The 248529-nt window shown below is 43.7% G+C and overlaps 6 protein-coding genes across 13 annotated transcripts; 3 read left to right on the top strand and 3 right to left on the bottom strand.

Annotated features, from left to right (window-relative positions):
• Positions 1-20211: 20211 nt before the first annotated feature.
• SMARCA1 (SWI/SNF related, matrix associated, actin dependent regulator of chromatin, subfamily a, member 1) lies at positions 20212-54454 on the bottom strand. Of its 2 annotated transcripts, XR_003987467.1 has the most exons (25): positions 54260-54446; positions 50325-50411; positions 48797-48963; positions 47800-47900; positions 47577-47677; positions 47106-47285; positions 46306-46461; positions 45938-46069; positions 45211-45279; positions 44378-44487; positions 43464-43690; positions 42784-42905; positions 42226-42378; positions 40243-40375; positions 38371-38519; positions 37639-37758; positions 36383-36493; positions 36063-36176; positions 32831-32953; positions 31160-31292; positions 30154-30272; positions 29746-29958; positions 25185-25295; positions 24260-24410; positions 20212-21984 (listed from the first exon to the last, which is right to left on the bottom strand). XR_003987467.1 is itself a non-coding variant. In XM_030448984.1 (24 exons), exons 1-24 carry the CDS (start codon positions 54365-54367, stop codon positions 24339-24341), a joined length of 3111 nt encoding a protein of 1036 aa, XP_030304844.1. In that variant the 5' UTR covers positions 54368-54454; the 3' UTR covers positions 23947-24338. The 2 variants fall into 2 exon arrangements, 1 of the variants encoding a protein (XP_030304844.1); XM_030448984.1 differs by lacking the exon at positions 20212-21984 and having other exon boundaries at positions 23947-24410; positions 54260-54454.
• Positions 54455-56868: 2414 nt separating this feature from the next.
• Positions 56869-131204, top strand: GAB3 (GRB2 associated binding protein 3). 3 transcript variants are annotated; one of them, XM_030449303.1, is made up of 10 exons: positions 56869-56907; positions 110052-110355; positions 115851-116067; positions 116817-117295; positions 119838-119893; positions 120980-121235; positions 122332-122413; positions 124131-124233; positions 125470-125583; positions 126564-126770. In XM_030449303.1, the coding sequence occupies exons 2-10, from the start codon at positions 110091-110093 to the stop codon at positions 126678-126680; spliced, it is 1689 nt and encodes a 562-aa protein (XP_030305163.1). In that variant the 5' UTR covers positions 56869-56907; positions 110052-110090; the 3' UTR covers positions 126681-126770. The 3 variants fall into 3 exon arrangements, with proteins under 3 accessions (XP_030305163.1, XP_030305161.1, XP_030305162.1); XM_030449301.1 differs by lacking the exon at positions 56869-56907 and adding an exon at positions 66115-66423 and having other exon boundaries at positions 126564-131204; XM_030449302.1 differs by lacking the exon at positions 56869-56907 and adding an exon at positions 66218-66423 and having other exon boundaries at positions 119841-119893; positions 126564-126769.
• Positions 131205-146391: 15187 nt separating this feature from the next.
• LOC103528314 (phosphatidylinositol-binding clathrin assembly protein) lies at positions 146392-175916 on the top strand. Of its 2 annotated transcripts, XM_030449308.1 has the most exons (21): positions 146392-146914; positions 153554-153696; positions 155264-155339; positions 155833-155935; positions 156110-156203; positions 156308-156419; positions 157456-157562; positions 158071-158112; positions 161697-161782; positions 164223-164346; positions 164719-164855; positions 164961-165064; positions 165863-166009; positions 166488-166547; positions 166629-166739; positions 167790-167906; positions 168014-168044; positions 168532-168652; positions 170631-170687; positions 170959-171066; positions 171614-175916. In XM_030449308.1, exons 1-21 carry the CDS (start codon positions 146782-146784, stop codon positions 171626-171628), a joined length of 2028 nt encoding a protein of 675 aa, XP_030305168.1. In that variant the 5' UTR covers positions 146392-146781; the 3' UTR covers positions 171629-175916. The 2 variants fall into 2 exon arrangements, with proteins under 2 accessions (XP_030305168.1, XP_030305169.1); XM_030449309.1 differs by lacking the exons at positions 165863-166009; positions 166488-166547 and having other exon boundaries at positions 146396-146914.
• A 1429-nt stretch (positions 175917-177345) lies between these two features.
• On the top strand, positions 177346-187254 carry VBP1 (VHL binding protein 1). Of its 2 annotated transcripts, none has more exons than XM_030449311.1 (6): positions 177346-177469; positions 181733-181857; positions 182789-182855; positions 183303-183401; positions 185092-185230; positions 186045-187254. In XM_030449311.1, exons 1-6 carry the CDS (start codon positions 177377-177379, stop codon positions 186113-186115), a joined length of 594 nt encoding a protein of 197 aa, XP_030305171.1. In that variant the 5' UTR covers positions 177346-177376; the 3' UTR covers positions 186116-187254. The 2 variants fall into 2 exon arrangements, with proteins under 2 accessions (XP_030305171.1, XP_030305170.1); XM_030449310.1 differs by lacking the exon at positions 186045-187254 and adding an exon at positions 185521-185654 and having other exon boundaries at positions 177369-177469; positions 185092-185275.
• Positions 187255-191088: 3834 nt separating this feature from the next.
• Positions 191089-196236, bottom strand: RAB39B (RAB39B, member RAS oncogene family). The gene is made up of 2 exons (XM_030449312.1): positions 196022-196236; positions 191089-192073 (listed from the first exon to the last, which is right to left on the bottom strand). The coding sequence occupies exons 1-2, from the start codon at positions 196234-196236 to the stop codon at positions 191647-191649; spliced, it is 642 nt and encodes a 213-aa protein (XP_030305172.1). The 3' UTR covers positions 191089-191646.
• Positions 196237-202726: 6490 nt separating this feature from the next.
• LOC103528379 (synaptotagmin-like protein 4) lies at positions 202727-241807 on the bottom strand. Of its 3 annotated transcripts, none has more exons than XM_030449408.1 (18): positions 240966-241011; positions 228692-229262; positions 226242-226393; positions 221543-221636; positions 220015-220108; positions 219748-219841; positions 218036-219133; positions 216659-216757; positions 214645-214736; positions 214073-214174; positions 212062-212231; positions 211237-211339; positions 210498-210659; positions 209649-209727; positions 209290-209389; positions 208110-208315; positions 205110-206226; positions 202727-202780 (listed from the first exon to the last, which is right to left on the bottom strand). In XM_030449408.1, exons 2-17 carry the CDS (start codon positions 228790-228792, stop codon positions 206081-206083), a joined length of 2892 nt encoding a protein of 963 aa, XP_030305268.1. In that variant the 5' UTR covers positions 228793-229262; positions 240966-241011; the 3' UTR covers positions 202727-202780; positions 205110-206080. The 3 variants fall into 3 exon arrangements, with proteins under 3 accessions (XP_030305268.1, XP_030305269.1, XP_030305270.1); XM_030449409.1 differs by lacking the exons at positions 202727-202780; positions 240966-241011 and adding exons at positions 232536-232541; positions 241804-241807 and having other exon boundaries at positions 205876-206226; positions 228692-228732; XM_030449410.1 differs by lacking the exons at positions 202727-202780; positions 220015-220108; positions 221543-221636; ... (1 more) ...; positions 228692-229262; positions 240966-241011 and having other exon boundaries at positions 205876-206226; positions 218036-219104; positions 219748-219835.
• Positions 241808-248529: the final 6722 nt, after the last annotated feature.

Raw genomic sequence — 248529 nt, forward strand, 5'->3', positions numbered from 1 at the left:
TTTTAATCTGCAGCAGCCCAGCATTTATATACCTCATTTTACAGGGTTATTCTTGAAGAAATGAAGGAAGTGGCTGAGGCCTCACCACCCCAAAGCAGCCAACAGAGCTCACCAAAGGTGCTGTGAGGCTCTGGGGGAGGCAAATAGGTTGTAATTTCAGCTTGGGCCCTCCTCAGCCTCCAGCATAAGGCAGAAATACAGTTTGTTAATGCTGGGCTTTAGGTTGTGCTCTCCAGCATGAGCATTGGACATCACTATCTCAAAGCATTTCACTCTGATACAAAGTCCCTGATGCATGAAGAAAGCTAAAAGCCCTTCCAAGAGCCTAGGACAGCCCTGGAGAAGGGTAAGAAGGAATCATCACTCAGCTCAAAGCTTGCAGTTGCACCAGTAAGCATCTGAAATAATTTCAGCTGAGGTCACCTCAAAAGAAGCTGCAGAGATGCCACAGGACTCTTGGATGAGCAGCTTGAAATGATCTCACTCCACCAAGTGAGCAAGGTGACACTGAGGGTCTGGGAGCACCCACAGACAGCACAAAGGGGAAAAAAAGGTCCTGGCAGAAGGGGAACCTGAAAAAGAAACTTCAGATAACTGGACTGAAGTTTCAAGTCACTGTACCAACTGCACATCTCAGCCCACTGTCTTATTGCAAGCAATTGCTGAAAAATGCATTCATATTTACAATACACTTGGCAAGGGGTCCAGCAGAACCATGACAGAAAGAATAATGCTTGATTTGGAGCAGATCCCTACCATCCCTGTTCCTCAGCACAACACACCAGCAGAGACTAAGCCCACCTTCTAACAGAACCTATTTAGCATGGCTTGCTCTGTGCTACAGACAGGAATCCAGAAGAGGGACCAGGAGAGCAGGAGTGGTTTCCACTCACCTGCTCCAAATACAACATTCCCTCAATAAACATTTCCTATCAGGATCCAACAGACAGTGCTTCTCTTTGTTTCAGATTCAAACCAAACAGGTGTTTATTGCAAAGCAAATGCAGAATAAGCATAGATACTGAGACACCAGTATTGCATGGAGAGGAAGGAAGACTCCAAACATAAAACAAAGCTTTGACTAAAAGCACATTACAAAAGCAAATCCTGACAGTAGTGCAAATGATTGAACATAACAGATTCAAGGATGTAGGGTACAGACTGGAGTTTAGAATTTAACTAAGAAGCTTTTTAAATACATATTGCCCTGTTTTCTGTTTCTGTAATATATTTTTACAGAGGAGCTGATGCTTCAGATTTTGTCCACTTCCAATCATCCCAGTGCAAAGTGCACTTATCTGAAGGACATTATTTTAATGAAGTCATTTATGCCCTTTAAAATTAATATGTCAAAGCAGTTAAAGTCTAGTTACTGTAACCAAACCAAATAATGTATAATGGAGAAATGTAATGAGGAAAAAAAACACAGCCTGAAGTCAAGGTTACGTAGTTAACCTTAGGAAAAAAGTGTGAAGGAAAAGAAAAGGCAACACCAATTATAAGTCCCCTTGATGTGTCACAAAGGATACCACCACATTGCCACCACCCCACTGTATACAGTTGGGCATGGAGGTTTTTAACTATGACTGTACTCTGTACTGAAGGCACCAGGAGTTTTATCATCCTTTGAGGAGACAAAAATGATGCTCTTGTCATCTAGAAGCACTTAATATAAGAGAAGCCCCTTTATCAGCACAGTACCAGAGCTTCTTAGAGAGCCATGACTAAAACTGTCCTTCTTGTAGTAAAGAGTTTCATGCAGGCTCAATATACTTCAAAAATGTGATGAAACATTCACCCTTCCTGTTCTTTAAGCAAACTCATACAGAAATTGTTCTTTAATTCCATCAGCTCTTGAAAGTATTTCATTCACCATTTGCATAAAGCCCTAACAGACTGGTACTGCAGAAGCTCCTGAAATTACAACAGCTCCAAGTCAGGGCTTCCTGTCTTGAAATAATTCAGTTTTTCCCACATCCAGGTAAAAGTGAAAAACATGCATTTCTCCAGCCCTAAAATCCCAACGACACAAGCAGCAAGAATACAAGGAGTACATGTTGATATGCTACAACTTCATAGCCTTTCTTGCCATGGAATTTTCTTCACTGCCATCATTTGAATTATTATTAGCAGAAGTAGAGTTAATCCCTGGCAGTGATCACATCCAGAGCTGAGGTTCTTCCCTGCAAGCTCCAGCAGGTGTTGCCCATGAATTCAGTGCCCTCCTTGGGAAATGGAAAGGGATTCCTGGATGAAGGTGCAGGAAGTCTGGACAGATGAAGAGTTACCCCTCTGTCCAGATTTCCTGATAACCAACACCCCACTCCCAACAAACTGACAGTATTTTTCTCTCTTGCAGAGAAAGACCATGTCCCCTGGAAGCCATGGATCAGTCAGTGATCTATCAGCATGGCAGTTCACTTAAGTTACTGGTCACACAGGGGCTGATTTCTTAATTAGTAGCTGCAAATGTTTCCAGGCAAGAAAAGCAGAGTCACCATTGCACAACCCAGCACAGATATTTATGTATTGTTCTTCTTGGAATTTACTTCCTTCTCCTTTCAAAGCAGCTTAGCAGTCTCAGAGGTGCATCTCCAAACTGGGTTAATGTACCTCCAGAACATTCATAAGGTAAAGAAATGTAATTTAATTTGTGATTGCATAAACCAGTCACAGAAGCCTCCCAAGAAGCCTGAGTTTTCATTTCTTTCATAGTAGACATTTAATTATATGATAATTACTTACAGCTTGCAGCTCAGCTTCTACTTTTATGAAATATAAATTGCACTTCACTCAAAAATGCAGGATGAGCATTTAAAAGGCTTCATTTGAAGATTTTCCTGACGACTTTCTTTAAGCCATAGGATGGAAAGCAGATGTACCTGTAAACTGAAACTTGCTTCACAGAACAAAGTAGAATTGCTAATGTAATATCAGGATGGATGAGCTTTTACAAGAAAAAACATTAACTTTTAACAAATACATTTTTATAAATAAGAAACAAAATATTGCTGTCAAGCTGCATGACAAAAGGGACCAAGAGGCAAAAAGCAGTATTGCCAAGCTCCCAGGTATGAGCAACAAAGCTCTTTATTCCAAATTTCAAGTGCTTGGAAACCTGAGGTTGTGTCAGACCCATGCTGTGATTAAAGAAGATGGACTAAAAAAAATCAACTCATTTGTAGCTTCCTAAATGCTCAGAAAACTGGACTTAGGGAAACATAAAGATGAAGACAGGAAAAGTAACTTCACCTAATCTATGTACTGTAATTCTGTGACTGGTTTTACCTCCCTCTTGATTTTGCTCTGTTAGGAGATGACTGCACTGGTACTTCTTCTCTGTCCTGAATTTCCATCTTCTCATTAACAGGACCAACAGACCTGTGCTCACACCAGCAGAACCCAGCCCCTACCTTCTCCCAGCTCAAAATAAAAACAAACTGAGAAGTCTCTTCCAGCAGTTTACAATCATTTCCACCAGCTAGAACAAGAAATCCAGATTAATGCAGACACAGGCAGAGCTTCTTTCTTCACTGAAATGAATCACAGCATTAAATGTCACTAGTAGCTACTAATGGCATTAAGCACAGGAGCATGAGTTTGCACAGGAATTATTATATGGTGCATCCCCCTCCCCTATAATGCTGAGGGTCTCTCAGTGACTTTTTGCAGGAGTTTTAAGGGATTTGTTTGGAAGTAGATCTAGATAGCAGCATTGCTCAACTGAGATGCCAGAGTTAAAACAGCCTGTTGGCTTCAGCTGATGGGCAGTCTATAAATATGTACACTATTTCACATAGCTAAGTGTGTTAAATAGTTCTGATTCATTAATATTTAACATACTGTCAAAGCAGTTCTGTGCTTTTGTGCATTCTATATTTAAGATGGAATAATTGCTTAAAACATGTTGTCTAGCATCTTATTCTCCCCAGCACTGCCAGAGTGGAGAAAATAAATTCTCTCTGAAACAGAGGAACACAAAACTGGGAACTTGCTTAGACCAAGGCACTCTCAAGGAAGCTAATCAGTTATATAAACACAAAATGGAAAGGTTTGGTTAAACTGCATTAAGTCCTTGCATGGACACTCAACTCAGAATTAAAGGGCCTTTAATTCAACTGAGTTTTATTGATTTCCCAGGGAAAACTAAGCTTACCAAAATTTTAGTCACTTAAATTCAGAGCAAAAAAAAAAATCAGTAATTTGGTTAAAAAGCTACTATTTTCTTATGGTTTCCCCTCTAGATCAGCATTTGTAGACCCCTGTGCATTCACAGAGACCCCAGTGGTGAGCTCTCACATTACCCCAGTGTCCCCTCTGTGCAGTGAGTGAGTTATTTACTATGTTTGTATTTCCTCTGGAGATCAGAGACCCCAAGGAGATGCTTCTAAGGGTAACACCTATCTCTACTTGTGTCAGTAGTGCTCCTAACTCACTGCCACCCAGAGTCAGCCCTGATCCAGTGGAAAACAGGAGCCAACACCCCATAGCAAGGTGTGCCTGGTCTGGAACAAGCATGGAAGTTCATCTTTATTTTATATAGTTTACAAAAGGACATAAAATGCCACACCATTTCATTCTGAACAGCTTCTATTATCTACTGCAGCACGTAGCACTTAGCTGCCAAATAACAGCAAAGGAAAGAAATTAAGAAGTATAAAGGAGAGAAAGGAGTTGTCTTTGCAGCTGAGACATGAAGTGAATAAAGAGACAGTGTAAGGCTGCTTTCTGTGGGACTGAACATATCTGCTGTACCCTTAATCACACCAATGCAGTCTGCTGGGGTCAGGCTATCCTATACCCTCATATTGATCAGTCATGTCCCAGCCTGTAGAAATCAGGTTAATGCTGGGGGAGAAAAAATCTGCCTGCTGGGCTGCAGCATATACAAAATTAAACCTCTTTTTTGAGCACAAAACTGCACTGAAGGGTGGTGGCCCTGTGGTCTGGCTGGTAGCCTGGAAGGGTCTTTCCCACAGAAAAAAGGCCACAGAAATACTCTGGGACCTGAGAGGCTTTTGGCTGCACACATTGCCATGAAAGGGGACAACTTGGAGGGTTCCTGCATCTTTGGAAACTCCCTGGGTATGGCAGCAAAGCCAAGCTCTATGGCCTGAGGAGGGACCTCAGAGCTGCAGGGCCAGAGTTAAGCCTAATAAAAAAAAAACCATCCTGGGCAAGCACCTCTCCAAAACCACATCTTACTTCTCTGGTGAAGCAAATGCCCAGATGGGTATTTTGTTCTCAGTGTCACATCCCTCCCTCACTGACCTTTCCACAGCTGCTTTTCTGGAACTTGTCTCATGACCTAAGAGGGAAGAGATGGGAAAGGGACCAGAGGACATCACTGCCTTCTCCGTGCTAGCCTGTCTGCACTGCTCCTGTTTCTCCCCTAGCCCATAAGTACACAACAAAACTGATCCTGCACCAGGAGCAACATGCAATGAAACATTCTGAAGATAGTGGGAAGGAAAGGAGAAGGTATGATCCTGCAGGCCCATAAAAACAAAAGGTTTCCCTTGATCTCAGCTGCTTCAGTTCCATTAAACCCAGGTGAAATTTTGCATCTGCAACAAGTGCACAATTAAGACTCTTAAGAGATAAAGTTGTCATTTAAATCTACAATTAAAACAGAACTTCTTAAGAGCCATCTTTTATTCTTCCCAATCTGTGCTCCTAACTTTTTAGCAACTTGAGGCATTTTTAAAGCCCATTGCAAGACAGAATGCCACACTGTTCCCAGGAAGCCAAGTGGCAGGACCTCAGACAACATCTGCCACCAAGCAGGTGCACTTTGTGCTCCACTGAAGAATGTCCCATTTTTTGTACTTGGATACTGCTGGGGAACCTCATTAGAAACCAAATTACTACCTGCATCAGGTTTACACTAATGTATTGACATCTACAGCACTTGTTAAATGAACCGTAAATCCAATACACTAAAGTCATTTTCAACTGAATTAAATCAGGTTTCAGTCAAAAGAATTACAATTGTTATATACTTAATGCTTGGCACTTTCCTGGTGTCTCCAGCTAGATCATTTCAGACACTGAGAGAAAATTGTAAGGCTGTGAAACAGTGCAAGCTAAATTGGACACACTGCAAGCATACTAAACACGGTGCTAGGAGTTTAAGGATGATAATTGGCTCTAATTGACTAGTTGGTAAAGCTGTCCAGGCATCCACAGGCATGCTCCTTACTAATCTGTTTTCAACATGCTATTTTCTTCTCCTTAGTTAATTTATACTTTCTTATTATAAACCACATTGTTTGTATTTCCTAGAATCTTTGCTTTTCACATCTTTAACTCTTTCCTCCCCTCAGAGGTAATAGCTGCACAGAAACACAGTCCCAGCTGCAATAGATAAGGACAAGGCAGAGCAGCAGAACTGTTTAGAGCTTTCTTCAGGCAGCTTCAGTCTCAACAGGAATCCAAATGCCTTCCAGGCCTTGGGAAACAAATTCTCTCCCATGTCATTGCTTCCCCTCCCAGCCAGGACTGGTCATCTTTGAATACTGATTTAGAAAACATGAGCCATGTTTGAGGACAGCATGAACACCTTATTTCAGTCACAGACAGATGATTTCTCAGAAAACACAGCACTTCTCTCCAGTCCCTGGTTGTGGCCTCCTGCACAGTACAGAAGGGGATGCCAGCATAGAGGACAGAGCCAGTTTCCCTCTGTCCCACTCCTCCAGCCTTACCTTCATGTCCTCTTTAAGCAAAGACATCTGAAAGACCCAAATCAAATCAGTACAGCTATGAATTTGCACTACAAGTTTTGTCCAGCTAGATTTTCCTCCAGACACTTTCCCTAAGTGGCCTTACAGTTCTGTTTAAGTTTTTCCCAGAAATGGAAAACAGCAAAAGGGAAATTAAGAGGAAAATATATATAAGCCAGCTCCTCTATCAGCATAAATCCTGGTACCAGTGGAATACATTAACACTTGGTGTCTGAGGAGCCAGATCCTGATCAAGAATTTAGAGAGATTTAATTAATTTACTAGCCAGACTTTAAACAACTTTTTGTGGTCTTCTGCTACCTAAATCTCAAACAGATTATTTGCACACATACTTCTCCCCTTTGCTTGGAACAGTACTGTCTCCATGGTATTCTCCAGCAATAAAGAGGTGCCCCATGGAAGAAGTAGCCACACAATAGAATAAAAGGCCACATTAAATTTATGCTGCCTGGAAGCAATTCTGCTGACAACCAAAAATCATTTGGTGACCTTTTATTCTATGAAGAAATAACTTCAGTAGAAAGGGTGGAAAGTACTTGCTTCCATTCAGGCATGGAGCTGCATCATCTGGAGAGCTAAGGTTGGCCAGCTGGACAGGGCTCTCACACCTCTGGCCACTTTCCATCCCCCTTTGCCATTTTCCACAGTGCCTGTGTTGGATTTGGCAACTGTGCTGTTCCCAGAGGTCTGTAGCAGAAAATCATCCTGCTGTGTACTGAAGGACACTTTTAATAACCTGTTACTCATGTGACACATTCCCCTGGAATGGGGCTTCTGAACCTCCCAAATCAGCTGACTGGCAGGTAGCTGTCCTGTCCCCTGAGCTGACCAAAACCAGAGCACAAAGGGAGGTCTTCAACCAGGGAGAGCTGATACAGCTGATACAGGTGGTGGGTGGGTCATTTGCTCAGGATGTTTGCTATCAGGTGCAGAGGCAGAAGCACGTTGTGGAAAAACAGGGAAAAATCTGGTAAATTCAGGTAAAACCACAGCCCAAAGCAAAGTGAAGACAGTTAGAATGGGAGATCACACTCACCTTGGAACAGATTTTGTTTTAACTGCTTCTTCACTCTGATTTTCAAATTCCTTATTGTCCCACTCAGTTTTCTAGCATACTACTAGTTCTTTCCTCTCCTGTCAACAAGCACCATGCACACACATTTTACACAGGTTTAACTCCTTGAGGTTGCTTCCCTGGCTTGCTCACAGTTTGCAGCAGTGTCCATCAGATGAGAACAAAGTGCCACTGGGCAAGGGCATCACCACTGCCACCTCCTCAGAGATAGCATCTGCACAGGAGCTCTTAGCTGTGGACTGATGGCCTTTGGTTATCAGCTCACTTACATTTTATCTACAGTGATTTTACCCCCAGCCTGACAGGCGCTGATTTACCAGCTGTAAGGCTGCTTGGCATCCCAGAGAGCCAGCTGCAGTGTTGTACCAAACTGGATGCTTAACAGACAAGCAAAATGTCAGTGGGATAACCAGCACTGTGGATAATGCAGGAGTTATGAACTGGAGATCTCTGTCACTAAATACATCAGCTGCTATAGCATGAAAAAGAATCAAGTCTGGGATTTTGCTGTAGCTGAGCCTATTACACACATTAACTGGGAACCTGGCCCTGCCCCACACCTTCCTCAGGGATTTAGGGGCCCACATGACTCCACTGGGCTTCACTTTACAGCTGACAAACAAGCTGCAGGGCAAGTGGGGAACAGAGTTCAAAGAAAGCCTGGTCCATTGGGTCAGGGAAAAGAGTTTCAAACTCAGTACCAACAACAGGACCATGCCAAGAAATTGAGGTTAGTTCTGAGCCAGTTAGAAAAGCTCAGAAAAAAAGAAGTGGCTACATGAGACTTTAAAAACTGGTAGCAGATCCAAAAATCAAACCAATCTTCCAGTGAGCTGTAAAGGAAATACATGAAATCCCTCGCACAGTACTAGGTCAGAAAGATTGTTTCAGTGCAGAGCTCTCCAAATATAACCCAACAAATGAGCTGGTTGATGCTTTCCTGGAAGAGTCAGTGAAGTTTTCTTGTAGACCAACCAGAGCCAATGCATCAAGTCACAGAAGCAGTGCAGAAGGATCAAAGCACCTTCCTCAAACATCTCTGACAGAGGTTTCTGCCTGTTGAATTAGCTGCCATGCTTCAATTTATTATTTTTGATGACAGCCTTTTGTCTTCATCCAAACTAATTATGGCTAAATCAATGGTAATGGTAGATTTGGCATTGATTATCCCTGTAGAGGCTTTCAGCTTAAATTGTCCTTTTGCATAGAGATAATTCCTGTGGTTATCTCCTGCCAGAACATCAACACCCATATATTTATTTAACTAATTATTTTTATCCCCGTGTCATCAGTGGTATTTGATATAAACTACAGGAATACAAATAGCTTCCCCCTCCTGTATTACCCAGAGACATCAGAAGATGGGCTCCCTCAGCAGGGAGCAGCTCTCCACTCAAAAATGTGCATTGAACTGGGCTGTGTTCACAAGATCAGCTTCCTCATCCACAGACCATGTATCAGACAAGTTGCCCAAGCAGATAATTTATGAAGTCTTACCAATATAAGCCCAAATCTCCTGAGGTAATAGAGCAATGTGCCTACATGTGCCTCACTGGTATGCCCACAGTTCAAAAAAAGCAAGAAACTATTCGGCCTTTTGACATAATTAAAAGACTTCTGCAGTTCTGCAGCTGTATCTGACTGCCCACCTCTCTGAGTCTTCCCTGGCCTGGAAGGGAACACCAGATTCTGAAAGAGAAGCAAAGCTCAGAGTCACAGGGATGAGAGTTGGGTCACCTACTGCCATAACTACCAGAAACTTCAAAAATGGAAAAGGGTGTGGGGCATTTATCCATGCAGCTGGTCTCTGTCTGTTCTACTTAGAAATGAGTAAAAAACTTGCCTGCTGGAAGGCAAAGGCTCCTACATTATCAGAGAGAATTACTGTTGTCCACCTTTTTGCTTGGTCACATAGGTCAAAAGTACCCACTTGATTTTTCCTAGAGAAACACGTGTCCAAAGAGATGCAAATTTTTCCCCTGGCATTTAAAACTCAGAATGTCAAAATAATCTCAAATCATTCCTCCACATTTGAAAACTGTGTTTACTTCTGAGACAAACTGGTTTCGTCTCAGTGACAGATTAATTTGCTTTTTGATACAGAGAAAGTGCTCTGCAGGACAAACACCAACACTCTGCAGGCTCCAGAGAATTGCAGCAGCACATCTCACCTCCAGGTCACTGGCTGAAACTCAGTCTGGCAGAAGGGGCTGAACATTTCTAATGTCTAATGGTTGTTCAATGGTCCACATGAAATGAGTTTTGTGGTCGTGATGTCAGTCCAAGTAACACTGCTGAATGTCTCAGCAGTGAGGCCAAGGACTGGGCAAGTGTAGTGAACTGCAAATCCTCACATTTCCAGTTTCCTTTCCATAAAGGAAAGTCTGCTCTTCAGCTGGCTGTGATAGAGGTCAGTAACAACACAGAGGGTTTCCTGGCATCAGGACTTACCAGCTCATCACCAGAATTAAATTTGTGCTAAGTTAATGTTCAGGGCAGCATTTATAACCCAGCAGCACCTGTGAGAAGCTGAGATCTGTTTCAGTGGTCAATGGTTCAGTGGTCAAGAGGCTATTCCCCTCTAAAAGCTTCTCATTTTTTCCTATTTGCTGATACTTGGGTTTCTCTAAAGAAATTGGTACAGCCCCAAAGCCTAGAAGACTGCAGTTCTAATGCATTTCCAGATGCACCATATGAACTCACTGCACCTGGAAAGGTCAGCTGTAGGCAGATGGAAATCAGCAATAAGCTGAATTTTTTCTTTATATAGTCCCACACAGCCAATACCACTGCCCAGAGGGCTCATTCTGTACCTGATACGCATAACAAGTTACTTGTACTCCTGTGAGGTAATACACTCACTGTATTTTAAAAGGCAAAAGGCTACTTGAGACTTTTCTAAATTGGAAAATTGTTTTTAAGGCCAGAATTTGAGATACTTTGTCTTAGGGAGAAGACTACTGGTCTCATGAAGGCTGCTCTGAGGACCTTAGGAAAATAAAATAAAAATAAAAGCATTGCAGCTATACCCAGGGAACAGCTGTACTGAACATGGTGCTCTTGGGGAAGGGAAGACACTGGAGAGGAAAGGCAGAGAGGATGGTGTCTGCTCCAGCTTTGGGGCCTCCTAAACCCAGGGAGCAGATACCACCATGACCCTCAAAGAACCAAGAGCTGCTTTGAGGCTTTTGTGATCACTTTCTCCCACCAAGTGCATCCGTTCAGTAGAGCTCCAGCCACATCCCTTCCTTCAGTCTATGCACATCATACGGGAGAGAAGAGAAAGGCAATTTTGGACTTGGTTTTCAATGAGTGGACGAAGCAAGATAAGAACTCCTGTGTTTCACAGGACTTGCCCTAGTGCTCCAAAAGAGGAGATGGAGAAAAGGATCTTACCCCAGCTACCCACCCATAACTGCTTTGCGGGCATTAACCTGTACACACAAAATGAGTCAGTTCTCATTATTCACTGTAAATATGTCACAAGTATGGAAATATGCTCAGTGAGGCTACTGAGGCTGGTACTGAAATTGTAAACAGCCCTTTAAACAGAAGCAGTAAATACTCCAAAGCACTGTAGATCTTAGTCAGTTAAGAAGCACCGGACAGGCTGTAAACCTGCAATAATATTTGGCTCCATCTAAATCCCCTTCTTACAATCCCACCTAACTCTGTACTGCAAGAAAAACACTCAGATTAAACCCCTAGAAGGGCAGCAAATACACAAGCACTTCTTGCTTCTAGAGCAAACTCCAAGAGGCAGCAGGAAAAACAGGCTTCAGGAAAAGACAGAAGAGGGATGAGACAAAAACAGGGGATACCTGAGAGCACACAAGTGAATCCAAATCAGTTCAGGGAGTAGGAACACCAAACAGAAGGCTCCACTGGTGGAAACTGGTGATTTTGCATGGGAACACAGGACTTTTCATGAGGCAGAAATGAGCACAAGCTAGCAAGACAGTTGAAAAAGAGGAAGGAAGCCCAACAAATACAGATTATCATCAGGTGATCCTGAGGAAAGAGCCAGAAAGAGTGAAAGCTTTTGGAGAGCTGCTTAGCTGCCAGAGGGAGGCTCAGTGCAGCACTACAAAACTCTGCATTCCTTGTTCCAGCACCCATTTCCCCTCTGAATGGACATAAACCCATAAACCCAGGATTTATTTAGGTATCAAAAGGAGTAAGAACATTGCTCATGTCTCAGAGGTATTGTGCTCAGGATGGGTGTAAAATAACTGCAAACCTGCAGTGAATGTAAGCAGCACAGCTGATCCTCCCATCCAGATCTGCAGAGCTAACAAGGACACCAGTCTGCCAGGTTTGTATTTTTAGGAGTTGATGGATCTTCAAACAACTATGGCAGCCACACAAAAACCCACAGAAAAACAGAGATGGGCATCTTCAAATGGTCATGTCTGTGCCCCACATTATGCCAAGTGTTTCAGACCTATGTTTAGCTTGAAGTGACTCTCTTTAAGGACAGATACACGTGAGCTCTTTTAGCCTGACTTAACACCTTTGGTTTTGTGAGGTTGAGATGTCTGGTGAATATGCCACACCCAACTGACAAGCAAATTTTTCATTTCAGGGCTACTCACTCATATAAATAGCTTCTCTGAGGATTTGGCATCTAGTTCATAGGAATATTTTTGCCAACAAGAAGGCACAAAAATGGAATACATTTGCCCCTACATAACCCAGTCTATGGTCCAGTGCAGACATTGGCAGAGGATGGGGATCTGTGTCTCATCACCACAGAGAAAACCCCTGAACTGATCTTTGTAGGGCTGAAACTCAGCTGTGCCTCCTGGTAATTTACACTGTTATCAAGGATAGAAACCACATGCTCCTTTCTTTACCAAAGACCACAAAACCTCATTTACTTCCCTGATTGCATTAGCCAATATGAAACAAAGTAATTTTTAATAAAGTGTGCCATGGCAGAGAAAAATTGATACAATCACAGAGCCGGTATAATAGGATTTAATTCTGCTTCAGATGTGCTAGTTTTAATAAAAAAGGATTGAGCAAATCTAAAATAAATTACACTGAAAGGTCAGGCTTATTGCTTGTACATTTATGTTAACTCTTCCTCAGACATTTTTACAGACTGTATTTATGAGACCTTTTGATTTTCAGAAGAGGTATAAAATACATCTGCAATTTTCCCATTATTTGCTGCAGCGTTTCTTCTACAACTGTCATTTCCTAGTACTTCAATACCCATTACTTCTACCGACACTTATAAAAAATGATGAGTTATTTATGGGGCAGTTTTGCTAAATTAGCAAAACTGTAAATCCCAGGGGAAAGTTAAACTCAATCAGAAAAGTATTTGTTAAGGGAATGATGATTCCCATTTGTGTGCCAGTGACGTTCATGATTTCTTATTCATGAATCATTCTACCAACATGTTATTTATTCAATAGGGAGAAAATCAATTACTTATTTTTCTATGTAGCTAAAGCCCTGATACTGTGAACTACTCACAACAGACATGAATTGGAAACAACTGTAAACACTGAATCTTATTACAAGGTTCTTATTAATATTACATCAGCACCTAGAGACCCAAGCCAAGATCATAGCCCACTTTGCTCAGTGCTAACGTAACAAAGAGAAATAGACATCCTAACCCTAAGAAAATCCACTGCATAAACATTAGCAAGTGAGAGAAAGAGCAGAGAGTTTGCAGAGGCAGGAGCTTGCTGCAGTCACAGAAAACAACTAAGAAATGCAAGGCAGTGTCCCAGTTTGCAGTGCTGGGTCTGTGCTGCTCTCCAGCCTCTCCTGGACACAATCCTGCAAACATAACCATAAAGCACTCTAACAAGTTGCCATTACACGCATTCCAGTCCAGCAAGGGTTTCTTGCCATTGCCACAGCTGCACAAGTCTGCTGCATGTGAGCACAGATGTTCTCTGCTCTTTCTATGTTTTTACCCAACTCGAGTGTACCTGACACTTCACACTTGGAAAAGGAGCTACCAGTTCTGCATCCATTTTGAGACAATATCTAGACAAAACAAGCTCAACTCTTTACAGCCACCTCTAGAGAAATTCTGCTGAATTTGATCAAAGGAACTATTGGAAAGAACAGAAAATCCGACCCACAGTTGGTCTCTATTTTATTGAGATTTTCAGGGAACCCAGGCACAAGTCTATCAGCAGCGGGCATGGGCAAAGCAGCTGGGCTGTATCATCATACTGAAAAGTAAAATTAAGTTTTGGGCTCACTGTGGAGATCTGCTGAATCCTCTTGTGTCAGTGAAGAGCAGTTGCAGTGCAGGAGACTGCATGCAGCCACCATCTGGAGCTCTACAAGAATAAAGAGCCAAGGATTTCCCCAGGGGCCTTGGGTTTTAGGAATCCCTTCAATTCCAAAATGTTTCATTCTGATGAAGTCAACGGGACTGTCAGACATTGCTGTTGAGGAGCAGAAGTGATAGCTAGTTGGATTCTCTGTCCTGTACAAAAAGCAGAACTCTGGCTGCCCCATAACTAGGAACATAAGCAGCTACTGTTTGAAATTAAAAAGCCACAGCTTTGTGCTGTGGGCTATGGTAGCTCCATTTCAGTGCATTGGCAGAGGAGATTCTGCAAAACACACAGATCAAAGAGCTACAGAGACATAAACATTAACTTCTTTGCATACTCTGAGTTACATGAATATGTAAAATAAAGGCATCCTGGGAACAGCTGTGAAATCCCTTGACAAACTATGCTTAATTTTATCAACATTTCTGCTTTGACAGCAAAAAACAAATATTGAGGTAGGGTGGTACCCAGAGTAGAAAATTCTGTGTTCAGCAAACAAAAATGATGGACAGAACATGCCCATTAAAGAAGCAGTGGCTGCAATACAGAAGAATTGCCTGGGTTTTGGGACTTTGTGAAATAGAGTCAAGGAACAAGTCCAGATCCTGGCCAAGGGCAGTAGACACTGTACAGAAGGAGGGAAAGGCAGTTCCAGCAACAAAACAGTACTGAAAGGTGATGGAAGAGTTCAAGTGGTACTGAAAGCCTTCTGTAGAGGGACAACAGTCCTGCTGGAAAGAACATCAAATAGCTCTGAGTGAACAGATAATTCCCAATGAGAACAGTAATTACTATAACAACCCTCAAAGGAAAGTCTCAAAGCTCTTTAAAGTAAAAAATAAATTATGCATGTAGACAGGCCAGCAATGCTGCTGATCTCAGGTTTTGTTTGCCTTCATCCAAAAAACAACACAGAAAAAGCAGGTACATAACCCACTAAGATAGTCTTAGCAAAGCTGTACTTGAACACAACCTCATTCTGCTGCACTGCCTACAAAGTTGAATCTCTACCTCTCCATTCAATACTGCATTGAGCCTTTGTGTAGAAAAAGAAAAAAAAAATTTCTGAAGAGTGATGCAGTCAGCCTGCATACAATATTCAAAAGGCAGATACACAGACCAAGCTAAAGGCAAAATATTTAAGTAAATCAGGTGGGCTTTAGGACCCTTGAATACCACCACACATCATTTTCTAGAGAGTTTTGTACCAGAAAATAACCACACTGCTGTTTCCTTACTTATTTTTCTCACCTACTACAGCTCAGTAGCATTGTGCTCCTGTTTACAGTGAATCATTGCCCATAAACTCTGTTTTCTGCCTCTGCACCTAAGCTCAAGGCAAGCCTTCAGCACACCTTACTTTGCACACAAAGCACACCAGTTCCCATGGGGCCCTGCAAATGGGAACAACAAAATGGTGAGCAACATGCAACAAAGCATCTGAAGCACAACTATGGCAGCAGCATGAAATCAGCCAGCAAGGCCCAGCTTTAGGTACCATCTGACTCTAGAGAATCCTTAGAAGACACATTTAGTACACACATTAGCCAAAAAGGAGAATCAACATTGTTAGTTCTAAAACACAAGGCAACTGTGGCAATTTGTCATTCCAGAAAGACCATTAGGGTTGGAGGTAGCTTTGCAGTAAGAAAATAAAAAAAATTACCAATGCACAGAGTACCATAAACCACCTTACAGCAATAAAATAAAATCTCCTGCCAGAGATTGTCTCCTTGTGACACCACTGTACCTGTCTTTGCAATCCAAATCAGCTCTTTTATCGAAATGAAACTGAGCAGCAGAAAACAAGTTCTGTCACAGTGTACTGGACCCTGTGCTTGCAGTATCAGAAAAAATGAGTATGCATGTACTGGTTTTCAGTTGGTTTTGGCTGATTTCTAACTCAACAAACAGCAAAGTGTATACCTTATCTTAAACAGGCTCCACCACTATGTGGCCTTCCCAGTCTCACAGCTACAGTATTTTAAAAGAAATAGTCCTCTCCTTTAGCCACTCTTAAGTCAAAATACCATTGTCAGCAAGAGCCTGGAATCAGCACTAAACTACTGAATCACAACAGCATGGTCATGGCTCTACCAGCACCTGAAACTGAGCAAATTTACCCAAAAAGTACAAAACCACAATTAAATTGTACACAAGGTAACTTCCCACCTATCAACCAGTGCCACAGGAGACCGAATGAGCATCAGGACCTGTGATCAAATAACAAACGCTTACACCCCAGGTTTCTCAATACACTTCTAAAATGGGATGCCTTTCAGTCAGCATTTTAAGAAAATCCTATAAGAATCTGAGAAAATAGACTGATATTATTCTTATGTTTCTTTTTCTGCCTTGAGTTCACCACACAGTAACTTGCAGCTCAATTAATTTTTACATGTTTTCAAGTTATAAAAACAAAGACAAAACCTTATTCACTTTTTACCTCATATATCCCAAATCAATAGTCACATCCATTGATCAATTACATAAATTCAAACCATTAATTTGCATTGATTACCATAACCTAGCAAGAAGGCAACAACTGAATTTGATACCGATTTTCTTTTTGTTTCCAAGAGAAAAATCTTCGGGCCTGTGGAATACTAAGATGCAGTACATGGAGCAGTTAATTATCAACAAGTATCACAAAAAGCTAAAATTAAATGGTTTTGAATGTGGAAAGAAAATATTAAGTCTCCAGGGCTGATGTTTAAGCATAAGAAATTTCTTTTACTCCTTACAGATGTGCACTCAAGCAATGCCGATCATGGTACACACCTAGAGAAGATACAAAGTAACGCCACAACATTTTGTTTTGAAAGGGGAGTAAACTTATTTAAAATTCCAACCAGCCAGTTTTACCAGTAAGTCACTGAAGCAAAATCCTGTGGCATGAAGTGATGCTGCTCTGGGTAGTGTGGAGGGGTCTGCCCTGAAGCAGCAACTGAGTGCACATGGAGCCCACCGAGTGCCAAAACAGCTTATAACTTAAGTCTGAATTCTCAGAGGCTTTTTAAGTTGAACATGATGCAGTTTTGGGACTAGACCTACAGAAATCACCTCAGGTGTGGGAGCTGCCCAGCCAGCCAGGCAAGCACTGGGAAACTCTGAGGAGACAGCTGGACTACAGGCCCCTGGAGACAAATACCTGAGCAACTGCAGAGAGCACCTCAGCACCTTGATGCCTCTGGAATATGAAGGGAGCAGCTCCATCCATGGATTTCCTCCTCAGCAGGTGAAAGCAGGAGAGCAGGAGCAGGAAAGCGAGAGAGGAGCAGCGCCCAGCGCCCGGCGCCATCTTGACGCGCAGCGCTTCACCCTGAGGCACGCGCACCTCTCCTGAGAGAACTCCACTGCTCAGCTCATCACCACAGTGCCTTTAAATTTCCATTTGATACCAATAAAAAAAATGGATAAATTTAGCTCTACGTAATTACAGTTTCCCAGCCCAGCTCTCACCCCAGCCTGAGACAAGCAACTGTTTCCAAGATTCAGCCTTTTCCCTCTGCATCTCAAATGTAGGAAGAGGAGAGCGCTGTGAGAGCAGGGGGCACACAGGAACTGGGGCTGTGCCAGGACACCCAATCTGTTCATTTGGACAGATTTCCAGAGACCCTCTTCATGAAAACATCCACCATGTCAACTGACTCAGCAAGGTCTGAAATAAGGCCTGGAGAAGCAAAAGTTTCCTCTCAACTAAGAGCTGCATCCTGCTCCATCCAGGGACTTGACCACCCTTCTATCCAAATACCAACCAATATTTAAAGTAGGTTAGGGTAATAACTTGCAACTCCTTTTCTCCATCTTACAGTTTCATAAGCACAATTCAGCAGGCAGCACCACAGGTCCATCCTGGACTTGGTGTCCAGAGCTGTCTGGTGGACACCGCAGAGGAGAGGGACAAAAACCTCCAGGGAAGGTTTGTAAACTCCAGCCAGAGCCAGGCACAAGATTCACCTAAGGAGAAAGGGCAGCCACCAACCCAAAGGGCTTCTCCTGCCACCCAGAGCAGAAATGAGGAAGGCACAGCCTACATCAGGTTGAGGTTTTTTTCAGGGAAAGGGTGCAGAGTAAGCAGAGGAGCACACATGTGGTCCTAAAAAGCTCTCCAGCCCCACAGCTTTGGCCAGGTTATACCATACCCAGCAGAAAGAGCCTTGGGAGAAGTCAAACACTAACCCCAAGAAGCAGAGCTGGAAATATGGAACTACTCAGTAGCATCACCTGAGTCAGGTAATCAATCAGTGCTCTAGCTTCATACTGCTGAATCAAAGCTACTACTACATTTACAACAGAGTTAGGCCCTTGAGTAGTTGATATTAGAGCACTCAACCAGGAAAATGTTTGCCTACAAAAGGTGGCTCGAAACCTCTGATTTGAGCTACTATTCTCAGCAGAGGATAAAGCATTTTATTCAGTACCTACTCAAATGTTTTGACTAAATAAAAGCTAAGAGAGCACCAGTGCAGAGCTGAAAACTAACTTCTGTTGTTCCATGCTGATATGCGTACTGCCATGGGATACAAGTTCATTATACAAAGCATTACTCAATGAAAATCTATTTCAGACAGAAAAAAAATAATTACCAAAGTTATCAACATCTTATCCATCCACACATAAAGGAAAAAATTATCGATGCAGATAAGTATGAAAAGAAAGTTTATGGTCTACACTTATGGCTATTTACTACATTGCTGACTTTGCTTTAAGATAATATTTTATAGCCAGTTCAAGGTGAATGACTATTGAATATTTATAACAGTCAGTTTCTTCAAGAACACTAAACTGTAATGAGTTACTACTTGCACAAAATGACAAACAAGGCAAAAATGGAAAACACAACAAAAAAAACCCACAAAATATCCCGAAGGCATAAAGAGATGAGAATCAAGGTATCTAAAAATTCAGGTTATCATAAGAAAATGTGAGAACAACATTTTTAAGTAGAGAAATAACAGAAGCCTTACTGGACTGAAAACATCCATGAAGGTAGAGAAAGATGACATGTAATGAATGCCAGTTACCAACCAAACTGCTCAGTGGACTACAAGACTTTGTGACCTTCAGTGTCCACCTAATTATCAAAAGGAGAAGACAAGTGACTTTTCAGCCTGTTTTCTTATGGCAACAAACTACCATGTTACCTACTATTTAGAAATAAAAAGACCCATTCCCTGAAAAAGCTTCTATATCCTCACATTCCCAAGAACACTGAGAAAACAGCATCCAGCAAGAATGATCATCACCAGACAATCCCAAACTCACCTGCAAACTCCACAGCTACCAAGTAGATCTGCAGACAAGATCACTGTCCCCAGGAGTTCTGATGTTTGAACAAAGCACCCTCTCCAGAGGAGTTGGCAGGTACTGCTTCCAAGAAAAAACCTTGAAAACTGCTGAGTTTTGAGTGCTGCTAGACCAGCACAGACAATATGCAAGAAAAAGCCATCTATGGGACCATGCTAAGCCTGGCACTAAGAAAAGCCACCTGGAAGAACTGTACTTCTTTGTAGTGAACCCAGTAATTATTTTGCCTGCTAATGAAGACATGGTAACAAGATCCACATCTCCATTCCCAGCTTCTTCTTCCAAACTAAGTGCCTCACCTGAAAAAAAAAAGAGTAAGGTCTGTCAACTCACTCTGAAGAAGACAGAATTGCTACCAGCCAACGCCAGCACAAACTGGACTTCCAGAGTTCCTTACTCTCTTTCCTTTTTTTTCCAGAGGACCATCCTGAGAAAAAGAAGTGGAAAACTGAACATTCATTGAGGGCACACATCTTTTCAGCCAGAGTACCTTGAATAGCTACTGGTGAACAACAATGACAACATTCCTGGGCTCTACCACTCTGTGTCTCTTAAGACTTAAGCTCCTAAGTATTTTATTTTAGTAACACACCAGAAGTATGAAATAACAGAAAAAACAGCAATATATTTTAATACATGATCAACATACAAACATCACAAAAATACAGGGACTACTAGTATTTGCTTTTAGATTACAGGAAATTGGAAAGCTTAAAAGCAGATGTGAACAGCCAGACACCCCCTTATATTCATCTACTATAGCCCAAGGATCACAAGAGCTCCAAGAGCAATGAAAACAAATCAAACTATTTTATGCATAAGCCATGAAATATAATTACCAGAACACATCAGGTTCGTATTAATTTTTATTTTCATATATGTACAACTTAAGAAACAAATCTTAATTTGAAAAACTTCAGAAGTTATCTTTCAACAACACAACATAGCCATACCTTTGAGGCAGCAAATATTAATCCTATTAAGGCTCTTATGAAAGGATGGATATCATGCAAATGCAATTAAGAGAACATTACATTGCAAAATATGCAAACCAAGTTCAACTTTATTTCTTCCATGAAAAGAACATACCAAAGATTGTAACTGTGACCCACCAAAGCATTTACATACATGCTTGACAATAAGTACATGGACTGGATAAACTTAAAGCAAAATATAACTGTCAAGCTACCTTAACCAGATCAGAACTACAGTCAGTGACCAACCCCTGCCCACACCACAAGTGCCAATGGCTGCACCAACCACATTTTACATTCCCAGAAACCACTGCTGACCACACAATTCCACCTGCTTTTTCAGCCTGTAAAGCCCACGTTTTTAAACTTTGGCATTAATTTGTCATCACTGAAAGTCCCTTATCCCTCCACTGAAGTTGAGGAAGAGGCATGCACAGAGAGCATCTGTATCATAACAGTGCACAGCAGGAAATGCAGATGCTGCAGGAGCTGCCTAGCAGAAATTACTTCCATTAGGTATTTATGAAGATTTATTTCCATATACTGTATTCCTTGCTCATGATCTCAGAGTTAAAGCTGGGGCTTTTTCAAGAACCAGCATTAGCACTACATCAAACAAGCAATGCTAATCTACAAGAAAAAAATTCTTAGTATTTTAGGATAGCAATTCTACTTGTGCAAACAATATCTAAGGAGAGTCTTAATAGTACCAGCAGGAAGAAATCTTCATTCCTTCTCTACATCACCATAACAAATTGAAATTAAATATAATGAAGATGGTCAACTGCATGACTTTCTCATCACTAACACAGATCAAAAATAAAAAGGGATGATGATAATTTGAAGGTGATGAATATGTGAATAGAAGAACACAACTGTTGCAACCTCTTCCAGGATGTTACATGCACTGCTTGATATGTGAAAGGTGCTAGATGACTATTTTTTCTTTCTTCAAGCCTAATGGTTACCAATCAAATTTAAATTGTCTACTCAAAAGGAACCAGTCAATTCTTTTCAAAATTTTATATCACTTTTTTTTTTATAACTATCAAATTGCCTGAAGGCTCAGACTTTCCAGAAGTTTTGTACTGTGTTACATTCAGTGCTTACAGATACCTTACAAACACCTAAGGAAATAGTAGTTAAGAGGAAGATTCCTTTATTTCAGTCCATCTAATTTTATGTCACAGCAGCACATCATTTAGATACAGCTAGGCACACACAGTGTGTGCATCTGCAACTGGCAGAACAAAAAAAGGAAAACAAAGACCCATTTTACTTTAAATCCTGACCAGCAGCTAGTGGCAATTTTCTTCAGTTATCACTGTGGGACATGATGGATGGGAAGACTCAATATGCTGAGGAGCTGGTACACAGTACACAAGTTCTCTCAAGGACTGTTGTTCAACAGCACATTCAGCTGAACCAGGAACTACAGACTGTAAGAGATAACAGGTAGTTCCTGGGAGCATCCATCATGCCTCAGAACAGCTATCTGATGAAGAGGGCAGTATCTAGAAGAACAATTGCATCATCTTCTGCTATACAGTTAGCACAGCACATCACTGAAGAAGAAAAGTTACCATTAACTCAGATGGTAACTCAAACCAAAAAATCTGCATAGAAGGACAAGTTGGGATATTACCAGTTTAAGACTTTCCATACACTTTGCAACACAGTGAAACCATACATAAAAACATGCAAGTGAAACAAAGCTAACCTACAATGAACAAAACCAGAATAAATGCATTTCAAGACATTAAAATATTCATACAATGCTAAATGAGAGCAACAGAATAAGGTCTCGACCTGGCCACATCCATAGAATGCAATAAAAATTCAGTAGGTTCTTCCAGCCTTTACTTCCCTCCTCTTTTAACTTGTTCTTGTAATTTCAGGACAAACTTACTGAGTGGCACGGGAGCCAAAAAGCAAATATAAATTAGGCATCTTCCTCTCTCTGTTAAAAGCAATGCTCCAGGGATTAGTGATTGTACATGCAGGCAGCTGCACAGCCTTTTTCCAGCCCATAATTACATGGGCTGTCTTTCCCCAAGGAGGAAGCAGGATTATCAGCTACCCCAATAACAAAAATACTCTTTGAAAAGACACCCTTCTTTTCTGAGCATACCTATCCCATCTGGGTTGCATACTCACTTAAAAGTATGCAGTTATACCTGTCACTAACCTGCTGTCTGAAAATTGTGTCCCATCACTATTAGATGTAGCTCTAGGAAACTCAAACACTTGAATACCCTTTTTTACACTACAAGTCTTACAATTAAATGCCCAGTGAAATAATTAATGACTTGGTCCCCAAACAAAAACCCCACTGCAAAACACAAAACCAAATTATTCATCTTTCAAAATGCTCTACCAAGTCATTGCACTCACTTTACCCCCACGCCTTAAACACAGATGACCAGGATAGGCTGGAAAGTACTCATCAAGCTTAGAGATTAATCCCAGGAAACTTCAAAGACATTCCAATATCTTCTAAACTACATAAAAGAAGGGGCAAAAACACTGTGCTAAGATTCAAGAACTTTATGAACAAGTCCTGAATTTTACAAATACAGGAAGTAGCAAATACAAAGCATGAAATACAAAGAGTTTCAAGAGATTTTTTTCATCTCTAAACACCTCAAACCACAGGAGGAAGCAAACTGCACTAGAAGAAATGTACAAGTAGTCTTCAAGGGAATTACTATGTAAAGCAGACTGCATTCAGCTAGACTTGACATTAGGAGGGCATGTCTCAGGGTAGCAAGGTCTATACTGAACACCAGATCTGAGACAGAAGATTAAAGTACAACAAGAGATGTCACAGTCACTGTTCTACTGATCAGGAAAAGCAGACTCCAAGGTGAGCAGAAACTATGAACCTGCTTAACAAAGGCCATTCTTGCAAAGTCAAAAAAATCATACACCCAACACTTTCACATCCCTTCATTAAAATAGAAATACTAAAAAGGAGCACTCTGTAACATATCCCCATGGCTTCTGACTGACACCTTGAATCAAAGGTAAAAGCAGGAAGTTAGCAGAGATAATTAGAGCAACCAAGATCTTTCAGCACAAGGCAGCAGAGCTGAGCAACTTCCCAAGCAGAAGATTATTATTGTTTGTTACTTAGAGAAGCTATTAATTGACTATTTCAGTTTATTAGGCAGAGAGAAGGTTTTGTCTAGAGGTCATTCTGAAAAACACCTCTCTCTGTGTTTTAAGCATGTATGAAGCTCATCAGAAATCAGTGATAAAAAAGAAAAAAGTGTAAGTACTTGCTGGCTTTCCTTCTGAATACTTCAGAGAAAAATGTCAATTTACTGCTGACAGCAAGTAAGGATGTCAGTCTAATTAGATTTTTTTTGTTCTGTCATGCTCCTGATCCTATCTTAGTACTCCTCTGAAAACAAAAATCTGATCAATGATGAAGGCACAATTATACAAACCTTAACTTTCACTCTAGCTGTAGCTATGCAAAAAGGGGGAGAGTGTAGGGGAAACAAAGGTGAAGTATATTTCTCTTCAAATAATTAAGTCAGTTTATTTTCCAACAGCCATATAAATTTAAAATATGAAACAACAATAATACAGCTATAGAATCTAAGTTTTCTTTCAAAGCAGCAGCATATAAAACATACAAAAGCTAAAACCTCAGCACAAGCTTCAAAAAAACAAGGACTGAGTGAATTTTGCCAAAGACATGAAACTCACGAAATACAATACACAAAAATACTGGAATGCATAAGATATAAAGCTACACATTTTAGGTAAAGAAAGACATTGTAAAGTGTACAAAATCTGCAAAATTAAACCATGGGATTTGGGGGACAGTACCATGAATACAAATAAGTTGGCAATTCATACTTGTAGATGGTGAGAAGAAAGTGGCAGTTCTACACTTAGCATTCAGGTTTCATGACTTCACTTTCTTAGCATCTTTTTTTCCAGAGTTCTCAGCAGCCAAATCTGCTTTTCTCTTCTGTGACTAAAGAGGGGGGAAAAATATGAAATTCAACAAAAGGTTGTAATTATTTTAAAAAAATAATTTTAAGTAGGACTTAAAAAGAAAATAAGTGACCCTAACATATATTTATGTATCCTGGCTTTGCAAGATACAATGGAAAGCTAAACAAAAATCCCAGATTTAGACTCTTAATACTGTTACTCTTTATATTCTCTTGAACTCAGCTAACTATCTCAGTGGTACAGGTACCAAACATACCATGAATTGGATGAAAAGATCAGGACCTTGACTTATATACAATTCTGTTCTAAAGATGCCAACTCTTCAAAATAAAAGAAGCACTTCTTATCATTCCTTCTTCCAGGAACTACAATGTAGGGGAGGAATAACAATCTAAGATTAAATTTAAACACTCTAGGTGGCCCTGCTCTGGCAGGGGGGGTTGGACTAGATGATCTTTCGAGGTCCCTTCCAACCCCTAGGATTCTGTGATTCTGTGATTCTGTGAAATATGTAGGCAGAAAGAGGGTTGTGCTTTGTCTTCTTACTAAGAGTTTTCCTCCCCTACTTAAACAAAAGACTTCTTCCCCCCCCAAAAAAGCCCCAGAATGCTATGAACTGGGAATACCTATGTAAAACCTAGGACAGCTGTAACTAGACAAATATTTCCATTTATTCTCTCTCAACTAATGGTTTATGCTAAACCAGCAAGTGCCTGTAATTCTTTTCCATTTTCTAACAAAACAAAATTGAATCCTGCCCCACTAGAAGTAAAGTAAGTGCTGCTAAACATACTGCTGTAACTTTTGCTCCTCTTTTCTTCTTTTCAGCTCTTTCTTTTTCCTCAATTTCCATATTTTCTTTTTCTATTAATGATATGAGAGTATTGCACCGTCTCTGGAACTCCTAGGGAAACAGAAAACATCAAAATTATCTAAATAAATGATACAAATTCTCTTATTTACACAAATCCGTTCAAAATTCTTGAATTCCATGCTTAGGCTTTCCAAAAACATTTAATATTAATTACTGGACTAATTAAGATTAGCTTAGTTATTGTTCATCTGTTTTTACCATAGTGTAACCCTCTTTATAAACAGTGATTTACTGAAATATTCAGCTTCAATATTCAACTCTAAGTGATTTTAGGATGAAGGCTTCCAAGCCACATGAAAGTGATCATGATTAAATGCCAAAAAATCATTTATACATTAAAAATTGTTTCCAATACAATTCAGACCATTGGTGTTGCAGTTAGGAACAGTTGGCTCCAGTAACAGAACCCATTTGATAGGACAGTTTCTTCTGCCTCATCTCAAAAAAAAAAAAAACAAACTCTTACTAAGTATATACATTTTGGTTTTGATTATAATTACTCTGTGTTTTGTATACTTTGAGAACAGTCATTCCATTGGCTTTTCTTTCCAGCTCAAAGCATGATTCCTTTGAGGAAAAAAAAGCTGGGAAAATATGTCCTCTCTCCATTAAATTCTCTACTAAATTCAAGGAAGCCACAAGCTATCCCAGAACTACTTGGTAGCATAAACCTTAATCTACAACTGGTCTGTTGGCCAAGAAGTGACCTTTTGGCCCAGGAATTAGTCTCTGTTTTCTCAGCATCTGTAACCTGTATATTGCTTCAGCCACCATGTTATGGGAAGGAAAAGGATGCATCCTGCATGTTTTCTTGACTCTGAACATTCTGAAGCCAGCAAGCACAAGACTCATCTTTGGGATGTCAATATCTTCAAGCTTCATCCTGTAAGGTCTACAGTTAGCACTGATTCCTATAAAAAGGGTGCTCCATGGCCTTGGGTGAAAGCTGAAGTTCAGAATGGACACAGAGAATCCTGCCACCACACTGCTTTTTCCAAATAAACCAATTCATCTGAACATTTTTCTTTACAACTCCCTGCTCTACTGAAAACATTCCAGTCTCATGCATGGAGTTTTGCAAACAGAGTATTCTCAAAGTCATTTCTACCATATTCATCTAAAACTTCTCACACTCCCCAGCAGAGGCTTGATCAGGATACTATGCTTGTGCTTTGGAATGTAATGGTCCTGCTGGTCCTAAAATGTTCTCACTTCAACCAATAAAACCCCTCAAATTCCAGCCACACAACAGTTTTTAGATAAAAAGCAACAAGTCTGAGAAAAGTTGAGTACAAGCTAGTTGGGTGCAACATACAGTTTCCTGAAATAGAGAATAAAAAAGCTTCTGTCCAAAAAACCTAGATAATTGTCAGTATGTCAGAAGCACTTTACATCATTTAAATTTATGTATATTGTCTTCAAAGACTTAGGAGCTGCAGGTAAAGACTGATGACAAGCTGCTCCATATAACAATGTGCTGGATTTCTTCTAGCACATGAGGAGCTGGTTTGTGTGAAAATCAAGACAAGCAATGAATCAGAAAGGACTAAGAAATTACCTTAATCTATTTGCTAAAGGCAGTAAAAAGAATTTTTCCCTTTCCCAGAGAAAAATGCTTGCATAAATATGGACATCCATTATAGTCTGCAAGTTCATGGTTAGACCTTCCAAATGAAGTACTACTCCAGAACAAGATGCTGGGAACAGAGAATGGCCTCAGAAAGCATCTGCATGATAAATCCTGCACTGAACTATTGAAATTTCAATATGGGCTGATCCATTCCATTCTATTACAATAAAAAACACTTTAAACAGAGTTTAAAATGCTTTGCACATTTACAGACAAGATTTTATTCAGCAGCCTGGTATTTCTCTCTTTAGGATGGAAAGAGATAAGACATACTTTGCTCACTCCCTCATAGCTATAAAGACTGGTATTGCAATAAATAAGATGGGAGCACTGAACCATCACCTTCTGCATGACTGAAGGCAGAGATGCTGACTTGGGAGTGAGAGTGGTCCTAAGCTCTGTCAACAGGCCTGTATATTCCTGTATTTACAAAGAAGTCATTTGTTTTATACTGGGTAGGGTGTGCAGAAAGGTAAAAGAGAAAATGCATAATTTATGACTTCAGAAAACAGACAGATGATTCACTACAGCCACAGTATTTTGCATTCATCCTGCATGACAGAAATAAAAAACAGTAACATCTGAACTTAAAAATTTAAACCTCTTAGCCTAGTTAAAAAAAAAAAAATACTAACATTACAACTTTAGGCACTCTCAATCTCTTTGAAAATTTATATTTAGGAAAACCTGGTTTGGAATAAATAAATTAAGCAGAATTTTTGTTTTCCAGAGAGGAATCTTCGGAAGGAAAGGAAACAGAAATAAAAAGATGGAAGATAAATTAGCTATTTCTGTGGAATTCAAGAGACATCTAGTGGTTAGTAGAACACACAGCTTTCTCAGAGAGCCTGGTAGGTCCTCTTCAGAACTATACTGCCCTATCTTGTACCATATCAGTTGGAATTTAATACAGAGTAATTTTGAGATCACATTTGAATTCCAATATTCCAAGAAGTTTTATCTGTTTTCACTGAATGTTGCTATCTACCCCCCTAGAAAGATTTCTCTTTGTACTTGGTTTGTTATTCCTGGTATCAAGTGACTTTCCAGCATATTTCTTCATTACAATTACCAAGCTAGTGGAAAATGCACTCCTAGAAATTAGTATTTCCACAGGTGTCTGGATATTTCAGTACATAAAACATACCAGTAATTGGCAGCTATACACTACTAAACCATGCCCATCATTACAATTTTAAATATTTCAGAAAACTAAAAGCAAATTGAAGGTTAAATATTACTTTAGCTTTGTATTTTCATACAATTATTTTTCAGCTGTGTAATAGCAGAAAAACTAAAAAAAAAAAATATTAAAAGACAGAGAGCTTAAAAGAACTTTGCAACAGACAAATACTGGAGGTTTTTCTCTTTATGGACATAATTTTCAAATCCAGAGTTTCTTCAAACAGACATTTTAGCAAGTAAAGCTTGCAATTCTTTGTAATTAAGGCATAACTGCTGCACTACCCAGAAACACTTTCAGTGCTGAAATATCCATTTGAAACTGTATTGCATAATTATAAGTAGCACTGGGAAAAGCAAATATTCCCACCTGTTCAAATACACATTTTAAACATCTTATGTTTCATTCATTCCTAGGTTCAGTAACCAGAACTCTGAAAGAACATTTTATAAACAAATCCTGAGGCCAGGAAATGAGGACAATAAGCAATAAAACAGAGTGGTTCTGCAGTTGGTAGACTAAACTACTGAAAATCCAGATTTGTATATGAAATTACTTAACTTGCATGACTGCAGCACAGCATTTAACTAGAAATTTGCTTACCAGACAATGGGCACAATCTATGACAGCTATAGAAGGGACAATGTGTGTCAGTCTTTTGTATCAGCCATGACCAGTGTGGTTTTGTATTCAGTGAAGAAAATGCTCCAGCTCTCATTCCTTGGCAAGTGATTAAGGCTACTTTTGGTAAAGAAAAAAACCTAAAAGTACATTTTTCCCATTTAAATACATCCACATGAAAATACACATTTCTTATATAAGGTGCAAGGACTAAATTATTCTTATAAGAAAAGGAACTGAATGGGGGAAGATCTGACCAGAAATTCAGGGCAGGTCCAACATCTTTATATCATTAGTCCTGTATTCTGAGGCTGGTACCTACATACCTTATTTGCAGCCACCAAAGCTTCTGTTAGTATTATCACTTCCCACTTGGTAATAAATTAAAAAATGGCCCTGGCTCTTCAGACAAAAGGGAGGACAAAACTACAGCTGAAATTCAGAGTAATAGCCTACTTGCTATCAAACATATTCTACAAGTATGAGGAAAATCTTCAGAATAGCAGAACAAAAAAATGTAACCACTTGCATGTGATAATCCTTATTTACAACTACAAAGTTCATTTTAAACCAGTTCCCTCTTACATGAATCACTAAATTTCCTCATGTGTTTAGAAATTAAGAACCAATATTAGAAAAGCTCTTTTTTCTTCCAGGATATAATTCAGATGTTTTCAGTCTTCAAATATTGTTCAACAATTCTGAAAAGCAGTCATATTTGAAGAGACATCTTTTGGTTAAAATTTCAGTTTGTAGTAAAAGTAACAAGCAACTTGGTAAGGAGAGACTACATCTGCATTAATCCTTTTGGGTAACGTGGGACTTCAGCTTGGCAGGTTTTCTAATCTGTTTGTTTCAGGTGTGCTACCTGCTGTACTAAAAGGAAAGTATATTTTATTAAAAACTGGAAACGAGAAAAAAATGTCATTCTTTCAGCACTTGTTTTTGCTGGATTCCAATATTCTGGCACAAATCCAGATTCTGGTGCTGACAAACAGAAACAAGATGCTTCATATAATGACTTGGGCCATGCAGCTGATACCTACCATTGCAGTTCTGGATTTGATAAACCAGTCAAATCTGAACTGAGGGGCATTGCGCACACACTGCCTTAGCTCCTCATAAACATTTTCCTTGTCAAAGCCCATCTTGTGCAACATGCAAATCAAAAATCTGTCTTCCTCTTCTGTGTAATTCTTCCCTTTGTTTGTTCCATACTGAATACGCAGCTGATGAAAAGGTGCTTTGTACCTTGCAATCTGCATGCCAAACAGAAATTAGGCCTATTAAATATATAATTTAAGCTCAAGGATCTATTACATAGCAGTGTAGATTACTGATACACAGTATAACTTATATTCTAAACAAAAACACAGACTCCCCATCCCCAACTACTCCTTTTCCAAGGGAATGTAGAAGTCAGCTGTAGAAAACAAAAAATCTGCAATGATTACTTTGGCATCAAGGGCCTTCTTGATACTGATCCTCCGCTGAATTCTTGCCTCTCCTCTTTCTATTTGAGCCATGATCCTCTCAATGTCCTGGAGTTCATTACAGCGTTCCCAGAAAACAGCTAAAAATGCAAAACATAATAATTTGTGACAAAAAAACCCAAAAAAACTTCTCTGTTACTTTACCCAGCTGAAGCACTCCAGCACACACAAGAAAGTGAGAGTTTGTTTGCATTAAAAAGATTTGCTAATAGTTTTCATTATGCTAGCCAAGAAACAAACTTTCACAGATCCTTTATTCAATATCTTTAGAAGTTAATGATAAGAAAATGTTTATTGACTTCCAATGTCATTAATTGTAGTCATGTAAAAATGAAAACAAAATTAATGTATAGCTTTTCATAACAATGGGGAAGGATGTCTGAGCTGCTAGTCAAGCTGTGAAACATTCATATTTCAGTCTTCAATAGCTACTTCTAAGAGATTAGTTTGTCTGTTATGAAAACCAGTAATCTGTAACTTCTCCAGTGGCATCTTTAGCCAACTCAAACTCAACACTTTGAAGGGAACTCTTGTAGAGCTCCTCATTTTTAAGGTATTGAAAGAATACTGCAATGTTAAAATTTAGGGAGGTGTTTAGTCAAATTAAATCCAAAGATGAAAGAGAAAGAATACAGATTTGAGAACACTGTGTAAATACAAAAGACAGCCTATATAGTGACAGCATAAAGAACCACACTGCCAATGTAAGGCAACTTCATGAGACCACAAGGCTGTTTGGTCAATGTAAATTAACCATGCCAAGTCCTGAATTTGGACTAGGCAGGCACAAAGGCAGCTGAAGGGATATTTATACACTGCAAATTCAACCTTCTTAACAGAATTATGTCTTCTGAAAAGAACCATCACCCACTCTAAAAAATCTCCTTATACACATCCAAATTCTACATCTTGTAATTTTGAAAGAACATGTAGCAACTACCACATGACTAAGAAATACATCACAAACCTGAATACTCAATGACCTCTTCAGGTGACTTTCCCTCCACCTCCCGGGCAATATTGTCGATATCGTCACGACCATATTTCTCATTAGCCTTAATAAACTGGTTAAAATCTCTCTTATTCCAGTTTGTAAAGCCCTGTAAGTAGCAAGAGATCAAGAAGGTATTACTAGGTAGAATGGAAAGACTTTGCAAAATTTTGCCTTATCTATGAACTGTCTGTGCCAAGTGGCAATGCCTCTGCAATGTCACATAATTACAGTGGTTAATAGCCTTCCAGGAGTTCCATGGAATTGTATTATCCAGGTTTTATTACTGAATCATTAGAAGTCTAAATAGATATTTTTCTATATGACTCCACATGTTTCAGAGAGCTTCTTACTCTTTCTTTTTAAACTTTTTACATTTCTCCAAAGAAACAAGCTCAAAATTACAGCTTACTGTAATTTTATTTAAGTCACCCTTCTGCAGACAAAGGCTACAAATGACTTAGGAGCACTGGGGGAACCAATGTAAGTGTCATTACAAATTCTTAAGAGTTGTGCAAGTATCTAAAGCAAAAGCTCCTACTTTGGACATTTACAAACCTTGAACCAAACAAACAGTTGGAATGAAAGCATAAGAATGTCAAGAACTCATCTCTAGTCCAAAAAGATGCAACCAAATGGGAACTCTGTAGCACTGTCAAACAGAAAATGTTATGTACTGAAGAAATAGATCAAAAACTGAACAGTAGCTAAGTCAGATTCAATACACAAAAACATCATCCACAAATGAGACATTACATTTTAAAGAAAGGAGAAAAGCTCAAGAACAAACAAACAAGAAAATCACGTGCCTGAAGAGCAATTTGCAGTGCACTGAGTTTCTTTCATCACAGAAACACATTTATAAGGAACTCTGCCAGTTCTCCAGCTGAATAAGCTCACTGCACAATTAGATAGCATTTTTACAAGGAGTCCAATATACACAATACAAATAGTTCTTTTTAATCATTACCAACACTGACATGCATGTCAGGACCAGCTTAAGTATTTCCTCTGCTATAAACAGATGAAATTAATAATCAAACTGGGACCATGCATACTTCAAGGTTCACTACATTCAATTCTTTTACAGAAAATTTTCTGAACCAAAAACACTAACTTTGAGACACAATTAGCTTTTAATAAGCCTAATTAGCAGAAAAAAACAACAAGTCAAGAAACTGGCCAGTGACAGGCATGCAGTCCCAGTATAATAGGAACACACCTAACAACCCAACTGGGACAAATTTAATGTGATGCAATGTCTTATACACATGTGTAAATACCATGTGTGTTGACAGAGGCTTGTCCTCTCCAATTTTTGATTTAAAAAAAAGGAATATGCAAGGTAGATGCATAGATGAGAAGCCCACTGACTGGATTTCTGCATGTAGAGCTGGGAAGTGCATCTACTGTACAAGTCCCTGCCTCAGAAACATTGCAGCCATTTAAGGAAATAGTAGGTGATTAAGACAAATTTGTTTAAGGAGAGGAAAGGTCCCTCAAAGCAAAACCAAGCAAAGTCATTACATGTTGCATGCTTTCTTCTTTCTGTAACACCTGTGTAGCTTTTCTGTGCTTTTCTTATTATTAGCATTTATTTTCCAGACTAGTAAAAAAATATATGATTAAATACTTGAGTTATTTTACCTGTGTCAGAAGCTTTTCCTTCTCTTCAGTTTCCTCAGTATTCAGAGGCATAGACTCATCTATCTTTTTCTGTTCCTCTTTTTGTACCTGAGCTGCATTTGGGAGATCAGGATTCCTGGGAACCTGGAATCAGGGGTATCAGTAAGCAGAGGCACAGCAATGTTGTTTAAGAGACTGTACACTTGATGATCAACCTTGGTTTAAAATTTATAAGCACATGTTAGATCTCACAGGACTGACACAGTCCACACCCACTCTGCATTTATTGTCACAGAATAAAAAAAGAAATCCACACAACAACAACAAAAAACAAAATAAAGGGAAAAAAAAAACACCTAAAAAACAAACCCACAAACAAAAACAAAAAAAAGCCACCAACCCATCACCCTGCACTTTGGCCAGTCTGAAGAAACCAAACTACAATAAAAAAAAAAAACTACCCAAATATTATCTACAAAACTTGCAGAAATGAAAATATTATTCTCCAAGACTAAGTGATGTATTAAAAATTCATTTATCTATGCTAACTCCTTCTTTTGTCACAAGTTCTTATTGTCAAGTTTATCTTCACCTATAAATAACACAAGGCTCCTATTCACTTGTTAAGTTCAGTGTAGAATACATTTAAATGGTAAAATACATTTTTTCCAACAATTAGATATTAAAGCACTGGGCTGTACAGCAGTTACCAGATATGTTTTACCTAGATTCCAATCTTATTGCTTAAACCCCTCATCCCAAAAATTAGGATAGATCTTGTTAACTCTGTGTTACCATTTCCTGATGCCCTGTACCCACCCACAATGACTTGAGGCAGAGCCTCACCTGGTGCAAGCTGTCACAGTTCTCATTAGCTGAGGATCTGCTCTCTTACACCCAAGATACAATATTTTATAACTAATGTGAAACACTTAAGTTCAGCCAGGTTTACTATAAAGCTATGGACACTGACCAGACACAGCATTATGTAAACAGGACACAACCTTTCTGTGCCTCTCCACACTGACACCAACTTAATATTTGTGACCTTAAACTCTGCATTCCAATTCCACACCACACAATGGCAAAAAAGTCAGGAAACAGTGCACAGCAAAGAGTTTTGTAAACCTTTTGTATTTCAGCAGCAAAAAGCAAAGCAAGTTAAGAGCTGGTTTTAATATCTAGCCCAGAAATACTCCAGGCTTTGGTGGTTTATAAAGCTTGGTCTCTATTTGATACCTTCTGATACTGTTTATGACAATCTTCAGTTTTAATAATAAACTCCCTTCAGATGGGAAATTATACTTCCATTTCAAAGCAGAACAAGCTTAAGCATATTTATAACTTTCACCACCAGTAAACAGTCATACTAAGACTTTAAGTTAACAAGTATTCACCTTCAACCTATCCAGTCTGATGGGATTCATTGGCAGGACTGAAACACCTCTTTTTTTAAGCACACATTGTCCACATTAGTAATTCTCACATCCTTATTTGTTGGAGCATTAATAAATTTCTTTCCCTGAGTTAATTACAATTCCTTTAACTGTAATCTTCATTCCATCCTGCCATCCACATATAAGTCCTCTTCATTTAAACCAGATTTTAAGGTACCTTCTGCTATCTGGTAAGAAAACTTTGGCTGGCCTTAACCCTCACTTGGAACCCTACCCACAGCACCACCAACAATCGGCCTACGGGTTTCCCTTTTACCACCAACCTTCAATCTACCAGCCCGAAGCGGCCATTTCCCCGTATCGTTGAATGGGGTCCCAAACATCCGAACAATCGGGACTGGCAAACAAATGCAAAGAGTGACCACTGAAAATTTTGGCTAGCCTTAACCCTCACATGGAACCCTACCCACAGCACCAGCAACAGTCGGCCTACGGGTTTGCGTTTTACCACCAACCTTCAATCTGCCAACCCGAAGTGGCCATTTCCCCGTATCGTTGAATGGGGTCCCAAAAGTCCGAACAGTCGGGACTGGCAAACAAATGCAAAGAGTGACCACTGAAAATTTTGGCTGGCCTTAACCTTCACATGGAACCCTATCCACAGCACCACCAACAATTGGCCTACGGGTTTCCCTTTTACCACCAACCTTGAATCTGCCAACCCAAAGCGCCCATTTTCCCCTACTGCTGAATGGGGCCCCAAAAGTCTGAACAATCAGGACTGGCAAACAAATGCAAAGAGTGACCACAAACAAATTTTGCTAACATTAATTCTCTGCTTTTGCAACACCAATATCCTATCTTTTGCTTTGTGTGTCAGGTTTATGTTCTCCAACACGCTTTATGTGTGGTTTCTTCTTGCTGCAACCTGCCATGAAACATGAGGCTTTTAAAAGTAGCTTACATGTCTGGAAGCAGGGGATCCATTTGATTTACTCAGCCAATGCTGGCACAAGTAATGAAATTCAACAACAAAACAGAATTTCAATGCTTTTCCAGTAATGTCAGCAGGGAAAAGGAAGAATTTTGGCTAGGGCTTAGCAGGTTAAAAATAAAATAAAATAAAATAAAATAAAATAAAAAAAATTAAAAAAAAATAAAAAATAAAAAAATAAAAAAATAAAAAATAAAAAATAAAAAATAAAAATAAAAAATAAAAAATAAAAAAATAAAATAAAATAAAATAAAATAAAATAAAATAAAATAAAATAAAATAAAATAAAATAAAATAAAATAAAATAAAATATAATCCTGTTGTCTAGTTTTCTTTCTGCAGTAGTAATACATCCAGATTTCTCTACTCCTTTAAACATTTTACATCCCACAAAACATAAGGGAAGTTGATCTCACTTTGCTTCCCATCATAACAACATGATGTCAACTTCAAAATATTGAACCTTAGGTTACTTTCTGCACAAGATATGCAAAAACTATAACCAAAAAATCATACCCTGGAAGGTGATCCTATAGTAGCCATAAATTATTTTCTCACCTTAGAGCAGCTACTTTTTTTGTACTCTATTTTATTGTTAGGAACCTATCACAATCTATATACAGATATAAGTTTTTTAATGAAGGAATTACAGATTCCTTTTTTTTTCTGCAGTGGCAGAGAAACAAGAAAAGAGGTTTTAATTCATTTAACAAGAAGCACTCTACAAAAGTGAGAACAGAATGATGTATTTTCAAGTTGCAGTCTCATTTACTTCATTTAGCTATTGTCAGGGTTGCAGTAAATCTGCAAAAGGGGAATACAAAGACATCTCACAATTTTGAAGAGGAAAAAAAAGCATCACCTTGTATCCTATAGTCTTACGATAATACAGGATTTCTTTTTCCAGAAGTTCAAACAACCGTGGTGGGAAAAACTGGAAATCCTGAATATTGGGTTGTTTTGGAGGTCGTGGAGCCTTCAAAAATACAGACAGCAACATTACATAAAGCTTGATTTCTATGCAATAAAACTGCCACAATTCAGCACCAGTAGCCACCACTTTTGCAAATACATTCATTTTTTTACCAGGTTAGGGCTAGGGAGGGGATGCAACACAGGAGAAGAGAAGGGTAAATGAACAATATTAAAAAAACCAAACCTCTAGATTTGTCAACTTGTTACCTTTGGGACTTTGGGTTCACTAACACGTAGGGCTTCTCTGAAATAGGCATCAACTGCATAATTAGCTTTGCGTTCTCTTTTTGGGGGCTCTATCCATTCCATCATGCTCAGCTACAGACAGAACAGAATAAAAAGGTATTAAAGTAAATGGTCTGTTTTTCAAAAGTTGCAAAAATAATCACTATTGTGGCACTGTAAAATGGGAACATATTTTTGCACAGCAAATCTAACAGCTGTGCTCAACAATTTGGATACTCCAACAGAGCTTAAAATTAGAAAACTCATATATAAGATAATGGACACAGAAGATAATGGACATTAAAGCAAGGCAAGTGGCACAGATTAATTCTTTTACATTATTCTATTTACTTCAGACACCTGAGTAGGGTTCTGAATTCTACAGCATTTTGTGATGTGAATAAATAACTTCTCCAAATAGCTCTACAGAGGCTACAAGAGCAGCAAAACAAAATCCATTAGCAGCAAATTAATCTTAACTAAATTACTGCAATTAAACTTACTAAAGCATAATTCAGGACTATGCAATTTTTAGCTGGCTTCTTGTAATGAAATTATCAACACAAAAAAAAGAATCTTGTGTATACAGGCACACACCTCACTTCATTCTCATTAATTATTTTATTTTTCTAAGTTTTTCTTCACATCTTACAAGAAACCTGGGCTGGAAGTGCATTCCATAGGTAACAAAGTAAGAGTTCACATATCTGGTTCCAAATAAGACCTTCAGGATATCTTGACTCTACATCCCATACAAAACAGACACAGAGGTAATGCTGTGGGACTCTAAGTAATACCTGTTTGTTTGGCCTTTCCTCTTATAATTAGGTAAATTTTTGTACAAAGAGTTCACATTGATGTGTGTAACTAAAACCTTCACTGCTAAAAAAGACTTAAGTCCAGGTTCCACATACAAAATCATTGTAGACTGTTTTTATCTCTTGGTTAAGTGGCAATAAAGTCATATTGACTGCAGCAGTACTGTCACGTGCAACATCCTATTTTGAGTAGTTTTCCAAAACACTTGAGTAATATTATCAGATTTTACCATTAAGAAAAACAGTGGGGCTGAAAGCTAATTTAACAAAAATTCATAATCTTGATGCTTCTGCAGAGCTATGTGAATTTTCCAGCAGCTTCTGACTTCTCTGGAATAACCTTTACAGCCAGGACATTTCTAGTGTGGCCTAAAGGCTTGCCACCTCTAAACTAAAACCTTAAAGACTAAGAAAAATTACCTTTTGTTTTTCTCTGTAGTCTTCACCTTCAAAGTTGTATAAGCTCATCTCTGTGTCCATAGTGAAATTCCTCAAGGAGCTCTCCCCCATTTTTTGCAATCTTTCATTCATTTCAGCTGTCTAAAAACACAAGATGATACTTTGAAGTTCACTCAGTCTGTTCTATTTTTTCTGAAGAAAACACCAGCTTTTATCATTATTAAAACATTCTCAATGTCTTTTTCTGCTTTAAACTTTTACTTACATTTTCCTTGTAATGACAGACTTATTGCTTTTCAGTGTTGAACTATCTGAACCCAAGACTTCCCATTAAACTAAATTTACTACGCTGTGATGTAGCCCTACAACTGATATTTTAACTTTTAAATTTAAATTAATTTATGCCCAACTCTTTGGAGCTGATAGTTCATTTCTCCACATAGCTACCTATTCCCTAATAAACATCCATAAACATTTTGTATCTCTTAGAGCTGATGGCATAAAATTTACATCTTTTAAGAAGTCCACAAAATAAATAGTGGTTACAAAACCATTATTTTTTAACTTCCTACTGCAATGTAACTCACTAATTCTACTCCTTTGAAACTTCCATAAGCTTTAAAATATTTACAAACAGTAAATAATAAATTGGCATAAAAATTGATTTTTATTATCAGAATGAATGCTTATTTTGTGCATATCTATTTCCTGTTTGACACATTTAGATTTTTGTACAAAAAATTGTTCTCTAACCTTCTTTTCACCTCTTTCTAATATAGTGGTTATATCTTCCTCTGTCAGCTCACTGTCTTTGGAGGCAAACACGTGTGTGGCACCGTGACGGATCATCTGCAGCATTTCATCTTTTGCCAGTTTGTTAGACTGTTGGTCTATGAGCCTTCCTAAAATTAGGAGAAACATGTTGCAAGTTATAATAAAAGAGCTCTAGGTCTATGCAAAGCTTTTTGAGATCACTGGTGGCACCAGGAAGGAAAAACAGAAGAACCACACACAAAAAACTGCATTTCACTTGAGCTGAAGATAAACAGAAATCAGCTACTTTGGGGGAAATAAAGAAGCCAACGACTTTGGATCAAGAATATTTTACATTCAGATATTCCAAAATTTAAGATCTTATTCTTACAAAGTTAGCTTAACTTTCAAGATTGAATTTTCATCTCTAAGAATTCATTGAATATTCTGTAATAACCATTAAGTAGTACTTAAGATTTTTAACACTCACTCCACTGCTTTCAACCCAAATCTCCAAATCTTTATACAAAATTCTAATTTCTCTCCCAAAATTTCACTTATCCTAATATCTTCACAGATCATCAAAATCTTGACCACCACCCTTTCCAGTAGCCCACCCTTTTCAAAATTCAACATCAAAACTTAGCTTGAGGACCTTAGTTTTTAACAAACTATTCTTCCAACAGCTTCTAAACAAAGACACACAACACAGTTTTAATATTTAGTAAAGTTGTACATGGCAAGGTGTCCTGGTTTGGGCCAGGATAAAGGTGGTTTTCTGTTTCTGTACTTTTACTTTTAGCTAAGTCCCTTGTAAGTAGTTGCACTTGGTGAAATTAACAGCAAGTTTCTCATGCAGTGTGTGTGTTTCTAGGACTGATAACACTTGATGTTTATAGTTACTGCTAGAGACTGGTATGCAGAGCCAAGGACACTGCTCAGCTCTGAGGAAAATATTTTACCGTCCAGGAGGATACAGAGGTCCCACCTGAACCCTCCTTTGGGGAGGAACAGACAAGATAGATGCCAGAATTGACCAAACAGAGTATTCCATCCCATATACGTCACACTCAGTATAAATTTGAGGCATCACGAGGGCCGAGCCAGATCTTTCCAGATCTTTTCCTGCCTCCCTTCCTTCACCCGGCATCCTGGAAGGATCCTGTCTGTTCGTTTGCCTGTGGTCCTGATCCGTGCCAGCCCATATCTGTGTGTTCCTGCCTCCAGTTCCCAACTGCTGCTGACCCCAGGATTCCAGCCTGGACTTTCCCAGGGCTGCCCTGCAGCCTCGGTGGTGACGTGAGAGTTATTGGGGGAGAGGGGGGAGGAACGTGGTTTCCATTTTCCTGTATATTTGTATATATTTAGTAATTTTACCTATTTATCATTACTGTTTCATTAAAGTTGTGTAGTTTAGTTTCCAACCCATAAGTCTCTCTCCCTTATTCTCTCTCCTTTCTCTATCAAGGAGAGAGAGATTAATAGAGAGCGTTTGTTATTCGGTTTAATTGCCGGGCCAGTATTAAACCGTGACACAAGGACATATACATCATCATTTTTATCTGCCACGGAACACACCTTTTTTTCCTTTTTAACGTATCACAAAAAAGAAGTAATATCTGTCCAGCTGTAACTTACTTTTTTCATTTCAAGTCAGTGTAAGTCTATGCCCACTTATTACTTAATACAGAATTTTTTCAAAAATTTCAGCTGAACAAGTGAATAACTTATACATTGTAGTTTTTTAGGTTGATTCAGTGTGTTACTACAATACACAAGGCCTGCTTTCTCAGACATTTGTACAGTTATTTAACCCATACTTCAAGCAACTGAACAATTCTGTTGCAGACAAACACAAAAAGCAGTTGATACCTTGTTGTATAACTATAGAGTCCAGCCTCAGTTTTATTTCAGCTCTTTCTACAATCCTCTCTTCAACAGTATTATCAGTGATAAGGCGAAACACCCGGACTGGTTTCTTTTGACCAATACGATGAGCACGATCCTGACAAACACAAATCAATGTTGTTCAGCAACAAAAACTCACAGGCAATTGACAGTTAGCTTGCAGAAATAGCAGACAGAAACTAGCATAGATTTCTTGGTTCCTTGCTTATTCAAGGACACAGAAATAAATAAAACCAGTAAAGTAATATTTGTCGATACCTGGCTATCACACCTTCTAAGTGTGGGTCGTTCTGTAGCAATAAATTGATTATTCTGTAGCAATAAATGAGTGTATGTCTGCAACTGGGAAGTGGAGACACAACAGTGCACACATACAGACAGCTGCACTGCTTTCAAACAGATTCTCTCACTTGACATAGGTACTGAAACCTTGGCATCCCTGGCTTGAGCTTATTAATTGCACGAACAAAATCCATGCAGCCACAGCTTCAGTACTGAGCTACCTGAGAGCATCAAGATGCAGCTCATGTGCACAGCAAATGAGGCTATATCTGTAACAAAACTGGTGTTTATTCTCTCTGGAAAACAGATTAAAATACTATTTTGTCCCCTTAAATTAAAAAAAAATAAATAAATGACTGGCTTTGAGCTCTCAGTACCATGAAGCCACACCTCGAGTACTGTGTCCAGTTCTGGGCCCCTCAGCTCAGGAAGGATATCGAGGTGCTGGAGCAGGTCCAAAGGAGGGCAACCAGGCTGGTGAAGGGACTCGAGCACAGACCCTATGAGGAGAGGCTGAGGGAGCTGGGGGTGTTCAGCCTGGAGAAGAGGAGGCTCAGGGGAGACCTCATCACTCTCTACAACTCCCTGAAAGGAGGTTGGAGCCAGGGGGGGTTGGGCTCTTTTCCCAGGCAACTCTCAGCAAGACAAGAGGGCAGGGTCTCAAGTTGTGCCAGGGGAGGTTTAGGTTGGATATTAGAAAGAATTTCTTTAGAGAGAGGGTGATCAGGCATTGGAATGGGCTGCCCAGGGAAGCAGTGGATTCTCCATCCCTGGAGATCTTTCAAAAGAGCCTGGATGTGGCACTCAGTGCCATGGGCTGGGAACTGCAGCGGGAGTGGGGTTGGACTTGATGATCTCTGAGGTCCCTTCCAACCCAGGCAATTCTGTGATTCTGTTATTTTCTAAGTGTCCTTTAAAACATTTAAGTTGTCCCATCTTAAATCCTCCTGTATAATATTAAATCCTACTAAAACTCACAAATCAGTTTCCAGGAAGTCAGTCTATTATTGGTAGTCAGTATGCATATGGAAAGGATGAGTTATTCACAGTAAATATTTGATGTTACTTAAGGGCATCTGAAATACAAACTACACAAAACCAAAACACAAACCAAAGCAAAAATACCCATGCTCTCAATCATGCAAGGATCATGTGATTTTTATTCCATAGGAAACAATAGATTTGATGTTCAGCATTCAGAAAGAAAAGATAATAGTAAGTTCAACACAAAGATAAGGGTGGTTATTCACCACCAAATGACTGTACATTGATGTGAAAAGAAGCTGGGCTGCAAAAACAAAAGATTCCCAAAATAGAGGAATTTAAAGCTGCAGGTTTTTAATTCTTTGTGATTATTTTGGAAACAGAGCTCTGCTACAACTTTACTGTTGTCTTCTAGACAAACAATTCTATAGATAAACAATATTGATACAGTATTTTGACAGAGAAATGTTATTCTATTATGAAATAATTAAGACAGAATTACAGAGAAAATTCTGCATTGTCTTCCACAAGTCTCTTCATGCCCTTTTAACTCAATTCCTTACAAAATTGTAAGAAAAATGCAAAAATTAAATACAAAAAGTAAAGAAAAATAAAAAAGTGGAAGTTTTGAAAACACATGAACAACATTTTAACAAATCAGTGTGTGCTGGGTTAACTCACCATGGCCTGCAGATCTACTTGAGGGTTCCAATCTGAATCATAGAGAATAACCACATCAGCAGTTGCCAAATTAATTCCAAGACCTCCAGCTCTGGTACTCAGCATGAAAATGAATTTACTGCTGTTGGGAGCATTAAATGTGTCTATTGCTTCCTAAAAGAAAACAAATGTACCATTAAAGGATCTGTTTCCATATAACCTTCAAATGTTGGTGGCTTTTCAATGTTACTTTCAAATTTACAGAGTTTTCACACCAAAACCAATTTTTTTTACAGAAGCAAGAAACTGCAGGTTTACACAAGTGGAAAGATTTGAGTCCACAAAAATCTCCACTTGTCATTTAGTTGATGAACTAGTGAAACCTACCTTACTGTAGACTTTTATCAGAAAAAAAAAAAAAAAAACCAACACCACACTTAGCAGCCTTTTTTAAGTCTATCATTTTTGCTTTGCCTTAAACAATGATGTAACTATGTGAATGTACATGTAAATGATAATGTCTTCATAATCTACTATGTAAAACAAAGGCATTCCCTGTTTTATAAACAACTTTCTCACCTCTCTTTCTTCATGTGGTGTCTGTCCATCAAGTCTGCAGTACTCGTATCCACGCCACATGCAATAGTCTTCCAAAATATCCAGCAAGCGAGTCATCTGACTGAAAAGCAACACTCTGGAACCTGACAGACAACACAGAAGCTTTGTCATTGTTTTTTGTCCTGTTTTGTTTTGATATTAATCTTATCACAGAGCCTATTATACAGCATGAGTAAGAAAACATGTGAAATACTCTTTGCTATGCCTAAACTTACTCAAGGAAGTGTTTCTTCTGAAGTTACTTTTCTGGTATTGATTTAACTTCTCTTCAAGAGAAGTTATTTAATAATTTATACAGAAGAAATATGCAGCTGAAGAAACAGAACACTGAAAATCATGGGAAGATAATCAGCTGACAGCTGATGAGCACAAACAAATCCTCACAGAAATTTTCTTAAACACAGCAGAAGGGAGGCTCTGCCCTTTCTTTCCACCTGCTTTTCCATATTACTAATCTTCTTCATCATTCCTATACAACTTCCACGTGTTAAGATCTTACAGAAGAACGATTTTCAACAAAAACCTCACTGAACACAATGAATGCATTCACTGAAGAAAAGACAAGAATGAAGCCATGCGATTTCTGAGAGGTCATTTCACTTAAAACACTCAGACCACTTCTGTCTGTAAACTGCACTCACCTTGCTCTCGAAGTTTTGCCAGCAGTTTATCCAGAACTAACATTTTACCACTGTTGGTGATGAGATGTGTGTCAGTGGTGTAAGGAGGGCCTGGCTCAGCACCATCAAACAGGTAAGGATGGTTACAGCACTTCCGCAGCTGCATCAGGATGTTCAGCAGACGCATCTTGTCCATCTTCCCAGCTGAATTCAGGATATCAATATCTTTCATCAGGATCCTCGTATACCTGAGGTTTCACAGGGAATTTTTAACAACTCTCAGTCTTTCTGTAATATTTGAAACATGCACTAAACCCTACAATACCCAAATTACTTATTTCTGGATATGGGAGTTTGCTTTGTTTACATAAGAACATAAATTATTCCCAAACTTGGCAAAAACATCTGGCTGATAATAAGGATTTATAAGTCCATACCTAAACACAAAAGGCAATTTGTGAGTGACAAGGATCTGTCATTTACTGGGTTATCTCCCAGTTCCATTTCAGGAGTTGGAAGATGATTAAAGACAACATTTATTTGATTGAAGCTGCTACACTGACCTGGTTCCTTTTCTCTCATCTCTTGTGGGTATGTAGAGCCGCAAGGTTTTATTTTCATTTGACTGCTGCATACATACTTGGATCAAACAAGGAAACTCACAAGGCCTATGTTATTTCAAATAAAACTAAGGAAGAACAAGAAATTTCTACTTTCTTCCTCCCAACTCTTTTTATTTCCCTTCCTGAGCTCTTTTGTAATTTGTACAGTTTAAAAAAAAAAAACAAAAAAAAAAAGAGCCCTAAAGACAGCTATTAATAGGCTTCTCCATCTGGCTTAACATGCCACTACAAGAAAGAAAAAAAATTAAAAATCATTGGGAAGACTTGTAGTGTTCTTTATTGGAAAAAAAATGTTTGATGTAAATAACTCACCATTCCCTCTGCATTTTGCTGAGCCCAAGATAAATTTTTACTTCCTTCTTTGGAGGCAAACTCTTTTCTACTTCAGCTTTTATGCGACGTAATAAAAATGGCTTCAAAACCTACACAAATTAAAGGGTTTTTCCACAGCTAAAATTAATAAAATTGATTACCTTAAATATAAAATTAACAAATTCAATTATCTGTTATTTATTCAGAATAATCAATATCTATTGCTGCCATGGTGACTCCTTCAACAAAATTCTGCTGAAGTTGTGCACTTATAGGCAAAGCTCACACATAAATATGCAACACTACATAAAGGCTGCCATACTCATCCCAGTTGTTATTCTAAGCAAAGGCCAAACATTTATAATCCAAATGGATTATAAAATCCATTTATTTTCTTTTAGCAGCTCCATTTCCACCATAGCAGCATACACAAAATACAGCAGCATTCCAAGGATAAGCAATCTATGTTGATTTCCTTACCACTTGTTTTGTTACTGCATGATGAAAAACATTTCATGCACAATAAAACAAAGGCAAGGGCATACTTTTATTCAGACTAGCAAGACATGAGGATCAGAATATGATTCACAGTAATAAATGGTTCCAAAAAGACCTCAAAATTCTTCATTTTTACAATTTTATGTACAGATTTTTTTTGTCTGCTTCAAAGAGTATTGTTACAAAAAGCACTATCTTTAAGTTCCAATATGTAATTCATGATAGTTCTGCTGGGCATTTCTGTAACTAAATACCTCGTTCATCTTCAGTCATGATGAAGGGCAAAATGCAGAGTTTTATGCTGATGACACATGATGGAAGTTTTAATTACTTACAGCATGAAGTCTTTCCACAAGTTTCTGATCACCAAGACAATTTTTTGTGTCAAACCATGAGTCGAAATCCTGTGGTAAGAAACAGCACAATTAGCATGAACAGTTTATCATCTGTAGATTTAACAGACACATATTGACTCTATCACCCTAGCTGAGAGTGGGACCAATCTTGAGCCTTCATAAATCAAAAAACTTTCTAGAAGTGAAGAAAAAAAAAAAAGTTAGTAATTCTGTGGCAGCTCCCCAGCACATTGTACTGAGTCAGTCAGATTGCTCCACAGACAAAATACTATTACTCTGCTTAGCTTACAATGGTATCCCATGCTCAACACTGCAGCTTCCAAGTTCTTCCACTCAGTGCTTGCATAATAATGGGGCAAGAGGGTAAAATGATACCAGAATCATTAAGTAAAAACACAAATAAGCAATATAATAAAATATTAACAGTAAAAGGGGAGAAAGATTACTCAAATTCTAAAGAAAAAAAGCTTATGCCTATTTGGGTGCTTCACATTCTTTATTCTGCATTGCTTTCCAAAAAGTTGTTCCACTTTGCATAGTTCTTGAACTATTTTAAGTACTACATTTGCTATTTGCACTAAACAGGTAGAGCAAAAAAAAGTAGTACTCTACATTTAAGTAAGCCACTGCCTAAGAGCTTCTACTCAGTCCATGTCTGGGAATCAAACTAGCAAGAACAAAACTGCACTTCCAAACTTCAACTTACATCAGCAGAATTGAAGACATCAGGTAAAAGAAAATTGAGTAATGCCCAGAGCTCATGGAGGTTATTCTGTAAAGGAGTTCCTGTGAGCAGCAATCGATTTGTTGTCTTGAACTCACGTACAATCTCTGACAGCTAGAAACACAACAAACAGTTATCAGGTACATTTAAGTAGAATGACTATTCATCAGTTTCTGACCTGAAACAGTGTCAGCTAAATTTAAAGACAGTGAACTACCAATGGAATTCTTATTTGCCACCCAATAGCTTATGACTTGTAGTTTAAAAAGCACATAAACTTAAAATCTACTAAAATCAAATGGACTTTTGTGTCAAAGTATCTTCAAAGTATTAGATAATTTTGAGTTTACCTTAGACTTCTCATTCTTTATTCTGTGGGCTTCATCAATTACCAGGTACCTCCAGTTAAACTTTTTGAAGACAGATTTCTCTTTAATTACCATTTCATATGATGTAACACAAACATCCCATTCACCAGGCATCATGACATCACGGATAAAAGCAGCCTGAAGCAGAACAATTGAGGTAACAAATGTTTATAATTATGCACAATGTATATGGAATTCAGTGAAACTTCTCTCCCCACACATTACTGATGTACTGATGATGCAAAAGACAACTCTGAAATATCTTTTCAGTAACTGAAAGCTACTGTAACAAAAGCCTTCAATCCTTTGTACTTTAAGCATAGACAGATCATCAGTTCAGGTTAAGCAAAACAAAATTTTCTCTCACTCAAAATGAAGTATTAACTCCTAATTTTTTTCCTGTTTTAGATCCAGGACACACTACCAAAAAGGAAAAAGCCCTTTAAACTAATTGGTCTAAAGATACAATCCACAAAAAAGTTTCTTATAACAATTTAGGTAGCCAGGTACCACCTTCTCTCTTCCCTAAACATCTTCCTCATCTGTCCCATCTCTGTTTTCTAAGGAGCACACATCTAGCCATATAAATCCTTTCACATGAAAGAGTATCTCCCTATGGAAAAGCATAGAGTCTCTATAAGCTTATTAAGGCACATTTTCAATGCTAACATAGTTACAGATTACTAAAAAATACTGACACTTAGGAAGGAAGGAGAATTCCAAACACCCAAATGTTAGTTTTGACAAATAATACATACATCTTTGCAATGCAGAACACTTACTCTGGCATCTTTGTCTCCAATAAGACAAACAGCACGTAAGGATGGAACCCAGCGCTTGAATTCATTCATCCAGTTGTGCAAAGTTGACTTTGGAACCAGGACCATGTGTGGCCCAGGAATGTTTCGGTAATGCTTCAGGTAGCCTAATAATGCTATTGTTTGCAGAGTCTTACCAAGCCCCTGCATTGACAAAAAGGGAGGGGAGAGAAACCTGCTGAAATGAAACACCATACAGAAATGGTTTCAAACATTTGCCAGCTGCACAATTCTGCCACTTGAATTGTTCAAAGCAAACTACACACTAAATGTCTGCCATGCAACTTTTTCTCGTTGCTTTACGATTCTATTTGTGAAAAATGTAACTCTCATAGAATGATGCATACTACTGCATATACATTAAATAGTACAGGCCTTTTATTGATGAATTTTGCTCAGTAATTACCATAAAAATTCCAAAAGATTACTGCTTACCATTTCATCTGCCAGAATGCCATTAACACCATTCTCATACAATGAGATCATCCAGTTCAAACCTCTAACCTGATAATCTCTTAGTGTTCCTCCTTTCACATCTGTAAATGTAAGATTCCTCTAAGTAGAAAAATACCAATTCGAAGCAGAACATTTTCATTGCAATCTGCTTATGTTTTAATTGCATGCAAGCAATCCAAAAATCTGTCAAGTCAATACTCACATGAAGGAGACTCCTCAAACCGAATACAGACATTGGATGTTTTCCTGCTCTCTGACAGCAGCTCCTCATCTTCTTCTTGTTCAGTGCGCCTGTGACGGTAGCTGGAGAAGGAATCCAAGATCCATGTTTATATAAAATCATTTCAAAACACTGACAAATTATAGCAGAAACACTGATCTACAATATTGTATCCTACCAGCCTGAACAAAACCATATCCTGTTAATGTTATTCCTCATAGCTTGTTACAGCTTTAATTGGAAAGGCTGATATAAAGCCCTCTTCTCCAGAGGCACAATTATGACAGCAAGTAGCATATGAGTTTTTGAAGGAACTTTAATGAGCAACAAAGAAATACAAGACACTCATCAGTGGTGGCATTAGAATCAATTACTTGATAACTAAACCATTCAGAAGAATCACATTTTCTGATAAAACACAAACAACACTTAACTTATAAAATACAAAATGCCATTTTGTAAACGTTTCAACAAATGAGTTGCTTGCCATCACAAGACCCTGAAGCAACACGACATGCAGGCTATGTCTGCAGTACTGACTGGTACAGACAGACTGGTGGAGGAAGACAACTGGTGCTCAGGATGCAACATCCACATGGTCTTGTGTTAGCTTGGTCATCTTCACTACAAGCTGGAGCCCACCAGGTGCATTTCTGGAGTGCATTTTCTACTTTAGCATCATTCAAAAGAAATTCAATGCATGTCCTCCAAAATCACTCCACAATATGACCCAGAGCATGGTAAGTAACAAGGATCAGGGAATTTACTTTAAAAGTGCATTCCTGCTCCAGGGTGGTACTAATGTTGCTGGATCAGCATGCATACACCAAACACCTTTAAAGAAAGGATGATACACCATTAATAGGAGAACTTCTGTACTTTCTTAAAGCACTGTCCCAATGCTACTTACATAATAGAAATGTTAAAGTGCATAATTTGTTTGTATATGTATAATGTCAGAATTAAAAATGAAACCTACTCGCCAGCTGAAATCAAACACTGCTTTTCATCTTTCTTCATCCGTGGCCGTCCCAGCTTGACTTTCAATGGAGATGTTGGTGATTTTTGTGCTGCAGGCTGAATAAAATGTGCAAAAAGTTCTGTCTGCTTCAGAAGGAATTCAAATCTTTTTGCTCGATCTGTTTTCTGGGGAGAGAATAAAAACACATTTATATCAAGAAAACTTACTGATGTCTTATCTTAAGAATCGAACTCAGACACTTGTGAGAACAACTCCTAAGAGGAAAGATTGTCTGCCTGCTGATCACCAGCTCAGAAGGGCACAAGCACCATGAAATAGCTCCTGAGCTGCTTCAGTACAGAGCTGAATTGCTTTAAAGCACTCAGAATGAACTTAACATGCAATGAATGATCTTGCCACACGAGGGCGATGCATTCCCTTTCATAGCGCATCACTTCCCAGCAAATAAACATCTTTGTAAAGATCTCCTGGAAAAGATTTTGCCTCTTAGAACAACTGAAATAACATTCTACTTCAGGTAGGATGTGCATTCACCGTGAATTACTATGAAACCAAGTTTAGTTATTTACTCAACACATTCTCAATGAACTGATGAGTTTTTCTGTGTCTAACAGCAGTATTTTTCCCTGGCTTCTGTGTCAGGGATTCTGTGTTCTGTGGATTCTGTGAATCCTTTCAGACTACTGTAATTTTCAGGCATCTGTTTAACACTGAAGCTTTTAAGACAGCAAGATATAGATACCAGCTTCAATCAAACTTATTACACGTGTGATACAAGTCTTGGAATATCCTCCTGGTCTCTGCCTCTTTGTAACACAGAAGTTCCTTCTCTCCAGCACTACAAGCTTTCTTCATGTCCTTTTTTTTCATTGCTATGGCACGTATAGTAAGAGCATAGCAATATTTAGAACCTTTATGTTTTTATATGGTGAGAAACTGGCAGCTTCAGCATTGCTCTCATTTAAGAAGGAGTTTAAGGAAGCCTCTGACATGAGTCAAGGGGTCATCAAATAGAACTAGCAGAGACAGACCCAAAACCAAAAGGGGAAAGTTCTAAATACAAAATGCCACTGAACAGAAACTCTTTACCACAGCAGGGTGTGGATAAGTGAACAGACAGAAGGGAACAGAGGGGGTGGGAGAAAGCAAGCAGAAGGGGGAAAAAAAGGATCGAAGGGGAAAAAAAAAAAAACCACACCAAAAATAAAAAACCAAAGTAACACAAAAATCCACAGACAAGTTCTGAGTATAAAAACCATAGCCTCCAACTCCAGAAATCATGCTGACAAAAATACTTGGAAGAGAGGACAGTATCTAACAGAACTATCATTATCTGCTTCCTCTCCTCTAACATCTTCACTGCACACCTATTGTTAGCTACTGTGAGAAACACCACACTGGAGTGGACATCTTGTTTTCTTTTTTGACAGACATACTCTTCACTAAGTCTGTGTTACTGTGTTGATGCAGTGCAAGGAAACAAACAAGTAACACAAAAATCTTATTTTGTCATGAAAACACTTACCATCTTCTCTTCATATTCGGGGTCAACTTCTTTCTCAGGCCTAGCTGCCTTTGGAGGAAGTTTGAGTTGAAATGGAGGATCCTTTTTCTGGAATTCAAATTTTAAACACTTTATAAATATCAGCTCCTTTATTTACCAAAGCAAAAAGATACCACACTTAAAAACCCACAGATTACAAAATCAGCATATGCTACTTTTGAAAAGTAACTATTTTAAAATTGACTGCATTAATCACATTAATTCACCCAAAGCACAGCCTGATATCCATGATAACACTAAAGAGGAGCTATGACTTAACCAAGAACCACTTTTATTTACTATAAATTAAAGGAATTTAAGAAACTGTTACAAAAATGTTCGAGTTCAGTGGTTTATGAGATTCCTTCCTGTCTTCAATTGGCAAGTTCAAACCAGGTTTCCTCAATTTTTTGTACATTTTACATTTTTTACAACCCAAACAAGAACCAGCAAATGACCAAAACCAACCAACCAACCACAAACCACACCATACTGGCAAAAATCATGATACTGGCAAAGTATCTTTTTAAAGATGAGAATCATGGGCAAAACTTCTGGGCAAACCTTCTTCCTAATTCAGTCTTTTGAAGCGTGCCTTTTTACAGACCTCCCACAAGAAAAAAGAAAAATATTTTTGACATGCATTAAGTTATAAAAATGATTTTGAAAAGCACTGAATCATCTGAAAGGAGGTGCAGAAGTACAGGTCTGTATAAAATGTAGCAGAGCAGAAACTTAGTGTGGCAAATGCTTTAAGTATCAGCTACTATGAACACATTAAAATAAGTAATAATCTAATTCAGTAGTAGCAAAACTAGTCCAAAATGGGACCAAAATGTAAAAGTCTGTCAGGCAACATTACATTGAAACTTCAGAAAACTGTTACTGATCAACATGTGCCAACTTACTGTCCAACTTTAAGCACAACCATGCAAATGGGAGGAATATTTTCTGCTATCAGAAATCACCTTTTCAAGTTTAATTCTGTGCTCTTAATTCTGTGAACAGTTCAGCTTTGACAGGCCAAATGCTCATGTTGCAAATAGGGAACATTAGAAAGGTTCTATTCACTTAGCAGCTTCTTTAATCATGCAGGTAATCAGCTCATCTCAGAAAGCAATGTTGGGAGAGAATTGTGACACCAAGGTGCCAAAGAGCAGCTCAGATGTATGTGAAAGTTGACACCTCCTTTATATTAATATAAAGCCTGCAGTCCAGTCAGAAAGACTGACAGTGCTACTATCAGGCCCAGTGGTTGTTATTAAAGTGACAAAACAGTCCTACTTAGAGGAAAACAAAATTGGCAGTAACCCATTGCAGGTGTCTCTTTCACTTCCCTTAGAAATAAATTACATTTGTGATACTAAAGCAAACCTGTCTGCCTCAGGTAAGTATTAAGGTTCTCCTGGACAAAGAAAAGCAACTCAATATTATTAGAACCCCTTTCAACTGTGTTTTCCAAGTAAAATATAAAGTGATATTACCTTCCCAAGCCCCAAAGCAAGTGGCTCTAATGCTATTTCTGTTGTTACTCAGATCTCCCCAGAAGGAGAAAACTTATGGTAGCATACAAATCAAATTTATTCCCAAGTAGGTATTTGTGAATAAAGGACTTCAAGAAGTTAAAGAAGTGACATGTAAAGCTACTGCAGCCACAGCACTATAAAATCATACCCTATGCCTTATCCCTGAGAGCCTCCCTGCCCCCCTACTCCTCATTGTAGTTTCTGTCCAACACTTATAGCCCCAAAATATTAGAAATAGCAAACAGGAGACTCTCCAAAGGTGATGAGAGACAAGACACCTGCTGATATTCTTTTTCTTCCTCACAACTTAAACAGAAAAGCCTATTCTGCAGTGTCACTAAAATACTATTCTGTGCTGGTGGCACTCAAGGGGTAACAGGGATGGACACATCACCCCCAAACCTGCTTCTGCAGAGTGCTCTGGGTTACAGACAGAGACCTTGTCAATCATCAAAGGTTTATATGAGTAAGAACACCTCTCTTACTACCAGCTAGCTCATTACCTAACACAGAACCACAAAATGTTTCATCAAGTCCAGAAGAGTTTTTTTCACCCTAGAAACTTTATCCAATGCATGCCCAGGACTTTTGAGGGCTGAATTAACAGGAAGCAGGAGGTCTAGCAGAACAATTAATGCAAACAATTAATGAAATACCAAAAAAAGTACTTTCATTTTTAACTCAAGGAGCCAGCTGGCAATGATCTACCTCTCCCCTCTAAGAGTTTTTCAGTGAAGACTAAACCCTAAGTAAGAGAATCCCCCCCAAATCAGTGACATTTCCACACCTTACAAGAAACACGATTGTGCAGCAGTTACTCAAACAGACCTTGAATATTCCAAGGATTCAAAATACTTCCCCTTGCAAGCTTTACTAACCAGCCCAAACACAGCTACTAACTTCAGGCTAAGAGAGAGATTTCTACCTAGCAAATGCAATAGCTGCTCCTAAATGGGGAAGGGCACCTGAACACTGAAGTAGCTGGGAATAAGAACTGCTGCTGCTGCTGTAGTTGATTTCACTGTTGTACCCAGTGCTTCTGAGAGCTTCAATTAGATGGACTAAGAATAATTAAGACTCCTTCTGTGTTTAACTCATATACAAAGTAGAAAAACATTCCAAATCACCACTAAGCCCAGACACTGTTTTGGCACTACCACAAGAAGAAGAAAGAATACAGTGCAGTGAAACAGTGAGAGTGGAACAGAGCACAACAGGTTACATTATTTGCCATTATTATGCAGCTGGTGTAACTAAGTCACTAGCTGTGCAACAGACTGGTGGCCCAATAGGAAGTGAAAATCCACACTGAATAAAAACTCCAGCAGCAAAGAGATTTTTTATTTCCCTTTAGGAAACACTGACCAGCGTGCCACAGCAGCACACTGCTGATAGTATTCAAAACCATTCAACACCTCCAAATGATTTCTCCAGGCAAACTTTCTCTAAACATTTAGCACCAACTTCATATCAGTTGACATGCATAAAATTTTGTAAAGTTGGATCCAGTACAGAAACCTTCTCCCCTAAACCATCAGGTAATGTTTAGAATTACACGATAGCTGTTTGTACATATAAGCAATGAAATTATCAAGTGTTCCTCTTAGGTAAAAATGGACTTCTATTAATTAGAATTAAAATTTTGACTGCACTGATATCAATACTTCTGCAGTTTTACCCATTACCATAAAAATAAGACACAGTCATGGCTCCTGCTAAGTTTTTTAATAAGAATTATTCCTCAGGATGCATTCCGTTCAGTTTCCAAGGTTACCAAAAAATCCTCACTTTTTACATTCCCGCAGACTTTTATTCAAAAAAAAAAAAAACACAAAGGGAGGAAACTGGAAGCCGTAGAGGCTCTTCTGAGAGACTTGTTCTGCATCAGGGCTGCATCCCCGTTGTGCAGCGGGATGGCTGAAACCCCGGAGGACCCTCCGGGGCGTCTTCAGCTGCGAGCTCCCCGGCACCGGGGCCCACGCACCCCCCGGGACAGCCAAACACTATGGGGGGGACTACAGGGGTCAGCACGGGGCAGAGCACGGCACAGGAGCCCGGGCTGGGAAGGAGCCACCAGAGGGGCTGCGGCAGCCACCGCGGCGATGCTGAAAGGCGGCCCGGGGGCCCGGCCTGCACGGCGGGGCCTGAGGGGGGGTGTCCGGGCCAGGGATGGCCTGCAGGGCAGCCGCACAGGCCGGGCCGGAGCTCTGTCCCGGGTGAGCCCTCACGGACAGCGGTAAAGGGCAAAGCGATGCCCGTCAGGGTCAGCGGGCGCCTCAGGGCCGGGGCGGATGGAGGAGCGGGAGGCGGGGCGGGGCGCGCTGCTCCCCGGAGACTCCACCACCCGCAGGGCCCCCTCCCTCCACCCCTTGCCCGCCCCCGGAGCCGTACCTCCTCGGCGCCGGGCTCTTGTGCGGAGGCCGCCGCGGCGGAGGTGGAAGGCGCCTCGGCGTCCGCGCTGGCGGCGCCGCTGGAGCCGGGCTCGGGGCTCGGGTCCATTTTGTGCGCGGCGGGGACCGGAGCCACCGGGGGTGAGGGGGGGGGGCGGCCCCAGAGCCCCGAACCGCGCCTGGCCCCGCCCCTCCCGCCCCGCGCGGATCTCGCGATGGTTCCGCCAGAGGGGGCCCGGGGTCGGGGGGCGATGGCGGGCGGGGTCCGCGCCTCAGGGGCGGGGAGCGGGGTCGGCGGGGCTGCCGGGGTGGTTCCGCAGAGCCCTTCGTGGCCGTTCCCCCCTGGGTTTTATACAAAGGGCTCCGCAGGGGTCCCGCTGCCGAGGTGACACTGGTGGTGACACCGCCGCTCGCTGAAGAGAATGCGCTGAAGGCCGCGGGGGACGCGCCCGGCGAAGCGCTGCCGGGTACCGCGCCGCCTCAGGGCTGCCCCGGCACCCACGGAGCTGATGCTTCCCTTCCGGAGCTCCTCTGCCCGTCCCACCCGCTACTTGTGTAATCTGCAGGCTGTGCCTTGTCTGCGAGGGGCGGGATGCGCTCTCCTTGCCGTGGTTGCCCGGGCAGGAGCCCCTCTGGCCCTGGCACCCTCAGGTAGAGCTTGCGGGCTCTGGACCTGCTGTGGAAGGAGGATGTGTGCTGGCCAAGAGAGCTGACAATAGGGTAAGGTGCTGCAGGACCCAGGAAATAAAAACAGAACGATACGGGGCAAAAAAACTTCTTGCTTGCAGTTCGTTTTCCTTAGTGTTCCAAACCCTGTTGTAAATAGCAAGTGTGTTTTCCTAAATCCCCCCAGGCTGTATTTGAGATTGGAGATAATGTCTGTAACATCTGCAGGGCTAAGAAGTAACAGTGCAGCTCCAAAGCAAGAGTAGCTCATGGGAAAACTTTTTTTTTTTTTTTTTTTTTGAGGTATTTCAAATTGAACAGTATTGTATTTCATAATGATACTACACTAATGAAGCCAATTTAGTTGTCAATACACACATTTCTGCCTCTCCATGCAAGACATCCAGATTCTCAGCTGCTTGAATGCTGAGATGGCATTCCGAACCAATCCTTGGGATGGCAGACTTGAAATACTGAGAGCTCTGAATCAGCCATTTTACCTGGTGGTTACTTACAGAGCAATATTGTGAGCTTTCTGTCCAGAGAAACAGATTAAACTCTAGCCTGGCAGGCAGAAGGAGCAATAAAAGCTTTTTGATTCCAATAAAAAGCTCAGCAGCTGCAACCGAGATCTTTTTGCACAACTCAACAACAGCTTAGCAAATGGGTTGGTGCAGCTCACATACACTGCACTTAGACAGACCTCTGAGACCTCTTTTCCATCCATACATCGACTCCAATAAGGTGCCATTTTTTCAAGGCAAACTGTATGGCTGAGTTGTTTTGATGACTGCCTGATTACTCAGAAATTCAGTGTCTAAATTACAGTCCAACAGAGGAGGTTTAAGGTAAAAAAGCCCCTTTTCCGTGCTGCAAAACAGCTTCAAAACCAGAACAGTGTTGTTCCTGATTATTCAGCACCCTCTTCCTTTCTGTGGCTGTTGCATGGTTTGCAACAAAGAGAGACCCACAGTGGCCATTCCGTGGGATTTATTTTTAAAAGCTTGGGCAGAAGTGTATTTCCCATAGCCCAGCTGAGCAGAGGGACATGACTGGTTTTGAAAGAGCACACCAAATAGCTTTTCCAAGCAGGGCTCTCTAAAAAATGCAGCTTACTGTTAACTGTGCAAAAAAAAGTCTCTAAGGTGGAAAAATTCCAGTCTGTGACGTGGTCGTTCTGAGCTTTTATGGTAAAATAGCTCTCTAAACGTTTTTAATATTTGACTTTCCTTCTCCAGTTTCTCCCATAGCTTCTGTTTATGCAAAACACTCTCAAGTGTTTGTCACAGCTTGCCTTTGCCTTTAAATTCACAGGAACATGGCATGCTGTACAAAACAGTCAAGCTGCTGCTTTCATGGATATTTCCCTTTGGATATCTTTTGTTTGTGTGCTTTGCAGCTGATACTTTTCATAGATGAATTTAGCTGCTTCTCTAAGATTCTGTTGTGTTCTGTAGATCCACAGGTCACTGGCTGAAAAAAATCACTTAATCCTACAACAGTATTAGCATGGGGTAATCTTGTTAGTTATTAAACAAATAGCTAAGTGCTTTCTTTTCCTTGCTTTATATATTATTTTCTCAGTCTTACATATTTTCTAATATATATGAAAAATTCCACAGATTTCCCCAATTGTTTGGGTTTGTTTTTTTTCTTTTCATGTAGTTGGGAGTGAGGGGACAAGTTGTCATGGTAAAGTTGTAGACTCAGGCATTAGCTCTTTGTTTTCACAGATTTATTACTCCTTATTTTACAACGTACCAAGCACAATCACCAGGGCTGAATGTGTATTCTCCTATACACTAAGGTTTCACAGTTAAGAGAGCCAATTCAGAAATAAGGTTCTTGATGTATTATGTTTTCTTGTCAGACACAAAAAGAGACACTGCATATTCTTAGGCTCATTGCCACTTTTTTGTTTCAGACATTGCTGAAATCTGTAAAGCATTGGTGAGATAAGGACCCGAGGGCTTTGTCATTAAGGTAAGACCTTAAGATTTTTGAAATCTTGGATGGAGGCTACTCAAACGGAAGAAAATTTAATGGTCTGAGTTTCTCCAGCACAGATATATCAGGTTTGGGTTACTTCTTAAAATAAACTTTAGTATTCAGTGGAATTACTTTATCAATCAGTTCTTGTAAAATTCTTTTTGTATGAGTTTGTGTGGATGAGTTGGATAGGAACCTACCTATGGGTGTGGATGAAGAAATGTTACCAAAAAAGCAGGATGAAGGAAGAAATAGCATGTGCCAAAAGGTAGCATATGAACACACACCCCCTCCAAGAACTTGTAAGCTTAAAGACCAGCAGACTGTTGCATTCACAAAAACAGATAAATTCTGTGCACCGAGGGTCCTGCACTTTGGCCACAACAACCCCATGCAGCGCTACAGGCTGGGCACAGAGTAGTTTGAGAATAGCCAGACAGAGAGGGACCTTGGAGTTTGGATTGCCAGGAAGCTGAACATGAGCCAGCAGTGTGCCCAGGTGGCCAAGGAGGCCAATGGCATCCTGGCCTGGATCAGGAACAGCGTGGCCAGCAGGTCCAGGGGAGGGAATCTGCCCCTGTACTCAGCGCTGGTGAGGCCACAGCTTGAGTCCTGTGTCCAGTTCTGGGCCCCTCAGCTCAGGAAGGAGCTTGAGGTGCTGGAGCCGGGTCCAAAGGAGGGCAACCAGGCTGGTGAAGGGACTCGAGCACAGATCCTATGAAGAGAGGCTGAGGGAGCTGGGGCTGTTCAGTCTGGAGAAGAGGAGGCTCAGAGGAGACCTCATCACTCTCTACAACTCCCTGAAAGGAGGTTGGAGCCAGCGGGGGGTTGGGCTCTTTTCCCAGGCAACTCTCAAGAGGGCAGGGTCTCAAGTTGTGCCAGGGGAGGTTTAGGTTTGATATTAGAAAGAATTTCTTTAGGGAGAGGGTGATCAGACATTGGAATGGGCTGCCCAGGGAAGTAGTGGATTCTCCGTGTCTGGAGATATTTAAAAAGAGACTGGATGTGGCACTCAGTGCCATGGGCTGGGAACTGCAGCGGGAGTGGATCAAGGGTTGGACTCGATGATCTCTGAGGTCCCTTCCAACCCAGCCCATTCTATGATTCTATGAAGTCCACACGAGGCCACCAAGCACAAGCACCAAAAAATTGTAACGCTCAGAGCGCTGTGGCTGCTGCTGTCCCAGTGACAGTACCAGCCAGGTGCCACAAGGTGGCAACACCGACCTGTGCTCGCATGATGCCCGCTGAGAGAGCCCTGACTTCAAGGTGCTTCGGGATCGTAGCCGCTATTTGTATGAACGCTGCTGTCTTAAAACTCATACGATCAAAACCACGGAAAAAATAGTATATATATGAGATCTTTTCCCTGCTGTTGACTTCTTACTTCTAGACCTGCATTTACATTCAGTACCTTCCCCCAGACCAGCAGAAGTGTCTGGTTAAGGGCAAAGACTTCTGATTTTTTTTTTATTATTATTATTATTATTATTATTATTATTATTATTATTATTATTATTTTCTTTTTAATTTTTTTTAGGTTTGTTTTTCTGCGTGGGGGAGCCAGGAATTGTCACAGTTTGGTAAATTATGAAAGTGAGAAGACTGTCATCTCTTCAGGGATGTGATGAGCCAGGTTTATGTACATTAGAATCTGTTCATTTCCTGAGCCTCATCAGGAACTTGCTGCAAAATTACCTTAGTTGCCTCTATTGATACCTCCAGTCCTTTGCAACTTTGAAATGAGACAGGGTGGCTGCTGTATTCTATTTCTGTATTCCTTGAAGTTATTGGGCTTTTCTGCAGGTGAGCAATGGATTAGTTCCAGGTTCTAAAAAGCAAAAACTGAGCCCAGCAGAGAGTTAGTAATTTTTTCTCAGATCAGCACAGCAAAACAAGTCAAGTGCCCACACACAGCAGGGCCAGTGCCAATGCAATGGGGAAACAGATAGATGGCAAGCTGGAGGGTGGGATTGCAGCCACACTAATGTGTAGCAGTTTAAGCTACCATAAACCAGATTTTCATAAACAACATTACAATTGTGTATTCTGTTGTGAACTCCAGATTTTGTTCGCCTACAAACAAAATGCCGTGTAGATTTAGGGATGATCAGGGATTCCTTTGGAGGTCATGCAATAACTCCTGATGTAATGAGCTATGACTTTGCCAAAACCTGGAGCATTTTATCACTAGAGCCTCTGACCAGAAAAGATCAGTTTTGTTGAAAGTAGAAGGCATTTTAAAAGCTATTTTAGGTCAAAGCAAAACCTGTGAAAAGAGTTTGTTCCAAATTAAATAAATCTGAAGCATACTTTGCTGCTCACTGCATCCTTTTCTCCCCTAACCTGTTCAGTGGTTTTGCAGTAGTGAAAACCTGTAAATAACCTGCCCATAGCAGAGACAGAGCCTTACAAAGTTCAGAGTATTTGTGAGTATTCAGCAGGCAGTCCAGTGCAGTGTAGCCTTTAACTCTCTTTAATGATGGGGGAAACTTCTACTTCACAAATTCTCTGCCCAAAATAAATTACTTCTTTCAATAGGAGAAACCAGTTTTTGTGAGTCTGATTTCACACTGCTATCCCTAAACTGGTCACAAACTATGTGTAAATGTAATAGTTCTTGTTCAAGGTTTTAGCATTACCAGGATTTCCTTGAAATACAGGAAATGGGCAGAAGGATGCAGTAAAAGTAGTGCCTCCCTTAGCCTTGAAAACATGGCAGATACGTTGCAGAAGCCAAAAGTCATCACTTCAGTTGCCACAGGCTTTATTCTGCTGTGGAAATATTTTAATCCTGTCCTTTTTATCCATTTTACTTGCCAACGTCCACTCAGTGTGGAAAACTAGACTGAAACTGTTGTATTTTCTTGAGAACTATCCATTTCTCCAGAAGGATCTGTTAAACTACAGTAGCTGGTTTCAGTTTATCCCAGTCCACATCAAATCTGTTTCTGACTTTCCCATCACTCCCCCATTTTTATGCTATTTTGCTTGCCTGACTGCCTGGGCCTTTTTTCTTCCTCATCCTGTAATGATTCTTCCTTTTTTGTAGCAGTCTCAAGCACACAGCTGCCATCAAAACAATTCTTCCTTTCCTGCATTTACATTCTTCACACAGGCCAACCTTTTACATGTGCAGTTAAGAAATCTGGTCTGGTTTGCTGTAAAAACCCACTACTCAGTCAGAATTAAATAAAGTAGTCCTGCATCTTTCCTTGCTTAATTTACCTAGCAGGGGAAAATATCTTTTTTCCCCCACTGTTTTGCCATCTGCATGAAATTTTCTCACAAATCACAAAGTAAAATGAAGAGTTCCTGTAACTCCCAGTAATGCATTTTTGGGCAACATGGAGAACAGAGGCAGGCAATGTCCTGTGTTCATTTTCCTGCGTTCATTTTCTCATCACTCTGGAGTGTTCCCTGGTCTCAGCAAGAATGTTGTAGGGAAGGTGAGATCCATCCTGCACTTCATGATGAGCTTTCCACATTTCTGCATCTGAAAATGGCTAGGTGGATTTTTTCACTTCAACATAAAACTACAGACTTCTTTTTCCATCTGTTTCTTCAAGCCTTCCTGAGACCTTTCTTTGAGTTTTACACCCAAACTTCAGGCTGCTTCACATAGTTTGGACTAAACCAGTTTCAGCAAATCCTTACTTTCAGGAGATTAAGATTAAAATTTCATAGTAATTTCCTATTTCTGATCAGGAAGACATAAGTCATAATCTTGATGTCAAGTAGATTATTTTGGATTTCTGGCTGTTACAGGTTTGGCTGTGTCACATCACCAGAATCTTTCAGCTGTGAACAGGTGAATTCCTCGAAACTGCCATATAAAAATGACAAGCAGGCCCTCTCACACATGGCCTGAGTGTTATTCAGTGGTATTCATCATTGTTATAGATGAAAATGGAAGTAGATTTTTCTTAGCTTCTAAAAATAATTCAGACAATTAGAAAAGAAATTTTTACTCTTTAAAAAATCCATCTTCTCTACTCCTGTGTCTCCTACCTCAACTGCAAGGATTATTTTCTGATGTGAGCACCATTGATAAAACTACCTGACAGGGAAATCTTCAGAAACAGGTTGATAGGGATGCATCTGTAGAGGGTAACAGCCATGGCCTGCTTGACCAGCAACTTAGATATTATCAGATTGTTTAGTGCTCTGCAAACAGAACCTGAAAAATAGGGGGAAAAAAGCACGATTTTTAATGTGTGCTTCTGTGAATGCCAGAAAAGAGAGAAACCTATCATCCCCAGGATGATAAAAAGTGACAGAACAGAGGTTGTACCCAAGTGGGGCTTTGTTTGTTACCACCCCCCCTTCAGAGGGCAGTTGCACTTTTGCAGATAAAATCCACTATTGAGCAAAATGCCAGCTCTCCCACCAGTGACTTTCCTCAACAGGAGACTTTCCTATGAGATGCTGGCTGCCTGCTGCTCTTCCCCAGGGGAGCTTGGTGCCAGAGGACATGGGTCTGTTTTCTGAAACAGACTGACAGAGTTGTCCCTCTGTGTCATGAGAGCTTTTGGTAACATTACATTCTGCCCTGTCCATAACAATAAAGGCCATACCGACACACAGCTTAAACACTTCTTATACTTCCTGGAGCAAAACCACAGCAACGTTCAACAGTCTGTTTTCTTTTTTTAATTTCACAATGGCTTCTGGTACCTGACTGTTGGCTCCCACTGCCACCCAGAGCCTGGGGGTGTCTGGGTACCCACCCTGGAGCAGACAGAATCAGCATCACCCTGTGCCAGTGGTCCAGCTCCAGATTCTTGAGTTAATTCTTTAAACACCAACAAATGCTGTAATGATCTGTGTGCAGTCCTCTATTGGACCTGATTTGTATGGTGAGGACAGGCTATTGAAAGGAGGAGAAGAGCTTGAATTATCCCCTCTGACATTGCTGGATTTTCCTTGTGAATGGAAAAAGAGTGAAATATTTGTCTGCAGGGGGGAGCAGAGTGGTAACTGTCAGGAACAGCTGGAACATGTCTACTGTGTCATGTCTTATTGTGGCACTGGGCTTTTTTGCTTGCTGTGGGAATGCTGCAGAGGCATGTTAGCATTTTGCTGAGTAAGTGTGGTGTGAGCTCCATATGTAAACAGGGATCAGTCACTAGATGAGAGAGAAGGGCTGTTCTCCCAGGGCTACAGCTGTCTCCTGCATGCACCTCAACCTTCACAACCCCTGCAGGATTTTGTAAACTAAATGTGGGGCTAGAGACTGTGGAAAATATATGCTTGTGGAGATGTCAGTCTAGATAACTCCCAGTGTCTCTTTCTCCTTTGATACCTGTAAGTTTGTGAAAGAAATAAATCCTCCTGATTCTTCCCATCCTCTCCATCCTGCTTATTCTTCTGTCCACAGGGGAGCAAAAACTTTCACATCACCAGTTGTTCTGCAGCATGGAAATGGGCAAGTTTAAATACCACACTCCACTTCTTTAAATCAGTTGCTTGTAGGGTCATGAAGGAATTTCCCATTGGATGCAATTAGTGAATGTGCTCTCTTCTGTTTTATTACTACTAGTCAAGTGTTTTTCTCTGAAACAGCAGCAGCCAGAGTTTGGAAAGGAGAGGGGTAAACATTACTAGCAGAAGATTCCTCCTACATATCAGGCTGATGTGCATTGCCCACACATTCAGGGTAAAACTGATCATGCTTACTCTGACCTTTGCTAGTAGCACATATGTGGTTATTCTGGTGAGGACAAATGCTCTGGTATGACCTAAATACAGACAGATTCTTGAAATTTCCTTGAGACGCATTGGAATACGAGTGACCTGTGCAACTTGTGTAAAATAGAGAAGGATTTTACCTTCTGGAGTTTCAATTTTCCGTCTTGTGTTTTATTTATTTTTACTTTCTCTGTAATCATGTTGACAGTTCATCTCCACAAAGGCTTCTCTGCTTCTGACTTTATTCTATGAAGTGCCACATGACGGAACAACATCATTCTTGTCAGACTTTGAAGATTTGTTAAGATGTCCTCTGAACTCATGTAGAAAGAAAGAAAATTTTAACTTAATTGCAAGTCATTTTGGTTTGGGGTTTTTCAGTGGTCATTTTTGAGAACATTCCTGTAGCTCTGCCTACAGCAGATTTGGAGAGGCAGAAACCACTGGCTGGTGTTATTGTTAGCAAGCAGAACCTCATCTCTTTCAAGGTAACTATGAGATATGTACAAGAGCTGAAAAAGTGAAAGAAGTAAACCTAAGCAAACATTGTTAATTCTAGGCTTTCAAGCCTTGCAGTTGCAATAATAGTGCAATGGGGGAGTGGTAGGAAGCTGAATCAGAGGAGGTTCGAGTTAGATATTAGGAAAAGGTTTTTGACCCAGCGGATGGTTGAGAGTAGAACAAGTTCCCCAGGGAACAGCACCAAACCTGCCTGAGTTCCAGAACGTTCAAGTTGATCCTGACAAGATCAAGACAAGAGTTTGACTTGATGATCCTGATGGGTCCCTTCCAACTCAGCAGATTCTCTGAATATTAAGAAAATATTTTTTATTTTAATTTTTTTTAATTGGGTTTTACCAGTGATTTTAGCACATGTATTCAAAACATACTTGAAGTCCGAAACTAAATGGATAAATGCAAAAGCTGGAACTAAAATAGAACATCCTAAGAGTTTTCACAGAAACGTTCAGCCAAAATCAGTTTTTCTTTCCTCTTCTTTCTCTCACTGTTTCCAACCTCAGCTCACTCTCCATATGTCTTCAACTGCAAGATTTTTTAAAACGACCCTGTCAGTCAGCATCATGATGAAAGATTTGATAATGGAAAAGTGGTTGAAAAAATTTGGCATGGAGCAGGACAAAACTGAAATCCCACTTCTCCCATCAGGGCTAGATACCATTCATTTTTAAGGCTGCTTTTGTCAAATACATATGTAAGTGACACATTATCAGCACAAGGAAGTTCATTTGTGTAAGAAAATAACTTTATTTTTGTGCTCAATGTTTGGAGCACAAATATCAAGAAGGCAGAGCAGCTTTCATAACAAACATGTTAACCCCCACGTGCTCTGCTTAATTATGACTTCTGGCTTCCTCTGTTTCCCATGAGGCTACTGGCACCATGAGTAGACTGGCACAGATTTTGTTAATTCTGAATATTCTGGGCTGCAAAGTCCTTTGGCAGGTGCTTCACAAGCAACAGAGCCATCCCAGCAGTGAGGACAGAAGCCATCTGACAGAGGAGTGAGCCACACATCTAGCAGGGAACAGAATCACTGTACCCCTCCCTGTCACCATGGCTACCACACTCAGCAGGCATTTTTGGGGGCAGAAGTGCCAATTTAAGCAACTGCTGATTTCTTATTACTGCCCCTGCATCACCCCCTCCGTTGGTCAGCTACGAGTACATAGCATCTATCAGATCAGGAAATCAGTCCTGATCCATCTGGAAAATACTTTCTTTTTCTAATTTCTACTTGTTCTTTTCCAAGCAGTCAGCTTTCTGATTCAGTTTACCTTGTAGCCACACAAATAACCTCTGCCTGTAGAACGGAGGAGATGGCAGAAGGGCAGGGACAAGTGGCTTGAGACATGGGAACTGCCCCCTCCTCATCTCTGCTGCCTTGCTGCAAGTGATTATGCAGAAGGGACCTGTCAAGGGAACTCATCTGTCTGAAGAATGACCCAGTAAAAAATGGGTATTGTTACAACACTGTGGGGATAACACATAAAGTATATCCACGAGTCATTTTGTTTTGGCAAATTAATACTTTAAAATAAAGGTTTAGGGCTATCATAGCTGTCAGTGACACAGCCAAGTCATGTGGAAGGAAAGTGTGACTTTCCTTCCCCATTTAAGTTCCATGGCTAGATGTGTCTCTGCAAGAAGTGTTACAAAGCCTTGTTCACAGACCTGCTATTAAATGTGTGAAGTTGTTAAAACATCACTGTGGATAAAGAATATGTGAAGCTGAGTAAAGGTGGAAGCAGAACCTCGGGTTGGGAATCAAACAATATTGCAAAGCTGCATGGAAGTTGCTTATTTTCAGAAAAAAAAACCATCTAGAGAAGCCAGAGCACATTTGAAATAAATTGTTTGTGCTTTATTGATGATAGTTTTCATTTATGGTGAGATTCTTTTAAGACTATTGATAATGCAAAGCACTAGCAGCAGGGGTGCTATGAGCTTATACAGATTTATTTATACAGTACATAGGGCATATATTTATGTACTATATGCCATTTTTAGTGCACCTTATATTAAAGGCAATAAATACATATTGCCACAACATTTTTGCATGAAATATTGGGGGAAAAAAATGTAAAAAGCGTGGTTTCCAGTTGTTCAGCTCCCAGCAGTGACACCACAAGCCCTTCTTGTCAGCCTGCCCTGCCAAAAACCTCCAGCATAGCTGTGAAAGGTGTGAAATGTTTAATGGGTCACAGAAACCATTAAACCCCTCTCCCAGGGCTGTGCCCCTCACCACACCTCGCAGGGTCAGGCTCCACCCTGTGCTGGGATGGGACAGAGGTGTATGAGGCTCCTGAGGAAACACAGGGTTGTAAAGCCCGGTGAGGAACGACTGTGTCTGCTTGGAGCCAAAGCCATAAGCAACTAAAAGATGAACACAAGCTGCCCTGTCCTTGAGAAGCCAGGAGTTTCCCACCCTGGAGACAGTCCCTGACTCCAGGGACATCAGCAGTGCTGTGCGGCCGTGTTTTCAAGTGGAGGGCAACCTGTCTGCCTGAAGTCACTTCTGGAAAAGTCTGTTTGGAAAAAAACCTGCGACGTTGTGAGCAGCGAAATCAAAAGCTGATCGGTTTCTTCATCGAGGGGGGAACGAAATGCCACTGAAAAACAAAAACAAAACCAAAAAAACCCCCACATTTAAATCCATAAACTGAAGAAGTTCGGAAGTAGCCAACCCGGCAGATGGTGGAGGCTTGAAGTGGCCGGGTCAGTGCAGATGCAGCACTGCCCCCAGCTCTGCGGGCCCACCCACCCCCGGGGCCACCACCGCGGCCACCACCGCCCCTCCCGCTGCCTGGGGCGGGGGTGCTGCCAGCACCTCTCGTCCGGAGCGATGCGGGGCGATGCGGGTCCGGGCGATGCGGGAGGCGGGTGACAGCGGTGGGTGTCGACGTGGGTGTCACCGGGGGTGTCGGTGGTGGCTGTCGCAGCCGGCGGCTGCCTGTGGGGCGAGCCCCGGCCGCCCATCACGTGCTCGGTGTGTTGCATTGTGTTTGCGGCGGAGGGAGGGCTGTCCGTGTCAGTGATCAATGTCATGACTTCCTCCTCGGGCTGGAGCAGTAGCAGAGCACAGCTGAAGGAAGCTGATTACTGCTGGTTTCAAATTGGCTGGGAACAATACACACACACACACACACACACACGCACACACACACGCACACGCACAGGCAGCCCGCACCCTGGCTCCCGCGTCCCCGCTCCGCGCCGGGGGGGAAGATGAGCTCAGGGGACGTTGTTTGCACTGGATGGCTCATTAAATCACCCCCCGAGAAGAAACTCAAGAGATACGTAAGTGCAGAGGCTCTGCTGATATATTTCTTTAATTGTTTTGGGTTTTTTTTCTCGCTAAACGGATTTCGGCATGTGCTCGGTGCCTCTTTGAAATGTCTCGCCCGTTTCGGCTTCGCCTTGGACCAAAACAAAAAGATTTACAAGTCCGTGCGCTTATGGAGTATTTTAGTTTTCACCGCTATTCTTGTGCCCTTTGGAATTAACCTTTCCCGGCTCGTAAGATTATAGTAATTCCGTTGTTATGCAACATATCTTAGGGTAAAAAGCCGCATTTCAGTTTCAGTTAATGTTGTCGTAACTAACAGAATCCTCGTAACAGATTTTCAGATGTCACTTCTCCAGGGAAGGGTAAGAACCTCCCGAAGAAAACTAATACTTTAAATTCTTAGTCTCTGCTTTGTTACGATGCTCCCTGATTTCTACGACACTTGCCGAAGGCACCATGGGCAGTACTTTTATACCACTTTAATACGCCAGATGCAGCTGGCAGCAGAAAGCTCTGCTTTGGGGCTGTGATAAAGAGGTGCTGGAAGATGCCGTGCTGTAAAGTTCCTGATAGCTGAAAGGTGAAGAGGCTGCTCAGAGGCAGCGAGAGCTGCATGCATGGAAAGCTGCAATTGCATTATGTGGAAAGGGGGCCCCTTGTTTCATTCTCTATCTGCCTGCCTGTTTTTCTGAAAAGAAAAAGAAAAGGAAAAAAAAAAAAGGGTGTGTGTTGCAAACATAGGAAACTGTATCATTGCAGCGCTGCGAGGGAGGCATTCCGGGTAGAAATAAATGACCCTTAAAAATCGCTTGGGACAGCATTAAAAATGTACGCCCGTGGTGGGCCATTTTGCATACTCATTTGTGCTGGTTCTTTATCAGGCGTGTGGTTACTGTTGATATACTTCTAGGATTGGTAAAACTTGTTTGAGTCAAGCATCTCTCTCCTAACTTACCCCGGAGCACTGCGCTGTGCTCGAAGGATGCCACCATATGTGTCTGTGGCACTCCAGCCATATACATCACTTACATCATTTGTCGTAGTCACTTCTGTTTATCAGCATTTTTTTTTTCTGGACTGCTGATGTTAGCTTTTCCTAGTAATGTGAGGAATAACTGTCTTGTGAAGAATGTTTTAGATATCGTTTGGTAGTGTATTTGTTTTCTTTGCACTAGCAACTAGAAGAAAGGATAATTTACTGATGTTGGAATTTGCATTTAACTTATTCGAAGCCAGTTTCTTCCTTTAGATCACAGTATTGCACCGAAACAGCTGAGTATTTGCTTTGTTTGGTTAGCATTTTCCAGCTCTAAAATAAGCACTATTATGTGCCTCAAGTAAGCTGCAAATAAAATATGGATCTCTAATTTTTGTTTTATTTTGTAGCAAGTGTACTAATAGCACTGTACAGCAGGCACTAGACAATGTAAGAGCTACTGATTCACCCAGCTGGTATCATTAGTAACTCTGTCAGTGCAGCTATTTTTGATGACTCAATATTCATAAAAGGGCAAAGTAGAGAAAACAGAATGTGATAAAGCTGGGATTTGAAAGCCCCCATTATACAGTCAAGATAATAGTCACAACAGGGGCTCTGATCAGCTCACAAGATTAGCTGCAGTCTGCTCTGCTCAGATTTTGCACTACAAAACCGAGGAAAATCGGGTCCATGTTGTTCTTGAAATATCAACCACTAGATTAGCCAGATCTCCACAGATTAGGCTTCATTTTCTTGTTAGGAGGATAAACTGCTCCTTTGTCCATAAGGCGGGAAGAAATCTCTTGCGAGTACAGCAAAGATTGTCCTTTCTCATATGACTGGTGACACAGAGGATGCTGAAGAGCAAGTGGAAATTATCTCTTACACGCTGTAAACTATGTTTTCCCCCACTTTTGATATAGTTTCACTGGCATGGTAGCTTGTGCATCTTGCACTGGGGTGGCAGATAGCTCAGGCTGGGCTGCAGTGACTGCTTAAAAACAGCACAAGCTTTAAAACAATGACTGTTTAAACTGACTTCAGTAGGTGTCAAGTGTCAACCGCTTACAGGAGAATGGGCTTGGCTCTGGTTCTAAACTGACAACATCCATAAATCCCCGAGCTTTACACCACCCTTTGTGTTCAGCTGGCAAAGCCCAGGGTCTGAACCAAAGCTTCCAGGGAGTTTCAAATGCGGGCTTGGTCTGCTGCTCCATGGGATCTCAGACACTGGAGAGATTCAGTTGCTCCCACGGGGTTGTCTCCCAGGTTACATTTTCCTGAGTCCATCATCCTGCCTTCGTGAGTTCTGGCCTGAGGGTTTCTTCTTGTACACACAGATAATTCTTAATCCTCATTCTATTACAGTCACTAAGAAACTCCCAAGTAATTTCAGTGGGATCTGTAGTTAACGGACCAGAGAAAGTGATCAGTTCAGGTTGTGTGAGGCTGGGGGCTGCAGATAGTCCCCCCGAGGGCACTGGGAATATTTACAGTGTTTATAAAATTAAATATATCTTTGTGAGACTGGAGCCTAAAGTCCAAATATACCTTCATTTATGCCTCTTCTCTGATGAAAGCAACTAGCTTTTCTACTCATAAGGGAGTCAGAATTTTTCTCCAGATAAGCAGAATGTTATTTTCAAAACTCTGGGAAGCCAAAAGCAGGTGTTGAGCGTCTACATTTTTCCTGTAATGTCTTACAAAGCCGATGCTCTTAGTAGCACTATTCTTAGAAGTGTCTTATCATTCCCTAACAAAGGCTGCTCTCTTACATGTGCAGGAAACGAACACGAGATTAATTACCCAAGTGTAACTTTCTGTAAAAACAGAGAGCTTAATGCTAAATGCAGAGAATTAATTTAGAAAGCACAGGGAGCATCACTTCAGCAGGCAAATACCCTGATAGTGCTTTAATAGCATGTGCAATGCTTTTCTCTCTACCTGATACTTGAACCGTGAATCCCTCCTGTCAGCCAAGCTAAAGAGGCAGCTGAGCAAGGAGTCTCCTGAGAGATCATTTGGTGTGTGTTGCAGTTCTTTGTCCCCTGAGGGTGACCAGAAAGCTGTGCTGCTTGCATTTCCCCACTTGGTTCCAACATTTCTCCCTGGTCAAGGCTGCCTGGGCCTGAGGAATGTCAGGGAACCCCCAAAGATCTGGGGGAGCTTAATGTGGGGAGGGGCAGGAGAAGAAGAAGCTGCTCCCAAAAACTAAGAAGTGGTGGTGCTGGAGGTGAGGTCCATCATATTCTAGATCAAAAATGCCAAGTTTCAGGCACAGCTTGACACCCAGCCCCACGAGAGGAAAACCTGGTCCCACTGGAGAATTTTGATGTTCATATTAGTGGATCATGAGGACCACTCTGTAGGAAACTGGATACATCCAACCAGACATTTACATTAGGTATTCAGAGCTGCAAAGGAAAAAAGTGTTTATGCTTGTTTAAAAAAAATAAAATAAAATTCAGAAGGCTCAGGGAGGTGTTGTTCACACATCCCAGATCTGTAATGTTGTCCTTGAACAGACAGCTTTTTGATACTTTTTTTATGGATACCTATCTGCTCAGTGACTGGTAATATTTTTCTGTTTGTTGGAGAGTGGGGGAATGGTTTCATGGCCTAGAAAACAAATGAATTGCTCCAGCCAGTGCAAAAAGCCACTATGAGGGGAGCAAAGCCATAGAAGAAGGCACAGAGGATGTCTATTGAAATAAGAGACTGGTGGCACTGAGATGACACACACGTCCTGTGCTGACAAGGAGAAGGACATAGGACTTGTAACAGGCAGGTAATTTCAACCTGTCCTCAAACCACTGTCCTGTAGCTTGGCACAGCTGTGAGGAGCAGCAGCAGTGCTGGCCATCCTACCTGCCAGTATTTATTTTGTGTGAAGTGAGGTGGTTTGCAGTAGTAAAGGGCTATTTGCAGATGCCTGCTTGTTGTGAGTCAGTGCAGCTCCATTGAAGTCAATTCTGCACAGCTGTGCCCCAGCTGAAGAGCTATTTTTTATCTCCAGTACTATACAAATTGATGAGGGAAGACCACTTGCTCAAAGAAAAAAAGACAAGTTTCCCACTTTATTTGAGTGACTACTTTCTTCAATCAGAACCCACAGAATCACAGGATCAGCTGGGTTGGAAAGGAACCTCTGAGATCACCAAGTCCAACCCTTGATCCACTTCCACCGTGGCTCCCAGACCATGGCACTGAGTGCCACATTCAGTCTCTTCTTAAAAACTCCAGGGACAGAGAATCCACCACCTCCCTGGGCAGCCCATTCCAATGCCTGATCACCCTCTCTGTAAAGAATCTCTTTGCAGAAGAAATAACAGAAAATAAAAATTCTTTTCTTGAATTTCTTCCTCTGTAAAAAAATTCCTTGTCATCATCTCTAGAACAAGAGTCCAAAACGGACCCTGTGTTAGAAAATTTATCTTTCCATTTCTTACCACACCTTTTCTTGGAGTGTCTGGTCTGGGAGGACAAACAGAGGTGTAAATTAATGTACCAAAGCAAAAAGCTGGTAAAGCAGTGTCTGCATGAGGGGCAGTAAGTGCCATCAGAAGCACCCAGCAGCAAGAAGCTGCAGATGGGTGTCTCTGACTGCTGGGGGGATCTGCCAGAACTTGACCACAACACCTCACTGCCAGGGTCTTACAAGATAAGAGAATTAAGATGACTTCTCCATTTTTAGCTGAAATTCTGGTCTTTATCAGGAGAACAAATGGGAAGTTAGTGGCCACTGAGAAGAAAAAAGTAAAGTAGAATGATGAGAGTTTGCTCGAGTAATAGGAACAGGAGTCCCACAGCACTTGTAAGGGTGGGTGGGATGCAGAGAGGCTGCTTGGTGATCCAGCATTGGGTTGGTGACAGCAGAGGACACTGCCAGCCTCACCTCCAAGAAATCCCCAAGTGCTGTGTGAGGTCAAGTACTGCTGCTGCTGCTGGGGGGTTTGGGGGAAGTTCCCAAGAAATAGCTATCAAAGAGAAATATGAACTTAATTTTTGTCCATAAGCCTTGTTATTTCCAAGTGCTTCCTACAAAGCCTATTGAGCTCTGCTCCCCCTGAACAGAGCATTATGGCCACTTCTCATACCCAAAATCTGACTTTATTTCACCAATATGTGCTGTAGTTTATAGGCTGGGTGGCAACAGGAGTCCCATGTACCAGAGAAAGTTGATGGAGCCTTTTAAGTGGTTCTAGTTGGAAGCTTTGTACCCAAGTTTTTCCTGCTGGTATTTCATTTTAAAATCCTGCATACATTTTATCTGGTTTGTGTATTAAAGAAGAGCTCAGTTTTGGGTTAATAAATCCTTGCATATGGAAGTTCCTGGGCTGCAGACGAGGTGTTCCCTTCTCTCTGAAGTCATCAACAAATTGATCTCAGTGGTAACATAACAGCAGAAAATTTATTTTAGGGAGGAGTTTCCATCCCTGGCGCTAAACAGTTGTCACTGGCTAAGTGCAAATCAGACCATTTTTCCACCACTTAACCTTCTTTTGGTCGGTTAAGTGGGATGTTTATTCCCGAGCATTTTCTTCCATATTAACCTTGTTTTTGCAGTTTAAGTGCAATTTTTAACGAGGCAGGCTGACTTCTAAGAAAAAAAGAATTTCTAAAAAACACAGCTGTTCTTGGCAACCTGTGTATCAGAATGTTAAAGCAGAATAATTTCCCTTGGACTATTTGTTTGGGTGGAGCCGTAATAGCCCTGAAGCCCCAGCTTAATCTTTTACTACATGTTTTCAGTGCACAGGAATGTCCAGCTATTGCTTTCTGTTCAAAACAGAAACCCTCAAGTTATCAGGTCTTTGCATTCAAATATATAAACTTTAAAAATAAAAAAAAAAAAGCTACTTTGAACTAGAGAAGGAAATGTTAATTCGAGTGGTAACTAAACTAGTGATGGAATCAAATGGGTATTAGGGAAAAAAGCATTACAAGTAGTGCTTTGGTGAAATGTGTTGTAGCATGAAAACTAGAATATAGATAAACATGTCACTTCTACCAATATTGCCTGAAAATACTCTGTGTATTGTGCCAATTTGTCACATTTTTAGGGAAAGGGACAAGTTTACTCCTATAGTGTTGCTCAGTAGAGAAGTAGTTGTTTTGTTTTCTCTCTTGGCCTTTCCATTTGAGTTGGAAATGAATTAGTAATGTGATAAGACAAGAAAAAAAAATGCCATTTGCATGTCAAAACATCACAGCCAGCCAGATAAAATAGATTTTCATCTCTCTCATTTAATGGCTGAATTAAGTACCTTACTACAGCTTTTTATTTTTTCTTCTTTAAAATACCCTTGACTTGTTTCAGTTTGTGTTGCATCAGAAAAAAAAAAAAAAAAAAAGAAAAAAAAACCACAACTAACACAGAGCCATGCAAAACTCAGTTTTAAAACTGCTGAAACTTGGTATTTGCTAAAAATAAACCAAACATCTAGACTCAGTGGCAGAAAAATACTCCCTTTCTGAGGCTAACTCATTAGTAGCTTTGTAATTGTTAGAATGAAACAACTATTCTTAGAGATTTTGTTATTCCCTTCCCTTCTGATGCCAAAAACCCCACCTGACCCCTGCAGTCAAAACTGCTTTGTAGCTTTCCACAAAAGCCTTGAACAGTGCATTTCAGTGATTCATTATCCTCTCCCAGAGAGCATTTTACAAAAAGGCATTAAAGTGTCATTATTGGGATGAATTCAGAATTACTTTAATGAAGGTGTTAATTGAAATGTAACTTGGATTGGCATCTGCAAGGTTTTGAGTCAGTTTTGACAATGTTTTCTTTTAAAGAGTCGTTTCTCTGAGCCCTCTTAGTGGCAAATATTATTCATCCTGTGACTCCTAAGTCTCAGGGACTGTGGGTTATGTATTTATATTTCTCTTGGACAGACTAATGGCCAGAACAGGAGGCTTTCTAAATTTACAACTGTTGTAATCTCAGCAGAGCTTGGAGTTGGTGGACAATCTGTTTTTGCAGAATTGCAAACAGTTTGTAAGGAGTTCAAGGATTTTACAGTTTTGAAGCCATTTCTTGAAGCTGACATGGAAGTGGTCGTGCCAAGGGGAAGCCAAGAGCTCAGAACAAGCCTGAGCTGTGTTTTACTTGCAGACTTCACAAGCTGGGCAGTGAAGCCCTGAAGTTTACAGAAGGATTGAGATGATAAAACACTGGGAAAGCTGAATGCCTGTGCCTCCTGTGAAGCTCCACTCCCAAGATCTGTTGCCTGTTCCACAGAAAAACCTCGGGCACTCCGAGGTGACTGTGCTGATAAAATCCCTCTGTGATGAGAAAAAGCATCTGAAGAGATGCCAGCTGCATTTCCAGTAGCAATGAAGAAAGAGTTTCAGCAGAAGTCATGAAATGCTCACTGCTGTTCCAGCTACCTCATCACTGTTGTTTACTAATATTTATAGTAGGCTTAAGAAGTTTTATTTTTAATAAGTTCAGCATTTTGAACCCGTCCTAAGAAAATGACTCGAGTTCTCACTGAGGCCTTAGGTTTAAAAATAAGAAGCACTTAAGTAGCTCAGGGAATTGCTTTTCTGAGATCCTTAGGCATGTTGCTCCTACTGCAATTGGATTTGCAGAATGTTTCCAGGTACTCCTCTGGCTCTGAGGGTGTTTTTACAGGTCCTCACTGGCTGATTTGCTCTGTAAAACTGGGGGATTTGGACAGTCAGCTGAAGATGGGACTGTTACTTCAACTTCACTTGATGCTTTTTAAAACATTCCCTTTTCACAGATGACTCTGAGCATCAAATCACTCACCCTCGAGCTGTGGATTATCAAAAATACCATAAGTGTTTTTGAAAAGTGAGGGAAAACCACCAGATAAATCCCATCATTATTTCAGTATCCTCCCCAACCTCCAGCTCTTGTCTCTGCTGAGCCTGAGAAGTATTCAAGCTGAAACATCCTTTAGCCAAACAAAAAGGTTTTGGGACAGCCTGAGGAACAGGCTCTGTGACAGTGACACTGCTCTGTGCATCCCTTGGTATTGGGTTTGTGGACTGGAAACCTAATAATACTGGCTTGTAAAGGGAAAACTAGAAGCATTTACTAAAGTGTTACTAGACTGCACTGCTTTAACAGTTTTCTTACAAAAAATATGTTCTTTTTTTCCTTTTTTTTTTTTTTTTCAAATTCACAACTGAAAGTACTGTTGCTATGTTACTGTAATGGTGTGTAGGCTGCTAAATAAATAGAGGGAGTTCAGTCCATGCCAGAAATAGAAAGCCAGGTCAGAGGTGACATTTGGGACATGTTGAGGAAAAAAAGAAAGAAAAAAAAAAAGGAAAAAAAAGAAAATATTTAGTTATTTCTTTCCTTCCTATCATTCTATTTGGTCTCATTAATCCCATATTACTTGGAGGGAACTTACAACAGAATCTTTGGACACAAGAGAAAGTACCAAAAATCAACAGTTCTGGAGTTCTGAATTTAAAAAAACATAGTTTTGAGGCTTTGTGTTTTTGCAAGATGAAGTTTGCAAGGGAACTGGTAAAACTGTGGCACCTCACCCAACTTGAGAATTGAACAGCTGCTTTGAAGTATGGAAGGGCATGGGGAACTGCAGAAAATTCACTCTGCAAAAGTGTGATCAGAAAGAAGAATCTGACAGAAGGAGAAAAAGCCTTGAGAAAATAGAGTCCTGTGAAGCCAGAAACAGGAACTTCGAGTCCATGGGCCTTTTTTTGGATAGTCTGGCAGGTCACCAAGGTGAGGTGCTTAGGTTCTTGTGTGAGGAGCCCTAGGAACCTGCTTGCACCTCCAGCTGCCTGAACATCTGGAAACCTGGCTTGGGAGTGTGCACAACTGCCTTGTTTGCACAGCAGGCTCATTTTATCCCCTCTGCTGCCTCCGTATGCTCCTCATACAAACCTTAGCACTTGGAGCTCTCATTTAAGCTCCAGCAGCTAATTCAGTGAATGGTGGGAACTGCAAGCCTCTAATGGGAAAACTGGAGCCAATCCTCCCTCCATCCCTGCCAGAGCAGGGAATGAGCACTGCAGCCTCAGTACTTGCAGGCAGCAGCCTCTGACTTTATTTCCACAATGTTACTGCAGATGCTGGATGCTCTGGGCTGTGTTCCCCCAGCCACAAAGCTCCTTTCCCCCCCTCACCCCCTTGCAGGCATCACTGTGGGTGTTCACAGCACCCTGGAGCTCTGGTCCTGCCTTGCCCTTGGCCCTGCTGCTCTCAGCAGCTGTGAGCTCTCAGCCCTTCTCGCTGGCAGGAGGTGGGACACAAGGACCAAGCTCCCTCGTGTGCAAGTTTATTTAGCAGATTTGTGATTTGCCCAGATTTTTTCCTTAAATATGTGTGTTTTCATATAAACAAGTGACTGATGTGACTGGGAATGAGGCATCTCATTTCTTTGTGAATTAGGGAAGAAGCTGACAGCCATAACCTCAACCATTTCAGGGCATGCGATCCCATTAGAGATTTCTTTGTGGTATTTTTGTAGTTTCACAAATCTGTTGCTTTCCTACAAAGAATGTAAATGTGCCCTCTACCCAAGAGACCTTTGGATCTGAGGCATTCCAGAAAATCCCACATTTGCCATGAAGTTTATAGAGCAGGGTTAAATTAGAGAGTACAACAAGAGCCAGTGATACTCAGTGCACTTATTCTTGTTCCTAAATAGCAGGGGCTTTTTAAATTTTCTTTGTTTTTGTTAGCACTCCTTGAATGGAGGGCTGGCATTTGAATGGCTAGTAGTGTTTCCTAACAGGATGGATCTGAATAGCTGGTTTTATAAGAACCTTTCCTAATTTTCAGCCACAAGCCAACCCCTGGTGCCTTAGACCTTGATTTGTGTCCATAGAATATCTGAGGTTCTGTGTCAGAAGATGAATGAGTAGTTTAGGATCTATCAGGATTGTTTATTTACTTACATTGGGAGTTTGCTGCTGCAGCTGGAGACATCTCTTGTTTTCTAGCACAACCAGAATTTAGCATCAGACTGAAGGAAGGGTTGTTAGAGGCTTTCATGTCACCTGTGGAGTTCAAACCTTCATTTAGGCTCTGTCAAATCCCTTATCCTTGCCAGAGACTGCATTTATCTCAGACCCTAAAGAGCAGTTATTATGATTTATTTGTCTTTGGAGTGACTAAGGCTTTACCAGGCATTTCCTACACAGAAATCTCCATCCAGGAGAAGTGCAACCTCCCCCCTGTTCTTTCCAGGGCTTTGTTGCCCATGCTCAGCAAATCACCCACTTTTAACCACCAGCAGCATTGCTGAATGTAAGGGAGGAAGAATTATTTCCTCTGCAGTTGTGTTACGTTATCCTTCTAAAGGACCTGTTTGTTTTTCATTCTATTTCCAGGTCCTTTGTGCTTAAAATGATCTTAATAAACTTTTTAAGTAGACTTGTGAAGTTTGTAAGTAAACTTGGTTTGCTGGCTGGTAAATTAAAGCTGTTTACCCATCGGAGTAACATTCTAAGTTGGCTGCAGTGTTTCCTGGTGCTCCTTGACGGGGTGAAAAACCTGATTGTTAAAACCAAATGAAATTATGTCAAGGCAGAAGATGGCAGACAGGGCCAGGTTTCAGATAAGGTATAGTTAGCCAGGTGAAGATTAAGCATCTTTGCACGGCTGCTTTAGATCCCTAAGGACTCCCCTCACCACGGCACTTACCTTGTGGGGTGGATCAGGGATGCTTTAGGGCAAGTTGTTATTCAAGAACAGGACAAGTCTGGGAGGTGAGGAGCCAGGGGGAGCTTGTGCAAAGCTGTGCAGTCCTTTCCACAGCCCCGTGATGAAGAGGGATGTCACAGAGATGCACCCCAGTGATAGATCTCAGGAGCATTTCCAAGTAAAGGATTTGAATGCAGTTTAGCAACCTGAGCTACGTGAAGAGTTCAGATTCTCATGTGCTCAGAACTCACTGTGCACCCACAGGCAGGTTTCAGTTTGACTCCTTCCTCAGGTTTACTGGACTTGGAAATGGAACTGGGATCTCTATATGAGCATGCTGTAGATTTTAGTTCAGAGGTGTTTTGTTATTTTGTGAAGAAATCCTATCTGCCATCCATGCAGAGGCATAAATAATAAGGAACAGAGGAAAACAGCTCCAAGAGCTTGTACTACTTTTATAAGGCCCAGGGTCATTTTGTTGCAGGGCAGATGGTCACTCCTGACTTGCACCCAGGGTTGCTGTGGTCAAGGTGGTCAAGGAAACAGGGTCATGTAGAATCACTCCAGCTGCAGTTCATGGAGCCAGTTTAGGGTGAAATCTTTTGTGGTTCCTTTCTGGGACTAACAAGGAAAGACACAGGAGCCTGTACAGCAACAGCAGAAAGTATGGGATGCAGCAGAGCTGAATCTATGCTATCATGGAGGAAACTTTTCCCTTCCAAAATAAAAAGGACAGAAAGGCCATAGTAATCATGGGTTTTAATAAACTGTTGGGGTTGGGCAGGTCTCCAGTCAAACTGAAAGGTTAGATCTGAAGCTTCTGTTTTTATTTCTAAATTTTCACAAATCTGCTTGGAATACCTCTTTGTCTTCTCTGAAAAGATTTCAGATTGTAAGTATTTAGACTCATCAGAAGAAAAACCAGTCCCTGAAGTTAGAAATGGCACCTCATGTTCTCTAGCAATATAGGAGGTTAAAGAGTTGAGATAATGTGAGCTGTTTCCCCTATGCATTCCTTACTACTAAGAGTAGCACCTTATGACTGGTGATGTCTTCATTAAACACTGAACTTCAATATCAGAGTTAAGCTTTGGGCTTTTCTCTTTGCTTTTGTATCAATGGGCTGGGTGCAGACCAAGCACAGAGTCATGGTCCTCAGCACCAAGACAGCGGGGAGAGTAAAGCAGACAGGAGGATTTTTGTCTCTGGGTAGAAAGCCCCAGATCCATCATTATCAGATTTCCTGGTAGCTCCAGTGTAACTGGGAGAGGTGGTATGTGGTATGGGAACAGCATCATACACCAGCTTGTAACTGGAAACTGAGGACAATGAGTGGATAAGAATATGCTAAAATGTACAATTTCACTTTCACACTCCATTTTTCTCAGAAAACTTTCAACTGAAAGAGATTACAGTCAGAATTAGGATGAAATATAAAGCCAGAGTTGCGGAGAAATTGGTAACTTCTTAAAAAGAGTGAACTGTCACTGAAAGATCTCACTTCCTATTTGAGAGATAAAGTCTATGCATGGTGTAGCCATTTTCCCTTTGTCTGGCATAAGATTTGCAGCACTCTCAGCCAGCAGCAGGCTGAGGACCTAGAGCTACATAATCCAAAAGCAGATGCTGGCTGCTGGCCCCTGGCTGGGGAATTCTCCTGGTACCATCTTTGAAATGTTGGTCCTGTTTGGTGGGACAACACATGGAATTGTGAGGCAAGTGCAGATGCTGTTTCTTCCCTAGGTAAAGTTATTCTGAAGGGTGAGACACAGTGTGAAAGCTGCTGAACACCCATCAGAGCAGCCAGTCCCAGCTGGTGAGGATGGGTGATGTCATGGATCAAGCCAGAGCAGAAAGGTTTCAAATGGGAGGGTGTAAAACTTGAAAGGCTGCATGGAGGAATGAAAAGTCCCAGTCCTAATGTGAGTACACAGCTCAGCCAGCAGAGGAGTTGCTGTGCACCACACTCTGTGGGAGAACACGAGAGTAATGGGGAGGTTCCATGTAGAAATATAGCCCTGCCCTGCTCACTGTTTGGGGTAACATCAGATGCCACGTTCCTTGCCCCACCTGGGCCCTCTGTCCCCTATCAGAGCACTTTGTTGGCTTCCACACTGAGCTTTCCACAGCAGTATTTCATTACATCAATTTCCTCCCCTATGCTTTGCCTTCCCTCTCCAAACTGAGCAAGAGCCATCCCCAGTGGTCCTTGCCAGGGCCACTAACACGAAGGTTACATTGCTAAGGTTCTCCTCCTGCCCCAGGCTGCATCACTCAGGCTGAGCTGACACATGTCTGGAGATGGAGAACCTCCCTCTTTGGGCAGTAGAACAGCCTCACTGGGGTGGTTTTGATTGATTTCCTGCAATTCCAGTTCCTCCAGCAGTGAAGTTGGGTGGCCAAAGAGATTTCATGTGCATCCTATGTTACTCCCACCTTCCCTAACAACTGCAGCCCTTGGGGAATTTTAGGGAAGAACTTAAAATCCATTCTTTGTTTAAGAACTGACCAATTTGCACCTGTCTTTCTCCAGGAAGTTTCGCTACCTACTGTTTGTGAGACTTTATGGCTTCATTTACAAATCACCTCTGCACTCATCACTAGATCCTGGAAAAAGCATCTTTGCCACTAGTATGTTAGAGCAGCCATTGCCACCTCACTGTCACCCTGCCCTGACACTCAGCATAATGCTGTTAGGAGCTTTTATCTTTTCCAGTGGTTTTCTAGCAAACTTAATCCAAAGCAATGGATTCATATGGGAAATTGCAATAACCTGTGTTTGGTGATATAGCAGAAATCTGTCTCACTAAACAGTTTACATTTATGATGAAGTAACTGCCACAAAATTGTTTCAATAAGCTCCATTTCCAGGGCAGTCTACAGAAAAATCACACAGGTGTATAATAATGCATGAATTCAAACAACTGTAATTATGCTGATAAAAATCTCAGATGTTCTTGGGATGAGTGACATCTTTTTCCTTTATGTTAAACTGCTTTTGAAGCAATATAAACTGAACTGGGAACAATGTTCTTTTTTTCTACTATTAGCATGTTCCCATGGCATACTTACACCAGCAGATACACAGCAGCTCAGCTATGGTAGTAAAACTACAATAAGCCCTCAAATTCAAGTGTTGGTAATCCCTGCTTTCCCACACACCAGCTTGTCAGGTGCCTTTTGTCACCTTGCACTCTTAAAAACAAAGTTTAGGTTTTGTGTCTCCTTTGCCCTTGCTTAAATTGCAAAGAGATTCTTTAATCCTTCCTACTTTTCTTCTGGTCCCCTCAAGCCAGCACAGGCTACGTGAGCATGGAGCTCATCCAAGGGTAGACTCTTATTTTCCTTGTGGATTGGGAAGTGATTGGCACAACAGTGATTCTGTAAGCCCCCAGTGAAGGTTGTTTGGACCAGGTAAGAGGCTGGGATACATGGTTGAGGATATTTCACTATTGGACCTTTAAAGTGTGATTAGCAAAGACAATGTTCTGATCTTCTGTAGTTACATTCTGGATGTACAACAGCCAAACAACAAGAACAAAAATCCAGGTCTTTATTCACTGTCTGTAAAATAAAGTCTCTGAAGTGTCTCTCAGCATAAGGACTGTTGGTCAAAGTGGAAAGTTGTATGTTAGTACAGGAAAAATTGAACATCATCATTGTCTTACTGTAAAGAAGCAGAAGGATGTGAAAACTATGTTATGCTGGCTCACGTTTCTTCTACATTAATTTTTTTGAGCTTTGTACATGCTTATAGTAAAACAATTAAATAGGAAACAGTGATTTTTACATGACTTTTTCTTTCATAACACACTTGTGCAATAGAGTAGTCAGAATCCAATGATCAAGTCATGTTTTTACATGCTTGAACATTTGTAGCCATGTGGGGAATTGCATGCCACCTATGATCAGTGAATTGACTGAGAGAGGAAGCCACCTCCAAGGAAACTAAAATTAGTTTTCTGTGCTTGGCTAAATTGACTCTTGCCAGGAAAAAAAAAACACCAAGAGGACCCAAAAAATCTTGTTTGTCACCATTCCTCCTTGGAGATGGTGTCAGTCAGCATCAGGGATATTAGTCAGCATCAGGTCCTTAATGCTGCTTTCAGAACCCAGTCCACAGCTTGTCCAGGGAATGTCCTCACACAGGAATGGTGGCAACAGGCCTGACCTGTTCCTCATAGAGACACTTGAGAAGCCTCCAGAGAAGCAAAGAGAAATGCCTAAATGCTGGACAAAACCTTAACCTTTAATAAGAAGATCCTGTAGGAAGCAGTGACTACTTCTGACAAGTGCAGGTGCCCTTTCTGCCTGTAGCACTTCCAATTGCAGTGTAGGAACTTGAACCACTTTGGCTGAAAGGAGCAGTTATCACTCTGCTAGCCCAGGGTGTTGCCTCTTCTTGGTAAAAATGCTGAGCTGCAGACAGGGTCTGTCCTGGGAATGGGCTCCAGGCACTCTCTGAAGTCAGCAAATACCAGAGCCCCAGGGCAGGGAGTCAGCCACGGGAACTGGGGAGGAAGGGGACACATCCAGTTATTAAAAATAAATGTTGACTTGATGAGCTTCTAAACAAAAACATTTTACGTCAGAAGGGGACTCTTCTAATGGCTCCTAATGCGGGGGTTTAAGTGGAGTTCAAGGGGTTTAATGCCAGGGTTTTAAGTGTGATAAGGCTGAAGGCATCTCAGATGGGTGGAAAGAAGAGCTGAGTTATCCAGTTACCCAACTACATGAGGCCTTGGTGCTTTTTACTCCTGTTCTTTTGAAACCCATGTCTGACCATGATGTATATTTGGCTTACTATTATTTGTGGATTTGCTAAGCTTTTTGGTGAAAATATAATGGAATCATGGAACCACAGACTGGTTTGGTTTATAGGAACCTTCAGCTTGCTCAGAACTCCATGAATGCCATGGATTACTAGTTCAGGTCAGTGGCATAAGAAAGAGTCCAAGTGTGTGTGTGCATAGTGTGTTTAGTTGTTTCAATCCCAATTTTTTAATTGCTCTTTCCTGAATATTATATTGTTGGAAAACTCTTAGTTTCACAGTGTCAAGTCATTAATTAATCAAGGACCAAAGGAGAGAACAGTAGAGAAGATTCTTGGGTACCTCAAGTCATGGCAGTGAACCTGGAAATGGTGCCTGGCAGCAGCTGGGGAACTTCCTTCCCATTCCATTTTCTCCTGGCTGCAAATCCAATTGGTGCTGCTGGGTTTTCCCTGAGCAAAGCTGAGGGACAGCCACCAAATGGATCTGTTCTCAGCTGGGTCTGAACACAAGAAGCTCTGGAGCAGGACAGAGGCAGAAGCTTTGTGGGAAGGCAAGACACACACAAACAAAACATTAAAAAAACCAAAAAACCAAACCCAGCAGTGGTTAATGCAGCCCAGAACTTGAAGGTCTTTGTAGAGGTCTTTTGCTGCTTTTGACTATACCCAGAAAGCTCCTTCTGTCCCACACTTTTCCTTCTGGTTCCTGTCATGGCTGAGCCTCAGCATCCAGACAGGTGCTTTTTTGGCCTCCTTGGGTGGCTGTGACCCATGCCAGCCTACAGAAAGTAGCCACAGGCTAAGAAAAAAGCAAACAAAATGAAAGTTCTCTTGCTGCTGTTTCTCTCCCTTGAAGTGCAGCTTCTTTACTCACACATTACAAGACAGATTGTGGCGTGGGGTTGTTTTGCTTGTGAGTGGGGCTGTGGTCCTACAGCTCTAGAGGAGCAGAACTGCTTGTCTTGGAAGGTGTTTCTAACACAGGGCAGGTGCCATCTATCACATCACACCATGACAAAATGATGTTTCTGACATGAATCATAGTTAGATGTCATGGGGCTTTAGTTAAATGAGGGTTAGAAAGTATGTATAGCAACACTGTTTCTAAGGACACTTGATTCTTTAGAGAAATCAAGTGAAAATACCCTAAAAAACAATAAACCACAAAGTATTGTAGCTCTGGCTCTACAAAAATACAAACTTTTCACACTGTAGAGGAAGGGGCATGGGATCATTTTAGTTCTTCATTCACTTTCAACTTCTGTTGTATGTTAAAGGCTGGATTTCAAATTAAGAAGATCCTCAGTTCCATTTTTAGCTGTCAAATAGCAATACAGAATCAGACATGGAAAAGGAGTCTTGGATTAAAAAAATGCAAAATCCTAATCCAGCTCTTTTGAAGGCAACTGGGTTATTCTGCTTGATTTTAGTAAGAAATTAAATAAGCAAAGTAAACATTCCAGAAGAGGGACAATGATGTCCTATAGTATAACTGAAATGCCAGCAGTATAGTCCTCTACTGGATTTATTGAGTACCCAAATACCCCCAAGTCCCTGGATAGGCTTAAAACTCTGTTTTGCTTTTTTTCCAACAAATCTTTGTGTAAATCATGTATATTGTAAGTTTGTGATGGCAGCAGTGCAGTAATATTTGTAGGCACTGTAATTCTCAACTCTCATGAATGTAATAAAAAAATATGAACATGTGTGATGGGTTTAAAAAAATGAATTCTAACAATCAGTAAGACCAGAAGCTTTGGAAGTGCCAAATGATTGTTGCAGAAGTATTCTTTTTATCTGTGGGTCACGATTTCCAAGAAATGAGTAAAAAATGTAAACACTTCCAAGCATTTGTCCCTTTGGGCACAGGGTTTATTAAACAACAACAACAAAATATTTCATGGACAGAAAAGAATTGTTGGCCAGGGCATTTCAAGCAGAAGCCAATAATGCCTGACCTGGTGAGCAAGCAAGAAGAAAAAACTTGCTAATGGTTTTAGCACCTGATTCATGGAAGTTCTCCATTCACCAAAGTTTTAAAATGTAGTCTCCTTCAAGTTTAAAGAAACAAACTGGAAACCTTTTTCTGTAGTAGGATTCAAAGCAGGAGATGGTTGTGGTAATTACTGGCAAGCAAATAGTAAATACTCTCAGAGGTGAAAACCACAGACCCGGAAACCGTGCTTCTGCTGAGCTGGGTCAGATTCTGTGCTTGATTACACTGCATGAATAAATTATTGGAAGGCACATTTCAAGCTCTTTTTTTTTTTTTTTCAGAAGTGAAAAAAAATTTCCAAATTCTTACTTTTGTAAAGCAAGGCAGAACTATGGCCTCATTCCTTTCCTTCAGGATTGCTTTAGAGGTGACCTTTTGAGTAATACAGGTACAAATACCCCTTTGATCCCAGGCTAGATTGTAAGATTTGTAATATTGTATAAGTTAAGCATTTAAATCCATTTTGTTTCCTGTGTCAGCCCTTTGATGGTGCTTTGATCCCACAATAAAAAGTAAATTGGTATTTCAAAGATAGGCTGAGAATCTGTGCTGAGAGGGTGAATGAAACTCGGCAGCACCCAGGCTTTTGTTGATAGGAACATTAAATAGTGGCACTAAGATTTTTTCATCTCAAACAAGAAGAATGTTGGCATGCCATAAAAATCAGTAAGGTTGCTTCTTTTTTTAAATCACCTGGAGCCCAGCTGAGCAAATAGTGTAACTTTCAGAGCTGCTGGCAGGCAAGAGTGATGCTTTGTGTTTCACCTCAAGTCTTCATCAGTCCAACCTCTGCTCTGCTTGCCCACAGAAATAGCTATGGCAGTGCCACAGGAAGAATCCAAATCAGAGCAAAGTTCTTTGAGTTGTACCTGGTATAGAGCAAGACCATCAGGAACCACAAATTTCAGGCAGGGTTGAGAATAAAGCCAGAAAGTGGCTGAGGCTTTTCTGTCTGTTGTAGTCCTTGAAATTTCCCCAACAAAATACAGTTTGCTGTGCAGGGAGTCACTCTGTAAAAATCTTACTGACCTCCTTTAGAAGATTTTTCAGTTTTCCTCCCCATCTTAGAGTTAATCCATCAGCTCTCTGGAATGACTATTTTTCAGCACACTTCCATGGTTTGAGACTTTACATTGTATTCTGCTGAATACAGTTCATTACATTTACGTTCTGCTGAAATAAGAAAAGGAATTTTCCCCCTTGTTTTGCTGAGGCCAGGATGCCATTCACCATCTTCCAGTGTGATGCTGGTTTTTCCCCCTGTGCTCTTCCCTCTAAATCAGTGTCTCCAGGAACAGAACAGGCTCTTCCCTTGGCATATCAGTGGGATGCCACTCCCTGGCATTTTGCAATGACTTCTGACACAAAAAACAAACCAGCATCAACATGTGATTCTTTTTGAGCTTTGCAAGTTATTTTTAATAATCTATTTCCTACTTAGGAAAGGCTTTTCTACGTGCAGAGGGATTAGATCTATCACTAAACTTTCTCACAAGTTCAAGTGTGTGCTTGTTTTTTACCATGTCTCTCTGCCTGTCTCCTAAAACCACCTAAAAACATCCCCACCGTGTCAGTGTCCCCTGAACAGCCCATGTCTATGCTACAGCCACAGTTACTCTTTGGTTGAAAAGCACCCATAAACTTTCAGAACCTGCTTATTTCTGTCTGGTTTAGCAACATCTGCTTTTGTCAGGTACACCTCTTTGTCCTCACCAGGGTGTATTTTACCTCCCAGTTGGTTTCATTTGAATCTAGCAGTCACATTTCATATTTTACAAACTGCATCAGCAACACACAACCTGGTTGAGTTACTAACCACAGCATCCATGTTGCTTTTTACTCTGCATCCCAAGGAGTCACATTTACAAACTGATTCTCTGCAAAACATGGGAAGGAGGAGTCATAGGAGAAGGAGAAGAGTAGGAGTAATTCCACATTCAGATCTAAATCTGTGTCAAGTGTGGGATGAAGTTTAAAATAAGAAAAGATAATAGTTGGGGTTTCTTTCTACCTCTTTGAAAAATCATTTTTTATCACAATCTTTACCTCTAAAGATGTAAATTCAAGTAATGGACCTTTGCTAAAGTGTTTCATGAGTTAAATTTAACCATGAAAGGTAGCAGGAGGTGTTACTTGCTCTGCATTTATTTCTACTTTATTCTTTCATGTCTAACCAGAAATGGGTAGCATGCAAATGTCTCTTTGGGGTTTAAACAAATAAGCCATGAAGCCTAAAAAAGGAAAGCAGTTACTGCTTTCTGTATACAATCACTGCTTTCAGATGATGCTTTTGTATCTGTTAATGCCTGTGACTATGATTCCATTTTTACTCACAGATATTCTGTGTAATTGGGGTAGGAGGGATCAAAAGAAGGGATTTTACTAGTTTAGTTTTCTCCTTGAAATGAACTCCTGAAGTATTCCCCTCCCTGGAAACAAGCAAGTACCTGGGAATGGCATAAGGATAAACCTTGTCTTTCTCTACAGAATGCAAAATGTTATTCAAAATGTCAGTTAATATGCAGTAGAAAGTTCTGAAGGCTTCAAACTCAGTGCCCATCCCTGAGCTCCCCAGACAATGTCCATGGTTTTACAGAAATCCTTCCCACACACTGCTCCCTGCACTCTTGCTGTGTGCAACACCCAGGCAACAAGGACACCTTTAAAGAAAAGCTCTCTTGTCATTCACCCTTTTGGGCTACTGGGTGCAAGACTTATCCCAAACTTTGCAGGACAGAATTTCTCATCTCTGTGCAATTCTGGCTTCAAGTCTATAGACAGCACTTTGTATTGATATGTTTTCATGAAAGCCAGCAGAAAACAATAACTTCATTATATTTTCCTTTTCGTGCATTAGTTAATTTTTGTCAGCTTTGAGCTTCTGGATTTAATTTAGATTAGATCATTTTTAGCTAAGATGAGGCCCATGGTTTAGTGAACTATGAGCTCTCACCAAGTTTGCTTTGCTGCTCCTGTTCGATGTCTTCTTGGTCCTTGCTCTTCTGGAAGTTTGATGCTTCCAGACTACTGTTTTTCTCTCATGGTTTATTAATGAACCATAAAGGTCTTGCTCCAGTGTATTCTGATCTGTTTGATTTACTGATGATACATACTTCTTGTCTCTAGTTTAACAAAATTGTTTTTATAGAGAATACATAAAACAGAAACATAACTAAAGGATCCGTGACCATTCTCTTTATTTAAAATCCATATTATCCTCCATATTCAGAGCAGGTAGGCATTCCTTGAACTGCTACAAGTCTTCAAAGATTTGGGTCAGACACTTTATATAAATAAAACATTCTAAAGTTAAACCACTTTGTTCTTCATTTGTGATTAATCTAGTTTGTGCTTGAACAAAATCTGCCTGTAACTTAAGAAAATAATAGAGAGAAGCCCTAGCAAGAGCTTTCTGAAACATACAGATTATGAATACAAAGGAGAAGAAACATCAGTTCAGAATTCTTGCACAGTCCATTAGCTTCAAGTGGATTTACAAGTGTGTCTGATGGTATTCTGGTTGGGGGCTGCCTGGTATTGAAGGAGTTGTACAGAGCCCACCCCTCAGCTACCATCTGGAAGCTACCATGTGGAGGTGTTGTGTATCTTACAGCATCCCTGCTGAGCTTGTCTGCCTGAGCATCTTCTAGGTAGCTGGGAAATGCACTGCCTCGTGTCCAGACTTAAATTCCTTTTCACAACTATAGGTAAAAAATAAGTGTGTGATTCAGAGTTTGGCTTCAGCTGACCCATGGGTCAAGCTGCTGTTGTTTGTTGTTGTAATTTCTATGGTTACACTTGAAGCACTCTGGGCATTTAGGGATTTTGACTGTTAAAAGCCAGAAATAACTATCTGGAATAAAAGTGTTAATAGTCTGCTGGCCATGAGTGAGTCACAGTCACAGTGGCCTTTGAGACAAAGGAGAGATTGCTCTGAGTACAGCACTGGAGAAAGCCCTTCCTCTGTGCAGTCTTACCCACTCATTGCAGGTCAAATTTAAACTTCCTTACTCAGAGGACAGACAGCTCTTCTGTTGGCACAGTCTGAGCTCCCATACCCCCAAATGTCTGGATAATCCAAGGATCTGAAGGGACCAGTGCAAGGCTTGCAGAAGCCAGCGCTGTGTTTCGCTCACTGCTGAGCCCTGGGAAGACTTCCCAGGCAGGTCCTGGGCAGGGAGAGGTTAATTGTGCCTGCTGGCTTTGCATGGCCCCTTGCAAAGCAAAATTTATGGACATCAATGTTTGGCACCCAAGTATCACCCAAGTTTTCCACGTAGCTCTCATGTACATGTTGACATGTGGTGCTTACTTGCTTTTCCATGATGCATGGCTTGTGCATTAGAAGAGGAAGTGTCCTCTCAGTTTCATGCTGTACACAATGTGTATGTTTCAAGTACATGCTGTGAAATAGCATTTTTCAGAAAGGAAAACTTCACTGTCTTAGAAGTGAGAAGATGGTTAAATAGGAACACATCACTTACGAGTCAAGATTCTGGCTTAATCTTGTCAGGCACGGCTCTGCCTTTGGGCAGGGAAAACAGCAGGGAAAACTTGGACCACAGCCCCCCAAAAATGCAGGCCCAATTTCTTGAAGTATTTTAGTTGAAATGAGGTCAAAGACTGTTCCTGAGCTTGCTGTAAGGCATGTGCTCAAGCACATTCTGGAACTGGGATCTAAACTCAGAGGGCAAATGATTTGGTCATAAATGATTTGTCTTTCTTCTGGTACTCTTAGGAAACAGCCTGCGACAGAAGAGTTTCTGTCAGGTTGAAGTTGAGAGGTTGAGAGGTGAAATACTTCACTTACCCTTTTGCACTTGAGAGATGGGGTCTTTCCTGATAGTGGTAACCATGCTGAAGTCTCAGGACCAGAGTCCTCTGAGGTGTTTGTTTGCTTCGTTCTCAAACTGCCCTTATCTCACATCACTTTTTGTGGGGTTCAGTTAGCAAAACCAGTGACTGTGAAATTCACACTTCTGCTTACAGCTCTTGACATGGCCATTACTGCACAGACAAAGCAAATTGTGCTGAGTTTCAGTGTTGATCTAAACTCCAGTACCAGGGGCTGTGGCATTACAGAGACACAGCTCCCTGCTCTGTGTACAAGCCTGGAACCAAGGCAAAAAACAACAGCAAATTATTGTTGAAGTATTAGAAGGTGAATATCTTCAGAAATGAGAATGAGGCTCTCAGCTCTGTTGCCAACCTGCAGACCATTTTTTGCAAAGACTTCCAGGAACTTTATGAGAATGCCAGCAGGAATTCAGGCTGATCTGGCATTTTTGCTGACATGACATTTGGGTGTTACCGTGAGAGAGCATCTCAGTGTGGATGCAGCACAGTGCTGTGGGGTGTGATGTCTGTCTGGGTTTGGGTCACAGTGCCAGGTGCCTATCTGGGTTTGTGTCAGAGGCCCAAGAGGGAACAATAAGCAAACCCTGGGCTGCTTTGTGAAATCATGCAGAAAACGAGCTGAAGTCTGAAGCAAATCTGAGTAACGGGCTCTCTCTCCTGGGGCTTTGTTTTTCTGTTATAATAAATAGCCTAAGTCTACAGGGAGCTGAGCTGCAGTGTTTTGCATCTTCCTCTGGTGTTGTTTATTTTGGAGATTTGGTGGTGGTTTTGCTTTGGTAAGACTGCTCTGACACCTACACAGAGAGTGATGTTACACCTAGATAGACACCCTCATTGCTGGGCTCCTTCACACTTGCTCACTGAAGTGTGAAATACTGCATGGATACCATGACCTGGTCTGTTTAATGATAAAGTGATACCATGCATATCATATTGGTTCTTCAATTAAATTCTAGATGTGTCTCAACTGTGACTGTAGTCACCAGCTCAGAGTCTGCTAACAGGGAGAGCAGGGGGAAAACCCACGCGGAGCTCAAAAGAATCTGTTAATGTGCATCATTCCTGTGGTCCTTCTGAAGTTGTATGGTGGCTTTTTACTGTAAGCACAGGAAAATTACTGGGTCAAATTGTTGGAATTACAGTGTGAGGAGAAAGACTAATCACTCAGCTTTTGGGTACTGTTTAAATTCTGTATTAATAGATGCCTTGTGCTGGGATGGTCCATCACTGCATTTTTGATGTATGTGATCGAGGGTAGAAAAAGAACATTGCATGCAACACCACTGATCACAAGATTATTTTTTTTTTTCAGTCTGGGAGTTTTATGTTTTATTTCAGTTGCTTCCCCCAATGATACTTGTCCAATGACCTTGAGGAAGTTTTCCTCTATGGAGCAGTGATATCACTGGGTTTTAAAACAGTTTAATTGAAAAGGTAGAAATCTTTGATTTAAATTCTAGTTTCTTAATCTCATTTCTTTTCCACAAGTGCTTTTTCTTTTCTTTCCTTGAAATAGACTTTCATTAGTTGCTGTCTAATGAAATGCCACCAAATGGAGCTTTCAGATTAAGTGTGGCACTTATTATTGCTAACAGAGATACTCCTTATCCACCCATAAATATCTAGGCAATTGTGTAGCTTAATTCACAATTACTCATGTTCTTTATGTTATAAATTTGTTATGAAACAGGTACCATTGTGAAAAGCTGTCTTTCCCCCAATAAGGAATATTTGATGCGATTTGAAGCAAGCTGCATATGAATGGAATTGGAATTCAGTAAAAATGAGCAAAAACATTTAAAATCTTTGTTAAGTGATTTTCAAGCTAGGTGGCTTTTCCTGTGTTATTTTTTCCACCCTGTTTTGACCGCAGTTCTTTTTCTTTAGGAAAAATACTCAGATACAAAAGTTTCTTTGATGCTCCCCCCATAGAAAGCAGTTGGGGAAATAAGTGCAGGAATCAGAACTTTAATACAAACTGATAAACTGTACAGTCCAGTGCCACTTCCTTCTGCTGTTTCAGAGAACTGCTGAGTGCTGAAGCTCAAAGGAGTGATGTTACCCTTCTTATACAATTATATTCTAAATAAGATATGCTGGCATGTATAGCTAACACACCCAAATTCCCTTGAAGATGAAAACCTGTGTATGGTGTCCATGTGTAGAAGTGTTAAGTGTGTTGAAGTTGTGTGTTTTGTTCCTTGTTTGCAACAAAAATGAGACTTGGCTGTGGGACAGCTCTGCTTTTGCTGGGCAGGAAGAGCCAAATCTTTTAATTCTTGCCCACAATGAAACACACTCATGATCAGAAACAGCACAGATACAACCACCAAGTGCAGAGGTGAGGGGAGCTGCTGTCCCAGTTCTGTCCCAGCAAGGAGGACTGATGCCAGCAGAGCTGATGGAGAGGAGATGGAACTGGCCTGAGTATTCCCCAGGGGATCCCCAGCTACCACTGCTGGGTGCTTTTTGGACAGAAGAGCACAAAATCACCTATTTTCAGGCAAGGATCTTTCCCACCAGGTGATACGTGTTTAGTTTTCCAAAGGAATATCAGTAAAAGGCCAAGATCATTCCTACTCCCAATTTTAAAAGTCAGAAGCAGGCAGGCTGGGGGTGAGTCACACAGGAAAACACCAGCACACATGATTTGGGCATAGTGAGTTTGCCTACTGATGAGTAAAATACAAGAAACAACTGAAAGCTTGCTTTGAAAAGCCTTTGAAGTACATGTTTCCTTAGTTCTTTGGGAGCTCCCAACAGCTCTGCCAAACAACAGAACATCTGGGGTAGGTCCTGCAATGCCTTTACCTCCGTGTGTCAGAGCTGATGTGTAGGAAGAGCAGTGACAGCTCCAGTTATGGAAAAGCTTTATCTAGGGCTTAGGTTGCAGCATGGCCTGGCTGTGCAGGCTGACACTTATTTACCTGGGAATAACTGCAGCTCTTGGAAGTGCCATTACAAATTCCAGTGTGCTAGTTGTGACTGGAAACACCCTGGATCAAAACCTGTCTTTTTGAGGTTTAATGGTTTTTTGCTTAGTGCAGCAGGGCCATGGATGAAGGGCATCACGGAATACTACAACACTATGTCTCCCTCTAGCCTTTTTTTTATATATTTCCAGGGATGTACACATTTAGCAGACTGTAACTATTAGCTTCTTTCATGGTTGGGAAGAGAGTGGTGGTCCAGGGGTCCACCCACCCCAGCCAGTGCCAGAGCCACCGGCCTAGCAAAGGCAATGAGGTTCCTCCACCTCTTCAGCCAAACAGCTCTGCTGAAAACATTGATCTGGCAATGTCACTTTTAAAGGCTGCTAAAAGTCAGTTACAGATGTGACAAAAAAAAGGTGCAGAAGGCTGGTAATGATGGAGGGAAAGCAGAGCAGTCCTCCCTCATCTCAGGCTCAGCATCTGCCCCAGCATCTCGGGCTGCACTGGCTGCATTTGTAGGCAGAGGAAAGCTGGAGGAGGAAGGAGGGGAAGCTTGCACAACTATTACTTGCTCTCATCATCCCAAAGGATCAATTTTCAGGCCATTACCTACTTTGCCACACATGCAGACACACATAATTTGCTGATCTGGAGAGGATTTATAAGTCAGCATCTGAGGAATAACTATCAATATACAGACACTATTTGCTTTAGGGGTTGTTAGTGGTTCTCCAGTAATGGCTAATGCTGAAACTCAGAAGCAGCCCAGGCCCAATTGTCCTTCTGGAGACAATGTACAGCACTATCAACTTATTTTTCTCTAAGGCACATGTGCTGTCTTTGGGATCTTTTAAATCTGTCTTCAGCTTAGTCAGAGAGCAGAGGCTTTCTGCGTTCCTAAGCCAGCCTGACAGACACAGCTATCTAGCAAGCCAGACTAGCCCTCTCCAGCACAATCGCAGGAAGTTATTCCAAGCCTCAGACAAATCCCATTTCTATCTCTGGAAGAGTAAAAGGTCAAAAAACACCAGGCTGTAGCTCTGCCAGCAACAGCAGCCCTGGCTGCCACGGCGGGGCTGAGCGAAGGGGTTGAGTGGAGGGAGCCCCAGCCCAGCACTGCCGCCCACCTCGGCTCTGCCCTTCTGACAGCCCTGCTGGCTCCTGCCCACACGTCTCCAGGAGATGGGGGTGCTCATGGGGCTCCAAAGGCTTCACAGGCTGCATCAGCCCACAAAAAACCCAAGGAGAGGGAAGAAGGAAACCGCCAGGTTACCAAAGCAGAGTTTCTCTGGGAGCTGGTGGAGCCCTCTGATCCCGCCTACCATATTACTCTTGGCATCCAGCCATGTCCCCATCCTCTCCCAGCAATAGCCAACTTAATTAGCACAAGTCCTGATTAGCTCTTGCTCTCTGCTTGCAGTGAACTAGCAAAAACAGGAGGTTTCTAGGGCTCTCTGCAATTCCTTAGCAGCAGCCAGGTGCTGTAGAGCCAGCTCTCCAAGCTGCTATGGCCTGGCCATGCAGTCTTTTGGACACTGTGCTGTTGAAGTGGCTGCTGCTGCAATCAAAGTAGGGATGTGAAGGGTCTTTCATCATTCCTTACTGTTCTCATAGGATTTCAGTAACAGCCTCTTCCGTCCTATTGCTTCGCTGGCTTTTCTGCTTGGCTTTAGCAAAGAAGATACCTCATAACAATGCATACAATGGCCAGCCCACGGCCTGATGATTCAGAGTGCAGTGGGACTACTCCACCCATAGTAAAAACCTGGGTGTGATTTTGAGAAGCCCTTGCCTGAGGAGCCAGGAGGACTGCTGTGCTGGCCATGCCTCTCTCCTCACCCAGGGCAGGGGTTTGCTACCAGCCCCCTGTGAGCTGTGGTGATAGGAACCATTGAGGATGGAGCTGCTCCTTGCTAAGGTTCTTCCCACTGAGCTGAAGACCCCAGTCCTTTGTCTGCATGATCGCCCACAGTTAATTCTTAATTTTTGTCCTTCCTTCAGTTTTCCTGCTCCTCCCATTCCTGTCCTTCCAATTTTCTTGCCCATTTGGGGATCCCCTTACTCTCCCTTTTGTAGCTCTCATTTTAACTCTCCCTTTGAAAACACTTGTTAATTCTCTGCTTTTGCTTTGCTCCTAGGACATAAACACTCTTGAGCTGCCCCCTATTTAAACACAGCCCACATCCCTTTCTCCTGTTTTTCCCTGCAAGTGCCAACAGACCCATGATACCCACATGCTGGTGTTCCAAAATCAACCAGGGAGGAATCTAAATAGCAGAACAAGGGGTGAAACACTGCCTGCAAAATAAAAATGGATCTGAGACCTCCTATTAAAAAAAAAAAAAAAAAAAAAAGAGCTCTGGCATGACCTATATCTCCTGTGTGCATGTGCAGCACCACAGAGAACAGCACTTAAAGCCAAGGGTGACTGTGGCCTGCATTGGTGCCCACAGAGCTCTGAGCTCTGTGACACATTGTCACCTGCTGGCACCCAGGTACCTTGTGTGGCCTGGAAATGTGTTTCAGTCACTTGCTGGGAAATCCCATAGCATTATTCCCCTCTGGTTCCAGACAGCTTATTCTCCTCCAGGGTAGTGTATACTTTATAAAAAGGGCTGAACTCATCTGTAGGGCTCCCAAACACCACAAGTCAGGGCAGCAGCAGGGGAAGTCTTGTTTGTTTTTCTCTAACAGACTGGACACTGTGGGTTCAGCCCAGAGCTGAGGATGTTTCATATGGTTTCTTTGTTGTAAATCTGTCTGGCTCCACACCCTCCCGAAGACAAATGCTCTGAGCAGCGGTTTCTCTGCCAGCAGGAAGGCACTGACTGTCAGCGATCTGCACTCTTCGAAGCAAGCTGAAAGCAAATTGTTGGGCACAAATCATCAGTTATTTAACCACTGTGTGGTGGGGAGAGGGCTGGTGGGAGGAGGAGGAGAATTTGGCATTAGTTGGGGAGGGAGTGCAGTGCCCTCCATGCAGGCGGGAGAGCCCTGGGGATTAATTCTGCTCATTGAGCTCATCAGGAAAGGGTTGGATCTGTGGAGAATTTGGAGTTTTTATGTGTCTGCTTCATGGTCTGAGTAGATTTCATTGTGTTGGGCCATCTTGGAGTTTCTGCTGCTAGTTTCTCTGTCTTTGTGGATTTCTCCCCTTGAGATAAGAAGCAACTAAACCCACTTGAAAACTGAAAATGAGGTTATATGATTTCAAAAGTCATCAGAGAAGCTCCAAGCCAGCTCGAATTTCACTTCAGCTCCTGTTTTTCAGTTCAAGTTGACAGCATCATATTAGCATTAGCATCAGCCACCCTTACGTGCTCCCTCTGAAGCACAGGCAGGCACTGCAGGCTCTGCAGAGGGCTGTGCTCTTTCAGTCTGGAAGATTTATGAAATTTGGGCTGGGTGAGGTATGGCTTTATGACCAATTGACAAACTCTTCCCATCACAGGAAAGCAGACCACAGCGTGTGGCCCCAACATCTGGTTGGGATTGTGTCCTCCCAGGGAACCCTGCAGCCCCACCAGGGCTGGAGCCAGACAGGCTGCAGGTGTCCCAGATGTGCTTCAGGTGTCCCAGATGTGCTTCAGATGTGCCCTCTGCTTCAGGGCATGGGGGGGAAAAAACACACAGGTATTTACAGCAAGGAAGAAGGCTTGGAGATGGCTGTGGTGACACTGGCCTGCCATGCTGGGCTGTGGAGGCATCACTCACAGGAACTCGAGTGACTCGGGGCAATGGGGAGGAAAGGGGATGGTTAGTGGAGCTCTTCCTATTCCCCACTTTCTTGCAGCCTTGATATTGGAGACAGCAGCTGGGTGGAGGCATGACAGGCCCTGGCAGCCTCATGCTTGCAGAATACAGCAGCTTGGGTCCAACAGATCCCTCATTTCTTTAGCTGCAGACACCCCGATGGCACGGGGACACCCCTCTCCCTGCAGCAGCATCCCATTTACCTCTGGGGTGCACCATGCTGTATGTTGCCCCAGTGCTGGGTCATTCAGGGCCAGCAGCAGAGGTGATGGGACATCCCCACAGAGCAGCAGTCCAGTCTGGACACCTTCTCCTCCTCCCTGGTACTTTCCCTCGCTGCCTCCGGGGAGCCCTGGTGCTCCCGCCTTGTCTGGGACGTGCAGCTGGAGGCAGCCAGCAGCACACAGAGATGATGCTGTCACACATCCTTACTGCTCCGTGGTGACCTCATTTTCTGGGTGTAACTCAAGGGTGCAAAAACCACCATAAAAAGGGGATAGGGATGGGAGGAGGAAGAGATAGAGAAGAAGTTGCAGAAAAGCAGAAATGAACGCTGGCGTTTTGAAAATAACTGTGGAAAAACCCAGCTGGCCCATTATCCTCACTTTTGTAACAGTAACACTGATCCCATTTCACCATCCCACAAGCACATACTCTTCTGATAGTTTTATGGTTTAAAAAAGATTAAGATCCGGATGAGCTGCACAATGCACTGTCTTCAACCACATTTACCAGTTTACATGTACTAAGAATCTGGCTTTTGGTGTTTCATAGATCAGTGTGCTGACAGGTTGAAAAATGATAGAAAGGCAGCTATTACCCTTCTCCCACATTGCTCATATTTAAGATATTGCTGAGCACATTAATTGCACGTTGTTCCCAATAGATCAAGCTGAACTTTCATTTCTGAAATCTGTTTTTACTCCCAAACTGTTCCACTATTTGTGGAGTTTGGCAGAGAGTTTTACTCCTGCTGTACTTGCAAAAAAATCTGCATTACAAAACACTGACAACTGGCCGAATGTAACCCCAAAAAGAGAAGGCACCTGCTCAGGAAAGCCAGCCCATCCTCTTGCATTCTGCAGCTTCACAGAGGAACCAACACATTTTGGCCATGGCTGAGGAGCCAGACAGTGTGCCAGGGCATCTTGCCAGCTCCCTCCAGCCTTTGGGTCGAGCCACACCACTCAAGTCTGTGGTGACACTGGTATCACAGAGGTGTCACCCTGCCATCAGTCAGCAATGAACCACTCTGGATGTGAAATCCATGGGGTTCTGCAGAAATGATCCCTTTTTATTTTCACAGGGACAGCAGGACACCAATCAGAACTAGGTTAGGGACATTCCTGAGTGACATTGGTGATCTGCCCACAGGCCAGTGCATAGGAAGCTGGTTTGGGGCATCCTGAACTTGCTGCCTGGGTTTTGGACTGCTGAAATCCAGGCTGTTGGGGCAAAGCTGATGTTTGGCAAGTCTGGGGGTTTTCCTAGGGAAGCAGTCATTGTACCTAGTTGTTTTTAATGCCACTGTCAAGAGAGTAAGCCATTAAATATGAAGGGATACAGAATTTGGAGTGTTAAGGATAAAGTGTGCAATGTGCCAAATATAATTGTTTTCCTTTTGCAACCGGTTATATTCAGATGTTGAGGAAATGATTTAAGATTTCTGAACATTTTGTGATTTCATCGTTTGCTTCAGCAAGGGAAGTTTGAGAAGTCATGTATATTAAGTATATTAAATATGCTATTAGTGCTTTATTTGCCCTGCTGAGTTTTTTTCTACAGCAGTGCTATTCAGGCTATGCCAGTCTGGGGCACCTGGATATCTTCATGTTGAGAAAAAAGTTGCAGCAATAGCAGGGCACTGTATGTGACTCACAACTGGGGGGACCATGTAGTGATAGAACAAGGGGGAATATTTTTAAACTGGAAGAGGATAGACTTAGGTTAATCTTTAGGAAGAAATTCTTCTCTGTGAAGGTGGTGAGACCCTGACACAGGCTGTCCAGAGAAGCTGTGGCTGCCCCCTCCCTGGAAATGTTCCAGGCTAGGTTGGATGGGACTTGGAGCATCCTGGTCTAGTGGTAGATGTCCCTGATCATGCAGGGAGATTGGAACAAGATGATCTTTAAGGTTCTTTCAATCCCAAAGCATTCTGTGATGGTTCCATGAAGGGACTGAGGATGAGCCACGCAGTCCTCAGCCTGTGCCAGGGGTTTGCACCCTGGTGCTCATTCCCAGCTCCACCAGAGCACTGCACTCCACAGCCCAGTGTGATGTAGGGAGAGCATGAAACAATACACTGAGAAAAAAAGCACAGGTCTGCAGAATTTCACAGGCAGCATTGCCTTCCCACAGAAAAGTGCAGTTATCTCCTAAGCATGGGAAGTTTACATGATGAATGTTTGGATACTTGAGCTGACTTGAACCAGCTGACTTCACGAAATGCACCTAAAATGCAAAGGAAAATGGAGCTCATGGGGTGTTACTTCTTCAAACCCTTAGCCCTGAAAACCCTGTTTTCTCGGATGAAACACAGGGTGCAATTGCAACAACAACAAAAAATATTCTGACAAGCCAGAGGTAATTCTTAAGCAAACAAAAGAAAACCTGGCACAGGGAGCATTGTTTATATTTTTCTAACATTTATGTATTATAAAATAAAAAATGACAGGCAGTGAATGCTGTGTATTATGAGCCACATGAGTGATGGCCACTTTTCCACAAACTAAAGAGAATGAAAAAATAATTCTAAAAATGTTTAAAAACCAGCTCAGCCTCCTGTGAAGTGTAAAGCAGAGATGCATTCAAGACAGCTTTTAAAGAAGAAAACCCAGTTCTGGAAGAATAACATTCCCTAGCAGAATACTTAAGGGTATTAAACCAACACATTTTAGTTGATGAGAAGAAAGCTGAAAACAGCATAACTGCAACCAAAATAATTTTTTAATTCCTTAGCGTAGCGAGTTTTCCAATATTGTACTTGGAAATGAGCAAACGGATGTAAAATGGATGATTGAGCACATCCAGGCTCCTTCAGGGCTGTTGAAGTTTAGCTCTAGAGCTCACTTGGGCAGCCCCCACATGTAACACACATGTAATATGTATTACATTCAGACTTACATACATGTGATATAGGAACAGCCTTCACCCAACACATTCACCACGTGTTTTGTTTTGTGTCATTCTTAGTGTCCTCTTTAATGCAATTATGATATTTACTAAATAGGTCTGACAAATAATAACAATGTGGCTTGTTTTCTGTAACTACTCAGTGAGGGAATCTGGCCAGCAGTGCCTGGCTTTGGCTGAGCATCTGAATTACACAGCACTGCTTTGAAACTGGAGAGACCCCATCTCTGGAACTGCCTTTCTGTGACAAATACAGACTTTTCCAAATTCCACCTTATTGCCTCATAATTCATTTCTTTGCTGCCTGTATTCTAACAGCCCTCCCAACGTGCCAGACATTCTCTGCTCCCACAGCAGTGAGCCCATGGTCCCCATCCCTGTGGGGTGTGTGCCCACTGAAGCCAGCAGCATGGGTGGGAGCTGCAATCCCCCCTTAGCTCTGCCCCACGTTGCTGGAAGGGGCAGTGGATGTTTGTGTTGCCTGCTGGTATGGCCAGGTTAACAGGAACCTCCCTTCCCCCAAAACAGGGTCCTTCACCATCCCTGCAGCCACCAGTAGATGTTTGCTCTCTGGCTCAGTGTTGAGGACAGCCTGTGTATAACCCACAAAAAAACAGGCCAGACCTGTGAAGGGATAGTTCATCTTTTGATGTGGTTGACAGAATGGCTCCTCATCAGTCCAAAAGCAGATTTGCTGCTGCTTTTTTGTTTGTTTGGTTGGTTGTTTTGGTTTTTTTTTCCAGAGAATTTCTTCCTATCATGTTTCCATTTTGGGGAATCTCTGCATTTCTCAGAACTCCCTGTCAAGAGAGGACCTGGCTGCCCTCAGAGCAAATGGGAGCTTTGCCATTTGCATCAGTGGAGTTTAAATGTCACTGCAAAGACTGGGTGGTTCCCGTGGGACTGATTTCAAGCCAATCCATAGATCCCAGTGGAGATCTTCAGAGTCTGGATAGCTTAGGAGTGTGCACTGAAATCAGTGTCCACAAATCTCCACAAATGTCCTTTTTCCTAAATCCAGAGCTCACCTGGACACTAAGTAGCTGCTGTTATGGTATCAGCCCTATTTCTATTTTTCTTTCTCTCTTTGGACACACGTCCAGAACTGTTGGTTCTTATTTTCAGCAAATGCAACCTGCTTTCCAAGACAAGTCCTCCCACACATGCATGCCTCCTCCCTGTTTTTCTGCTTGCCTCCTGCACACTTCCTTTCTCCAGGCAATTTTAGGAGTGAAACGAAGTGCAAAGGTCAAAGCCTCTGTAGCACGTAGCTGTGAATTCAGTGAGGGTCTGAAAAAGAACAGTCCAGATTCAACCCAAAGTGGATGTGGAGGACACATCTTTTTTTACTCCCATGTTCACCAAGCTGGGAGATCAGCTGAGCCAAACCCCAGAAGTGGGATTATTTCCCTGCACTGAACCACATTGGTAGGAACAGGCAAAAGTGTGACAGCGTAAACATTTGTGGCTCTTCTTCTCATCCAGCTGGTTACATTGGTTTTGTTGTTTCGGTTGTTTCGGTTTTTTTCTCTTCGGTCCTGCTGTGTGTTGATGAAGGGTTTAGTTAAAAAAAAAAAAGAGAGAGAGAAAAAAAAAAAAAAAAAAAACCAAAAACCCCAAACAAAACAAAAAACCGGTGTTGTGGTCCCCTACTAAAAGAGTCACTTTGCCCAATTTCCTGTTTATGTTCCTTCTCTTCGGAGCCCTGGCATCATGTGAACACAGACAGTTATAGATAGGCTGCCTGACTGTTGCTGACCTCACACCACATGTTCAGTTAACAAGGTGAAACAGCAAAATTAGTTCTGTTTGTGTAAAGGATACTGAGAAAACTGCCAGTTCCAAGTAAAACAGAGGGAGAGGGACTCCTGATAGCCCCAGGCAGGGTGCAATCTCCAGGCAATTCTTTCTCCTCTTTAACTGCTTTGCACATCTGTATTTATGTCGTGCTTGCAAGTTACAAGGAAGGGAATTAACCCCAACTCTTTCTCTCCTTAGCAAAGCAGGTTTGGAGTCCTTCCACAAAAGCTATTAGTTTAGCAAATTTGCTCAAACTTCGTCCAGACTTCAGTCCCTTTGGTATATACAATTTCCTATACGTGCTTCCAAAGCTGTCTGGAAACTCCTGTGACTTAGCTAACTTCAGTCATCCAGCAGAGGTTTATACCCAGCATTGGTATTTCAGTGCTGTTGTTCCTTAAACCACCTGGGAGTAATTTTTATGAAGAACTCAAGGATCCATGCAGATTCCTTAAAAATACTTGCAGATTATGCAAGACTTCTGGATTAAATCCATTCTAAGAAGTTGAAGTTTACCTCTAGTCAAGACTGGATCTTCTTACAGTGTTGGTATTAAAGCATTTATTTTGAACAAGTCACAGAGATCTTAAGGGTTTCCAGGTCATTTTACACAGGAAGCTGTCAGGTAACAGGAGGGATCCTTGTCACACAACAAAAGGTTTCAGTGGCACTTCTCCCACTAACAGAAAACAGAGTCATGTTGTGATACCAGTAAGACCTGTGTCAATGTGTTAGCTTTGTTCTTTCTCCCTGTTTTCAACTTGTTTTGTAAGAAGCCCAATCCCCCACTCCGGGCAATCAGAAGTTGGTTTTCTCCCTGGCCTGAGGAGTAATACAAAGCCAGACTTGTGGGTTTCTGCCCATTGTCCTCTGCCCCCTTAAACAGGTAAATAAGGACTTCAGGCAGAAAAGTTGCACCATGGATTGGTTGAAGCCAAAAGCTTCCCAGCTGTGAGAGCAGAGCTGTGGGGGTAGGGACAGGCATCACAGAGTGACTCCAGAGGCAGGTGCATCCCCCTGACAGGTGACCAAATCCCAGCATATGCTGCATGCAGTGAGCATGTACCAGTTGTCAAGTGCTTTAGGATTTAAAGGTGAAAAAAAGCACTCCAGAAATTCAAGCTCTTGTTCAGGGTGATAATAATAATAATGTAATTTTAGATACTACACATAAACATGCCGTGAGGGAATATGGAACTAAAACTCTTGGCTAGCTGGTGAGGCTGTAAACATCCTCATGTAAAGAGTCCTGCCTGTGAGTCTTCACTGTCAGGGAGCTTAAATGCCTGCAGAAATCCAGCAGCAGTCAGAAGATGTCATAGAGGGGGCAGCTCAAAGGAATTAATGTTTCACTGTGCCTGCCCTCAGGAGGCAAAAATGTGCCAGAGGAGAGGAGGGCTCTGGGTGGGAGGAGATCTTGGATGCTTTTAATCACTTCAGTGCTGTTCCTGGGACCTCTACTCGGAGCTGCAACCTACTTTGCGTTTGCTTCAGATCCCCATTAAAAGTAAGAAAAGACAAAATGAAATAGAAAGTGGAGTAGGAGGATGCTCAAAATGTGAGTCAGTGTCCACCACTGGCTTCTCCATCAGTTTGTCATGGCTGCTTAGGATGCAGCCTGTAGGGATCCAGGCAGGACAGGGTCTGCCTGCCCTCAGCAGGAGCAAAGCCAGATGGTCAAAATCAACTTCCTTCCACCCATCCCACGTTCTTTCTGATGAGAGCTGGTGGCCCAGTAGAAGCACTGGTGGCCCAGGCAGTGGGTAGTCAGGCCAGGGCTGGGGCTGTACTAAGAGCATTGTAGCTGCCTGGGTTCAGCCCCACCTGGAGGCTTCCTGAGCTTGGGTGGATCTCACACCACATCTGGATTTCTTCTCCTTAGCTTGAATTTTCATTGGTTCTCCAGATTCCTCTGGGCACTGCTTTATAATGCTGTCAAGTCACCAAACCTTCTGCTGCTTCCTGAAAGTGTGTGAGACTTGCCTGTACCATCCTGTTAGTCCCCATGAAACACAGCCAAGCCTGCTGGGGGAGTTATTTTCTTTATTTATTAATACCAACTGTGTCTTCTTCCTGGCACCCAGCTGGTGCTGTTGAGATTGCTGGCTGGCCCTGTTCTCTTAGTGTTCCTGACAAACCCCACTCAGCCTCTCCTTGGGAGAGCACAGCCAGCTACCCTGTGGTGGTGGTTAAGTGTAATTTCATAATGACTGGTCCTTATTTTTTGGCAAGTGAGCTGAAAAGGGCCTCCAAAGTAGGAGGAAAGAACTCCTGGGCTGTCATTCCCTGGGCTGACAGTGGGGAAGGGAGCTTCTTCATGCCTGTGTCAGGATTGCAGAGTTAAATGAACTCATTGAAACAGGGTTGTCCTCCTGCCATCCCTCCCTTGATATTTTATTGCTATGGATTTCACTGGTCAGGCTTTTTCAGCCCCGGGGGCATTTCTGTAGCTGTAGGACACTGTTTCAAGCAGGGAGCTCTGGGAAGTGTTGGCAGGGACAGTCCTGTCCTACCTGCACACCCTGGCTTTTCTGACATGCTGTGGTTTGCTGTAGCCCAGGTCAAAGCCAGGGAATTCTTCCCCAGAGCAAGATCCTGTAGGATGAGGATGTCAGCAAAGAGCAGGGAGCCCCATGTGGGTGGCATGACCAAGAGCTCCTTCAGACCCAGCTGCCAAGAGCCAGGGGAAAGCCAGGAGAGGACAGCAGGGCTGCTCCCCTTCAGCTGCCAGGGGCTTGATCAGTAGTTCTGATTTGCATGAGAAGCAAGGGGATAGATACTCTGTCACCTTGCCAGTGTCCTCAGGGGAAACCTCTGATCAAAACATTTCTGTGAAGCATGGTCCTTTTTCCTTACTGAAGGGCAGGGGAGCTGAGTGGGATGACACTTCTTCATCCAAGGCTCTGCCTCCTTCCCCAAAACGCAGTGGTGTTATGATGAATTTTACTCTCAGAACTTCTTTTCCTATCTTCCACGAGTGCTCAGAACTCCCAAGTTTTTTGGGTCATTGTGACTTTGACCCTTCATGCCCGAATGTTTTACAAAGAATCTGTGTGTTTATCAACCAGCAGTGACTCATTCTGATGCAGTTGTTTGTATATGGAAAGCACCATAAATGTTCTGGATAAGGATGTAGACCAGGCAGTAGGAATGTGTGTAGGTTAGCAGGCAACATATGATGCTGGGATTTTTTTCTCCTTTCTTTAGTGTGTGTCATTTTTTTCTTCACAAACCACAGGTTTCTTTTTTGTAAGAAAAAGAAACAAAGGAAACCTCTCTGCTCCTACAAGACGTCATCTTAGATGCTTTATTACTTTCATAGAGTAATAAAGGAAAGTGCAGGAGTGCACTTAGAGTGCAGGAAATTTTTTGTTTAGTGTTTTAAGCCAATTTTTGTATCTCTATCACCTTGAAAGGAAGAAGGTATTTCCCCTCCACTGTGCACCTGTTGCATCTCCTCTGAGGAAAACCCACACTGATTTCCTTGAAACAAGTTTCATTTAGAGTCAAACTGAAACTACTACCATCAGAAAGACAAGTGACTCAATAAATGATTTACAGCAGAGCAGATGGAAATAAAGTGCTAGACTGGAGTCCTGAACTCCTTTCATGATGGTCCTTTGCACTGGATGAGCCAGACCATTTAGCTAGCCTGTGTTCAAAGTTGTTTTCCATGGGAACACTGGTTAGTTCCAAGCTTTTTCCCACTGTAGCAGAGCCCTTGAGAAAAAAGAGCTGTTCTGGGCAGGAACAGGCATGGGAAGGGGGAGCTTGGTGCCTTTCCAGCACCCATGGGAATGCACCTCTTCTTTCAAGCATCCGAGCAAAGGGAGGAAAATAACTGCAGAAAATGGCTCCTCCTGTTCTCTAGGTTAATCAGAATTACATGTCTGTGGAGGCAGAGAAAGGGCCTAAGGGAGGAGTATTTCCCTCTGAAATTGAATATTTATTGATTTTTCTTTCCCAGCCATAAGCCATGAGTTTCAGCCTCTCACTGCTGAAGAAGTTGGTGAGATCTGAGTTGAAAATAAGGGAAACCAGACAGCAAGGGAGACAAAACTTATGGGAAGTGTTAAACCAGTGGGTGATGGGCAATGAGCTCAGCTGCTCCCAGAGCAGCACAGGGACACGCTGGAAGGGACAAGCAGGCAGCCTTATCAGGGAGAGATTTATTATGAAGGGCTTATGGGAGCTGCAGACCAACAGCCACAACTGAAAGAGTAAAACTATAATTCCAGCTGGGGACAGGCTGGGTGGTTTCAGAGGTCTTTTTCAGCTCAGATTTCTGCCAGTGAGCTAATTGAGCACATTGATGAGCAGTGCCAGGTTACTGAGTAGATGGCATGAGCCCTTCTGCCAGGGTCTGGTGCTCAGCTAGAGAGGGCTGGCCCTCTTCTCTTGACAGAGTGGCATGAAGAGCTCCCAAATATGTCCTTGCCTCTTTTGAAGGTGGGGATGCTTGCTGAGGGCTGGGCCTGACCCTTTCCTGATGCACAAGTCCCTCATGCAGGGACCCTGCTCTGCAGTCCCAACCCCTCCTGCTCTGGGCAGGCAAGGGAAATGCTCTTAACTTGTATGCTCATGATAGGCTTAGGCATCAGCTGCTCACAAACCTGTCTATGTAGGAATTTTGACTTCCTCTTTCAAATGATTTGTAGGAAATGCTATAAAGTTCCACCTCATTTTTTTCCCCCCCCAAAAAAAACATCTAAAAATTGTTCTTTAAGAAAAAGACAAACTTTGAAAACTTGTATCTCAAGTGCTGGCTCTCCTGTGGGACAACAATCCTCTGCTTCATCTCTTGCCCCAAGGATGCCTTGTGGCCTGAGACAGCAGGAGCAGCACAGGGATTTGCTGCTTTCTCTTTCCAAGGGGGTTTGAGGGATGAGAACAACCTCAGATGTTCAAACTTTTCACAGTCTTCCCCATCACTGGGGTCTCAAACCCTTCTTGCAGTGTCAGGCCACCCCTCTGCAGCACAGGAATTAGAAGCATGGCTGGAAGGTCACCAGGAAGGGGAGGAATCAGGACATGTCCACTGCTCCTTCTGCTTCCCCTTTGTATTCCTCTGTAGAATGAAGTTTATCCTCATGGGGGAGTAGTGAGCATTCATTTCACTGGAAAAGAATGTCAAGGTTTTTAGGTATTCTTTGTTTTGGTATTAAAACCTGGAAAAAAAAACCAAACAAAAAAACCCCCAACAGATAAACAAAACCAACCAACCAAACAAAAACAAACCAAAGGAAAAATTGTATTTCGGGCCAATTTACCTCATTTATCTTGCATGTTCTCTCATTAATTATTTAGATCCCAGACAATGGGCGTTTTGCACATACAAATGACAGCAGGCAAGTGATGAAGGTCCTCAGCCTGGCCTTGTTTACCAGCTAGCTGCTTTTTTCAGCACGTAATAGGTTTCCTTGTGGCCAGTTTTATCTGCAGCAGAGTGAACTTTTATTTGCATGTGATAGCAGCCTGTTTGAGACCCCTCACAACTTCTGCAGCAAAAGAAGAGACGTCAGATTGTGGAAGGAACTTTCTTAGAAATCCTAGAGGAATGGAAACAGAGCTATTCCTCCTCCCTTCAGAAGTGGCTCTGGAATTCCCAAAGTGAAAGAATCAGGAGCAAGGCAAAAACACTGATAGCTTGTGTTGCACAAAGCAACGTGCTGGCGTCCGACCAGCACTGCTGCAAATTCTTTCTTCCTTTTGGCACCAAACTATTCCACTTACGAAGGACAGATTAAAATTGTTTGAGATTTATGTTGGCTCTTGTCTGATTGTGGTTGTGCTTTTCTGATAAAGCCTTCTCTTTAATGCCAACAAAGCTTTGGAGGACATGTAAACATATCATCATCCTATCATTCCGTGATCAAGAAGGGACTCATTTCAAGAGGCCCCCAAATAAATGTAATATTTCTTCTGGATATGTAGATCTTTTCCATAGTGTCAGTGAAGAGCCTAGGCTGAATCCCAGGAATTGGTTCCCATTTCAGTCTATAGGTTACTTCATCTCAACCATGGGAGCTCAGCCTTTCACCCTTAAATTGATCCAGATTCTCTTGTAAATTTGGCAGCGTGTGCAGCTCCAGAATAAATCTTGTCAGATATTTTGGAAATAAATCCCTCCTCACCACAGCCCTGCCTTGCACCAGGATGGGCACAACTTCTGGTTTGGGTGAGTGGTGGGGAAAGGGAGGAAGCCACAAACTGCACCCATTGGGTCCTGGTCTGTGGGCAAAGGTTTCTCAAAGAGAGAAACCCAGGGATGGTGGGAAGAACAGGGGAAGGAGGAGGCAGCCTTGTAACTGGTGAGTGGTAACGAGAAAACTACGTTGACCATACAACTACTTAAAACCCTGAGGTGGGCACTGGAGAGGGGCTGCCATGGGGCACAGCTGCCTGTCTGGGAGATGCCAGGCACCCCCATGCACCTCTGGCTTGGGGCTGAGGATCCCTGCCCTGCTCTGGCAGAGCAGAGTGTGCAGTGCCCGAGCTGCCAGCATCCCTGCGAGCTAAAAGCTGCCGCCGCCGTCTGGTCTGCCACAGCTGGGCTCCCGTGTGCTCTATCCCCTTCCCAGGGGACAGGAGACATGGAGCTCATTGCAGGCAAATGCCAGGAAAATGAGGAGAGGATATTTGACTCTTGGAGGCAAAAGTCTCACGCTGAAATGTCTGCCAAAGCCCCTGTTTTGCCTGTGGCACAGAGCAGGGCGAGCCCTGCGCATCAGCAGTGGCAAAGCTGCTCCTGTCCACCTGCAGGAAAGCTGAGAGGGTCTCAAAAACCCCAGGATAAGCAAAATGTTTTGGAGCATGTTTTGTGAGCAAAGTACACACTGGTGAAGGTTTCAGAATGGAAATAAATGAGCCAGTGGGAGGAGACAGTAATGGGAATGGATGTGTCCAATGGGAGAAATGCAAAAGGTGGTCCCTCAACCCTACCCATGCAGCTCTGTCAGCAGCTGATGCCACTTGCTTCCCCTCAGCCCTGTTTTTGGGGCTGCCCAGTTATCACAGCCAGGGTTTTCTCCCCCAGCCTTGGCTCTGCTCTTTGCCATCATAAGATGCACTGACCAGGCACCTCTCCAGCTCCACAGTGCCAGCCAGATGATACCCCCGATCAAACTGGGGATCTGCAGGGAAACAGGTTATCAGGCAGCTCCTCAGCTAGTACAGAAGGAAAGACAGGAGAGCCACAGCCACTCACATCAGGCTGAAGCCAGCCTCCACCTCCAAGTGAAGGGACCTTGAGCTTTTCCATGAAACACAGCTGCAGCTTTCTCTTTCACCAGCTGCCCGGGTTGTGCTGAAACTACAGACCCCTGCAGACTAATGAAAATTTAACATGCTCAAGAAATGCAGACAGGTTCTGGACCATCCTGCCTGAGAGTGTTGTACCAGCCACCAGGCAGGTGGCCCCAAGTTGGCCACAGCTTTAGGGCTGAGCTCCCATCTTCCCAGAGCTACATGGGTGCCAGCTAGGCAGGGTGTCCCCAGCTGCTCCTCCATCCCCTCCCCTCCCCAACTTGCTCGGGGGTGATTTCCATCCCATTTCCATCAGAAGGAGCCAGGTGCATTTAAGCTACAGGGCTGGCAGTCACAGAGAGGAGGGAGAAGTGGTCTTGGGGGAAGCTCTGTTGGCTCTTTCCTCTCCCTGCCTTGGTAGTTTCATTCTTTGGGAGGCAAAGGAGTAGGTCTTGTTTAGCTTAGGCTTCCTGAAGCATTTCTCTTTTGGTGCTTAGGGGTGAGAGTGTGTTAGGGGATGGGATCTTTCTGTTCTGATGCATCTGTGGGGTGTGCACTAAGCCTGTGTCATATTTGGATTGCAGGTGGCAGAGATGTGGACTCTTTCTGGGACTATAAATGTGAGCTACCTGCTGGCCCATGTTGCACTGTTGAAGCTTGCTAGGCAGGAATGTGTTTTCTCTGTTAAACATTTTCCCTTTGTTTCTATTTCCTTTTTGAGAAGGCTCTTCTTTTTTTTTTTTTTTTCCTGGCTGCCATAAAATTCGTGTTGTCTGAGGTACTGCAGTAATCTGTTATCTCTAGCTACCTTCACCAGAGACCAAATCACTTTCAAACCTCAACAGGTCAGAGGGGCAAGACTTAATTTGCTTTGTGCAGTGCACTTTCTAAGTCACCTCTGCTTCCTGTTTATTCTTGCTGTGACCCCCCTCTCTGCAAACCCTTCCCTTCCCTAGGCTGGTAGGTGCTTGCTCAGCCTGGCAAGAGCTCCCTCTAAAATATTTCATTTCCTTGTTCCTGTATATTGGTTGTGAAGGATTTTCTTGCATTCAAAATAGATTAAGGTACTGACAGGCTGAACAGATTTACTTCTAGATAATTTTTTTTATTAATATTGATAGAGTGTGAAAGCCTTGCTGTATTGCAAAGAAGTCTCTTTTAAGCAGAAAAACATGTTTTTTCTTGACAAATGATGGCTGCTATTTTATGTTGATGGTTTTAACTATCACTGTGCCTGTGGGAAATCACTCTCAGCAAAATCTGTAGTGTCTGTATTGATCCTAAACTGTGCCAGTAAGAACTCTTACGTCTTAGTAAAAAACATCCTGAATGGTTATTTAGCCTTAAGGCTGAATGGTTGGCTGTATTCTGACAGACAGGTCCACTCCTTGAAAAATGAACATGATTTTTGACTCAAACACAAGCTACTGCCTGGGTTTACATTGTTGTTGCAAATAATTTTGCAAATAGAACTTGAATAATATTCAGGTAGGGGGTTTGGGATTATTGTTTGAATATTTCTTTAATGAACATTTTAGTCTTATAAAAGCAATTCAAACAGCCAGTGACTGTGCAGCTATTGCAAGTACCAGGGCACTGTGTGAGCTCCTGCACCTTTCTGGTGAGAGGGAGGCTCCTAATGTTTTATTCCAGCTTTTCTCTTTGGAAAAGAGTTCAGGGTGGGTTTCTTTTGGCTCTCAGATTAAATGTGTTGGTGACAGCTGTAATCAACACAGAGCTGCTTGTGCTGCTGATGAACAAAAACAGCTGCTGGGAAAAAAAAGGAAAATACATTATTTTGTTCCTAGAAATTTGGATATGGTTTCATAAAGTGCTGCTTCATCTTAGACCTGCCTGGAATTCATTAAAATCTGTATGGAACCCACACCTTCAGTCACAAGGGTCTACAAGACACCAGTGTTACCAATTTGATCTGGGTTGACAGTCACTGGAAGCAGTGTCTGTGTAAACAGACATCCTCTGTAAGGTTTGGAAGTTTCCTGTTTAACTTTTTAGCACTACAACTCACTTAAGGTTGGTTCTGGGCTTTCAGAAGTAACTGGCAGCTTTTTAACAGTTCATTAACAGCTTTTTATTAGCACTGAAAGCCATGGGAGGGAAGCTGAGGGAAGCTGGTGACCTGGAGCCCTTGGCTTTGCTGGGTAAAAGTTTTTTTTGGTCAGGTACTGCAGCACAAGGTGCAGTCATTTTAATTTCACAAAAATGTGGTATAATCCCCTCTATAGATGAGGCAGTGAAGTATCAGATCATTTTGATTCAACTATGTTGATAGAGTGAGAGGAGAAATCTTCTTCCTCTTTGACTCCCAAAGGGACAACCCTCTGCCTTTTTTTTTTCCTATCACAAATACAAGCCCATAGCAAGCCCAAGCTATCAAAGTCCCAATTTGGCTAGCTGAGCAAAACACTTGTAGAGCCTCAAGGAAGGCCTGGACTTGTGTGCTGGTTGCTGGGTGTTGTGGTTGGCTCTCAAAGGTCCCTCCTTGTGGCATTTGCAGGCATGGCGGAAGCGCTGGTTCGTGCTGCGCAGAGGCCGCATGAGCGGGAACCCCGACGTGTTGGAATACTACAGGAACAACCACTCCAAAAAGCCCATTCGGATCATCGACCTCAACGAGTGTGAAGTGCTGAAGCACTCAGGACCCAACTTCATCAAGAAGGAATTTCAGAACAACTTCGTCTTCATTGTGAGAACCACCTACCGCACCTTCTACCTGGTAGCCAAAACGGAGGAGGAGATGCAGATCTGGGTGCACAACATCAGCCAGATCTGTAACTTTGGACATCTAGAAGATGGCACAGGTAGAATCATGCTCATCTTGGGGGTTGGGAGGATGATCAGTGTCTGGGCTCCTCCCTTGCTGGCTGGTTGGGTTGGGTTGGGCAGGTGGGGAGGGACCATTTCCTATAGCTCCACACAGTACTCAGATGCTGCTAAGCTCTGATTGGAAAGTTATCAGTGATCTCCCTTCTGCTGGGTAGAAATAAGAGCTGGCTGGTTGGTCTCGCTTCAGTGAAGCAATTCCTGCTGGAATAAACAGCAAATCCTTAATAAGAAAAGGTACTGTTTATGTGAAAAGCTGACTGACTGTCTTCTGGGGCCGTTTATTTCATTACATGTCCCATATTTATTTAGTTTGGCTTAATGTAAGACACCTGTTCCAGGAAAGTGTCCTGCAAAATTTGCCTTTTCTCAGGCTTTGCTGGATGTGAAATGTGCACAGACATAAATCAATGACAAAAATACTGTTAATGAGAAGAATAATAAAGAAAAGGCAGAGGAAAGGAGAATGTTAGAAGTGTGTGTCAAGACTTCAGAGATGGTCTTGCTAGTGAAGCATAAAGTCAGCTTGTTTTGCCAGGACCTACACTTGTATATATTCAGTAGGGTAAATTTCTTGGAAAGCTTCCAATAATTAACCACTCCAAGATGGATGTAGCCAGTAATTAAAGTTGGGACCTGTATCATCATTAACCTACCTTTCAAACGAGACAATCGGGCTCAGATAACAGCAATCTGTCTTTCCCTTGACATTTCCAAGGGGCAGATACAGCAGCAATTTGAGATCTTCCTAGGAAGTGAGTCAGAACAAAGTCCTTCAGGGTGATAAAAGGCAGTGCAGAAAAGGGTGGTGATGGAGGGACTCAATCCCAAGGGCAGTAACATGTTGGGGAGGGGGGGGAAGGTAACATAGTGTGGCTGAACAGATTATCCTGCCATGGTCCACTGGTGTCTGCAGCCATGCCATTACCTTGTAACTTGGAAAAAAAAAAAAAAAAGGCCACAATGAGATGTTTTATCTGAATCTATCTTGGCTCCTGGTTTTCTTTAATCTTCTCTTCAGTAGTTTATTCTGAGGGGGAAATGAGTGGGAAAAGCACTGCAGTGGGCCTGTTAAAAATGTGATGCCTGTTCTTTTCCCATTCACTTTAGACACCACCTGGAAAATGTGCCAATGTTTTTATGTGCCAGTACAAACTGCCTGGGAATGCAACTTGCAGACTGTAGCTGGTAGCTTTGAGGGACTGGAGACAGTAGCCCTTTGGATGTCATTAGGAAAATTCAGTGACCCCTTTCCTACAGCTCTGTGCTTGTTGACACTGAGACGTGGCATTTGCATTGCTGCTTCTGGTGCAGCATTGCTTTAGATAAGATTTTACTGATTACTCTGAAATGAAGGTTACTCTTCCCATGCAAAACAGAAAAGAGAAGAATTATTTGTGTTTTAAATGTGTATGCAGTCTTCTTCTGGCACATTTATTCTGTGAAAGGGCTGTTCTGTTGCACTGGTAGAGTGCAGCATTGCTCCTAAGACTTACACACGGGCAGCACTTGGAGTATTACACAGAGCTCTTTCTCTCCCTGTAGAGCTGCCAGCAGAGACTCTGATGGACAAGAAGTGACAGCTCTTGCTGGGGCAGTTGGGAAAGCTGACAGCCCAGCTTTCTGCCTCATGCAAGGCAGATATTATCCCCCCCAAGATGTTCAGCAGTGCAGAGCATTTGCCTTGGCTCAGTATGCACCTCAACTTGCAGCCCTCATCCCAGACCACGTAAGCTAAGATCCCAGACATGCACTTATCACGTGTCTATAGGCAAATTGCTCATCACACCTTTTCTTATTTATCCTTCAATTCTTGCTGATGAGGTCAGGGCTGGGGTGTGTTCAGGTTAGGCACATTCAGATCCTCTGATTTAAAGCTGCCCAGTTCCACAGGTTGCAGATCACATTTCAAACAGTTGCTAATCATTTCAGCTTTCTGGAAGCACCTAAACCCCCCAAGAACCTGGAGGTTTAAACAAATTATCTTTACACATTAACATAAGAAGAGAAAAGCTCTACTAAATGCCATATGCTTTTTTAACTTGAGTGCTACTGTGTTAAAAAAATAATAGTCCCTGAAATGAATCATCAAGAGAAAGACACATCAATTGCAAGAAATTTTAATAAGCTGCTCAGTGTCTTAAAATGAATCTCAAAGCCAATATTATATTGTGAAATCCATTGTTCTTCATCTGTCCCTCTCTGAAAATTTGCAGTGACTTTGAGGCCAAAATCAAACCTGCTGCTTTCTCTCCTTGGTGCACGGAAAACACAGCCCCAGGTTTAGGCAGCGACTCAGCTGTAACCCTCATCCTGTTGCTTAGTCCTTTCCAGTAGCAAAGAAGCTGGATGAGCAGCCAGGTCCCAGGCAGCAATGGTCTGGGGTCTGACTTGTAAGCAGCCAGGCACAGCCCAAAGTTAGCAAAGTGGTGCTAGCCCTGTGGGGATGGCTTTTGAGTCAACAAGAGGAGGATGGCTGAGAGCAGTTGTTCCCCAGCCCCATGGGACCCATGGCCATGCAGGGAACTGAGAGGATGTTTGGGCCAAGTGGCTTGTCAGGAAAGGGAATGAAATGAGGTGGGTATGGAACATCATGGGCATGCTTTGTCCCATATGGAAGCTGAGACCATCCATGATTAACACAAGCTCTGGGACTGCTCCCTCCACACTCCCCTGTCAGCAGGAGGAAATCTTTTCTTTCTTCTCTCTAGTGTCAGGCTCTGGCCCCTGGCCAGGAAGGGTGGATGGCATGGCCACCTTCTTGGTACAGCCTGGTGGGGGTCAGTGTGAGCAGGACTCCCCTGTTTCACTGTGTTCCTACGCTGCTGTTGCACTGTAGCAATTTTGGGAGAGTGGGCTGGGGTCTAGAGAAGGAAGGAGAAGGCTGGGGTCTGTGGAAGGAAGGAGAAACCCTCTGTTTCTCCAAGCAATAGCCCTGCCTTGTAGAGCATCCTCTCCAAGAGACTTTCCCCATCAACGCAGGGCTGAGATTTTTTTTCTCTTAGCACCTACCAAAGCCAAAGCTTCCCACCAGCGTGCTGGCAAAGGGGAGGGTGGGCACCAAACCTGTTCTCTGCCTTCTTGCTGTCAAAAATGGCCATGCGTAATTTATTCTGCCCAGCTGCTGCCACGGTACAACTTTAATGCATGCTGATTTGGTTACCAGCAGAGCTGCCAACAGGTCCCAGAGCCCCTGAAGGTTAGGAAAGGGCAGGTCTGCACTGTCCCCAGCCCTCCCTCCTGCTCTCCATGGTTGCCATGTGGCCTGCAGCTCCCAGCCTTTCCTGATGGGATAATCTGTGGCTAAACCCTGCGAGTACCAGATGGAGTTCAGGCCTGTTTGTTCTCTGTGTTAATAATCCAGAATGTCATTAGTTGCTTTCTTATGCATTGTGGCAGGTTTTAGGTGTGGGGGTTTTTTTGTTGTGTTGTTTTGTTTTAAAATGTGGTCAGATGGTGATGTAAACATGCTTTTTCTGTGCTCCCTCTGGGGTTAGCCTGGTGCATATTTGATCATCCTCAGCTTGCAAGATGGCTCTCTAAGTCCAAGATTTGAAAGCAGAGTTATCATCTGAGCCAGCACAATCAACAAGAGAAAAGTTATTTTTCAGATGGGCAGCTCTGCTCTGCAGCCCTCAGCTCTGCTTTGCAAACCTGAGGCCCCACAAAAGCCATTGCTTCCAGGTGCTTGCTGCTGAGATCCTCCTGCTATAAGCACAAGCTCAAAATGATGCAAAATGCTTTGCTTAAACTCCAATTTAAGCACATATGTGCTTTGCTGACCTGGTATCCATCAGACTTCCAAACAGGAGGAAGCAGCAGCAGTGAGTCAGTGCTGGTAGATGGGAAGGAAAGAGGCAGGACTGAGGTCTGAGGTAGTGCAGGGAGAACAGATCTGCTGCTTTACTCTTCTTCTGCCTCAGATCAGAAAAATGATGGGGTGAAGCTCACTACAGCAGCTGTGGAAGTCTGGGTTTTGTGTTTAGTGATGTTGCTGTCTAAATGCCCAAGCCTTGGCAGCCCCCTCCTGACCTGCTTGCACATATACCTAGCACCTCCCAGGGTTGAGAAGTGGCTACAACAACTCAGTACAGCACCAAGGCTCGTTGCTGTGTTGAGCTGGGACTATGTAGGACCTGCTGAGGGCTCTCAGGACCTCTCTGCCCAGAACATACACACACAGATGATCTGGTTCCCAGCATTCCTGGTGAATTCTGGATTTCAGCATTAAAGAAATCTGCCTTCTCACTATGCTTCAAAGGCATGTTTATTTTTGGTTTGGTTTGGTTTGGTTTGAGCAGCAGTAGCTGGTTTCTTATGTGTGGTTTTGCTGTGAGGTTTTTCATTTTGAAGGGTTTTGCAGCTTTGACTCAGGCTGTGGCTGTGCTTCAGCCAGAGAGTTGGGTACCCAGTGCTGGCCCTGGGGACACCCAGGGCACCCAGTGAGCACTGCTTGGTCTCTGTCTCTGGGCTCCTCCTCTGGCCTGGTGAGGAAACAGCTGTGCAGCAACCTGAATTTTTTTAATTTGAAAAAAATCATATTCTCTAAGTGAGGCCTTGTGCTGGCTGAGTTTGCTGCCAGGAGCAGATGCCTTTGGGAACCTGCTCTACAAATACACCCCAAGCCTTACCCACTCCTCAGCTGCCCATTGTGGGAGGTCTGACTTGCACTGGGAACTCCTGCCCAGCATCCCCAGGTCCCTAGCAGGAGTGGAGATTGGAGGAGCAGCAGGACCAGGCTTTGTCTCTGCTGCCCAGCAATGCTTGGGCCAGATGGTTGGATGGCTTTGGTGGCCCCACAACCCAAACCTGCTGCTCTCCCCTCTGCCACCCCTGCTTGTGCCAGAGAGGGACAGGAGTGTTGTGCCCAGGGAAGGGGTCACTGAGCACAGGCTCATGTGCCTGTGCCTTATGGCCTCCAAAAAACTGGAGTCCCTTTTCCCAGCAGAGCCAAGAAGCCTCCAGCTGGGCAATAGCAGCTGCACCTTGGCTTTTGTGGCTTTGATGTCCAGCCTCGAGTGGCAGGAGTTTGCAGACAAGTTCAGAGGCACAACAAATCCAGATATGCCATGAGAAGCAAAGCTTAGTTTTGTTCACCAAGGTCTAGAAAGTGGGAAGAAATCAGTCCCATTCCTTGTAACCATTAATTTGAAGTGCTGGAGATCAAAAATCAATTATTTGTGGTAGAAGGTCCTAAAGAATACTTGATAAACCAGACTGCTCTATCTCAGCCCCTTCCTCAGCAGAGGCTGCCTACATTACTGTCAGCAGAAATGGGGCACCCCAGAGCAAGGGGGGATCTGCCCCTTCCATTTGCTCCCTGGAGGAGCAGCTGCAACATCAGGCTCCCCTCTCCTCACAGTCCCTTTGGACTAAAACCCCCTTGGTGCCAAAGCAAGGTGGCAGTGGCCAGGAGGAGGCAGTGGGCTGGTCAGAAGCATCCCTCAGCCAGGGCCATCCTTTCTCCTTGCAGGTTCAGTGGAGAGCCTTTCTCACACCACCTCATCCCCACAGCCATCTCCAGCTGCTTCCACCCACACCTCCCACATCGCTGACCCCTCCTTCTCCGTCGACCCCGCTGCTGCTGACCCCTCTGCTGCAGAGGAGACCCCCAGTGAGTCGGAGTCTGTCTTCCTCCCCGACTACCTCTTCCTCTCCAACTGTGAGTCGGGCAAACTCAGCCACAACAGGTAAGTTTGGGCTCTGCCAGATGTCTCACTGCCTGACCAGCCCTGGCAAACTGGGGCAAACTGGTCCTCCAGCCTTGCCCCTCAGGGTCACAAGCACAGTCAGGGACCATCAGCCTTTTTTTTTTTTTTTTTTTACAGGGGCTTTGTGTAGCACAGATGAGTGGTCAAGTGTTGTCTGTTAGCTAGATTTAAATTAGATATTAGGAGGAAGCTCTTCAGGATGAGGGTGGTGAAATACTGGCACAGGTTGCCCAGGGAGGTGGTGGAAGCCACATCCCTGGAAGTCTTTAAGGCCAGGCTGGACAGGGCTCTGAGCAACCTGGTCTGATGGAGGTGTCCCTGCCCATGGCAGGGGGGTTTAAACTGTATGATCTTAAAGGTCTCTTCCAACCCTGAAAATCCTATGATTTTATGTTGGTCCTGGCCCTTTCCAGGGTGAATGGCTGGGACCCTAACATGTGGCCTCCCTCCAGATGCCCTTTCTGCCAGCTGCTGTCCAAGATGCTCCACAAAGTGTCCTGTTTCCCAGCCCAGCTGAGAGGGGACAATTCAAACCCATAGCGAGGGCACAGATTTTGTCTCAAACTGTGGTGTTGTTTGGGTTTGGTTTTGTGGTTTTGGGTTTTTTGGTGGTGTTTTGTTTTGTTTTGTTGTTTTTTTTTTTGTTTTTTTTTTTTTTTTCCTGTGTGCTTGTTCATTCAGTTGCAACCAGGAGAAATGGGAAGGCTTTGACCCCTCTCTCTGTGCAGGTGTGACAGCTGGTCGAATTCAGACAGATCTCTGGAGCAGACTTCTTCGGACGATGTTTTTGTCGACTCCTTGCAGTCCCAGCCCTCCTTGTACCTTGTACAGCCATCCAGCACTGGCACTGTGCACCAGGATGGGGCCCCATTGGCAAACCCTGGCACTGTGTCCAGGAGCATAGACGTTAGTGGGCCACCCAGTGACGTTTCCTCCTCCTCCCCACTGCTGGGGACGCCACTGACACCAACCTTTCAGATTGACAAGAGCCAAAATCCGCTGCCCTACGGTGTGTCCCAGATGGATGTCCTGTCCAACACACCCCCTCCACGCCCACCCAAGCCAACCCACTTCTCAGACAGGAGAGGGGATGAGATGGGCAGTGGGGCCCTCCAGAACGGGCATGCAGGGATCTGCCGGGCTCAGGTGGCTCTGGTGCCCAGGAGAATCTCCTTGTCCAGCTTGGACAACGTGAGGAACTGGAAAGGTGAGTTCAGTTCAGTTCTGAGAGCTCACTGTGCAGTGAGCAACAGAGCTGCCCATGAGCACAGAGCTGATGCCCACCTCTGGGATGCCTCCCTGTCCTCACCCCTGCAAGATCACATCCCCCCCTAAAGCAACCTGAAATGCTTCTTTCAAATTAAGTAGTGAGCAGAATTCAAACCTGCCCCTCACATTCAGCTCTGGCTCTCTTAATAAAAGCCCTTCAGTGTGTATGCAGGGGCAACAGTTTGGGTGTTATCTCCTTAGGGTGTCTCATGGCTTGTTAGTTTTCTATGCCCCCTCTCCAAAAAAAGAAAGCAGTAGAAAAACAAACACAAAAAACCAGCCACTGCATCAGGCAATGCCAAGCTGTCTGCGCAGGTCAAAATGTGGGCTTGCATGTGGGAAATGCCTTTGTAGCTCTGCTGCTTTGCTACATCCAGTCTTTCCCATAACAGGAGTGTGTCTTTTTGCAGCTTAAAGTAAAGAACAGGAAGCCAGGGAGACACTGGGGACGGGATGTAATCCTGGTTGAACCAGGGACTCTGTCCTTGAGCAAATCCCACTCTGTCCTTGCACTTCAGAGTAGCTTGAAAACACTGCTGAGTGAGGTGAGGCTGCAAAGCAAGTTCTGCCCTGAGCTGAGGTGACTTTTCCACTTGTACTTGAAACACCATCACTGCCAACAAAAATAAGCCTAAACCCCAGAACATCAAGGTGTCAAAAAACAGCATAGACAGTATGAGAGGGTGTTATTTTGTGGAGCCAGAGAACAGGAGGTGTCAGCTGGAATACTTGGCTGGAAATCATCACATGTTTTGCAGTGATGTGTCATTTTTGATGAGGAAGAAAATGTAGTTTTTTAAAAATAAGTGTCCTGTAGAATCCTGTAGCTGGAGTGATGAACTGGGGTTTAGGTCTGTTCGATCTTGCTCTTGAAGCTCAAAAGCTAAAGCAAGCAGACTTCTGCCCAGCCTGTTTATCAGTGTACAAACAATTCTTAGAAGGTTTCTGGAGAAACACCCATCAGTGGAATTGGTATTCTGAATTATCAGTTACGTTTGGTTGCTCCCTGAAAGGTGCTGCTCTTGCTCCTGCACATGTGCTGCTCTAAGCGTGCTTGAGACAGTTAATGTTCCTCCATCCCAATTTATGCCAAAATGTTTTTAAGAGGATTAAGTGGCCAAATGTCATGTTCTGCTACCGTGCTGCAAGGTTATCTCTGCCTGACAGGGGGCAGCAATGAATTAATAAGTGCTGCTATTTTTTTTTTCTTACCCTAAGTGCAGCTGAAACTCTTTGAAAGGTTAAACTCTGAATTAAAATGTGTTTAACAAGAAAGATTGGAAAAAGAAACCGTGGAGAAAGCAGCTGTTCCTTACCATCTCCCAGAGTGAGCCCTCTTGAGTTATTTACTTCATTTTTTGCCCTTGGTAACCAGTAAAAGCTGAGCAGATGTAATGAACCCAGTGCAGAGGCAGGGTATGCTGGTTGCAGTGCCACAAAGGGGAGTGAGCTGTACACAGGTAAGGCACCTGTGTCCTGACAGCTGCTGGAACCTTGTGGCTGAATGTCTTTTTTGGCAAATAATAAAAAAATGTATCTTTCCTCGGGCAGTGACTGTGCCTAGCAGGATGTCTTTCCCCAGTAACAATATTGCTTTCTTCTTGTTTAGCACTTTTGCCTTTTCAGCTGATAGCACCACAGAGCCCCCCAGGTGCAGTGCAGCATCTGGGGTACTGGCATCTCCACTGTAAGAGCAGAGACTGCATTAACACTGTTCCACGGGTTTAAGGCATTCCTGCAGCAAAGCCATTTTCTGCACCAAAAATCAGTTTCCAGAAAAGAATGGCAGTTGTAAGCATCTCCTGCTGGTGATCTACACACCCAGTGCTTCAGGGTTTTTTCCCTTTTTCTTGAAAAATTAAACAGACCTACACCAACACAAAGGCCAGCCTGCACGAGGGGACAGTGACTGGGGACCTTTTCTCTGGCTATTTTGTTCCCCATCAGCTTGCAGCACATCATTTCTAGGTGACAAGGAGAAGAATTACTCCCCTACCATTAAGTTTCCCCATGCATGCTCTGTACCATGACATGTGCTTCCTTGGCACCTTACTTATGAGGCAGGCAAATAACTTTCAAACAATAATAAATTAATATTCCCTACAGTCCCTTTTGATATAGTTTCCACAGTTTGACAGATGGGAAAACAGAGTGAGACCAGAGAAGGAGCTGGGTTTCAATTTTTACTTGTTTTCTTGCTCTCCACACCACACCAATCACTCTTCCCAACTGCCTGTGTTACAGCTGGACATGTTCCTTGGTTTCATCATACTTAAAATAGATGTAATTGCTCTTGAAATTTTACTGAGTCAGTTCTGGTCTTATGTGTCATTGGATTTACTCATTTAGGATAAGCACTAGGAATTATGGAATCTTTATAAAGCTCTAATTATTTTAGAGCCATGTGCTTTACTCCAGAATTAGTTCTGTGAGGTTACAATGCCTTATCACATTTTAATCACTTTTTTTTTCCCTTGCAGCAGACATGGAAGGCAGTTCCTTAAGAAGTCGGGATAAAAGGCTTAGCTTGAATTTGGTAAGTAGTCAGCTTGTATAAATTTAAAACACTGGCACATGACAAACTTCAGAAAGTGAATCATTTTGTATCCTGACATTCCATCGTCCCTCTCCTCTGATCAGCAGAATGAAAAAAAAATGGGACAAGCACTAGCTTTGGGCAACTTCTGTGCTGCTTCTTGATGGCCACAGGAAGTCTTTGAGAAAGGAGGGGGTCCCAACACTGAGCAACCTGTTTTTAAAGCAGGTGAAGCCAGATCTGATGTGAGAAAGTATACCAGTAGCCTTAAGAATTACACTGTTGACGAAGAACACCTTAAAAACTGCTCCTGTCTTGAAAAAAGGGTCTAAAGAAGCATATCACTTCATGATCCTGAGGGGTATCTCTTCTTTAGGACATAGTGATTCAGGGCTCTGTCTGTCCAAAGCTTCCTGACTCAGCCTGCAACAGACATGGTTTTATGTGTCACCATTACACATCACAAAGTCAGTCTACTGCCTGTTGTTGGACACTGTCTTCTGTGTAGGAGATCCTTTGCTGCTTGTATAGAAGTTCTGGTGGTGGGCAACTTGTATTTTTCTCCCCTTTGAAAGCTTGTGAGATCTGTATCCATTCCCTTTCACTATTATTTTATGCACTAAGCTGCATAAATGAATTTGTACTGTTTATTCTCAACTATGAGAAGTAATTTGTATTTCTGTGTCTCCTTCCTCAGCTCCCACATTTGCAAAAATCTAGTTCATCAGATGGTCTCCTTTCAGCTGTTTGAGGGGTTTTTTTGTATGAAGGAGCCTCCTTCATTTTACAGGTCCCAATTACTGCTGGAAGAGTCAAGTACAACCTTGGTAAAGTTGAAGGATTTAACCTTAAGTCACCAGTAAGTTTTGTCCTCCTTTCCAACAGTGACTTGTGAAGCTCAGAATTGGACTTCTCCATGGCTAGAACTCACGCTTTTGTCTCATGTGCCTCTCAGAAAAGTCAGATCAGGACCCTCCTGGCCTGGAGCAGAGAAAGAGACCCTGTTGCCTCCTCTAAGCACCTCCTGGTTTGCAACTATTGATTTATCTCCCCCTTTCTTTTTCTTTTCCCCCTTTGCTCCTCAAGCCCTGCCGATTCTCCCCACTCTACTCGACTGCTCCGGACAGCGTGGAGGACAGCTATGTGCCCATGCACCCCAGCACCTCTCCCTCTGTGCCTGGCTCTGACTGCTCACCTGATGGCTACATCCCCATGAGCCCAGGCTCAGCCACCTTTAATTTCCCTGTTGTCAGCACTGAAAAACTCACCAGCCCCTTACTGGAGCTTCCCTCAGACCTGGAGCCCCCACCAGTGAACCGAGACCTCAAGCCTCGAAGGAAATGTAAGCCCAGACCTAAAGTTGGCTGACAGGGGGTCCTGAGAGCAGGGACAGAGTGTCCTTGGTGCATTTTCAAGTGTTTCCCACTCTAGAAGAGGGATTGAATTGCTGTATATGTTGCTTATGGTACTGTAACATGGGGTGCTTTTGCAAAGGTTGCTTGTGAGCAGAGGAAGAGTGTCCATGCTGACTTTTGTAGTTAGAGGCTGCAGTAGCATGGTGCAGGGCTTCAGATCCACTCTGACTGCAAATGACCAAATGGACATAGCCTTGGAGAGACAGCAGACCAAATCCTGCAGCTCTGAAGTACCTGTACTGCTTCCTGACCTTCCAGGAACAGGACATCTGTACACTCAAATCCTCAAACTTTATGTGTGGGCTGTTGGTTAAACCTCTTTGTGTAGGTGCAGCTGTCTTGGTCTGATTAGTAGTTTCCTGCAGATGCAGGAAATGATGGTGATTTTCCACTCCTGTTTTTCATGGCATCTCCAAAATCTGGGTTGCACTTCCAGAGGATATACTGGGGACATAAATCAGCTTTGCAGTGGATGAATTGCCTAAGCCTAGCCTACATTAAAGCTCTTTGGGCTGCAGAGCCACAGGGCTACTCAGAAATTGGTTCAGGAAATGCTATAGCAAAGTGGGAACAGAAATTTTGACCATTGTCAGGAGGAAGCAAAAGAAGATCAGGTTCTTCCTTAGAGGGTTTTGAGAATGAGGTGGAAAATGTACAGTGACTGATGAGAGGAATGATCTTGATCTCCATGGGTAGGACCTTTGATTTTAGAAAAGAGCCCAAAACTTATTTTGACCTTCAGGCTAAACTGGGCTCTCCTCTCAAAGGCAACATATGCTGAGCAGATTTGAGGCAAGGCCACAAATCTTGTGGGGCATTTGGTCTCTGTTATGTTTATTCTGTTATTTTGGGGTAAATGAAGGACTTTGCTTTCCAGCAGTAACTGAAGTGGTCATTTGTTACTTCTGTCTAGGATATATCAGCTATGTTCTGTGAAATACCCTGTTAATATAAAGCTGCACTTTTCTAAACAGTCTGTACTTTTCATTAGCTTTCATTCATCCTGTTTGCATCTCCTTGCAGCTCGGCCACCTCCTCTGGACTTGAGGAACCTCTCCACAATCCGGGAGCACGCTGCTGTGACCAGGATGTGGACTGTGCCTTAGTAAGTCATCAACAAACCTGCCATTCCAATCTTTTAAGCATTAACATTGTGGAAGGGAGTTAAAAATAACTACATCCCACATGAAACAGTTTCTTGGCAAAGTCCACAAACAAAAATTCCCCAGGGCTCCTTTCAGCATCCCCTAGGCTTCTGCTGTCTCTACAAAGCAAGGCTGCCTTTCATGATGGCAGCTCCAGTGCCTTCAGCATCACACAGTGATGCTCACTCTGTTTTGAAGGTTCTTTTTGAAAAGGCTGGAGCTGGTCTGCACTCTGGTGTGGCTGCTGCAGTGGCTAAAAGCTTTACATATAATTACTTTTTTTTTTTTTCAAAGCGATAGAGACATTTTGTTCCTGCAGATTAATGTAGCAAAGGAGAACAAAGTAATATAAAGACCTTCCTGACTTGCAGCCTGGGTGTAGATTTCTGCATCACCATGCAGCCACTCAGACTTGATCTGCTGGTGTGACCTTTTGTCTCTGCAAATGAGTGGAGGGGTAAAACCAATACTGGTGGTCCCAGAGCCCAGCCAGTATGAGCAGAAGATGATGCTGGGCTCCACCAACAGGGAAAAGCTCATCTACAGGGAACTTACAAGCAGGGGAGGAGTGCAGCCTGCTGGCTGGGGGGATCTTGGCTCTGCAGGAACATCTGGCAGGAGAGCCAGCTGTGCTAACGTGTGCATTCACAAGACAGGAATTCCCACCAACCTCCTCTGCCTACCCCGGGCACTCTGGAAAATAGTTTTTTTCCCTAGCATGAGTGGTAGATGGGATGTTTTCACTCCCTTGCCTCAGGTAGTCATTCAGAGGGCAGAAGGGACATGAGGAGGGAAGTTTCTCAGCTGCAGACCCCTCTCTCAGCCATGCAGTCCCAAAGCAGTGAAGTCCTTTGGCAGTGCCTGCTGTGTGCTGGCTGTGAGGGAAGCCCAGCAGCCTGCCTGAGCATCCCTGCCAGAGTGCTGCAGTTAATTAGTGCTGACACAGTGCAGAGTCCTGAAGGATAACAAGCTGAGAGGGGGGTTGCATGTTTTACATCAACAAAACTAAAATAAAAATAAATGATTTAGAAAAAAAAAACAAAGCAAACCAAAACCAAACACCAAAGTAGTACTCCTGGACCTAGTAATGCAGAAGGAATTATACTGTTCATGCAGTGGCCATCTAATTTCCTAATCACTAACCCCCCTCTGCTAGCCTGCAATAATTTACTCACAATAAAACCCCCTGTGGCTGTGGAAGAGATTTCCTTGCAGCAGGGCTGAGTTGCAGCCATCTCCACAGCACAGATAGCACAGATGTGTTTACACTGTCTGCAAAGCCAGGCAGATTCCTCGGCGTGCACCTCCAGTAGCTGATTAGTTCAGATTGATCTCCAGAATGTGGATACCTGCACAGCTAAGTAACTGCCCCATTGGCACAGATCCCCTGAATGAATGATGTCTGTCTCTCAGTCCCTTGCTGCAGGGTTGCTCCAGTGGTTTATGCTTTCTGTCAGAGCAGAGATGCCAAAATTTCATAAATCCCAGCGAAAAAGAAAAATCACAGCAACATAAGACACTTTTTCTAGAACTAAGGAGGGGTTTTTGGACATCCTCTCCGTAAAGGCTGCAGCATTAGTGTGAGTTTAGTCACCATATGGACTGTGTCAGGCTTTGGCTTCATTTCAGAGCATCTGTAAGATGCTTCCTTAACCTCTCCTGTGTTTTTCTTCATAGCAATCGAATGAGCTTTATCTCACCAGAAAGAGACGGTATTAATTCAGCAAGAATATTTGCCAATTCAGTTTCCGGAGAAGAGGAAGAAAGTTACATTCATATGGTAATCTTCATTTTCACACAGCCATCCTTTGCTTTATTCTGCTCTGTCACATTGATGGAGAATGCAGAAGTTTGTTTTCTAAGAAAAAATGTTGAGAAGGTTTGTCCTTTGCCTTCTGTTTTTTTGTTTTTGTTTTTTTTTTTTTAAAACGATGAAACGGTTTTAAAGCAAAGACACTGGGACCAATTTACAGAGAGATGAGGGAAGCCCTTCTTCTGCTCTACAGAACTCAGATGTTCGCCCACGAATGTTGCTGAGCAGTTCCAAGAGATCACAGGGATCAGCCATATTTACATGAGAACTCATTAAGGCCAAGGAAAATTAAATCTTTTCACCATTTAAAAGTGTGCCCTGTAAAATCTCCTAGGAAATGACAGAAAGCTGCTAGTGCACTTCCTAGAGAAACACACCAAATATTGTGCAGAAACAGAACTCCCATTAAAGGCTCTTATTGCTTCTGCTTTGGCTGGTGGCACTAACCCCACTTCCCATCCCATGAAAGAACATCTGGCTTTGTGGCTTCCTTTTCTTCACTCAGTCTTTGGCCATATCTTGCAAAAGATCCGAATCTCAGTTTCCTTTGATTTTAAGGTGGAAATGGATCTCCAATCCCTTAATCTCAGCCAGTGTCTACAAATTTGTCCTCGTATCCAAAGCCCAATGTCAATGCCTATAGAATTATGTTGCAAAACTGACCACAGTCTCCATGAACCATAGTCTCAGATTTTAACCCACACCTCTGCTATATCAATATCTGCTCAGGAGGGCAGTTCCAGTTGGAATCACATCCTATTTAATTTCTCTAGTAAAAAAAAAAACCTTCCATACATTTGTGATCATCTATGATTTTACCAACACTGATTTTCAGCTGCTAGATTTGAACCCAACTATCACTAATTCTTCAAACTCCCAGCATGATGACAATTAAGAGGGCACCCTTGTAAATCGAAGCCTTCCAAGGGCTTGGGTTGAGAAGCTGGGCACAGGTCCTTCCTGATAGCACTGAAATTCAGCCTGGTTTTCTTGTTTTGCCATGATCACCAGGAGAGAAAGGTTCTCACAGTTCCTTTATGCCACAATTAACTATCCAGTGGTTAGTCACCAAACACAGCCTTGGCATAGAAAATTGCACATGTGCTGACCCTCCTCATTTGCATTCTGCCAGAGAAGTCTCCCACCTTACAGCTGGGGGTAGTGTTTTAAGAGCATTAAAACCTTTCTCTTATTTCCCAACAGGAACACAGACAGGCAACATCTCCATACAGTGGTGCTTTTCCATGGACAAGGAAATCTAACCTTGATTACTTAGCATTGGATTTTAATTCTGCTTCCCCATCCCCTGTGCAGAAGGTAGGAGTCATCTGAAAAAAAACCCCACAGCCCCTGATGGTTTTTTTCTGCTGGGAGGAAAACAAGAGCAAGAGTCAGACTCTGCCAAATGCCCCAAGTGTCACAGTGATGCCAGTGGTGTTTCCAGCTGACTGCATTTATGACAGGCTTAAGATTAATGTAATAAAAGTGCTATTAGAGTGATGACAAGGTGTCCTTAGCATGACTCCTAAGGAGACCATTAACACGAGCTTGGCAAAGGGCACCGAACTGTGCCTTGAGGGCTAATGGCCAAGCTTGTTGGTGCTTGCAGAATCTCTGAATGCTCTTTCATTTTCATCAAGTCTCCACAACCCTTTTCCTGCTAGTTTTTCAAAAAATCTCTTTGCAGGAACAAGTTTATAGCCCTGGATATACTCACAGGGTAAAACGGTACCATCTCATGTAACATGGCAAAGGGTCCCATCTGAGTCACCAAAAACATTTCAATTTCCTTAGCAATCCTGAGGAAACATATTCCTTGTTCCAAAGAGCTTGTAGTCTGCCCAGGCAGTGGGTAGGTACCACTGCAAAGCAATGAACTGTTGTTGGTTTGTGCCACTTTATGTGTTCTGTATCCTTTTCCCCCCCAGATGCAAATGACTCAAGACTCCTAAGCCTTCTTAATTAAACCCTCCCTGCAGTTAAAATGCAGTTAGGTTGTTCCTGCAGCAGGATCACTTGGATGAGGAAAGAATTATTATCTGCATGGAAATAGCCAGAACAGTACGTTCCCCTCACTCCCTGTGCTGGGCTGAGTGACAGGGTGGCAGATGGATAATTATAACTAAAGCAGACTGTAAAGCAATGCTTTTGTCAGCTGATGTCACTGTGAGCTTCAAGGTGAAGTGAAGCAATCAAGGAATAAGTGAAAGGGAAAACAGAGAATCAAGCCAAGTTTTACTAGCATCTATTTTCAACCCTAAAACTAATATGTTGGCTTTTTCCTCTGTGTCCCACAGAAACCTTTTCTCTCTGAGGAGCAGAGAGTGGACTATGTCCAGGTAGATGAACAGAAGACTCAAGCTTTACAGAACACTAAGCAGGAATGGACAGATGAGAGGCAATCAAAAGTCTAAAGGAAGAAGACTTGGAATCTGGAGGATTTACTTTTTTTGCACTGGAACCACAATGTTAATGAAGCAGCTATCACAGTAGAGTTCAAAGGCAAGAGAGAGTTGTAAGATGCTTACAGCTTGTAGAGAAGTGGCATTTTAAATGGAAACCTTTGATTTCAGCTGGAAATAGTATGTTGAATGAGTGAGTGGTTCACGGATGATTGAAGTAATGCAAACCCCTTTTAACTCCCCTACCAGGAAGCTACATGGTACCATTTGCTGGCATGATTCTGCAACAAGTCATACACTTCATGTTAACAAATCCACTACATGTTGCATTAATCTAGTTAGTCCTGCCTTTTCTCTATTGCATAATTCCTAGTTGCTGAAGCTATTTGTTTTTTGATACTTTACCAATACTGCAGGTGCTCCGAGTGCTGCTGGGGCAGCGGGCACCTGACAGGTGTTGGTGACTAATCAACTAAGGGCTAAAATACTGAAACAATAAAAAGAACTTTTTGAATATATAGTGCTTAAGCAAAGAGAATTTTGGAAAATATTTTCCCCTTGGGTTTAAAAGGTCTGACTCTGAGCTGATGCTGTCAGAAACTCAAAACAGGACTGTGTGCACCGGTGGGACTGGAAAGTGTGGTCTTTGACCCTCTGGATGACAGTCATATTCAGCTTCTTCTCTCCACTGTGGCTCATGCTTACTGCCTTTCTGTCTGCTTCCTACTGATGTTTTCTTCCTTGTCTTGAGGAGCATCTTCAGCACAGCACAGCTGCTCCTCTAGCAGGAGGCTGCAGGCACACAGCTCTTGGCTGGCCAGAAAATAGAAAGGGAAGCTGTGAGCCTGTTTCTGCAAGTCTTGGGAGAACTGGCAAAGGATCAAGAATGCTTTCATCTGAAGTGCAGAAGAAATGCCATTGGAATTGCTGGTCACAGGCGTCAAACTGATTGTTTCACTAGACCCACCCCCCAAAACAACAACAGCAAAAAAGAGATTTAGGAAGTGCAGTGTGCTCCAAGAGAGGCCAAGGGGCCTGCCAAAAGAAAACAATGCACTTAGACGGCATGAGGACCTCTGGGGTCAGGAAGCTTATCTACCTTGGGACTTGTTACAGGCACTATCTCAGGATGACATATGTGTATAGTTTAGAACCTATTTAACTTTAAAAGCTTGGCTGCAATCTTTATTTTAAGGTGGCACTAAGCCACTGGAATCATGGAAGCGGGCAGTACCACTGAGGGACCCACGCTGGATCTGATCTTGCAGCTCGGTCCCACTGGCCAGAAGAGGTCTGGTCCTGCCAGCCAGGACCCTTACAAAAGGTTTCCTCTTTGACACTGCCACATAACTGGCCTCCCTTCACGTGCCTGTTGCTAACACGTTGTATTACTGTAATCTGACAGCCCAAAAAATGCTCATTTACCAAACAGAGGTTGTAGGAATGTCATTGCAGAAACTGCTGACGTTTCAAGGCTCCTCCCTCCTTGCTGTCCTCCATCCACCCATCCTGCTTCAGCCACTTGGGCACTCTGGGAGGCTGAGAGATGTGGCTGAGTTGCACATCCTGCTGGGAGAGGCAGTGTAGCTGCCAGAAACACCATTTTCCTCCTACCTCAAGAGAGCTGAAGTGCTTGCAAATCTTGCTGCTTCTTTAGAGCAAACACAAAGCTGGGGATCTGTAGTGACCAGGCTGTCAGGAGCCTTCCTTGTGAGAACAGCAAGGTTCTCCAGCACCTTTATTGACTCTGGGGTTAACTGGGCACCCAGGCCTATGGGCAGAAAGTGTCCTGGACTAGAGCTGCTTGGAAATTGGGGTTCATACTGCAGAAAGTCAGCCTGCTGCTTCCTTCTACTCTGCCTCTCCCCCGCTGCCAACGCTCTAAAATGGAAGTTAATGTTCATCAAAGTTCAGAAAAGAATTCAGACTTTTCAGCATAAATCTTGTCTGGTGTGAAATTTAGCTTGGTAAAACCCAGTTGTTTTCTCCTAAAACTGACTCAGGACAGCTCTGAGCAACCCTGCCTGCCCTGGGTGTGGTGCTGCTAGAGGGGAAGTGGGTTTGGGGCCAGGGGTGGAGATCTGCACCATGGGGGAGGAAGGGGGTAGGCAGGGGAGGGCCACCACCCAGAGACTTCTGCCTTTCTCCTCAGCAGAACTGCCTTCTTTCAAGGTGTACAACTAATACACTGAGATGGTTTGGGGTGTTCTGCAGTGCTGAAAAGATTTAAAAGCCCAGCTAGGCCATGCATTACTGTAGGGGACAGAGAACATCCCCAAAGGGCAGGTGAAATTCTGCTGTGCCACTGCAGATCCCACCCTGCAGAGCAGTGGCAGGGCAGCATCCCAGGCAGGTTGCAGTAGCAGAGAAAGCAGCTCATGTGTGACTGGGGTGTTTCTTCTAATGCTGTCAGAAAATCTTCTGGAATGGAAAAAACACTTGAGTTATCGGAGACAACTGACTCGCTTGTTATTCTGGTTTCTTGTAAAAATATTTAAACTTCAACAAACCTGGCTAACAGATCATTCAGACGTTTAGAAAAGAAAGAGCTCTGATGGTATTTTTTTTCCCCTAAAAGGTCATAAACATGGGGACTGTCCTTAGATTGGAATGTCTCCCTTTCAACTTCCTCCTGTCCCCTGCTTGCCCCCACCACTGTTATCTTGATCAAATGCTGCTCACTGGTTTCTGACTTTCACTTTTTTAACTAAATGCTCAGTTTGGGAGTTTATTCAGATATTTCACTTCAGCTCTGGTTTTGCCTGCTGCTCCAGGGTCTGTGCCACACAGCCTTGTGGAAGCACAACGCATGAAACAGGAGCAAGTCATGCCAAAAAAACCCCAAACCAAAACAAAACAAAAAAAACACACCCCAAAAAAATTAAAAGCAGAGCAGTCCTTCTCCAAGGTTTTTATTTCTTTTTTAGTCAAATTCCACAATTTGGAGGAGGAGGAGGATGGTGGGAAGATGGCAAAGGCCAAATCTGCTGGGGCCACCCCAGCATTAAGGATTTAGGGGTGGTACAGGAATGACACAGCAATGGGCTGCCAGGCTGGGGACTGCAGCAGCCCAGGGCCAGAAGCCCAAGAGCCAACTTGGAGGGATAGGGGGGATGTTATAGAGGAAGAAGGAGTCATGATTGAAGAAAGTTTGTTCTTAAATACAGATCCCTTGCACAAAGAGGAAAGAAAAGTTGTGAAAGCACCTGAAAACTGAGCCAGCTTTTGACAGTATCATGTCTGAAAATGTCTGTCGTCCAGTGGCCTGGGTCAGCCACACACACTCCTGGCAGGGTCAGCTTGTTGCTGTGGAGCTGTTGTGTTGTTATTTGTATGTATTTCTTTAAAAAGTATCACAGGAACTGATGCAGAGAGAACTCTCTGAGGGGAACCAGCATTGCCCAGCTCAGGCCTTGCAGTGCCTTCTCCAGCACCTCTGGGGATTGTCACTTAAAAAGGAGAGGAGCACTAAATGAGCAGAAGAGTTCTTGCTTTTTTGGAAACGACACTCCTTGGAGCTCCCAGATGAAGCTTGGTTACAGGGTGCTGTGGAGATCACACAAGGCAAATGGTTTTGGTGCTGTGGTTATTGTGAGGGTGATCAGCTGGGTTCCCCTGGCTGCTGGCAGGGCTGGGAGGTGAGCCAGGGTGATCAGAGATGAGATGGATCTTTCTTACTGAAATTGTCTGAGGCCACTGAGCACAAAGCCAGGTGCACCCAACCCCTGCTTGAAATAGAGCCTAAGGAATCAGACAGAAATCAGGGTGATCCGAACTTCTTTCCTGGAGCAAGCACGATTTCAGTACTCACTGGGACTTAAAAGCATTCTCATGGTCTTTACTCAGTTTGGGTTTAATCTGGCCTTATTCTGCAGTCTCCCAGTGAGCATGCATTTGAGCAACGCATGGCAGGATCCAAGACTCATTTGCTTGTTGGACTAACCTGTATTTTCCATTTATAATTTCTTTATTAAAGGACGCAGCATTAAATTCCTTCCTGGCAGGTAGGAACACTTGACCTGAGAAAAATCAACAGCCATTTAACTTGAGCCAGGTGTCTTCAGCCAGCTCACTTTTGCCTCTGGTAGCACCTGCTCTCTGTCACTAATTACATCACAGATGTAGGTTTTGGAGTTGCATTCACTGAAGTGATTTCAGTGCTTTCATAATTCAAGGACCATCAGATGCTGTGATGAGGATGAAGCACAGGGCAATGCCTTTCCTTTGTTCCCCTATTCCACAAAACTTGCTCAGGTTTTTAAAAAACAATCAAAAAAGCCACCAAAATAGCAGACATTTTTTGCCATGTCAAAGCCAGAATATTTTTTTGTTTGAATAAAAACAAACTTTTGTCTTGTGCAAATGAAGCGTTATACATTTTTTGGTATTTGTTAATCTATGGGGAAGCATTAAACAGTCATCTCTGTTATGAAGGAGTAAGTCATTGATAGAGGGAAGGAGCTCACCTTCCTGATGTTTGTTGTATATATTTGCACATTAAACTGTGTATCTTTTTTCTAATAAATTAATATAAAATGTAGCTGTGACTTAGTTACTTTGATAAGTGATGCTGCTTGTGGGGAACACTTCCACATTTCATTTATTGCTTTTTCCATTTTTCTGTATCTCTTATTAGGCCGTGACTTGTTTGTATAAATCATTTGGATGAAAATCCAAACAAACTTGTGAGGAAATTTCATGCAGCTGTGTGTCAGGCAGATTATTTGCAGGTGACTTGAGAAACAAGGAGTGATGAAGCTGGGACCTGGTGTCTGCATCCATGGGTAAGTTGCAGCTGAGGGGCAGGAAAGGGCTGAGCTTACAGAGCAAAGAGTTTGTTCAGAACATTCTCTGGGCTTGGATACAAAGCCTGGTTGTTATTTAACCTGAGCCTTTAATTGCTTGGCCCTGAGGAATGTAGTTGCTGTTAATGGCATTTCCACAGGCAGGGAGCTGGGGATGTGGGATCCTTTCAACACACCCAGCCCAGGAGCTGGAAGATGAAATGAGGCAGAGCACGGAGCAGAGCTGAACCAGCCCAGCTGCTAACAAGTGAGGTAGTTTGGAAAACAGTTTATTTATTGCTTCAGGCAAGTGTCACTTTTGGAGCTGTGTGCTTGGTAATGCTGGCTGGATACCTGCTGCTGGGAATGACTGGGGGAAACTTGGCTGCAGGACTGGAGAAGCACAGACACGTCTAATTTAGATAAAACCTATGCCTGGGGGCTGATATAAGGGAATGTGTGACATTTTGTGTTCAGACTTCCAGGGAGGGCAGATTGGACAAATAAAAGGTCAGATAAAGTTTGACTGCTGGGTCACAGGCTGCTTCCATGTCCTCTCTCCAGCAGAGATAGGAATGGTCCTTTCAGCAGGGTGTTCTCCCTAGAAAAGTGACCTCTCCCTTGTGCACCAGCTCCCAGACCTGTGGAGGGAAGCAAACCATCCTGAAGCCACCCCTGCCACAGTGACCTGGATTGTCCCCTCCATGAGGTACTTCCCAGGGCAGCAGAGGTGGCTGTCCCAGAGGCTCCATCCCCACAGGTCAGGACAGCATAACCTGTGGGAGCCAGGCAAGAAATGGGGTTCTGCAAGTGAACAGTGCTGAAATACAGCAGCAGGAGGCTGCAGGGAATTCAAGAAGCTCTCAGACTTCTGACACCTCTCTGTGCAAAGTACTTTGGTGATTAGATAAAAAATAATAAGGGGAAGAACTGATAGGAAGAAGTAGGACTGTGTAAGCACTTGGTAGAGGTCAGCCCCTGTAATCACCTCACCAGTGTCAAACCATGGAAAACATCTCCCTGGAGCAAAAAGCCACAGAGCAGCTCTCTGTTACCACACCCAGGGCATCTTCCTGGGGCATGAAGCACAAACCTCTCCAAAAAGGCAGTAATCCCCTGCCACCCTGGTGCTTTTTCCTTCTTGAAGTCTTATGGTTAAGAGTAAAAATGCTTTGGTCTGCTTTAACCTGAGCTTCTAAAAAGAAAACTGCCTTTAAAAATGAGTCTTGCTGTGTAGTCATGTGCATGCTGGGGACTGTGCCAAGGTGAGCACACAGGTCTCAGGCCCCAGTGGTGATATCTCACTACTCTCCAGTAGATCTCCAAGAGCTTTGGCAAAGGGCCCTGTGCTTTATTCCTGGTTTTTCATATGAGCTTTGATGACACCTGGTTCTGCAGAGCCTTAGTCCTGCCCTTTTGCCAGCAGCTACTGCAGGCTGTACTTTGACAGGTCTCAAGATCCACATTTCCCCATCAAACAGCATCTAAACCTCCTTTTCTAGTTTTTTAGGGCAGAGAGTGCAGGAGGACTTTGCTTTACCCATTATACATATTTATAGGAGCATGCTGGGTGTCCACAATGCTACATCCAGCCCTCCAACACAAAGGATGCATCTGCCAGAGGTTCAGCTCCTTCCCACCTGGGGAGCTGATCCCAGGAGCTGTTGAAATGCAGAAGGGAGCAGGGAGTGACCCAACCTTTCATTCATTGTCTTGTTTGCTCCTCCTTTGATTCTTGATTTTCCTTTCACACCCAGTTTTAGCATAAGCTCCTTTTTATACAGCTCCAACATGCCCTGCTCTGACAGCTCAGGGATCCCAGTGTTGGGAATTCATCCCTTGGTAAGAGCCTGAGAAGCCCTTGCTCTGCTGGAGGGCTCTTACTGGGGGCTTCAAAGCTTAATGCACTTTGGGGATGTTTCCCTTCCAGATGTTTGCAGTGGTTGTTTTGCTTCTTTATTTAAAACTGGTCAGTGCTGTGGGAGCTCAGCTTTGGGAGCTGCCTCTGACTGTGCCCCTGTCCAGGGTTTGCTACTGCTGCTTTTATTTCTTGGCTTCTCTCCCACACAGACATCACAGAGCAATGGGGGAGACCACAAGGACCAAGCCACAGATCCCTCCCAGCAGAGCAGCAGTTCTGCTGCCCAGCAAGCACCTGGGCTGCCTCTGAGAAGGCAGGGAGCAGTTTGTAGAGTTGTGTGGTGGTGGAAAAGGCAAAACATCAAATGAAGGCTGCACTTGGAGGGTTCTGCCAGATCTGGAGGAGATCCCAGAAGGCAAATGTGGCTTTTGCTTTTAGGTTTCCAGATCAAAGTTTAGGAAAAGCTTCTGGTGTGACCTTTTGTGCAGCCTGAGAGACAATTCCTCTACAGAGGGAGATGAAGGATGGAGCAATAAAGGGAGCTGTAGAGTCTCACTGATTCTTTGGTCTCTCTGTTTAGTATTACCATAGCTTTTGGGAAGCAGCCAGTCTTGCCAGGCAAAAGGAGCCAAGGTTTCCAACAGGAGTTCTGCAGGGATCCTCCAGCACTGGGACATCCAGCTGAGATCCCCTCCAACAGCCAGGGTTTCAGAGGTGCTTCAATTATGCTTTCAGAGGAACCATGGAACAGTTTGGGTTTGAAGAGACCTCAAAGGTCATCTCATTCCAATCCCCCTGCATGGGCAGGGACATCTCCCACTAGACAAAGTTGCCCAAAGCCCCATCCAACCTGACCTTCAACACTTCCTAGAAGCTTTAGCATGTGCACAAGGTATCCCAAGAGGTCTGTAGGTGAGTGGGTGAAAGCTCAGGAGAATACCACTTCCACATCCCAAAACACTAGGGGTTTTTTTGGCTTGGAAAGCATTCAGGTAGATGTCCTTCTAAGGGTCCAGAGCTTCTCTTTAGCTGCTGTTCACATCATGCATGGCCCTTGCACCCCAAACAGGAAGGGGGGAAAAAGGGAAACTGCTTGGGTGAAAGAAGGTGCTTCTTTTTTTAATAACCAGCCTCAGGAAATATCACCAGTCCAAGAGTGGAAAATCAGAGCCAAGATTTGGAGGAGCACAGATCACCTTGACACGAGTCTTTGCTGCTGTCAAGGCAGAGAAGAGGAACCACTGCCACTGCCTCCTTAAGGCTGAGCTTCCAGCTTGACTTGTGAAACCTTTCAGGGGGAAGTGGTCAATCTCCAGTTGCTGTTTGGAGTCATTTTCATGGAAGTCTCCAAATAGATGTTATGCCTCAGTGCTGAAGAAGGCAGTTTTGAGGAAAGCAAACAAAATGCTGTTACCACAGACCACATTATGTCAAGGATGGTACTGAGAGAGGATGAAGTGCAGCTGTATTCCTCTTCCTCTCTCTTCCTGACTTTCCCACATGCCCCCAGGGAGAGAAACAAACCCGGCAGCAACCTGGGAAATCCAGGACCTAAACCCTCCAGTAAAAGCAACTCACCTGGATTTCTTTTGCAAAAGGGTGTTTTTTTCATCACCTCACTGGTAATTAAATCTGTGCAGCTGCTGTTGACTAAATAGACTGACAAAGTCACTGCCCATTCACAGCCCCTGTGGAGGCCACTTCTGTGGTCCAAAAGGTCAAGATCTGCTTCTTCCATGCTGCATAACCCAGTCTTTTTGGTTTGCTAAATTAATTCTGGATTTTTGCTGTGGGTTGTTCTTCTGTAACACTACATGAGTGTTAGAGAGAGCTCACCAGTGGCTGAGGACAACCACCAAGCAGGGCTGGCCTCCTGCTCCCAGGGAGCACACCTGACCATGGCAGCTCCTGTTCTCACCTGCACAGAGGGGAACAAAACCCAACTTTCTATTTGATTTTTTATTTTATTGCTATTGGAAACATTCTCTTTCCCACTGCCAATGTCTTGCAGGTCTGAGCCCATGTTTTAGCTCCTGCTCTTGGGGTTTAACAGAGCACCCAGACAAAGCTGGCAGTGCACCCCCAGCTCCCAGCCCTGGCCACAGCCCTGAGACGCCAGGTCAGTAGATGACAGTGGCCAAACTTCACTCAGCCCCACTCAGATTCTGCCTTGGGCTTTATTGCAGTCTTGGTCATCAGTTTGAGTTTGCCAGAGGTGAGCACCAACTGCACGGGGATGGGAGGGAGGGCACTGAGCTGGCAGTGCAGGTGCTGCTGTCCCAGACTGCAGGGATGGGGCAGGACAGAGATGTCAGTGCTGGCTGAGCTGGAAACACAGCTTGGTCTTGGTACAAGTGTCTCCCCTCCAGTGCCTCAGTGGCCTGAGCAGATAAAGCAGCCAGGTTATCAGCTGTGTTCAGGCATGGGGCTGCTCAGCACTGGGTGCAGGAGCCACGTGGGAACCAGATAACACCCAGGGGCTTTAAGGTGGGGGACTCTGAGCCTCCTATTGCTGTTAGTTTCACATACAAGAGGCTTTGCTGTCCCTATTCTTGTTATTTTTATCACTTGTTACCTCCTGGAGCTGGCAGACAACTGTCTGTGTTAGTGGTGCTGTTTTCAGCCTGTGGCACGTGGACTTCTAGGGCTGTTGGATGGTTCCCCAGACATCCTGGGGAGGGTGGGGTTTCTTCCTGGGTGCTGGACACGGAGATACCCATCACCCCAGGAACACAGTGATACTCCCTGCCCCAGGAGCAGGGCACTCACTGCAGCTAATCTGGGGCTAAGGTCTGTCCTATGCCCCCAGCTCCCAACTGTGACCTGTTGGGCACCAGCCCTCCACTTGCTCCAGTCCAGCCATGGGTGGCATGACCGCAAAGGGTGGCTTGACCCATGGTCCCCATGATAGGACCCACCCCAGCTGCCATGCAGGGGAGAAAGTGATGCTGTTTCCTTCAGGAGCTTCAATTCCATTGTCCATCACTGTGTGAGGAACACAAAGTGGCTCCACCCATAATAAGGTGTGTTTGCTTGTGTATTAAATCTGCATTCAGCAGATAAAACCAGGGTCAGAAGTGAGGATGCACGACTCACTTTTCACTGATTAATTTTAAAGACAAGAAAAGAACTCTCACAAAACCAGGACTGAGGTCATGGTGTGATGTTACAGGATGTAGGGATGGGGAGAATGATACTAGGAGGTGATGGTCTTTTAACAGGCACGTAGTGTGGTTGGAAAAAATAGCAAGCAGGTTCTCAGCACACAAATGTCTCTGGTGTTGGCTTCACATTCCTTCAGCCTGTGCAGCTGTAATATTTCAATATAAAACAGGAGCCAAAGCAACTGTTGGTAATGCAAGAGCCAATCCACAACGGGCCATAGTGAAGAGGTAGACTATGAACACCATGAGCAGCTGGTGGAAAAGTTTAGTTTATTGCAATGAAAGGTGAAAGAGCTCAGGAAGGAACATGGCACTGTTTGCTTGGCCAGCTTTCTAAAAATATCACTCAAAGCTCTGTCACCTGCACAGTGGGCATGGCAGCTTCTCTCATCCCTACCCAGATGATGGGATCTGATTTTTCAACTTGTTTTCCTTTAAGGTCACACTCCATCCATCCCTTCCCCAGTAATTCTTGAACCTGCTGCCCACCTTACTCTCAATTTTGATCGAGGAGTGAATGTCTGGGAATGTGTAAGGTCTTGGAGATGCTGTTAGGACAGGTAATGGGGGTGAGAACAGAGAGACAGGCAACAGGATGAATTAAACCCTGGGAAAACCTTCATGGGACTCTGTGCCTTATTAACATCAGAAAATCGACTCTTTTGTTTAGGTTTCTCTCTCATGTGGATTTGCTGGTGTTTAATGACATGTGGATTCCCATCACAGCTCTTCCTGTGGTTAGGACATTGGCAATGTGTGTGGCTTCTCTGATGTCTTGGAAGCAAGAGAGCTTGGGCTGTCAGTCCCCAAGCACAAACCCACAGAAAGTCCTATACAAGTTTATTGAGTAGTTTTGGGGCTGCTTGTCAGTTCTAGCATTTTCCCTTAAAAATAGAAAAAAGGATAAGAGGGAAAGGCAGATGGAAGCCACCCCATCCCACAACACCCACAGTGGCATCTCAGGCTCCTTCCCACACTGTGACCATCCCCTTATCTGTCTCTGTATGTCCTCAGCTATATCCAAGGACACCTTGATTTTGGTTAAATTTGTAGTGTTTCCAATATTTTGACTGTGTTCATTTTAGCTTGTGTAAAAAAATTAGGTTTGTATAAAAATCCCATCTCCTGGGTAGTTTTGAACCCCCAGTCTTTCAATGGCATTGACTTAGTGCTTGTTCTGTAAACAGGTAATTCAGAATCAACATTTTGGTTTTAAAACACTTGTAGCTCTCTACTGATTGAATCTACTTCCATTACTCCTGTTCAGGATCAGTTTTGAAGAGGTTTCTGAGCACTGATTAACACAGTGAGATGGCTCAAGAGCACTTCACAAGTGCCTCAGCTTGTTTGTGCATGTAGATTTATTTTTATTTTTAAAGTCTAGATACAAGGCTTGTGCTGGTTTGCCCTTTTCTTCTGTTTCACTGACACACTCAAGGAATTTTTATATGATTTGAGATGGAAGATTTTCCTTTATAAACTTTTACTTCTTTGTCCCTATTAGTTCAAGCTTAGCCAAATGCTTCATCCTCACTTCTTGTTCCTATTAATTTGTTTGATACAAAACTAATGGGCACTGGGCTGCAATTTCCAGAACTGCTTTAATACAAAACCAGGTACTCTCCTCTTTCTTGGAGGGGAGGGAAACACTGTGGATCCTCTTCAGTCTGTAATTTGTGTAATTTTATTAGGCTGATGATTTTAGCTCTCTTCCTTCTCCGGGTTTAGAGTCTGTGGTTAAAATATCAATGTTAGAGCAGGAATGGCTCTCCTAGCCCTCAGCAAGGGTCCTCCAAGCTTCAAACCTTACCTCTAAGCACAGCTAGGAAGCAACCAGCAAAATGCTGGCATCACTGGCTAAAATAATCCCATCTACAGATCACTTTGAAGCACAATTTAAATTTCTGCCCCTTTCTCTGATGGGCCACACGGATGGCTCTGCTCTGAAAATCAGACCTTCTCAAACTGGCAGTGCCCAGGTGGCCAGGAGTGGTTAGGAGCTCACAAAAAACCCAGATCCATTCTCCTGCTTGGAAAAGTTTCCAAAATATCCCAGGTTAGGGCCAGTGTGGCCAAATCAGTCCCAGCACCTGCATGGCACCCTTGATTAGCACCCAGAAAAGCCTCTTGCAATGAGGCCCCTGAAACGACTGCCAAGGTGATGGGGACAGCATGGATTGATAGATTAGCCAAGGTTATAACACTGACCACACCACATTTATTATACGACCACATCATATTTATTTGGCTTTATCTTTTAAAAAAAAATTGAATTGTAACAGTAAAGAAAGAAGTCAAAACTAGAGGATTCTCATCAACCTTGGTGAAATGCTCAGCAATAAGAATCAGAACAGCTTCCTCACTAAGCAGGAACTTTTTTACAAGGAAGTACTTCAGAAACAATACAGAAATATCCTCAAATATGTCCTTATTGACAGCAACACACCTGCAGGGCACACGATCAGCCCAAGGGGACCTCCTGCCTTTCTGCCTCCCTCTTGCAGCTGTGCCATAAAAACCCAGCTTGGTTTTTTTCCTTCCCCTTCTTTCTTTTCCTGTTTCTTTTCTCCCTTCTCTATCCAAAGTCAGCAATTTAAAAGTTCAGCCCCCACCAGCAGTTTGAGAGGCAGAAGCTGAAGGTGGCCAAGAGGCAGCGGGCACCCGGCCGAGCCCCGGGGCAGGGGCAGAGGACGTGTGACTGACCCTCATGTGACAGGAGATGAAAAAACCCTGTGACTTTTACCAGTCATACACTGTTGAGCACAAATTTCATGCTTGCAGGGGCCTTGGAAGAACAGGGACTTAAAGGCCCTGGGGATTGTGTCCAATTTTTGAATGTCTGGTGGGCTCCAAAACCAACCCTGAAGTGAATCCGATGGCCAGTCAAGGTTTCTCGGGTGGTTCTGGAGGAAAGGGATTTATCTGGGACTGAGAGAGGATTAGTCTAGCAGGGTTTATGGTGTTCACAGCCCTTGGGTAGAGTGAATACTCCTGGGATCTGGGGCTGGGTACCAGTCTGGAAATGCTGCAAACCCCCCCAGCACAACTTCTCCAGTGTCTCCTGGTGCTGAGCTTTTCCCCAGAGGAATGTTTTAGCTTCCTGAGCATTGGCCCGAATTCTGGAAGCAGAAATCCCCTCTCCTTTATCCCAGAAACCATACCAGATGTTAGACAACATGGAGAAAATGGAGTAAGAAAGTACAGACAAAGTTCATTAGGCATTTGCACTGCAGCCCTTTTAATTTCTTACTTCTTCCTTATGATGAATAATATCAGTCACAAAACTTCTTGGAAAAAAACAAATGGTCCATTTTTTGTGCTAGGCACAATTCCTGGGCAAACAGAATCATAGAATCATAGAATTAGCTGGGTTGGAAGGGACCTCAGAGATCATCTAGTCCAACCCTTGACCCACCGGAGCAGTTGCTAGACCATGGCACTGAGTGCCACATCCAGTCTTTTTTTAAATGTCTCCAGGGACGGAGAATCTACCACCTCACCGGGCAGTCCATTCCATAGCCTAATCACCCTCTCCGTGAAGAAATTCTTTCTAATATCTAACCTAAACCTCCCCTGGCACAACTTAAGACTGTGTCCTCTTGTCTTGTTGAAGGTCGTCTGTGAAAAGAGTCCAGTTCCCACCTCGCTACAGCCTCCTTTCAGGTAGTTGTAGACAGCAATGAGGTCTCCTCTGAGCCGCCTCTTCTTCAGGCTGAACAACCCCAGCTCTCTCAGCCTCTCCTCATAGGGCCTGTGCTTGAGTCCCTTCACCAGCCTGGTTGCCCTCCTTTGGACCTGTTCCAGGACCTCTACATCCTTCTTAAACTGAGGGGCCCAGAACTGGACACAGTACTCGAGGTGTGGCCTAACCAGCGCTGAGTACAGGGGCAGAATCACCTCCCTGGACCTGCTGGTGACGCTGTTTTTGATACAGGCCAGGATGCCATTGGCCTTCTTGGCCACCTGGGCACACTGCTGGCTCATGTTCAGTTTCTGTCAATGCAGACTCCCAGGTCCCTTTCTGCCTGGCTGCTCTCCAGCCACTCTGTCCCCAGCCTGTAGCGCTGCATGGGGTTGTTGTGGCCAAAGTGCAGGACCCGGCACTTGGCCTTGTTGAACCTCATCCCGTTGGAATCGGCCCAGCTCTCTAGTCTGTCCAGGTCCCTCTGCAGAGCCCTCCTGCCTTCGAGTTGGTCCACACTTCCTCCCAGCTTGGTGTCATCTGCGAATTTGCTGATGAACAGCTGTGGACACAATTATTCCCAAGAGTAAATTTCCTCCAACCAACTCACCCACTGTCAGCCCAGGTTTGTTTCTCACTCTGTACATTCCAGAAACTTTACTGCAGGCAACGAAACATAAGAGTGAGTGGATCTGTTCCAGATTCAAGCAAAAAATAAGCAAGCTGCAGTAAAAATTTGATCTTTTATGGTTGACTTTCCTAACAAATCTTTCTTTTTCCCCAAACTCTTTCATAACTTCTCTCTTCATCACTTCTGTCCTCCCACACTCAAGGTGAGACATGAAGTCCATTCCTCAGCACTCATCTTCCTTTGATTCTTCACTTTTTTTTCCTTGTTTCATTATTTTCGTACTCTATTTTTCTCTGAAATTATTCTTTTCAAGAGCTGCTTATTCAGGCTCATCTCTCCCTGGGATTCTTTCTGCTCCTGCAGGAAAACCCCAGCCCAGCTGCAAAGCTGAGTTTCAGTCTCAGCCAGGTGATCTCCAGTGACAGGCTCCTGGTGTGACCTTTCTGCCTTTTGCAATTATGCAAATTTTGGGGTGAATTTAGCCATTGAGAGTCTCAGTTCTGGAGCTGTGCTTCTTACCCACACTTGACAACTCAGGCAGAGGGAAAGGGAAACCTTTAAAAGAATCTGGCAGAAGAAAGTGCCCATCAACCCAAGCTGGGCAGTGGTGGGTGAGGTGTTCTTTCTCTCATGTCTCTGCTAGGAATTAGCATTGAAACTCATCCTGGGGGAGGCTTTTCAGATGATGCTTGTGTCTCATTTCTCTCCCAGAAACCAATTTCAACCACACCTGACAGCAGAAAAGATCCCCAAGACTCTCAGCTTTGGGAAAACTCATGAAAAACAGGGAGCCAAGCAGAAAGGAGGTGGGTGCTCCTGCAAGGAGCTAAGTTGGGGTGGGGGTTCACCTCTTGCTAGGGACCAGCACAGGGACCCAGCCTGGAGCCCCTGTGGCAGCACCCAGGACACCCAGATCTGCACCTTTCCTTCCCTCACGGGCAGCTGGGGCAATGGCACATTTCTCAGACACTTCAGTGTCCAAGGCTGTGTGAGCAGGAGCTTCACTTACAGCTCCTGCTTCTCTGGGGACACCTTACTGTCCAGCAGGAAAAAACAAAAAGCTGACAGTAGCAGTTTAACTCTCCTGGGTTTAAGCTGGGATGGGCAAGCCTGACTGAATTTGGAGTTTTGTTGCTTTTAGACCAGAATCACACTACTTACCAAAAAAAAAAAAAAAAAAAAAAAAAAAAAAAAAATTAAAATATTTAGTAGTGATTTTTATCTCACCTCTATTTAGCAAAAACAACAGGCAGCATTAAGGTGGGTTCTGCAGTATTTTGGGTTGAGTACTGTGAAGCAGATGGTATTTATTGACAAACCTGCTGCTAAACTGTTTGCATTCCCAGGGCTGGAGGTGCAGCCAGCCCGAAGCACGTTCACTACTCACTCCTAAAATACTCATTTCCCTGGAAAACCATCTGTGCCATTCAGTGATGGCAGAAGCCCAGAAACCTCCCATTCCCTTCACCACCCCCCAGCACTATTTATATGCAGCCACTCCTGGACTCTGTTCCCTGTCTCCTTTCTGAAGCTCTCCTCACCCACCCTACAGAGCAGGGCAGCAAGATGAACCAGATGTAGGTTGTGTGTATCATTTCCTGTTTTTCATCCTTACAAACATGAACTAAAGTCCACAGGTGCTGGAGAGTGGCCAAGAACAAAACTTGCTAACAGAGCAACCTGAACTACTTTGGCTAATTGGTCTGTTTTCACATGAAAGGGACAAAGAAGAGAGAACCAAGCAAGAAGTGTTAGCACAAAGTACTGATATGGTGGATAAAGTATCCTTCCCCCACTCCCTAGGAGCTGTTTCCATACCTCTCAGTTAAATTTCTAGGTGCCAAACTAATTCTCCATCTTTCATAGTGTCAGGGTGTAACCCTTCATAAATACATCTTTAAATTTAGGATGATGGATGCACCTTGAACTCCACCCAAGGGGATGATATCTGCCTTTTCTTTGTTCTTATCTGATTCAAAAGGTGTAGAATTTCACCCTGACACTCTCTCACTAATGAAGTAAAATTCTGAATTGCATCCAAAGTGTAGAAGTGTCTCTTAAGGTGGAGAGATGATGGCCCAGTTTGATTTGTCCCTGATTTCCTCCTCTCTATACTGACAAGAATTCCTTTTCCTTCACTAACAGACATCCCAATAGTCTCATATCTCTGTAAATCTTCAAAAATGTGAACACCACCAGATTGACAGTGGTATGAACATAGAGGTTGGGGAACCTCCTTCCTTGGAGATCTCCTGTCCTGTGGCCTGACTAGGACATCGAGTAAATATAGAGCCATGGCAAGGGGAAACACTCAGCTCGTGCACTTTCATAAGAAATCTATTTTTTCTGAAACAAAACAAAATTCTGGGGGTGGAGGTAGCAGAGATCATTTACTGCACTTCAGATCACACCCTCACTTCTTGTGAAATAGGTTCTATGTTTGGACAAGCCCTAAGAGATGCAGACATTTGTAATGTGTATTTAATCTTTCCATCTCTTCTTCCCTTACTGTTTTGATGTTTCCTCAGGCTCTGAAGACTCAACAATTTTTTTCCAGAAAGTCTTCAGGCCAGAATAATGCAGCTAGAAACTGCCTGCTGTCAGTCAGACCAAAGAGATTGTCATTTTTTACAGCAAAAATGTTGGGAGGCAAAATAATCTGTGATGTGAGCTGTATCTTGTAGGAAGTGATGGAACAGGAATGACCTGAACTGACAAAGAGTGAGTTTTACAAGGAATCAAGTGCAGCCATGACCCAAACCAAGCTGGAGTTGGAGCCCAACAACTGCACACGCTGCTTCTCCTCTCCTGGGCACACATCTGGACAGATGGGGCTTGTTCCAAGTGGAGGAAGCCCATGGCATGGGACAGGAATATCAATCTGTTAAAGGACAGGGGAAAGTAGTTAATGAGAATGTGTAATATTATGTTGGGTATAAAAATGGTGTAAGTATGTGGTGTAAGTGGTTCTTGTTGGGAAGGAGACAAGTGGTGTCAGATCAGTGGTCCCCATCCTCTGTGGTCACCTCGCTGCCTGTCAGAGATGTGCTGAAGTGCTGACTCAATGCCCTCAGCATTGTACAATTATTAGGAAACACCAGGAAATGTTTATGTGTAAGTGGAACACGGAGTAGTACCAGGGATGCAAAAGTTTCCTCCTTTATTGCTTTAAATCTGTGTAAGGCAGGAACAGACGGTTGGGCGCTCGGCAGTCTGGCGCGGGTATTTATGGAGCATCTCACTTTGGGGATAATGTAAGCAAAAAAGCTTCAACCAGCACCCTGAAACATGAGCTGACTGTCAGAAGCTGTGAGGTTTTTGTTTATAATGCTCAGATTCAACTGCCTCCTTGCTACTCTCCTTACTTTCTGTGGGTTTCCTCCCAAGTTGGAAGCTAAAAGAGCGATTGCTGTATTCATGCATCTGCTGCTTGCAGGGGTGTTTGTGATTTGATTGAGGTGCTTCAAGTGCAGAAGTTAAAAACCACTCTTCTGGGACACAGCCTGGGGACATGGAGTGCTGTGACTGAGCAGTGATGCTGCAGTTTTCTCCTCGCTGGGTTGGGGTTAATTTTCCCTCAGTGCTCCACAGCATCCAGGCCATCCTCACCCCAATATCTCCCCTAATCAGTAAGCTGGGAGTGGACAAGAACTTGGGAGGGGAGCCAGGAGAGCTGACCCAAACTGCCCAGAGGGATATTCCATACCAGAGGACATCTGATCAGCAATTAAATCTAAGAGCATCGTTATCCCAACACTTCCAGAGCAACTGCTATGTGTGGTGAAGCCTCACGTCCCGGGATGTGGCTGGACATCTGCTGGTGGGAAGGAGACAATAATCTTTTGTTTTCCTCTGCTTCCACGTCTGGCCTTTGTTTTTTTGCTTCCTAAAATTGCCTTTATCTTGACCCACGGGTTCCCTTCCATCTCACCTTCTCCCACCACCATCCATCTGAGGAGAAGAGCCATAGAGTTGGCCTGGTGGGCACCTGGTGTCACCACAAAACCTTCCTCTGATGTTTGGATAACCCTGCTTGTGCAGCTCCATGAACGTGGCACTGATGGTGCTTTGGAACATTTCCTTGGAAGCAGTCCAGCTGCAACGGGCTGGTGTCCACATGGGAGAAACCAAACATCACACCTGGCAGAAGCTGTCCCCGTGCTCCTGTTTGCTCTCCAGAAAACAGCAAGCAAGGGAACACACACGAGCAGCGAGTGAACAACTGTTCCTCCCCCCAAGCTTGGGCTGGATCCATCACCCGGTTCCTCTCCTGGTTCTTGGGTATAATTTTAAACACACAGGACCCGTCTCCTCCAAACCAGCTCCACGTCAAGGCTGTGGTTTAACAAGGTTTCAGCTCCCTCAGTGACACCCGACCCCTTCCAGAGGAGTTCCCAGAGGAGCAGGCACACGACATGGCCTCAGGGACACAGCCCAAGAGGATGGGTTTGCCAGTAGAACACGGGATAGGACCAGGAAAAGATCCCAGCCTCCTTCTTATTATGGTTGTTGCTCCTGCAAATCCCATCTGCAAGAGAATGGAATGGTCTGGGTTGGGACAGACCTTAAAGATCATCTTGTTCCCACCCTTCCACCATGGGCAGGGGGACACCTTTCACTTGACCAGGTTGCTCCAAGCCTTCCAGGGATGGAGCAGCCACAGCTTCCTTGGGCAACCTGTAGGGAGTTTCCCTACAGCACAGTCATGCTGTGAGGTCCTTCAGCTACTGGGAGGTCCTTCCATGTACTGGGAGTTCCTTCAACATACTGGGAGGTTCTTCAATAATGTACCGGGAGGTCCCTCAACATAGTGGGAGCTCCTTCCATGTACTGGGAGGTCCTTCAATGTACAGGGAGGTCCTTCCATGTACTGGGAGGTCCTTCTATGTACTGGAAGGTCTTTCAACATACTGGGATGTCCTTCCATGTACTGGGATGTCCTTCAACGTCCCAGAAGGTCCTTCCATGTCCTGGAAGGTCCTTCCATGTGCTGTGAGGTCCTTCCACACGCTGCCGGACCCTTTTCCCACACGGCTGCAGCCCAGCAGGTGCCGACACCGCCGCACAAAGCTCCAAGGCAAAACCCGTCCCGCCGCCGCACCCCCACCCCGCACCCCGCACCCCGCGGGATCGCTCCCCCCAGCACTCGCTCCGCTCCACCCGCGCTCCCCTTCTCGCCCCGGGGGCCGCCGCGTTCCACGCGCCCGTTTTTATTCCTTTTTCTCTCACATCCACCCCAAGAACAAAGACCCAGAAGAGGAGGGGAAGGTGCGGGAGGGGTCTCCTCTGCCCTTCTCCCCCCAGTCGTCAAACACGCAGCGTGACGTCACGGCCGGTGACGTAGAACACACACACCCCCCAAACACCCCCCCCTCCCAGCGCCACCGGTGCCGCCTTCCCGCCACGCGCGCGTGCCCCCAAGGGCGGTAGGCGCGTGAGAGAGGCGCGCGCCGCCCAGCCCCGCCCCGCCCGAATCCCTCCCCCTCCCTCCCTCCCTTCCCTTCCCGGGGCGGGGCGGGGCGGGCGCGCGAGGCGGGTGGTCACCTGATGCCGCCGCCGCCGCTGAGGCCGCCGCCATTTTGTCTGGGAGCGTAAATGTGAAAGGGAAAGCGGCCGCGCAGCCCGCGGGAGGGAGGGAGGGCACGGCGGAGCGGGACTCGGGGTGCGGCAGGAGCAGCCGCCGAGGAGGGAGGTGGGGTCGAAGGGTCGCTGCTGCTGCTGCTGCTGCTGCTGCTGCCGCCGCCGCTGCTGCACCGCAGAGACGCGCGGGGCCTCCGGGAAGAACGGCTGTGCCGGCGGCTGTCGTGAGGAGCCGGTGAGGCGGAGCCCGGCGAGGAGTCTCCGGTCGTTCTCGCCTCCTCGGAGGAAGCTGCCGGCACCCTTCTCTCTTACCCACACCCCCCCCTCTCCCGGCCGCGGGAGAGCCGCTGCCCCGGCCTTGCTGCCCGTCGCGGCGGGTCCGCGGGGGGAGCCTCCGCCAGGGCCGCGGCGATGATGTCGGGACAGTCGATCACCGACCGCATCACGGCGGCGCAGCACAGTGTCACCGGCTCGGCCGTCGCCAAAGCCGTCTGCAAGGCCACGACCCACGAGGTGATGGGCCCCAAGAAGAAGCACCTGGATTGTGAGTAGGACCCCGCGGGGGCCGCCTGCGGCCTGGGCCCCGCGGTGGGGCGGGGGGTGGCCGGGGCGGGCCCGGGGGTTCGAGCACCCCTGGGGCAAGTCGGTTCGAGCTCCCCGGGACAGCCGGTGTGGACTCTGCCCTCGGACGTCCGTGGAGGGAGAGGGGGGTTTGGTGGGGTTGGTAGAGGTGTTGTCGCGTGTATCTGGGTGAACCTGAGGGGTTTGCTCTTCAAAACTTATTTTACACGTGGAGGGAGCGAGCTTTGGAACACCCTGTCAAGGAAACAAGGATAAAACAAGAATATTCCAACTCCAGTGTGCTGTGAACTCCCTCCCCGTGAGAGCTTCGTAGCTTGTGTGCTTTGGATACAGTAGTGCTTATTAATTCGGTACCTGGGGAAAAAAAGGTGTGTTCAGTGGTGGGGCTTTGCTGTTGTGAACGAAAAGGTTCATTTTTAAGCACTGTTCTGTGCATACGGTGGCGTGCAGCCATCTAAATATTTCTAACACTTCCCGAAATTAAGTTTTTGTCTTAGGGCTCGTGTTACAAAGTAAAAAGACTTGAATTGAGGTAAACGGAAGGGTGCAGGTGGGACGATACGCGGCTTCAGAATGAGAGCTTGCTGCCGCTGATACATTTAAACTTACAATGTTAAAACTCCGTTCCGTAGACCAAACGAAACTTCCCCTTGGTATCTGCATGAGTATCAGTGGTGTTGCTTTACTTCAGCTTTTAGCAACTGGATAGCATTTGGAGTTGGGCTGCTCCAAGGTGCACTGAATGCTTCAAACATTGTACGTGGCAGTGTAGCTGTTCACCATCCATTAGAAGTGAAGTGTGTGTGTGTTTTCCCGTTAAAAGTGAAGTGTGTGTGTGTGTGTTTTTCCATTAAGGAGGGGGAAGAAGAGCATGAAGCTATATTCTGGTTTCTTGAGAGTCAAGAGAGCAGGCTGGTAGTTCTGCAGGACTTGGGCAAGTTCGTGGTACTAAGGGGAGTCTGCTGCTCAAGCTCTCGGAAGTGTGTTCAGTTTAAGGGTAGTTGGGCTCTCTGATGCTGTGTCACTTGTCTATTAATACAGACTTCTTATGTGAGAGCTTTTGATGTGGGTCAGATGGTTGCAAAGAACCAAATGTGTATCTGGTTTCTTGTCATCTGAATTAGTGGAATCCAGCTACAGTAGTTAATACTCCAGCTATCACGAAGAAATTAAAAGCCTTACAACTGGGTAACTGACAATTTATTTCATTTGAAAGTTACCTTTCAAAATTATTTTATCTTGTGTTCTGCCTGTGGTAGAACAACTTAATGAGGCAACATTTAGGTCCAGCAATGACAACATAGCAGGAAGCCAGAAAGTGGTAACCGTTTGCTCAATAGTTTGAAATCTTGTCAAGCTTAAAAGTTGTAGTGTATTGCTTGAAAATATCCTAACAATAGTGTGGTCTGCATTAAGGTGCTTCCACAATGGAAACCTGGAAAAATTCCTAACTTGAGAATAGTATAAACTGAGGCTGTCTTTTAGCTGTCAGATTTCTTTGAGTATGTTTTGATACAAACCTGTTTAGAGATGTCAGTTTCCTGTTTCTAAGACCAGTACAAAGCTTATTGTTATGAATTGGTATCTGAAATAGAGGAAGGTGGTGGTGGGGTGGAAGAAAAAAAAAGTGAAATACGGTGCCACAAATACCTCCAAAAGGGGTTTTAAAAAAACCCAGTAAAACACAAGCAACATTCTCCAGCCTTTGTTTAGCATGCCCAGGTGCTGCTTTTCAAACCCCTGCAAACCTTTGCAGGGCACTTCTTATTTGTTCACTTGCACACAAAACCTGCTTGTATTAAATGCAAGCAGGCAAGATCCTAGTTTAAAGACTGACCTCCAGAGAAATTGTAGAATGTATTTTCAAAGGTACAGTGCCTATTTTAAGTAAATTACAAAGGAAAACATAGCGTGGATTTCATGCAAAGCACTGCTAGTTGCACTTTGGTCACAACATGTGTGTGTCATTCAAAATGCTACACCATCTGGTATTCCTTGTAATTGCTACTCAAGAAAAAGCTTCACCAAGAACATGTTTCTGAGACCTCCTGTAGTTGTATCAAGGATTGTGGAGCAGGATCAGTTTGTGCACTCTATTCAGATTCATTCTTAAATTCATTTCTTGCCAAGTTTCTTCAACAATAATACTACAATATGGGTGTTTATGGGAAGATGTTACACCTGCACTGTGTAAACTACTCCTTAGGAGTCTTGGGGTTTGTCTGGCTACTAACAGCTGAGTAGTATAGTCACATTTTTCTTGAAGAGCAAAAAACCCAACCAAAACAACCCTAAGCAATGTCAGTAGGAATCCTTGTGGGTTTTTTTCTATTAAAATAGGTCACAGTGTCCTAAATAAGTCAGCAGATCTATTTCTGTAGTATTTTGTAATATTTTAGGATAACACAAAATGCCATGGAGAGGCTGGTCTTTTCTCTTAGTGGAACACCTGAAGGTCTTGTCTCTTCCTCCCCAGCGTGGGTTTTCTCACTTCTGCCCTCAGCCTCCTGAGTTTGGGTTGCAGTGGAGTGGGATAGTTTGTGCTTTTGCTGACATATCTCTTCTTGGCTAACTGCTGAAAAGCTGTAATTAAAAAAAGAATAAATTAGAGCTGTGGCCAAGTTGGTAACTGGGAGGGTAGACTTGTTTGCACACCGAAATTGAGAAAAATGCAAACTCCTAAGTTAATTGCATCTTAAACTTTTAAATGAATAATGAAAAAACCCTCCTGCTTCACTTGTATACAGCCTGCTTAAGAAGCACAGAGGAGAGGAAAGTCATGTTGTTACTTATCAAAACTTCCATACATATACAAGCTTTGGGAATCTTGTAAGAAATTATTATTCAGATGATGTAATATTTTATCATCTAGCAGAATTTGACTGTTAGGCCTTTTGCTTTTGGAGAAAGTTCAGGTCTCCACCAAATCATTGCAAATCATGATGACTGTCACAGTTTTGGGTTGGTTTTGTTTCTACCTAGTCTTTACTTCTGTCAGCTGGAGCTCATGAATGTTGGGTGAATGGTGATACAGTGTGGTTCTTGCAGAGATGTGCTGTGAAGAAATGCTCTTGAATTCTTCCCCAGGCATTTAAGTGTCTGTCTTTAATTTGAAGTTCTGAAATAATCTATGAAGCCTTTAAAATGCAATCGAGGAAATTTGAAGTAGTATATGTAGTTAATATCTTTGTAGTCTGCAAATGTGGTTTTTAGAAAGTGCTTAAGGCTTTTTAAAGAAAACTTTATGGGTTGTCATGTATCCTTGTTTAGTGGGGGAGTGGGACAAAACAGCTGAATTGCTTTGCTTCTGATACAGTAACTTTTAAGTTCAAATTGAGCTATTAATTAAATGAAATTTTAAGATCAAGTAAAATCTGCACTCTAAGAGCACATGGAGTTAAAAATATTCATATCAAGTGCTGTCTTTAGTTTTCCAGCAAGAATTATTGCAATCCTTGGGCTACACTGAGAAAGTTTGTTGATGTGGCTCTTTTGTTTTATGGTTTTCTAACCTCTAGTTTACAGTGCAGCTTCCAGAAAGAAAACGTGTGGTTTCATAGAAGGAGTGCTGGTATTTCAAATGAGCAGTGAAAGAGAAATTCTCGGTACTCTTCTGGGGAGTAAGATTTCCACAGCACTTTCAGGCTGCCTTAAAACACCCCTGTGGCACTTCTCTGGTCAATTTTTTTTTTTCCCCCCCCCCTTTTTTTTTTTTTTCTCCTGTGTGACATGAACATGTTTCTAAATTCCCTTCTCAAAATAGCATCAGCAGTTTCACTTGCAGTTGAAATGATTCCTCTGGGGAATTGGCAAAATGCTTGAAGTTGTGAAGTGTTGATGTAAGGAGTGTGGTAAGAAAATGAGCATCACTTGCCCTACACATTTCATTCCAGCTCTTCCTGCCAGCATTCCTGTTACTGTTGCCCAGCTGTCAGTCTCTCAGGTGCATGTGTTCCTCTGTGCTTCCAGATGTTTGGTGTTAACAGTCTTTTCCCCTTTGCTGCCAGCTGTAACAGGACCATACCTTTTCTATGTAGATGTTCCTATTACAGACTTAGAAGAATCCTATTAGAGAAATGACACTTACTTTTCATGGTAGGTGTTTCAACTGATAGAATTCAAGTGTAATGCTAGCTATATTGTTACTGGTTGTAAAATAGTATTTTAAAAAATTGCCCTGAATTGCTGTAATAAAGAGTCTTTTTATTAAGTATTACAGTATACTCTTAGGAAAGACCAGTTTTGGCTTATAAAATGCACTTTTTTCACTGTTCAGTCTTAGTGTAGTATTTTAGAGATGTTTTGTTTGCCTAAGCATGTGTTCTTTGGTATTTGCAGCTGTGGCTTGTGTGTTTGTGAACTTAAAGAGGTTTTGAAACCAAAGACCCCAATTGCACTTGGTCCCCTCAATAAAATTTTTCTTCAGGGGAGCCAGCATGTGTTGTCTTTGGCACATGGCTGAAGTGCATGGGACTTGCAGCTTACTTGGGTCCTTACCTCAATCAAGCACAGCTTGAGGTGGGTTTTATGTAGCCCTAAATGTGTGAGATTATTTCCTTTTGGTTGCCTTTTAAACAGTCAGGCTCACACCTTACAGAAGCAAATTGCACATGCTGGAAAACCTTACTAGCACTTGTACAGCATTACTGGAACTGCACCTTTCAATCACAAGGAACCACACTTGTGGAATAAAACAGTAATTTATGAGCATCTTAAAGGCACCAGAGATCTGTCAAACTCCACTGTGTTAATGTCACCTGACAGAAAACTAAAGAACTCTTGTGTGCCAAAGCAGAAGGGAGATTTGCTCCTTTCTGAAGGTACATATCTGGGTGGCTTTTTGGGGTAGTAAACCTTTATAATGATATAAGCCAAAGCTTTTTCTACAGATGTGTGACTTAAGGAGAGGTGATCACTTAAGCAGTTGATATAGTTGCTAACAGTGGGGTTTGTCACATTGAACCTGCACAGTTCTTTAAGAACACAATATTGATACCAATCTTAGATGTAAGAACATGCAAAGGGTCTCTCAGGTGTTCAGCATCATCTTAGGGTCTACAGGAACCTCTGAGCTGGTAGCCCTTAGCTTGAGGGATGATGATACAGCTGGGAGTGGTGAGCAGCATCTCTGAAATGGCTTGGGGTTTTTTTGAGAATCTTAATGTTTATAAATACTGAAACATTTTAATACTATTCAACAATACAACAAGGTTTTGGTGTAGAGCTGACTTAAAACTTCTTTTCAGGGCTCTGCTATTTGCTACTATTTCAGCATGCTGGCATGTTACTATTAAGGATGGAAGTTTTCATCCCAACTTACATGTTTTGTACATCAGAATGAAATTAATAACATGTTAGAATTTGCATTTTATAGCTTTCTACCTCAACAAGATACTATCTAAAACTCTTTACTCTGTTAAAATCACTCTGGTAATGAAATGCTGCTATACAATGATCCTTAATCACATGACTTTGTTCTTAAACAGACCTTTAAATAAGGTATATCTGTAATGCATTCTGTGCTCTAGAACAGATATAAATTGTAAGTGTATTTCCATGAAGTATTTTGTCCTAAACTCCCAATGAGTGATATCCATGTTTGGGTTTCAATTGCTTATGGTAATGTAGTCTGTCCTCTACCTCCTGGTAATGAGATGAGCAAGTTGGACATGTCAGTGATGCTGACACCTGAGTGTTCAGCTGCTGCTCAGTTTCCCAGGAACCTGCCCTGCTTCTGCCAGTGCTTCCCAGACAAACCACATGAACAACAATGCTGCTCTGCAACCAACAAGCTGCTCACAGGCTTGGCTGAAATAAGAGGCCACAAAGGAAGCTTTTTGAACTAGCTGTTTGTTTTACTGGCCTTGCCCAGTCCTTAAGGTGTACTTTGATCACACCTGAGCCAAATTTAGCTCAGAGAGAGAGAGAATAAATGTCTAATGTGAGTGTCTTGAGGGTTTGGAATAGTCCTGAATTCAGTTCTCAGAAATGGTCTTCACTAGCATTCTCAGGCAGACATTTTTCTCCATATATCTGCTGGAGCCTGTTCTGGTTTTGTACCAATAGTTGGGCAGGGACTTGGAGCTCTCTGTCTCTGACCTTTCAAGTTCATGTTCTACTATTGAGTTTATAATCAGTTTTGGATAAAAACACAAAAGCCTGAGACCTGCCATGATTTGCCACAAAATACTGAGTAGGTTGGTGGTTAGGTTATTTTAACTAAGTGGAAAGGTAGACATGCAAATTCTTGCTTTTAATTCTTACAGAAAAGAGATTTATTGCAGGGTTTTGTAGCATCTCATTTGCTGCAGCATGTGTCAGGCATGGGGCAGAGTTGCAGGGTACTCACAGCCTCTTGATCTGAGAGGTTATTTATTGATGACATTGGGACTCAAAATTATTGAAATGCCTTTGAAGTTCCTACTTGGAATCTTTCAGTAAAATGCAGTGCATTTGAGCATGGAATGAGAAATAGCTCAATGATTTAAGAGCTGAAGTTACTGTTTCCAGCATGAATTCTCAATGTAAAAACACAACATGATGATGCTCTTTGAGCATAAAACTCATTGTAATGCTTTGATTTTTTTTTTCTTTCATTTAGATCTAATACAGTGCACAAATGAAATGAATGTGAATATTCCACAGTTGGCAGACACACTCTTTGAGAGAACTGCAAACAGTAGCTGGGTTGTAGTGTTCAAAGCTCTAATTACAACACACCACCTCATGATGTATGGAAACGAGGTAAGACATGATTAGTTCTTTTAAAGTCTCAATGTGTGAAGCTTTAGATACATTTTTCCTTTGCTGATGGCTCTAAAGTACTTCTTCAGAGAATAAAATATTCCCTCATTATTTCAATACCAAAATGTATCAGTGCTTGCAATTTACCTGCAAGTACCTGAGTTGGGCTGTGAGGGAATGAATGACCTTTCTAGAATAAAGAGCTGAAAAGCTTCTCATGAGTTTTACTTCATTAGGGTAGTGCTTATCAGTAAGAGCACAGCAAAAGTCTTGCTAGAACTTCATAGATGTGCTGCTAACCTGTTAACAGATAAGAACACCTACTAAAGGGGAGAGTAAGGTGACTAGAAGATTTGATCCTGCAAATCATCATCTTAATGGGCTAAATCTTCATATGGTGATGCTGTTAACATTCCTCCACAACAGGCTCCTGTGGCAGTTCACTTAAAATATTTTATCACTTATTTCTGAAAGACAAGAACATGACATTAGAACTGTAGCCTCTTCTACACATCCCCTGCATTTAGAAAACTAAACTTTGTTTGGTCAGGTGACAGTTAAATTTCTGTGTGTCATTCACCTAATAAATGACTTAACTACTAGTGGTAGTGAAATTATTCTTAAAGGTACTGCTTCCAGCTGTTAAACTGCTCTGAAAACTTTATAGTGTTGCCTCTTCTCTCTGAAGCAGTGTGAGCTTAATTGACATGACCTGTAAAACACAATGTGCTCTGTTAACACTTTCCCAAGTTATTTATATGCTTAAATTGTAGTTTCAACAGATGATGAAGTAAAATTTAGTGCTTGGAATTAACTAATGATGCCAAGTAAAAAGCTAAACTGAATGCTATCAGTTTGTATGTTTTGTTCTCTTATTCCAGTACAGTTCATATCTATACACTGAAACTCTCAAGAAGAAAGAAATCAGATAATTGATCCATAGTAAAAATTCACAACTTACTGTTGTTAGCTGCTACTCAGTATCTGTTGGTCTAGAGGCAAAGAAACTCCTAGAACTTCCTTGTTATCTGGATGTGTTCATGTTACTCTGGCATTATTTATTATTTATTATCTGTTTAGACAGATCACTGCATTATTTGTATATAATATATACAATTATAACCCCCATGCTGCTGCTTACCACAGTTTGGGAAGCATTATTGGTACTAATTGCTTTACAGCTTTGCAACTAATCTGGTCTTGCACTGGTACAGCAGCAGGAGACCTGTGCAACCCTGGGGGTGCTTGGGTAGTAAGAGTGGCCTTATGTATTTTCCAGCTTGTCTGTTGTAAACTACAAAGTTAACCTAAGGAGCTTCCTCTAGGATTGTTGCTTTTTTAGTCATGGGCAGTGATACCTTTTTATTTAGTTTAAAGGTATATTTTTTGACAAGTAGTGTTGGATTCCAGAGGCTTTAATCATTTGCAAGTTTTTCTTTAAAATTTTCCCTTTTAACAAATTTCTGTGGTTGGTAGAGGTTACTAGAAACCTTTGTAAATGTATTTTTCTTGTATATTTCAATGTTTTGACTCCCAGCAATGATATTCCCAATGTTTTCTCCAACAGCGCTTTATCCAGTATCTTGCATCCCGAAACACATTGTTCAATTTAAATAACTACCTGGACAAAAGTGCCATGCAGGGTAAGGATCTTTCACCCAAGGAAATAACTCTGCTGCTTTTGTGTGCTCTGATAGTGTCTGTGTCAGTGCACCCTAGGAGACCAATGCCACTCAAAGGGTGTTACCATTTATTTTGCATGAAGCACCAAAAGATGTCCAACCAAGAGTGACAAAAGGAGACATTGTTACTTGCCTACCTGAATGCTCTAAATTTTACTAGGAGAACATTTTTGGTTTTGCTTCTGAAGAGCTGCTTGTTTCTTGCCTAATATTTTAATATGTTCAGGTGTTTATTCTCTTAATTGCAATGAATACTTTCCTAATCTTAATAAGCTGGCAAGAAACTGTAATATTACATGAAAAATAGTAAACCTCAAAACTCTGGAAAATGCTTCTGGAGGCCTTTTTATACAAGGTGTTGTAAAAGGAGCTAGTAGGAGAATATTTCTTGAAAAGAACTTGAAAGAAACAATACTCTTTCAAAAAGTCTAACTTCAAAATGTTGACTTTTCAGGCTATGATATGTCTACCTTCATCAGGAGATACAGCAGATACTTGAATGAAAAAGCACTTTCATATAGACTTGTAGCAGTTGACTTCACCAAAATGAAAAGAGGGTAAGACTGTTACTGCTTCTTTCATTTGTTCTGTCTTAATGGGGGGGAGGGAAATGCCAGTTTTTCCTGACCTGATCATGGGTGGGTGTTTTCTGCTGACCCTTTGAAGCAATGCACTGTTGCTGAAACAGTAAGTTGAGGTCTTGTGATAAACTTGTGTCTTCTGCTCTGCAGGACAGATGGAGTGATGAGAACCATGAATGCTGAAAAGCTGCTGAAAACCCTTCCAATCATACAGAACCAGCTTGATGCACTCCTTGATTTTGATGTAAGTATGGTAAGCTCAGTTTTAGGGAACATGCTCTCATTTTGAAGCTGGAGTTTCATTATTTTATTGAATACTAATTAACTTTCTCATTGCTTTCTACACAGGCAAATCCAAATGAACTAACAAATGGTGTTATAAATGCTGCCTTTATGCTCCTCTTTAAAGATTCCATTAGACTTTTTGCAGCATACAATGAGGGGATTATAAATCTTTTAGGTATGTAAGAATTTTTTTTTGGCTTTTGAAGTTCTGTGAAAGATACTGAAAGAAATAAAGAACATAGACAAGTTCTGTGATTTCTTAGATATCTGCTCCATTACCATTGAATTAAGCCTTAGTTTCACTGGCAGCTAGCACAGGCTTCAACTTATCCTTCTGCCTTGAAGAATACATCTTAAAACAGAAATTGGGATGAGAAGGTGACTGATAAGACTTAACCAAAGATACCACAGCAGTGCAGTGGGTAATCTTTGGTAACTGGGCTGTAAAAGTATTAGTGAGATACCTGGTATTTCAGTATTCAGTATAGCCACAGTATGACTGACTTCTGGTTTGTAGCTTCACTCTTCATTTGTACCTGTGCCTTCCATAGTAGATAACATGTAGTGTTTTTTCTTTGAGTGATGAGCTCTTAGCAAAGCCTTAAAATGACAATTCAAGCAAATTTCTGAATGAAAACATCTGATTGGTTTGTTCTGTTATACGTTAGCTTTTACTCAAATTTCTTTTATGTATATAGGGCAAAACCAGAAAAAGTAAGGGATGTTGTTGATATACCTTTATGTAGGTCAGTTCAGTATATGTGCCACTTCAGTACCCATTCTGATCTCTCTTGGATGTTGAGCCCCTTTTCAAACACCAAAATGTGTTGATACAGAGTCCAAAAATAGAAATATAGACCAGGAATATTTTCAAATGATTAAATAATTTACCTCTTTGCCAGCTAATAAGCTGACTTCTTGAAAATATTCCCCTAAATACCTAATAAAACAATTGCAGTGATTCATTTCCATGCTTAATAAACCTTTGTGTTATATTCTCATGTACTGAAATAAAACCCAGTGTTTTTCTATTGACTGGCTTACTACAAAAGGTGTTAAATATTCATGTAAACTTTAAAATCTGAATAGCTTTGAGTTTCTCCTGTCTGTTCTCTCCCTGATGCTTGTCTCAAATTAACTTTTATAGTCCTTTGTCAGCTTTTTTGCTGGGGAGGCAGTTAATCTCACAAGAGTTCTATTTGCTTCCTCAGAAAGATATTTTGATATGAAGAAGAACCAGTGCAAAGAAGGCTTGGATATATACAAAAAATTTCTAGCCAGAATGACCAAATTGTCAGAATTCCTCAAAGTAGCAGAGGTAAATAATTCATAAAAATCACTTGCTGTACACAAAAGCATCCTACAAATTAGGTATTTTAAAGGTTGTATATTCTCACTAACCTCTGGTATCCTTTTTATTACCAAGACAACAGTAAACTTTCTGAAGTGTTACCGATTTCACAAATGGTCTAAAATGTATGAACTGAATGCTGCAGTCTCTTTACAGTGATTTCCTTTACTGTAACTGCTCACAATGAAGAGTCAGCTCCAGTAAGCAGTGTGGATGTTTCTGATGTGCCCTGTAAGCATTTCTGCATGAAAAAGTTAGGCTAGATGAAAAGTTTGGTTTGCTTTGAGATGCAATTTCATGCACTTATGATTTCTAAGGTGTGTTCCTAATGAAACTTGTACCAGTTCAGCAAGTTATGGATATCCCTTTTTAATGTGTTAGGTTTTGTGTAAGATTCAGACACCACTGCTTTAATTGTCATTGCCACTGCATGTAGTGATGTCCTTTTTTCTTTCTTTTTTTAATGTAAACCCAGCAAGTTGGAATTGATCAGGGTGACATTCCAGATCTTACTCAGGTCAGTATACAGACCATCTTGATTAACCCAATTATTTTATTCCTTGCCTTTCTAGAGGCTGGTGTGTATCATAATAATGCTTTATCTCAAGAACATACTCTCATCTGTGCATTTATATGTGTGAAAATGTGCACGATGACTTCCTCATGGATTAAATGTACAATGTACTCTCACTTTGCAGCTCTGAAGTTTTTTTGCTTGTTTTAAAGCAAGAAAACTCACAGAAAATAATTTTCAATGAATTTGGGGTTTTATTACAGGACATTCACTGGCATGTAAGTCACAAGCACCTTGCCATCCTTTCAGGAAAACTTTCCATTTCAGTGTAACTTAATGTCTTCCACACACTTGAAGATTACAGTTAGCTGCTTTAATCAGATTTTTTTTTCTTTCCCCTGAGGCCTGAACAGATTTGGTGTTTCAATGTCAGCACTTCTTGTTGGCTTCTCTATGAGTAGCATGAGGGACATGGGCAATACAGGTTGTGAGCTGGAACATTTAGTCTAAAATCTAACCTGTAAGCTTTGAAGCACTACCTCCACAAAATTAATTTTTGGGGGTTAATCACTTAAAAGTCTATCTACTGACTGAACTTCATCAGTGCCTTTTGAATAGGGAAATTGTCTAAACCACAGGCTTCCATTGTCAGTGCTGTTCACTGCTGCCTGCAGGATGAGTTCCATCTGAAATCCTGCATGTTTCAAAGCACAAATCTCTAATACTCCTAGCAATTAATAATAACCCCTTTGAGAACTTTTAGACCTATGTAGCAGTGAAGAAATACAACTAAAAAGCAGGGTAAGAGTAGGTAATGACTGAAAACAGTAGTTTGATGGTTTCTAATGGTGTTTGATCTTAACTACTTAGTGTCTTTTGATTAGTACTGCAGTATTCAGCTGGCCTGTATTATACTAATCAAATTATACCCTAGTCTGAAGTTATGCTTTGCTGGGTTTGTGTGCACTTGTCCAGTTAATTGGGTCATTATAAGGCTCTTCAAAGCAGGGTTTCTTTTGATTTACTGAGAATAGGGGATTTAACTTCACTTTGCTGCTTTATATCTGAAAATTTCAGTGAGCAAACCCCTTCATACCTCCTCACAACATGGTTTCTAATAGCTCAGCTATTTTGTTTTAAGTGCACTTGGAAATGAAAGGCAATTCTGAACAGTGGTGGTACATGTCAGCATCCTGTGTAGTTTGGCAATTTCAGTGCCACTGTTAAGCAAGGATTTTGCCATCTCAGTAAATGTCATGGCATTTATTAAGAGTTGAGTAATTGTACATCAGTTCAGTGCCACATTTGCTAAAATTTCTCAATACCAGGCTTTCACAGAAATGTGTGTTTGTGTTTCTGTAACGAGTTCTGACAAGAGACTGTCTTTTGTTTCTGTCTACCGTATTTAATTTTTTTCCCAAATACTTGGTTTCCATTTCTGGTGTGTATTCTGTTCTTGCACGTGCATATTTCAGGGTTTTCTTGAGCTATCTCTAACAACAAAAGTTTTATCTCTTTCAAGGTTTGTTATTCCTGCTGCTGTACAAGCATTCTTCTTCCTCCATTCTTAAACAATCACAGTTTCTATAAAGAAAATACTTTCCTTTGTGTGCCCTGTTTCACAATGATGTTGCTGACTTTTTCTTCATAGCAGTTACTCCATTTCATGAACACAGCTGGGGCATTTTCCTCTGTATGGATGCCTGAGTGATGCCTTTGGGTTGAAGGAGGGAGGCTGAGTCATGAAATACAGCCCAGGCATATTCCCTGACATGTAATTTAGGGGGAACAGATCTTAGTAGTTTTATCTCTGATGTTTTGATGAATGTCTGCTGCAATGAGAAAGCTGGGTTTAGATTTTGTGATTCAGAGGGCTGTTGAGGGGATTTGAGGAAGAGTAAGTCTACAGAAGATGCTTTTCCATGCAGATAAGCTTTAGAGTGGCCTTGAGGAAAAAAACTAGGATAAACTTTCTGTAATTAAGTCTACTATTATTAAGATTATCCATCTAGTTGAGTCATGCAGTTCCTTTTGCAAACTACTGTTCCTTCTGAAAAGTAAAAGGGGAGTTTTTGCTTGGTTTGTTTGTTGTTTTATTTTGTCCCTGTTCTGGAAAGGTATTTAAATATGTTCCCCTTTGAGGTTTAGCTCTCTAGTTTGAATGCTGAATTTATTCATGATCAGTTGAGGTGAGTACACTGGGCTAGCTTACCTAGCTCTAGAGAAAGAAATACCAGCTGAGGCCTTAACTTTTAGGCAGTTTTATAGGATTATTCTAATTGCTTTTTTTTTTTTTTTTTTTACATTTTTTAGAGCCTGATTTGGCCTTCATAGAATGTGGGAAGCTTGAATTGTGCTCAGTTTTTCAGAGGGAAGCTTGCCAGAGCCTTGTGTGATTAATATTTTTCCTCTTTCCAGGAAATACTTTGCTCTAGCTTTTGGTACAGAAGGGCTAGCAAGGGCAAGCTTGTTTTTCTTCCAAACAATGCCTATCCTATCTGTTCTGCCTACAGAGAGTAGGAGAGTGGTAAGAGAGGCTTCATGTCTGAAACTCTGCCAGATGAGGAGGGCTGAGCTGGCACATAGATTAAAACTTGAGGTCTGTTCCCTTCACCTGCAGTAGGATTTATTTCAATTGTTTTATGAAATATGGACTGGGTAGGTAAAAACCCAGAGAACAATTGTGATTGGGCTTAGTGAGGCAATGAACTCTTCCAAAAGAGCCAGCCTAATAATTTTACTTGCTGGAGGTTGTTTTTATAGGGTGATTTGGAGATATCTGACTTCCAACTAAGACTGTGTAATCGAGATGAGTTCGAATTTATTCTCAGCTTTGAAGCTGTTTCCTTTTTATGGAAGAAATACTTCTATAGTGGATAAGAGTGTATGGCAGGTTCTGATTGGCACTTTTTTCTTGTTTTCTATAGGAACCAAACCAACTCTGTTGTGTCTTATAATTTCAAACTTGCTCTTTTCTGTTAGCTACCAGTTAAAATGTTTGTCTTGGGTACTGAAAAATGTTGTGGCTGTGCTTTCAAAAGTCTTGGGAAGCTTATGAGTATTGGTCACCTAAAACTCATTTCAGTGTCTCAAGTCTTAGCTGAGGTGTCTAGTGCCTAACTTCCTGCTGGATTTAAGTGACAAGAAGCCTGTTTTCTGAAATCATCTTCATTGCTTTAAAAACTAACAGTGTTTGAAAACATATCTCATGGGTAACACTTTTCCAGGGTTAGGAAGCAGGAGTGAGATCCACCAAAACCAAATTTTATTTGAATTGATGTTGCTGAATTCTGCTTGCTCAGCTGTGATTGCTGTGTTAATATTAACATAGTAATACTGTTGCCAGAAAAAACCCAAAGAGGAATGTGACTTGCACAAACAGAAGCAGATCTACTCTGGGGGAATCCTTGCTTTATGGTGCTTCTTCTTTTTAGGAGTAGATGGAATTCAGGATGGCAGCAAAAACCCAAAGGCACAGTTCTTGACATGGGGGGGTTGTTAGTTTTTATGGATGAGGAATCTGATCTGTGTACTAAATAATGATGTGTTGTCTAGAAGCAGTGTTTTATAAATATTTTTAACTTCAGGCACCCAGCAGCTTACTTGAAGCACTGGAACAGCATTTGGCTTCCGTGGAGGGAAAGAAAACAAAAGAAGTGTCAGCTGCCAGCAGGTAAGCACCCTGTGAATTGCAGCAATACCTCTACTTAGGATTCTTCATACTAACAATTTTCAGGATTCAGTCACTTCAATTTTATTTACTTCCAGTTGTATCTTGCTGTAAGTATAAATGAATCATCTAGTGAGTGGTAGTCTCATAGCTTAGTCACATTTGAAATGTCAGTATGACTGTGTTTCTGATAGACTTTGTATGCTGTAATAAACCACTGACCTGAGACCTTGCACATTATTCTTCCTACTTTTTGCTTGTTTGAAGTGATTTGGTTTATAAGACTTACAAGGTACTAAGGTTTTCATAGAATCATAGAATCATAGAATAGGCTGGGTTGGAAGGGACCTCAGAGATCATCGAGTCCAACCCTTGATCAGCTACCGCCACAGTCACTAGACCATGGCACTGAGTGCCATATCGAGTCGCTTTTTAAATGTCTCCAGGGACGAAGAGTCCACCACCTCCCCAGGCAGTCCGTTCCAATGTCTGATCACCCTTTCCGTGAAAAAATTCTTTCTAATATCCAATCTGAACTTCCCCCGGCACAATTTAAGACCATGCCCTCTTGTCTTATTGAGAGTTGCCTGGGAAAAGAGACCAACCCCTGCCTGGCTCCATCCTCCTTTCAGGTAGTTGTAGAGAGCAATGAGGTCTCCCCTGAGCCTCCTCTTCCTCAGGCTGAACAGCCCCAGCTCCCTCAGCCTCTCCTCATAGGATCTGTGTTCGAGTCCCTTCACCAGCTTGGTTGCCCTCCTTTGGACCTGTTCAAGGACCTCAATATCCTTCTTGAACTGAGGGGCCCAAAACTGAACACAGTACTCAAGGTGTGGCCTTACCAGGGCTGAGTATAGGGGCAGAATCACCTCCTTGGACCTGCTGGTGACGCTGTTTCTGATACATGCCAGGATGCCATTGGCCTTCTTGGCCACCTGGGCACACTGCTGGCTCATGTTCAGCTTCCTGTCAATCCAGACTCCCAGGTCCCTTTCTGCCTGGCTGCTCTCCAACCACTCTGTCCCCAGCTTGTAGCGCTGCATAGGGTTGTTGTGGCCAAAGTGGAGGACCCGGCACTTGGCCTTGTTGAAGCTCATCCCATTGGAGTCAGCCCATCTCTCCAGTCTGTCCAGGTCCCTCTGCAGAGCCCTCCTGCCTTCCAGCTGATCAACACTTCTCCCCAGCTTGGTGTCATCGGCAAACTTGCTGATGATGGACTCAATCCCCTCATCCAAGTCATCAATGAAGATATTGAACAGGACTGGGCCCAGCACTGATCCCTGGGGGACACCGCTGGTGACCGGCCGCCAACTGGAAGCAGCCCCATTCAGCACCACTCTCTGGGCCCGGCCCTCCAGCCAGTTCCTAACCCAGTACAGAGTACGCTTGTCCAAGCTGTGGGCAGCCAGCTTTCTCAGGAGGATGCTGTGGGAGACGGTGTCGAAGGCCTTGCTGAAGTCCAGATAGACCACATCCACAGCCTTCCCCTCATCCACCAGGCGGGTCACCTGATCATAAAAGGAGATCAGGTTGGTCAGACAGGACCTGCCCTTCCTAAACCCATGCTGGCTGGGTCTGATCCCCTGTCCATCCTGCAGGTGCTGTGTGATTGCACTGAGGATGATCTGCTCCATAACCCTGCCAGGCACTGAGGTCAGGCTGACGGGCCTGTAGTTTCCCGGGTCTTCCTTCCGGCCCTTCTTGTGGATTGGCGTGACATTCGCCAACTTCCAGTCATCTGGGATGTCCCCAGTGAGCCAGGACTTCTGGTAGATGATAGAGAGAGGCTTGGCGAGCTCTTCTGCCAACTCTCTCATCACCTTTGGATGGAGTTCATCTGGTCCCATAGACTTGTGGGGATCTTGTTTTGAGGCTCTTTTTACCCAAGATAGGACAGTGTTTATCTTTATGATCAATTATCTATCTCTCAGACCATGAATTTATCTTAACCTGCCTATAAAAGTTCTTCATTCCCTTTTCAGAACAGCTGAATGAGCTTATGCTTTGTGCTGACAGGAATTGTTATTCTTTGTCAGATGCTGTACCAGTAGTATGAACAACAGTACTTCTGGCTGAAGAGTGAGAGCTCTTGGCACAGGCATTTCATAATGAGAGTAACTTCTGTGCTTTGTGTGCTGTTACATGTGTAACATACCCAAACAAGCTCTCTGTGCCTTTGGCCCTTGCATGGAATAGAATTGGAGTCTGGTCTGTGTGATCTTAGAGACAACTGGTGTGTTCTGTGCTTTCTAGCCCTACCTGCTGAAATGAGGGAGGATGCTCATGCCTCTTCACCAGACTCCCTCATTATTGTGGTGTCTGCTTTTTTGTATGAGAAGAAAAGGCTGGTGTAGAGAACACACAACTAGAGAAAACTCAGTGAGCAAAGAAGTGATGCATGCCTGACTGTTTCTCATAATAAAACTTTAATTATTACTGTTTTCAGAGCTCGTGCCCTATCCAGTGCTGTTTCCACCCTTGCCAATACTGGAATGTCATTTAGCAGGATGGATGAGAAGGAAAAGCAGCAGGCACTGGAGGAGGAGCAAGCTAGGCTGCAGGCACTTAAGGTAAATTTTTTAGAAGTTTTATTTGGAGAATTTTTTAGTTGTTTTTAACTGGCAAGGGATAAAACCAGGACTGGCCTAAAATAGCATGTAGTGGGGGAACTCTCATATTGAGAGAGGCCAAGGCATGATTCTGTAGGATGCAGAGATAGCTTGAAAAAATTATTATTTATAACCAAGCCCCACCTTGATTATTTTTTTTTAAAGTCTTTGTTAAAACAAATACCCTTATTTCTAATTCCAAGCATCTTTCTGTTTTCTGGACTTTACAGAAGAGTAGCTGTTGTATATATTTAAGATGATATTTTAATTATCTTTTTGGAAACTATTTCAGGAAGAGTTAAACTAAAATGCAAACTGTATCTCATCTTCCAGGAGCAGCGATTAAGAGAGATTTCTGTAGTATCAAATTCCACTTCCACATCAGCATCCCCAAGCACCTTATCAGGAAAAAGTGTCAACACCACTGTAGCTGTTGACCTCTTTGCAGTACCAGCACCCACAACAAATAGGTGAGAGATATTTTGCTTTCTGAAGCAAGCAGAAATCCCTGCACTGGCACAAGAATACAGAGCCTGCTACATAGCTTCATGTTTCTCTCTTTTTTTCTTACTCAGCATGCCCAACCTTTCTAGTGATCTTTTTGATCTCCAGCCTGCATTTGTTCCAACTGTGCAGAGTACTCCAGCTATATCAACATCAGCAAGCAATGCCTGGGGAGGTGAGCTGATACCATCACTGACTTCCTAAATGATGGGTGAATTCTTATAATATGAGAATAAAACACAGACTCATACTTTGATCTATGACAGAATATAAAATAAGTCATCTGAAAGCTCTAGAAAACTGAAAGTTTCTCAACACAGTCATGTCAGTGTGCAGCAGGTGGAATGAAGGAGCTGTACAATAAAGGGGGCAGGTAGAAGAAATTAATTAAAAGGAAAATTAAAAAATGCTGGGAAATACAAGCAGATGTAACTGAAAAGCTACTGGGCTTGTATTTCTGTGCATGAAGTAGTGGTATTTAATATACTTTTCATTTAAAAGACTTCAAAATTCTTATCACAAAGCTGTTGTTCAAAGAATAAGCAGGATAGGTGTCAAAGAAATGTCTTTAACATTAAAATAAGGCAATGGTAAACTTAGTATTTTAATAGGTATTTTAACTTGAATATTATTTTAACTTAATAGTATTTTAACTTGAAACTTAGTATTTTAATAGGTAGAATCAATACTCTTACGTGTTAATTAACAGATAGAATCTTGAAGCCAAAATGTAGTATCTAACTCTTTTGAGAAATGTTCTGTCATTCTTCCCCTCCCACCCAATGGCAAAACTAGAATTATTTTCCCTAAATAGAGGGAGCTGTTAAGAGTTTTATTGGAAATGTGGGAATTGGTGTCTTTAATGTGCTGATTTACACTTTGCCTTGAGATTATCATATGTGATCGTTTCAGTCTGGTTTTCTCTTCCATTATTTGTACTCTCTATTCTTTCCTTCACTTCTGCATCTGAAAGGTCCTTTCTCGTCCTCAAATGGTTGTGTTGGTTCTCCACCTCATCTGGACATCTTTGACATGAAGCCAGTTGAAGAAGCTGTAAAATCTACCACCCCTTTCATCAATTCTGCTTTTTCCTCCAAACAAACAGTGGAACTGTTTAGTGGTAAAAAAACCATACAAAACCCATGTAATTCCTTTGCAACTGGAGATAATAGTGCTAATAAACTGGGCCATGTAATCTTTTTGTGGTTTGGACCAATCTTCACTTTTTATTTACAAGTGAAAATGGTGCATTAATTCCAGACACAGTAAATTATATGTTTCCTTAGATTTTTATTTTTACAGTTGAGAACTTGTTTTGTTCAGCTTGCTCAACCTAGACATCATAATGATGCTGGAATATTTGCTGGTTTCTTTTAAATGGCAACCTCCTTTCTCATTTTTAATGGGAAATGCAGCAGTTAGTTGAGCTTTACAGGTTTTCAAAAAAACCCCAAAACACCCCAAACAAACAAACAAAAATCCAAGCCTTTTTTATTACTAAAGATTTTGAATACATTAAGTAAAGCAGACTTAATTTTTGGGTCCCCTCTTCCCTTTCCTCTTTCTAAACTGATCTTGTTTTCTTCTCTCTTGAAAAGATGACTTTAGTGGTCATAAACCTACATATGCTTCTGTGTATCATCCTCTGACTGTTGATGGTAATTTGATTATTATTATTTTTTTTAATTTCTGTTTTCACTGTCATGAGTGGTATTACTTCATGAGTGTATTTTTTTCAGGTTTTCCTCTTCAGTCAGCTCCTCCCAGTACCACCTCTGCAACAATTAATGTGGACTTTGATGCTGTTTTTGGAGGAAAATCTACAGCACCAGAGTACAAGACTACAACTGGTAAAAACCACCTTTTATAATTAGTTTACACCCTACAGCCAACAGTTGCTTAACAATTTAGCTTACTGGCTACTGCACAGCAAGATTTAATAACTGAATACATTGCAAGCTGATTATAGGTCTGATAAGATAAGCAGTCAGCTCAATTGTAGTAACTTTAAAATTAGTTTTGACTATTCTCATACACTGTGTAATAATGGTTTCCTCTTTTTTTGGGGGAATGAACTTTGAACATGACCCACTGGATATCTCCTAACGGGTAAGCTCATGTTAAGCTCTTCTCTGCTTGTGCCTTCAGCATTGTCTTTTAGTGCATAATAGTGGTTTTCCTCTCAATTCTTTCAGAAGCACTGTAGTTATAAAAATGCAAAGCTAGTTCTCTGTGTGGTGCTAGAAGAGCAGCTGAGTTCTGGTCTTTCTCTAGGTGCTATGTTGCTATATATTCAGATTTTTTATGAACATCCAGCAAAGGAGCTCCTGTGTAAGGTCAGGATCCTGGCAGGATTGTGAGATCACTGCTCTGTTGTGTGAAACTGTCTTGAACAACGTGCTGCTTTGAGAGAAAATTCTTCTTCAATTAAAAATGCCATCAGTTACTGCTGTAGTAAAATTAAATGAAGTAAAATTACAGATTCTACTAGATTAGTAACTACAAAATAATGATTTGAATCATTAAGGTTGGAAAGACTGAGTCCAACCATAATCCCACTTGCACAGCCACTGAACCATCTCCTGAAGCACCTCATCAAATGCTTCTGGAACACCTCCAGGGATGGCAACTCCACCATCTCCCTGGGCAGCCCATTTCAATGCATCACCACTCTTTAAGATTAGTAATTACAATGTAATAGTCCATAAAAATTAAGAAGTTAAACTTAAGTGTCTAAGCCTTAATTCCAGCATGTTGAAACTTCAGAGGTAAATACTTAAACTACTCAGTGTTCTCAAAGAAAATACCTCTCTGACTTACAGGTGTCTTTAATAATTGTTATGTTGACAGTTGCTTTTATGTTGTCTTGTTCTTTTTTTTTTTAGATTTTGCATTTCTAGATGATGTATTGCAGCCCACAGTGCCACCACAAAGTCAAAGAGCCACTTTAGCCAACCAGCAAAGTGGAAAAATTTTGGCAAATGACCTTGATTCTTCCCTTGCTAATCTAGTGGGAAGTAAGTGTGAATCTGTGACCTTCCCATTTCTTACTGAAAACAAACCAAGCCTTTTCCTCACAAAATTAAGTATATTTAGGTGTATTGCCTTTTTCTCTTTCCCCCAGATCTTGGCTTTGGAGGAACTCCATCCAAAAAGTAAGTGCATATATGTACTTAGTTTCATGACTGTTTGGTCGTTTCTGGCACAGTTATGAGCATGAATATTGCAAGAGTCTCAACTTTTGAAAGTTACCTGCTACCAAGTATAGCACAAAACAGTGGTCAGTAGCCTTAACATGGTCAACCTTAACTTTTGAAGTAACTCTCTTCAGTTAGTTTTGAAGTTGCTGTATTTTTATTTAATTTATTATGAAGCACCATAAAAGATTTTGCAGTTACATAAAGCTCCAGTTATTTGTGATACTTTGCAGTGCAGTAATGATGGCTCTAACACAAAACAGACTGTCCAGACTTCATACTTACTGGAACAGAGGTATATAAGTAGTTACTGAAATGCTGACTTTGTTCCACCCATAAATTTCAGCTGTGTACATGAATTAAAGACATGTTTTGGTTTCCAGTGTGATGTTACAGCAACTGTTGAGTCTGAAAACTAAACAAAAAAAAATCTGTTTCATTTTAGATCTGATATGCAGTGGACTCAGCCTACAGAGAAAAAACTTACAGGTGGAACAAACTGGCAAGCAAAAACAAGCACCTCGACCACATGGAACCCTACTCCCTTACCCACTATTCCACACATGGTAATTGATGTAGTACTACTGAAATGCTGCTTCTCTGCTTGAATTAACTTTAAAAGCATAGCAAAGGCTTTTGGGGATAGGATGGGGGAGGGGCAAGGGGAAAATTCTTGTGGGATTTCTTCTGAAATTGTAGGTTTTAGTATACTTTATTTCCTCTCACTGTAAAACTTGTCCATTAAGACTTAAATAATCAGCCTTTCACTCAGGACTTAGCTCATGGGTTCTTTTTGAATTGAAACAAATGGCCCCAAAGCAGAGAATTTCTGATGTGCATGTTTGAGATACTCCTCCCCCATGTGCTCACAAATGTACCTTTAAGAATCCCAAGAATGTGAGTCAAGGTTAAAACTGCCCTTCCTTCCAGTTTTCACTCCCTTTGGCAGTTCCCTCACATGAAATGCTGCTGCAAGCCCTGCAAGGCACCTTACTTAATTTTCTGGTCAAGCAGCTCAACAGCATAATCTCAACAGCAGCTTCATATTTTAACACAATACACAATATTAAGTGTAAGCTCTGTAGTTTCCTAAATCAAGAGTTTTAATTTCTTGGATATTTCTCCTGAGATTTTTGGAAATATCTTACATATTCATACAAATACAAACTACTTCTGAAATACAGCTGCATTAGAGGGGAGTAGAATGTTGATCTCAGATGTACAGCTAGGGTAATTGCCATATTTGTTAGGAATTTTGGACTGCTGTCTGGCTTTATTTTGCAATGAGAATAACTTTGCCTGTAATGCCTCTTTTCCCCATCTTCCATGAGTGTGCTCATTCAAAATTATTAACTTGAGTAGAGTACTAAATCCTGTATTGGACTCCAAATGAAACTCAAATATAGATGAGAAGATGTCCTGTGTAACACTTCTATGTGAGACTTCTAAAACCATAAAATAAATCATGCTGAGACCATAAAATAAATCATTTTATGCCCTCTGGTGCTCTAGAACATGCTGTTTGAGTGCTGATGCATTCTTATTTTTGAAAGATAGAGGGCCCCTAGCACGCATGGATCACTGTGGATTTGTGTTATCTCCTGTGTTCATGTTTCCTACCCCCTGCTCTAAGCATTTGTGTGCCAGGTATCTGCTTTACTCATTTGCTTGGGATTCCAACAGTTAAAGATGCAAAGAACAAGCTCAGCTGTGAGCATCTCTAAAGTCAGTGCCTCAGTACTGACAATTCAGTAATTAGTTGTTTGGTTTTTTTAAACTAGCACTTAATTTTTAATGGAATTAGCACTACTTAATGCACAGTAGTAAAAAGTGCATGGATCACTGTGCCTTTGAACATAACCTGGGATAAGTTATTACTGGCTTAAGGTGCTCTTCATTTTTCTTTTTTCATTCTGCTGTGTGTTGCAGACATCAGAAATGAGTGTGTGAGGAGCACTGACCTGAGTCAACATCTGCTGCTGGTGGTTGTTTCTTAAGCTGAATGCTCACTGGCTTCCTTGTTTTTTCTATGCCCCTCTCCCCCATAATGGGAGGAAGAAGCAGAGTTGCATGCTGGGCCTTCTAAAAGCTTCTCTCACAAACGTGTGTGCAAGCAAACTCAAATCTGCCTAGATTTAGTCAAATTTCTGGTTTTGCTGCAAGTCTTACCAGTGATGGCTTTCTTTGCTGGAAGCCTATCCAAGGCAACAGGCATAGTTACTGATGTTGGTGTCCATGCCTTTTTTTTACTCCCATTTTAATTCTTTTAATCAATGAGTTGAGCACAGTTACAGACATTCATAGTGCTGGACTTTAATCCATCCCTTGGTTAGAATTTCCAGTTCAAATACCTCTTAAATAATTTTCTGTCCTTACTCCTTTTGCTGTGCCAGAATGGAGTACACTATCCTGGATATGTAAGTCAATTTCTTGTAAATATGTTGGTTCTTTTTAGTATTTAAAAAATACCTATTTTTCAGTTTTATATATACTGCTTGTACACATGTGCTTATCTGAAAGACATGAATATTTTCTCAATTGAAGGTACCTGCTCCTATCACCTACCCAGTGACCCCACCTCAAGTGCCTGTATATGGAATGGTAAGAAATGGCATTGTCTTGTATTCCTGAAAAATCCCCTTGGTCTCCTCCAGTGGGTCTCACAGTGTGCTTAACTCATCCTGACTCAACTCTGGTAGCTTTTTCACACTGTGCATTGGAAGAGTTTACCCACAGCAAGTTTTTAAAAAGCTTTAACTTTGTGTGTGTGTGTCTATATGCCTTATTTTCTACTACCCTTACATTGCAAAAAGATTTATCTTCTCGAATTAATTTGATTTTTATACACCTGTTTTGTGGGGTTTTCTCACAGGTACCTCCTCAGATTGGAGCTGCTCCTTTGATGGCACCCCAGTCAATGATGTACACTCAGCCTGGTCTAAGGCCAACAAATCCTTTTGCACCTGTTTCTGAAACTCAGGTGCAATGTTTTCTTTCATCTTGAGATCACATTGAAACTTTAGCTGTGGTAAAAGCAACCAAATGTTTCATGAAGGGCCCCTGATGTATTTCTGCATTTGAAAGTGAGAGGTTCCTCAGTCAAGGGCAAGGAAGTAAATTCAGATGGTGAGACCATACAAATGTAGGAAGCAAGGAAGAAAGTACAAATTAGAGATTGAGTGGCTAATTTCATACTGTGTCAGTATTAAGGAAATTGGAGTGGTGAAAGTATTTAGAATTTAGTGACAGCAGCTGGATACCTGGTTTGGGCACACTGAGCAGCACAGTGATGAAAGCTTTCTCAAGGATCAGGTGGGATGGGAGGGGAAAAGGTATGGAAAACAGATCATTCAAGTTGAAGAAACTCTTCTCCTGTTACCCAGATGTGTTGGTCTTTAATGTTCTGTGGGGAATTTTTTTAAAGTGCCAAACCCTGCAGTCTTTACTTGCAGGGCAGCTGAATAGAGTCTGCAGTGCTGGGAAACTGAGTAATGTGAGTGCATTAATACCTGATCTCTGCTTCACAGATACAGTTTATGTAGAGCCACCAAAGCAGCAAGATGTGAGAAACAACCAAATACTGGTAAAAAAAGACTGAATTTCACTTTTCCCATGATGTACTCCTGAACAGGGCAACTGTTTCTTCCCTGTATAATATGATGTAATTTTGAATTGTGATGCTTTAGAGATTCTTGTTTATAACAGTCACTGCAGTGGAAGGCAGGTTTGCTCCCTGATTTGTGAACAGCTCAGCAGAAAACTGTTTTTTTGAGGCTGACTCAGAAGGTTCAAGCTGGTTTATCATCTTCAGAGCTGAGAAGAGGGGTTACATGATTGCTCTGCAACCTTATTCATCAGTAGATTACCTTAGGAAGTTAACTGAGGATGTCCAAGCTATTTATTTTCTCCATAAATTCTGTGGCTGTTGTAACCAAGACACGACACAAACGAAGTTGAGCAATAAAATTGTCACGTGCTCTAATAAATACTCTGATAGAGCAATGCTTGCATTATCATAAGGCCAATGTTGTGTGAAATCAGACAGCTTTTTCACATCAGCTTATAGTAATTTGCAACCTTTATAATGTGAGTTTGAAATGCTGTGAATCAACGAGATATATACATATTACATATACATAGAGTAAAAATAAAAATTGCTCCATTGGTATGTCAGTGTTACATGGCTAGTGGACAGAACCAGGCTCTGATATGGGCTGGAAAGTCTGTGATGGAGTAGGGGAAACAAGTGTGTTCCTACCAGCACGTGCAGCCTCCAAGAGGTGACAGTGGCTGCACCGTATCAAGCATCTTCTCTGCAGGCAGCATTTGCCATAGCTCAAGGTTTGGGAGCCAGTGAGTGCAGGTACCTCCAACAGCAGCAAATGGGAGCAGTTTGAGAAATCATGTTGCTGCCTGCAAAAAAAAAAAAGGCAAGAGATCTGATTTTTAATTTTTTTTTTTTTTCTTAAAAAAAAGTCTATTAGGTCACAAGAAGCAAATGTTGCAGTAGTGCTGACACTTGTGGACTGGCAACAGTACTGAAGTTATCCAGCTGCAGAGAATTGCTTGTGCTGCTTTTCTGAAGTAAGAACCTAGTTGCAAATCATGTAAAAGTAATTATTTTTAAATGTGTAAATATGTGCAAACTTTTAGATAGTCTTTTCTTTAATGCTGCAGTAATCTTTTTCATCTGTAGTAATTTCGAGGCAAAAATGCCACGTTAAGAAATCCCAACTCCTTTTGAGTGGAAAATCTTTTAAATCAAGTAATTTATGATGTTACTCATGAGAGGTCAGATGTGTACAGGCTTCTGGCACATCTTTTGTATTGAACAATCTTCCTTCAGTACTGCAGTTGGCTATGAAAATGCCTTATCTTGTATTTTTCAATGTCTGATAAAAAGTGATAGCATTAAAAAAAAAAAGTAGTTAATAGGTAAATGAAATTGGGAGCAAGTTTTGTCGCAAAATACAATTAAAAGCTCTCCTGTAAAATGACTTCTGCTGATGATTAATATTAAAGCTGGGTTTTCAAAAAATGAATAGTTTTCTATTGATAAACAGCCCTTCAGAGTAGCATGTCTGATATCCTTTGGGGAGTCTGTAATTGCAGAAATGTCTCTGATTCTCACTATAAATGCAGATAGGCCTCAGAGTCTTGTCAAACTGCCCTGCAGAGAACTTCTAAAGTACAGCACTTTCCTGACAGTGGGAACAAGCTTTTCTTTTTCTAAATGCTCAATTCTGCCCAAGCACACTGCAACAGTAATATTTCTTAACTCTGTGGAAATATTTTTGTCAAGTGAAACAACTCAAAAGAAACTAAATAAAAAGCATTCTCCATCTCTTGGAATCTGTAACCACTAACTTCTGGGAAACTGCAGGAATTGCAAACTCAGTTTTTCAGTGTGCTGGTTTGAAAAGAATTTGGATTGGTCTGTAGCAATTTACAGTTCAAGTTTGATTTACAAAGGGCTGCAAGCTTTAATCCACCTTCACTGGGCTGAACAATTGTACAGTTTTAAGCCAATGAGTTCTTCAGTGCCTATGGTTACCCTCTGCATGATGAGGGAGTAGATGCCATTGTGTTGAAGGGACTGTTTGTGTAAGAAATTGGGAATTCCATTGCTTCATTCAGCACTGAAAAGTCTGGAGTTCAAATTAGAGCAGAACTTGTAGTAATAAATGTCAGGGCATTAAAGGCAGAGCTGAGCAGGCCACAAGCTGGCAGTTTCCAGCACTGGGAGCTGTTAGGTCTCTTGTGCTGAGTTGGGTAAGTAATAATTTAATAAAATATGCAAATAAATGCCTGGCAAACAGTATGTATTGGTTAACTTTATCGAGGAGCATTCTGAGTATCTGGACTGTGTGTCACTGAGAAATGGGTTTAGTGCTAGGTACAGGCTGCACTGCTTCTGATTTGCTCTGGAGTTTTTAATGGTTCTTTTGTAGGCTCCTTGTAGCAAAGCTGTCTGATGCCAGTTTGGTTAGTATTAAAAAAGGAGAAACAGCCACAAAGTATACCCTGAAAACTTTGTAAGATACCTTCTTTCTAGTCTCGTTCAGACTGTTTGATAAAAACATAGCTTTCAGACTTATCCTTAGGAAGACAAGATTGCTTCCCAACCTTCTCTCTGCACAAAAGCAGGACTGCTTTTTGCCAACGTGTTCCTTGGGTGCATATTGGGACACATAAAGGGCAGAGCACAGTGGTTTAAATAACAGTTCATGACAGAGGATGCTGTCAGGGCTTTGCTGGCTCAGAACTTCGTCTCCAAGAAGACACTTGGAAGACAGAGGTTGTTCTTGAGGGTAACTAACAGCCCACAAGAGTTGTGAATAATAGTTGTGAAAACACTGAAGAGATGTATATAAATGTGACCTTCCCTTTGGTTTCCTTCCAACTCGTTTGGTCAGAATCCTGTTCTGAATACTTCAGAGGGCAGATAACTAAGATGTCACTCCATGTTTGCTGTCTGAACAAGGGGGAAGGCTCCAGGTACACTGTGCAGAGCCTTGCATGGCTGTACTGAGTGGGTCATTCCTGCCTGACTGTTGGGACTTCATGCTGCTTCTGTGGGGTCACACCCATAGGGTAACTGTGAGGGGAATTTGGAAAGGTTGATTGTGTTAGGTCTGATGGACTTGAAAGTGTACCTCTTCTTCAGTAACTGGGGTTTTCTAAGGTTCTCTAGACTCCAAGAAGTTATTGAATTATTTTGGTTTGGACACGTACTAGAGAAATCTCAGTTCTGTGCACATAGTGGTGGAATCCTTGTAGGTAAAAATTACAAATGGACTTTTGTTTAAAAACAAACCTACACACACAAAAAAACCACCAAAAAACCCCCCTTCTGACTACAAGACTGAATACAGGGTGTATCCCCATCTGGGTGTTTTGCTGTGTGGCAGGGAAGGTGGGGGTACAATTAGAGTAGTGTTGCACTGTGGATCGGTGCTGAATTTGTACATATAAAAAAAAACAACACTTTTTTTTTTGGGGTAGTTTGTATTGTAAGGCCAACATCTAAAGGCACTGTATCAGTCATTTATTTCCATTTAAAAGATTATTATATTTTTGAGCGATGGAAACTGTACATGTTATCATTTATACATTACTGGTAGCTAGGAATTTAGAAAACCTGTTGCTATTACTCTGAAGATGTATTTGACTTCCTGATAATCACTGCATCATGGCTCAGATTCTCATCATTTATTTAAGGAGATTTAGTAACTGGGACAGTTACAGCAGGAATTGTAACATCAAGTCTTTCAGTATATCTCAAATGCCTATCCTTGTGATTAAGTTTAAATCCTTTACCAAATATTTGGGCTGGAATTTCAGTGTTGGAGCAATGACAAAATAGGTGCTGGAACAGATTTCCCTCACCCCAATCCACACTTTTATTTATTTAATAGGTCTTGTTTTGTATGTTATGTTTTTCCCCATAACAGGTTTGTGCCTTTTATTGGATATTTATTTAAAAGGAGCTACTATAATTTAGGTTGTTCAGGCTTTTTTTCAGATGTGTTCTTGTACAGCTGTTCCTTTACACGAGTTCCTTCATTTTATAAGAATACAGAATGTGTGGGAAACACACTAGCCACAAACTGGAAAAAAAAACTTTTGAGGGTTTATCTTCTATGAATTCATAATTTTTTAAAACGAAGCCTAAGCACAAGACTGGCTGTGTTGATATTTTAATTGTGGAACTTCACAATTTGTTAATACACAAGCTGTTTGGTTTTTTTAAAAACTGCTCATGTCCAGTTATTTGATGAAACAAGTTTTGGAAAAAAAAAAAAAACCAAAAAATAAACTTCGGCACATGCAAAGTGTGTCTGTGCTGCTCTTTCCTGCTCTTTTCTCAGGTTTCAGGGATACCCAAAGCAGCTGAGTGAGGAAGCTCCCCTGCTTTGTTCCTCTTCTGCATCTTCTACAAGAAAGCTGGGGAGGGACTTTTTAGGTAGGAGTGGGGGAATGGATTCAAACTGGAGGAGGGGGAATTTAGATTGGAAGTTGGGAAAAAGTTGCTCCCATCCTGGCACAGGCTGCCCAGAGAGGAAGCCCCATCCCTGGAAGTTTTTAAGGCCAGGCTGGATGGGGCTCTGAGCAACCTGAGCTGGTGGGAGGTGCCCCTGAACATGGCAGGGGCTTGGAGCTGGATGATCCTAAAGGTCCCTTCCAACCCTGAGACTTGTTTGATCGGTTTCCACTGCAGGGGGCATCATGTCCAGGGTAGGTCACTGCCTCAGCTGCTGGGTTTTCCCTCGGGAAGCAGCCACAGGATTTTCCTGCTTGGAGCTGTGGGTGTCCCATGGGGGCGATGTTGGGTTCTCCCCACATCCCAATGGAATGGGGCTGAACACAGTGATGTCTTTGGCCATCTCCTCGTTCTGTGACCGTGGTGTAAAAGTGCCAGGGCTGTTTCCATGGACCTGCGTGGTACAGTTCTTTTCCTGCTCTTCTGACTGTCTTGTGGGGGTGTTTGTTGCTTGGAGCTGCTCCTGAGCCCTCCCAGCAGCCGGGAGGGTTTCACTGTCGGGTTATTGTGCCCCGGTTCCGATGTAATTCCAGGGGCTGGAACCCACGTGTCGGGATCTGACCTCTCTACACTGGAATCCTTGCAGAGCAGGGTTTTACAGCCGCTTTTTTAGCCCCAGTCCTCGGGTTCTCGGTTGGGAGCCTCAGCGGAACCGGGGCTGTGTCCCTGCCCGCCCGAACCTCCCGGTGCTGCCAGCACCGAGCTGCGCGGTCCCACAGCCCGAGTGAGCTCAGGCTGAGCTCTGAACTCTGCCAGGAGCGTGTGCGGGGGTGGACGGGGCGGCGGAAATTCCGCTGTACGAACCGGAACCGGCTGCTCGGTGACGGAACCAAGAGCCCTTCCCTTGGGGTCCGTCACACCTCGCGTCCCGCGCTCCTTCCCTACAACGGGCAAAGGCGGCGCAGGGGGACGCGAGGCTGTTAAACACAGCGGGGGCCCCCCCCAGGACCGCTCCGGTCCCGGGTCTGGTGCCGGTCCCGGTCCCGCGCGGCTGCCCCGCCGGACCCTCCGCAGCTCCCCGCGGGGCTGAGCCCCGCCCCCTGCACCCGCCCGCCAATGGGAGGTGCCTGAGCGGTCATCGCCCCGCCCTCCGCTCTCCTCCGCCTATCGGATTACCCTGCGCCTCCGCGTCACCGCGTCACTCAAATCCCGGCAGCCAATGGGCGCAGAGGCGCTCTGCGCTGACGCCCGACGCAACGTTCCCGCCTCCCGGCGAAGGCCGCGCGCGCACCGTCCCTTCCCCAAGATGGCGGCGGCCACCAGCAGCGAGACGGGGAGCGGCGGGGTGGCGGCGGGCGAGAAGCGCGGCCCCCTCGGCATCCCCGAGGCGGTTTTCGTGGTGAGCGGCGGCTCCGCCACGCGGCGGGTGCCTGGGGAGGGGTGCGGGGGCTGCTGCGCTCCGGCGGCCGGGCCCGTCCCTGTGAGGCGGCACCTGCGGCGGGGCCGCGGCCTGGCGGGCGGGCGGTGCCTGAGGGGGCGCGGGCGGCGGGGAGGGCGGTGGGGCTGCTCCTCAGAGCCCGCCCGCCCCTCACGGCCCGCCCCGACCGGGCTGCGGGGCTGAGCGCGGGATGCCGAAGCGGTGGAGCCGGGGGGGCTCTCCCTTCCCTTCCCCTCCTTTCCCCTCCCTTCCCCTCTCTCCCCATCCCCTCCTCTCCCGCCGCTCTCCCGGGCCGCCCGCTCCCAGGGTTTGTTCCACGGGCCCTGCGGCCTCCGCCGGGCTCGTCCTGAGGCATCCCCGCTTCTCATCCCTCCCCACCGGGCAGAGTCCTGAGCCCCGGGGGTGGGGAGGCGGCTGGTTCGCCCTGAGGGGTGAGGTGCTGTATTTCCAGGCTGTCTCGGTGTTATTAAACACGATTCTGCTTTGTAGGCAGCTGAAATGCCTTTTTTTTGAGCGTTATCGGATTATTTCATTGGCCGACTCGGCTGCCAGTGAGGAGCAGGTTAGGAATGAGCTCTCCCTCCCCTCTACATCCCCAGGATGGCTCCCTGTGAGGGCTCCTCCTGCACAAAGCACAACTCTCAGCACTTCCAGCGCCTCTCCCTGCTTCTCCCCTCGCAGTCTGGTGCTTGGTTGTTGGGCAGAACCAATCTCCAGAAGTGACTGTGGTGTCCAACTGGGTTTCCTGGCTTATCGAAATAGAAAACAAAACAAAACAAAAAAAAAAACAAAAAACCAGCCTGTCTGTGGGCCAGCAGGCTGGACTTGTTTCTCTGACAGCAGAAAGTGCATGCACAGAGAATGCACCAAGCATTTAGTGATTCTGTTGACTTGCTGAAAAGAATTCATCCACTTTATGCATTGATGCAATGTCAGAATTCCCTGTTGAGCACTCTCTGCTCTGAGCTGACACTTGGTGTCCTCTCTTGATCACTGCTTTAGTTCATCTGATCAATAAGTATTGATCAGACTGGCTGCACCTGGCTGCCTTGATACTAGCTTGAAACAGGGGACATCTGTTCTGAACACTTCGTTGTGCTGCTGTGTGACTGCCATTTTCTTGGACTTTAAAATCCCCATTGCTGATCTTTGTCTGGGATAAACTGATGTCCCTCCTGTTCTGGTGTCCCTGCCAGTGCCTGTGTTACCTACATGGTGTAGGTCCTGATCCTGCAGGCACAGTGTGCTTGCCTCCAGCACAGCCAGATCCTGCTGTTTCTTTCAGCTTCTTTAACAGTTTTTGGTTGTCAGGTGAATCCTGCTGGGATGTGAATCCACTGCTGCCTGTGGCTGCCTTCCTGCCTTCCCCTGGGGGACACTTAGACTGGAGTGAAAGGAAAGGGTCACTGTGATGGAGGAGAACCCATGGTGTGTGCTGAGCCTCCAGAGGAGGTGGCAGCTGGCAGGGAGATGGGGGACACTTTGAGGGTGTCTGTCACATCCCTCAGTTTCATGGTGGTGGTTCCATGTTGTTCCCTCTTGATACTTATGTCTGAAGTATCTCACATGCTTTGCTTTGTCACCTGGGGGGCTCTGGGGGCTGTGGTTTAGTTCTGTGCTTTGCTTCAGTTCTTCATAACTTTTGGTCTGGCTCTGAAACCCACTGAAGTTCCCTCATTCTCAGTGTTGAGAGGTGTTGTGATCAGGTGTCTCTGCAGAGGAGATCCTCAGGGGTGATCTTGGAGCACTTGGATGTAGATGTTAAGATGGAGTTTCTTTTACTCAGCATATGCTGAGAAGTTTCTGTTCTGCCCCACAAAGTGAAAACATCAGTGTCCTGGGGGTAGGTTTTAGTACCAGTTTTGTGGGTTTTTTTCCTCCCCAGAAGATAGGTGTCTGTTTCAGAACCATGATGCACTACCACATGCTACGTGGGCAGCTCACTGTGAATCTGGCTCCAGAGAGTCAGAGATTTACTTTTACTTTTACTTTAAATCTTCGTTCTGTAGAGGCTTCTCAGACAGTTGATGGTGGGGACCTTTTCTTGGGCATTGCCCCTTTGGATTCCAGGTGACATTAAGGTTTTCCCTGGAGTTTAGAACCCATTCCAAACAGAACTTTCAACTCTGGTTTGTTGGGGTTTTTTTGAGCTGTTGTCCAGATGTCTCCCAGTGAGATGTTGTTCTTCCCCTTCTCTAGCATGCACGTGAGTGGGAAGATGGGGATGCAAATCTGGAACTGTCCCTTTAGACACCTCTGGATATGCCCCTAGGTGCTGATGTGCCTGCAGCTCTTCATTTGGGTCAGCACCCCAAGGATAAACACAGGAATGTGAATTCCTGCTCTGGTTCAGGGCTTTTAAAGAGTGTTTGAAGTTTGCAAAGACTGCCCTACCTTTATGGGATCCAGCAGTGGTGTTTTGTCAGTGGATTTTAATCTTAAAAAGATAGAGATGAGTTTTGGCAGGTCCTTGGAGATCCTGGAAGGTAATTCTGGAGTTGAGATGCTGCATGATGCACCAGGAAGCAGGGATCCTGATGGCATTTGTGCCCACCTCACCTACAAAGGGACCATGCCTCAGCCTTGCAGTGGGGTGAGATGGGCCAGAAGCCCAACCAGCAGGACTTGGAAGTTGCAGGAGACCTGGGTGATAAATCTGAGCCTTCCTGGGGCATCCTGTAGTGGGAGGAGATCACCAGTACAGGAGGGCCTGGAGTCATTTCTCAGTGTCTTTGTTTTAGGAGGGTTTGGGTTCTGTCTGATCTCTTACCCAGAGGTGTTGGCTGAGGTGGAGCTGGGCTGCCAGGCAGTGTGTGGGGTGAGTTGTTGCCCACCTGCTTTTTCCTTCTGTCTTGAGTGGTTCATAGGAGCAGAACAACAGCTCCCACAAAGTTTCATTTCAGAACATTCCCAGGCCTCATTTCTGCAGCACTTACCTGAATCTGATCCTTGGGGTTTTTTTATTAAAGCTTCTCTAGAGGCTTCATCAGGAAGCAGGAATGCCTCTTGTTAAGCTGTCTGAGGTAGCTCAAGGTGTTCCTCAGGCAGCTCATCTGAAATGAGGGCTCTTGAGTGCTGCAGTACCACCTGGATGATGCTGCCTGCTGAATCCTGCTGCAGAGTTCCTATTTCTCCTGCAGATTTCCTTAAAGCCAAGGCAAGAGAATGACTTCTTGCCAGGCTCAGTGATTTTGTTGGAAGTCTCTTTAGCCAAGAGAGTTTAGGAGTCATGAGGAAGGCAGGCAGCTCTATGTCTGGTGCTGCTTTAGGAATGTATCCCAGTCTTTTCCTGGTGTGGAACTCCTGGAATGGAAGCACCTAGTTAAAAAGGAGAAGCTGGAGAAGCCTCTGATGGGCTTGTGTTGAGTTTTCCAGAGCTATGTAGACAAGTAAGGACAGAATGGCCTCAGTTGGATGAGTGTGGTCATCTCAAAGTAGGTAATTGTCAAGGTCACAAAGGTGTGGTTGCTCTCTGCCCCTTTCATGAGACCGAGAATGTTGCCCACAGGCAGATGAACACTTCCAGGAGTCTGGAGGAGGCAGCTGCAGAGGTCAGTGCTCAGGCAGAGGGCAGTGTCCTTGCCTGCTCAGGCCTGGCTTCTCTGGTGTTTTTTCCAGGTGCTGGCAGGACTGGCTGGAATTGTTCTCTGGAGGCTTCCATGGCTTCCTGCTGACTGGAGAAGGAGCTTTGGAAGAGCAGCAGCTGGTTACTGCCTCAAAGCCTGCCTGAGCAGATACCTCTCTTTTCCTCTTGCTCTGCCACAACTTGCTTGCTCAGGCCATGATTCTTTTCCTTCCTCAGTCTTATCCTGAATAGCTCATAATCTGCTTAGCCACAGGGAAGTGTTATCCCTGCTCTGCAGACAGGAAACCAAGGTTTAGCCATGGTCCAAGGACATCCATCCCTCTTGGGTGACACTTGACATTGGCCAGGACTTCAAAGCACCACGAACAAGGTGCTGGAAAATATGGGTAGGAAATCATCCTTGCACCTATTCTGTAGTTCCCTACTAAAAGGGGAAAAAAAAGGGGGGGGGGGGAGGGAAGGGAGAGGGAAGTGAAGTGAAAAGGTGACTGAGAAAGGGAAAACAATTATTTTGTACATCACTCCAGAAAAAGAGGTTTGTTTGCTTATGGATCCCTCTCACCATAGATGAAAGCATGAGTGTGTCCAGGATTGCTGTCAGTTCTTCTAACACTGAGGGTTTCTTTCTCCCCCTAAAGGAAGATGTAGATTCTTTTATGAAACAGCCTGGAAATGAGACAGCAGATGTAGTTCTTAAGAAGTTGGATGAGCAGTATCAGAAGTATAAATTTTTGGAACTTAATCTTGCTCAAAAGAAAAGGAGGTAAGTCATAATTTTTGCAGAATTGGGAAATGTTTACCATAGTTCTATAAAAAAACCCAACTATTTAAAATAAATATTTAAAAAGTAATAGTTGCAGGACTTTCAGGAAAGCCCAGCTGTTTTGTTTTTTTTTGTCTTTTCCTCAGAATTACATGCAAAAGAATTTACAGTATTGCTGAATTGATCCTCAGCCTTTAAGGCCAAAAAGTACTGCTGTCATCTCTTAATTCTGTCAGCGTAGTGTCAGTAAGAATCCATTTCTGTCCAATGACTGTTGTATCAAGCTGTAACTCCTGGTTTACTCATCTCCTCTCTTCAGCCTTGATCTGAAGTGAGAGGCAAATTTTTAAAAACTGAAATCAAAGCTTCAAGTGATATTTTACTTAAACTTCTTTTGTTAAGAAATATCCCTCCTCCTCTCCCAGAGGAGGGCAGCCTGGAAGGCTGGGTGGGGGTGGTGGAGGGGATGCCTTTGATTCTGGAGAGAGAGCTTTTGTTTTAACAGGACCCAGTCTTGTAGCTCTAAACTGTTAGAATAGTTTGTGGCCCTCAGAAGAAGCACACTTCAGGTTGTTGGTTTGGTTTTTTTTCCCTACAGTGGTTTTAATCTGTATTTCTGCTGAGGTTTCCCTTGGAAGAGATCAGAAATATGCAAAAATCTGCCAGTGTAGCAAAGAGGCATCTGGTACTGGTTTTGCTCCAGTTATAAAGCTGGGTGTATTACTCAGGAAACCAGTGAGCCTCACTCAGTGGGATAAAGGGTGAAGCTGTAGCTGAGGTGTCTTTAATTACCATGGCTTTCAAGTCTGGAAAGATGTTATGAGTTTCAAGTTTGAAAATGGAGGTTGGATTGTGTAATAAGACTGATCACTTGTGTAGGAAATCTTGTGTCTCTGTCAAATAATAAATTATGACTGTTGTTAATTCACAGGCTAAAAAGTCAGATTCCTGAAATTAAACAGACATTAGAAATTTTAAAACACATGCAGAAGAAAAAGGTAAATTATTTTGAATATCTACTGAGTATGAGAAAAGCTAACTGCCTTTCCACCCTAACAGAACACATTGCAAGAAATGTTTTGGAGAGCACACTTAATATGCCTTTATAAATATCAGAATTGTTTTTAAAGGTATGTAGTACTTTTTGAAAGCTGGTTAAAAAAAAACAATATTTGTAATGCAAGCTTCACTTTTAATAGTGTATGGATTGCAGCCAAGTGTTGACTTTGATCTTTATAGAGATTTCTGTATAATTTTTAAATACATCTTTTTAAACTGCTTTATCCTGGGAGCTCTAACTTGAAGTAAAAATCTGTAGAGTTCTACTAAAGTTAATACTGTATCAATGGCAAAAAGTAGAAGTGTGCTCTTTACTGTAAGTTTTATGTCTGTGACACAAGTTTCCAGTGAAAATAGCAATTCTAAGTTTTATCATTTGTCTTAAGGATTCCACACATCCAATGGAAACCAGATTTTTATTGGCAGATAATCTCTACTGCAAAGCTTCAGTTCCTCCTACAGATAAAGTTTGTTTGTGGTTGGGGGTAAGTAAAATGGAACTTTTCTCTGAAACTTTAAATCATTTCCAAAAGGCTGATGAAGGACACTGCTTGTTGCTGTCTCTCCTCTGCTCCTTGTGGCTCCAGATTTATTTCTGCCCACTTGTGGAGCTGTGGCCTCCCAGCAGGGCCAACCTGGCAAGACAGTTCCAAGGTGTTAGTGAAGGTTTTGTGTTTGATTCTGTTTGGTGCCTGGACAGTAAGACATCAGAGAATTGTCATTGTGCTGGATTGGCCCTTCCAAAAAACATTTCCTGAATGGTTTCCTGACCACTTCCTCATGGTTCAGGTAACCATCCAGCATTGCCCTGGGATGGGCAGCAAAATAACTCAGTTTGGCAGCTGGCTTCCCATCTGCTGTTACTGGTATTTAGCATCCCTCTTTCCCTTTTCATGCACACATTCAGGGAAAGATGGGATTTCAGTTCCTGGCAGGTACCTGCCTGCATTTCAAGTAGGATTTGTGCTAGAGTCTGGAGGGATCAGAGCTCAAGAGCACAGGTTTCTAAGCACTTAAACCACACCAGGTTGGGATGTTTTGTGTTCAGGCTTCCTTCTACGTGGAGATAACCTGGTGGTGTTTATTTTGGGACTCCTGTATCCCAGATGTTCCCTGTGTTGGCTGCCAAACAAAACCCCTTGGTTAGGAAAGAAACTGTTGACACATGCAGCATCCAGGCTGACTGGGCAGTTACTCCCAACCTCTCCTGCTTTTTTTCCTATCCTAAAAAGAGAAGATTTATCTGATACTTGCTGCTTTCAGGAGACTCTTAACAAAAATACAGACTTGCATGGAGCAGCCCAGGTTTATTTTGTAACAGAATATCAGAGAAGGTTCATCCTGTTGCTGGTTCATACAGAAAAGCTGTCAGGAATGCCACAGCCACAAGCACTTTATTATATCCAGGTGTTCTTGGCCTTCTGCTTTGATCCTCCTTTTTGCTGACAGTCTGCACCTTGGGCTACAGATACAGCTGTTACTGGGGAAATAATGCTTCCAGTTATTTTAGAAGAAGAGGAAGGATTTCTCTCCCTCTTGCAGCTCTGGGTATCTTGCAGCTCCCTGGGATCATGTCTGATGAGCAGAATGTGCTCAGCACACAGTTCTTGAGTGGGACAGAGCTTCACTGCTGCTTCTTCCCTTGGTGCTGCTCTTTTATCTCTTCCTGTGGCAGCTTCTTAGGGAGATAAAGATTTGTAGATTAAAAACCACCCTGGTGTGGGACAGGGCTTTTATACCTGGATCTTTAAATGCCTGCAACACTTGTGGTTAACAAGCAGTGCCATTAATCTTGAACCCAACACAAAATGTTTCTGGAGTTGTGTGAGTGCTGGGCAAGGTGAAGTCTCTCCCTGTGCACATAAGGGGGAGATGAGATACTGAGCCCTGAAAGGCTGAGTGCAGTCCACAGGGAGAGAAACCCCTTGTTGCTTAGCAATGGGAAGAGAACCTTTTAAAAGTCACTAAAGGGATTATTTGCTATGTTAGTGAAGTGGTGGAGGCCCCAAGTGGATTCTGGCATTGCTCATCCCTAAAGCTTGTTCTCTTGGCCTGTCAGGAGAGCCTTTTGTTAATGTGATAAGCAAAAGCCTGAAGTAAGCCTGTTAGGGCTTATTCCTCACAATGCAAGAGTAGCAGCCTTTTTTTTTTCTTTTTTTTTTTTTTCTTTTTTAGGCCAATGTGATGCTTGAATATGATATTGATGAAGCTCAGGCTCTGTTAGAGAAGAATTTGTCAACAGCCACAAGAAACCTTGATCTTCTAGAGGAAGAGCTGGATTTTCTCAGAGATCAGTTCACCACTACAGAAGTCAGTATCCTTTCTGTTTCTTTGCAGGGGCAGAGGTGTGTGTCAGCAGGTAATTACCAACTTCCTGACATATTTTTATCTTCAGACTGACTGACTTGAGGGGCTTAACCTCTGCCAGCAGTGAAAGGGGATGCTTTGTTTGCAGTGTCCAGCTGGGGGTTGCTGGGTTAGATGCAGCAAAGCTCCTGCTGGGGACTGGGTCCCCAGGAAACCCTCTGGAAGGATGGGTGGGTGCTGAGGGATGATGGCCAAGAGGCCATTTCACAGCCAGGTGACTCTCCCTTTCCTCCCCAGAGCACAGCAGTGTTGTTCCTCAGGCTCCTGCTCATCCTTCAGCTGCCACTGGCATCTTCTCCCAGCAGCACAAGCCTGGAGCTGGTGTAGGCACTGCCTGACTTTTTTTGTATTTCTTTCTACTATCATGAAACACCTCCTGGGGGGGGGGTTGCAGTTGTTTGGGGTTTTTTAAGCTTCCTACTTCAAAAGTATTTCAGTGGTGAGGGCAGATGTCAACAGAAGTGTGAGATTTTGTAAATCAGGGCCCAGCTACTTGTTTTTTAAAGTTGATTCTTAGGATATCTTAGTGCTGCAAGAACCTTTGGATGCCTGGAGTAGGCAAATACAGCATGTTGACTGCAATCAGAGACCTCTAAGTACAACTAACAGGGGTATTCCTGGGTGTTGTACCCTTGCACCAGGTCAGCTCTTTCATTAAAGGGTTTCTGTAAGTGATGTGTGGCCAACTCTATAACTTGCTTTCCTCTTTTTTTTTTAATTTTCTGAATACTTGAGCTGTTTCCTTAATTCCACACCCTCAGATATGGCTAGAGTTTATAATTGGGATGTAAAGAGAAGAAACAAGCAAGACCCTTCTAAAAACAAAGCATAGTTTTGCCAGTTTTAAATGTGGTTTCAATTTCCAAATATTTTTTATTTAAACACCCCCAAAAAATTCATTCTTAAGGGACTGAGTTACTTTAAGCATTTCAGCAAATGGTAAAATATATAAAAACTGATGGTGAGCACCACTTTATTTATTTGTAAGCTCAAAATTTGGTTTCATGCATGCTTCATGAGATGAATTATTTGAAAAGGCACCACCCAGTCCAGCAAAGGAAGCAGCTTTTTGATCAGGCCAGTCTGTCATAAATAAATTTCTACCTGAAAAGTTGAGGGACATGTGTGAAATGGAGCTGACATCTTAGCAGGGTCAGGTATTGCCAGGGTTTATTTTTTCACCTCTGCACAGCTGGTGGAGTCACACTCACCTCGGGCTGGGAAGACATGGCAGCTGTAATGGTCTGAGAAACAGAAAAAAAAATAATATACAGTGAAGTCTTGGATTTTGTCTCAGTCAGTTAATTGGCAGCATCAACCTGGAAGCATTCCTGGGTATCCACTTTGGATAAATGTGTTTGGAACAGTTATGGGTTAGTTAACTGCCTGTTAGTGAACTCTCAGCACTTTACATACAATTTGTGACTTTGTCTTCAGAGTGGTGAAGGGAGGACACAGCACAAGCCATGCCAGGGCTGCAGGTGATCTCACCCCCTCCTTTTTCATACATGTGCACACGCTGCTTCCTTTTGCAGGGTGTGTTCAACAGGGACCCCAAAGTACCCTGTAAAGAACAGCCCCCTATAACCACCCCTTAGACAAGGTGTCCACTTCCAGTGTCTTAACACTCACAGCCTCCCAGGTGGTGAAACCTGCATTAGATGAGGGTGGGTTACTGAAGCATGACTTCTGGTGTTCACAGCTGGAATTATTATTATTTTTTTTCTAATTTTATTTTTTGGTTCTTCCGAAGCCTTGCAAGATTGTTGCCTTTTACCTCTGCAGTTTCTTTCTAAGATGAAATGCTCAGTGGTGATGTCAGTGGCTAATATTCACATTCTGTGACTGAGAATACAGGTTCTGCTGCAAAATAAATGCAACTGTTAACTGTTTGATCTTCATGTAAGAAACAATATACCTGTAAATTTTTTGTACTTTTATTTCATGATATTAAAATAGTAAAACTAAACAGTTGTGGCAAACACCTGTTTTTGTCCATCTTTCTTTGTGGGAGAAAAGCAGGAAAATTATGTGTGATTTTTTTTCTTTTTAAATTTTTTTTTAAATAATGTTTCTCTCCTTTAACTGGTGTCAGGGGGATGAAAAAATTCAGTTGAAGCAGCAGAGATGAGAAGCTGCTGAATCCTGGCTGGAGTGGAGCAGGGAGTGTGAGTCAGCAGTTCTCAGCTGGTGAATACCAGCAATGGATTTAACCACCCTGTGGCTGCACAAGAAGAGCTGCAGGTCAATCCTTACCCCTGGTCCCGGGGCAGCACCCGGGCTGGGCTCCTCCCTCCCTTTCCATACCCGGTGCCTTCAGGTCTGGATCTGGTGGATCCCTGGGAGCAGGGATCTGCACCCAGCTGCAGGTGGGACTGCCCAGGCTCCTTCTCTGCTTTTTTAAGAGCATCATCAGCAACAGGAAAGGCAGCTGCAAACACGTCCTGATTTCTCTTGCAATTTTCTCTTCAATTTGGATTTAATGAGATCCCAACAGGCTGAAGCCCCCCCCCCCCCCTTCCCTCTGGCTGCTCCTAAGGCAGCACTCGCCTCCCTTTGTTGTGCACAATGCAATGATGAGTTCAGCATTTCTGAACCAGCAAAATGAGCCCTGTGTGCAACTCCCAGTGACCTAATGCTGGGCATGGGGGTGGGACAGGGAGAGGGGACAGAATTCCAGCAGGAATTGCTCCCTAGGCACTAAAGGTACCTGGCCTGTGCGGGGGGAGGGGGGGGAGATGGCTGTGGCCACCATTGCTTGGTTTGGGTGTTTGTGGGTTTTTTTTTTCATTGATGCCAAGTAAATAAAACCCCCACAGCTTCTAAACAAGAACTCAGACTTCCCTATGAGCTGTCCTTGTCCAGCATTGCTCCATCCTTGGCTGGGCAGGCTGAGTTAGAACAGGTTAATGGGCAGGAGCTGTGACCCAGTGGCCTCCTGGAGGGACAAGGGCCTGGGTTTGGCTGCAGCTGCAGAGAGCAGGGGGGTTGTTTGGGGTTGGTTTGGTTTAGGGCAGGCAGGGTTCCTGTAGTTGCTCTGTTTCTTCCCCTGGCAGCTGTGATGATCTAAGGAGTGGCCTGCAGAAGAAAATGCCCAGTGGAGGCTGCTGCAGGTGCCTGTTATACACAGGTATATATACAGGTATATATACAGCTGCCTGCCTGGGGTACTGGAGAGGTTTGGGTGGTCAAGAGCTCACTGGTAAAACATGGAGAGGGGGAAAAAAATTAAAAAAAAAAAACCACCAAAGTTTCTTTACAAGTTTTGAATTTCACATTATCACATGGTAACCATTTTGCTACATACAAGCATATTTTCAGTCAATCACATACAGACAGCTAAATACAGCAGTAATTTCACATTTCATTACAGTGCATAACAGAAAGCTAGGACAGTGTATAGGATGCTTTTATTCCGGAGGTTCTGAGCAATTTCAATCTAACATGCAGATTGCTTTTAACATGTGGTAGAGACCACAGAAATTTACCTTTTCCTTTTTTTTTTCCTTTTTTTTTTCTTTCCTTTTGTCTTAAGACCAAGTTCCTGCCCATTTTCCTGTGAAGGGTCTGACCTGATTTCTCTACATCTCTCTTGCACTAGAAGTCAAAGCATTAAAACCAGTTGTTAGAAAAGAATTCTTAGCATATCCTATAAGTTCTTTATCTTAGAAAAAACATTCCAAATTTTGTACAGATGAATCTACAGTTCCTATATTTTAATAACCTGTCTAGAAAATGCAAGGAATTAGAAAAGGATGTATATAATGATTTCTCTATCATTTAATATAGCCATTTATTACCTCTAAGTAGTTAAGACTGCGTACATGGTCTCCTGTACTGTTCCTCTTCAGAATTATGACACTTGTATTTTTAAATCCAACATTTTCTCTGAAGGCCTGAATGCATTTGCTCTTGCAGGCTTTCTGGAACTTTTCTCTGGGAGCAGTAAAGGGGAATATCCAAAACCCACTACACAAAATATTGGTTGTCTGATGAAAAGTGATCTTTCCTCTGCTGGTCAGGTTCCTGCACAGAGAATCAGAGCACTTGCCTATTGCTAAAACACCATTGGAGCCAACTCCTCACTCTCCCTTCAGGAGAGCTCCTCTCACCTCCTGGACAGCTGGACCCTGACAGACCAAAGCCCTTTCCTGGTGGACTGAAGAAACTCACCCTTTCCTACCTCTTTGTCATACTGTGACCAACAGACCTGCTCCTAGCAACCCCTGCATGCTCTGCCTCACTCCTCTCCAGCTTTGCTTACCTGAAAAGAGATTATGCAAAGAGAAATTTTATTTTACTTTAGGTTTTTTTCCATCTTCAGGGCGCTCAACTTCACCACCACTGGAATTTACTGGGTTTTAAGCACAGTTTTTGCTGTTTATAGCCTCTATAGCTGTGACAAGATTACTATTACCACCCCTCTTTTCCTCCAGTTTGCTCCCAGTGCCCTCACAGCATGGCTGATCCCCTGCACAGCCCCTGCACAGCTGATCCTGGACCACTGAAAATAAAAAAATGTTACTAATTTTCAGGTTTTTGGTTGTTGGTTTGCTTTTTGTAGTTTTCTACAGCTTTAATAATGTAAACCACAGGATTTTTTTTCTTCCTACAGACTTGCCCAAGTAGTGCCAACTGTAAGAACAGGTTCAAAGGGAGGAATGGTTCAAATGGAAGAACTCAACAGCAATCAAGAGGCCCCACACTTTCATAGCCAGGGTGGCTTAAAAAGCCATAAGAAGTATTTTCTTCTTCTCTACTTAAAGGCCTAAATCAACCATTAGCTGCTTCCCCTGGTTTCTTACCTAACCCCTCCCTCCTGCCCATTACCAGTTTGGTGTATAAAGCTTGCAAACTCGAGTAAAAAAAAAAAAAAAGTCACTTTAGGTCTTTTTGTTTGCTTTTAGTAGGCTGAACTCCCCTGGTTTACCCTGTTACCCTGCTGCACACCAGAAGCTTGAGCTAAAACAGTGGAAGTGATCCACTCCAGTGGTCAATGGCATTCCCAGAAACCATCCACCTCCATCCAGCTTTTGCAGTGTGGCCACCACACCATGATGCCCACCCTGAGACAGAGCCTCTTTTGTCAAATTAAAATCTGGAGAAAAACAACTTTTACTCTGGAGCTTGTCTTCTGGCTTTCAACAGCTCAGACACTTTTGGTGTGTGCTCCCCCTTCCTTTCTTCCTCAGAGGCCAAGAAAGAAAATGACACTTCAGCAGCAGAAAGTACTGATGGAAATTGTTCTTTCCATGCTCTTTAACTTCTATAAAAGCAAATCTCACCTTTTAGGATGTCTGATGCACCTGAGTTAAGCTTTTTGAATTGTTTTTTTTTGTGGGTTTTTTAAATTATTTGATTTTTGTTGGGGTTTTGGGTTTGTGTTTGGCTTCTTCCCCTTCCTTCCCATTCAATCTTTTGACCTGGCTGGTAAGACACCTGAAAGGTCAGCACAGTGCTGTTAGCAAGACAGAAATGTTGGTGTGTCCCTGGCTGCATCACCCCAGCCTGAGGATGTCATGTAGGAGGACGTGGTACTCTCTTAATGCTCTTGATCACTGAATTCTATTGGGAAACCCTGATCTCAAAGTGCTTTCAGGTACTCACTTAAGCAGCAAATGCATAAAAATGCATTGGATAATTACTACTGGAGCAGGAGTTGTCACTTAGAATCCCAGTTCAGCACAGCAAGAAAAGCACTACTGGCAGAGGGCAGGGAATAATTTAAATTACTGCTCAGGTAACTGCTCTTTTTCCTCTTTAAATCCCACAGAATATTCTTTGCTATTGAATTAGGCTCAAGAACATAAGAAAGGAATTTCAGAAGTGTGCATACCATGTCAGTAAACTTTTCCTGTGGAGGAAAAGTTTCCATATGAGGAACTGGTACCTGTGCTGGCTTCACAGCTTCCTGGTAATAAACAGCTGACACAAACAAAGGTGTCCTCTGCCTTTCTGTCTGCCTGTCTGTCACACTTCTCAAGTAGCCATACTGTGGCTGCAACACCCATCATGGAGCTGTGGATTTACTGAAAAGAGGAGATGTACAGTACCCTGGCACGTGCCAGCCCATCCAGCTCTCTCACCCGCCTGGTGCAGCCCCTCATTGCTGCTTCCTGCCTCCTCACAACACCAGGCACCCTCCCTCACTCTCCGTTAGGTTTGTAGCCCCCAGTTCTGAAAGATTCATTGAAACAGAACATTTCTCTCCGGGGGGGAGGAGGGGAATCTGTTCTGGTGTCCAAAACAAGGTGGGAGGCTGTTCACAACAGGAGTGTTGCTCTCCTTTCTGTCACACCGAGTTCACTTAGTAAAGTAGGTTTGGTTAGTAGAGTTCATCACCACTTGCCTCACTAGAAGAGCTCAGCACAAGCACCTCCTATCTGATTTCACCACTTCTTCTGAAGAGTGCACTACATTTGGGACAAACCCACTCTTTACCCCTTCCCATCCCTCCTGGATTGAAATGTCCCCCCTTTTAACCAGCTCATATATATCTCGAGTCAGGTCAGTGAAGGCCTTCTCCACGTTAATGGCATCCCGAGCAGAGGTCTCGATGTACCTCATCCCATAGGCTGCTGCCAGTTTCTCAGCCTCGTGCCTGGTCACTTGTCGTTGGGTGTCAAGGTCACACTTGTGACCTACCAAAACAAAGACAATCTGGTATGGCTGGACGTGCACCTTGGTCTCCTCTAGCCACTCGTGGACGTTCTGGAAGGACCTGCGGTTGGTAATGTCAAAGAGGAGGAGTCCACCCACCGAGTTCCTGTAGTAGGCTCTGGTGATGGACCTGGAAATGAATGAGAAACAACAAAAGCATAAGTTAGAGCTGCCTGGGAAGAAGGGCTGAGTGAGTTTAAGGTGGGGTTTTGCTTGTTTGTTTCTCCTGATTATTATTTTTTGTTGTCTTAATCCAAACATAGCCCTTCTGAACATCCATCTTTGTTTAAGCAAGCAGTGTCACCACCACCCTCTCTGCCCTGCAGAACACAGGGCAGGGGAGGCCACTCAGGCAATGTCTTACTGCTCTGAGCTCGTGCTCTGTGGAGCTTGTCATTCAAAAAGACAGCTAATCCTGGCTTAAACATTTCATCCTTGGGTAACTGTGCTACTGATTTATTAAAGCTCTGTTCAGAATCACCACCACCACACTATTTTTGGTCCCTGTTGTCTATCATGGATTTCTCTATGCCCTTTGCTTTAAGCATCCCATCCCCAACCATGCACGTTCTCTGGACACCTTCTCTAGCCCATGGGTTCAGAAGCAGTGTAACAAATTCAAGGTTCATTTGAAACCAAACACCCAAACACTCTCTGAGGGTACACAAAACAAGGAGGCTACGGATTTGGAAGGCTGACCCTGGGGCTGTAACCCCCCTCCATAAACCCAAGGCCTTGGCACAGGGACACCCTGGTGCTTTCTCCCACTGTGCCACTGGGAACCTGCACTGCTGCTGGTCTTGTTCCTTCCAACAACATCAAAACAGTAACCAAAAAAGACACACACACACCCCCAAGCCACAAGAGCTGAAAAATTGAGCCCATCTTCCACAACTCTCCCAAGCAAGGGCAGACTGCCACCCATCCAGAAGCAGCACATGAGACTACGAGGCTGAGCAGAGCTACAGTTCAACAACCACTGCACGTGGAAAAACCAAGAAGCTGTAAAACTGTGGGGTTTCTGCACAGTCATGGATTTGTTCTAAATCCAGAAGCAATGATCAATTCCAGTCCCTTTAGGAATTCACACTCAGGCCTGAACTTTCCTTGCTGGGAACACGTAAGCACATTTTCCCCTTGGGGACAAGTCCTTTTTTTGAACCCACAAGAGTGGTGTTAGGGGTTATTGTGTGTTTGTATCTAGTGAAACTGCCACAGGAAAGGAGGAATTGGAGTTTTCAAGGATTGCTTTATCAAAAGATATGGGTGAAAATCCACAGCCAAAATGAAGACAGCCAGAAGAGATGGGGGGAGGGAAGATAGTTGGCTGCACCCGGGTAATTTCTCCTCTCCCAGTTATCTGGCTGAGGGATAAGAGTAGCTCTGTACATTTGGCACTGAGGGAATTAGAGCTGCCTTTTGCTGTCTAGCCAGCTGCAAAGAGATATTGGTGCTTTGAATTCACCCCCACACTGTCACATGCATTTCTGCTTCTCCCTTGTCTTTGGTGCATCAGCCCTGGCTCCTCCTGCCAACATCAACAATGCCTCAGGTACCAGGGAAAGCCATGACAGGTTCCAAGCTGAGCACTGCTTTGAGATAAAATGAAGTAAAGGTCTCTGTGCCTTTTCTTGAAAGCTTTTTCAGACTCTTTTCCTTCCTGACCTGCAGGAAGCACACAACACTGCCTTCAAGCTGCATGCTACTCCCCAGTTCCCTTCCAAGACACCCACCTCCCACTGTGCTCACAAAGAGCAGTTTGGGTATTTTCACCTATTTTGGCCAAGTTTTAACATCAAGGCATTGCTTCTGTTTGGCATGGTGGGGACTCCTGTGCCATGGTATGAGCCTTTCCCTCCCAGCCCAGGGAGAGCTGCTGGCCGGAAGGAAACTGCTCTTGGGTCAGTAGTGGCACAGAGTCCTGGGGACACAGTGCTGCACATGCTTCTGCTTTTGTTAGCATTACACAACAGCACGTTTCAGACAAGGCAGTCACAGTATTTCAGCAACCAGAGATGGGCAAAACCTGCTGGATCCAGGCAGAACTGGACCATGCTCATCTACATCTCCAAAGCAGCCTCAGTGCTGTTCCAGGCAGGATGTTTTTGGGGCGTGATCTGACAAAAGAGGATGGCACACATTTAACTATAATTTAAGCCTTAACTGCACGGAAATTGTTTCTAATTTATGGTGAGTGAAAGAGCTCACAACGGGGGTCAGGAAGAGCAGAAATGCAGCACAGCTGCAGAGCAGAGACTGCCGACAAGGTGTCTTCAAAATAACCACAGTGGCTGCTTCTCTGTGGGGCAGCTGTTAAAGTGCACAAGGCAGACTGGAAATGCTCACATCAGAGAACCCTGTGAAAAAGCAGATCTTGCAAATTTCCTTCTTAAGAAATTCCATGTGCTATGATAAAAAAGTTTAAGGTTCTGGAGAGCATCTGCACCATTGTGCTTCTTGCCTCTGCCCACGAGCCTGAGAGGCTTCAGCTTATTCCAGTAGTAATTACAGCTTGCCTTGTGCCAAGAAAAAGAGCTTGCAGGAGCAGCCCAGGAGCTTGCTGTCTCTAGAGGGCACAATTTGCCACAGGGCTAAAGGTGATCTGAAAGGGATAAACACAAAACAGACTTTCTGCCTGATTATTTCTTTTTCATCATTTTCATGCACTATAAAGGCACCTGGGTTGGCTGACTTCCCTCTCGATCTTCACATTGGGAATTTAAGTCTGTGCTCTAGCAAGGGCATTTCAAAGTTGCACAGTGTCTTGTGGGGTTTTTTTATGTCACTTTTGTTCCTGCCCCTTGCACTCTTCCTGCCTTTGAATGCTGCTGCTGCCTGCCCTTGTGCTGAAGGTCGCCTGCTCATCATGCTTACAAACCCCGGAGCTGGGCCGGGTCAACCCCCAGCACTGAGGGTAAGCAGCCTCCAGGGCCACAAACTTCCTAATGCCTAAAAGCAAGGAAACTGAAGCCATCCAACAGCTTTTGCTCTTCACAGCAAAAGCAGGAGGAAGGGAGCACCCAGGAATGTTTTCTACAGCCCTCAACCCGAGCTCCAAAGCTGGAAGCTGATGCAATGCAAGCTAAAGCACCTCCTCTCTCACCAGAATAAAGCAGCAGCTCCTTACCCTGAAAGGCTGCAAGGTGGCAGAAGAAAAAAAAAACCAACACAAAAACCAAACCTGTCAGTGGCCAAGGACCAACTACTGCACATCCTGGGCCAGATGCCAGAGCCACAGATGTGAAGGAAGGAGGTGAGAAGGGTGGGAGGTAGTGGAGGTTTCATCCATTGAATGAAACCAAAACATTCCCCAGCTGAGTGATTACAGCAGGCAAGGAGAAGCTCAGGGAACCTGCGTGGAGATGCAGAGCAAGGAAAGTGCTCCCAGAGGGGGAGGGTGGAAAAGAGGATGAGAGTTAATAAAGATGCTCAAAAAATATAAGCAAACAGGAGGGAGGAGGGGTACACTGAGGGTACACCCCTTCCAAATGAGTGCTGTCTGAGCACCAGGCATTCCCTGATGACACCAGCCTCCTGTTCAGCTGGGGCCGAGCCTGTGTCAGCCACAATTGATGTTCTGACCCTGCAGTTCTGTGGGAAAGTCTTGGCACGGTCCCACACGCCTCCTTTCTTTTTCCTCCTCAAGCCTTCGTTACTATCACTTCACCTCCCAAACCCTCTAGAAAGCACCTGCCCCCCCTGCAAGGCCACAACCGAAGGGTTTGTCACAGCCTTTCTCTGTCCTACCCACAGCTGATCTCTGCTGTAACCGCAGAGGATCAGACCCCATATTCCATTGCATTCGGCCACCCCAGATGTGCGTTCAGCTGCGGAACATCCCGCGGAACACCGAGGGGGGAGCAAGTGCATCCTCTTGCTCACACAACTCCCTAAAACATCCTCAGCCCCCAGCGCTGCCTTCGTGAGCGGGGCTTGCTCCTTCACATCTCCACCCTACACATTCTATACATCCTGCACGCGCCTTGGGGTGGGGGGGGGTGTCGACCCCCAAATGGCCGCGTATAGGATGTGTACAAGCTGTAAAGCTCGGCCCCACCAGTCCCCACCCCGGTCTCACCGGAACCGCTCTTGCCCGGCCGTGTCCCAAATCTGCAGCTTGATCCTCTTGCCAGGTTCGATCTCCACCAGCCGGGAGAAGAAATCCACCCCCACCGTCGGGTCGGAAATCTGGGCGAAGCGTCCTTCGGTGAAGCGGCGGATCAGGCAGGACTTGCCCACGGTGGAATCGCCGATGACGATCAAGCGGAATTGGTACAGCCAGATGGCCTCCATGCTGCTGATGCTGCTGCTGCCGCCCGCCCGCCTCAGCGCCCGCCCGCCGCGCCGCCCATCCCCGGTCCGCGGCTCCGGGGGCGGCCGCCGCCTCCTCCTCCTCCTCCCCGATCGCACAGCAAGGCCGGGCCCGATGATGCCCAAGGGGCCGGCCCTGGCTACCTTCACGGCGGTCGAACCGCTCAGGTGGGCCCCATGGCCGGCCTGGCACCCTCCGTCAGCGCCGCATCCCTCCCAGTCCCGGCCCGGTGCTGCGAGGATGCCGAGCGGGTACCGGTGGCCGCCTCAAGCCCTGATGGTGCGGCCGCCGAAGATGCGGCAGCCGCTTCTTGAGGGCCCCGCTGGGTTCCCGTTCTCCCTGCTGCGATCCTGCCCTCCCCTCCGCCGGTACCCGGCGGTACCCGGTGCACGCAGCCGGTGCCGGGGCTGCGGGATGGAGGCGCGGCCGTGATGCAATGGCGGCTGCGTTCCTACCGCACTGCCGGGAGGAGCCGCCACCCCCGAAACGCGGCCGCTGCGGGAGCCGTGCAGGGGCGGGGCGGGGCGGGACCGTGCGGGGCAGCGCGGGTGGCCGGGGGGGAGCCCGGGAATGAGGGGGAGCTGGGGGGCTGAGGGGCTGGGGGGAGCCCCAGGGTTGTGAGGGGGAGCTGAGCCGAGCCCAGGGCCAAGGAGGAGCCGGGCAGGCAGGTGCACCCGAAAGTGAAGGGACAGAGGCCACAGGAAACCTTCCCCAACTCTTCCCCCAGAACAGGAGGGTGGAGCGGGGCACTTGGCACCTTTCCGTGTTCCAAACCCTCGAGTCTTGCTTCAGGTTCCTCGCCACCGCGTCAGGGTCTTCCTATCGCAGTGACAGCTCATGGGGGCGGCACAAGGGCTCCTGGTGCTTTGGGAGAGCCTCTGCACCACTGCCCTGGGTCACCTGCACTGAGCCAGCCTTATCTGGAAGGGGACAATGGTAACAGTAAGGTGTCTTACTGACAGACTCATGAGACCCAGCATAGCCACGAGTACAGTCTCAAAAATTGATAGTTTCAGACATCGGATGCCCAGGAACTTAAAACCCACAAATCTTAACAAATTCATTTTCCCTCAATCTGCTCGAGCAGGTTCTTGGGTCTACAGGGCCAAGCACAGTGTTCAGGAACCTGAGCAGCAGCCAACATCCCACAGTGAATACATGGATACCTCGGGTTCTAAAGTCCTCGTTTTGACCAGGCTGTCCCCAGTCTGTCCCAAACAGGCAGCACAAGGACACACTCACCTGGCTCTGTGGGATACAGCTGAGATCGAGCACCTCCTTGTTCAGCACTCAGCAGAGTCTTGATCTCTGAAAGGGAAAAAATGAGCATGTATAGTTTTAAAAGCAGTGATTAAATGTGCATATTAAGTCAGACACTAAAAAAAAAAAAAGATTGTAAAGATTGTTTCATGAAGGGGATAAACACATTCACATTAGATCCTTAAAAACAAAACAAAACAAAAAAGGGCATTTATATAGATATGATAGTTAGCCAGCCTGCGAATCAGACTAGGACATTAGAGAGACCATTTCAAGTCTTGAGGAATAAATGGCAAGGAATTTTTTCAATACCCTTTGAAATATAATACCTTTATTAAAAAAAAAGAAATCACAACCCCAAAAGATCCTATTTTAAAGTACCTCAGGACAGGAAAGAAAACTGATGAAGCAATCTGCAGAGCATCAGAAACTGCCCAACTGAAAAATATTAAACCTATAAATCCAAGTTAGGAGTACATTAACCAGTGACTCATTGCCAGCAATGCTTTGTGGGGATCTGTTGCACTTTACTGTATGATTTCTGAGTATTCAATGCCCATTAGTTCAAGCCCACAACAAAGTGTGGTTTCTCTTAACTGGTTTTCTCCCCTCCCTGTGCATGCACACGTGCTGCCACCCCATTCCATTTCTTCCACAGGTCTGACTGTACTTCAGCAGGCACCAGGCAACCCACAGCATCTCCAGGAGGCATCTCCAGGCAGAGGTGCTGGGGGACACTTCATGGCAGTGATATGAGCTACAGCAGGGAGCAGCCAAAGCACCCTGGCTTGTAGGGCTATTAGGAGCTGAGGAGATCACCAAGGAGCCCAGGAAATGCTGTTGGAGCTGGAGGGATTCCTAGAGCCTCAGGGACCTGTTTTGCCCAGCAAATAAATCTGCAGGATCCTGTGATGCTGATAATATTTCCACCTTCTCTGAACACATTCACACAGATGAAAACACACTCTGTGGCTGGGCAGCCACAATATTAATTAGCAGCAAATGAGAAGGTGTGAGAAAATGAGATCCTGGGAGAGCCTTTGTTCTGGTATTGTTTTAAAAAATGGAAAATCTGGTGTCTCAAGGAGAGAGACTGAGAGTAACCTAGATTTGATGGAAAAGCAGGTTTGTTGGCTGGGGACAGGCCAGGAGCTGCAGAAGCCAACAAGCTGATGCTCGGAGCCACCTCTGCGGGCTGTCAGCAGCCCTGGGCTAGGGGCAACCCCTCAGCACTCCCTTCCCTGGCTCTGGGGGTGATTCCAGTGGAGCCCCTTTCTCCTCACACCCACATGGGCTGGGGGAGAGCTGCCTGGGAACCACCTCAGCACAGAGAAGGGCATGGATGGACCATGTACAGGGGCCAGGCTCTGCATCTACTGAGTGAACTGGTGGGGCTCCACCAGCAGGGTCCAGCCCAGCTGCCTGCCATGGAAACCAGTAGAGGTGAGATGGTCTCAAGGCCAGCAGCTTCTCTCCACCTTAAAGCCCAGGCTTGCTATGGCTGGCCACAAAGAGAAGGTATTGAGCCATGGTCAGGGATGGCTGGGAGCCAAACACCCCTCCTGGACACCAGCCCTGTGAGTCAGTGGTAATTCCCTCTAGATTTGTGCAGTTATGGTTTAGTTTTACTCCAAAACAAGCCAGTGCCCTTTACACCTGGCAGATGGAGGTTGAATCCACCTCCACGCCCATGGCAGCACTACAAGGAGAGTGCATCAGCTCTGTGTGCACCATGCAATTTTAATGCCCTTTCAGTTTCCAAGGATACAAAAAACAATCAATCAGACACAATCCCTGGCTGCAGGGCTGGCTGCACAGGAGCTGCCCCAGCCAGCCCATTCCTGCAATGGCAATGTGCTGGGGACCCAGTCCATCCAAACCTGCAGGGTGAAGTCCCCAGCCCTCAGGGGCTTGATTTCCAGTCCAATCCAGCTGCTCCTCACAGCAGGGATAAGCTCCACCCAAGTGGAGCCCAGTGAGTGTATGCTACCAAATGTGTCAGAGCCCATGGGCCAAACACCAGGGTGATGGGAATGCTGAGAACACGGCTGGGTAACCACACATAGTAAACAATTTATTACCTAGTTCCAAAAAACCCCCCTGTCAGATTAGGCCTGTCCAGAAGATGTGGCATGGATACAGATTACACTGGTGACAGGGACCCAATAGTCCCCACAACCTGCTAGCTGTAAAACCCAGGACAGGGGGAAGGTATTAAGAGACTTAATGCTTATTATTTACCTGATGCCACAGTTAGTCAGGGTAGTGCAGACAAATGTAAAGCCAAGGGCACCACACAGTGTTCAGGAACTGACAGCAGGCACTGAGAGGGTAATTTAGGACTTTGTGATGAGGTGACAGCCTGAGTGCCTTCAGCAGCAGTAGCAGGAGGGAAGCACAGGCAGGGCTGGATGCCAGGAGGCACATGGTGAAGCTTCTGTCCCACCTTGGCTTTTGGCCTTTTGTAGTCATGGATTTCTGTGACAGACTGGCAGCTCTGTCCCCAGGAAGCTTGTCTAACCTGCCTCCCAAAATGCCAACCTGTTGGCAAAACACTTCTAGTGAGCAATGGAGTACTGCACACCAAGGCAGCTCCAAGCATCCTGGTTGGGATTCCAGGGGTGGCATCCTGCAGATGACCCACCCACTGGTCCCCCAGTCTCACAAGGGGATCAAACCAAAAGCAGTGCAGCAGATAGACACAGGCTTGATAAATATAGTAATGGCTGAGTGATGCTGTTGTCCCACTAATGGTTCCCCCATTAATATAAGAACACATTATCTAAATGTCTCTCCTACATTAGGTGTCCAGGCTCCCTCTGTAGCCAACAGAGAGCTAATTAGCCCACTCAGCTTGATGGGCTGAACCATCTTGCACCACCACAGCTCTCTCTCCCTGGGCTATAGGGGAACAAAGGGCCCAGCAGAGAGCACCTGCCTAATCTGACTGCCCCAGCCCCTGAGAAGGAGGTTCTGCTGAGGAGCTTAAAAATGCCACAGAGCTGGGGCTGCAAAGCCAGCCAGGATCTGTGATAATGGGAGAATGTCACCAGAAACTTCAGAAATAACCAGAGAGGCCTCTTGAGTCAACAGCAGTGCTCCAGGGCAGTGTTAGCATTTGCTTTGCAACCTGAATGGACAGGATTCAGCTCTCCTACAGTGTGATCCACATGGGTTGGACATGCAGAGAGGCCAAGCTTGTCCCTGCAGGTGACAAGGCCACCCTCTGGTGTCACACAGCACCCAGATGATGTAGCATCCAACCCCACCAGCTTGTGCATGGAGCAAAGAGTCAGCTGGGTTTCTGAAGAGACATAAAAACATTTGTAAAATGTTTCCCCGTGACAGTAAATTAGACATCAGCTCATTACTATGGGATGGCAGAGTCCAGATGCAAGTCCCAGTGTCTGTCCCAGTGTGATCGTGATCACATTAAAAGGGTCATGAGTTTGCCAGTCAAAAAAGGGGGGGATCCCATCAAGAGAACATTATGTCTGCCTGAGCCTGCCTGAATCCAGGAACAGATCCTCCACTGGGGATATTATGTCCTTGTAGCTGGTTCAAGTCTTCTCAGGAAAGGAACAGGATCTGCTTAGAGCAAATAGAAGCCATTACAATCAGGATAAATTAGTAATGGTGAGTGGGAGAGAGAAGAGAGGAAAAGAGGTTATTGTGATTTTTTTTCTTCCAACAGAGCGGGTGTCTGAGCTACTTACATTGCCAGAAAACAGCTCCCTAGTTTCCCCTCCAAGCCCAGAGCTCACACTGCTTGCTTGCAGCTCAAGAGCCACTTTGGATGGTTAATAACTAGCAGGATGGCATTACGGGTTGTTAGATGCATGAAATCTGATTTCTGTTCTTACTGGCAGCATCTCAAGTTTCGTGGCAGCACAGTCAGGTCTGTAGAGAGAGAAAAGGCAAAATATAACTTGATTTTTCTCTGTTCAGCACCACTCAACACATGCCTTTTTAATCAGAAATGAGGACCTAACTGTGAGGGTCCTGATGGTGCTGTAGGGGTTAGGACTGTGGCTCTCCAGTGGTGTATGTTTTCCATTTTGTAAAATACAGAATGCCAAGCAATTCACTAAGCCCTGACTGCAGTCCTGGGGAAGAAAAAAACCAAAAAAACCAAAAGGAAAGTGACCAGCAGAATTGCCTTCACACTCAGGACTCCTCCCTTTCCTCCAGGTTAGCTACTCTGGCTCTACAATGGAGCCCAGACACAAGTCCAGCCATAACATGATTTCACAGCATTTTAAAAAGCAAATATCTGCCTGCTCGAGCAGATCCCTGTTTTAGGTGACTTGCAGGGAAATGACCAGACCATCATCATCTCCTCTCCAGCAGGAATGCTAACCCAAGCCCTCTGCCACAAACCTGGTGGTACCAGCAAACTTCACAAGCTCAGCTCCTGCTCTTGTTTGTGTTTTCTTCCACTCCTCCCAGCATGCTGCTACCTGCCCACATCTTCACTCACCTTCATTCAGATTTGTCTGAATGTCTCATGTCATGTCTGGCATGAGGCATTTCAGCTGAGTGAATGGGAAATTAACGCAAAATCAAAAGGAGGTTGGATCTAGGGCTGGCAAACTCCTGTAAGGCCCCTGGAGAAGACACTTCCAGCTATCTACCACACCCATCCCTCTCCCAGAAGAAAGAGAACTCATACAAGCCATTAATAGGAATTTCTTCATGGAACTCCAACCAATGTGTTCATAAGGGTGGGAGGAGTTGGCCCACACCCCAGAAGTGGGAACAATCACCCTGGAATTGCCTGCTCTTGCCCAAACCACCTTGCTACAGATCAGCCATCTGCTCACAACAGGCCAGGAGCTGGTACTGCAGGACCAAAGCATACACAGAGTCCCCGTGGCCCCACAAACTTCACCCTGACCTCTCCTCAGTGAGCAAATACAATCAGGAAACTGTCTGGGTTTTGTTTTGTTTTTTTTTAACCAGTTATTACCCAACTCATGTCTTCACCTGGCAGAGCCACCAGGACAAGGAACCTCCCAAAAATGCAGCTCCTGGAAAAAAAGTGGCTGCTCCTGGCTGACCCTATGGGAAGGGCTTTGTGTTTCAAGAGCTTTCCATCCCTGAGAGCAGCAGGGCTCCAGTAGCACTTACCTTACAGCAGATGTGCAAAGATGCTTTGACATGATGAGCCTCCCAAAGTCTCCCAACAACCTCTTTGACAGTACTCAGAGGGAGCATCTCCTCCCAGGCACCTGTTTTAACAGTAATAGCAGAAGACCAGGATACCTGAAGGGTGGGAAGCAAGCATGTAGAAAAGAAAAAGGATTAAGCCATGAATGATAAAAGTACAAAACAGCAACCAACTCAACCTGCTGCTGAATATCCACATTCTTAGTTATCAGGAACCAAAGTGCATTAATTTATTCAGGTTTTGTTACATTTTTTGACAAAATTTAACAAGCCTGTGAAAAATACAACAATTCTCTTCCAATAGATCACCTTATTACACAGGTTTATTTAGCCAGCATAATTTTCCCAAATCTCCATAGGAGTTAATTTTTCTTTCCTGTTTTGGTGATGGATAAAGCTGAGTAAATATTCAGTTATGGATAATTAATTCAACCATTTCTTTTCCATCTCCTCTGAGACACTCATTCACTGGGGTTTGTCCAAGAGTCAACAATCCTTCCTTTCTCTCCTTTAGTTAGCTTCTAAAACTATTTGATACCTGTAATATGAACAGTTTTGAGTGGACATAGGCCAGAGATTAAAATTGCCTGACTGGGTAGAAATACTTTCTAGACTCTTGCCTTCTCTCCTGATTTTGTGTTTTGGGTTTTTTTTTTTTTGCTTCTAAGGTTCCTGAGAACCTCAGTAAGGCATGAACTCAGAGGAAGCATGGAAAGCAGTTGCTCAGCTCTACTGTATATACCAAGGTTCATATTCAGGGACACAAGGGACATAAACCACATTTACTACAGGCATGAAGTCTTTCCTTCTTATGGAACTTTGCTTAACTCATTCTACAATCAACTAGGAAATACAATCAGGAAACTATCTGGTTTTTTGGGTTTTTTTTAACCAGTTATTACTCAACTCATGTAATCACCAGCATGTGCCTCCAGGCCTGAGTCTCTGTTTCATGTCACATTCACAGACAACAAATCTCAGCATCATAAGCCACATAGAAAAAGGCTGTTTAGCTGTTTACTCACAAGCTCCTCCACTTCTCCATGTGCCAGCAACAATAAAAGTGACTGAAATCTTGTTCTGATCAAGCGTTTTCTGCACAGTAAGTGAAACAGCTGCAGCACAGCAACTTTTACTGCCTCAGATACAGCTGTGTTACATCTGTGTGTGTGGTTGGGCAGTGTAATCTTTTATTCTGATAAACTATTAAATACCAAAGAAATCTTCTTAAGCTAATCAGGGCTTAATTTCCATAAACAAGCCACCAAAAGATTAACAAAAATCCTCACTGGAATCTCAACGTCCTGGGCCAAGTTCATAGAAGCAACTGGGCTGGGAAGAAACCAGCCTGCTGACAACCTTTTCCCCCTTTTGCTGTCACCACCAATGACAAAGATGATAATTTTCTGAGACACCAGCTCAAAGATTTCCAGCTCCAGTGACGCAAACAGCAGTTTTGGCAACATGGTCACAACCACACGTGCTGATGCTGGAGGTGAGGAGGACGAGGAGGCAGATGACACTGTTTTTGTGATGGAGAGAAGTCAGCTGAACCCTCCAGGAAGAGACCTGGACCTGCCCAAGCCAAAGCCCCTGGTGTTACCATTTACTTTCCCATCCACAGTGGGAATTCCCTGGGGCTGACATGTTCCATGTTTCAGGTCCTTCATTAAACAGTCATTATTTAATTCTGCTGCTCGAGGGCCTCTCCCTCAGTGCTTTCAGTGCTACGACTGGTACATATCCAAATATTATCTTCTTCCAATTGCAAAACCATTTCCTTTCTTTATTTTTTCCCCAGCATGAAAACTGTTGATTATCTCCCAAGTGTCCTAAAATAACAAGACTTTTTCATGGAGTTAAGTGTACATTTTGTCACTCATTTATTTACAACCACCTTCCCTAAGCTGAAAATTTATGCTGAGCTTGAGTTAAATAAAATCAATACATTAAAGAAGAATATAGCAACATTCACAGAGCCAAAATCTAGGGCAGGATAGCTACAAAAAATATTCCTCCTTGACATTTCATTTGCCCTTTGGCAAAACTGGTTCATTCTGACATGATAAAATTTCACACCTCTTGTGCTTGCTTTTTCATTGCTCAGACCATGCTAAAAATAGGCCCAAGGAGACCCGTTGACAGCTAAAGAAAAACCATTCCATTTAATCCCAATATGTACATCCAAAATAGAAATTACAAAGCTGCATTTTAAAAATGCATTCACGACGCCCCCTCTGCCACGCTCAACGTGACAGATGCAAAGTTACTGATAAAAAGGAAATTCCAGCCAGAGACAACTCACTGATAGGTTGACCAGAAAGGAAGGATGACTAGAAAGGAAGACTAGAAGGGCTGAGGCAGGAGATACCCCCAGGCATGTGAAGAAGACCCCTCACTTTGCATTAATTCACTCCCCACTTACCTCTCCTGCCAGCTTGCAACATCTCCCATCTTCCAGTGTGCTTTTTGACCTTTCTTCCCTGACCTGTTGTGCCAGGCTAATGCCAGACTGTTTCCTACATCATTATTTCACACTGAAATGTTCTGCACATGTGGCATTTCAATGGTGTGATTAGGCCTGGAACTGTATTTTACATTTGGGCAAACACTTCAGTTTGTATTGCACTGAGACTGTCCTGTCACAGAGAAATTTGCCTGAGGTCACTGAGGAAACCTGTGAGAAATCTAGGGAAACAGCCCCTCATTGCCAAATCCCTCCAGCAGCAGGACTATCACTCCTGTCTTTCATATTTAAGCAGAAATAAATGAATATAATGAATTCCTCATTGTTATCCTCCCCAGGTTGCTTCCTTTTCTGCTTCAAATAGTTCTCTCTTTCCTTAGATTCACCTTGGATCTCATTTCTCCTCACATTAGAGATGTGTTATCAGCAGGGACAAATGCAAAGCTCCTGGTCTCAGACTGTGCTGCTGGTGACTTGGAGCAATTCTACACCAAGAACAAAGTGTACCACTTGCAGGGGAACATGAATAACACCATGCTGCTGCTTTAGCTCAACTGCAGCTCTGCACAGAAAAAACCCAAAACAAATGGCACAAGAAAATAGTAAAAAAATAAAAATATCTCTATCTCCTTTTCCTTCTGCCAGTGTTCCCAGAGCCCCTGGAATTCAAAGATACTGAATATAAATGATGAAATAAAAAGGCAAATGAAGTTTCTTCTAGGTCAAAATCAAGTATAGCATCAGTTTGGCAACTTCCATGTCCTCTGTCAGGGAATTAATTAACATTAAACATCTCCAAAGTGCTGTCCATCAATTGCCTTTTTAACCCAACACTTGCCAGCCCCAGGGTTGCTCTCAGTCACCTCGGTGCAGGAAGTTTCCCAAGTCCTAAGGGACATATTCAGCCTTTCTGTGGCACAAAGAAGAGGTTACTTCAGTTTTTTCCTGCCTGCCAGTGAGCGCAGTGGCAGCAGTCCCTCAATCCACTCATTGGCAGCTGACATCATCTCCTGCCAAAAGGCCACCTCCTCCTGGGTGGAGTCCATCCAGTCCACAGAGATGCCATAGCTCAGACCTGGAAAAGCAGAAGACAGCTACAACATTGGGAGATAACACAGAGTTTCTACTCCCTTTGCAAGTGCTCAAAGGGATGTAACTCTTGCAGGATGCTTAACATAAAAGGTGCTGACTTCCTCTCAGCAAGGTGCACCCTAAACAACTCCTCCTCTTCTCCTAGTGACCTCCATCTCACACCAGAGTGCAGAAGAAGGTGCATGTAATAGGCTCAGAGTGCAAGAACCCGAAACATAACCTGCCAAGGAAAACAATACGGGGTTCAATCCCTTTCTGGATCTCTTTAAATGGTGAAGAAGGTCTAAAAGGTTTGCTTCTTTCCTTTAAAGGATTTTCCTGGAGCATCTGACAAAGTTCTCTTGCTCCATACTTCATTTGTATAGGAATCAAACATATAACAGCAGAAAAGTGTGGACATTAATTCTAAGTCAATTCTTCAACCAGATTTTCATGTGCCAACTATTTGGCAGTGAGATAAAAGTCTAAATTGGGATCACAGCTTATCTTGGGCTTGATATTTTTACATCTTGCTTACAAGCTTGCTCCTGTTGTCACTTCCCACTGACTAGTTCACAACCCTCCTGGTGACATGTTAGAGACTGAAAGCAGAGAACACAGGAGCAAACCCAACACACATGGGTGCATCTGCAAAGCTAACCTTGCTGCTGCTACCAGCCTTGCCCTGATATCCTCAAGGAACAGTTATTCTTTATTGCTACATGCTGAAATTTTCTGGTTGTCCTTCATCTCTCAGATGCTCTCTTGCTTAACAATAAATGGTTTAGAGCCACTTACAAAACTATGAAGGTGAACATGCTGCCTGTTAAAGCCTAGGTATGGGGTGCACTGAGAGCTAGGACAGGATGTTTGGAGAGGGATAAACCTCCATGACAGACAGATGGACAATGGGTAATGGTCCCATCTGCTCTTTAGTACTTAGGCTTAAAAATACTGGAATTTTCCTGACTTCAAGGATGTGTAACCCAACTGAAGTAAACCAATCTCAGCTAAGCTGTGGTCTAAATCCTTCTCTGAACTGGAACCTCAAGCCAACAACTCCCAGAGACAGTGACTGCCTCCCAGTGGAGCAAACAGCACCTGTGATGAGGTCTTTCAGCATTACATAGTCTAAATAAAAACAAAAAAATAAGAACACCCTAGTATACACCCAGACAACTCTTTTCTTCCAATTTGTGATTTAATTCCAGCAGGTGTACACTCACTACTGATTACCTACCAGATCAGCTACTGCAGTATGCCCTGATTTTCAAATATTAGTTATTCCTGCTACTAAAACACTTCAAGGGAGGAGATGGACAGAGTGGACAGAGTCACCAGGTGGTGCTGTCCCACATGACATTCAAATTGCTTCCAGCTCTGAGTACTCTTCCCTCGGAAGAGCAGCAACATCATTTGTATTTTTGTTGTATTGCAGTTTGTTTTCCTGTAACAGCAGGAAAGCTCTGATCAACCCAAGGAGATTCTTGAGTTTTGCCAGACCTCAGAGCTGAAGTTGGCAGAAAATGTGGGAATAGAGGGTTGCTACCACAGTACCAGGGCTTCCTTCATCCCAGGCACAGTGCAAGTAGCCAGACCCTCACCAATTGCTGAGACTCCCCTTCCCTGGTTTCTCCAAAACAGGAAAATCATGGAATCCCAGACTGGTGTGGGTTGGAAGAGACCTTAAAGATCATCCAGTTCCAACCCACTTGCATGGGCAGGGAAACCTCCCACTGGACCAGGTTGCTCCAAGCCCCATCCAACCTGGCCTTGAACACTTCCAGGGATGGGGCAGCCACAACCTCCCCAGGCAACCTGGGCCAGGGTCTCAACACCCCAGCAATGTGGTTACAGAATTCATCTGATGTAAAGGAAATCACTCACCTGTCCCAAGGCCCAGCCTGATTCCTCCAAGGAAATGGTTGGTAAGTTTTTCATGATCCCACACAGTCAGTTCAACACAAGCATCCTTTAGGTCCTCTGTGTGAAAGCCATCATACACAATGGTGTGATTGAATACAGGGTTTGTGTCTCTTTTTATCACTCGGGTCTTTTGGTAACTCTTCTTACTGGTGTCTGGCAGCACATAGCTTTGAGAGGAGAAAAAATACAGCACGCAGTACAGAATATCATCAGAGGTTTGAATTGTTGCTCTGAAGTTCCTCAGTCTAAAGAAGCCTAATTTCTGAAGAAAGAAGGAACTGGGATTCAACAGAAGAATCTCTGTAGCTTTAATATGAAATGTCCACAGTTCCTGGATGAGCTTTATTTTTCCCCAAGAAAATCCATTTTAAAAGCAAACACTTTTAGAAAGAGGATACCTGCTTACCAATTCCTGATTTGGGCTTAGGTTTTTTTCATACTGACATTTTACACTGAAAAATGGACATTCCTTTCACTTATTTCTTTTTCATATATTTTCATCACTTAGATGAAATGCCCTAAGAGACCACTTCAAAATGGTCAGCTACTTCTGCAGGTCTCCTACTTTCTGCAGGAGAACTCAGTAAGGATTTAAAATATAGAAAAGACCTGTTGAGCACTTCAAAGCACTGAAAAAAATCTTAGAATCTCCTTAAAAGATTTTTTTTATTTTCTGGAACATTTACTGCACCTTTTCCCATACTACAGGAGGACTGATGTTGTAGGCTGCAGAAAAGGCACACGTATTAAATTCCAGAGAAGAGCCAAGCAGGATCTAACCCCCTGTGGGTCATTTCTGGCAAGTCTAACAAATTCCCAAACTTTGCATGCAAGCCTATTCCAAGGCAAAATTCCCACCTTCATGTGAACACACTGGGTTGAGGTGCAGGGCCTTGGTATTCTTTCCACTCACCTGAGTGTGTGACAGACAGTGAGTGACCAAGAGCTGCACCACAAGCATTTTCCTAATTTGGCCACACAGGAATAACAAGGGCAATTCTTTCCTAGAGAGCCTAAAGCGAGACATGGACTGTACAGAATGGAAGCACAGCCAGGTGAGGCTGAGAAAAGAGAAGGAAACACACTGCTTTGTGGCTACCCAGACCCAGGATCCAAGCCAAGGCCACGTTCACACACTCACCACTTCACAAAGGAGTCAACTCCAGAAGGACGCAGCTGCAGCAGATCCTTCACGTCTTTGACCCAAATGTGAACTTCACCAGAGGGAGGATTTTTGGGACCTGCCATTTAGGAGAAAAGAAAAACTGTCATGCCAGCCCTTACAACAGCCAACAGAATGAGTGTTGAGTCCTCCCTCTCTCCGCAATACTGTCCCAATAAATCCAGAGGTGAAAATCAGATGCAGGCTGCAGCGAGTGCTACAGAGCACCCTGTGCTGCTAAGATCTTGCTCTAAGGAAAGTACTCTTCAACCAGCCCTTAAATAGCATTGCAAGCTGCATGCAGGCAATAACTTCTTAATGCATGGAACACCCTTTACCTAGGCTTCCTGGAGGGACATACTTAATAGACAAATTCATCACTCCTCGATGATCCACACCGTTAACAGCAGAAAGGCTCTGAAACAGAAAGAGTTAGGATTGATTAGATGATGTGTTCTGCAAACACAACAAAGCAAACAGCTTTAGAGGGGCACAAATGAACAAATTGATTTTACATGGTTGGGGCAGCCTGTTCTCAAGCAGCTCCTTTCTTTGTGGCTTTGTTCTCAAACTCAGTCCCTACGAACCAGAAGCCTGAGGCTTCAGAGCAAGGCTGCCCCTCCAGATAGGTCCAGCTGGATAGAATGAAGCACCTTAGGTCTGAAAGACAAATGTCCTTTATTTTCTGAAACGGGATCTCAGATCAGACCTCTGGGCCCAGAAGCATGCAGGAAGCTGTACAGGATTTACAAAAAGTGGCACCTGAACATTTACCCCATTACCTCTCATTTACCTGAACATTACCTCTCAAGGCACATTCAACTGCATCACCTCGTACTCTGCTGTTTATTCTTAAAGTAGGGTCTCTTTGTGAGTAGAGAGAGGTGTAGCCATGTCAGAGTTCTTGTTGATTAGTATCAGATCAGATCAGAATCGCTGACCTATGAAAATGTCCCTACAGATCAGTCACCAAATGAGACCTCAGGAAGCCATGTGTACAGACTGCTGATTACTGCACTAATGTGTCCAGAGCTTGTGGGTGTTTCACTGCACCTCCGCAGGTACAACTCAGGCTGCTCTGCTCCACCACACCACCCAAAGATCTCAGAGGAGTCAGGAAGGACTCAAGCCACCCCTAAGGACTTCAGGGTTGGGCCAGGAAGCAGGACTGAAGCTGAGACACTTACTCGGGGCTTCAGCGGGTACCAGTTGAGTCTCCTGTTGCTCCAGTCCCAGCTGGCCAGGTCTATTTCAATCTCTCCCAAGAAACTGTTACGTCCCAGTGGGTCATTGTGCCAAACAGAGAGATTTAATTTTTGGATCAGCAAGACCATTTTCTCTATTTTATACTAGAAGAAGAAAGAAAAGTCAGGTTGTTCGAATTTTCCTTCTGTTTCTTTCACAATCAGAAATAAACTACCTAAAAGCCTGAATAAGCTCTGAGATGTTCACACCTACTCCACACAAGCACTAACAGACTGGCCCCACTCTGAAAATATTTTTTTTTTGTCCTGCAGCAATACTACTACCCTGACAAAGTTTTTCTGCTGAGCACAGGGAAACCCAGCACTCCCTTCATCACAGGGCAAAACCAATATTCTTTCAAGGATTATTAACACAGCTGTGGGCACACAGTCCTCATGGACTTGATGAGTACCATCACATAACCAAGACTTTGATCACCAGTCCCATGACTAGTGACTGCATGCCAGGGGAGGGAAGAAGACCACCCCTCATGCTGGCTGAAGGCAGTGCAGGCTGCAGGTCCCTACCTCATCCACATCTCTGCCCTCACAAACAAGGGAAGAGCAGCGTGGTGCTGGCAGGAGGCAGAAGAAGAAGCCCGGCCAAGAAGGCAAGATCTCACCTGACGTTCCACAGGTGTCTGCTACAACAGAGGTTTTCAGAGCATGTACTTGTTCTTACCCGTAGCACTTCATTGTAAATGGGGTTCACTGTCCTCTTCTTCACTGAAGTTTTCCTCTTACCCATTCTAGCTTTATCTGGGAGCAAGTAAGTTTTAACATACCTAGAAAATAAAAACTTTACCTGGACACTGTTCTGTATCACCAACCTCTAATAAGCAACACTTCTAAACAGTGACATGAGAGCAAAAGACCCTGAGTTGGCTCTTTGAAGTCAAAACTAATTAAGAGACCTGCCAGGATACTGCCTTGGCTTGCATGTGAAGTTCTAAATCTCACTAGAGACAGGTAGATGCCACCAACATTCAGAACAGGCATGTATCTAGGCAGCATGGGAAGCCAGCAAGGCCATATATCCATTTTCTGAAATGCCCATCTTGATTATTACAAGAGAATAATAATTAGAAAGGAAGGAAGAAGTGGAATGCCTTTAAGCCTCTGTCTCTCAGGGTTCAAATCCAAGTTCCTTTTTATCATCTTTCAAACTACCTAACAGCCCTTCTTTGCCAACTTTCTTGTCATATAGATAGGTGTCTGCATCACTGAGTTATTACCAGTGTCTTCCCCATGGGGGAAGAAGAACCCAGAGAACCTACTCCAGTGATAAGAGAAACTCTTCACAGTCATTCTGTTCAAATTTAAGTTTATGGCAGCATATTTACTATCACCAATGGTTCCAGAACCATCAGGTAGGAAAGTCTCAGAGCATGCATCAGAAGTCCAAAAGAAGACAGAAACCATGATGGAGAAAATATTAGGGAAAAAAAGCCTCCAGAACACAAAACTGAGCAGTGCAGAGGTCACAAGTCACCAAAGCATCACTCACGGGTCAGATCTCCCTTTCTTCTCATCCACAACAGCCAAGTCCTTGCACTGGGACACATGAACTTGGAACTCCCGGTTCTTCTCATCATAATCCAGAGCAAACTCCACGGTCCCTTGGGCATCCACACTCCCAAAATCACCACTGTAGACACTGAGCACACTGCCACTCACCTGCCAGATGGAAGAGCAAAGTCAGTGCCAATGGCAGTGGCATCCTCCTGACTTGATTTCTGGACAAAGATGACAGTCTGAAAAGTGGATTCCCAGAGCAATAATCTGTGCTGTGTCCTTGACACAGAGCTGGCACACATCTGCAGCTGGTCTCAAAGGGTTGGGGAACCCAGGTTTCACAAGGATCTTAAGACCAGAACTTTGAAGCACTATTCTTCTGAAGGCTCAAAAAATGCAGATTTCTCCCCTAAATCCCAGGACTTTGGGAAACAGTCAAGTATTCCTCAGGAGGGGCACACAAGTATCTTCCCTTCGCCTGTGCTTACAGTACAAACATCTATCCTGACCCAGCCTCACCACTAAGAAAGAAATATATTAAGAGAACATGAACTATCTGTACATGAACTTATTATTTCTGGTAGATACAATCATTATTATCATAATTATGATCATAATTATCATATTATCTATTAGTTTTAAAAATAGGCTAGTAAGAACCATGTCAAACTACAAATATGGGGGTAACTATAACTATCTTGTTGGTTGTCACAATGAGCATAGAGCTGTATGGAGCAGAAATAGATATAAGGCCTGTCCTGAAGAGCCACTGTCCCACCACAAAGGCACAGCAAAATGACATTTCTACAGGTATAAATTGGGAGCCAGGCACCCAAGAGTCATTTGCTTTCTTAGAAATAAATTTGCCCACAGGCCTTGGGGTTCTTTTTTCAAGGCTTTTTCTTTCACTGGCAGAAAGAGATGAAGCAGAAACAAAACACAGTTCCAGAAAGATGAGAAAATTTTCTATTGCACCCATCACTCACGGTTCCTGATGGGACATCATAAAAGCTAATGTGGTTTACAAAGCAAATAATTAACCCTCTTGGCACTTTTTCAGGGTTCAGTCATGAACATTTATCAAAACAACTTTCTTAATTAACCCAATTCTTCCCTTACTGCCTTTGGCTCTGAACTTCATTCTGTAATAACCCACAGAACATCTCTCAGTCCTTGGAGCTGCATTTGCCATCCCATCAGTATTCTCACTTCCTGTAGCTGAGAATCCTGAGAGAGATTTTCAAGAATACTTCTGTGATGTGGACACAAAAGGCTCATTTTTGGCTCTCAGACTTTCCAGACTAGGAAAAGGACTCATGTGCCTCAAAGTGCAAGGCTTTTTATAACATATTTATCTAGATTCATGAACCCTCCCTAGCAGCCTTCCTAGAGTCTTTAAATCTCACATATACACCTTGGAGAAACCCATAACAATGATACAGCAAATTAAAGCATCTTTAAGCACACACACCCCCCGAGCCTCCCTCTCTCTAAGGAGCATTTAAAAAATGCTCAACTAAACACACTCAGCTCTTGTCAGCTTTGCTTAGAAATTGAAGCTCTGAACCATGCTTTTGCTGTCCAACTCTTGAGTTCCCTCCAATTTGCTGATCAAGTGAAGGACGAGCTGGCAGAGGGCACGCATCTGCAGTCCCAGCTCTCTTGACCTGGACCACAAAAATGTCACTTAACAACTGTGCACCTCACATCCCCCCACCTAGAAAAGGCTCCCCCCTCCTCTCCTGCACGCTGACAGCTTCACAGCACCCACACGTGGGAGCTCACCGCGAACTTATCTAACTCCCTGTGTCATCATTTGAGGTGGTACCTGGGGACATTCCTTGAAGGCAAGTGATTCATTAGCCATCACCCTTCTTTTAATCATCTGCTGTGCAGAAAGAGGATATTCAGAAGGCCACCTCAGCAGCATTAGCCCAAAGGCAGCCTCACCCCATCTGACTGCCAAACCCTCTATTAACGCAGCGCGGGTGGTGAATACCTACCGAGGAGACAGATGCCATGTCAGACGAGTGGCTGCCAGTGCTGGGAGTCTTTTTGTGCTTGTGAAACTGGAAGCTGATTTCTGAAGCTGTGTCTGATTCAGTCTGCTCAGAAAACAAGAAGCATCTTTCAGCTCTGCTGCACCAGGGTTTTGTTTTTTTTCCGAAGCGACAGAGAAAAACCAAGAGCTCAGCTGAGCCCCGTTAAGCAGCGGTGAGGTTGGGAGGGTGGAGGAGGGAGCAGGGAAGTCTCCCCAGAGGCATTCCCTCTGACCAGCAGCAAACGTCATCATTTACTGCCTCCAAACAGAGCTGCCTGGGCTCTGGGGAAAGGCATGGAATAGCATCAAGACAGAGGGGAAACACTACAACTCCTCCAGGAGAGAAGGGTTGGTCTGAGTTATATAGGGGGGGTTGCTTTTTTTCTTCTGTGTTTTCTCATTTATTTTGAACATATTCAAGGTATGTTCTAGAGCAAGTAGTGCTGGTGGTCAGGAGAAACATAGTCATGAAAGCAACTGCCATTCAGGGGATGTTGGGATCATTATTCCAGCCATTTCTGGCACCTGCCCTACCTCAGACAACAGGAGAGGAGAGGATCGGCTCAGCTCTTTGATTCTTTCAGGTTCAAGAAACTGATGGGGTATCAAATGAGGTTTACTGTATGCTGTAGGGGCAAAGAGACAAAAGGCATCAAGGTATCTTGCAGGAGTCAGGAAAATAAAAGAAAATCACATTTTTGTTTAAGGGCACAAGAGGAAAAGTTTGTGGGAGGCACCAGAGAACCACCCATTTGCCCCACACCTCTGTTGTCTGCCATTGAACCTGACCCTCCCCAAGACAAAAGCAGCTGCCTAACATCTTAAAGCTGTTTTCAGTGTGTTTTCAGTCAATGTGTGGGAGTGTGCAAACTTCCTCTTCTGGCTTATTTAATTTACTTATTATTAGCCTAATGATGTGTATCCTGTTTGCAACACTTTCTCTGTGTAGATTTAGACTAAAACCATCTCGATCTGCCTCCTTATCAAAGAAACCAAACATGCTCAAAGTTTCATCTTATGGCACACTGCCCTCTACAAAAAAGCTGTAAAATACTTATAGCTACAATTTGACCATTGCATACAACTCTCAAGTAACTGGTAGACAAAGAGGTGGATATCTAGGTGAAGAAAGTCAGAAAGCTTGGTATCAACTTAGATGTTTACTGGACTGCTTAAGTGTTCAAATAAAACATTTTTGTTCTATCTTTACTCAGTAACTCCCTTGAGAATGACTATTTTCATCCTAGAATAGCTTATTTATTTGAATATACATATGCATAAACATGCATGCATATATGCACACGTGCTTAGAATGTTAGCCATGATGATACATTCTTCACTGCTCAAAATGCCCAAGAGCTTCTTTTGGCATGTTCCTTTTATAAGCTTCACCTTTTATATATTATTTACCATTCCTCTGATACTCACTGCTTTTATTTCCAAACCTGAGCCCAGCACTAAATCTGGCCAACCCCACAGACTACCTGTGACACTGCAAACAAATAAGTGCAATGCTGTAAAGGAGGGTTTCTGAGGATGAAGTTTGTGGCTCTAACTACACTTCAGTAAGGGGAGGTTAAACTCATGGCTGGCTGTGTGAAGGCTTCACCACTGAACAGCAACACACGTGGGGCCTGATGCTTGGAGCCACATATGCACCATATGATGAGGCAGGGTGGGCACTGTCACCAGGTGATGCAGCATGTCCCACACCTTAGCCTGCCCCCAAAACAGCCCTCAAGGGGACCTTCCTGCCTCCCATAACCAGGGCTGGGATTACGTAGAGGGGCTCAAGCGTTTCCTCTAAGCAGCTTTACCCTTCCTCAGGCATTGCCTTCTCAGTCTTCTCATCCTGGCAGCCCTGGTCCTTTATACCAAGCCACTTTGCCTTTATACCAGCTTTTAGCCATCTTCTTGGGCCTGCCAGTTTTCAGCTTCTGGGGACTTGGAATGGCTTTCTTGGCCACAGAGGTTGCTGCTGCTTTTCTTCAGGCCTCCCTCCTTGGCTGCTTTCTTAGGCTTCTTGGTGGCACAGGTTTCTCAGCCATGGGCTTCTTTAGCTTTGCTGCTACTTTCTTGGTTGCCTTCTCCTTAGTAGAACCTATTTAGTTTCTTGGGGAGACACTGCCACCACAAAGCATGTCCCAGGGGGTCACTGGGGAGATCAATCCAGCAAAGGGTGTCTGCTCTGGCTGAGGTGAGATGCCCAGCTGGACACAAGGGTGGGCACCTCTGATGAAGCCACCAGCTGCCATGCAGCTCCCATGGCACTCCATGGGGGAAGAGATGGATACAAGCTTCTTGCCAACCCTTTGAAACTCTTGTGTGTTTTGCTGAAGACACTGAGTAACATACCATCAATTTAGCTGCAATTTCCTGGCTCTGAATTTAATTTTAAGCACCATAAGCTCTCTAATTAGATGATGAAACCAATATGTCATCTTCCTTGTGTGGTACACATACAGAAGGACCAGGGATGCAGAACTCAGGCATAAGATATTACTTTCAGGGAATGTAAACCAAAAAGAGAAATAAAGATGTTACTCACTCTCTGTGGTTGTGTAAATGTTCACCATGCTCTTTGCAAGATTAATGCTATTTGCTCGGGCCAGTGCCTGAGCAGCAGGAGAATGTTCCCCATCTTCCTCTGGAATACATGAAAAGCCAAATCAGCATGGTAAATAAATAAGCACAAATGGGCAATGTGTCTACAAGCATGGTGTGTGTGTGTGTGCCTCTCCTGCCTTGTTTGCTCTCTGCAGTTACACTACACAGGGCTGCTTTCAAACCATCAGTGTGTTTTCATGTCTCACTCTGATGGGATGTGTAAACACAGGATTAACCCAGGCCCTAAACCAAGCCAGCACTTGCAAAGAGGTCCCACTGCAACACAGCCACGTGCTAATGTCCCCCTGGGATGAATGTAAAAATAAGGCAAAATACCTGAAAAACACAAGAATGATCAAAGAAATATTTATGTTTACCTGGAGCACAATTCAGGATTTTCACGGTAATGTTACAGAGGTAGGAAATAAGCCAAGAAATGACACAGTTAAACAGGAAAACCTATTAAAAGTCTATAGAAAAATCCTCTTAAACAGGTATTACCCAGGCACAGAAGGACAGGAAATTTGGAAAAAGGAGAAGCTCTCTCCTCCTAGGCCTTTGCTTGGCAGAGAGCAGAGCTGTGGACAATCAGAGCCCACATGTAAAATCACTTACAGTTAACAACTCTTGCCCATAGTAACAGTCACTACAAGAGCCCATTGAACCCAGGGAAGGAGCAGATAAAGTGATGTTACTATTGACACCATCACAGGTGAGAATGGGGTATCACAACCCAGAAAGATCAGACTCCTCGTTCAGTCCACTTTGGTTGCAGTTTAATATCCAAAATCACTTGTGGATTCACCAAAGACACAAAATGTCATTTAAACACTGACAGCCAGCTGCTGCTATACCAAGGCAACCTAACAGCCTGTGTGTTTATTAAACGTTTTGCTTCATGTTTTATTAAGGTTGGACTTAACCTCTACCACCACGAAAATTCCTCCAGCCCCATGTTTGAAGAAAATACAGTCTTCCCAGTGAGTGAAATAAAACAGTCCCTGTGCTCTGTTGGAGGTAGTGCTAAAGAAACAGGGTGGAGGTACCTGGAGGAAAGGCAGGAGGGCTGGGATCAAGGTGGAAGGTGAGGGAACCCTGCACTGCCTCCTTTTTTACACCCCCACCATGCTACACAAGATTTGTTTCCAGAGCTGTTTGCCACACACACCCCACCCATGATAACACTGCACAAATTGCAATACAGGATAAACAGACAAATGAAGGGAATGTGCAGGATGCAGAAGAGCTGGGGAAGAAAACAGGCTTAGGAATGGCTCTCTACTGGGATTTCACAGGGTGCAGTTACAGCCCTCAGTACCTGAGTAAACAGCCGAGTCCATTCCCTGCACAGCTCCTCTCTCTCCAGCTGGCTCCCCAGGTGCTGCCTTGTCCGAGGACTCACACGTTTTTTCCTCAGGTAGCTCTCCATTTATTTCCATGTTGTCATGAGTGCCCAGATCAGATCCTGCCTCTTCCTCATCACCATTTTCACCATCTGTAAGCACGGGCTCTATCAGTATCTGCACCCTGCTCGCCGGGTACTTGGCTGTGTGCTTGCGGTGTTCCAGAGCCACAGACTCGTTTGTGGGGGTCCCTGGCTCAGATGTGCTGCCAGACACTTCTTCAGGAGGTGACTCCATTTTGACAGAAGGAGCTCGCACAGGCAATCTGGATTTCTTGGAGCAGCACTGTGCCACCTTCTCTTCCTCAGCGGATGGCAGCTTTCCATTACTTTCACCCAGAGAGTTAGTTCTTGGAACCAGGCTGCTTTTGCTTTTGGATCTAGGAATGCTGGAAACCAAGCCCTTCCTTGTGGTGGTTGCATAGCTTGGTTCTTCCTCACTAGAAGAGGTTATTGTCCTTTTGTAGGGGGTTCTTGTTTTGGCAGAGACCCCACGTTTTTCATCACTGCTCTGGCCTGGCCCAGACTGCACAGAGAGCGATCGGCACAGCCTGAGCTGCTGAGTGTCTGCCTCCACCCACCTGGGCTCCTCTGGCACATTTCCCACCATCACAGAGTCTGCTCCTTTCTCCCAGAAGTTCTTCAAGTTCTGGAAGTGTTCACGATCGAGGCCGATATCCTCCTCTTTGCTACTCATTGATGAGATGGTATAGTTGGCACTCTGCTTCCCAGACTGGCTGCTCTCCCCTTCTTGAGCCAGGGATTTAGGGCTTGCCAGCAGCTCTTTCTTTGTGAGGTTGTTCTCTGCTGGCCCCGTGTGTTTCACAGACTGCTCAGATCTGGGGGAAGCTCTGCTTGGTTTCCTCTTAACTGGTATCTTGCTGGGAGGGTAAGTTTCTTCAGGTGGAGTTTTTGCTCCTGCTGTGGTCCCTTCAATAGCTTCTCCTCCAGCCACACTGGGTTGAGGCACAGCATCCTCTGAAAGCTTGGTGGACAATGGAGATATTCCATGACCTACAATGACAACAAATGCTCATAGCCTGTCCCACCATAATCCCATCCTATATCCCTGGGAGGTCTGGACTGCAGCTTCTCAAAGAGAAGCCAGAGGAGTTTCCAGAAACCATGAACATGTTCATAATTCTTCCACATTTTGAGGCTCTAGCAAGCCCCACTCCATCTGAAGAAAGCCCTGAAAACTTCAGCCCTTCTCTTTGCAGCAGGACACAGAAAAAAATCCACTAAATTGTTGCTATGAGCTGGGGATTTGTTTGCAGCTTTGCTTTCAGTTTGACAGCTTTCCAACTGGCTATATGCTAGGTACCAAAACCACACTATGCCTTTGAGGCAGGAAAGAGAAGGTAATTTGGATCTGTGGGCTAAGGAGTTGTGAGCCAAGCACTCAGATTAGAAAATACTGAGAGCCAGAAGTTTTAGCCATTGGATTCTTTTTTTGGTTCCTGCTGCCTTAAGCATAACTCAAACAAACATTGGCAGCCCATTCTTACATGTCAGGATAAGAAATACTCTTTGTTTTTTATTTGTACACATAGAAAATAGTATCCTGTCTCTTGCTGTTTCATGTTGATTAACAAAACCACCAATGGCTCACTGAACAAAATCCTTACCTTTTCTAGACAAATGCAAGCTGTTTGTTGCAGCCACGAATGGACTTGCTCCAGTGTCACTCTCTGAGGAAGAACCATCATGTATACTGGGTCTCTAGATGGAAAACAAACACTATCAGTTATATAAACTAGAAAGACTTTTAAAATGTCTTTTATTTGAGCACAGACACCAGGGCAGGCAGTCTGTGGAGCTCCTAGCAGCAGATACAGACTGAATGAAGTTCCAAGGAATAAGGAAACAAAGTGGAGAGGCTGTGCCTGTGGTACCTTGTGTGATGCAGACAGTGGGACAAAAAGTCTCTGCTTTGGTTCTGGCAAGATTTCATGCTCCTCTGGGGCATCAAGAGCAGGTGTGCTGGATCTGTGGGACAGGAGACAAATGGTAGTGATGTGCCTGGCAAAGTGATGAAGAGGTAGCCTTCAACATTTGCTCCGTTCTTCCCAGCTACTTTGCCACTTTTATTTACTGACCCAGCCCAATATAAAGCTGCCCAGAGGTGGTGCCTTCATTTATTTTCTCTCTTACTGCTTGGAAAGACTGAGGAACATGTTAAATGGCCTGAACTTGGAGTAAGGACAAGTGTCCCACTGCAGCTGGTACAGAACCTGCTCAATAAAAACAATGGTGTCACCTTCTGGGTTTGTTCAGAATTTCCCCTTATGGGAGAAAACTGTAGGGGAAACGCAGTGCCAGAAGAGCCCAAGAGTCATGCAGGAGGGGAATGTGTTTCCATGCTATGGCCCAGGAAGGAAGAGGACACACCACCAAGTTCGGGTCAGAGGCAGAACCAGATTGATGGAGGATTTAGTAACTACAAGAATGATTATGACAGCAACAGGGAAAAATTATAGCATAGGATATAAACCTTCATGCTTAGAATATGTCAATTACAATCTTGCTGGTAAATAAATGGAAGAAACACATATCACAGGCAGTTTATTCAACTGTTTCAACCATTTCTGGGAGTGTCCATTGGTGGCTGGCCTCCAGATGGAGAACAGCAGTTAAGCTGGTGATTTCAGATGAGAATGTGTTGTGATTAGGATTGAAAGCGAAAAACAAAGCAATCTTTTCAGTATTTAATCAACCCCCAGAAAACCATTGCTGTGCAGGTAAAGCAAGAGCATCTTATGCTTGTTGACTCTGGATCCTTTATTAAGCAATACCCAGTGATGAGCTGCAAGGGGTTTGGAAGTGTTAAGGCCCATACTTAATATTTAACTGTGAAGAATGACTCCTCCTTAACAAAAAATTGCAAATGAGATGGGAGCAACAGTAAGTGAGTATTTTAATAGCTTCTCCTATAGCCCACGAGTACTGGGTGAGGTCACTAACTTGCTTTTAGTGGGTGTTTCTGCTCAGTCAGCACAACGTGAAATCCCACCAAGCCTTGATGGAGAGTGCTGAGCACTGTATATAGTGGTTGGCACCAGCAGGAAATGAGCAGTTTCCTCAAACAGTTCATTTTGTTTGCTCCATGGCAAAAATTAAACAAACAAAACCATAATTACTTTGAAAAACTAACCAGAATATCCTGACGTTAGAAACAGCTTCCATTTTAGTGACCCCTTATCAAATCATGCAGGAAAAGAGCTTTCTGGGATAAGTACATTAGCACTTAGTTATTAGGGGAGGATTGATATTCTGATAATTCCTGGAACAAGGATTTTTAAAATATCCTTCATAACCTATTACTTATACACTCACTTAAAGGCCAGGATTTAATGGGTAGGGTTCAGTTTTCATTAGAAAGAAGAGTAGCAGGCAGAGCATTGGAGGAGGAGCAGCAGTTACCTCTCCTCTCCTATCCCAGCAGTGTTCTGGGGGCAGGCAGGACTTGGGGCAGCTTTGCTTTCCAGACCCATCCGGATGTGCTCGTCAGTCTCATCTGTAATATAACAGGGACAATCCAGAAATGACATTTATTTGAACTTGTAACAATCAGGGTGTATTGTCTGGGGAAAGAAAAGGCTTGTTAAATGTGTCCCACCAGCCCAAACCCTGGGGATTTAACAGGAGATGGATGATGGACTCCATGGATCTGAGAGGCCACAGCAAGTCAGGATTCACTCCAGGAGCACTCCCACCACTGGAAACCTTCACAGGACATGGCCATGGCTGTCAATACAGTTAATCCATACCAGGACTTAAAATCAGCCTTTTCCTGTTTTGACTCACAGTCATCCGATCTTGGCAAACAAAGAGGAGGCCAACAGAGTTAATGAGGAGATCCCTGTTATTTTTACTGGCACAAGGCTCAGCTATGTCTTCTAAGCTCTCAAAGACCCTGGAGGAAAAAAAAAAACAATAGAAGACCATAACCTTTAGAGCAGCCTGCCAAGGTATAAAGTTGCATTAGATGTTTTGCTGGCAAACAGGCTTCCTTGCTCCTGCAAAACCAAACAAATTAAACTCTCAAACAGTGATGAAAAAATAGTCTGGTCAACAAGATTTTTATTCACTCACAGATAGGTCTATTTTAAAAAGTCAACCTACTGGCTAAAAAAATTGCCAAATCTCTTTAGGATATATTTAACTACACAATACAATAAAACCAGAGGCTAAAGGATTCAGAGATGACATTAAATAATACAGTTCTGCTTGTTATCTGGTTGGCACTAAGGCCCAGAGCAGATCAGTCCTGTGGTATCAAAGTCACAGTGGTGCTGCCCATGTGGTGCCATCCAGCACCAGTACAGTCAACCCAGGATAACCAGGATATTCCCAGTGATGGAGCTTCATTCCCTTTATCCATCCCCCTGGAATCCCAACTCTTCCTCCCTGTCCCAATGCCTGGCCCCGGGGTGCAGACAACCACAGCAGGAGCTGTGTGAGGACCACACCTCTGGCACAGGCATGAGATGGTGGCAGCTGGGTGGCCCTGTGGTTTCAGCAGCAGGTCAGGGACTCACTCCTGTCTGGTTATGCAGAAAGGAGCCACGTTTGTGAGAGAGGAACTGGGTTTTGCCAGTATAAAGGCAGATGTGCAGAAAGCTTCACTGAAGATCATTTGGGGAGATTCAAGGTGTGGCACAGCTGGTGGCACATGCAGGCCATGTCACATGCTGGCACGGGGTGACACATTGAGGAGCATTTATTGACACAGTGAGCCACATCCTCCTCTTTTGCCCCAGACCTGGGGGAGGAAGAAGCCACCAGCTTTGGAAGTAGAACCAAACAGAGTTTTCCCTCTGCCCATCATGGCTGAAAAGACCTTGACAACCAAAGACCATTTGCCTCTCACCTCACTTCCAAAGCCATTTTGTCACCTTAGCTTTTCACTGACACTTTCCCCTCAGACAGAGAGAGACAATCCTCCCTCCTAGCTGGCAGAGGTCACTGCCTCCCATCCCAGCCACTGCCTTTCACATGGCTCAATGTCCTGGTTTGGGCCAGGATAAAGGTTATTTTCTGTCTTGTACTCAGCCACTGGCTCATAGCTGGAGAAACTATACCTGGCTTCTCCAACCACAAACAAATAGGTTATGAGAACACTATAATCCATCAAGAGAAGCAAAATGCCTTTGCTAACTTTAGGATAAGACAAAATAAGAAGCAAATTTCAACAGAAATTAGTAGTGGCCTGACTAGTTTAACTTGCCCATACAAGTATTTATCTATGTCTGTACACAGCCACTCCTGCCCTGACACTTCAGCTGCTTCACTCATTTCTTATCACTCCAAACCCAAGTCACTCAGCACTTGCAGAGAGCACAGCTAACAGTGCCATCAGGGTTGCCGGGCCATGGCAAGTGGATGAAATGCTCTCTCTCTTAGAGGATTTTCAGCTCTCATCCATTGTACACAAACTCAAGAAGTTATCAGATTTATTAATCCGTGCTGCTCTGCAGGCTGTACTTTAATATAGGGTAATTTTCTATTTTACAGATTTATATAGCCACTGGTTACTAGTGTTTTCTGTTACAATCAATAGATTATAATCAACACCAAGGGAAAAGATCCTTGGGGATCCATGCAGCCCTTCCTTCTGAAGGCCAAAACCCTCCTCCAGAAAAAGTCACTGGGCATTTTCCTGTGCAGGCACCCCTCCTTATCCCACTTACCAGGCAAAGGGAATCCCAACAATTATCTCAGCTGGGCTCTTCTATGCAGGAGTTTTCTCATTTCACTCCCTAACACCATCATGAAAGACTTAATTCAGGATTAACAGCCCTGGAGTTATGAATATGTTGCACTGATTTGGCTAAATGAACACACACCCCTTCATCACCTTGAAAACTGCCAGAAGGTAAATGGCTCTGATCTTCCCAGGTGGTAAGTCAGTGAGGGAGATGTTTGCCTTCATGTGCAAAAGAAGAAAATCTGTACAGTAACCACTGCAGGGGCTGAGCAAACAGTAGGCAACAGCAAGGTGAAAATATTAGCTGCAGAACCTTGATCCTCAACCAGTGCTGTAAAACAGCAGTGGGAAAAGCAAGAGGAAGGAATAAAGTCATGTTACAGCCATGCTTTACCAAAATAAGTCTGAGAACAGAAAATGAGAAAGAAAAAGAAGACAAAAAGTTGAAAATGTAATGAGGAGGGCTAAATCTAAACATAGTTACTGTGGTAATTTAATAACATTCAGATCTTCCTTCTAAAACAGCATTAGTCAAGTAAGGTGGATGCAAAGACATAGCTTGCATATAACTGCTATATGAATGATTATTTGAGGTGATAACCTGAGACCACATCTCATATGTGCACATCAGCAGTAAAAGTTCAATCTATAATAAACACTACTCCAAACTTTGCTCTACTGAAATGGGCTGCAAGCTGAGGATGCTGATGCCTCTGGCAAGGCAAAAGGCAGATGAATTCAGTTCATTGCTGGGCTGCAGGGGACAGAATATTCTTCTGAGTGGGGATGCAGCAGAAGGGCTGTTGAAGTGTCTGATTCTTGATGCAAAGAGGGTGCAAGCACAAATGAACATCCTTAAAAAGCAGAACATGCTCTGCAGAAATGACCAGGCACTCTGCCAAGCTGGGAAAGGTTTTAGATGTTTTGGCATTCTGGAGAGATGATAAAATAGCAAATTCTATGACATCATGAATCTTTAATACACAGGATAAAAGCACCTTCCTATGAAATATGATGGGCTAGCTCTGCATCAGAGGCTCCCATGAATCTGTGCTAAGTGACCAGAGCTGTCAGGGATAAGTAAAAAGCAAAAGGAAAATGAGGCTCTTGGTTAGGGAAGTCCCCAGCCAGCATTTAGCTTTGAGAATGCATGTAAGTAATGTGGCACTAAGAGGGGTACACTAAAGCCAGGCAATTAAAGTTACAAAGAGATCCTGGCCAACAGAGCCCACCAAACAGAGCAGTGATCCATACTGCTCCTACCCAACAGCTGAATGGGCAGCCAGGCCCAGGGAAGAGGGCTCTGAACTGCTGGAGAAGATATTTGAGTTTTGGACAGATGGAAGGTAACATCTTTATCTCACAGTAGCCTTTACTGCAGAAGAACAGAGCCAATTAAAAGGTCCTTACATGAGGGACCATGGCAGGCCTTGCTTAGAGCTGTCTATCAGAGCCATGGCTTCCCAGAGCAGCAGTGGCCAGGGACTCAGCAGCCATGTCTGAGGCTTTGTGAGTGACAAATAATCCAGGAGGTTGTGTGAGACTGGGCTGCAGTCCTGCTGCCCTGTTGGTTGGTCTGTCCCCAGTTTTGCTTTGCACAAATGCTCAGCACAAAGTGCCAGCTCCAGGCTGGTTACATTTGGATTCAAAGAACAATCCTGATCCTTTCACACGGGGCTGATCTCTTCTGTTCCCTGCCCTGAGCTGACAAATTTGATTTGATCTGCTTTACATACCACCATGAGAGCTCATCTGCATGTCAACAACACACAGTACATCTACTTGAATTAATACCTGGTCCCAGGTATACTCCTTGTATGGCACAGGAGCCCAGGGACCATTCAGGACCACATTGTGCCTTGGAATTATTCCCACATACAAAGCTAGACATGGGCCCTGTCATGTAGGTAAATATTTCTCAGGAGAAGAAAGGCACCCTCTCCTTTTGCAGAGATGTGACTGAGCCCAGCAACCCATAGTCCTGTGAGGGCAGCCTCTGGCTGTTTTCGTCAAACTCCATGAGCTGAAGGGAAGCATTTGACCCACACGTATCAGTTTGATGCCAGAAACTGCCCTATATCACCCCCTTCCCTTCTTGCTTCTATGACAAGAAATTATACTAGTGACTGCTGACAGACATTTTGGTAAAAAGAAGCTGTAGTGGGGAAAAGGCATTTACTGCACACAGCTACATCTGCCTTGGTCTGCTGACAAAGTATAATTTTCTATTTGTACCCTGATTTTGATATTCAGGTATTCTTTTCCTATTACTGAAAGCGTAGTTGAGAATCCCCTTACCACAACACAAAGCCTGGTCCCCAAGAGGCTTCCAGTACATGGAGCTGCTCATACTTGACCACTTTTTTCTGGTCCATCAGTTTATTTTCTTAAGATGCAAACTGACATACTTACTTTCTAGTTTGCCCTTTTTCCTTCTAATCGATGCCCGAAGCAGATCTGGCCCCTCTAAGTCTTCCTGAAACCTTTTTGCCTTCACTTCTGAAAACCATTCACCTGTCACAAACTTCTTCTTCTTTTCATCCTTGATGGAGCCTTGTATTCGCCTGAAAGGCAATGAGAACATAATTCATCAAAAAGATCTCCACAGTTTCCACTTCCCCTGAGCTACCTTTGGAACATTTCCATTCATCCATACGATTCACCTGGCTGGTACAAAGAAGGATCCAGAGATTATTCTCTGATATCACAAGGGCTAAACAGCATTAAAACTGACTTACTCTTTATCTGAACTGGGAATAGCACCTTGTAAGCACAGGGCTTCACCTCTTCCAAATTTTACAAATCAAAGCTGGAGTCACCTGGAGAGGGGACCTGTCCATTTCCTTCACAGCCCAGAGGGTTTGTGAAGGTCTGGGGCTGTTTGCAGATGCTGTACTTCTCTGTTTTATTTCCCTATTAAACTCTTCACAAGTGGCAAAGCCTCTTGATCAAATCTGATGCAAGCCATGGAAATAAATTATGTTAGTCCAGGGAACAACCTGGCCCCACAATGTCTCCCTGGACACTGCTCCCTCTCCCTGCTCCTGCCATGCAGATTTTGGCACTCAAAGAGTTAGCTCTCCTTCCCCAGCACAGCTTCTCCTACTCTAACTACCTCGGGCACACCCAGGGCTGGTTTTTGGCACTCTGCTAGCCTGTACTTTTAACCCTCCTCCTGGTCATTTTGTTTTTACACCAGGGCTGGCTGAATTAGCTGCCTTTCACCTGGCACTGCCCCACCACAATGCAGGAAACTTCCCATCTCAGTCCTATTTTCAGCAGGAAGAAAGGAGGAAACCCCCAGAAAATCATGGAGCCCTGAAGGGTCACATTCAGCTGCCTAAAAGCCAGAAGGCAGCAGGTACAGGATAACCGGGCTGGAGTCTCTGCAAGCAGTGCTGGGGGCGCAGCAGACTGAGGGGGAGGGAGCTGCACAGGTCCCATCTGGGAGGGTCTCAAGGTGCTGGGCCAGAAGAGGTGTAGGAAGATATTTTAATCTTGTTGACACTGGATCAGTGTGATGCCATTGACTTAATTTTCCCCAGCAGGCAGGTTGTGTTGGAACCAAACATGTCCACATTTGCACCTAAGGTCTGACTGACACAGCCACAGGGACAGGAAAGGGCACTTGGCTCCAACTCAATTCACACTCCCAAGTGAAAGCCTTCTGTGAAACAGCTTCCAAACAGAAGTGAAACAAATCTGAAATAATCCAAACACTCTTTTTCCCAAATCTCCACCACAGAGTAGAAATTTTACTGCATTTCAGAAAAAGAAGAAGAAAAAAAAAAAAAGACAAGAAAACCTTTCTGAAAGCTTATTTCAATTCAAGGCGTATACAATGGCATGCAGATAAACACACCCCAAGCCCAAGCTTTTTGTGTGCCCTCACCAGCTCTGCTTCCTCATCTCCCTGCTGAGCAGAGGCTGGGGCACGTAGGCTCCTGGGTCCTGCTGCAGAGCTTCCCACTCCCCCTGCTACCCTTTAGCATCCCTCCTACTCTGGGCTTATGCTTTTGGGGTTTTTTTGGCTCAACAGCAAGTGGAAGACTCGCATCCTTAAGAGGGGTAAAGTGGCACAGTGCCACCCCTGCTCCCTGAACAACTCATCTTTTGCTGTGGAGAGCTTGGTGCCAGCTTCCTGAGCCTGGTGCTTACTGTCAGCCCAGATGGTCTAATGGCTGGCATTTAAAAAGTGACAGCAGCAACAAGCAATCCCCACCAGCTAGACCTGAGCTTCAGGATGGGCGATGAAGCTGAAGTGAGAGTGATTCCTGGCTCTGCCACGGCTCCCCACAAACCTTTGGCAGATCATGCAGCCTCTCACTGCCCCTTTCTGCCTGCACGGTGGGTGCTGCCTACACACACACCTCAAAGAGCACTGGAAGGTCACAAAGCAGAGAGATGGGGATGTAGTCTCATTTGAAAACACTCTATAGGATTTCCGTGCAACTGAGTGAGGAAAATGAGGCAGCAGCTTCTGTCCTGCTCAGACTTCTGACACTAAGAAATCAACATCTTTGTCCCCAGGGATGACTTCCCTGTGTGCCTCTAAGGGCTGCTGATTAACTCAAAAGGAGAGTCCAGTCCTGCCATCCTGCAGAGAGGACAGCAGTGGCAGCAGTTTGGCTGAGGAAGCAGGAGGTACAAGGAAAAGATCCATCAGGATCTGAGCAAGAGGGAACAGCACTAATGCAGCCTGCATCTCTTGTGACACACACAGGGATCAGGAGGTGCAAGGAAAAGATCCATCAGGATCTGAGCAACAAACACACACACACACACTCTCTCTCCTCTCTAAAAGAAGTAAAAAATCCTCCCAGGAGAAGCTCATGTCCTGCAGCTATTGCACGCTCTCTCACCTGATGCGATCCCCATCCTTCTTCTTCAGCTCAGCATCCCTCTGCAGAACCTTCATCAGTTTCTCATACTCCTCCTCAGTCAGGAAGCTTAAGTCCAACATCTTCCCTGCAATCTTCCTCAGTCCTCCAGACAGCTGAAGCAATGACACGCCAGGAACTAATCCAGCCTGGACTGCCTCAGTGCCACGGGCAGCCCTGGAGCAGCTTGTTCCGGTGTGCCAAGCAAGATGTGGCTGGAGAAAAAGGACTTCAGAACAGCATGACTTGGGTGGAAGTTGTGTTAGCACCTGGACTTGCACTTCCAAGCTCTTTGCTGGCACGTTTCTCAGCACTGCATGCCTTCGCCTGCTGCCAGGGAAATTCAGCAGAATTATGCTCCTTCGCTTTTCTTCAGGCACAGCCGCAGCTCCCGGGAAGCCAACGTCAATCAAAGGGGGAAGCACGGGAAGGAGTGAGCTCCCTGCCTGTCTTGGCTGCCTCAAAAAAGTTCATCTCACCACCAGCAACCCCAGCACCCCTGGCATGTGCTGTCTCCAACGGGGACGTCTGCCTGTGTGGAGGTCAAGAGTCCCTGCAAAGAAAGGACACGGAGATGCCTTCTATGATAAGCACAGCATATGGCACCCGAATGTGTACACTCGGGTTTTTTATTTGTTCTTCAGCACAAGCTCCAAAACAAGCTGCCCTACTTTCCTCCCCGTCCTCCACGTGGTATTAACCAAACCAGGACAATATTTTATTTCAGTCACTTCCCTGCTAACAGGTAAACATCTGACTCGGCATGCTACCAGCAGAATATGCACACAAATTACCAGTTCTACCTCCCTTCTTCTCCTTGCTTCTTCCTGCCCTTCATGGGATGGAGAATAAGCAGCCAACCTTTGTAAAGTGATCAGAAAAGGACTGAACAGCAGCCTGCAAGTGGTATTGCTCTGTGTTATGCTGTAAAATACCAGAGGCTGCTCCTTTTCCAGTACATGTGCACTGATATTTGATGTTCAGAGAGTAGAGGTGCAGATCACTGAGCCTTTCAGCAGACACCAAAAATGCCCAGAGACTGCAGGGCATGAAGGAAGAGTAAATCCTGCCTTGCTTTGCTACTTTATTCCTTTTCCTCTCTCCTGGCCACCTTGAGGACAACAAAGCACACCTCTGGGGCAGCAGAAGTTCTGCTCATGTCCATGTCAGGCAGTTTCTAGTTCACGAGTTGGGCTTTTTCTACTGTTTCCAAGCCCGTGAGGTGTCTGTGGGTTTCACCATCCCTGACTTTTTCTCCCAAAGCCACATCCTTGGGAGTCAGGTCATTAGAAATGACTGTCTTTTAAAAGTTACTCCCAGCTTTCATGGCAAACGTGATCTCAAGGTCATCAGGCCCCTTCCTTAACATCAAGGCTTGTATCATCCCTACTCTCTGCCTAATCCACCTCTCCTTCAGGTTCCTCCCAGCTGGGGTCTTCATCATTTCTGTCCCTCTCCTTTAGACTGTCTCTTCCTTCCTTCAACTGGCATATCCAAAGTTGAGCACAACTATTGCAGCTGAACTTTGCTCATTTGACATAGTTTCAGAGATGCACTTTATTTTATGGATGATACATTACCAAGTGCTTGCCTTTTTCATAATGGTGTTAGGAGGAACGGGCATCTCACCTTAATGTTTACAAAGAAACACCACAGAACACCACATAAAAAGGCTCACAAAAGGAACAGGCATTATCCTAAAAAATGTATAATTATTTGAATACAATTTTTGGAGAGAAGAAAACTTAATAATTTTTATTTCTTTGAGGCAATTATGGATGAAGTCAGCTTACTACAATTATAGCCTTTATCACCTGAGAAGCAATCGATACCACTTTAAATAGTTAAAACAGAAACAGTAATAAAAAGTCCTGATGAATCTCTACTGTTTAAAGCCACATGTCACCCAGTTTGGCACAGCACTTCCATGCTTCCAAGCATCTACTCTCTGGCTCTTACGCCCAATCCTACTTCTGACAAAGACATTTACAGAAATTTCTGGGACAGATTGTATTTTTTTTTAAAAGTATCCAGGGAAACAGTTTTCACAGTATTTGCTCCTCTAGAACTTTTATTTTTAACAAACCCACGATGTGTGGGCTGAAAGCACTTCAGAAAATATTTTCAGCACTCGTATTTATTCATCAGTATGGCAGTCAATAAGGGAGAGAAGAAAAGCTGCTTCCTTACAAAGAGACTTTTTTTTTTTTTCCTCTGATAATGTTTTCTCTTACTGGAAAAGTTACCTTAGAAGGAAAAGGTTAACAGAGACCAACTAGCCAACTCCTTTCATTTTAAATAGTTAAAAACTAAAACACTTAATGTGTTCCCTGTGGGAAAGCTGGTCCAGAAGACCACTCCACCTGGAGGTTTTGCTGGCAGTCTCAGGAGATGCAAAGCTTTGGATTTAGGCCTGCAGGAGTAAACAAGGGTGGGAAATGGTCTCTGTATGTTCACAGAGCTGTCCCTGCTTCGACTGGAGCCACTGCAGCCTCTGATGGGTGAACCATGCTGCAGAGGCCTGAGACAGAACCCCACCATTAACCACTCAGGTGCACAGAGATAAGAGGGAGTGTGTTGTTTATTTGGGTCTGCAAGCACAAGAGATGAAGGATAAAAATCAAGTGACATTATCAGGCAGGTCCCTAACCATCCCCACTCCCCCAGAGTGCTTAATCCTGAAGCTGCCAGTGAGGCACCTACAGCAGCCACACAGCTCTGGCTTGCTCTGGGACACCACACACCATCCTCTCCCCTCTCAAACCCTTGGTAAAAACACTTCAGAGCCTACAGGGATGATGCAGTACCAGCAGCTACATCAGCAGATCTGCAGAGCAAGCCCTGGGTCTCACACAGACGGGGCCCCTTTCTGTGTGTCCTTGCCTCACCACAGCCACAAAGGGCAGGACAGGGCAAGACAAAAGCCTGGCAGATCCTGGGAGATCCCTGCTAGGTCAGGATTGCTTCTGGCAAAAAGGGAAGAATGGAGCAACAGTGGGAACAGTGTCTGGATTAGCAGCATCTGCTCACAGACTGGTCCAAACTCCAGCTGCTCTCAGGCACTGCAGCACCACGATGCCCCAGGGCAGGAGGAGCAGCCCTGGCTGGGTCCTGCTGCTTGTGTGATCAAGCAGGTGGGCAAACTGGGCTACCAAGGCTACAGGAAAGATCATAAATCTGAGCAGAGGAGCACACTGGATGTCCAAGGGAAACTTCTTCCCTTTTAACTGTTTTCCCATGGGAGAGAACATCACCAAGAGATCGCCACGCACGCCCAGCAGTGTTGACAAATGCTGGGTGTGGAGACAAGCAGAAGCATGACCCAAATTGTGGCATAACTGGCTGCATCTCTTACCCTCATAGCTTTTGATTTCTCATGGCCACCTCCCAGAGACAAAGCAAATGCTTCACTCACCAGAGCAGATCCGTGACGATGCTCTACACAGCTGTACAGCTCATCAAACCCAGAGCCCAAGCACAGGCAGAGGCTGTTCCATTAAAACAGCAATACAGGAATACACCTTATATCCCATTTTAAATACAGGAAAGGCCACACAGCTAGACTGAGTGTCCCTGTAATGCACTCAGTTATCTTCAACAGGGGCTGCCAGCACATAACTAGTGAGACCACAGCAAGTGTCCTGCACTCCAACCTCCCACAAGCCACAGGGCAGAACCTCCAACAGAACAGGAGCAATATTTTTGCATTTCACACATTTTTTTTCTGATTGCTTTCTGAACTCACATTAAATTTATGCATTCACAATACCCACAAAGTCTCAAAATGCTTTAAATTCTGAAGTATCTGCCTTTGGTTTGTTTTGACCTGCCACTTGCTTCCTTCATTTGATATTCCCAAGCATTTTATTCAAAAAGCCAGTAAAGATTATTCCACCTTCAGCTACTGCATGCTGCTAATTTTGCAGACCTAGGTCACAGGTTCTTTCCAGAAGGAGGAGATTTGTTGTTTGCTCATTCCTCATTTCTCAGGGAGCTCTCATCACCTTGCTCTCCCCCTACCCCCCATCTAGCTTACTACAGAACTGCTTAGCAGTGTTGAGGTGCAAAACCACTTCTCCCAAGAGCTTCAGCCCTTGGTATCTTCACCTACAGGACTGATTCTGCAGTGCCAGGAGAGGCAAAAGCCATGATCAGCTGCAGCTCTGCAGCCAGGAGGGAGGCAGGCAATGCCAGCCTGTGGCACAGGTGATGGCTCTGCAGACCCCTGGGGGAGCTCTGTTCACCTGCAGAAAAGCCAAGGATGATGCTAACAACAGGAATCAGCCTTCCCTGGGTCAGCTGCATGAACCGTGCACCAGCAAAGAGCAGTGCCACTCAGGGAGAAGAGCAGTCCCAGGGAAAGGCCAGGAGGAAAGTGTGGATCCAGAGAGACTCTTATTTACCCCAGCTTAGACATGGAAATTTGTGACCTGTGCAAAACTGCCCCTTGCCCTCTTCAGCAAAGCATTAAGCAAGGATGAGACAGGCATTCCCCAATATCCAACCCCTATAAGCAAATGGGCAAACAAACACCAACCTTTTTCAGCAGAGGGCAACATCATCTGGCAGGGAGCAAACCTGCTTTGGGGCACAGCAAGTGAAAGCTCCCTGGGACAGCTCCCAGCCTGGGCAATCTTCATATCCTCCTTCCTTGGGGCTTTGCTGCATGTCCTCAGACATGGGATCAAAACCCAACCAAGATCCCTGTGCCCACATCCTTCCCCCTCTCCCTCCAAGCCTCCTGGCCACACAGGTCATGGGCACACAGCTGCACCCTCAAGGGAAAGCTCAAGAAGGTGTAGCTCTGGTGTCCTTTCCAAAATAAATAGTTTGACCAATCCCATGTAGGGCTTCTGCAGCAGTAAGAGCTGTTTAGGACAGAAGGTACATTACAGACCTCGTGCCTGAATTAATAGATCCTCTCCAAGTTTTTTTGTTTGGGTTTTTTTAATTAGACTGTTGTTCAGGGAGTTGTTTGGGTTAAAAAAAAACCAACAACTCTCCTTCAAATAGTTTTAGCAGGTGAAAATTAAATGCTTGCATAACCTAGCAGGTATGGAACATAGCCCCTTTTGGAAAGGCAGTTGCTGAAGAGGCTGCCACCTTCTTTGTGCTGTGTTTTTTCATTTTATTTCTGGGAGGTTTAACTCAGCTCCAAAACAGGACTATGTTAATGCTCCTCATAACTAACCTGAGCACAAACTGCTCAGAGGCACAGCACTGGCTCAGTGCTCTTGCTGTCATAGGCCTCCAGACACAAATTATCTGTGGGCCATCTGCAACTCCTGTCTCTGGTTTCTCAGTGTGCAATCTTCCTCCCCAGTGCTGCACATCTTCCTCAGCACTGGAATGTGAACAGATTAATAATAAGCACCACAGAGCAAGCAGACATTGACTAGTCACTGCCAGAGGAAGAGATGAATTTAGGAACTTCAACCTGCCAGTTTGGTGGTCAGGATCCACTAATGTTGATGGTATTTAACATCCCAATTTCATCACCTAGGTCAGTGGGGGACAATCCAGACCAACCTGACCCTCTGAGACCTGGAGATGCACATAGGTCCATGTAATAATGATATGAAAGCATCTCTACCCAAAACATAACAAAACCCAGAACAGATAATCCTTATCTCAACAGGCTGTTCATAGCCAGATGAAACCAGCAGCAAGCTGGAAAGGCTGCCAGCCTCTGTCCATACCTCTTTATCAGACACTCTGTCACAATATAAGGAAATAACCTCCTTTTGCTTTACAATGTGTGGATGCTTCCCAATACCCTTATTAGTCAAGAGAGCCCTTGTAGGGCAGGTCAAAGCCAAGAGCAGCATTGTATTGAGAATGATGGATGTGGTCCTGGCACCCATGGTCATACTGGGTTCCCAGTACAGACTGTTATGAACAGTACCAGAAAGTGCCAAAACTGCCACACCTGTACAGAGCCTATGACCAGCTCTGTGCCTCTCCCTGTCTCGTGCTGGAGCATCCAGGCCCACTCTTCCTCCCATGTGACTTCTTCTGCTGTCAGTACCATGAAAGGTGCAGAGGTGTTGCCATCACTATTTTACAGGCAAAACACTGACAGCCATGAAAATGCTCACCAGTATAATACTGGGGCATCTGATGTTTTTCACCAGCAGAGAAGAAAAAAAAAAAGCAAGCTCTAGAATGATCTTTCTTTTTAGGAGGGGTGGGCTGAAAACCAGCACAGAACCTCCTGTCCATGTGGGTTGGGTTGTTCTGATGGTCACAAGCCTTGGCAGAAGGAGCAGATGTGTATTGAGAGTCACAGACCTGTGGCAGCTTGACTGCTGTTTTCATGCTGAAGTGGCACACAGCAGACATCCCCATCTGGGTATACCCTGCCTGTGGCCACAGTCACACCACTAACCCCCTTCTCTCCCTCTCTGTGAGGGAGAAATAAATGAAATAAATGTGTAGAATACCTGCCTTTTGGTGAGCTACAGCTCAGGGGAGCTCCCCAGCATCCTGACAGCTCTTCCAAGGTGCATCATTTTCTCTTATTTTGCACTATGCCACTTGCAGCTATGAACTGCTGTCACTCTTTATCCTGGCCCAAACCAGGACAACTGCCTAGTTCTTTATAGAGCAAGAGCAGCTGTGAGCTATGAGCACAGAGCACATATTTAATATAATTGTTTTCTGCATAGCAGTTCCACAAAAAATGCTGTGGCTGTGCTGTCTGCAATGCTATTTTTGTCTGACCTAGTGAGAGGAGAGAAAAGAGGTTTACTGTTCCTACCCCAGAAACTCCTAAGCAACTAAGTCATAGAGAAATGGCCTTGGGATGAGAGACAGCTGATAAGATAAAGAACAACTTGAAACAAAGCAAGCAACTGTGGTCTCCCAGAGCACTCTGCATCTGAATCTGTTACTATCCCACAGGAAATCTCAAGGCCAAATTCTGGCCATACCAGGGTTGGTCTCAGCCATCTCCAAATGCCAAAATTACTCAAGCCTAACTAATCACAGACTTTATATGGATTTTTCTCTATTCAGTGAGGGCTCAGACATAGTGATGAGTAGCTGATGCCTACCAACCACCACCAAGGGCAGGCTGGAAGAGAGCAGTTCTGACCCCAACGATGGCTCTTCACTCCAATGTGCATCCCAGAACATAAACACTGCTGGGTTCACTGGAAGCACAGCCTTGGGTGGTTTCTCTCAGATTCAGTCACTGTCTCACATTACACTTTCCAGTAATGCCCAGCTGAATCTCAGCTGTTTTATTAAAATCTTTTCCCTCCTCCTCCCCCTGGGGCAGCCTTGGTGAAGGACATCCACTGATGCAGAATGGCCCTGAGACATTCTTAGGTGTAAAAGAATTGCAGGAATTTATCAGAACAAGAAGGTCTCCAGCCCAGCCCCTTGAGAGCAGCCAGGAGAAGATATTTTAGAAAACAATACAATGCTAAGCCAAAAAAAAAAAAAATTAAAAAAAAATTAGTAAACTCCCCTATCCAGTGCATGTGGGGAATGCATAATTGAGGAAATGCTCCACTGACCACATTAGAAGCATGTGAACTCTGCTTATTTGCACTTGGCCTCAGAAATACCACAGCTTCCAACGAAGGTAGGAGGCCCACAGCATTACAGGAGGTTTTGCTGAGGCTTCAGCTTCCTTTTGTAAAGAATGATGCAGAAAGATTTTCCTCCCTAATGCATTCCTACCCGAGGCAAAGTAACTGCCAGAGGAGTAATTACCTACACTGAACTCTACACATTTCCTTCTAGCACGAGGGTGTAAGGGTGGAATTTGCATTACAATTTGTTTCCTTTTATCCATTTCTAATTAAGTGAATCATCCTACCTAGGGTAAACAAAAGACTGAGTTTTGCAGTCCTATCCATTATTTCCTAGAGCCAGCACTGCCAAAAAAAAACCCAAACAAGCTATCAGAGAAGTGTGACTCAGGCTCCTGAAGGTAGATAAGGCCTTTTACTGGTAATAAACAGATAATCCAATGCTATAGTTTAAATATTTGATACTTCTGTTTATTTCACAGGTGGGGACTATTTGCAGATCTTACAGGATATGGTTTATTGTAATTCTGCAGACTGCCAGCACACAAATAAACAACCACAGCCACCTGGGACACTAAGAAATCCACTAATACTGCATGGAATGAGGATGGTCCTGTCCCAGCTGCAAGAGGGGATGTTTGGGCTGAGGTTTGTGCTAAAATCTGCACTGACATCCTCAAGAAAATGGAGTTTTAAAAGAGTTTGCAATTAGTTCACCCGTTTGTGAGCCTTCACCTCCACTGCTTAGCTGTGACAGATCAGAGCTCCTCATGCAAGTTCTACTGCATTTCTGCTGCACTGACATCTTCATCAGAAAAATACCCTGGTGTCTAAGCTTAAGAAGCAAAGTAAACATTATATCAGCTCTAAAGAACCCAGCTGTCCTGCTGGAAGTGTTTTTGTATGCCACATGGTATGAAAGTCACTCCTAGAAGCACCTGCCCAGCTGTTAACACTTGAAAAAGCAACAACAAATAAATACAGCTAAAAGTGAGAAATTAAAAGCTTACAGGCAGACCACTGCAGGTGAAGGTTTCACATTCAGACCAATCACATCCCATTTGTCCCTCTCTCATCCTCAGAACCTGGATATTTTCCACATGACAAAGGGAGATGGAAGGTAAGTTTTAGTTGAGTTCAAAGAACTACAGGACTGGAAGATGAAGGAAAAAGCAACCACCCATGAGAACTTCTGCCTTTTATTTTTGACCCCAAAAAATATTTGCTGACCTCAACTTTCTGCCTTCCAAAAGTAATTTTTCCATGTTTGCTTCCACTGGTGACATGTCATAGATTGCTTTCCTGACCTTGCCTGTTATGCCCCAGTAAAACTGAGCTTTCAACACCTGCCCAGCCTTCTGGAGCAGGTTAGGAGCCCTCAGAAGACACTTTGTTGATGGAAAAAAATACCAGACCCCCTCAGTTTTTTCTTAACATATAGGGCCTGATTCCTTTGTAGTCCTATGCCTGCCAAGCTTGATGGCATGAGGCACAGCACTGTGCTAAAAATCATGGGAAAACAGTGCTGCTTGTTTAGGAAACTTTGCATCCTGAGGGATCCTTCCTTCTGGTCAACAATTATTTTTAAGCCTCAGGCACGCATGGATGATCCTGAAAGAACTACATAATAGAATGAAGGTAACTGCAAAACAATGGGGTGCATCTGATAATCACTGAAAATAAGGTGCATTGGGAAGGTGTAATTTCCTCCAGGAAATGGGAAGTTTTGGAAACAGCCTACTAAGAAATAATCTCCTGATGGGCAATTTCTGGTGTGATGCCAAAACACAGGAGGGGCTATGCCAAGACTCTGGGGTCAGCCCCTGCTTTATGAAAGGGGAGAAAAATGAAGCTCAAGTCCATGCCTGATCTGGGATCCCCCAAATTTTCTCTTCTAATTTCCAAGCACAAGGCTTGGATTGGTCTGTGCTGAGCTTGGTTCAAGTACAGAAATGCACTATGCTATAATTTTAAATAAATCTGTTATTTACAGATACCTTGTCACCCTGAGAGACAGGGAAAGGCAACACCATAGAGGGTAAGCCCATTGCTGAAACTTCCCCTTCTGTCACAATCTTTGTTCCATGAGAAAACAAACACACACATGAGAATTTTTAATAACCTGGCCTCATTTCCTTGGGTAATAATACAACTTTCCAATGCAAACACAATCATTAATCCACTCACTGGAGCCAGGTATGTGCTCTGGGTGACTTCAGTGGGACAGGAGACATCTCTGGCAGCATTTGTTACTTACAGTAAGGAAAAAAAAAAAAGCACCTGCTTCCACTGCCTGTGTCCTGCAATGCTCAGTTAGCTGAAAGATCTTGTATTCAAGCTTTCCCAGTAGGAAGAACATCACCAGAAAGGTGACATCCAACACCCCCAGACATAAGGTGGGCAGTCCAAAACCAAAAGGAAATTAACTACTTAACTAAGTAAATCAGGTGTCACACTAATTTCCTCACAAAGGAACAGTTCTCAATGAAGGTTTACCCAATAGGTGAAAATTACAGTAGGTTAGTTAAATATAAGCATGGTTATAAACAGATGTGCTTAACCCAGTACAAATCTGCATGTGGACATGGCCCATCATTTTGTTTAGTTCAAAACGAAGTTTAGGTAAACTCAAGTGAAAAAACAAACACAGATTGCACCGATTTAATTGTATCACTAAAAATAAAATCAGTTTCAGATAATCATCTGGTACCCCTTCCATAGACAAACAAGGTATTCCTTCCATCTGTGCAGCTCCACAAATATCAGATCTCACAGGGAGGTGGGGAACACAGACTTTTTTAATAAGAATAACCAGATCACAGGGAATTCTGAACAATGTAGATCTATTTCTAGGTGCTCAAACTGAGTCAGACTTGCAGCTTTTGTCTGAGCAGTGGCAACTTTCATTCTGCCCAGACATAACTGTGGGACATAACTTGGGCCAAGCTTACCCAAGCAGGCACCCTGAGTAGCTGCCAGCAGGATACAACATCCTACATGGGTGAGCCTGGGTGGATGCTCTCCCAATCCCACGCATTCTCTCCCCTCCAAGAACAACTGTACCATGAGACTTCACTTGCAGAAAAAAAAAGGTGCCTTGATTTTGATTCAAGAGTCAGGCACTTCATTCTCCAAACAGCTTTGCTCCCTGTGAAAGCCCCTCAGCAGCTGTGTGCTCCTTTCAACTGTGTGGCAAACATTTATTATTCTTTCTATCCCCCTGCATCTCTGGAGTGTAGATAACAATATTGATTTTAATGAAATCAAAGCGAGCTTGCTGGACAATGAACACTTTGTCTTTGTTGTGCCATGCTGTGGCGAGGGCTGCCTCTTTCCCATTAAAAGGAGATGATTTATGAATTCAGGAGGAAAAAGAAAACACCCGAGTTTCCACTTCAGTTATAGAACTGTGCAGGAAAGCAGAAACTTGGGTCCCCACGTGGAGCTTCTCAGAAGTTCTGCCAAAGGTACAAGAGCGAGGAGGGGAGGATAAAGGAGATGGTTGGAGCCCACATAACCAAGTGAACCCCCCTACTAACATTGTCACACGAGTTTCAGTGTTAGGACAATAAATCTTCACCATCCTGAGCACACACTGGGGGCAGCGATGCAGAGGGCACAGAACAGTCTGTAACGGGGCTGGGGAGGAGAAGCTCCACTGCAAACTATTTTATTTAAAAATTCTTCACTGCCAAAGAAATCCAAGACAGATGTAATCGGCCAAATAGCAGTGGCCAAGGGATACCACAGCTGCATCAATCACACTGGAGGTGGCTGCAAAGGGAGCAGAAATTAATGAATTTATGCTCTTGTTGCCACGCCAGCTATTTACACCAATGAAGCATGAATAAGGAAGTAAATAAAAGCAGGATGGGGAGGACCATAGAAGTACAGACAAAACAGCAGGAGAAATCCCAGAGAAGTGACACTTCATATTCCAGGTTTTCATGAGTAACTTACAACACAAAGTGAGGAAGCAGTAACGAAAAAACACACTTTTTGCATTAGAAATATCCCTAGAAATTGTAGGATTTTCCTTCTTTTCCAAAAGTTTTTTATGTCAGATTTCCTCAGCAACACCTTTGGTCTGGTATCTCTCCTCTGCAAGCCAGCAGCCACCTCACAAACTTATTTTTAATAGAGACCAGAAACTCCATGACTTCTCCATGACTTCATAACACCATTCACCAACTCCAGACAAAACACCTTTATTCAGGTGACAGCCCCAAACCCCGACCGGCTTCCCCACTGCGGTGCCTTGAGCCGGTGGGCACGGTCCTGGTTCCCAGCCCCAGCCTGCCGGTACCGAGGGCACTGCCCCCCCTCCTGCCCCGGGCCGTGGCCGCTGTTCCAGCCCCGTTCCTGGCCGGGAGAGCCGCGGCCACCGGCTCCGCCTGCCCTGCCCGCTGCTACCCGTCCCGCCGCGGAACCCAGCGCTCCCTCCCGCTTCGGCGGAGCGCGGCGTCGTAGGGAGACCCCGAACCGGTCCGCGGAACCGTGGGTACCGGGGGCACTTTGCTGCCAGCCTTGCGGGGAGCGGTATCTCCGCCGCCAGACCCTCGCCCAGTATGTTCCGGTCGGTACCGGAGCTTAGCCCGGGACACGCCAAGCACCGACCCAGGGGTTGCGCTCACCCACACACAACCTTCCCCCCCTTCCCACGCCACAGACACCGGGAAGATCCCGGTACCGGCAGAACCCCGGGTGGCCCTTACCTGCCCTCGGCGAAGGGGGGCGTGGCCGAGCTATGGGGGCGGGGCTATCACAGAGGAGGGGCGGGACTATATCCCTATGTGGGCGTGGCTAATATCCGGATGGGCGTGGTCATTGGTGCTGGGGGTGTGGTTATGGTGCGTGGGCGGGGCCTGGTGGTGGCAGCGCGGGAAAACCCGGCTGGGATTGGGCAGGGGAGGGGGAGCGGTTTTGGGTTTGGCCTATTCTGAGAGAGATGGAAACGTGAATTGGAGGTGAGGAAACGCAGTGACATGCGGAGAACTTCCGGACTGCTTGTAGAAACAGTGAAAGAAATGCACTTGATGGCTGCAGGCAGCTGCTCCCCCGCTTTTCCCAACTTTTGGTCCTTTCATGTCCCCATAAGAACAAGGGGCAGAAGGCACAAAAACCACCCCAGAGCAGGCAGAGGTGGAAACAAATGGGATTTAATTGCTGATCTCTAGTTCAGCTTTTATGATCTGTAACCTAAAACAGTTCTAAGGTTTTCTTTCTTACTTAATTCTAAAGCTGAGATTCACATCTGAGGTTTGGACTGTGAAGGTTAAAATGCTGGGAGGTTTTCTGAGCCTGGGAGAGGCCCCTTGCCCTCACAAACCACCCTGTATCAATCACAAGCCACCCCTTGCCATCGGGTGGCACTTTGCTTACAACCCATGGCAGCCCTGCTGCTGGGTACTACAGGTGAGCACAAAGCCTGAGAAAGGAGAGAGGACACTTCTGAGCTTTTTCCTTTCTCTCCTTTTTCTTAACCCAAATCCCACTAAGCCTAAGGTGCCTTCTGTATTTTTAGCTGTGACATTCAAAAAGCTGCCAGAAGACAGCTGGGGAGGATCTAGCAGCATCATTACTGCTCTAGGTGTTTCTTCTGTCCCCTCCAACAGAACCTCCCTGTTCTGCCTTTCCTCCCTGCTCTCTCCACCAAGCCAGCCAGGCACCTGCCTCTGCTCCTCAAAGGGTGCAGGGAGGTTTTCAGCCACTAATGAACACAAAAAGTTTTGTATTAAAAAAAAAAAAAATTGTCTCAAAATAGGCTGATTACTTAACATGCGTTAGAAAACAAAACAAAAAAAAAACCAAGCAACAGAACTCTGCCAGAATTTTATATTATTAAAACACTAAAAAATGCCTAATTGCATTATGCTGATGTTGGCTTAGAGGAGTTTTCCTTTTGCTGTATTTGCCTTGGGGCCCGACTGCACAAAATGAGTTTGCTTACAGGAATGAGATCACAAAAACAGCATCCTCTAAGGAAACTGGAATTTTTTGCTGCATGTTCTTTGGAAGTGCAAATTAAGCTGCTACAGCAAGGGGTAGCACATTTAAGGCATATTAAAAATGTCATGTGGATTTGTCCTCAATCACAATTAACAAAGTCCTTTCTAATTGTCAAGAACCAGCCCTTGCAGTGAACCCCTAACACCTTTTATTTTTTATTTGCCCCTTTGTTCAGTTTGTGTTCTAAAGGAGCAAACATACCCTACAAATAGCATTTGAAGTGCAAGAGATTATATTATTTGAATAAATTTCTAGAAATGACCAGCTAACTGTCAACTCTGTGGTTATTTTTAATACAACACTGAAGTAGAAAAATCAGGATGAAGAATTGTCTTGATTGGCTTTGAAGTCCAAACTGCAAGAAGCTGCTAGTAGTTCTTAATGCTTTCTAAAGCCATATGATTAAATATTTGTGGTAGTTGTGTGCTTCAGTAGGGCCTGACTGTTAAAATAATTAAAATTAGGTAGGCAATTGATTTGCTTTCTGTTTTCTTTTTTCTTTTCTTTTATGGTTTGTTTGTAACTATTTTAAGATTTTTTTTTCTATGCACCCAAAAGGATAGAAACAACCTTTCCTTAAAGAAAAAAGCAAATAGAAACTGGCCTGTCAAGTTATTGTTCACCACCACACCCAGAGGCAGGGATTTAAGGAAAGGGATTTAATTCTTACACTGGTCATGAGGAATTTGACAATTCTGGGGCACTGCAGCAGGGTGCTCAGGGGTGTCCCCCTCTCCCCCAGACCTCAGCCTTCCTTCCACACCTGCACTCATGGGGCTTTCTTCACCCCTTCAGCAATCTCACTGACACCACAGGGCTAAGAGCAAGACTGGGAATGATCATTTGCAAGGTCAGGGTCTTGCTGTCCCTGGAAAGCACTTTAATTACATGTAATTGCTGTTACCAATGTACAACCACTCCATTCAATCTGCTACAAGTCACTTGTCAAGAGGGGAGGGGGTGTGGGGTGTGACATGAGTCCCAAAGTCACAGTGAACTGACAACAGCTTTTCTGGAGATGGAAAAATAAGGGACTGTGACAGATGTTGAGTGGAACAGTCCTGGCTGGGTAGATGACATTAACCTGCAGAATGAAAAGCTAATGCTAATTCAATACTAGTCACATCAGTGGTGGCACTAAGGAAGTCCCTGAACTGTGTTCGAAGGCATTCTTTCTTTCTGGGGGCTGCCTGCTTAAGGAATTGGAAGCTTTTCAGCAGTTCATACATCCATGAACGTTATCACTTTACTTACTGAACATTACAGAAAAGGCCACCCACTTGGAGGTTTACATCACCTCTGGCACAGCAGCAATACTCAGTGTTTGGGGAGGGAAAGAGTAAAGCAGACCCTCACTGCACTTCTGAGAATTTTACACAGCTGTTTGATTCCTCAGGGGTGCCCGTGCAAGCCTGTGGGGTTTTGCTTTTTCCTTGTGAGATCCTGGGAGTGACAGGGTAGCTGAGAAATGCAGATTATTGCATTTATCTGACACGGCCAAGGTGAGGAGGAGCCCAGCAGGGTGAGCCTGCCAGCAGGGTGAGCAGAGGTGCTGGGGTGCAGCATCCCGGGGGATGTGCATCTCCCACCCCTGGGAGCAAGGACACAGTCATGCACAGTTCCCAACCCCGGGTCAGGGGTTTCTCCATCACCAGGACATGCTTCTACAGCTGAAAAATCCCAAGTGAAGGTGTGACAGGGATGTCACTGTGCCAGGCCAGGCTGCCCCACTGCTTTCATTAGCTCATTTGAGTCAAATTTTTGTGTGCAACTGGATTAGACAGTCGTTCTTCAAAGGTTACACCCTACAGGCTATTAAGATTCATGTGTTTTTCAGATGAAGTCATCTGAGTGATTGCTTTCCCAGATGTTCCCCTGGTGTACAGGCTGCTGACAGTTTAATTTTCCATGAATTCCCTCCAGTTTGCAAACTCCCTGCCTGCTTGATCACCCGAGGATAAAACTGCCTCCAAAAGATAAATGGGGTGTGTAACAAAGCTGCCAGGCTACAGGGTCTGAGTCCCCATCAGGTGCTGGGTAACTTTGGTTGCCTGTCACAAGCAGATCAAAGGCATGACCCAAGAAAAGAGCTTAGGTTTATCTCTGCCCACCTTCCATGCTGATTTTCACTTAGGATAGCTGATCCTCTGCTCTACGACTTCATCACATCACACCATTGCACTGCCATGCTAAGTATAGTTAAAATAATTAAGACAACTCTACTGAGATTATTAATAAAGCAGGGTAGAAAGGTATCACCTCATTCTCTCTGAGAATTCAAACCACCTAAACAAGTCACCTTCTCCCAGCACGAAGCTCCTGGGAAACAAAAGGAAAAGTCTCATCAAAACCAGGCACTAAGCCAGCTCTCAGTTCACCTTTCTGTAGTGTGCTCACCACCATTAGCAAGCTCTCAGTTCACCTCTCCTTAGTGTGCTCACCACCATTTCCCAAGCACTGCCCAGCCTTGGGGAATCCAGAATCTCCCAAGGAAACCACCGTACCACATCCCACCTCCAGGAGATAGTGTTGGAGCAGTGGTGGGAAGCCAGGCTCCAGCCACCTCTGGGGGCCTCACAGCATAAATGCCACTGAGGGAAACCAAGGTACAGCTATTAATTACTAGTTAAAGACATAAATAATTATTCCACTCATCCAAGAGAAGGGCCATGTAGCCTCACTGAATGTTGGCTCCTTCAGGAGGCAGCCAAGTTGCAGAGCCTGGCCATGGATCAGCTTCTCCCAGAGACTTCAGTTCCCTCTGGGGGCCAGTAATGGGAAATAAAATTAAAAGAGAGCAGCTAGGTGAAATTCAGGCAGGCAAAGCAACACTCAGACACCAGAGGCTGCTTCAGTCTCTTCCCTAATTTGAAGCACACCAAAACCAAAGAGATTTTAGCAACTCCTCCCTCCTTGCAGTAGGGAGCAGCTGAGGACAGTGTTAAGGTCATGGTGCCCAAGCATTCCCTTGAAACAGTGAAAATTAAAAACTAGGTATTAAAAAAAAAAAAAAGAATAAATGAGATTGCCTTGTATTCATTTGAGAGCATGTATTGGGTGTTTGAAAAGCACCAAACATTAGCACTGTTTTAATATCCACCTAAACTCTCCATTTTCAGAGACAGCAGAGTTCAGTGTAAGTGCATGAATATTATGCCAGGTTTTCATTTGGCAGAGTAATCCTAAAATTACATTATCCTACTTGTTAAGGCAAGCAGGCATCATATAAATTATCCAGTTATATGCACTCTTAAGCTGAAAGTATTTTTCATTTTTGACAAGTACAATTGCTGCCAAACTCAAGGACCAATATCACAAAAGAGTTTCACAAGTTAACCTATGAAAATGCAAATGATGATTAGAAAAAAAGACCTCTCCCTCTAATAAGGTTGATAGACAGCTTAATCCACAGATGCCCACTGTGAATTTTCCATTTTGATTTGCTTTACTAGCTTCAATTTTGAAGCTGCATGAAAAGGAACAAGGGCTAAAAAAGAGACATAACAACAGGAGTTAATCACATGCAGTGAAAAGGTTATGCAGGCAATGCTAATTCAAGGGAACAGCAATTCTACAAGGAAAGAACCATTTTACTGTGATTTATCATGCAGCAGAGAGCTTGCTTTGGTTTTGACACCCGAGCCACCAGGCATAAGTGGATTATTTGATGGTGGCACATTTTGTTAGCAAGTCATCCTTTAGCCTGCATCAGCCAGGGACTCATGAGCTCACCTGCCAAATGAGGGGGTAAAACCATTTAGACTAACACCAAAACTGCTGCTAACCCATCATTCCTGCAACAAAACTCCCTCCAGCACTCCCATCATCTTAGTCCAGCACAACCCCAGGCAGCACAGCCCCAGTTTACATGGATCCCTCACAAGCATCCTCAGGAGGTCTGGGGCAGCAGCATCAGCAGCTGCTTCTCTGCTATTTATGCTTTTCTCAGGACAGAAAGCAGGAAAAAGGGGGAGAGTTACCATCAAACCAAAAAGCCTGAGTCAGATCCCCAAATTTATCCAGGTGCTTACAATTCCCATGGCACTTGGCTGGGCAGTGGGTAGAGGTGATACAGTTCTGGTGCTACTCTGAGGTGCTCCCCTCACGAGAGTTTATGTTAGTGAGAGATACACAGACTGTCACTCTCTCTGAGCTTGAAAATAACTGAGTTCAGGAATTAATTAGGCATCAAACACTCCAGCCAAAGCTTAATAATACTTTTCTAGACAAGAAGCAAGCAAATTGTAAAGCGTGTTGGAAAGTCAGCCTAATGATAGATTTAGAGCCTTGAAGCAGCTCTTTTACTGCACTTGTTTGAATCTTTAATCACAGCCTTCATCCCCAGCAATCAGATGCTGCTGAACTAGAGAGCTGTGTAAATCACATTGTGCTGGGTTGGGTGTCTTTGAACAATCACATATTGAGCATGTTTAGGAAGACAAAGCAGTTGAAGTGCTGCTGAGGCTTTTTTCAAGTTAAACCTGGAATTCTGCAGGAATTTTTAATTAGATTTTAGGCCCCTAGATATGGGTGATGCTGCCTTGCTCTGGGTGTGCCTCCAGGCTTCATTTTTTTCAGTGAGTGGCACTGCTGGTTATAGTCAATACCAGGGAGTTGCTTGGAAAGGAACATTGCTGAATACATTTCAGTGTACACAGATTTGAGTCACAGAGTCTGTTACCATACAGCTCCTGGTGCTGCCCCCTCCATTTAATCTGAAGATAAGAGCCTTTGCTCCACCCATGGCAAGGGGATGGCTGCACTCTGGGCTTTCTCTCCTCTTAGTCAAGGGCTGGTGGCATAAGTGAGATTTTTCCTTAATCTTAACTTAACTATCATCAAACCAAACCAGATTTTTATTTTTGTGTTCTGTTCTTTTCCTAAGGTGACCTTTTAACAAGGAGAAGCAATGAACTAGAGGCAAAGCCAGCAGCTGGCAGGTACTATCTATTACCTTCACAGGAGAATAACCCTGGATAGTTTAGGAGATCAGACTCCTGGTTTGATGGTGTGAAATGAGCCCCAGGCTGGTAATAGCCAAAAATAGCTGCTGGTGTTCAGTAGGCTCTGCAGAACAGGGTTGATGGCTGTAATCATTTGCTGTCAGATATACACACTTTGTAACTGGTAACCTCAGCCCTGTGTCCCAAGCTCTAGTGGGAACATATTCCTGAGAAAGAATTCCTGAGTGTCATTGGCTCCTGTTCTCTGGTCAAACCAAGCATTTCACCCTCCAGGGATGTAGTTTGGTCATTTTTAAGAGCCTTAGCTGACAAAAAGTGAATGTAACAGTAACAGGGAGAAAACAGATATTGCCAGTGTGCCTGAAGTGCCAGAGAAAGGACTTCAGTGATGAAAAATGAGGGTATTAGAGGACACACTGAAACTGTGGTAAAGACAAGGGACTATGCAGGTGTGGGTGACATGCAGTGAAGGATAGCAATTTTTTGTGTGCTTTCTTTAAAATTCTTGTTTTTTTTTAAAGGATTAGTGCTCTGTGAGCTACTAGTCAGACTCCTGGGTGTTGGACATAGCTCCAAGCACACCTGGTCAGATGTTGAGCCCCAAAAGGGCTTTGCCAGCTGCAGTGTGGCCCACAGAAAAGGGTGGGCTGCCACCAGCAAGACAGGGTCATCAGGCATAAACTAGACTTCTGTTTTCAACAAGCATGGGAAAAAGTCACTGACCATTTTAAATGCCTTGGTCCTAGGTGCAGGCACACATCTAAAAGGCAATGCTGCCCTCTGGTTATGTCTCCTGCTCCTCATCCACACGTGGCTGGGTATGCAGGACCAGCTATTCCATCACAGCTCAGGGCATTGCACTGGCCCCAGTCAAAGGACATGGAATAAAGGGAACAAAGCTGGCTCCTGCAAGAAGCTGAGCTTCAGAGACTTAGAAAAGGAGTTTTGCATCCCACAAGGACAAAGTAATCCACTATAAGTTATTGCAATTAGTTCTTCAAGCACTAGCCTTCACCCACTCCTTTTTTCACTATATAAACCAGATAGTAATATTGAAAGAAAAATCAATATATTCACTTTGTCCTTTTGTATTAGTAGCGTTCAACTTCATGGATAAAAACTAGATGAAACATTGTTTAGAAGAAAAACATATGAGAAATATGTTTTAAAATGAAAATGAATGAACAAATTGTTATCTCCATGTGCCTATTTTTTTTTAAAGAAATCATAGAACTAATAGTAAATAAAGATTATTCCTTATTCATATTAGGCCTGACTCCACCACTAGTAATCAGGTTGACTGTTA

The sequence above is a fragment of the Calypte anna genome, chromosome 4 (genome assembly GCF_003957555.1).
Source record: "Calypte anna isolate BGI_N300 chromosome 4, bCalAnn1_v1.p, whole genome shotgun sequence".
NCBI classification, from domain to species: domain Eukaryota; kingdom Metazoa; phylum Chordata; class Aves; order Apodiformes; family Trochilidae; genus Calypte; species Calypte anna.

Excerpts from the sequence above, each read along its gene's own strand:
- SMARCA1 (XM_030448984.1), bottom strand. The coding sequence starts at position 54,367 with ATGGACCCGAGCCCCGAGCCCGGCTCCAGCGGCGCCGCCAGCGCGGAC. Across the intron at positions 47,901-48,796 it reads TGTTTGATTTCAGCTGGCGA|CTACCGTCACAGGCGCACTG; the intron begins GTAGGTTTCATT and ends TTCCTTCTCCAG. Across the intron at positions 29,959-30,153 it reads AGAAGGCCCTTGATGCCAAA|ATTGCAAGGTACAAAGCACC; the intron begins GTAATCATTGCA and ends TTTGGCATGCAG.
- GAB3 (XM_030449301.1), top strand. The coding sequence starts at position 66,352 with ATGAGCTCAGGGGACGTTGTTTGCACTGGATGGCTCATTAAATCACCC. Across the intron at positions 66,424-110,051 it reads AGAAGAAACTCAAGAGATAC|GCATGGCGGAAGCGCTGGTT; the intron begins GTAAGTGCAGAG and ends TGGCATTTGCAG. Across the intron at positions 119,894-120,979 it reads AAAGGCTTAGCTTGAATTTG|CCCTGCCGATTCTCCCCACT; the intron begins GTAAGTAGTCAG and ends TTGCTCCTCAAG.
- LOC103528314 (XM_030449308.1), top strand. The coding sequence starts at position 146,782 with ATGATGTCGGGACAGTCGATCACCGACCGCATCACGGCGGCGCAGCAC. Across the intron at positions 168,045-168,531 it reads GGAGGAACTCCATCCAAAAA|ATCTGATATGCAGTGGACTC; the intron begins GTAAGTGCATAT and ends GTTTCATTTTAG. Across the intron at positions 168,653-170,630 it reads TACCCACTATTCCACACATG|GTACCTGCTCCTATCACCTA; the intron begins GTAATTGATGTA and ends TCTCAATTGAAG.
- VBP1 (XM_030449310.1), top strand. The coding sequence starts at position 177,377 with ATGGCGGCGGCCACCAGCAGCGAGACGGGGAGCGGCGGGGTGGCGGCG. Across the intron at positions 177,470-181,732 it reads TCCCCGAGGCGGTTTTCGTG|GAAGATGTAGATTCTTTTAT; the intron begins GTGAGCGGCGGC and ends CTCCCCCTAAAG. Across the intron at positions 182,856-183,302 it reads AACACATGCAGAAGAAAAAG|GATTCCACACATCCAATGGA; the intron begins GTAAATTATTTT and ends ATTTGTCTTAAG.
- RAB39B (XM_030449312.1), bottom strand. The coding sequence starts at position 196,236 with ATGGAGGCCATCTGGCTGTACCAATTCCGCTTGATCGTCATCGGCGAT. Across the intron at positions 192,074-196,021 it reads GCCGGGCAAGAGCGGTTCCG|GTCCATCACCAGAGCCTACT; the intron begins GTGAGACCGGGG and ends ATTCATTTCCAG.
- LOC103528379 (XM_030449408.1), bottom strand. The coding sequence starts at position 228,792 with ATGTTGGACTTAAGCTTCCTGACTGAGGAGGAGTATGAGAAACTGATG. Across the intron at positions 226,394-228,691 it reads AAGGATGGGGATCGCATCAG|GCGAATACAAGGCTCCATCA; the intron begins GTGAGAGAGCGT and ends ATTGCCTTTCAG. Across the intron at positions 211,340-212,061 it reads AAGAAAGGGAGATCTGACCC|GTATGTTAAAACTTACTTGC; the intron begins GTGAGTGATGCT and ends TTTATTTTCTAG.